Raw genomic sequence first — 288358 nt, forward strand, 5'->3', positions numbered from 1 at the left:
GCTTGGTTTAAAGTGGCTGCTAGCGCTACCTCTGAGGCATCGCTCTCAACCTGTAAGGGAGTGGATTCATCCACCGCCCGCATGGCTGCTTTGGCGATGTCGTCCCTGATGCAGCTGAAGGCCTGGCGTGCCTCAGCAGACAGGGGAAATAGTGTGGCCTCGAAAAGTGGGCGGGCTTTGTCCGCATATTGGGGGACCCACTGGGCGTAGTACGAAAAGAGCCCCAAGCACCGTTTGAGGGCCTTGGACTGTTGGGGTGCTGAGGCCTTCTGCCGAGGCACGCTCTAGCATAGTGGCCTTTCTTCCCGCAGCTGCTGCAGGTCGCGGATCGGGCTGAGCAGTGCTGCCGCGGGTGCTGGCTTTGTCCACAGAAGTGGCAGGCTGGAGCAGTTGAATAACTGGTTTGGGGAGCTGAATAGTGGCAGGCTGGAGCAGCTGAATAACTGGTTTGGGGAGCTGAATAGTGGCAGGCTGGAGCAGTTGAATAACTGGTTTGGCGAGCTGAGTAGCTGGCTGGGGGAGCTGAGTAATTAACTGGAGCAGCTGGATAGCTTGAGTAGTTGACTGGGACAGTAGGGCGACCGGCTGTGGCAGCGCGATAGCTGGGGGGCCTTGTGGCACAGGCTTGGGGGCCCATGCGGGGTTAGCGGGGTCGGCGGGAAACGAGTTGAGGCTGCGGAAGGAAACCTCCATTGTGATAGCAGCCTCTACGGTAGTCTCTAAGCCCTGGGCCCCATTTTCTAATCGTCTCTGGCGTACATAGTTAGATCGAAGGCCCGCTACAAAAACATCCCGCACAGCAAGCTCCCTCTGTTCGACCGCAGTTACAGCCTGGTAATTTCAGTCATTTGAGAGATTGTTCAACTCGCGTGCAAATTCAGCTAAAGTTTCAGTAGACCGTTGTCGGTGAGTCGTGAACACATGGCGGGCAAAGACCTCGTTCATGGGCCTAATATACATTTTGTCCAAAATCGCCAGCGCTGCGGTGTAGGAACCGGCTGGATTTAGTTGTGTTGAAATTCTGTGGTTTACCCACGCGTGCAGTAGGCTGAGTTTTTGTTCCTCCGTAGTTTCAGCGGTGCTGATCTTTGCCAGGTGGGCCTTAAAACATTTCAGCCAGTGGCAGAAGGTTTCTTTCGTCTCTGCATCCTGCGGATCAAGTTCTAGCGTCCTGGTTTTAGAGCGGATTCCATGTTTTACTTCGGCAGCTTCTTAAGTGTATTAAATTGATGGAACCATCAATTCAGCGAACACGTGTAGTTGGATCTGAACAGAGGCTTTAATACACTTACAACAGAGCCAGCCTATTCGTCATTGAACTTCAGATGAACTGCAGGCTGGCTCTAAGGCACTGATCTTTATACATCGGTCCCAGGGGGAGGAGTCCTGGGCGGAGCCAAGTACAAACTCTTGCGTACTCCCAGAGCGACTCCCCTGGTAGTCGGATAGTGCAACTGCACTTACAATGGTGGATAGTGAACATATATACACAGAGTTATATTGGCAACTATATACAGCATTGATCTTACAACGGGTAGATTACAAACATATATACATGGAGTGATATTGGCAACTATATATAGTGTGAATCACATTTACCACAGACTCGATGGGCCGAATGGCCTCCTTTCTACACTGTAGGGATTCTATGATTTGCGGAAGTTTCTCCTGAGGTGGGGATGCCAAGACAAGAATTTCCCAACTAGCACTACCTACCTCAAGAGTGAAAACCTGGGTAATAACTATAAGTTACAAAATTCCAGTGTGAAAAGAGCAGAACGTAAGTAGAATTAGGAAGCACTATGTTGTTTTTGATCCCTTTCCTCCACAGTACCATACAACATGGCATCACATGATCTCCTTCCCACAATGCATTGCACAATGACAGAGCTATAGTTTCCTTCCCATAATACCATATTGATATTCTGCTGCCTTCCCATCAACATCCTGCCATTCGTGTACAGAAATTGCTATTTGTACCAATGTAAAAAAAAATTGACAGCAGGTGCTGAGAACCTGCAAGTCGAACAGAAGAACTCTGTTGAATCAGGCAGCTTCAATTCGAATACTAAGGTCAGATTGCAAACAGGCCCAATGTGAACAATATTTGTTTCATAGCAAGAAGTGTTTCATCCAATTGCTCTCAGTTTTCTCAAGAATGCAAGCAGCATTTTTTTGGTTCAGCCACCTTTGAGCATTGATTTTGATTACATCATATTTTTTTAAAAACTGGGATCTACAGACACTTGCATTTGACTGTATTGCAAGAATGAAAGAGGTTAAAAAGGAATGAAATAACCAGGAGTTAAGAAATTACGGCACACTATTCAGTTATTTAATCATACTTTCATAGATTCATAGATGCATAGAATTTACAGTGCAGAAGGAGGCCATTCGGCCCATCGAGTGCACCGACTCTCCACCACTCCGACTCCAACCGCACACCTCCACCCTAACCCCATAACCCAGTAACCCCACCCAACACTAAGGGAAATTTTGGACACTAAGGGCAATTTAGCATGGCGAATCCACCTAACCTGCACATCTTTGGACTGTGGGAGGAAACCGTACCACCCGGAGGAAACCCACGCAGACACGGGGCGAACGTGCAGACTCCGCACAGACAGTGACCCAAGCCGGGAATCGAACCTGGGACCCTAGAGCTGTGAAACAATTGTGCTAATCACTATGCTACCGTGCTGTCCACATTTCTTTAATGCTGATCATTTTATAGTCATTTTGAACAGTCACCACTTCTGTTTGAAGAATAAAGTAGGTAGTTACAACTTGTACTTTTTTTTAATGTTGATCTTATTTTCCGCTATTAAAGTCTGAAGTTAGACATATGGACAGTCTCAGTGTGATTATGATTGCAAACAGCTATTAGACCCAGCACACAGGATAAGGAACATGTAGCTCACAGCAGAAACACCTGCCAAACTTTCACTGGCAAGTCTGACACTTACACAGTTATCTTTTCTGTAAATTCATTAAGCACTGGCAAACACATTCTGTTAACATTTCCACTCAGCAGTAGACAAAGGTTATATCCTTTGGAATACCAGAAAGGTAATCTTTGAGGCACAGCACCTTAGGAGGTCTGCCTTCTTCAAGGCTTGGCTTAGTCAGTACGCAAATGACTTTACTGGCAGATGCATTCAGCCAAATGGAAGTGTTGACATTGTGCCAAACAAATTGCTACTTTAAGCACACAGATCACTGTACAGTGACATGACAACTGGTGCCATTTACATGAAAACCATCTTGAGAATAAAACTTCGAAAATACAAGTGGAATGAGGTGCTCTAAAATCCACCAATTATTTTTGCATTATATTATTTTGCAGTTATGAAATATGTAAGGAGCGAACACCTGGTTAGAGGCAGCATGGGAATATTTTACTTCAATCTCAGCCTTGTGCTGTAGGATGACATCCACAACTCAAAAGGCATAGAAAGGGGGTCACGGAGTTGACACGATGTTCCCCATCGCTTTAGCAAAACTTTGCAATATCATACGTTGGGTTGCAATATCATACGTTTGGGGGGGGGGGGGAATTCCTCCAAAACTGGGCTCTGCGTCTCTCGATAGCTATTCAACAAGATAATATTGTACTCAGTATAGAAACTGCCAATTTTTCCACAAAGGCCCATGTGTGTTTCTGTTCCACACAAGCCTTCTCCCACCCGTCATCAAATTCCAACAACATATCCTGCTATTCCTTGCCCCATCATGTCCTTTTCTAGCTCCCTCTTGGTTGCATCTTTGCTATTCATCTGAACTACCTCCTTGTGGTAATGAGTTCCATGTTCTAATCACTCGTTAAAGAACTTGCCCCTAAATTCCCCCAGTGGATTTGCATCGGGCGAGTGCGGATCCAGCTGCAGGCGATCTGGTTTGATTCTGATATCCATCTTGTTGAAAATCTGACTGCAATAAATTGATGCACCATCAATTGCACAAAGACTCAGATTGGATACAACTGTGACTTTATTGCAGTCAGATGTGTGGCCTCCTGCTGCAACTGGTGAAATGGCAGATCAATGGAGGACACGCATATTTATACAGCTCCTACTGGGCGGAGCCATCCGGCAGGGGCTACCGGCAAACCTGCAGTACAGGTTCTACCTTACATCCCCTAATACAGGTGGATAGTGGTTCACCACAGTGACATTCTTAGATTTATGCAGTATTGCACTCTCTTCACAAATGCTGTCCAACCTGCTGAGTAGTTCCAGAATTTCATGTTTCCATTATAGTTTTTTTTTCTAGCCTTGTTTTAGATATTCCAATGCCCCAATGATAAGTTGCAGTTAAAATATTGGGGGTCATTTTCAATGGGGCTGAGAAATGGGCAGCCAGCTGAAGAGAATAACAGGGTTGGGGGAGGGGGTTGTGTAGCTTGGCTCCCCTTCGAATGTCTGGAGCTCACCTGATGACATTTTCAGGCAGGCCCTTGCTTCGAAGATGGGGAGACTATTTCAAGTCAGCATCAGCACCATTTAAATGCGCACAGGCAGAGTAGGTATCGTGCCCACACTGCCTGTTTGGACCAGGTGATGAAGCAGCCTAACCAGCACTCCTCATCATTACATGACTTCATTCCCCACAATTAACTCTGTTGCTCCTCACTTCATAACAATACTGCAAATAACTGCTGTCTGTGTTCACGCTCCCAGTTGCAACCCGCACGGTCTGACATAGCACAGGAGTTGGCTCATTTTCTATGCTGCCACAATCAGCAAGCTGCAAAAGAATGACAATATGGTGCCCACTGTATTTGAACATGACCATAACTGAAAATGGTTCAGGCTTCCTGCACTGACTTCAGGTGGACCACTCCATTAACTTAATGACGACTTTCAGTTTAATGCAACAACCTCACCACTTCCATTGGGACAGATTTTCATATTAGAGGCAGGTAGCTCAAATAGGCAAATTTTGAGGCTTGTCCAACTTCAGGAATAAGTGCCCAAATGGCATGATTTATGTTCCGGGGAACATACAAACAAGGAGGTGTAGGCCATTCAGCCCCTCGAGCTTGCTCCATTATTTAATAAGATTATGATTGATTTGATAGTAACTTCAAATTTGCATCCCGCTCACTACAAATAACCTATCACCTGCCCTTTACCAAGAATCTATCCACCTCTGCCTTTAAAATAGACAAAGACTGATTCCATCACCTTTCTAGGAGGGTTCCTTACGGCACTCAGCAAATTTATTCAGCCTCATGTCTGTTTAAAATGAGTGAGCTTTTATTTTCAAACAGTGACCCCTAGTTCTAGATGCTCCCAGAAGAGGAAACATCTTAACATCTTAACTACATCGACCTTGTTAAGACCCCTCTGGATCTTAAAGGTTCCAATCAAGTCGCCTCTTGCTCTTCTAAACTCCAGCAGATACAAGCCTAGCTGCTTCAATCTTTCCTCACAAGAGAACCATTCCAGATATTATTCTGCAAAACCTTCTCTGAGCTGCTTCCAACGCATTTACATTCTTCCTTAAATAATGTGACCAATACTGAACACAATACTGCAAATACTGTCTCACTGGTGCCCTGTACAACTGAAGCACAACCACCTCTACTTATGTATTCAATTCCTCTCGCAATAAGTAACATTCTATTAGCTTTCCTGATTACTTGCTGTATCTGCGTGTGTGGGATAGAGGTCCTGGAAACAGTTTGGAGGCAGAGGCACATCTGAATCATAGAATCTACAGTGCAGAAGGAGGCCATTCGGCCCATCATGTCTGCACCGGCCCTTGGAAAGAGCACCATACTTAAGCCTATGACTTCACCCTATCCCCGTAAACCCGCCTAACCTTTTGTAAACTAAGGGGCAATTTAGCATGGCCAATCCACCTAACCACCACATCTTTGGGATGAGGAGGCAGGCATTTCACACCTTAGGCTGGTATAAAGGGATGACCTGGACGCCATTTATTGAGAGAGTCAGAAAGTTGCAGGAGTCACTAGGCTGTTTGGGAGGAGATGTCAGAATGTTGTGATGCGAGTACAACCTGCATGTGTTGGCCAACAGGTTATTAATGCTTCGAAAGATGGCCCATCATTAGGCCTTCCATAAGAATATATAGATTGTGAAGCCTGTCTTTTGTACATGTGAAAGGAGAGACCACACAGCAGTCAATGACTGTTGGCCAAGTTTCGGCATATCCAACCATGTAGATGGCAGCGTCTTGGAAGCTTCAGCAGTTAACAAAGTAAGATAAGCTTTATGCCCTGGGGGCTGTTCACAGGACCGCATGTAGATCCTTACTCCTGTTACACACCCTTTCACTTCTCACATTTCCAAGTGTGGGCATCCAAATGTGCTTCACCTATAATCCTTACAGCTACACATTGTCATCATGTGTCACTCCAAGGGAGCAGGCCGACAGGGTCCTCAAACCATGCCCTTTTGGGATGCTCATACCCAAACACAATCCAACCAATCTATAATATCAGTCTGTGTGCAAATTGATATTCAGGTTGCAGTATGTGATCTTACACAGGTTGCAAGTATCGCCCTTCACAAAACCAAAAACCCTTACTTTCCCATGAGCTTTCTTCATTGTCATTCCAGAATGTCCCAGGATAGCAATACCCACTGATACCTAGGGGAGGAACAGCAACCAGCTACTGTGAACAGGCCATGAGACCAGGCTTCACCAGGCAGTTGAAGGCTGAAGGGATACCTTGTATCCAGCAGGGAGAAGGAACCCCCAGTGTAACCAAGATATCATGGCAAGGCATCACAGTAAGCAAAGCAGGAAAATATCCTCAATTTTGGATCCAGTGTCAGAAGCAGTTCCAGGGCCTGCTGTGCTCAAGCAAGTTGAGATGTTTGACCAAAGCACGCAGTTGGTGCTGCAATTTGTGTCAGCTCACATCAGTTGGAACACAATTGGTGCATACTTCCCTTTTAAAATGGAAGGATGAATGCACATGACACGTCCAAGCAATAATGGGTGGCAGCTGAAGGCCCAATGGGACACCACCAAATTGATGGGGCCCGTCCCTCAATGTGGGATTCAATGCCCATAGAACCCTCTATATTGTTTACTTTCAGGAGAAACGGGCTCAGAATGTCAAGGAGATGGCCCGGATGAGGAGTGAGCGTGTGACCCTCAGGGTGATGTGACCCTCAGGGTGATATGTCCCATTGAGGAAAATGCCACAGAGCATTCCCAGAGGCCAGTATTGGAGATGGCAAATTGCCCACAGCAGGTACTAAAGGTGGTGTTGTAGGCGCCTGCAAAAATGGTTTTATTTATGATTATTCAACACAGGGGAGGTAGACTGAACATCACGGAAACTCAGCGCATGTCAGAGCATGAAGGGTCGCAGGCCAAGGGTGCTGCTCATATGGTTTTTGAAAATGACCTGAAGCCGAATATTTGCTTACATTGACCAAGCTTTACACTAATTATCTCCTGTTGTGTCTCATGTCCCATCATTCCTCACTTGCACCCCCCCCCCCCCCCCCCCCCCCAGGATACCTTATTGCTCAGGCATCAGGAGGACGAGATGCCCAAGGATGCATCGCCATATCTGGCCAGCCCACACTCTGCCAATGCAGATACCAGCACCAAGAAGGATGTAGCACATGTTTAGTGTTGGTACATGTGAGGTGGGCAGCGTGCCAGAGTGCAGGAGGAGGTGTTTGAGTCAGAGATATCATTGTGTATTCCCTCTTGGTGGAGCAGGTGCAGTCATTACCATGCTGCACTAAGCATGGAAGCAAAGCCTCGGGAGTCACCTTTTAAGGCAGGTACTAGATCAGCAGCAGCAGCAAATGTGTAGACTTCTGACATTGTGACCTCAGGCAGTGCAAGTGGAGAAGTCGATCAAGGTGATGAGCTTCATCTCGTCTTGGTGGATCAACTGCATGAGCTTCAACCATTAGAATGTGTGGCGCTGCAGAAAATTAACAGGATATTCATGCTGGTGACATAACAGTTGCCGGAATGGACAACTGTTGCATCCCAACAGCCCAACCCGATCCAATCCAGGGCTGAGGCAGTTACAGAGGATGATCAGTATTCGGAGAACAATTCTGTACTCTCACCTTGCACAGCTTTCCCAACTCCCTCGGCAGAGCCCTCATCTGTGGTACATGGCTACCCATAAAGAATTGCAGGTCCAGTAGTCTCAGGTAGGTTCCCAACGAGTCCTTGCATATCGAGGCCGGCAACCATGCTTCTCAATGCCTATTGGACAGATAGGTGAGCAGCCTGCCTCCACCTCCTCAGAGGCACTGAGGGGATTACTCAATAGTGTTCATATGTGCAGGGCATCATGGCCATTTGAGCACTGATGGGTTCAGATTGGTGTAATGTCTCACATTGTAAAGACATACATTTTCATTCCTTTGAAATACACTCTATGATTTAAACAATGACTGTATTGGTCTATAGTTGCTGAGTGGAAGCTACAATAGCTGGGTCAACATTAAACTGCATGTCAGTGTTTAAAAATAATGGATCATCCATTTAAGACCAAGATTAGGAGAACTGTTTTCGCTCAGAGGGTCGTGAATCTTTGTAACTCTCCTCTTCAAAATAGGTGGCAGCAGAGTCTTTTAAGGCAAAGGTCGATGCATAGATTAAAAAAGGGGATGAACAGTTATTGTGGGTAGGCGTGAGGTTACAATCAGATCAGCCATGATCTTATTGAATGGTGGAGCATGCTCGAATGCAGTGGCCTACTTGTAGCCACCTGAGTTGGCCTCTTCCCAGGTTCAAAATGGAGAAACACAAGGAACGCAGGGAAAATTGGACAATCCTAGAGAAACAAGCAGTTTGCAGACTTTTCCTGTGTATTCTGCCTGCAAAGAAAGCAGACAGCACTGAAACCAGCAGCCATGCATATTAGTGAACGATTCCCGGGCACAATAGTAACAATCAAAGGTGATCGAAGTAAAGCTAGACTCCTCGGCGCCAGCAGGAGTCCAAGACAAAAGAAGCAAACGGGCACCCAAGGACCGCCCAGCAATCGTGAAACAGCCCCAGTATTGGGGAATTCAAACCAATCGATTGGTATGGGATCCAATCGATTGGAAGTAAGCTCAGGGTCTGCCCAAAAGGGCGCAAAGCCCCCGAGGACAATAAGATAGAGCCCCCAAGGTCAGTTCGCTCTCTTAGCCGGCCCTCCCAGCAGAACATCTTAGCAGCTCTCGAAGAACTTGACTGTAAGGAGAGGCCTGGCCAACTGCTGCACCATCAAGTAAGTGTCCAGTCAATGCACGCTACGAGATAGACGTTCCTGACCCCTTAGTCCGTACCAGCTGGAAGCCTGCAGACTCAGGATCGAGCAAGAGGCCATTGTTCCCTGACCCAGCGGGTTCCCTTATCCAGATAAGTACTGGCCTGTTAGTGGTAGGAATAGCCTAGTCTTTTAGTATTGTATGCATGAGTAGCGATTAACTGTGTATTAATAAACGTGTTTTGATTTGAACCTTACTAATTGGTGTATTGAGTCATTGATCTGAACTTGAACCTCGTCGTGGTATCATAAGGATACCTGGCGACTCTAGAGCTAAGTAATAAAACAGAGCCAATTGAGTGTAAAGCACACTCACCAGAACAAGCAACATACTCCTGCTCTGAATTCATATGTTTACAGATGCTGTGTAGGTGTGTAATGGATGAACCAACAAGAAAACAGCAACCCAGGACTGTGCAGGATGAAGGTTGCCTTGTGATATGCAAATCGTCCATTTACTTTTGAGTTTAACCCACCAGTACCGACGGACTTGTGAGGTGTTTCTGGAGGAAACCTCCAGAGCAGCAACTCATCAAAGTTACTTGTCAGCCTTTGGCCTATAATATCTGGAAGCGAAAGGACATTATTTCTGTGTCAACTCCCACAAATGCAATCTCCCCGTAAACACTGTGGGCGGGATTCTCCGGTCGGCGACGCCGAAATCGCATTCAGCGATTGGCCGGAGAATCCCCGTTTACGACCAAATCGGGGGTGGCACTACTTTTGCAGTGCCCCGCCCCCACCAAAGCGACGTACACCGAGTATGCCGCGCGCCGTATCAACGCCTCGGGCCCTACATGCTCCGCCCCCAACCAGCTGAGTTCCCGACGGTGTCGGTCGCGTGTGGTCTCATCCATCAGGAAGTCGGTGTGGCGGCTGTGGACTCAGTCAAGCGCCACCGTAGTTGGGGGCGGGTCGATCCATGGGAAGGCGGGACGTTGGCAGGGGTCACTGGTGGATGTGGTCCGGGGCGCGCGAACCGGCCAAAGGGGAAGCACCGTTTTGTAGTTTGGGTCCGCGAGCGGCCGGCGCCAGGTTGCATGTGCGCGGCCACGGCAATTCTCCTGGCCGTGTCAGTATCTAGAGCTGGGTAATGTGCGCTGTCATGCTGCTAGCCCCCAGCTAATCGGAGGACCGGTGGCCATTTGTTTCTGTTATAAAACACCTCCGTTCCCACGCAGACATGGGGACATGGCCTCAAAATCGGTGAATCCAGCCCAGTATGTAGTAGTGACGTGCGAGGTCACAGCTATGTGTTCGATGACAATGTGCAGAAATAATGTGCAACAGGTTTGTTTCAAACACTAGCTTTCGGAGCACTGCTCCTTCCTCAGGTGAATGAGCAAGGAGCAGTGTTCCAAAAGCTAGTGTTTGAAACAAACCTGTTGGACTTTAACCTGGTGTTGTAAAACTTCTTATTGTGCCCACCCCAGTCCAACGCCGGCAACTCCACAGCAGAAATAATGTCACTGCCTTCATCTCATCTTTATGGCTGGGCCTACACATTTTCTCCATGAATGAGCATTGAATTATAACAAAATGACACCTAATGGGGACCTAATGGTCTAGGGCACATACCATCCATACTCCATGGTAGAATTGGGATGGAATGTCTTAGTGAGGACCTGACCTTCCACTGATGGGCATGTATGACCATGCCCGTGTGACTTTGTGATCATTATCTGGCTGCAATCTTCATTGCCACTAGTAAAAACATGAATTAAGAACAGGAATTGTCCACTCAGCTCTTTGAGCCTACCCTGCCATTCAATAAGATCCTGGCTAACTTGATTGTAACCTCAAATCCACATCCCCAAACAAGGCATTGGGAGTGTCCTGTGACAAAGGGGGTGGTTGGGATTGTAGAAGTCTTAGGGAGTCCTGGGGCTTTGTGGTATGAGGGGTGTCCCATGGGTGTGAGGGGTCAGTGTGGGTCTGTATAATAGTTACTCAGATGCTAGAAGTGGACTTAATACTTGCAACTTTTTCTGGGTAACTGTTGCTTAAGACTGACTACAACCGGTACGACATGGGCACCGATCGTTCAATGTGCGAGGTCCCTCTTGAACATGACGTGGATGTCTCTGACTATCACTAGACATTTGAAGTATTCACTGCACTGCCTTTTAGTTATGTTGATGAAACTTAATCTGTTCAGTACACCCTTCACTCAGGACAATATCGCACTCTCCTCCACCTTGTTGGTCTCTCTGGGGTCTCTGCCACTTTGTGCCTGAATTCCATGGCTCTAACGCTGCTTCCCCTTTTCACTGTTTCCCATGTGTGGGGTGGTGTGCATCCATTTATAGATAGAGAATAGAACAGTACAGCACAGAACAGGCCCTTCGGCCCTCGATGTTGTGCCGAGCAATGATCACCCTACTTAAACCCACGTCACCCGTATCCCAACAATCCCCCCATTAACCTTAAGGGCAATTTAGCATGGCCAATCCACCTAACCCGCACATCTTTGGACTGTGGGAGGAAACCGGAGCACCCGGAGGAAACCCACGCACACACGGGGAGGACGTGCAGACTCCACACAGACAGTGACCCAGCCGGGAATCGAACCTGGGACCCTGGAGCTGTGAAGCATTGATGCTAACCACCATGCTACCGTGAGGCCCCCAATTTAATTGATCTTCCGTCCGTCATTCCCAGCCAACAGATTTGTCACCCAGCGAGACTGACAGTTTGTCCTATTACCCACTTGGTTGATGATGCAAGGAAGGATGAAGAGGCCCTCATACAGATGTGCATGCCCCCTTCATTTCCAGCCACCCTGCCGCTACCTCTCTCACACCCTGATGTCAGACAGCAGTGTCAATCTCAGAGCGAAGCACAGCTTTTAAGTTGTTACTTTATACAGGGCCTACACAGAGGGCCTAGAAACCTTTAATTCAGGCCTAGAGCTCCTTACATCTTCAACACAAAATTGTGGAAAACAAACTTAAAGTTGAAAATGTTCTTGGAGCAAAAATCACATTTGCTGCTTTTCTGCGCTGTGTTTAAATGGCACAACTGTTTTGTAAGTGGTGCCTCTGCACATCATGTCCCAACCAAAGACCACAAGAAATTTCAAAGAGTCGTGAACAAAGCCCAGTCCATCACACAAACCAGCCTCCCATCCATTGACTGCATCTACACCTCCCGCTGCCTGGGGAAAGCGGGCAGCATAATCAAAGACCCTCCCACCTGGCTTACTCACTCTTCCAACCTCTTCGATGGGGCAGGAGATACAAAAGTCTGAGAACACGCACGAACAGATTCAAAAACAGCTTATTCCCCACTGTTACCAGACTCCTAAACAACCCTCTTATTGACTGACCTCATTAACACTACACCCCTGTATGCTTCACCTGATGCCGGTGTCTATGTAGTTACATTATGTACCTTGTGCTGCCCTATTATGTATTTTTTTTAAATTTTATTTTATTTCCCTGTACTTGGTGAGCTGCTGGCAGAAAAATATTTATCATTGTACCTCGGTACACGAGACAATAAACAGAATCCAATCCAAACCTCGTCATTCCCATTCTCCTGCCTTCTCCCGAAAACCCCTGATCCCCTTGTTAATCAAGCACCTATCTATCTCTGCCTTAAAGACACTCAGTGATTTGGCCTTCACAGCCTCCTGCGGCGAAGAGTTCCACAGATTCACCACCTTCTGGCTGAAAAAATTCCTCCTCATCAGTTTTAAAGGATCGTCCCTTTAATCGGAGGTGGTGTCCACTGGTTCTAGTTTTTCCCACAAGTGGAAATATCCTCTCCACGTGCACTCTATCCAGGCCTCGCAGTATCTTGTAAGATTCAATAAGATCCCCTCTCATCCTTCTAAACTCCAACAAGTACAGACCCATAGTCCTCAAACATTACTCATACGATAAGTTCTTCATTCCAGGGATCATTCTTGTGAACCTCCTCTGGACCCTTTCCAAGGCCAGCACATCCTTCCTTAGATATGGAGCCCAAAACTGCTCACAATACTCCAAATGGGGTCTGACCAGAGACTTATACATCCCTGGTTTTGTATTCTAGCTCTCGTGACATGAATGCTAACATTGCATTTGCCTTAACTGCCGACTGAACCTGCACATTAACCTTCAGAGAATCATGAACAAAGACTCCCAAGTCCCTTTGTACTTCTGCTTTCCTAAGCATTTCCCCATTTAGAAAATAGTCTATGCCTAGATTCCTCCTTCCAAAGTGCATCACCTCACACTTTTTCACATTGTATTTCATTTGCCACTTCATTGCCCACTCTCCTAGCTTGTCCAAGTCCTTATGCAGCCCCCTTGCTTCCTCAATGCTACCTGTCCCTCTACAGATCTTTGCATCATATGCAAACTTAGCAATAGTGCCTTCAGTTCCTTCTTCCATATCATTTATGTATATTGTAAAAAGTTGTGGTCCCAGCACAGACCCCTGCGGCACACCACTAGTCACCGGCTGCCATCCTGAAAAAGACCCCTTTATCCCCACTCTTTGCCTTCTGCCAGTCAGCCAATCCTCTATCCCTGCCAGGATCTTACCCTGAATACCATGGGCTTTTAACTTAATTAACAGTCTCCTATGCGGCACCTTGTCAAAGGCCTTCTGGAAATCTAAATAAATCACGTCCACTGATTTTCCTTTGTCTAACTTGATCTTCACCACCTTAATCTTCTTAACCTCCTTAATCTTCACCACCTGTTCACCTCCCTGCTCTCTCAGCCACCTGTATATGTCTCCAGTCCTGCTTTCCTCTTCCATATCCAGACGCAACAGTCGTTCCAGCAGTGTGTACCTCGGCAAACCTTCCATGCAAAGTCCCTTATCTGCAGGTATCTAAACTCGCTTTCCCTCGGGAGCTCTACCCTCTCCTTCAATTCATCTATATTGGCAAACCATTCCTCCAAATACAAATCCCACACCTTAACCAGCCCCACTTCTTTCCACTTCATACAAGTGCCATCTGTCCCACTGGCTCAAAACTATGGTTTCCACACAATGCCGTTAACACCAACATCCTCTCTATCTTAAGAGTGCCTCCTCAGCTGGTTCCAGATCTTCACCGTGGGCTGCACCACCGCGCTCCCTGGGTATCTGCTCAGCGCCATTGGCAATGCTGCCATCACCATAGCTCTTTGTCTGGACCCCTTACAGGATTCCTCCTTCATTTCTACCCCATTTAACCCCCTCTCCTCTCACCTTCTCCAAATCCGCCTCCCAATAGTGATGAAGCAGGTTTGGCAAAACCAGCCCTCCCTGCTGCCTCTGCCTATACAACAGGGTCATTTTAACCCTTGGCACCTACCCTGCCCATACAAAGTCTGAAATAGTTGTGTTCAGTTTCCGAAAGGTCATGAAGATCAGAAGTGTCTGGAATATGAACAGGAACCTGTTCTTCTTCACCACTTGAACCCTCACTGCCAAAGTCAAGTGCAGCGTATTCCTTGAGATCCTGCCTAGCTTCCACCAGTGTTTTGTTAAATTCCATTTGTAAAGCATCGCCAAATCCTTCACTAAGAATTGAAAGGTTTTAATAAGATAAATGGGGAAAGGTGTCGTGATTGGTTGGCGAGTCAATGTCAAGAGGGCATAAATTTGAGACCATCAACAAAAGCAATGTCTGGAGATTTTCCTTTGTCCCTCCAAAGAGGATTGGTTGGCCATGAAATGACCCACCATCAATAAGATGTGGAAGCAAAATTCATGATCACTTTGAAAAATTCAATACATAAATAATGGAAAAAGAACATTTAAAAGGATATGAGGAAGGGACAGGGAAATGTGGCTAAAGGAATAGATCCTTTAGAGAATCTGCACTAATGTAATGTACCAAATAGATTCCTTCTGTGTTCCACCATAGCAGCACAGAGTTGTCTGCTTTTAAATGTTGATGGATTATAGGGTAATTCAGCAAATATAACTCTTTTCACAGCATTAAATGTAAAAATGATTAAAATATCCAACCAGGACACAGTTTCCACATATGTATGAATAGCAGAATTGTAATTATATTGTGCAAGTAGCCCATGACTGGTAAGGTCACAGCTCACGAGAGCAAATTGGAGCACATTGTTGCACTGTAGCACATACCAGCATGTCTCCATGGAAGAAAAATACACTGAAATTTTGTTTAAAGAGCAAGTCTAATTATCTGGATCCCTTTTAGAAGCCCAGTAGCTGCAAAGAATTCTAATTAACACGCAATCCTTTTTCACCTCTTCTATCGAACTTTAAACCTCACGAGTACTAACTTGAGTCACGAAGGAATTACTCAGACCAATTGGAACTGAGGCAATATTACAGTCATAAAATCTGGGATGATTCAGCATTACCTCTGCATGTCAATCCCGTTTCCTCACACAGTCAAGCTCGGTAACACTTCCACATTCTCTAACCTGTTCAAAATAAAAGCTTTTAACTGTTAAAATGTTAGATTAACTGTTTAATCTTTATCCTGAAAAGTGATCCTGAAGATAATACCCCTTCTTCAAATAAACTCATTATTATAACAGTGCAATATTTTCTCAACACTGGCAAAGTAAGCTACCTGATTCCAGCAGGATGATGCTTTTGTCGTTAAGCAAGCTGATGAAATAGCATGATTTTGAACATTTCATCAGCTGGTGACAGTTACCAGCCATAAAATGAACTATCCATTATTTACATTATATGTATTTACAGATAGATAAATATATAACTGATCCTGTTCTGTGTTGCATCATTGTAAACCAATCATGGGTTTAAACGTCACTGCAGCCTGAGAAAATTCAATCCTAAACTGCTTATAAATGTATCAACGCAACAGTTAGATTTCAGCTTTAACCTCCATTTAAATAGTGAAGTGCATCATTATAATTTTCTATAATGTACATGCTTGACATTTGTTCCTTAATTGCACATTATTTCCATTCCAGTGTCTTACGCGGGTAGGATTCTTCTCAACTAAAATGGTGGAATGACAATGTCCTGATAATTACAGAGATAAGCAAACAGAATTACATTCTCAGACATGGGTTTCAAAGCAACAAAATACTGTAATTTCAACAGTGAGTTGTTTACATAAATAGGCAATCTCCAATTTTTCTTTAAAAGAGGGATTTCAGGTCATACTGTTGTGGCAAAATCATATTGGCAACTATTAATCTATTACCAGGAAGTAATTTGCCATACCTTATTGGGAAATTCTGTGCAAAGTATGTGGTACTATTTTAGTATAGCCATTTGGGTATTTTTTGGACAGCATTGCCACTTTCGGTTTGATATTTATATTCTGAATCTACAGGCTGTTGAATAAATAGTTGAATTGTTATTTACATATTTGAGATTGGGTAAACCCTCCCCGTCTCAGAGTCCCTCAACTAAATCTTTGTGATTACAGATTACCACCTGTTGTATATTTTATCGCTCGTCTCCACAGATAGGAGACATGGGTAGCACAGCGGTTAACACTGTTGCTTTACAGCGCTAGGGAGCCGGGTTGGGTCACTGTGCGGAGTCTGCATGTTCGCCCCTTGTCCGGGTTTCCGCCGGGTGCTCTGGTTTCCTCCCACAAGTCCTGAAAGATGTGCTTCTTAGGTGAATTTCAGTGCACCCAAACAGGCGCCGGGCTGTGGTGACTAGGGGATTTTCACAGTAACATCATTACAGTGTTAATGTAAGCCTACTTGGGAAACTAATAAAGATTACTATTATTAAATAGCACAAGTTTAAATCAGTGCTTTAAAATGTCTAATCCATGTTTCTAGCTCAGGTTTCCAGCTCTTTCCAGTTGGTTTACCTGTCCCTGAGTGCACAGACAGGCTTAACCAATCAAGCAGAGTTAGCATTAATAGTAAACAGACTTGCATAATTATACATAGAACAATTGAAGACTGCAACACCTACCACAATATCCTACCCCCCGCACCTTCAGTACTTCTCCATTTTGAACACCAGTTAGAAGAAACACTCAAGAGCACAGTATATTCTCTGGGTGGACGGACATTAATGTCAGAAATTGGCTGTATCCTGAAGGACATGGCATCCAGATTGAGTGAAGGTGGTGCGAGAATGAACATAAGGTTAAAAAAAATTACTTGACCTTGTTCTTACCAATCCACCCAGCACAGATGCATATGTACATGACAATATTGGTAGGAGACATAACTGCACTGTCCCTATCTTCACATTTAGAATACCCCCTATCATATTGTGTGGCTCCAACACCGTGCTAATTGGGATAGATTTCCAATAGATCAAGCAACCCAAAATTGGACATTCATGATGTACTGTGGGTGATCAAAAGCAGCAGAATTGTATTCAATCAGTCTGTAACCTCATGACCTGGCATATCCCTCACACTTCCATAACCATCATACCATAGTTCAATGAAGAATGCAGGTGGATAAGCTAGGTGCAGCATCAAACATAACATAAAAATGAGGTATCAATCTGGTGAAGCTACAACACAGGATTATTTGCATGCAATGGATCATCAGATCTGCAATTCTGCCATATCCAGTCATAAATGACGATGGACGATTGAATTACTAACTGAAAGAGGACACTCCGCAAGTATTCATATTCTCAATAATGGGGGAGCTCAGCACCTTGCAAAAAATACTGAAGCTTTTGCACCATTTTCAGCCAGAATTGCCAAATGATGATCCATCTTGGCCTCCTTCTCAGTCTTCAGCTAATTCAATTGATACCATGTGATATCAAGAAACAGCCCAAGTCACTGGATATCACAAAGGCTATTTTATGACTGCCAACATTCTGGCAGTAGTACTGAAGACTTGTGCTCCAGAATGAGCTGTGCCCCTAGCAAAACTGTGCCAGTATAGCTAGAAAGCTGGTATCTATCCTGAGAATGTGGAAAGTTCCCCAGGTATGTCCTGTCCACATGAAGGACAAATCTAATGCGGCTAATTACCGCTCGATCGACCAACTCGCATTCATCAGTAAAATGATGGAAGATGTCATCGACATTGCTACAAAGTGACACTTACACAGTGTTCTTACACATCTTCTTATCAATGCTCAGTTTGAGTTGTGTCAGGGCCACTGAGCTCCAAACCTTATTGCAATTTTGGTCTAAACAGGGACAAAAGATATGAACTCATGGAGATGAGATTAGAGCGGTGGAAGAAACCAGGTTACAGTTCCATTTCTACTCTTTCCTGTTCCCTCCTGTGTTCCTTGCCCATTAGTGCCAGCATCTGAATTGCACATCTCCAAAATTGTCAAAACATCGGACAAAGGGGCAAAGTATAGAAGACTCTGATATGGGACTCATTGGTTTTACTACACGAGCCCTGGTTTCAGTCAAAGCTAAAAAGTCAACATGATCATCTAGGAGGAGGTGGCTTTGTTTGGAGGTGAGTTGATGTTTTTTGGGGGGGGGGGGGGGGGGGGGGGGGGGTAATTACAAAGAGGTGCTGATTGTTACTATATCAGAAGCGTTCTGTTTGCTTCATGTTTTTCATAAATATTTTTATTAGCTTTCCCAAATTATTTTTACATAAATTACATTACACATATTTAACTAACATTTATCAATTCCTCTGTAATAACCTGCCCAGATCCTATTGGCTGGGGACAATTGGTTACCCCATGCTTCTTAGAGAACATGAGCTCCCCCAATGTGGGGGGGCAGGATAATCACTAGTAGTTGCAGCCTTATAAATAGAGCTGGCCAGTGTGGTACCAGCTAGAGAAGAATGCAGTGGTGAACTACTGCTGCTGTGTACATATTGTTGTAAATAAAATTGCTTTCTGTTTGACTTGACAAACTCATGCTGAATTCTTTGTGGTCCTCACAAAACTAGCGACAAGGGTTAAAATTGGATAGCTGTCTCTGCTGCTGAAGCAACCTCCTTGGACTTTTTGTTGGATACAGGTTGAAAGGTTTTTTTCTGTTGCACCATGCCTCTTCATAGACGTTTGGATGTCTTTGAGCTGCGCTGAAGAGTTGGAACCAGTACACACAAAGAATGCATTACTCCTTCCGGACGAATATCATCACTGTAAACGGACGCCAGGTGGTCATTTTGCTAACTGGTGCACATACTTTTGGGGTGATGAAAAGCCTTACGTACCCAGCCACAGTAGACAGTAAAACTTTTGATGAGCTTCTGACTGGCACCATTTTAACCTAACGCTGGTTAGCGTTAACCTATCGTTAACCTAACGTAGTCCAACACCTCTGGAGAATCCCTTGCCGAGTTCTTATCCAGACTACGCAGGATTGCGAAGTGCTGTGAATATGGTGACACTTTGTCAGAGATGTTACGAGACCATTTAGTTTGGGGCATCAACAACGTGGCCATCCAAAGGAAACCGTTAGCTGAGCCGACATTAAGGTGACGGTACGAGTACATGGTCACCGGCTAGAGATGGAGTTGGACACTGCCGCAGCGGTCTCCATGGTGGGACAGAAGACGTTTGACCACATCAATCGGGGTATACAGACCTTGAGTTGACTTGATACACAGGCCAGGTTGGCCACCTATACAGGAGAACCATTGGATATGCTGGGACTATGATGACCCCTGTCACTTACTGATGCCAGGCACATCGTTTTACAAGTGTCTTAGGTTTTGCCTTCAAAGTAATAAATTGGTTAAATCAAAGAATTTATAATGCAGGAGGCCATTCGGCCCATTGAGTCTGCAAAGGCCCTTTGAAAGATCACCCTATCTAAGCCCATGCATCCACCCTATCCCTACACCTCCACTCTATCCCCGTAACCCCACCTAACCTTTTTTGGACACGAAGGGCAATTTAGCATAGCCAATCCACCTAACCTGTACATCTTTGGACTGTGGGAGGAAACCAGAGCACCCAGAGGAAACCCACGCAAATACCTATTAAAATATGATATTACATAGAAACCAAAATATGCTCATGACCTTTGATGAAAGTTCTGACAAAAAATCAACATCCTCTTCACGGTTGCTGTCAGACCAGAGTATTTCAAGCACAGTGTGTTTTGATTCCCTTTTTATAAAAATAATGCCAACGCCTGAATCATTAAGTTATAAAATATGGTTGGCAAATGCACCACTTTCTAAACAATAAAGGTACATTTAAACATAATTAAAACTATCCCCCCATCGTTCCCCCACCCTAACAGTACATGGAACTAAATCTATAACTGAAATTTTTCAAATGTCTCTGTGCAATGATGAGTTTTGCCCAAGGCTGCAGCATGAAAGCAACCTCTATTTTGTACTGCGATTATAATGAATAGAAAAAGGAATACATTTTGGTTGACTGCAAGAGAACTGTAATTTTAGAATGTGAAAAGCTACAAGGTCTGTCAAAACAGTAACTTTATTTGAGAATTATAACCAATACAGAGGTAAATTTATGCTTCAACAAGTATTCAAATCAGGAAAAAAGATTTTAAGAGTTCTTAAGTGTGGTACAGTATATTGCTAACGTTACTAATTAGGATTGTCTTCCAATGATTATCATACCCATTACATTGTACCTTGAAATATAGCATGATTGCATAGCACAATGCTAGTTTGGCTACTGAGGGAGCATGTTAATATTAAGGGATGTGTGAATAACTTGGCCGTTTATATTTTTGACGAAGGGGGATCAAGAAAAAGTGGGTAAATGTTCTTTTTTAGTTTGGGAAGGGGTGAGGGGAGGAAGGTTTGAAGAATACAGAAATGGGTTGAAATCAAATTGCAAACCACTCCAGATATTAACAATCTAAGCAATAGTTAAACCAGTAGTAACCATAACATGCATTTAATGATTTAAAGCTTTTCTTTATCATACAAATGTGGTTGTTTGTGGAAAGTGAATTAAAATCCGCTAATTGCAGTTTCCTCCCTGTAGAAGAGCTGACAGTTTTATTCGGTTCTAAGAACTTTGGGCTTTAAAATTCAACCTCAGCCAATCTGCACATCATGAAAAAGCTAAAGTTTCTTGATTATTTTATAATATCAAAGCAGAGTTATTGTCAGCCCATTACCAGAGCGTCAAACAAGGCTTGAATTTGACAATCTGCACAGCATTCCAACTTTCCATACCAATTATGGAATGGAGACTAACTTTATTTAACCTTATGAAAAAGGTAATCTGCAATTTCTATGACCCATATTTGTGTGTGTATATTAAAAGCTTACTTTAAAAAACAAATCGAGCAAACTAAAGGAGTTCTCAAAGCACTCAAGTGTACTTTGATCATGTATAGGAATGCTTTTAAATTTTAGATGCTATCCATTGCTTTGAACTCACTGAGAGCCTGCACTGGTGAGACATGCTTTTTCTGAGAAGCTCTTTTAACTTTGTGAACATCATCATTTTTCTCCCTCTTTACAAGTGGTTTCTTCTCTGGAGCCCTCATCTTCCATGAGACAGCAGGCATGTTCAGCGAAGCCATTCCCAGAGACTTCTGATATTTAGTAGATGCCACATAGGAAGCCTTTACAGTTTGCACAACAGCATTCATCAAGTTCTTTGCAGCTTGGATAAGAGACATTGCACTATCCACCTGGAAATGAAGGAAAGACAAGATTCTGAGAATAAGTAGGTTGCAATACAATTTTCTGTGAACCTGCAGTTATTACAAGTTGGGTCAATTTTGCTCAATAAAAGAGCAAAAAATATCATACTGTTCAACGACCCTGATGGCATATGCTAACCATACTAATGTTAGGTGCTATATATTCTGTCCACATTTGAGCTCTTCAATTGCTCGGCCTCATACGAAGTAAGGCACTTTCCAAACCATAGAGGAAACAACTTGTGTCGTTTCCCTTTTGGTCCTAAGCCCAATCAGAACACCCATCTAAGTGTTCAATTTCACAATAGCACTGGGAGACGTGTGTTGCCCAAGTAACTGAAAAATACAAATAATGTGTGATACTAAGGATGCACAGAAAAGTACCGTAAATATTTTAAATTGTATGTCGAAACTACAATAAAGATTATCCTCGAATGGATAATAGAAGCAACAATGTCCTCAGATATTGCTGTTACATATCAGAAAGCAGTATGCTAGACAGATGAATTAAAGCAGGTACATTTTGTTTTAAATTGCTGAATTTGGATTTATTCCGCAAAGAGATTAGCTTTAGCGGGATGTGCAATGATGTCTCAAATAACGTGGTGAATTATTCAAATTACAAGCTAAATATATTTTAAAATCTAAAATCTGCCCTACTATGGGAATTTGCATATTTATAGATTTTTGGGATAGAATCTATTGTTTCACCCTAACACAACTGGGTATGAGATTTCTTTTCTGAAGGAACATGTTTACTTCTTGAACTACAGAAAAATATTAAAAAACAAGATCATTAAAAATGTTAAAAATGAACGTCAAGGTTACAATTCACGTTGAGGGTAGGAGAACGCACTATTGCCATTTTCCAGATGCCAACTTTATTATGAATCAATAAGTTTTACGCTCAATTTTCTTCCAAATAATACTGCACAATGGATACAATAACCAACTATATTTACACAGCATTTTTAACGTAATGAAATATCCTAAGGCGTTTCATAAGAGCATTACCAAAGTCTGACATCAAGTCACATAAGGAGATGTTAGGTCAGATGACCAGGAGGTTCAAAGAGGAAGGTTTTAAAAAAAATTTTCAAGGAGAGACAAGCCAGGGCTCTATGATATTAATCACTTGCACAATTTGTATTTTACAATGCCTTTAGGATTTATCGAAAATTGATGCTTTCATACAAATATTTCCCTCCCAATTTCTCCCTGCTTTTCCTGAGGTTACTGACTGACTATGTACAACCGTCAAAGGGGTCAACAACTGCTGTCCAATATTTCATCAAGTGGCCAATCTTCATGTGAGCCTAGAAAACAAATATCAGCAGACTTTAATTGTTAAGGGTATTTTAGCCAAGAACTGTCTATTTACACTTTCCAGAAGGTTCTAGATGGCTACTCAAAGATGAATCCCACTTCTCCACAATTTTGAGTCATCCACAGAGGAGGAAAAGTAAACACTAACCCCTTAAAATGCAAACCACCCGATTCTCTGATTGGTTCAGGATCATGCAAGATTGCTTTAAAACCACCATATGCAGGTAAAATTATACATCTCGACAATGCATTCTGCGGTATTAGCCCAAGCTCAACTTAGTCATCAGTTATACAGATTTTAATGCAGCTTGGAACAATCACATACAAGAAAGGAAAGTTTTTTCCATGAGATTAAAAATGTACCTGAGCAATTGACAGCCAGAGAAGATAAAATATAACAGGGGCATTGAAGAGTTAGTTTAGGTGAAATAACTGCCGTTTCATCTTTCACATACGGTCCCAAATGTGAAGCTACATGCCTGTGAGTTTTCCAATCTAGACACATTTAGTGCTCCAAGGAGTTGTAGGCAAGCATCCATGAAACAATATGAATTATCTATATTATCCCTTCCTTCCCAACAAAATGTAAGACTTACTTTGTGACTCAGCCAAGACCCGAAATTATTACATATATTGCAAAGCTATATAAAGCCTTAACTGTGAATGGCAATGCAAACATCAAGAAAGGCCAACTACCATGTCACAAGATAGGATCTTCCAGTTTAAAAGTTTATTTACTGCAAATGAATTATTCAATTTAGTTTGCATGCTCATCCAGGTAGTGTACATTAAAGGAGGAGTAAATCAAAATATTAGATAAATTTCTATTATGGCATGGTATTGCAATTTACTTCAGCACACTAATATTAACATATCCAGCAACAAAACAGACCATTTAATTTGTCACTTAAACTGCAGCCACTTATCCTACCAACATATTTTAAATTTTGCAAATAACCTCCTGTATTTCAGTAACTACTTTATTTAATATTCCATCAGAAATCTTTGTATTTGGCCACTACTGGGTTTAACAGTTGATAAAAACAGAGCAACATCTGGGTGAACCAAATACCACTTTTAAATGTAAACATGTAAGAGATGCAGGCCTTTAATTTTCCCAGAATCCAAAGTATCAGTTCCAAATTAGACCTAGTTGTGCCGAGTCTAACCAGTCTATGGAATGAAATGAAATGAAAATCGCTTATTGTCACAAGTAGCCTTCAAATGAAGTTACTGTGAAAAGCCCCTAGTCGCCACATTCCGGCGCCTGTTCGGGGAGGCTGGTACGGAAATTGAACCGTGCTGCTGGCCTGCTTTCAAAGCCAGCGATTTAGCAGTGTGCTAAACCAGCCCCTGGAATTTTCTAGCTAGCTTCAACAGGGCTGGATCCTCTTTTCACCCCTTATAAAGAAAATGTTAGAAACTTTCTACACAAGGAGTTGCTGCGTCTCTGGCTCACATGCACCCAGGGGTGAACTGCACATTGGATTACCAAATTAATACCAACTTTTAAATGGGCTCCACAGAGGGATTCAGGTTGTTTCCCTGTACCAAACATTTAAATAAAAAAAATCAAGATTGGGTCCCTCTACTCAGGAACTGAACGGAAGACTACGGGGGGCCTACAGACATTGATTAAGTACCTAATACTTACCCCAGATACAATGAGCTCCCCGCCTAGGTTCTGGACTTCTGCTTTGACTTTGCTGCAGATATTCAGCTGATGGCAGTACAAGGCAATGCGCTGCAGGTAGGCCAATAAATCTTGCTTGCAGCTGGAGTCTGGACACTTTAAAAAAAAAATCATCCAGTTAAAAGTCGCACAATTCCTACAAACATTTTCAGCTATATCAAGAGTAAACATTATGGTGTTATCAAATCCGTAGCTCAAACTGAAATACCTGAAACTGGTCTCAGGCAGCAGTGTGATGGTACAGCTTTCCTTAAGGCTTTGAACAGGTCAGTGGAAACTTAACATTGCTTGCATGCAATATCACTTAGAAAATAGTAATGAGAAGATAGATAGATGATAATGCAACTAAACCTGGCTGTAATGGACTCAGATTCCTCCACCAATTGCTAGCTAGCCCTTTTATAAATCAACCCAGCTCACATAGGAAAAATCAGTTGGCTGAGCTCATAAGAGGGCTGTTACATAAAAACATAAATGTTACCAGGTAAGAAAAGACCAATGTTAATTGCGGCTTGCCAGCCCAATCCTGGATATTGTTCAGGATTTGCTGAATTTGCACATAGACAACGTCAGTGTCCGAGGTGCCACAAATGATGCCAAACACTGTGCAATCATCAGCGAACATCCCCACATCTGACCCTATGTTGGAAAGAAGATCATTGATCAAGCAGCTGAAGATGGTTGAGCCTAGGGCACTACCCTGAGGAAGTCCTGCAATGATGTCCTGGGACTGAGATAACTGACCTCCAACAACCACAACCATCTTCCTTTGTGTTAGCTACGACTGCAACGAGTGAAGAGTTCTCCCTCTACTCCAGTTTTGCTAGGGGTCTTTGATGCTATACTCTATCAAATGCTGCTTTGATGTCAAGGGCAGTCACGCTCACCTCTGGTGTTCAGCTCTTTTGTCCATGTTTGAATGAAGGCTGTAATGAAGTCAGAAGCTAACTGACCCTTGCAGAACCCAAATGGTGTGTCAGTGAGCAGGTTATTGCCAAGTAAGTGCTGCTTGATAACATTGTTGATGATTCCTTTCATCATTTTACTGATGATCGAGAGGAGACTGATGGGGCGAGGGCGGCAATTAACCAAGTAGATGCCAGTGTTCCAGTTGTCCTGGAACAGCTTGCCTAGGGGCGGGACAAGTTCTGGAGTACAAGTCTTCAGTACTATTGCCAGAATATGATCAGGACCCATAGCCTTTGCAGTATCCAGTGCCTGTAACCGTTTCTTGATATCACGTGGGGCGAATCGAATTGGCTGAAGCCTGGTATCTCTGATGCTGGGGTCCTCTGGAAGAGACCATGATGGATTATTCACTTGACACTTCTGTCTGAAAATTATTGCGAATGCTTCAGCCTCGTCTTTGGCACTGATGTGCTGGGCTCTTCCATCATTGAGGATGGGGATATTTGTGGAGCCAGCTGCTCCAGTGAGTTGTTTAATTGTCCAGTACCATTCATGACTAGGTGTGGCAGGACTGCGGAGATTAGGTCTGATCTGTTGGTTGTGGGATTACTGAGCTCTGTCTGCCACTTGCTGCTTATGTTGTTTGGCATGCAAGTAGTCCAGTGTTGTAGCTTCATCAGCTTGACACCTAATTTTTCAGTATGCCTGGTGCTGCTCTGGTATGCCCTCCTGCACTCTTCATTCAAACAGGGTTGATTCCCTGGCTTGGTGGTAATGGTAGAGTTTGTGATATGCTGGGCCATGAGGTTACAGATTGTGGCTGAGTAAAATTCTGCTGATGGCCCACTCATGGATACACAGTCTTGAGTTTTTAGATCTGTTCTGAGTCTATCCCATTTAGCATGATGATAGCTTCACACAACACAATGGAGTGGATCCTTAATGTAAAGACAGGACATTGTTTCAATAAGGACTGTCTGGTGGTCAATCCTACTGAACATCATGGACAGATTCATCTGCGGCAGGCAGGTTAGTGAGGGTGAGATCTAGTAAGTTTTCCCTCTTGTTGGTTCCTCATCACATGTCACAGACCCAGTCTAGTAACTATGCCTTTAGGAATCAGCAAGCTCAGTTAGTAGTGGTGCTCCTGATGCACTCTTGGTAATGGACATTGAAGTCCCTCACCCAGAGTACATTCTGTGCCCTTGCTGCCCTCAGTGATTCCTCCAAACGGTGTTCAACATGGAGGAGTACAGATTTATTAGCTGACGGTGGATGGTACATGATGAGCAGCAGGAGGTTTTATTGCCAATGTCTGACCTGCAGCCATGAGATTTCATGGGGTCGGAGTGAATGTTGAGGATCCCCTGGGCAGTCCCTCCCGACTCTATACCACTGCGCCTCCACCGTGCTGGGTCTGTCCTGCCGGTGGGCATGGTGATAGTGGCAGCTGGGACATTGAGTATGGGTAGTCTGTGAGACAGCTTTCACAATTTTGGTAAAAGCCCCAGATGTTAATAAAGAGCACTTTGCAGGGTCCACAGGGTTGGGTTTGCCATTGTTGTTCCCAGTGCAGAAGTCGATGCCGGGTGGTCTTTCGGTGTCTTTCCTTTTTATTGACTTTGTAGTGGTTTGATACAACTGAGTGGCTTGCTAGAGGGCATTTAAGAGTGAACATTAGTGAACCAGCTGCTTTTTTTTAAGACAACAATAGACAATGGTTTCACAATCATCATTACACTTATAATTCCAGATAATTATTGGATTCAATTTCCACCATCCCAGAGTATTTGAATCACTTCTCCAGTAACAATACTACTAATGCCACCGCCAAGGAGCTTTAAGAAAAAATAACTGGGCAAACATGGGTAGAAGGTACATAATGCAAGGAGGAAGATCTAGTAATGAATAGATCAAAACATGTAAAGATTTTTGCAAACCTTGCCTTCCCTTTGATTACATTTTGAATTATAAACAAAACGTGGCTTACTGGAATAAGACCCTAAACATGAAACATTCCTCATCATTCCCTTCCCTCCCCCTCTACTCAATAGAAAAAGCCTCTTAGCTGGATTAATCCGGTGGCACAGTGGTTAGAACTGCGGCCTCACAGCGTCAGGGACCCGGGCTCGATTCCGACCTCAGGTGACTGTGAAATTTGTACATTCTCCCAGTGTTTGCATGGGTTTCCTCCAGGCGCTCTGGTTTCCTCCCACAGTCCATAGCTGTGTAGGTTAGGTGGATTGGTCATGCTAAATTACCCCTTAGGGTTCAGTTGTAGGAATAGGACGGGGATTGGGCCTAGGTAGGGTGGTCTTTAGAAGAGTCAGTGCAGACCCGATGTGCCGAATGGCCTCCACGTGCATTATAGAGAATCTATGATATTCTATATCTGCAGCAGATTTTTAAAAAACTAAAGCCAATAAGGGCAATGCTTGCTGCAATCTATTACTCTTATCTTGAATCGTTTGGTTGTCCATTTACACTCGCTACTAGTAAACGGAAAGAATTTTGTGTTTCAAACACTTGGTTTGATCAGCGTTTCACTTTTAATGGGTAGATATATGATCTAGTTTGATAAATAAACATGCAAATACCTGTTCAGAGCACTCAAGAACTGAAAATTTTACAAACCATGCAGACTGAGTATATTCCTGGTAAAGCACATCAGTGTTGATGATAAACCTAGACTTGCTAGGTGGAAATTAATATCAAGCAATTATTATCAATGATAACTTGTAGTTATCCTTTTCCCATGAAATACTAATTTCACACTGTACCTTGGAATAATCCTCCAAGAAGTGAGATCGACAAAAGAAACCATTGGGGTACAGTTACTTCAAAAGAACGGCTTGTCAAAAGAAATGGCAGATTTTCCATAAAGAATAGAGGCCCAAATTTACTTTCCATCCCACCAGTGGCAGGGGTTGTGAACAATGGGAAAACCCATGCCATAATGCCGGGGGGGGGGGGGGGGGGGGGGGGGGGGGGGGGAATGCGTGACTGAGAGAAGGATGACATGACACGCATGCACGGTATAGCATAAGAACAGAAGAACTAGGAGCAGGAGTAGGCCATCTGACCCCTCGAGCCTGCTCCGCCACTCAATGAGATCATGTCTCATCTTTTGTGGACTCAGCTCCACCTTCCGGCCCGAACACCATAACCCTTAATCCCTTTATTTTTCAAAAAACTATCTATCTTTATCTTAAAAACATTTAATGAAAGAGCCTCAACTGCTTCACTGGGCAAGGAATTCCATAGATTCACAACCCTTTAGGTGAAGATGTTCCTCCTAAACTCAGTCCTAAATCTACTTCCCCTTATTTTGAGGCTATGCCCCCTAGTTCTGCTTTCACCCGCCAGTGGAAACAACGTGTCCGCATCTATCCTATCTATTCCCTTCATAATTTTATATGTTTCTATAAGATCCCCCCTCATTCTTCTAAATTCCAATGAGTACAGTCCCAGTCTGCTCAACCTCTCCTCGCAATCCAACCCCTTCAGCTTTGGGATTAACCTAGTGAATCTCCTCTGCACACCCTCCAGCGCCAATACGTTCTTTCTCAAGTAAGGAGACCAAAACTGAACACAATACTCCAGGTGTGGCCTCACTAACACCTTATACAATTGCAGCATAACCCCCCTAGTCTTAAACTCCATCCCTCTAGCAATGAAGGAAAAAATTCAATTTGCCTTCTTAACCACCTGTTGCACCTGTAAACCAACTTTTTGCAACTCATGCACTAGCACACCCAGGTCTCTCTGCACAGCAGCATGTTTTAATATTTTATTATTTAAATAATAATCCCTTTTGCTGTTATTCCTACCAAAATGGCTAACCTCACATTTGTCAACATTGTATTCCATCTGCCAGACCCTAGCCTATCCTATCCAACTTAACCTATCCAAATCCCTCTGCAGACTTCCGGTATACTCTGCACTTTTTGCTTTACCACTCAGTGTCGTCTGCAAACTTGGACACATTGCCCTTGGTCTCCAACTCCAAATCATCTATGTAAATTGTGAACAATTGTGGGCCCAACAATGATCCCCGAGGGTACTAGTTACCACTAGCTACTGATTGCCAACCAGAGAAACACCCATTAATCCTCACTTTTTGCTTTCTATTAATTAACCAATCCTCTATCCATGCGACTACTTTACCCTTAATGCCATGCATCTTTATCTTATGCAGCAACCTTTTGTGTGGCACCTCGTCAAAGGCTTTCTGGAAATCCAGATATACCATTGGCTCCCCGTTATCTACCGCACTGGTAGCGTCCTCAAAAAATTCCACTAAATTAGTTAGGCACGACCTGCCCTTTAAGAACCCATGTTGCATCTGCCCAATGGGACAATTTCCATCCAGATGCCTCGCTATTTCTTCCTTGATGATAGATTCCAGCATCTTCCCTACTACCAAAGTTAAGCTCACTGGTCTAAAATTACCCGTTTTCTGCCTACCTCCTTTTTTAAACAGTGGTGTCACGTTGGCTATTTTCCAATCTGCCGGGACCACCCCAGAGTCTAGTGAATTTTGGTAAATTATCACTAGTGCATTTGCAATTTTCCTTGCCATCTCTTTTAGCACTCTGGGATGCATTCCAGCAGGGCCAGGAGACTTATCTACCTTTAGCCCCATTAGCTTGCCCATCATTACATCTTGAGTGATAACAATCATCTCAAGGTCCTCACCTGTCATAGCCTCATTTCTATCAGCCACTGGCATGTTATTTGTGTCTTCCACTGTGAAGACCGACCCAAAAACCTGTTCAGTTCCTCAGCCATTTCCTCATCTCCCATTATTAAATCTCCCTTCTCATTCTCTAAAGGACCAATATTTACCTTAGCCATTTTTTTGTTTTATATATTTGCAGAAACTTTCACTATCTGTTTTTATATTCTGAGCAAGTTTACTCTCAGAATGTTTGATTTTACCTTCTCACCCTCCATCTGTATTTTAAATTCCACCATATTGTGATCGCTCCTTTCGAGAGGATCCCTATGAGATCATTAATCAATCATGTCTCATTACACTAGACCAGATCTAGGACCGCTTGTTCCCTCGTAGGTTCCATTACATACTGTTCTAGGAAACTATCATGGATACATTCTGTAAACTCCTCTTCAAGGCTGCCTTGACTGACCTGGTTAAACCAATCGACATGTAGATTAAAATCCCCCATGTTAACTGCTGTACCATTTCTACATGCATCAGTTATTTATTTGTTTATTGCCTGCCCCACCATAATGTTACTATTTGGTGGCCTATAGACTACTCCTATTTGGTGGCCTATAGACTACTCCTATCAGTGACTTTTACACCTTACTATTCCTGATTTCCACCCAAATGGATTCAACCTTATTCTCCATAGCACCAACGTCATCCCTTACTATTTGCCCGGATGCCATCCTTGAATAACAGAGCTACACCACCTCCATTACCATCGACTCTGTCCTTCCGAATAGTTTGATACCCTTGGATATTTAACTCCCAGTCGTGACCATCATTAAACCATGTTTCAGTAATGGCCACTAAATCAGTCATTCAGGATGATTTGCGCCATCAACTCATTTACCTTACTCCGAATACTACGAGCATTCAGGTAAAGTACAGTTATGTTGACTTTTATATCTCTGTTTTGAATCTTAACACCTCGATCAGTAACCTCTCCTAAGTTATATTTCCTCTTAACTTTTCTCCTAATTTTCCTTGTCGTTGAACCCATATCTTCATGTAACAATCTGCCGCGTCGCTTACCATTTATGTTTTTACTTCCCGTTTTATTCCTTTTAGTATTACTGGGCCTATTCACTGAGCTCCCCTCAGTCACTGTTGCTTGTATTGTCGTCCTTTTTGATTTTTGACTGTCTTCTCTGCCTTACACTTTCCCACTTATTGCTTTTTGTTTCTGTCCCTGTTTTACTACCTTCCGACTCCCTGCATTGGTTCCCATTCCCCTGCCACATTAGCTGAAACACTCCCCAACAGCTCAAGCAAACCCCCCCCCCCCCCCAGGACATCGGTTCCAGTCCTGCCCAGGTGCAGACCGTCTGGTTTGTACTCGTCCCACCTCCCCCAGAACCGGTTCCAATGCCCCAGGAATTTTAATCCCTCCCTCTTGCACTCTCTCTCTCTCGCCACGCATTCATCCTATCTATCCTGACATTCCTACTCTGACTAGCTCGTGGCACTGGTAGCAATCCTGAGATTACCTTTTAGGTCCTACTTTTTAGTTTAACTCCTAACTCCCTGAATTCAGATTATGGGACCATGTCCCGTTTTTTACCTATATCGTTGGTGCCTATGTGCATCATGACAGCTGGCTGTTCACCCTCACCCCCAGAATGTCCTGCAGCCGCTCAGAGACATCCTTGACCCTTGCACCAGTGAGGCAACATACCATCCTGGAATCTCCATTGTGTCCGCAGAACCGCCTGTCTATTCCCCTTACGATGGAGTCCCCTATCACTATAGCCCTGCCATTCTTCATCCTGCCCTTCTGCTTAGCAAAGCCAGCCACGGTGCCATGAACCTTGCTGCTGCTGCCTTTCCCTGATGAGCCACCTTCCTCAACAGTACCCAAAGCGGTATATCTGTTTTGAAGGGAGATGACTGCAGGCCTTCCTACTCCTGCTCTGTCTTTTAGTCACCCATTTTTTATCTCCCTCAGTAACTTTCACTTGCGGTGTGACCAACTCGCTAAACGTGCTATCCACGACGTCCTCAAGTATCGTGGATGCTCCAAAGTGAGTCCATCCACAGCTCCAGAGCCGTCAAACAGTCTAACAGGAGTTGGAACTGGACACACTTCTTGCACGTGAAGGAGCAAGGGACAGTGGATGTGTCACTGAGCTCCCACATCGCACACGAGGAGCATGACACGGGTCTGGGATCGCCTGCATGTCTTAAACCTTCGGTTAACTTATATAACTACAACTCGAAAAAAAAACAAAGAACAAATAAATAAATATACCAATGAAAAGAAAAAGAAGAAAAATTACTTACCAGAGATAAAAAGCAACTCCTCCCCCTAAGCTTTAAATTCCCACCTAGCTTCAAATTCCCAAACTCACTAGTTGCTGTGTCCCATTCTGGCTGTGTCTTCTCTGGCTCACTGGGAGAATAGCATGTGCGCTGAAGGTGAGGGGGGGCAGGACCTCTACGCGGGACCCTGTCTTCCAGGAGCCGTCGCCAAGGAAACCAATCGAAGAGTTTTGGGAGGAATGTATTCACTGCGGCTTGCCAATCAGCTCCTCTTCCCACTTCCCCCCCACACCCCCGACCCTACAAAGCCAGCCAGCCCTTTACAGGGAGCTGCCTCTTAGTATTTTTTTCTTCCCCCCCCCCCCCCCCCCCCCCCCCCCCGCCCTAAAAAAACTCCTCTCGCTTAAATACTCTCCTTCAGTGTAGTGTCAGGTTGGATTGGCCCGACGGCTGCAGTGGATTGTGCATTTCAAATCGAGAAATCGTATTGCTTTATTCAAGTCGATTTTCCGTATGAAATACGGCAAATTCGTGCTAGTTGGGAGCGCTGATTTATACGCTTATGTGTTATTTAATAGGGCCATAGACTCACAGAAGTTCAAATTTAAACAGGCAACTGACAGTGATCGAATGGCTTCATTATATGCCCCACACTAACCAAGGAACTTGTGCTAAGGCATGCAGACATCAACAATTGCTTCAGCAACTTCTTGACAGGGCAATAGTGGAGAACATTTTACACCTCAAAAGTGCTCGATGAGTGATTTCCAGCCTTGGCTCAGGAACCAATCCTCCATTTCTACCATTGATCCTACAAAAAAATTGGTTGCAACTTATGACATTGCGATCGAAGGTGTCGTTTTCAGGAACCAATTTTTGAAAATTGCATTTTGGGTCAACATCGTGCCATTTATTGGCCTAATTCTAGAAGTGCTATTAAATAGAATATTTTTTGAATTTCATTTAATATGTAATTTGATTGTCCTGGTCAGCTTTTCAAAATAATTAGAAGTTTCAACTTAAAAGCACTGTAATTGGGCAGTATAATAAAATTAATTTTAGAACCTCAATTAATTGAAATTATATTAATGGATTGTGTCATTAATATTTAAACGTTCCAAATTCTTATTATACAACAGTGTTTATTCTGGGTTAAGGTCTGGATGAATTTGCAACTGAAGCATCTGCAGACATTACACTGGAGACATGCAGTGGGTTTCAGTAACCTTGCACCACATGGATTACAGTGCTCCCACAATACTGAGTGAAGCGAGCATCGAGCAAGTTCAGGAGGTCTGCACCTGTTTGCTCTCGTGTGATTTACTAAATTACAGTTCTGTTTTTAATTTTGAATACTACAAATTACAGCAATTATGCACTAGAATTTATAATTTACTGCAGTTGTACATTGCTTTCTCCTTGCTAAGAGTTTCAGAATTCTACTTAATGTACTGCTTTCAAAACTGACATCTAGTTGACAAAATTCCATTTAAATCACGAGTTACATTTTTGTTTCCTATATTAAACTGTTGGCAGAAATCCTATAAATGTACCTTTACTAAAAGGCTATTTCTTAGACAGCTGTTTAAGTTTTAATACAACATTTAGTTTCATGCTGCAGTTACATAAACATGAATATTTTCTGTTTTTATCACGTGAATACAAAAACCCTGCATGGGTGTATATTTGCGGGTGCGTGCATGCATGCGCAGAACTCGCCTTTGGCTGTATACACAGGAACTCAGGATTTCCTACTCATTGGCCCCAATTCTATTATTTCAGATCGTGACTCAAAGCTCGCCTCATTCTAATGTTGCTCTGTCTTTCTGCATCCACTGTTGCCCCCACCCATCAATAATGGACACCATGCGTTAGCACTCTGGTGCTACAATTTAATTCATGACCGCAGGACCAAATATAGAATTCCCTCGATTATTTCCTAACAATTTGTCTTCTTCTCAAAATAACATTATGTCTTCCAAAAAGTCATGTGAAAAAGATGACACCAAACCTTAAGTCCTCTCCTACAAATATAAATGAAGTATTTATGGTATCAGTGATATGATGGTTTAAATGACGTGATAACGATTTGATGCAAAATTAACATTAAATATTAGAATAATAGACCTTTAAGGAACTCAAAAGACAAAACATTTCCTGTTTACTAGCTCTGGATGGATAAGGTCCATCAGCTGTCAGTTACTTTAGTTAGGTATATTTAAAATTCCAAATGCATCATACTGTTCTGACAGAAGCAAACTAATTAATCAAACAAAAAAAAAGACATGGCCACAGTAGGAAACATCGATATTACTAACCTTAAGCAATGTATCCTGTGACCTTTGTAAATAGCAAAGCACATTTCAGATACATTACTAATGAAACAATACAAATAATGATCATATTTAAAGCTGACTTCAGTCACTGGAAAAAAAAAATCAGAGAACTTGATATTTCTATATTTATGAGGGCAACAGTCTACATGGTCTCACAAACCCAGTTGTTCAAATTGTTGAAGGGTTGGAAGGGAGGAGTGAGTGCAGCACCTTCTGCCCAACACCACAGACACTAAGGGTTACAATTGGCAATTTTAACTTGTGACTTGGCCAATTATGCTTCTAATATAGATGGAACTGGCCGATTTTTATCAGCTGCAGCCAAGTGGCTTTAAGGTAAACTATCTATTTGGGCAATACTTGCAAGCAGCAAATTACTGCCATAGCTTCCATTTGCATGGGTAAGGGAGAAAGGGAAAGAGTAAGCTTCTGCTGACTGGGAATTTGAAACTTAGTATTACTCTGACTGTAACCTAAACTAGAGATATTATTGTGGGGGGTAGATTTCCTGGGGAAAGGGATTGTAAGTTTGCAATTGCACAGAGTTAAATACCCTAAAAGTGACACTGGGCCAGGATCCTGAAATCCTACCCTCTTCTGGTTTTTACCAACCAGGATTGAAGGTCTCAGATGAGTTGGCAAACAAATTAAGATCTTAAAATGTTAGTTAAGTATTATTTGAACTCTCAGTACCAAATTTTTCAGCCAGGGTAGTTTTCCGATCTGTCAGCAACTTGTCAAGGTCACCGACATGGGTTAATTCAGTTGAAACTGATAAGGCGGGAAGGCTTTGATCAATGAAACTAAAAAGTTCTAGTCATAGCCAAGTGAAAGCTTGCACTTCAAAGCATCTCTTCTCTGGGAGAATGTCATTACCGCTTGACTGGTAATTTCCAACTTCTTGCAAGGCACTTTACTCACTTTCAGCTATGCCTTTCCATTGCTAGCCTTCACCACAGCATGGCAGCAGTGTATGTCGCTCCACCTTTCGCCTTGAATGAGGAACAAGGGATAAAACACCACCAACACGAGGAGCAACACCAGCAGGAGCACCATCTGCCTTCGCCTCAGCCAAATGACCCACCATAGGGAAGAGGAAATGGGCACCAAGCTCCAGCTGGAAGGTTAACCTTCTTTTACTTGTAGACCCTGTAGTGGATCCACTCTCTATGAGCATGTCTGAGCCTCAGGAGAGTCATACTCCCCATGATAAGTGACTGTTGAATCGATAGCCCCAAGGAGCAATATCTCCTTCCCAATGGAGGAGCTAGGCACACAAGGCCAGTGGTCGATAGTGTCTCTCAGTGGGTAGTCACCTGATTAGTTGAAGTAGCTATCCTTCTCCTCCCAACCTATTGCAGCCCCTTAGATCTTGCAGGAGTACCTCCAGAAAAGCATGGAACCTGGGAAAAGCCTTAAACGTTCAAGTGCTAGTGAGCCACTGTAAATAATGCTGTGATTCTTTTAATTAGAATGCACTGCTTTGAAAGACTAGTGTAGCCATCTCAGATGGCCACCTGCAAAGGACCATGGGAATTATGGCCAACCCAGGACTCAGACACACTCAGAGCTTGTGTGTGTATTTGCAACCCAGATAGCTAGATGTGATCGAAACCCTTGCTCATTTGCATTCTAATGGCCCATTTCCCCAGAGTATTGTACTCGGGTAACCCATACAGATACAGACTAACCAGCGCCACTCCCTTAGCTAAGAAAGCCCAAACATCCAAGGTCAATGACCGCTCTGGACACGCCCAGCCATCAAGGCACCCGCCCCTTTATTGGCCAAAATCGAAGGCAGTGATCGAAGCCTGTCAAATTATTGGGTCCAAAACTAAGGACTGCCCCAAAGAGCGCGAAATCCCAGAGGGATAAAAAGAGACACAGCCATGTGTTCGGTCTCTCTTGGCCCCGGCCTACACCTAAACCCAAGTGTAGCATTACGACCAGAAGACAAGTTCAAGACCAACGATCGATACCAGATGGATGAGCCCAGCAGAAACGAAGCCACTTCTTCTACCCAGCCACGCAAGATCCGAACAAAGGCCTCGTTCATCTGCTGCAAAGAGCCGGTTGCCCTGAAGTTAAGTACAGGTTATTGAAGTTGTTAGGTGTAGTTTAACTTGTAGTGTTTTATGTTGCATTTCAAAGTAATCCTTGTGTGTAATTGAACTTGAACTGACTAACTGGTTGTTTGGTCTTTGATCGATATCCGGTAAAGCCTTGTGGTGGTATAATTTGATACCTGGCGACTCTGAAAAGCAATATTATCATTAATAACTGCCATATCTAGTTAATTTGACATTATTGGTGCCGATTGGTGGGATAGTATTCCACTCATTAACAACAGCAACATTATTGGTAACTCCGGTGTCGATTGGCAACACTAGGCATACAATCCTGCCTGCCTACTCTCCCCGATTGGGGAACTTGGGAGGCAGAATTATATTGCCGTGGCTCATTAGACTTGGCAATACCACTAATCAGCCAACAAGTTCCTGAACTGAAAATAGTACTTGGTGGAACGCAAGTGTAAAGTGTCTTCCCCATATCTATATAACTATTGGCAGATGGGAAAATATCAAAGTCTACCTTGGCTAACAGCAGGGGTCAACATCTGTCCAAGACAGCTGGCACCAACAATATCGGGTTGCTACTTTTTCAGATTTACAATAAGTAGGACAGGATAATGCATTATACAAGATCAGGTAGCTGCCAGGGTACTTGCTTATTTTGAAAAGATACAGCTGAAAGCAGATAGAAGCCTAGCTACTGAGACTTATCGGTTAAGTGCAGTATTAAGCAAATATGATCCAAAATTAATTAACTGCGATTTTTAGTTCAGTATTCTACACATAGTATGGCGGCTCAGATTTAACTCTTTGGATTTAACTAACAACATCTTGGGAATTAGTATTGACCAGAAACTGAACGGGACTAGCAATTTAAATAGTGGTCACAAGAGCAGGTCAGAGGCTGGGAACAGTGTGGCAAGTATCTCACCTCCCAAATCTCCAAAGCCTGCCAATAATTTTGAACTGTGATGCAATACTCCCCACTTACCTGGTTAAGTCCAGTCCCATAAAACTCAGATGTTCAACACCATCCAAGATAAAACAGCCTGCTTGATTGGCACCCCATCCAACAACTGAAAACATTTACTCGCTTCACCATTGACTCTCAGTGGCAGCAGTATGTACCATATATAAGATGCACTGATGCAACTAGTCAAACCTATCTCAACAGCTCCTTCCAAACCAGGAACTTCTACCATGGAGAAGGGCAAAGGCTGCTGATACATGGGAACACCAACACCTGTAATTCACCCCCCACTTCCCCAAGCCACACACCATCATGACTTGGAAAGATATTTTGCCGCTTCTTCACTGTTGCTGGGTCAGAATCTTGGAATGCCCTACCTAACTGCACTTTGGGTGTGCCTATGCTACATGGACTGAAGCATTTCAAGAAGGCAGCTGATCACCATCTTCGCAAGTTGAAGGACGGATGGCCAAGAGCTGGTCTAGCCAGTAATGGCTACATCCTGTGAAAGCATAACAAAAACTTCCACTGCCAGTTTCCAAAACTAAAGAGGAGGCAAACTGTCCAATGCATTCAGTTTTGTTGCTAGAACAGATCAGTAGTCCAGTTTTTCCTAATAATCTATTATTTGGTTTAATGGATATCAGTGTTGAACAGAATTTGGGCAAGTGTTGGCATTTGACGTAAAAATAGTGGAGATGGAGAAAATAATTTGCAATCTAAACAACTTCAAAATAATGTTTAATGATATGGATTCCATTAAAAAGACAGTTTGTACAGGTCAAATGATTGCTTAGAAATCAGATGGAATTGACAGATTGTCAGTGTTAAGGTAAGAATCAATAAAATGTGGCATCATTTGCCAGGTCTGAGAAAACCTATTTTACTGTGCGTGATCAAACTGTATCTTAATGGAAAGCGATTTTCACTTTCTATATCTGTACTTAATTTAATGTGTGAGCACTTTCTATGTGTCAGGTTGTTGCAGATATCAATCTTATGGAAACTATTCAAACTGTTTGCTTGAAGAAACAGCATGCATATTTGCAATGATTCCTTAAATCAGCTGAGCCATAGCTTTTTGAGAAGTTTTTAAATCTAATTTTTGTAGAAGAGTAACTGTGATTTTGTATAATGCAGATTACATTTTTGGACACTTAAACATGAATATACAAAGTCTGCGAAACAGTGAATTGCCGATTCATAGAATTTACAGTGCAGAAGGAGGACATTTAGTCCATCTCTTCCCATTTTCTCATTCTACTTTATTGCTATTCTGCAAGCTGGAATAGCTTTAGCAAGCTATTTGTATTAACTTGAATAAATATCAAAAGGTGTGTTAGCTGCCTGTGTTAAAAGGTGCTAAAGCTTAATTTGATAGAGTGAAATTTTCTATGCTGCCATCAGGTTAAACTGTTTTAACAAGTGAGGTACGCCCAGTATTAAATCATCTTTGATATCAAATCCGACAGCAACATTGCAAAGTGCTGCAAAAAATGTTTTTAATATCAATCAGAACCCATTTGCCTCTTTCAGCTCACTTTCAGTTACCAGAAGTGAAGTTGCAGTGTCCTAGTTTGTAAAACAAAAAAAATTGCTCTAGTCAAAAATGTTTTTAAAAAAAGGATTGTTAGTAAGAATAACAATGACACATTAAAAAATGATGGGTTTCATTCTCAGAGGGACAGAATTGAAAAATAGAAAAATTATTGAAGGTTAGAACAAACGTAGAATTCTGTGCAGAGTTATGTTATAAAAATGTACAGGCATTGAAAATATGTAACAAAAAAAATTCACAAGGATGATGTCTGAGCCGAGAAGGTGTACTTATTGCTGAACAGGCTGGATAACTTTTCTCCCGAAAGAGAAAGCTGAAGGTGACCTGTCAAGAGGTCTTTAAGATTATGAAACAGATTGATAATTGATAGAGAAAATGCTTCTACTTGCCAGTGACATGTGAGAGTACCTTTAAGAAATGGGTGTATTACTGCAGTGATGTCAGAGTGGGTGGAGTTGAGCTGTCTGTCAGCTTTTTACTTTTGTTTTAGTCTGTTTGCTGCAGGGTGTATTTTAGTCTCGTTTTCAGAGCCGGATAGCTACAGTCACAGCCAGAAGATGTATGAATCTCTCTCTGTAATCTAAAGACTGTAAATCGATCCTGGTGATTTAAAACTAATAACAGTAGTGACTTTAACCTGATGTGCTTCTGGTAAAAGGTGTTTTCAGTCTTATGGATGTTAAAAGGAAAGCTTAAAGGATTACTTAGTGTTGTATTCTTTGGGGGTTGTATTTAAATTAATGGTTGTTAAGATGTTCACTGTGGTTTTAAAAAGGTTAACTTGAGTTCATAGAATTAACATTGTTTTGCTTTAAAAAAATGCTTTTCCATTTCTGCTCTACCACACCTGTAGAGTGGGCCATGTGCTCCCCATACTACAATCTATTAAAAGTTGTGGGTCAGGTGAACTCATGATACACTTTGGGGTTCTCTAAATCCTGGCCCATAACACCAGGGAGACCAGAACGAGAAGACATCAATAAAAAATAATCACCAAATCTGATAGCAAATTTTGGAGAAATGTCTTTACTTAGAAAATGTTGAATGCATTACCACAATGCGCACTCGAGGCAAATAGTACAGGTGCATTTATGGGGAAACTGGAAGCTCAGGGGAGAAAAGGTTTAGAAGGAAATGTACTGTTCATATTGCAATCCACCATCTCATTACTACCTCACATCCTTTGCGGAACAAGTATTTCATGAAGAGTTTCACAGATTATAAATTTTCCATTGCTTTAATTTGATCCCAATCAATTTGTGTAGCTGGCAAGCAAAATCATTTTTAAGAGAACACAATCATAAATAAGTCGGAATACATTTTGTTCTCGGTTCCTTTCTCTCTTGATTATAGTTATCATATTCTCACTCTACTTTCCCTGTACAGAATAATATTCAGACGAGCTTGACACAATTAGCATTTTGGAATCTATGTTTTGGGCTTTTAACTAATTCATTTTCTTGAGCTCAGCACTTTGGAACATACCTAAAGGCAACCGCCCGCTCAGTCCACATGACCCCAAAATGCAAATAAGTAAATTGTGCTAAGTCCAGGAATCAAATAAAAATTAATTACTGTACTTTGGCAACTGGTTATGACGCATGAACCTCCTTGACGTCAGAAGATTACAACATCAAAATTAAGTTAACTGTTAAATAGATTAACCAGTAAACAGATAAACAAAACCATGAGAATCAATGTGCTGTGCTGATCTACAATGTAAACTGGACCGCACAAAGTCCCTGAATACTACACAACAGTTTGTTGCTGAGCATTCAGTGTCACTCTGATCAGTTCAGGTGAACAACTCAAGTTAGCAAAAGGGAAGTAAATTCTTAATCATCAGGACAACTGAAATGTAGATGTGTTATATAAATTCAAACAATGGGTGAGATTCTCTGGTCCCGCAGCGGTCAATGGGATTTCCCATTGAATCCACCCTATGTCGCCGGGAAACCCGCAGCTAGAGTGCACCATCAGTGGGACTGAAGATCCCGCTGGCATGAACAGCCGGAAGATCTCACCCAAAACTGACAAACTGATGAATTTCAACTTAGCATCTACATTCCTGAGCTAATCAAATCAAGCCAGACCCTTTTGTGCACACGAATCTAAACCTATGTTACCATAACAGAAAGAAAGGCCAATACCATTGCAGTCAATATTTCACAAACTACTTCTCAAGAAGTCTAATATTTCCACACCAGCAGTCATACATATAAAATTGCAGAAAAGCATGAATGCATGAACAAAAGTGCACAAAATCCAGATTTTTTACAGCACAGAAGGAATCTATTCTGCTCATTGTATCTGCACTGACTCCCAAATGGCAATTCACCTCAACCCCGTAACTCTGCACATTGTTCCTTTTCAAATGCTTTGACTGAATCTGCCTTGATCACTCGGGCAGTATTCCAGCCGCTAATCATCTGCTGCGTGAAAAAAGTTCTCTTTCATATCACCTTTGCTAATAACTTAGAGAGAATGCACTATGTCTGTGAAAACAAAAAAGAGAATCCACTCACTTTCACATTGCACACTCCTACTATTGGTACTATTTAACACACTAGCATTTTGCACTACCTCTACTGCAAAGACTCACATGATCAGCAATAGTACGTCCAAGTTTATCCATTCTTGATCCAGCTTCAGCAATTTTTTTGGCTGCACTGATTACATCCGATGTATTCTTCAGAGGGCCCTTTCCTCTGCAAAAGAAACCATCGTAGAATCGTAAAATGGTTGCAACACAGGAGACTATTTGTCTCATCATGCTGTGCAAGCTCTGCGAGAGCAACTCGGTTTGCGCCACTGGTCTGTTTTTCTCCTATTGGTCTGCAAATGTTTTCTATTCAGATAATTATTCTTTTGGGATAAGGAACTGCAGTCTGTATAGAATATGGGATTGATACAGGCGAGAACCTGTGAGATCAGTAAATGTAAAAAAATCAAGGGAGAGATCTTCTGGCTACTCACACTGGCAGGATCGCCCTGTCCCACCCATGGCCCACCCCCTCCCAGCGGCTTGGGATGAATTTGATAGGAAACCCCATTCATAGTGGTGGGCCACCTCCCGCCGCTGGGAGAGACTCTCGCCCCAAGTTATTGGTCTTTTATTTTTATATTTAGGTTTTACTTTTATTAACATCAGAGGCTTTTCATAGTAACTTCATTTGAAGCCTAGTTGTGACAATAAGCGATTTTCATTTCATTTTTCATCAGATAATTATCCAATTTCAAAGTCAATCAGCCTGTATCAGACTCTTAAGGCGGTGCATTCCAGATTCTAACCACTTGCTGCATGAAATGTTTTTCCTCAAGTCCAATCCGGTTGACGTTCCTTCTAATCTACTCTGTCCAAAGCCCTCATAATTTTGAACATTTCAGTGCAATCTCCTCTCAACTGTTGAGCGCCTTACACCAGTATTAGAGGGTTTAAATGCACAGCTGGTTATGGGGATATTACTATCTCAACTTATTTTTTTACTTATTTGCATTTAAAGTTAGAGGAGAATAACGAAGAAAAGTGGACTATTCAGGCATATTACACTGAAATTTCAAGTTGGCATGGTAGCTGCTTGCTGACTTGTTTCTTATGCAGTTTCAAATTAAATAAACTTTAGCTATCAGTTTTTAAACAGCCAAATAAAAAAAACCATGAGGATTTGAACTCCTGGTAATAGAAAGTGCCCAACTTGTGGAAATTCGAGGAGAAATTAGACATAGCTCTTGGGCAAAAAATATCAAGGGGGAAGGCGGGATCAGGGTAATGAACTTGGATGATCAGCCATGAAAGGCGGAGCATGCTCAAACGGCCAAATGACCTTCTCCTGCTTCTATTTTCGATGCATCATCAAAATGAGTGGTGTTTCAAAAGGAATAAAGAACAATTCCAATTGACTAAACCTTTTTAGCTTTTCACAAAACATGAGTGCCAATGATGATACGGCTTTGAAAGGGGTAAAAATGTTTAAAGTTTGTTGCAAATTACTAAGAGATGGCAAAAATCAATATAAGATTACCATATTTTGTAATGTGAAGCAATTCGTACATAATAGTACTCGTGTTAGCACAAAGATTCGATGCTGAACCACATTAGCCAAAAATATCACTGAGCTCAGAGTTACAAATAAAAGCTGAACGGCACACCTGGTGAAGTCTGTCATCTCCATCATGATCATGCACATCTGTTTGGCTAGGACAATAATATCATTTCCACTATCATCCCATTTAGAAACTTCAGCATCCAGTTTGATCTTCTCCTCCTCAAAGCTGGCTACCTGTTCAGCAATCTTTGCTTTTTGTTCCTGTGGAAGCTGAGCCATAATAGCCTGAAAAACAAGGACAATCATTAGAAAGGACCTATAGTTAGAAGGCAAAGAGTGCACAAATGTTGCAAGAAATGAACTAAGGCACACATGAAACAAGGATGTATGAAAACTGCTAGCCGATATGAAGAAAAACAATTAAACTTCAAGAACGATTTAATGACTTAATTCACATTATACCCCTTTTATTCATTCCAATTGTGACTATGAATTGCATTAGTATTTCTATTTTAAACCCCAGAACAATAAAAACAAACTATTGAAGGCTGGCAAGGGTTACAAGGAATACATTTAGTCTAATTTTGAGAGCAAGAGAACATAGTTTCAACATTTCAAATGAATTGGTAAACTCGATTTAGGATAATGTTTGGATGGAGTTTGATGTAAGAGAGATTTTGCATCATGTAATAGGATTTGCTTTTCTGAGTTTGGACTCTGGGTGCTGTAGACTAAGGCAGTGTAGACATTATCTTTTTTTAAATAAATTTAGAGTACCCAATTAATTTTTTCCAATTAAGAGGCAATTTAGCGTGGCCAATCTACCTAGCTTGCATATCTTTGGGTTGTGGGGGCCCGACCCACGTAAACACTGGGAGAATGTGCAAACTCCACAAGGACAGTGACCCAGAGCCATGATCGAACCTGGGACCTCAACACCGTGAAGCAGCAGGGCTAATCCACTGTGCCACCGTGCTGCCCTGACATCATCTTTCTAATAACACATTCCCAACCTAATTCAAGATTACTTGAAATGTCCAAAAGTAATCTTTTGAGAAAATATTCATTTCTCAACAGTGATCTCTGCTTTAGAGCAGACAATATAATAAAGTTTAAATTCCCACTACAAAGAACAATACAGCATAGGAACAGGCCCTTCGGCCCTCCAAGCCTGTGCCGACCATGGTACCCGCCTAAATTAAAACCATCTGTACTAACGGAGTCAGTATCCTCCTATTCCCACCCTATTCATATATTCTCTAGATGTCCCTGAAATGCCACTATCGTGCCTGTTACCACCACCTTCCCAGGCAGCGCGTTCCATATATTTACCATCCTCTGTGTAAAAAAAACTTGCCTTGCACATCTATTCTAAATTTTCCCCCACGCACTTTAAACCTATGTCCCCTTGTACTTGACTCTCCTACCCTAGGAAAGAGCATCCGACTATACACTGTCCATGCCACTCAATCTTGCAGACCTCTATCAGGTCGCCTCTCAACCTCCAGTGAGAACAGATAGAGTTTATCTAACTTCTCCTCAAAGCTAATTCCCTCCGTACCAGGTAACATCCAAGTAAACCGCTTCTGTACCCTCTCCAAAGCATCCACATCCTTCTGGTAGTGTGGCAACCAGAATTGTACACAATATTCCAAACAAAGCTTAAGGTCCTGTACAGCTGCAACTTGCCAATTTTTATATTCAATGCTGCAACCGATGAAGGCCAGCATGCAGTGGGCCTTCTTGACCACCTTACCACATGCGCTGCCACTTTCAGTGATCGGTGGACATGCATGTCCAGATCTCTTTGGCTGTCAGTACTCGCAAGAGTTCTACCATTTATTGTGTAATTCCTACATGTATTGGACCTTCTGAAATGCATTACCTCACACTTGTCCAGATTAAACTACATCTGCCATTACTCCGCCCAAGACTCCAACCAGTTTATATCCTGCTGTATCCTCTGACAATCCTCTTCACTATCCACAACTCCATCAATTTTTGTATTGTCTGTGAACTTACTAATCAGACCAGCCCCATTTTCTTCCAAATCATCTATATACACCATGAACAACAAAGGCCCCAGAACTGATCCCTGTGAAACGCCACTAGTCACAGCCTTCCATTCAGAAAAGCACCCTTCGGATGAGCTTCCGGTCGGCGAGCGGAGCGGTCACGCGGAGAGGGGCTCCCGCAGGGTAACAAAGTCGGGGCCTTTCTCTCCGCAGCGGCAAAGAGAAGGGAAGGGAAGGGAAGGGAAGGGAAGGGAAGGGAAGGGAAGGGAAGGGAAGGGAACCCCCCCCCCCAACAAACCTGCCGGCGGAGGATCCTCAGCAGCGGGAGCGGTTCGGCGGCGGCAGGTCCACCTCTCTCCCCCCCCCCCCCCCCTCTCCTCCCCCCAACGCAGGCCAGGAGCGGTGCGGCAGCGGCCAGGACCGAAGCGGGGCACAGCCAGCGGCAGCGACCTAACCACCTCCACCGGGAGGGTGCGGAGTGCGACAGCCCAAACGGAGCAGCGGGGACCGACCCAACACCCCCCCCCCCCCCCCCCCCCCCCCGGCAGCGACCACCACGAGGCAAGGTCAAAGAGACTGGACAAAAGCCTCTCTCTCTCTATCCTGGGTGAGTGAGGGGAAAGGAAGAAGAAAAAAAGGACTTTTATAAAAAAAAACCCAAAAGAAAACTGTTAAAGAGAGAGGGGGGGGGGGTATATATATTATTTTCTCTCTTTTTACATTCTCTCCCATCCAAAGTAAGCCCACCTGAGAGAAGTTGCATAAAAGAGGGGGGGGGGGGGAAATAATTAATTAATTAATTAATTAAATAAAGTGGTAAAGGAAAGAAGGGAAGAGAGGGGAGGGGGGGGGGGGGGGAAAGGAAGAGACAAAAAATTAAAAAAAAAGAAAAGAAAAATAGGGTGCGGAAAAGAAAAACAAGGGGAGAAGAAAAGATGAAAGGGGAGAAGAAAAGATGAAAGGGAAGGGGGAGAAAAAAACGCCAGAAGGGAGCAAAGGCAGAGGGAGAGGGGGCACCAGAAGCAGACGGGACAAGGGGCAAGCCAGCTCAGGCGAGCGAATCAGCGCACGAAGCGGCGGAACGGTGGTATCGCCGCATCAAAAAGAGCTGGACAGACAGGTTCCCTCTTCCCTGGGGCTAGAGGGAGGCTGGAATTGGAAGGCAGCCTTTACCGAGGTGCTGAGGGAGCAGCTGCAGGTAATCAAGGCAGAGGTGAAAGCAGACGCAGAGACCGCAGTACAGGCAGCAGTGGCCAGGGCCATGTCAGGGGTGCAGCAGGGTCTGACCAGATTGGAGGAGAAATTGGATGCCCAAGGGGAGAAACTGGAAGCCCAGGAGGCGACCATTAAGGAGCTGGCGAAAGCAGCGACCGACATGAGCGACCGGGTCATGGCCCTGGAGAGGGAAGTGGCGAGACTGGGCGCAACACAGGGGAGCCTGAAGGGCAGGGTAGATGACCAGGAAAACCGCTCGAGAAGGCAAAATGTAAGGATAGTGGGCCTGCCCCAGGGGACCGAGGGTAGAAACCCCACAGCATACGTGGCTGAGATGCTGGGCAACTTAGTGGGGAGGAACACTTTCCCCAGCCCACCGGATATTGACAGAGCACATCGGTCGCTGCGCCCGAAGCCCAAGGCAGGGGAACAACTGAGAGCAGTCATAGCTAAACTGCACCGGTACCGGGATAGGGAGACAATCCTGCGCTGGGCCAAGGAAAATAGAGCCTGCAAATGGGAAGGGCACGCCATCCGAATCTATGAGGATCTTGGAGCAGATATAACTAAGAGACGGGCGGAGTTCAACAGAGCGAAAGCAGCTCTCCACAGGAGCAGAGTGCGTTTTGGTATGCTGTACCCAGCGAAACTCTGGGTCACATACCAAAAGAGGGAATATTTCTTTACAGCCCCCACTGAGGCGAATAGGTTAGTCGAGGAGCACGGGCTGGAAAACAGCCAGCGGGGGCAGGGACGAGGGGCCCCTGGCAAGGGGCAACGACACGCCGACGGGGGGGGATGGGGAGGGGCGAGGCAATGCTTGCCGCCCCCCCCCCCCCCCCCCCCCCCCCCCCCCACAGCCACCACCAGGAACACCCAGAACAAAAAACTAACCACTGTCCAAGGGACCACCCCAGGTGGGAGGCCAGGCCCCAGCACGAGGGAACGAGAGTATTGGAGAAGGGAGAGCAGGCGAGAGGGTGCAGGGTAGGATGGGAGAAGAGCGGGCAGAAAGCCGTAGAGGCCAGGCAGGGGAGAAGCGAGACAACAACACCCGAGAGGGGAGCCACCGTACTAGCAGGAAAGCTAGCGCCGGGGGCACGCAACAAAGCAGGGCCGCAGCGCACTACCAACAAGGGGGAGGGCGCCAGGCAGGGGGGACGACACCCGTCAAAGTCAGGAGAGCAAACGGGGACAGGAGGGAAAAGGGAGAGACCGGGGGGGGGGGTGGCGACACACAGGGAGCGAGACCAGGGAGGGGAAATGCAGGGACGAAGGGACAGAAGAGGCCAGAAAAGGAACAGGGCCACAAAGTGCCACAACCAAGGGCTCGAAACAAGGAACCGCTGCAAGCACCCACCCAGTACGGTCTGTGGGCAAAGGGGGCCCCCCAGAGTGCAGGGGACGACCTGCGTGGCGGACACAGTGGACGGCCATGGCGGTTGCCCCCGGGGGAAACCCCGGAGCGCAGAGACCCGACCACATGGGGAGAGCAGTGATAGCGGCCATCCTGGACGGCCCCCTAACAAAGGGAAACCCCGGAGGGCAGGGGCGCGTCCACCAGATAAATATGGTTAATCCCACAGGAACGAGGGGGCAGAAGCCCCCCACCAGGATAATCACCTGGAACGTAAGGGAACGTAACGGCCCAGTGAAGAGATCCAGAGTCCTCACCCACCTCAGAAACATGAGGGCCGACATAGTCTTCCTCCAAGAGACGCACCTGAGGGAGCAGGACCAACTGCGGGTAAGGGAGGGCTGGGTGGGACAAACCTACCATTCCTGCTATGGGACAAGGGCCAGGGGGGTGGCGATCCTGATCGGTAAGAGGACAATGTTTAGGGCGACAAAGACGGTTACAGACCCAGGGGGGCGGTATGTCATGGTCAGCGGGGCCCTGGATGGGGCACCGGTAGTTCTAGTCAACGTGTACGTGCCCAACTGGGACGACACAAGTTTCATCAAAAAGACCATGGCAGAAATCCCAGACACAGCGACGCATCAATTAATCATGGGGGGGGACTTCAACTGTGTACAGGATTCAAAGACGGACAGATCAAACCCCAAAACGGGGAAAACCTCAAGCATGGCAAGGGAACTCGGTCACTTTATGGAGCAGATGGGAGCAGTGGACCCCTGGAGGTTCGCCCACCCGGGGGAGAAAGAATTCTCCTTCTTCTCCCCAGTACACAACGTGTACACCAGAATTGACTTCTTTGTGGTGGGGAAAACGGTGCTTCCAGGGATAGACAAAGTGGAATACTCCGCAATTGTGATATCAGACCACGCTCCACACTACATGGACGTGTGGCTGGAGACGGGAAGGGCCCAGCGCCCCACATGGAGGTTGGACGGTGCCTTACTAGCTGACAAGGCCTTCAGCGAAAGGATAGCGCGGGCCATAGCAGAGTACACTGAGAACAACCAAAACGGGGAGGTCTCACCCTCCACGTTCTGGGAAGCGCTTAAGGCCGTACTAAGAGGGGAAATCATTGCCTTCAAAGCGCAAAGAGATAGGGAAGAAAGGGTGGCTAGGCAGAAGCTGGTCGACTCCATACTGGAGGTAGACCGTAAATACTCCAAGGCCCCGACCGTAGAGCTCCTGGCGGAGAGAAAAGAACTACAAAGGAACTTTGACCTGCTCTCCACCAGGAAAGCAGTGCACCAACTCCGCCAGGCGCGTGGGACCCTGTACGAACATGGAGACAAAGCCAGCCGCCTGTTGGCACACCAGCTGAGAAAGCAGGCAGCCACCAGAGAAATTGCGCAAATCAGGGGTACCAGAGGCACGTTGGAAACAGAACCAGAGAGGATTAACACAACCTTCAAGGCCTTCTACCAAGAGCTGTACACCTCAGAGCCCCCAACGGGGAAGGCTGGGATGAACTGGTTCCTTGGTGGACTGGACATACCAGTCGTGGGAGAGGGCGAAAACGGGACCTGGAAGCACCACTAGCACTGGGAGAGATCATGGACAGCATTAGCTCCATGCAGACGGGGAAGGCGCCGGGACCAGACGGATTCCCGGCGGACTTCGACAAAAAATTTGCGACAGCGCTGGCCCCGCACCTGCAGGAGATGTTCACAGACTCGCTAACTAGGGGCACACTGCCACCCACGTTAGCACAGGCCTCAATCTCGCTGATACCTAAGAAAGACAAAGACCCAACGGAATGTGGGTCATACAGACCCATATCTCTGCTGAACGCAGACGCCAAAATACTGGCCAAAATCCTAGCCAAAAGGCTAGAAGACTGTGTACCTGAGGTGGTCACAGAGGACCAGACTGGCTTCGTCAAAGGTAGACAGCTTACCTCGAACATCAGGCACCTGCTGAATGTGATAATGACCCCCTCCGGGGAGAGAACACAAGAAGTGATCGTCTCCCTGGACGCAGAAAAGGCCTTCGACAGAGTCGAATGGAAATACCTCAGAGGTACTGGAGCGGTTCGGTCTTGGAACAGGGTTCACCGCTTGGGTAAAGCTCCTATACAATGCTCCCATGGCGAGCGTACGGACCAACAATACCAACTCCCAATACTTCCAGCTGCACAGGGGCACCAGACAATAATGGCCACTGTCCCCGCTGCTGTTCGCACTAGCAATCGAACCGCTAGCAATCGCGCTCAGGGCAGCAAAAATTTGGAGGGGGATCCGAAGGGGAGGCAGAGAGCACAGAATCTCACTCTATGCAGATGATCTGCTCCTCTACATCTCGGACCCACAAAGCAGCATGGACGGAATCATTGCGCTCCTGAAAGAGTTTGGAGCCTTCTCAGGCTACAAACTCAACATGAGCAAAAGCGAGATCTTCCCAGTACACCCGCAAGTGTGTACTAAGGGGGGGGGGCAGCACTAAAGGGGCTGCCGTTCAAACAAGTCCGACACAAATTCCGCTACCTAGGGATCCAAATAGCCCATGACTGGAAAGGGATCCACAAATTGAACATCACCAGCCTGATGGAGGAAATAAAAAAGGACCTGCAAAGATGGAACACACTCCCACTCTCCCTCACGGGGAGAGTCCAGACGATCAAAATGAACGTACTGCCCAGGTTCCTCTTCCTGTTTAGATCCATTCCGATCTACATCCCCAAGGCCTTTTTCAAAGCGCTGGACAAACTTATCATGGCGTTCGTGGGGGGGGGGGGGGGTAAAAATGCTAGGATCCCAAAGAAGGTCCTACAAAAAACAAAATCCAGTGTTCTACCACTGGGCGACAACAGCCGAGCGAGTAAGGGGATGGGTCTAGGAGCCAGAAGCCGAGTGGATGCGTGCGGAGGAGGCCTCCTGCATGGGGACCTCCCTCCGGCCCCTCGCCACGGCAGCACTCCCATCCCCACCCAAAAAATACTCCAGCAGCCCAGTGGTGACAGCCACCCTCCAATCCTGGAACCAACTGCGGCAGCAATTTGGCCTGACCAAAATGTCAGACAAGGCTCCTATCTGCAACAACCATAGGTTCACACCAGCACTGACTGACGCCACCTTCAAAAGGTGGAGGCAGGACGGAGGGACACCGACAGTCAGGGACCTATACACGGACGGCAGGATCGCAACACTGGACGAACTGACAGAGAAATTTTGGCTAGCCAGGTGGAACGAGCTACGGTACCTGCAGCTCAAAAACTTCTTACGAAAGGAGACAAGGACGTACCCACAACCGCCACGACAGACACTACTGGAAGACCTACTGGACGCAAGTATCCTAGAGAAAGGGAACTGTAGCGACATGTATAACCGACTGGTAGAAAGGAACGACACCGTACTGGACGCAACAAGAAAGAAATGGGAGGATGACCTGGGGATTGAGATAGGGTGGGGACTCTGGAGCGAAGCACTGCATAGAGTCAACTCCACCTCCACGTGTGCAAGGCTCAGCCTGACGCAACTAAAAGTGGTACATAGAGCCCACTTAACAAGAAACCGTATGAGTAGGTTCTTCCCGGAGGTGGAGGACAGATGTGAACGGTGCCAAAGAGGCCCAGCCAACCATGCCCACATGTTCTGGTCTTGCCCCAGACTTGTGGAGTACTGGACAGGCTTCTTTGAGGCTTTGTCCAAAGTGGTGGGGTGAGGGTGGAGCCATGCCCGATAGTGGCGGTCTTCGGGGTTTCAGACCAGCCAGATCTATTCCTGGGGAGGAGGGCGGACACCCTTGCCTTTGCCTCCCTGATCGCTCGCCGTATAATCCTGTTTGGCTGGCAGTCAGCAGCACCGCCCAGAGCTGCAGACTGGCTGTCCGACCTCTCGGAATCTCTCCAAATGGAGAAAATCAAATTCGCCATCCGAGGGTCAGACGACGGCTTCCACAGAACGTGGGAGCCATTCATGCAATTGTTCCGGGACCTGTTTGTGGCCAACGAACAAGAGGAAGAATAGTCGTGTCCAAGAATCAGGGGAAAATGGACGGGAATCGGGGGAAGGGCTACGGGTTCGTTATGGGCGTTTGCTCTCATGGTTTTATGCTTATTTCTTTTTCTTGTTAATTTATTTTTTTTTTTATTGGAGGGGAGGGGTTACTGTTTTTCTCTGTTGTGATAAAATTTGTTGTTGAAAACATGAATAAAAATTATTCCAAGAAAAAGAAAGGAAGGACAAAGCCGCAAGCGACAGTCTGATGGCAAGCTAAGGCCCAAAACCGAATTGTAAATAAATGCCTATAAACATGTGCCTCGGCCATATTGGGGAATGTAAAATATGTATGCCGGTTAAAGGGGGCGGCCACAGTTGTTATTATGAAGATGCTTACCTGTAAATATACATGTTAATTTTTGCGTGTTTTTTTTTCTAATAATTTGTAATTTGTTGGATATAAAATATGAAAACTCAATAAAAAACATTTCCAAAAAAAAAGAAAAGCACCTTTCTACTGCTACCCTCAGTCTTCTGTGCCCAAGCTAATTCTGTATCCAACTTGCCAGCTCTCCTCTGATCCCATGTGACTTCACCTTTTGTACCAGTGTACCATGATACCATGAGGTACCTTGTCAAAGCCTTTACTGAAGTCCATGTATACAATATCTACTGCCTTTCCCTCATCTAGTATTTGTCACTTTTTCGAAAAACTCAATCAAATTAGTGAGGCACGACCTCCCCTTCTCAAAACCATGCTGTCCATCACTAATAAGTCCATTTGTTTCCAAATGTGAGTAAATCCTATCTCTAACAATCTTTTCCAATAGTTTCCCTACCACTGACACAAGGCTCACCGGCCTATAATTTCCTGGATTATCCCTGCTGCCCTTCTTAAACAATAGAACAACATTGGCTACTCTCCAGTCCTCTGGAACTTCATCTGTAGCCAATGAGGATACAAAGACTACTGTCAAGGCCCCAGCAATTTCCTCCCTTTCCTTCTGCAGTATTCTGGGGTAGGTCCCATCAGGCCCTGGGAACTTATCTACTTTAATGCTTTTTAAGATGCCCAACACCTCCTCTTTATTAATATCGACATGACTCAGAATATCTACACACATTACCCTATACTCTTCATCCACCAAGTCCTTCTCTTTGGTGAATACTGAGGCAAAGTATTTGTTTAGTATCTCTCCCATCTCCTCTGGTTCCATACATAGAATCCCTCCAATATCCTTGAATGGACCAACCCTTTCTCTGGCTAACCTCTTGCACTACATATGTATAAAATGCCTTAAGATTTTCCTTAATCCTGTTAGTCAATGACATTTCATGACCCCTTTCAGCCTTCCTAACTCCTACCTAAAGTTCCTTCCTACTTGCTTTATATTCTTCAAGGGCTTCATCGTCCAAAGCCTTTTAGACCTTACGAATGCTTCTTTTTGACAAGATTCATAATATCCCTCGTTATCCAGGGTTCCCTGTACTTGCCACCTTTCTCTTTTGTCATCACGGGTACATGCCAGTCCTGAATTCTAAACAATTGACATTTGAAAGCCTCCCACATGCCGGATGTTGATTTTCCCTCAAACAGCCTCGCTCAGTCAACACTTTCCAGATCCTGCCTAATACTGTTGTAATTAGCCTTCCCCCAGTCTAACACCTTCACCTGAGGACCACTCGTCCTTTTCCATAAGCAGCTCAAAAATTATGATCACTGTTCCCGAAATAATCTCTTACTGAAACTTCGATCTCCTGGCAGGGCTCATTTCCCAGCATCAGATCTAATGTGGCCCCTTCCCAAGTTGGGCTATTTATATATTGTTCCAAGAAACCCTCCTGGACGCTCCTTACAAATTCTGCTCAATTCATGCCTCTAGCAGTAAGTATGTCCCAGTCAATACAGGGAAAGTTAAAATCACCGACCACAACAACCCTATTGTTTATGCATCTTTACAAGATGTGTCTGCATATCTGTTCCTCTATCTCCCACTGGCTGTTAGAAGGTCTGTAGTAAATCTCCAACATTGTGACAGCACCCTTCCTATTCCTGAGCTCTACCCAGATTGCCTCACTGCCTGAACCCTACAAGGTTGTCTTCCCTCAGCACAGCGGTGATATTCTCCTTAACCAATAATACAACTCCCCCACCCCTTTTGCATCCCCCTCTATTCTGCCTGAAGCATCTAAATCCTGGAATGTTTAGTTACCAGTCCTGTCTGTCTTTCAACCAAGTTTCTGTAATAGCAACAACATAATTCCACGTACTAAGCCAAGCTCTAAGTTCATTTGTTTTACCTGAAATACTCCTTGCATTGAAACTAATGCATTTCAGCCCACCAGCCCCGCTGCGTTGACCAACCACTCCCTGCCTGCTCTTCCTCTTAATCTTACTGGCCTTAGTCTGTAGCTCCCCTTCAGTTATTTCTCCCGCTGACCTATTGCTCTGGTCCCCCCGCCCTGCCATACTAGACAGTTCAATTTGTTTCTCTGCCTTCCACTTTTCTCCTTTCTAGCTTTTAGTGCACTAAGTTAACACTATGCTCCTGTCTACAACCTATTCATCAGCTTAGTGTTTTTCTAAAAGTATGACGACTCAGTTTTATCTTGGAACTGTATGTTTAGCTTACTTTATTTCATTGAATAATGGCCCTTCCTCAGGTCTCATTAATAAAGGACTACTTGTAATGGCATTTTCTGGAAGGATTTTTTAGCATTGATATGGAGTTGTTTTCAACATACTAATTTAACATCCAGCATGCAATTGCTACACTACCTCTGTAGTGCCATCTTCAATCAATCACAAAGAAATTCCTCAAAACTTATTCTTGAAATAATGCACAATAGGAGCTAAAATCATATTCACTTAAAACTTCTATCCAATGTACATCCTGATTTAATATTTCTGTTAAGACAAAGCAATGCATATCTATTCAATACTTTCATTTGTGTAACCTATTCAGCTGCTATGACCGACTGCTTTTCTATATTCCACTCGTACCCATTTACAGCAAATGAAAGTTGAATGAATACATTTTTGACTCCCATTTAACACTGTAAATGGTTCAATTTTGCACAACCCAATAGCTTCCAAAGTTTGTAATGCCAGCTGCTGCCAGACAGAATGTTAATGCTCCCCTGCATTCATTCACTGTCCACAAAGCTTGACTACTAATAAACTAAACTAAAATTAAACTTTTTTTTTAAGATTTAAAAACGACAGATGCAGCTAAAGTAGTATACATATGCACTTCACTACATACACACATATAGGATACCTGCTGCTTGATTTCTAATAATGAGTAAATAGCATGTTGTGAACTGCTATGAACAGTCTGGGTTGAAACTGGAGGTGCTATGGTTTTATCTATTTAGACAAGTAGAAACCAGCACAGCAAAGAAAATTTTTAGCAGCAACAAATCCACAAGTGAACAGAACCACTTTTCAAAGAGCACCTCCCCTCAACAATTTAGTCTCAAATCATTTAGCCAAAGTCCTGCTGATGCTTCACCGTACTTTACTTATTTGGATAATATTCCGCAATCCCAGCTTCAGAAACAAGACACTTATGACATTTTCATTTTGTATAAACAGCCATTTACAACAGTGGCAGTTAGTGCCAAAAATCAGAGCAGCTGAGCACTATGGACTTGTCCATTGGGAACTGTACTAAAACTGCCCAAATGCATTCTTTGGATCCTAACAGCTGTCACTGACATTCCATCTGCTTTGGCTGCATTTAAACTAAATTCCCTGTAGATAAAGCAGTGCAGAATTCTGCACCTTATTTCCCACAGTCCATTTTTGAAAAATGTCTACATGAGACAGTTACAAGGAATCACTAACATTACGTTTTAGATTGTATATTTTTGCTTTAATTAGCTACACAGTTTCACACCCATACCACCAAATTTAATAGTTGGAAACTTTTAGCCTGATTAGTAACTTTGTGCAGCTGCCAGTTACTCCCCATGGAGTATACAATGCAACACTTGCATCAGCTAATATTTTTGTATTTGAAAGCTGCAAGTACAAACACAATACAACTTATGTTAATGACCTATGTATCAACCAGAAACAAATAGGTAAATTTATTCTAAACATAGGCAACTACTTACCCTTGCACTCTGTCCATTAATAAGCTGATCTTCCTGTGTCTGGACACTAGTTCTACTTTGCACATCAAAGTCTTCAGTTTCAAAGTCAGAATCATCCAATTCTTCTGGAGTCTAGTGGAAGGAAAAAAATTATACTATTAATATCTAGACACGAGGAGAGCATAAGAGTTCATGTTGACCTCCACTGCTGCTAAAAATCTAATATGTATTAAATTTAGTACATGGGAATTGCAATAAAATGTGTCCCTGTAATATACCTGCAGTAATGTTCATTTATGTTGGCACCACTGTAATGGGTTTTTCCATTGTTAAAGATCGTCACACTGGGACACAAGTAGCTGCTATTCATAGAAACAGCACATCAGTTGAACTATTTTTCAGGGTCCACTAATTTCTTATAATTCATATGCAACAGATAAACAAATGAGGAAGCAAATTATTTTGCCTTATGCTTGACAGAATGTCTCAGTTGTTAGACACACATTACTTTCATATAAAAATAAAAAAGCTATTGCCCAAAATAGGGAAATTACAGGATCGTAACAAACCACGTAATGCACATAAAAAGAATATGAGCCATAGAAATTAACTAAATATTTTTAAATGAAGGCGAATTTCAAGACCACCAAAACAGCATGTGGTAGCAAAGGGGAGGGGGAAGACGAGAAGAAGTATCAGATTACTGAGACTGTGGTATGTCATAAAGATACATTACTCTATAACCTGATCAAAAGTGAAGACACCAAGAGCATACACTTCTCCTTGCCTTGGCCATTAGTACCAGTAGCATAGTCTTGCCAAATGCACTTTAACCCAATTTAAGGTTTGCCCATCAAGTTTATAAGCTTTAAAAAGTCATTTCCCTCCACATCAAAACCCTGGTCTGTTTTTTTCAGGCTCCATGTGCTGTTTTCTTGGTTGAAATTCCTCTGAAAACAATGCAATCAACACAAAAGACAGCTGAATTGTAAGAACAAATTGTGTTCAGAGCATCTCAAGTTTCTGCGATCTTCATCACTATTAATAGCATGGTGTTAAAAACATGCTCCAGCCATAAAACTGGCTATTGGAAGATGCATTTGTACTACATAAGCCTTTGACGAAGCTCCAAAATTTGAACTGGAACGGAGTGCAAATATACTAATAGATACATTTTGAAAGGCTGGAATAATTTAATAAACATTATTGAAGAAACTCCGTACCACTCAATCTAACCAGCCAACAGCATTACAAATTATTTTAAAGTCACTTTCCCTAACTTAAAATCAGATTACTCACAGGGTATTAACAATAAGAATTCATGTTTTTTCAGATAACCCCATTTTTCAGTCATCCAAGTCAATTTACCTTTAAATCTATCAAAAATATTTTAAAGCAACTTTTATAAAAATTAAAATTTAGATTTTGAAACATTACACAATTGCACTGGCTCATGTTTTGAGTTTTGTGACATGCACATGAATTTAAGCAGAAGCTGGAGGAAAAAGAGAACATTTTTCAAAATGGGTGCTATTTGTGCTGCAATCATCGTTTGTGCCCAAGGTAAATAATAGTTTCATTTTTACATTGCAAAATGCCACCCTTAACTTGTAATTAACAGTATGGTTTTGCATTTTAAACACCAACTTGTGCACATAGTTACATCTATGGAATTTCAAAGTGTAATGAATGCTTGGCTAATTGTGATGCTATATTGTTTCTCTGGGGAAGGAGTAATTTTGCAGCAAATAGCAGAAAATGTATTAGTTTCATGGATAAATTAATTGCTGCATTGAACACAGTTATACACTTCAGCTACTTTCATTTGAATTTCAGCCAACCACTTCACCTCTGTGGTGATAATCACCCAGAGCAACATTTCACATGCCTAACAATTCTATTTGCTGCAGCTAGATACCATCATGTTTGCCTCAAAACACTCGTTGCGACTGACCACACTATTGGTGAGTATGAAAATCTCAATCAGGGGAAATAGCCTGGACTGATTTGAGACAACAGGTAACACAAATGAATAGAAGTTCCATATAGAAAAGCATACAGTAATGCAATAATTATTTTTCCCAAAAGACTGCTAAAAGCAGATACTCAAAATAAAAAAAAACTGAAAAGATAATTAAGGTTAATTTCTTAAAGTTTTAGTAAATGACCACTGACAAAAAAAAATGAAAGAATATTCCTACTGCATACTACAGAATCAGAGTAACAGCACATGGAAAGGAGCCATTTGGCCCAACATGCCTGTTTTTGACCTCTAAAATAAGCAGTATTGCCTACAATGAAACAGTAGTGTACAACCCCTCCAAAGACTCAGCAGGTTTACCAATGATTAGCTGAGGTTTATAGGACCAGGAATAGACGAGGTGCACTCTGCTCTGCGATCATTTAGGTGATCTCAAGCTGTTGCAGTCGAGTGCAAGGAGCTCCGTTTCAAGTACTTAACTTTTGGCCTCGAGTTTGTAAAGCAAGTTAGTCACAAATAAACTTTACAGCATATTTACAGCAAAGCTGCCCATGAACACAAATATACTCACTCTAATCATCAATACAGCTTTCCTAATGTCCCGAATGCCATCATATACCAGACGTGAAGCATCAATGAATTCATTTTCATCCAGTTGTTGAGCTGGATTTGTGCTCAGTGCTTCCACAGCAGCTTCCACTTGTTCAGTAAATCTTGGCATAACTATACATGGGAAATGGGTGAATTGCATTAGTACACAGATTACTCATATGTGAACTTTTAATGATTTGCATATTGTTTACATGTGCTCTACATAGGGTGCTGAACTTCCTTTGAAAAATATTGCTCATCAACCATTTACTTCCACCAAGCAGAGCAACACCCTTTGTTCATAAGAATTGATGGTCATTAGTGACGTTGCTCAAGAATAAATTAGCTTCACTAATTCATTAATTACACTTAATTAGATAAGTTTTTTACTATACAAAATGCTTGAAATTGCTGCAACTTCAAGTGTTAACAGTAGTCACAAAGAAGAAAATTGTTGCTGTCGAGGCCAATAAGTAATTTAAATTAGAGCACAAGATTACAATGGTAAATTTACTGTGTAGGTCCTTCTTTATACTTCCTAGAAAAATGTCAGAGCACTTCACATGGTCCTTTACTCTTATATAAAGCCTTACAAATACAGCATCAAAGAAAAACCAGCAAACAAACTCTAGCAGTTCCTTTACTTAACAAGTATCTCTCTGACTAAGAAAGTAGTTGTGGCTCCCAGGCTAGTACTGTTAACAGCAGACAGGTTTGCAGAGTGGTATAATGCTAACTATGTTCCCGTTATCAAGTGTGCACTACAGACTGAGGGAATGGCTATTTCGGCTTGAAGCAGGAACAAAATGCCCAATCAGCTCCAGCAACTGCCTGACACAATATGGTTCTTTGCTGAACAAATCCTACCCAAATGTGCATGGTGTTATTTTGATTCTTGTAAATGCATTGGCTAATGTGGTCATATATTTGGACTTGATCACAAGGTTAAGAGCCTGAGTCTTGTACATCATATTTTTTGATGACCACATTGCACAAGAGTTTCACCAAATGTCATGGACCGTTAACGCTCGGAAATATTGTATTATATGTAATTTCCATATGCCAGCCTAAAGTTTAGTGACCGTGCTAGTTTAAAAAAAAACATGGAAACCGCTTGTTGTGATCTATAGAAGGTCGGAGTACAGTACTTTAAGAGAATGGAATTCTTGTAATTGGTACGGTACTTTGCACAAGGCACTGCGGATTTGGAATTGCACATTTCAGCATTGCATCCCCCATCTTCCACATCACCCCGCCATCCCTGTAGTTCTGTCAAGAGATGGAAGATTTGTTCCAAATTTGGTAAAAATATAGCCCATAACCTTTTTAATTAGAGAAAAGGGAATGGATGCTGTGTGCTATCTACTGTGGCTTTAAATGACATGGGAGTAGGAGAGCAGATGCATGACAGTTCATGTATATTCAGCACTTGGTTTGTACATCCTAACAACCTAGGCTATACTTAGAAGGAAATCATTACCTGTAGCAGACAACAATTTGGTTGCTTCCAGAACTTTTTCAGTGTACACTCCAGGTTCATAATTGTCCATCTCTGAAGTGACAACATGAACAACTCTTGCAGCACGTCCTCTGATTGCGCCGGCTGTGCGATCTAGTCCATCCACATCTTTTTCCTGGAGTGCGATAACACATTTATTTACGTCCTCAAGGATGTGATTTTCTATAAAAGAAAAACAAATGTAGTTTAATATAAAACTGGTTTATAATCAATTTAGCTGTCTGCAAACCAAATCTAATTTTTGATTAAGTTCACTAGCTTGGTTCATTTTGCCTTTTGGAATATAAAATTTAGGTGAACACTACTGCAGCATTGTGCTACCTTTTAGAACAAATGTTTACCTATTCCAATTCTTCTAGTGGGTGTTAAAGATCCTGTTGGAATCCAACAGGAAGGGGAAGCCGGTACCATTAGTCCCTCAACCAACCTCACTAAAAACAAAGGCCAGGGTTTCCCACTCTCGTTTGTGTTGGTGGGTTCAGTGACAGGAGCGGAAAACGTTGTGAGAATTGCGAAGTTGCGTTTTACGTTGGTGTAAACGCATGATGCAAACATCCCCAGCATGGTGGCAGCACGGTGTGAATAACGACTGGCCTCCCACGGTTGGGTGACCTGTATGACTTTCTGCGGTTAGAGAATATCCTGGGCACGATTCTCCCAGCCCCGCGCCGGGCTGGGAGAATCGCCGCAACTATGCCACGAGGTGCGGAGAATCAGCGGCATTTGCGCCGGCGCAGGCCGCTGTATAGGCTGGGCCGCCGATTCTCCGGCCCAGATGGGCATGCGGCCGTGCGGAAAAAGCAGAGTCCTGCCGGCGCCGTCCACACCCGGTCGCTGCCGGCAGGCACTCTGCGCGAAGGGTCGGGGGGCCGCGGATGAGGTCTGGCCCGCAATCGGGGCCCACTAATTGGCAGGCCGGCCTCTCTCTTCCCCTTCCCCCCCCCCTCCCCGCACCCGCCGGACCTACTTTGTTGCGCGTCCGGCCCCAGAACGCCCGCGCCATGTTGCGTCAGGGCTGGCGCATTCCGTAAAACCACCGCGCATACGCGGGTTGGCGCGCTGCGCCAGGAAGTGATGCTGGAATGGCGTGAACCACTCCAGCACCGTGCTGGCCCCCTGTGTGGGACAGAATCGCAAGTGCCCGCGCCCGTTTCCAACGGCGCGGACACACTGTCCCGCGATCAGAGAATCGCGCCCAAAGTATGAGTTAAGGGGCTCAGCAGGGGAGTTTGAGAAAAGGTGGGGGATGTTTGTGACTGTGTTTGAGGAGCTGTTGGTCGTAGGGGGTGGGGGGAGGTGAAAAAGGAGAAAAGTCTGTATAAACTGTATAGTTGATTGTTGGGAAGAATGTTTCCCGGGGTGTTTATTTGCTGTAACCTACAAGTTTGAATAAAATGCGTTTTAAAAAAAAATAAATAACAAAAATAAATTTTCACTTTTTGAAATGGGAAGTGTAGTGCAGCATGCCAGGAGCAACACCAGGTATACCGAAAAAATGAGGTGTCAATCTGATCCAGCTACAACACAGGATTATCGCATGCCGAACAGTGGAAGCAGCATGCAACAGAGAGCTAAGCAAACCCACAACTAAAAGATTAGAGTAAAGCTCTGCAGCTTTGTCACATTCAGTCCTGAATGGTGGTGGATAATTAAACAGGTAACATAAGAGGGCTTGTCACAAATATCCCCATCGTCAATAATGGATGAGTTCAGCACATCGCCACAAAAGACAAGACTGAAATACTTGCAACCATTTTCAAAGTGCCAAGTGGGTGTTCCATCTCAGCTTCCTCGCGAAGGCATTACAGATACCAGTCTACAGTCAATTCAGTTCACTCCAGGTGATGTCAAGAAATTGCTGAAGGTTATGGGCCCTGACAACATTCCAGCAGTAATGTTGAAGACTTGTGCTCAGAACGAGCTAGCCAAGCTGTTCTATCAAAAGCATGACGGCTATCAGGGTCGATAAGAATGTGGGGTTGAGACCACAATCAGGTCAGCCATGCCATTATTGAATGGCGGAGCAGGTTCGAGGGGTCAAATGGGCTGGCTACTCTGGCTCCTCATTTGTTGTTCGCAGTACAGCCACTCTCGAATACCCCGACAACAAGGACACCTACGTCAGACTGCTGTTCATAGACTACAGCTCCGCCTTCAACACCGCTATCCCCACAATACTAAAAGGTGGCATGGATGTTCCCTAATAACATTGAAGCGTTTTATTAGAACAGAAATACCTGAAACACACAGGAAGTCATCAATAGAAGTAATGTCGTCCACAGCATCTGTCAGCACACGCACTTGTTTCTCCCATAGTTCTTTGAAGAGATCCATGTTGTCCTGAGCCACTTTACTCTGAGGTTTAGCAGCCAGGGCCAAAGCAGCATTTATGACCTGTAATTTTACAGAATTAATTGTAAGCATAATGAGGTCAAAGTTATTTGCAAGTTCATGAAATTTACTGAAAATCTTAACTTTAAAGTTGACATGTGCTAGTTTAAAACAATAAATCAAATATTAGTGGTGCACCAGTCAACAAAGCAAAACATATTAAAATTTTCTTCAATGTCATCTTCCAGTTGTTGAAATTTGCGATGGACCAGTGTAGCCACCTAAGATGGACACTGGGCTACAAAATGGAGAACTGCTAAGACTGCAGGGAAAAACAGTCTTAGCAAGGACAAGCAGTTTGCAGGAGACTAATTAGCATTCTGCACGTACAGAAACCAGTTTGTGGCCAGGTGCAGAGTTTCAGCCAAAGGTGTAAATGGCAACAGGATCTACACAGTAATGAGGTGATCCAGATCCAGACCCCGCACAATAGAAACATTTAAGTATGAATGGATACTTTTGAGTAGACGCCCAGACAGAACGGCACCACAGTATCCAACACAAAGAACCATAGGGACAGCCCACCCATCGAGGGACGACCCTCAGATTGGGGGGTTTGGAAGATATCGATTGGGAAAGGCCCAATCGATACATGGCAGGTAAAAGGCCCGCCCCGAAGGGGCACGGACTTCTAGGGACTATAAAAGTAGACCCCGCACATGGTTCGGTCTGTTTTTGTCGCTCCGGCTCCGCTTTGCTGATACATCGTATCCTGACTCCAGTTCCATCACCAGACGTCGAGCCATCAGCCATCGAACTGTAAGTGCCAATACGATCACTACGTGATCCAGACCTTGCTAGATCCTGACAACTTTAAGTACCTGAGAGTTGCAGACCAAGAACGGGACGAAGGCCTTGCTCCCTGACCTTGCCTGTTCCTGTCTAGATAAGTATTTTAGTTGTTTAGTATTAGAAGTAAGTTAGTCTCTTTAGCGTATGCATGTGTATTTATTATATTTGTCATAATAAATATCAATCATTTGGACTTACTAATCGGTGTACAGATTTATTACTTTGAACCTGACCTTGATATACTTGTGAGGTGTCTAAATACGGCACCTGGCGACTCCCGAGCATAATTACATACACAGAGCCATAGTAGTGTTAAGCACACGGCCTTTAAACGGAGGCGTGTTAATATACTCCAGTAACACGAGCAACACCAGTATTAATGGCTGAGAATGGGAAAAAAAACAAAAGACAACACTTGGGAGTCACTCAAGGGGTGGCACGGTGGCAGTGGTTCGCACTGCTGCCTCACAGCGCCAGGGACCTGGGTTCAATTTCAACCTTGGGTGACTGCCTATGTGGAGCATGCACATTCTCCATTGTGTGTGTGGGTAGCCTCCTGGTGCTCAAGTTTCCTCCCACAGTCCAATGATGTGCAGGTTAGGTGGATTGACCATTATAATTTGCCCCGTAGTGTCCAAAGGTTAGGTGAGGTTCGGGATAGGGCAAGGGAGTGGGCCTAGGTAGGGTGCTCTTTCAGATGGTCTGTGTAGATTCAATGGCTTGAATGGCCTCCTTCTGCACTGTAGGCATTTTATGATGTGTCCAAATAGTGGTGAGAAAAGTGATTTAAGAAGACAAGACATGTCTTTCCAGAAGACAAAACACATCAAGATAAAAAGAAAATCACTTCTAATTAAATTTTTAGACTGAACAGGACATTGTTTGGTCAAACCTGTGGACAAAGGCCTTCCAGTTGGGTGGCTGCCATGCGAACTAGTTTCACACCTTCTTCATTGTTGGAAATGGAGCAAGCAAGGTTGGCAACCTAAAAGATTAAAATTATTCAGTGATGCAGTTTTCAATAAATAATTTGTTTTTTTAGATAAACTACTGGTACCGCATACATAGCTTTTGTTGTCAATTCGAAGATCATAAGAAATAAGAAGAAATAGGCCATTTATCTCTATGAGCCTGCTCTGCCATTCAAAAATATCACGGCTGATCGGATTGTGGCCTTAGCTTCACTTTCCCGCTTGGCACCTGCACACCCCCATATCATTGGACTCCACTGTAGATCGAACATCTGTCTAATTCAGTCTTGAATATATTCCAAAGACGAATGACCCTCAGAAGAAAGTTATCCCCACCTTCACTCTTCAATGAGAGACCTTTTATTTTTAAACTATGCCCGCTAGTTCTAGGTTCCTTCATGTCAAAAAACATCCTCTGAGCATGTATCCTGTTCAGCCCCCTCAGAATCCTATGTTTCAATACGATCACACTCATTCTTCTGAACTTCAGTGAGTATAGGCCCAACCCATTCAATCTTTCCTCATAGACAACCCCGTCATCCTGTGAATCAACCTACTGAACTTTCTCTGAACTGATCCAAAACAAGTACAATAGTGGTGTGTTACAGACCACGTAGGGAGTCAGAGTTGTCGAAACATGAACTTTCACATACATATAATAAATAGTCTTAAGCTTGGATATTGATGGTAGAGGCTCTAATTTTCTTTCCATCATATTTCTGGCCAGGAACCACCGTTACCACCTGCCAGTGGTGTGTGTTGTAAAGATTTGCAGGTTTACAATCAATCTGTTTGGCCGTGTTATGAATGGACCATGCCTAGCCATCAAGTACCGGGCTGGGTTTCCAATCTGGGCTTCTGACTCGAGAGGCAGGAACGCTATGCATTGTGCTGCATCAATGTCTCTTAAATAGGGAAGCCAAAACTCTACTCAATACTCTAGGTGTGGTCTCACTCTGTATAGCAGGAGCCAGGCTTCCCTACCTTTATACTCTATCCCCTTTGTAATAAAGGCCAACATTACATTTGCCTTCATAACACCTTAATGTATCTGTTTACTAGCTTTTTGTGATTCATGTACATGGGCACCCGCATCTCTCTGTATTTCAGCATTCTGCCATCTCTCTACTTAAATAATATTCAATTTTTTCTGTCGTTCCAGCCAAAGTGGAGGGAGTTTTGTCCAATTTCCCCATTGCTGATGGTGCATCCTCCTCACATCTTGCTTTCATATTTATCTTAGCATAATCTGCAAATTTGGCTATAAGTCAGTTCCTTCATCCAAGTCATTAACACATTGCATAAGGTTGAGGCCCCACCATTGACCCCTATGGCACTCCACTAGTTACAGCTTGCCAAGTTGAAAGTGACCCATATATCTCAACTATTTCCTGTTCATTTGCCGATCCTCTAACCACACTAATATATCACCCCAAACACCATTAACTGTTCTTTGTGTAGCAACATTTTAAGTGGCATGTTGTCAAATGCCTTTTGAAAATCTAAATATACTACATCTACTGGTTTCCCTTTAATCTCCCTGCCTGCTGCACCAAAGAACTGTAACAAATTTGTCAAACAATTTTCCTTTCACAAAACCATTTTGGCTCTGCCCGACTATTATGATTTTCTAAATGTCCGACTCCTACTTTCCTGATAATCGATTCTTGCATTTTTCCAATGACAAATGTTAGGCTAACTGAACTGTAACATCTACAGTGATAACTCGAATACAACAAACTAGTTTGAGACAAACATGGATGATTTGATTCCAACAATACTATCCTGCAAACTCAGCCAACAAAAAATAAAATCATAAATACCCCAGTTAAAAATAATAACTCAGTTGTGGCTTTCCAATGATTTTCAGGAGTTAATCACATCATTTTAGGGACAACTACTAATCTCTTCCATGCCTTTAAAAATGAAACCAATTATGTGTTTGGAAGCTACTAAAAGATGCTCGTAATGAAATTATGAATCTTTCCTTCGCAGTATATTTCTAGCCTACATATTTCACGAATGCAGAAAATAATTTTAATTTAAAAGATCATAGCTATTAAGAGAGATTGACATGCTTGATTCAGCAATTATGAAAATCTGTACCTTACCTCAACCAATTTGCTGGCATGGTCACGAAATACTTGTGCATACTCTTTCACTTCCTTTTCATTACCATTCTTGGCTGCCTCAATCAAAACCAGAAGGGGAACATTGGTCTCCAAGAAAGAGTCTGATACATGATCCATGACGGCTTTCCTCAACTGTTAAAAGTAATAAAAATCAATGTTTAAGCTGAACAATGAAAACATTTCAGTAACCATGCAATGCATTTGACTAAAATTAAATTAAAGTGATGTCAGTTTCATATCCAGAAGATGTTAAGTATACATTTTATATTTTTCAATCTTTCCATGACAAGTTGAGAAAAAGTTACTTGTGAAATTTCTTTTCCCTAAGCAAGGTATTACAAAAATGGATCGGAAATGTATCGAGTACCAAAATAACTTTTGGACCAACCGATATTTTATTGTTCAAGAGCTATTCTGACTAGTTTTAAAAGGATGCTCACTATGATCATAGACAGCCAGCAAAATGTCCTAATTAGTTTTGGCTAGAATTTCCATGTACTGAGGCTGGCCTTTATTCTCGCCACAGTACGTCTATTATGCATCCAAAGTGACTGAGAATTCAATGACTTCCTGCCACATTTTCGTGAAAAGAAAAAAAGCAAAGTCACTTTACTGATGGACCTTCCACAGTGTACACTAGCAACAGTCATGAAAAACAGATACTGTAACACACAAATTGTACTGAAACATTTAGGGAGATATGCTTTTAACAGACAAACACGTTTCATATTTCTTCCATTATCAAATATGCAGAACTGCATATTACATGTGCCCTTCGTAATTGCAAGCTAAATGCCTTTGTGTGTGTGAAATAGAAACCACAATATAATGTGAATATGTAAACCATCATAAATGAATCAAGGGCTAGGAAGTATACATTAGTTAGCCTTGAAAACCTTAGATGAGATCCAAGTAGCCCTGACTACAGAAGAGATATACTGTAAACAAAAGGGCAATAGGACGGTAATTTTGGGATTGTGGACTGATTTTCCAGGTTTCAGGGTTGCAGTGGCTTTGGAATGATGCCCGACGTGCAAGATTATCCCAGTGTTAAAGGTGGTGGAGATGCATCTGGAAAGCCACATCCATTTGGACTCTGATCTTTGAAGAATTCTGAGTAGCTGCCATCAATCCTGACAGCCTTTCCTGATTTGATGGTTAGCAGGGTGTCTACCTCTTTGATGATGAAGGTAGCCAAAACTACCACCACCACCCCCCCCCCCCCCCCACCACCACCCCACCAGCAAACCAAGAAATACCACACCACCCCAACCCCCCCCCCCCCCCCCCCCCCCCACCAAAAAAAAAGGTAGCCAAAACTATGGTATGCAGGATGGCATTTTGAAAAGAAAGTTTAAATAGCTTTTTCATTTTTTATTTCCTGGGGGAGTTGTTACATTTAGATGATTAGGAGACAGATTGCAATGGCATCTGCACTGCTCTTTGATGCCTCCTGTTGTGCAGTCAGGAGGCACCAAGATAACAAAGCAAGTTCCAGGGTTTCCTCCGAGAAAAGTGTTCTGTAGTTTTGCATCATTTCACTATTTGCTTTTGTCTAAAGAACCTTTTGGGTTGCTTTGTTTTGAGAACTGAAGGGCATTAAACTGTACAAACAATCTCTCTCCATGAATTGGCATGCAATGTACTCTTTATTGTAATTGTCATGGCAATTATGGTGGTACCCATTTTCAGGAGTTTAGCAAAGCGGTTGTCGTAATTTGGGGACAGTTGTTTCGCTGGATTACAATTCACACGGAGCTAAGTCATGAAGCCTGATTAAAGTTCCATCTTGGCTCAAGAATGAGGCGATTATTGCCACCTCAATCCCTATAAGCACAAGCACAATTGATCAGTGAGCTTTGAGAGTGTAAAATTTCTTAAGGGTCTTACAGGAAGTGACAAACAGCCATCCTTTGCTGTTACCATGTGTGAAACAGAGGCCTGATGAGCTTTCCTTCCTCCAACTAGCAGAAAAAAGGCACATGGCCATTTGGCATTGTAGATGAGATGAAAGTTAGAGGCCAGCACCTAGTTTTCTAGCTACCAGCTAAGTCTAACTTTTGGTAGTCCCACATGCTGTGGGGGGTGCTGAAATCACAGATGCAGATGGCTAGGTGAATGCCATTTGGCAAGTGATTGTAGACAGTATAGGTTGGGTTCATGCAGGTGAGTCTCTTGGAGGGCAAGTTCTCCATTTTTTGGCCAGGATCTCACATTTTGCTCTAAATAGATCTTTAATGTTCAGGCGGCACAGTAACACAATGGTTAGCACTGTTACTTCACAGCACCAGGGACCCGGGTTCGATTCCCAGCTTGGGTCGCTGTCTGTGCGGATACTGCACGTTCTCCCCATCTCTGCGTGGGTTTCCTCCGGGTGCTCCTGTTTCCTCCCACAATTCCCAAAAAGAAGTGCTTATTAGGTGAATAGGACATTCTGAATTCTCCCTCAGTGCAGCTGAACAGACGGCAGAATGTGGCAAACAGGGGATTTACACAGTAACTTCATTGCAGTGTTAACATAAGCCTACTTTCACTAATTAAGATTATTATAAATGCAGAGTTCTGAACAAATTATTCTGTTTTGTTCGTTCTGTAAGGTACCTATGGTTGACAACTTCTGCTTTCATGTATTTTAACTCGGGAAGGAATATTTGGGCATACCACCATCTCGTTGATAAAATCTGGAAAGCTCTCAAACTAGTAAACATAGGGCAATCTTAACAAGGTGATTGAATTGTTCAATCTTAACCAAGTAAACAAAACTGTTTTTAGAAGTCAGTCTCCCAAACGAGCAGATAATGAACAAGCTGTTGCACCATAGGAAACGCAGCAGTTTGTACACGCAAGCTTCCACAAATAGCCATGTCGTAACAACTAAATAAGTTGTTTCTGTGACATCGATTGAGGGATACAAATATTGGGGAGGGATTTGAGGTAACTCCTCTGCTCTTCTTTGAAATAGTGCCAGAGGATCTTTCACACCCACTTGAGCAGACAATTGAGGCCTCAGTTTAATGTTTCATCCAAAAGATTGTACCTCCAGCAGTGCAGCAATCCCTTAGCACTTCCACAGAGCGTCTGGCTTGATTTTGTGCTTATCCCGGGATTGGGACTTGAATCTGCAATCTTGTGACTCAGGTGAGAATGCTGCCAATTGAGTCACGGCTAAAACTCAAATGGATTAGAAGGGAAGCAAGAATGGAGATTGGCATGAAAAAAGATGACCAGCTGAAATAAACTTCACTGATTCAGGCAAGAAAGTCGGAGTTTTCATATTTAAAAAAATCTCTCCATGTTACAGAATTAGAATTCAAAAATGTACATGCATTTAACACTTCATTAACAAAATGTATAATCGACACTTGAGAGAAATATGTGCATGACGGTATCAATGTTTAAAAAGGGTTATTGCCTTGATTAATAAAATTCAAATTGTTTATGTGCAGGTAAAAGACAACAACCTGAATAACAAATTCAAACAAGAGCTTGCATTCAAATACATAAAGACTACACAAATGGAAGTTGGTAGGGAAAAGAATAAGAGCCATGAATGGAGAATGTGGTAGGGTACAACTAAATCTGGTAAAGATAAAGTGATGCTGAATTTGTACAGGGAATTTACTAAGACACAGAATGGTGTCCAGTTCTGAACAACTATTTATATGGAATATATTAGTCACAGAAAGCTTGCAAAAATAGATTATAGTTATACAGAAAGACTTAAAGGTTAGAGGCGTTCTTCAAAAGCAAAGATAATGGAAATTACATTTAATATACAGGAGAGAAACAGATCATTTGGACTGACCAGTTTATGCTGATGTTTGCTCCATTTGAATACATCCTCATTCAACTTCTCACTCATCTGCTTATCTGACTTCCCTTAAATGCATCTTTACTTTTCACCTCAACTACTTCCTGTGGTATAGAATTTCACATTCTACTACTCATTGGGTAACAAGTTTCTTCCAAATTTCTTATTTGATTTCTTGGTGACTATAATATTTTGATAGCCTAGTATTTTGTGATTGTGTACTTATACTCCCAAATCTTTGTTCCACCATGTTATTTAAGTTTCTAGTTTCTAAATAACTTGTGACCTCTATTTTTCCTTCCCAGAGCGTACTGCCTCCCGCTTACCTCTGTTGAAATTTATTGTTCAATTAACTACTCATTTTTCATATGCATTAATGTTTTAGAGGAATAGGTGCAGTCTTCCTCCTCTGTTGGCTGTTGTCCACAAATTTAGAAAATCACAGGCAGTGGACAATGAAATGGCAGAAATATAAAGTTGCTTAAATTTACCAGCGAGTCAAATCAAGCCTAATTTTATTTTGATTATCCCTTAAGAGCCCTATTCCCATCCCGACATTCCTGTTTTTATTTGTGCCGACAGAATATTTCACTATTTTGCCCCTTGATAGTTCCTCTTTACCTTACTTGTTCTTTCAACCTCTATCCTAGTTTCTTCATTTTCTTTTCCTCACCTTTGTTGTCCATGCACTTGGGAGGTTTTCAAGCTATAGCTAACTTTTGAGAGGATAACTTATTATTTATTTCCTCGACTCATACATTGGTGACAAGATTGCATAAAGGCACAATCACTGCTAGAAGAACGAAGAGATGGTTACAAGAAACATTTTCACAAAAAAGTTACTAGAACACAAAATGCTTTAGAACATAGAACAGTACAGCACAGAACAGGCCCTTCGGCCCTCGATGTTGTGCCGAGCCATGATCACCCTACTCAAACCCACGTATCCACCCTATACCCGTAACCCAACAACCCCCCCCTTAACCTTACTTTTTAGGACACTACGGGCAATTTAGCATGGCCAATCCACCTAACCTGCACATCTTTGGACTGTGGGAGGAAACCGGAGCACCCGGAGGAAACCCACGCACACACGGGGAGGACGTGCAGACTCCGCACAGACAGTGACCCAGCCGGGAATCGAACCTGGGACCCTGGAGCTGTGAAGCATTTATGCTAACCACCATGCTACCGTGCTGCCCCTTTAGTAGGGCTTCCTTCTTTGCTGTGATTTCTATCATTCGATAACATCCAAGTATCATCTTTAAAACACCTAAATCAAATTGGCATTTAAATGTCATTAACGACACAACAGGTACATAATTTCTCCAATGGTCAATAACTTTGATCCTTTGGTTCTTAATGGCCTCTAATGATGTTATCTATTCTAGTAACCATCTCCGTAGCACAGTATTTGCCCTGTGAATTACTGTGATAGGCAATAAATGCAGTAAGCTCCATCAAGTGCATCCAATTCTTTTATATCAGATAGTAAAGTGCATAAGGGATTGCATGCCTGCCTGTGTAGGATGAAAAAGTGCCAGAACATGATAGTAAAAGTTAGTAGGACTGAGTAGGAAAGACACAAGACCCAAGTGATACATCAAGCCCTCAGAGCAACAAGTGGTCTTACAACACCATTTTACACGAGACTGCTAATTTACGGCTGAATTAGAGGCAATGCCAACGAAGAATGAATTGAAACTACACAAATTAGCTGACAGAGGAGCCATAGCACTATTCTGAACATTCTCTTTCCAATCTAGGTAGTGGTTAGTTTTATTTCTAAAATAAAATCTCCCTCTACTTTAAAGTAGGCAGTGTCAGTAATTAATCATTAGTTTCATTGCCATTTACAAAAAAGTGGAGTGTATTCTCATTCAATAGTCAAATTGATTAAATTGTAACCAAATAATTAAAGCATATTATTCTATAATTTAATAACCCTTCAGCACTGGCCAGACTTGCATTTACATGTCACCTTTAATGACTTCAGGATATCGGAAAGTGATTTACAGGTGATGAAGTAAGTTTGAAACACAATCACTGTTGTAATGTAGGAAATGTTGCATCAATTTGCATGCGGCTCTCACAGGGAAACATAATCATGACCAAAGGAATTGTTTTTGTAATACTGATTGAGATATATATATATATATATATATATATATCATAGCGCACATAGAAATCCTTTGCATGCCTTTGAATAGTGCAATGAGATCTTTTAAATGCATATTAGAAAGCAGACAGGGCCTTAGTTTAACATATCATCCAAAAAAATTGCATTACATATGTACTCTCAGTACAGCACAACCTAGATTTCTGTGTTCAAGAAAGTGCAGGATTTGAACCCAGAATCTTGTGAATCACAGGATAATGTGTTCCAAAGAAAGTCATGGTTTAAAAAGAGAACGAATAACAGACTTCAGTTGCAGTATTCAATTTGTCGCAAATAGAAAGAGGCATTTAACTGGCAACATATATAATTGTTTAAAATTTCATACAAATGCTGCTTCAGATCAGTTTTAAGCATAATACATTTCTTTTTATTAAAATTTCTGAATAGATTTTGAAAAATCATGGTAATTAGAGCAGTCTAACCTATGTACTGAATTACGTTTTCCTAAAGACTGTTTAAATTAGAGGTGTTCCAACTTTAGACAATGCACTATTGAGTTAAATATCAAGTTGAATAGCTGACCATTCTCCAAGGTCAACCTGGTTTCTGAAAGCATAGTTAGAGGTGGTACGACTACCACATTATATAACATGTCGTTGGGTGTTGCATTGTTACTGGACACCAAAAATAATTACTACTGCATTCGCTTGCTTTAACATTTAGTGCAAGCAGTAATTTCAGAACGAACGTCAATAGACATGACATTAGGCTAGTTTAAAATAACCATTAGTGCTTGGTCTATTTTTATATAATTTACTTTCAACTGTGGAAACTTTTGACGCAGATACTAAGGCAATAGCCTTCATTAATTTTGTTTTACAACTGTGCAAATACTGGCTCATAATTTTATGAATTTATTTTAATATGCTTCTATTCCAAGCACCAGTACAAACTGAATCAGGACCTTGCATGCATCATGGAACCCCCAATTTGCATAGGGTAATGAGGGATGTGGTTTCAGCACTTGCCTGGGCATTCATTCCAAAATGGTTCCTGCTAGCCAAAGAGGAGGAAAAATGGCCTTATGGAGCTTCGAATTCATATTATTTTTACAAATTTCACAGAAGATACAAGCTGCTAAATCTCTGGATGTTTAGACAAGATAGTTCAGCTATGGTATGGTAGGTTAAAGTAACTTCAACCAGTTTTGTTCATAATTGTGACTTCATCAGACTCCTGAATGTTTTAAATTTTAAAGCATACCTAGCACATATCGACATTACCTAGAAGTTAATTAAAAAAAAAATAATCTCTTCCATAATTTACCATACCTGTCTGCGCAGGTCCCTTGTCTTTTTTGTCATTTTATCAATCGCAGCATTCAGTGCATCACCCCTTTCTTTTCGACCAGCCTGAAAATAAAAACCAAGTTTAATATTGCATATATTGTGGCATCAATTGCAAGTTCGGGGAGGGAGTTGTGGCATGGAGTGCAACTATGGAAATCACGTGATAGTTAACTGGATCAGTTCAGTACTTCTGAATTTTCAATATTCATTTTAAAACACATGAACTAGAACCACATGACAATAAGATTCATTCGTGATGGGTTTAAGTTCAGGATAACTGTACAAATTTGAAGTTACACAATCCTTAAAATCTGGAATGTCCAATTAAAACCCAAAACATTGCAATGCAAAACACCTGTCTTTTCCCAAACATACACACTTCAAATTAAAAGTCTCCAATTTCAACCAACACACTTGGAATCCTTTGTTATTTCAAATTTCAACAACTAAAAATATCTGACCAATTCCTTTAACAGAAATGCAGTAAAAGCTTCAGTTATCTTTTTTCTAATGCAGTATATTCTAAGTATAGATTTTCTCCCCTCTACCTCCTGCTGTTCTTACCATACATTTTAAAGATACAATTTAATACGAATTTATTCAGAAAACAACTTTTCTAGTTGATCTTTCTGCTAACCCAAATACCTCAAATATGCATATTTTGAATGAATACTTCATGGATAATGTTCACTATCACCACATGCGAGTGATAATCTAGTGGTGGAGAGAATCATCTGACTGTTATCCAACCTGTCCACTATGTTCATGCAGTGAAGGTGAAAAATAACCCCAGTTTCTGGTAACTAATTAATGTCTAAGAACTGAGCATACATAATTGCACCACTGAACAGCTAGATTATTCATTTCATATTGTTGCATTCCATAATAGTATTTTGTATTGTCAATTATCCAAAACTGAAAATGCAATCAACTTCAAAACTTTGAAAAATCCCATGAAACAAGAGTTTTCAAAACCACAGTAGTTTTCTGAGCATCGCCTACATTTAAAATAAGCAGAGTAAACTGCAAACCAAATATGAAGAGCACAGAAAACCACTGAACAACGTCCTTTAAACTGTTGCGACGTTTACAGCCATGTCAGCAAAATGTCAAAGTTCTGCCCAACTAGCTAAAAAAAATGCCTTATATAAAAAACTTCCAGCATAAAAGAGATATTCCAAACCATTATTTGAAAAAAGTAATTTCACATCAATTTAAAGGGTGATAATTATTATGTCTGTATAATACTTATACAAAATGAAGTGCTAGATTTTTCTAAATAATGAACCTTATTTTTTGATAAATAATAAAAGCAGAAATTATAATATCTCAAGTTCAATATTGAAGATTTACAGATGTCAAAATGTATACAATAAAAGTGGCATTCTGTTATTTTAAACAGCAACACAACTCCATGCACTAATGCTGCCTCTACTGGTATTCTATACATCACTGCTACATCTTTGCGAATCATATTTTTGTACATACATGCTACATTCATGTTTGTAATCCCAAACATTTTAGTTATTCACTAGCAGCCCAAAATAAATACCAATGAATGAGGTCAAAATATCAAGCGAGTAGTTCGGAACATTTTACAATTAAAATCTTTTGAGTGAAAAGCATGAATAATATTTTCCAACTTATTTGTTTCAGATCCAGTCAGCTTTGTCAAGAGTACAAAGTACATTCCTTAGAAATGAAAGGGAATATTCAATTTCCTACATGTCCTCTTTTCAGGGGTATGTTTAGAAAATAATCTTATAATAATTTATCAGATGTGTACTTGAGTTTACTTGAGAATGAATGTTACATTTAAACCAAAAACTTACAAACTTGAAGGTATAGTGAGCAACAGCTATATTTGTGGTATGGAAATCTGAGTTGCAATTCTTGCCAGCAATTTCCGAATTGAAGTGTGCTGTTGAGAAATTGTTTCTGCCCACAAGCAGAGAGGAAAATCTTGTGCAAAGTTTTCTGGGTCATTCCTGTACTCCTCCTAGTGGCAGTAGTATTCGAGCACATCAGCTCATTGCTTTTTAGAACATAGAACATTACAGCGCAGTACGGGCCCTTCGGCCCTCGATGTTGCGCCGACCCGTGAAACCATCTGAAGCTTATCTAGTGCAAAACACACTAAAGAAGGGAGGGGCAAGCAGAAATTCAATTATTCTTTGGTCAGGAATGCAAGCATAATTCAACATTAACACATTTTGTTCAACAGGAAAATGACTTTTTTTCTATGGAACTTCACTCAAAAATATCGTTGGCTATTCGTATATATGACTGGTGTGAGCTGTTGAACAACTTCCACACAACATGGCTATCATGTTTCTCAACAGGACAAAATAAACTTCAAGGTGAGTGCTTCGCTTGCAAACCACCAAAATAACTGCAATATTATGAAGCCATCATTCAAGTTTAAAAGTACCGACAGTATATTTTTAATATTTGAAGCGCCAATAAGGCATTGTTTGCCAATAAAAGATTCCGTGTCAGCAAACAAAGCTGGAAATATAGCCTGGGGTGACTATATTACATCAATATGAAACAGATACTGCTACCAAAGCAATACCTTGTGCACATAGATACATTTACAACTGCAAAAGATAGCTTATATTTTCATATGTCAAGACTAGAATATATACAGATTCCACCCATAAATTTAAATCATCAGCTAATTGGTCATATACACTTGAATTTGGAGAGGTATTTTACAAATCTTTGAAACAAACGGGCAACAGTGAAATTAGTGAAATTTTAATTTCTTATGAAAAAAAACAGCAGCTGGGTAACAAACCATCTTGGAAGTCACAATAATCTGCTAATCAAGAAAGAGACAGCTCGAATGGTGCCATTCTCTCTGCCCACTTATCCTCTTGTTCAAAATGAGTAGCAGGCCCAAGGGCCATTACGTCAGCCTCTATTTAAGAGGCCTGTTCTTGCTAGCTCAGCAAGCCTAACAACAGAGCAAAATGAGAAAGTAGATGGATAGAAACTCATCCCATTGGTAGAAGGATTGAGAATTTGAGGACACAGATTTATAGTGATGTGGTGGAAGCAGATTCAATTATGGCTTTCAAAATAGAATTGAATAGCACCCGAAGAGAAAAATCTTACAGGGCTTGACAGGGGGTTGTAAGATTAGTTTGGTTGCTCTTGCAGAAAGCTGGCATAGATGCTGAATGGCATCCTTCTTTGCTGTAAACATTCGACAATTCTATGAAATTCCGGCAATCACAAAACAGTTTACTGATCATACAACTAGAAGAGAAAGAGGGAATTATTTAAATATTTACAGCAGACCTACAGGAATAAATCAAAAATAAAATAATCAAATAATCCAGATTACTTCCTATCAATCTGTCAATTACCATAGTGAATACGAATAATGTTGACGGCTTTTGATTAAATTAAATGGATCCCTTCAGCATCACACTTCACAATTATGAAATGAAGATGAGATTAAATTCATCTGCCACCCCTATTAGTACTTCTCAGATTATTAATTTCATAACTGTTGCATAGCAACACAAATCCGGTTTTCCTATTTTAAAAGAGGTTTTGTTCCTTGCCACTAATTTAAAAGTTATTTTCTTAATAGACAGTTATATTCTTTAATGGAAATTATACAATGAAAAATACTTTTGCTTGAAGTGAAAATTAATTGGTCTGAACAAGAAGCTGTCCATGTTTCTATATCACCTGCTAAGTTAATACTCTGTTTATTGCTTCCTTTCAAATATCTCTACTGCCCAATATAGAAGACCTCCAGAAATCTGTGTTTTACCTGTAGGGCCTTCCTTGAGAGTTCAAACATTTGGTCAACATGCACCATTTGCAAAATCAACATTCAAACCTAGTACAAAAGAGCTAGTAACATTTGGGGCTTGTGCCAGAAATGGTAGAGTTGTCCCACAGCCTAGGCAAACAGCCTGAAAGCCAAACTCATGGACTTGCAACTTATAGCCAATGCTCCAGACACCTCCATCATAATCCCCGGCTATGGGGCGCGGGCGGGAGAGAGGGCGAGCGAGGCGGGGAGAGGTCGAGCGAGACAGAAAGACTGCGACAGAGTCATGCGCACACGTGGTGGAGTGGGTTTGAATCCTATCTTGGCAGATGGTACAATATTAATTCAACAACAAATAAATGGAATTAAAAGTCTAATGATGACCATGAGACCATTGTCCATGTTCCATGTTATAAAAACCCATTCGGTTCACTAATGTCCTTTAAGGAAAGGAATCTGCCATCTTCACCTAACCTGGCCTACACGTGATTCCAGATCCACAGTTATGTGGTTGACTCTTAACTGCCCTCAAACAGTTCTAAATGGTAGACCAGCCAGTGACACACACGTCCGATGAATACATTTTTAAAATCGAGCGAGGAGAGAACCCATTAACAAGCTAAGTGGGGGGAAGGCCCATTAATAGGCATGAAGGGCGAGGATGGCTAAGTTAGCGTGCTTGTCTGTGTACCAACCATATTCAAATATTCTAAAGATGCCACAGTGGAACAGGTCAAGTGATTTGTTGTTGTGTATTTTGCTGCTTTATCTTTTAAAACTGTGTAATTTATTAATAATTGTAAGGTTTGCTAGTGGTAAAGGATACTGGGCGTAATCGGATTTATAAATACATACATTATGGAAAATCAAATAATTAACATAATAAAGATGACGTGTTGCGACTGTGGAGAGTAGGACTTCTGAACACTAGTGAGATGATCCAGGGCAGACATGATGTAGTGTACTACAGTTCGAGTAGCTTCAGCTCACAAGTCATTGAATTGGAAGCAGAGTGCGGACACTGCGATGCATCAGCAAGGTGGTATATACCTGAACATGTTATTTTGGGAAATTGTCACACCCCTTAGGTGGCACAGAATTTAGATGATCAATGGTCGAGGACAAGAGCATGTGACTGTGGGTCAGGCAGGTATGGCAACCCAGCATGTAATGCTGGGGAAGCCTCTGCCTCTGGCTTTGTACAACAGGCACAATGTACTTGCTACCCGAGTGGATGGGAGGAGAAGGACTAAAAGGTGGATGAGCGGACTGACCATGACACCATAAAGATGCCATTTAAGTGGAGCAAACAGGAATGTGGTAGTGATAGGGGACAGTATAGTCAGGGGAATAGATATTGTCCTCTGCAGCTTTGACCGTGATCTCTGGAGGTTAAGGATATCTGTTCACTGTTGGAGAGGAACTAGGGGAGAAGGCCGGGTGGGAGAATCGCCGGAGGGCCGCTCTGGCACCCCCCGCGATTCTCCTCCCTTCCTCCCCCCAAAATGGCGTGTCACGTTTTGCGACACGCCGCTCGGAGAATCGCGGGTCGCCGTTTTTCACGGCGACCCGCGATTCTCCGGCCCGAATGGGCAGAGCGGCCTGCCGTTCCCGACCTGTTCACGCCGGTGGCAACCACACCTGGTCGCTGCCGGCGTGAACATCGCATGAAAGGTACGTTTGGGGCGTGTGGGAGGGAGAGGGGATCGAGCACCACGGCCGTGCTCGGGAGGGGACTGGCCCGCGATCGGTGCCCACCGATCGTCGGGCCGGCGTCTCTAAGAGACGCACTCTCTCCCCTCCGCCGCCCCGCAAGATCAAGCCGCCATGTCTTGTGTGGCAGCGGAGGGGAAGACAGCAACCGCGCATGCGCGGCTGATGTCACTAAGGCGCCGCCGGCCGCGTCATTATCGGCGTGCAGCCTTGACGCCAGCGTCAAGGCCCGGCGGCCAAGTTTCACGAAACGCTGCTCCTAGCCCCCCTCCCCCCCCCCCCCCTTCCCGGGGGGGGGGGGGGGGGGGGGGGGGGGGGGGGGGGGGGGGAGAAGAGGAGAGAATAGGGGGCGAGGAGTGGCCTCCGACGCCGTCGTGAACACTCCGGGTTTCACGACGGCGCGGCCGTTGCGGAGAATTCCGCCCTAGGAGTGGGAGGGGAGGATCCAGTTGCCATGATCTATGTGGGAACCAATGACATACCAGAATATCATTCCTTGTTCGACCAAAGAGAATTTGAGGAGTTAGGGTCCAAATTAAAAACTTAGAATATCAAAGGTAATCATCTCTAGATTGTTACCTGAGCCACAAGGCACTTGGCTTAGGGTTGAACGAATTAGAGAATTAAATGTGTGGCTCAAAAGAATGGCGTGGGAAGGAGATTTTGATTCACGAGGCTTTGGCATTAATATTCAGGGGAGCTATTCCATCAGAATAGACTCGACGTGAACCGGGCTAGTCAACCATATAACTAGAGATGGGGACAGGGCTTTAAACTAAGGTGGGCGGGCGTTCAGCTGAAGGGAGACTTAGAAATCCAAAGAGAAAGGTCAAGGTGTTGGAGCAGAAGTGTATTATGGTTAAAGACAAACAAAAGGAACAGGGTAAAAAATCTTACAACACCAGGTTAAAGTCCAACATGGAACAGGGACGGGGAGTTTAACAAAAAATGTACATCAGCAAATAAGGTCATTGCTTGGAATAGAAGTTAAAAAAAAGTAAGCTGTGGGGAGGACATGAAAGTTGCAAAACTAAAGGCAGATTAAGTGAGTGGGCAACTAGATGTCAGTTGGAGTATAATATAGGGAAGTGCAAAGTTATCACTTTGGTCATGTGAATTCAAAATGCTGAATATTTTTTAAAAGCTGAAGAATTTGCAAGTTCAAAGAGACCAAGGTGTCTTTGTACAAGGAAAACACAAGTTAGCTTGCAGGTGCAGGAAGCAATTTGTAAGGCAAATGCATGTTGGCCTTCACTACAGGGGAATTTATGTGCCTGAATAAAGGAGGCTTGCAAAATTTGTACAAGGTTTTGGTGCGGTTGCGTCGGTACAGGATGCAGTTTTGGTCTCCACATTTAAAAGGATATACTTGCAGGCTATTCATGAAGGCCCATCTTCTCAACCTTGCCCCTCGCCTGAGGTGTGGTGTTCCTCTGGTTAAATCACCACCAGTCAGACCTCCCCCTCAAAGAGAAAGGCAGCCTATGATCATCTGAGACTATGGCGACTTTACATTTTACCTGTAGCAGAACAGCAAAGGTTCATTACAATGGTCCCGAGGATTGGGGGGGGGGGTTGGTTGTCCTATGTTGAGAGGCTGCGTTTATTTTCTCTGAAGAATGAAAGAGAATGTAATTGAAACCCTACAAAATTTTAAAGGGGCTTGACAGGGTAAATACAGATTGTTTCCATTGGTCGGGAAAACATGGGGCCAATCATTTAGAGCTGAGATGTGGAGAAATTACTTCACTAAAAGGGTCATGAGTAATTAGAATTCTCTACCCAAGGGGTTGTAGATGTTCCATCATTGGTTATATTTAACATTGAGATAGACATATTTTTTGTCTCAAGAGAATTAAGGGATTTGGGGAGGAAACTTTTAGCCCAACATCAGCCATGATCGTTTGGAATGGCGGAGCAGACACGATGGTCCATGTGGTCTACTCCGATTCCTATTTCTTATGTCAAGTTCAAGGTGGTAAGCAACAAATTATTGTAGATTGACAAGTAAAAGTTAGACATTCAAATATCAGGCAGAGAATTTCTGCTATTAAAGTTTTCTGTTCAAACCAAATCAATTTAATCTCACTGTGATTGCAATCTCACTTAGAATATTAAGATTTACTGATCTTTAAATTGCAGTTAATAATTTTCTCTTTGGCCCTAGGTCAACTAGCGACTAATAAGATTAATCCCCACTGTAAAGACAAGAAACAGCTAATTACCTAATTTTGATCAGGAACTGTTCACTGCAATGCTCAGAATTGCAAGATAGTGCAACAGAAAAAGCATCACTACTGAATCATATAAACACCTCACTGAAATGGGTGGGAGGTGAAGGGCAGAAGACACTTCAGATGGAGAGGTGAATAAGGAAGAAAACAGACTGAGTGTTACTAATTAGGAAGCTGAAGATAAACAATGTTCTCGCGTAAAATGATTTTCACCCACTGATATTTGTGGAGTTGACTAAAATTTTAAATCATCTTATTCACAATGTTTAAAGTTCATTGTATAGGAAAGCATACCAATGGATTGGAAAGTTCCCAATAAATCCCCACTTACAGAAAAAGGCAAGGGCTAAACAAAAATTTCTAAATTCTGAGTTTCGTTTTAAAAATGTTTCCAATTAAAAAGATTTAGAGTACCTTTTTTCCCAATTAAGGGGCAATTTAGGGCCAATGCACCTACCTTGCACATCTTCTTGAGTTGTGGGGGTGAGACCCACACTGACATGGGCAGATTGTGCAGTCTCTACACGCACAGTGATCCAGGCCCGGCTTTGAACCCGGGTCCTTTGCGGCATGAGGCAGCAGTGCTAACCACTGTGCCACCGGAGTTTCAACACAATTTTTGCACAAGTGTGCAAGGCTTTGGTTGGCTTTGGCCGCCATATTAAAAAAAACATTTAAAATTAATGGAGGAAACCAAGGTGAGGACCATGAGGACGATTCCTGAAAGTCAGAGCACAAGTCCCAAGGAAAGATAGTCCCTCTGACAACTTTACTTTCTGAAAAGGATGGCAGAATGGAGTGAGGAGACAAAATGATCATTCACATTTTCTTCTGTGGAGTATAGGATTCAAGATTAATACTGTTTTAAATTAAAGATACAAAAAGTAATCTGATAAGTATAGTTTTAATTTACTACTTTATAATGGAAACAGCAGTACAATTGTGGGACAGATTACCAGTCGGCACAAGCAGATATAGGTTGCATTAAACGTTAGTTCCAGAAAGTTGGAAAACCGATGATTGGTTTAAAGGCTAAGCCACAACGATCTACTCCTATCCAAAACACTACCATATTAAAAGCAGTTGGAATACTGATCCTTATTTTTTTTAAAAAAGTGTGGTTTAATTCTTCAGGCACTTGTGGAGAAAAATTAATGTATTTTTCTGCTACTTTTATAATATAGTAGTGCTGTTGACAACAGCTGGTGATTTTGGTATTAGTGTTGTATACATATGCCCCGGCAGCAAGAAATAACAATTTAAGCCCCAGCAGCAAGATATAACAATCTCGCCCACCCCAAGATACCATATATTTTGCTTAAAGGCAAGTTGAATACTCAGCCTGCTTCTATAGGTAAGTGATGAGGTTAATGCACCTTCAAAAGTCTATACAGACCTTCTACAGTCAGTGCAGAAAGACCATGAACAAAATAAATTTGTGATCGTGACTTTTAAAAACAGCTGATTTTTACGAGTATACTGAAATTTAATTGCATTTGGACAGACTGCAAATAAGAAATCCTCCAATCTAAAGGGAGCGTTTCTTTAATACAATCTAATGAGTTCTTTATTTCTGCAAATCATCACTATTTTTCTTATTTTACTTAGATCTCCCCAATCTTCTTGGCCCCATTCTTCTCCAACTAACCTCGTCTTGAGTATCAAAAAAAAGGGCACTCAGAACTAGCCTAGTCTACTAGCTAACAATGGTTTAGAAATGGAAACTCCAGAAAGTGTAAATTAATAAAATTCATCAAGTGCATTGGTATTGTGTCATCACTTCAATGGTCACGGTTCAATATACCTGACAGAACATTCTAGATTAGGGCAGAATGCCCAGTCACTTAATTATGTGCACTGGTGAGTTTATGTTTGCTACTGTGCTATTTGAATTAATACTAAATAAAATTATTTTTGTCAAGATTTTGACTTTAAACTATAACCAGTTATAAACAGTGAACATTACCAGAGAGTAATTATCTAGGAGTCAGTAACGTAGACATGTTGCTAAAGAAAGGTTCAAAACATAATTTAGAAGACTTTCATCCCTAGACGACTGATTAATGGGTTCACAATGTGTTTGACCAAATCTACAAGTTAGCAATGTTTACTGTTGCATAACTATTCAACAAGAAGTTGAATGTCAAACGGGAAAAACACAAATACCATTATCAATAAGTATACTATCAGTGGTCAAAAGCAGCATGAGCTAATTTAACAATGGATTCATGATGTTAACGACTAAGAGACAAAGAAATGCATTACCACTACAATTTTACATATAAATTGCTGAGTCATCTGAAAACATTGTTATTGCAGGATCAAGGTAAATAGAGTAGACTGGTCTGAAGCAATTTATCTAATGTTGCAGCCTGTTGCACATTAAGCCAATGAAGCAGATTTACAGCGAAGGGAGACAAACTCAAAACCCAAAGCAGTTGAGTTTGTCTTCCAAAATGCATAGTCCAGGCCGATTATTTTACAAAAAGAACAGATTGAAGAAAATATATGACTGGGAACTTTACTTCCTCCTGAATATAGCAATATTGATGCTCTTCAAGAGTCACTATTTGAACACAAAGAGTAAAGACAATACTTCAGGGAAGTGACCAAAGCCAAGTTAGCTCCGAATTACAGTTTTGTTAGAGTTACTTTCAATCATCTCTCCAGAAACATTACTGCCCCAAATACTCATCTCAGTCTAATTAGTTATTTATGGGAATAGCATCATGCACTATTACTACATTTGTCAGTATCTGCCACACAGTGTCTACTGTTAAATTGGGGAGTATAATGAAGTATCTATACTCAAAGACTGTCAACTACGAACAGTATAAATTCCATTTAAAATGACTTCAGGGCTACATTGTGGGCAGCCCAGCAAAAGGAGAGCAAGACACTGAACTGTAAATTTGATGGTAACAAAGCCTACTGAAGTGTAACTGTAGCACTGAAGTTTATGAATGATAACAAATAAGTAGCAATGTCCATTCTACAAGAAAATTAAATTAACTCTAGGATAAATTTCATAATATAGCACACTAACTGAAGCTTAACTGTTAAAAAAATACTAGCTAGAATACGCAGGGACCTTCTGGTGGTGCATCTTGCTATTAATGCGTATGCGAGAGTTTTGCACAGGCACAATGGTGTTGAAATGACACCTGCAACTTTAAAGCAACCACACATGCAAATCTCATGCCTCACACATCCAGATTTAATTTACATTCGTGTTGTGGTACACAGAGATCAGATACATCTGGAAATTTGGCACAGACCATTATTGCCTTGTTTCCAGGTTGTCTCATCATATGACAATCTTAAAGAAAACGAGCTTCAGCTCCAATAAAACAAAAAATCTATTTGAAATGCTCAAATTTGTTTAGAAATTAGAATCCGAGAATATAAATGTATTAATACCATTTCATGAATCTGTGCAATAAGTAAACATTTGGCCTCTGCTTGAAATAACCTATCATTCAAACATGACCAAGGTGTGCAAATTACTTCAGACTCCCTTCACTCAGCTCAGTTGATTCTGTTGTATAAGAAAGTTGCACAAACAATATGCTTACATCAAAAGACAGCAAGTGTTAACACATGGTTTTCAATGGTATTTGCATAAATAAGAATATGAGAAACCACAAAAAATTCCGAAGCTTAAATGTTTTAAGTATAATTACTTTACAATCAATTGTTGCTTTTAACTGGGGCTCCAAGACCCAAATAGAATTGCAATGTAAAATATGTTCATAAAATTAACTACCTATACTACCATCTGTCAGTTCAGTACGCACAAATGCTGCAAATACCTTCTTGCATACTACTTTATGATCTGGGTTCTATGCTAGCCTAATACAAAATGTGCCAATGCTGCAATCAATATTTAGTGGCACTGTGCAGCACTGCATTGCCAACAGTGCAAGTAAGATCACATCTTTTACCAGAAATTCTGCTGATGTTCTTATGCATTAAGGCTTTTGCTTCCGAAAAACTTTGCTGCACAGAATTTATTTCATACTGGGATAGCTTCAAATGTTCAAAACTCGACTCGCGGTGCAGAGTGAAAGACATATTTATTGTTCATCCTACATCACAATGGGAAATCTTCAACAAAATCATGCATCCAAAATGTTTGTTGCAAAATGAGTACAACTCTATTCTGCCTGAATCCTTGGTCATTTCTAAATGCCTTTGTTTCATGTCACAATTAAAATACCAGGATTACAATGAGAAATGGGGTAAGAAACCAATTTGACCAATAAGACAACATGCTGCCAATAAAGGTAGAAAATTCTGGAAACATGCAAAACGTCAGGCAGCATTTGGGGAGATGAACAAGTGGGTTCAAATCGATGACCTTCCCATCAGAACCCTTGTTTTTAAGGGGGGACCTGTTCTGGTTATTAAAATGGCTAACCAAAGACTGTTTCGCTGTTTCGATTTATAGACTACGTGACTGCTTAATTTCTAGCACAAGTCTGAATATTCTCGGGTGACAATTTTTCCCATTATTTAGTTGATTTTCTGCAGGGCTTCAAATTTTCTCAAGTCAGGTTGATGGAACACAAAAATCTGCTTGTTCTCCAATTAGTTTCTCCAAGTCAGTATTTGCAGATGATTTCATGTGTACCCCACGCCCTTTCCATCCGACTGTGATATTAGCGGCTTAAATTGTGATGATTTTAGTGGGTATGCAGCCACTTTAAATTTGTAAAACAAAAATCTCTTTCCAATTTCCATGCATGACTAGGTAGCCATGTGTCCCTGTTCACAATTTTCAACGTATTGCCCTTAAATTAGCAAAAGAGCTATGCGCCCTCCCCCGAAACTTGCTCTGGTGCTTATGTTTGAATTACCAATGAAAGTCTTCCTTCAATACTAAGCATTCTACAAAATTATTATGGTTGTTATAAATTCTTTTTGGAACTTTAAAAATAAACTAATAAGCAAAATTAATGGCGAAGAAAGGTCTTGCATTTAACTTGAGACAGTTACCTAAACAAACTAAAGCTAGATGCTGAAATTATCTCAAAGAGGTGTTGGCAAGATTTCTAGGTATTGTTACAGTGAAAACCCATCTCTACTTTTCTGCACTTAAAATGTGATTGCCGTGGAATCCCTACAGTGCAGGGAGCCTTTTGGCCTGTGCAATCTGGACCAAGCCTCTGAAAGAGCATTCCACACAGGCCCAGTTCCCTCAGCCTTTCACCATAACCCCACCTAATCTGCACATTTGTGGAGTGTGGGAAGAAACTGGAGCACCCGGAGGAAACTCACAGAGAAACTGGGAGAATTTCAAACTCCATGCAGTCGTCCAAGACTGGATTTGACCTGGGTTTCTGGCAGCTGTGCTAACCACTGTGCCATCCATATATTCATATTGTTCCCCACAATATTAAACATCCAAAGGTTCATTACAGTTAGCTACTTAAGTGTTTTAAGTATAGTCACTGTTGTAATAGAGAAAAACAGCAGTTAATTTGGACACAGCAGAGTACACAAACAGTAATGAGATAAATGACCAGATAATCTGTTTTTTGGTGGTATTGGTTGAGAGATAAATATCATTCAATACACAAGAACTGCCCTGCTCTTTTGCAAAGTTTTATGGTATTGTCTAAGTTAATCCGGCAAGACAAGAGTGCAGTACTTTATTCAAAGCACCCCTGACAATGTTGCACTTCCTCAGTCCTCCACTGGTGTGTCAAATTATGATCTCATGTTACTGGGGTAGGGTGCAAACCTACAACCTTCAAACCCAAGAGTGTGAAAACCAAGCCAAGACTAATTTTTTTTACTTTAAACATACATTTGAAAAGTCAATAAACAATGTTTATTGAGATGTTTTTAAAAAACATAGGAAAAGCTAACTTTTTTGTTCAAAATACTTCAGAATTTAAAAATGGAGTCAATTACGGCTTTGTGCCGCTGCCAATGTCCTAAACTCTGAAATGTTCTGTCTATACTTCTGCCTCCCTCTCCTTTTAAGATTTCCTTAAAACTTACTCTGACCAAGCTTTCAGTAACCTGTCCCAATTTCTCCACAGATGGCTGTGTCGAATTTTCTTTAAAGTGCTTTTTACTAAAGTGCTAAAGTATTTGTTGTTTCTTGTGTAGGAAAGGAGTCCTTTAAAGCGGTTTTGTGTCCAACTAATTATTACAGGTCATAAGAGGAATACTTTTCAAGAATATGATTACTTGAAATAAACAGTTTACCATTCTAGGAAAGGGTTGTATTTTAACCATAGGGCAGTATGCTTGAAGTAGATAGATAGATAGAAGATAGAACAGTACAGCACAGAACAGGCCCTTCGGCCCTCGATGTTGTGCCGAGCAATGATCACCCTACTCAAACCCACGTATCCACCCTATACCCGTAACCCAACAACCCACCCCCCTCCCCCTTAACCTTACTTTTTAGGACACTACGGGCAATTTAGCATCGCTGGGAGGAAACCGGAGCACCCGGAGGAAACCCACGCACACACAGGGAGGATGTGCAGACTCCGCACAGACAGTGACCCAGCCGGGAACCGAACCTGGGACCCTGGAGCTGTGAAGCATTTATGCTAACCACCATGCTCCGTGCTGTCCCCTGAAAGTCTACACGAATTTCAACAATGCCTTTGATGAGGTATCATGTGACACTGGTTAGGAACGTAAAAGTCCACAGTACCTAAGCGAAAGTGGCAAGTTGAATCCAAAACTAACCCTAGTGACAGAATACAAAAGATAAGGCATGATAACCAATGGCCTCCTTCTGTGAAGTAAATGTTCTGTTTTTTAAAAAAAATTAGAGTACCCACTTCTTTTCTCACCTCAATTAAAGGGCAATTTAGTATGGGCAATTGACATACTCAGCACATAGTTTTGGATTGCGGGATCGAGAATGTGCAAACTCCACACGGACAGTGACCCCGGGGCCAGGATCGAATCAGTCCTCGGCGCCGAGAGACAGCAGTTCTAACCACTGCACCACCGTGCCGCCCAATTTTCTATATTTCTACAACACGACCTCAATAGTTAAAAGCTTTACATGCCAACAGATTTAATCCATTTTGGAAAAGAAGATACATTGATACAAATATGTTCTATGAACTTGGTCATTGGTTGATCCCAAAACATGGTTTTGAATAGTAACTTTCGGGTGTTCTGGTGTTCATCCAGTTCATTCATTATGTAGCTCAGCCTGGAAAATGTGGTTTGTTGTTACTTCAGCCCAGCTAAGACACAGTAGAGTCATTACAATTGACTTTAACACCTTTTGAGTTGGGGAGATCAAAGAAAGTAAATATCAGCCAGAGTTCCTGATAACTATGTAGTGAACCTTTGCTGAAAGTGAACTTTTTGTTATTAGGATTGGGCAAGATTAGGTTTGGCTGTGATGCTGTCTGTGGTCTAACTCCCTACCATGGCTACACACACAACTATGATCAATAGAAACACATACGGTATTAAACTCCAATAATACAATTAGTCAACAGAACATACAAACATGCCGGCAAACACAAGTAGTTTCTTTTACAAAATAGAACAAACATTTATCAGTCTGTCTCTTTAAAATACAGACTTAAAAGCCAAAATCTTGCATGGGTCCATCTTAAAAGAATTTGGCCTCAATCTTTCCAATATTTCAAAACTGACATATACTAAGATTACAAGGAGGGAGTAAACTCCAATTTAATGAAAAAGGATAAAAATGTATTTCACACAATAATTCTTTATTCTATCACTGGTCTTTAAGAATATTTATTTATCTGCAATTAGGAAATCACCCATAGATTAAAAATATGGGCAAATTGTAGAACTAAACTTCTATTCAATTTTATATTCAGATCAGATAACGTAAACCTGAAAGTAACATTTTTTAGTGACAGTTACTTTATTTTTCAAACTAGCTATTTGCTTCCTGGGTTTTTAAAAAAATAGTACAACAGGAACAACCATGAATAAGGATCGGCTGTAATTCCATTGATAGACATGACACTAGACAAATATTATATCCAGCACTTCCCCTTTTATTTATTAGTCATTTTCGATGCTTCAGTGTCTGTTTCATCCAATTTGCAGACTGCATGCAGCATGAAGCTCATCATCATGCTACTGAAAAGCCTGAAAACATTGCACGTCACAAGCTTACGCCAGCCTGCCACCAATCTGCAAGTCTGCGCTCTTGCAGCACCAGCACAGCTCTCCTTTCCAAAGAAGCTTTCAGTCAATGTGTTCGCACCGCTAGCTGGTCTCTGCACAAGTACTTCATTACCATCAACAAGTTAAGGATAGGACCACCAGCTGTGCAGACGAAGGTTTGGGCTTCAATTAAGCAATTGAATGGACAAGTGAAGGAAATGTTTGTTTTCATTCATTCTCAAGAAAAAAATCTATAGTCCTAAGCCAGTGGAAATCAAAGCAGGGCAAGGGCAAAGCTTTGGGAGGAAACGTTACAGCTGGGATAGGTGAAGATTTGTTATGGCATTTTTCTTTTTGCTTCCAACTGGAATACTCGCCATTGTCTTATGTGAAAGGAAATAGAAATCCTTTTTGTGTTGCGTCTTTTCAAAAGCTGCCTCTTCCACTGGAACTTCTTTCCAGCTCACTGCTCGAGGAGTCTGAACAGAAGGATAGTTGAATGCAGTCTCCAATGTGCGGAAAAGAATGGGTAAGTGTTTTCTTTTGAAATAGGATTTTGAAAACCCAGATGGGAGGGGAACAGACAGGCTGCAGGGATGGAGGGGGAAGGAGGAGCAAATTACTTAGCTCGTTGAAAACATATTGAATGTTTCCCCCCCTTTTGAAAACAAAATCACGTCTGACAATTCTATCATCGTTAGCTGCAACAGCTTTTGTGGGGGAGGGGGATGAAACACCTAAATCACACTATATGATGGACTGTTTAGGCTAGAAACCTAAATGAATTTCATTTGATTGCCACCTACAGGTTTGCATTCGAAGTGGCCATTGGGGGGGCCAACAACGGTGGCATTGTGTGTGATGAGCATATTGTTAAAAATGCTGCCTGCCTCAGGCACAGCGTGTCCACAAAAATGCAGATGTGAGGAGCTGCTCTTTTACTGTGATTCCCAAGGTTTTCAAGGAGTACCCGATAATGTCTCCCACGGGTCTATAGGCTTGTCGCTCAGGCACAATAGTTTTGTTGAACTGCAAAATGATCAGTTTACAAGCTACAGCCAACTTACGTGGCTCTATTTAGATCACAACCAGATTTCTGTAATTCAAGTGGATGCCTTCCAAGGACTATATAAACTCAAAGAATTAATCCTCAGCTACAATAGGATTGTGCGACTGGCGAATACTACATTCAGCCAACTGATTAACTTGCAGAATCTGGACCTGTCATTTAATCAAATTACTTCTCTGCAACCAGAGCAATTCCACAGCTTACGGAAACTTCAGACACTGCACCTACGTTCAAATTCACTAAGGACCATTCCTATAAGGATTTTCTGGGACTGCCGAAGCCTGGAGTTTTTGGATATAAGCAACAATCGCTTGCGAAGTCTGGCTCGTAATGGTTTTGCAGGATTAATCAAACTCAAGGAGCTTCACTTGGAGCACAACCAGCTGACAAAGATTAATTTTGCTCATTTCCCTCGGCTAATCAGCCTCCAAACACTATTTTTACAGTGGAACAAAATAAATATCCTGTTATGCGGAATGGAATGGACTTGGGACACACTGGAAAAGCTCGACGTAACTGGAAATGAAATTAGAACAATTGAGCCTCATGTTTTCCTTACAATGCCGAACCTAAAGGTACTTCTGATGGATTCAAACAAGCTCACCGCACTGGATGGGCAGGTTGTTAACTCGTGGAAATCTCTAACTCACATCGGTCTTTCTAGTAACATGTGGGTTTGTAACAAAAATATTTGTGCCCTGGCCTCCTGGCTAAGCAATTTCCAAGGTCGGTGGGAGAACTCAATGGTTTGTGCTAGCCCAGAGCACACACAGGGCGAGGACATATTAGACGCTGTTCATGGATTTCAAATCTGCAGCAATCTTTCAGCAACCACCACACAAATAACCACTGGCTATACAGACTCTACACAGCAATCGGAAACTACTGAATACGGAACAGAATTAATGTCTACCGACTCTGGTTCAGAGGATACTGAAAATCCAACTATAGAAACAACTGCTGAAGACTTCCTCGAGCCCGATAATACTGTCTTTACGCACAGGATAATAACTGGAACAATGGCTCTATTGTTCTCTTTTTTCCTCATTATCCTTGTGGTGTACATTTCACGGAAATGCTGCCCCCCTACCCTAAGACGAATCAGGCATTGCTCCATGATGCAACATCGGAGGCAAATTCGCCACCAAGCCAGGCAGCCCATGGCAGATTTATCTACACAAGTACCCTATAATGAATATGAGCCCACCCACGAGGAAGGCGCACTGGTGATCATAAATGGTTACGGACAATGCAAATGTCAGCAGCTGCCTTATAAAGAATGTGAAGTATAAATTACTGAGCTCATGTAACGAACATACAGTTTAAGAAATGGGAAATCTGTGAGTAAAATGCTTTCAACTTTTAACTACAGAATTGAACTTTAATATTTTTTATTTGCAGAATAAAGTTACCAAAATTCTGGCACTGGCTCTCTTACTCTAAATTGTACCCAATGCTGCAAATGAAAATCAGCCTAGATTTCTCAATCTGGATTTGCATCATGCCATGAGCCAATTTATTTTTGTAATAACTATTTTATTTGTCGGTGGAATAAATTACTTGAGTAACAGTTTCACAACACAAATAGTTTTTAAAAAACTTTAGAAAAATAATTCCTTTAGCAATGCTAAGTGAGTTAGACAGTCTGTCACGAAAGATCAAATATTCAATTGTCTCATGTCCTTGGCATCCACCTCTTCACAAAATAAAAATGAAAAGATCTTTAGATAAACCAGCTATTGAAGTTATTAAATAATAGGCTATTTTGAAATCATGGTCAAATCATGTTTTATAAGGTCAAAATCAGAAGGAATTAATGGTGAGCTATTTTTAAAAAAAATATCGAAACAGGGTAAGTGAAGTTTTTGCTCGATTAGATCAGCACGCTTTACAATTAAGTACATTAAGACGGTTAACAGATAACTCTGCTTTCATAGAATGTGTTTGTGAAATCCACTGAATTGTACAATAAATTTTGTTCTTCAACCTTGAATAAAAAGATAAATTTAAAAAGGTCAAATACCCTGACCCAGGGATCATAAAATATTCCAGCTAGTTTGCACTTCATACTTTAAGAACAACATCTTGCAGTACGTTTATATTTAAAATCACTGCCACATAAACAAAATTTAGCTGCAGGTTAGCAAATTGCCAAAATATCCACATGGAAGACTGCAATAAGCAAATACATACAGCAATGCTCAATTAGTTGATTCAAGGAACAAGCTACCGCTAGGACTTCAATCAAATTACAGAAAATGGAAATGTAGTCATGCCCGAGCTGATAAATGAACACATTACAGAAATATATTGCACAATCAACCCTCCAATTTTTAACTGATATAAATGTTATCAACTTAACATACTGCTATTCACCCAGGAAAGAATGAGTGTATATGGGAATTTCAGAATTTCTGTTGCTTTGAAGAGACTTGGGCATCTTATAAAATAACCAGGAGTGTGCAGGAATATGAAATGGTAGCGGACTGCAAATACAGACAAATAAATCTATTTTTAAAAAAGGAAGAAATACGCTACTGACCACTCTCCTTCATGCATGTTGCTGTCCACCAATCTAGGCACAATCATACAACACCTGCTACACCACAGCATTGAAATACAGTCAGACTCTTTCCCAAGAGTAAAAGGGAGCAAGAGCTATAATAAGTGGAAAGTAAAGCAAGCATAAGCTTGTAGAGGGGAAGGCAAGAAGCAAGGATCATCACGCACCAAAAAGAGCTCAAGAATGTGGGGTTAGAAAAGAAATACATGTTAATAGAAAGATCCACGAGTTATAACTTAAGGTTTCAAATTCAAAGCAACATTAATTTTGTAGTACAATGCTGCCCCCTTTACTCGAGTGGCTTGAAAATGAAATTCTACAAAGCAATTAACTATACCTGCGATGATATATCAAACTAGTGTGTTTTGGGCTAATATGTAATTAAAAAAATATATAGTTTTCAGTATACTGAACGAATACAGTGAAAGCATCTGACTTGGGTCTTATTTACCTTGGTGCCAGGCTGAAATCTAGCCTGTAATATTAATGTATGTATGCTGTGGGCAAGGTTCAGAATTAAAATTGCTGCCCAGTTTAAAGCTCAAGTTCAATACCTGCAATAGATCAGTGATTCATAAAAATCAGCATTTTCTCTTTCATGCAATTTAATTTTTATTTGCAAGTAAAGCACAAAATTGGAAATTGCACTATATGGGTCAGCCACAAAGATAACCCAAGGGAAATGAACAGGTCACTGGACTATTTAAATATGCTCTTCTTACATACTGTATTAAACACATGCTTCAACATGCATCCAGCTCATGTTACATCAGATTTGGAAGGATTCAATTCTTTAGTATAAAAAGAAAATCATTCATTCCCAGGACTCAATTACATCAATGAATAAAAGAAGGCCTAGTTTTGTGCTACCTCAGCCATTCCATCAATATTGAGAAATTGCAGTAGGTGGCAGGTGAGACTGTCCAAAAACAAACTTGAAAAACACCTCACAAACCTCTCAATTGTCACTCAGCTTCCTATCTATGTTATAATCTATTGAGGCATTAAATCTCTGTTAGTCTAAAAACAGTACAAATTCTACTAACCTCCAGAATTTAAAAAAAAAAAAATTGCTCTGAGTCTTTACTCCATCTGTTGAACTATTTCCTTCTCTCCATTTTACAGAGAAAAAGCTTTTTCCAGTTTACGCGGTTGACACATTTACCATTGGAAACCAAGATAAACAGTTAATGGTACAGATATGTTGATCATGTCATTTTCTTTTACTGTCCAAGTTCTAAGGTGCAAGTGAAAACGGTACCCGTGAATAGTCAGCAATTTCTTGCAGAGTAATTTGCAGACGCCAAATTAAAACGTTTACTAGTTTTCACGATATGAATTTTTAAACTCTGGGTTCTCATTATTGGACTACATGTTAAAATTAAAGGCTCTCAAAGATGAATGGCCAAATGGGCTGCATAGTATGAGACAAACCATACACAAGGCCAGCAATTAAACCAACAATCCATGTTGAGGTCATGATGTGGAAGCAATAGTCTCAGGAAAGGAAAGGAAATGGCTCATGTGCCAGGGCCTGGTTGCTATTCAGTGACCTCTGCTGGAAATTTGTATATGGACAGTGGATGAGGGGGAGGTTGCAGTGCCCCACAGCACCTATCCAGAAACACAAAAGGAATAGCAAGAGTAGAACAACATCCAGCTTGATTTACCACCTTCATGATAGGAAAGGCAAGAGAAAATTTGATTTGAGAAGGGCATAGGTCAAGCCATACAAACTTCTCGTGTGTGTATGTAGGAAAAAAAGAACAATCTTTTTGCAGACCAAAATCCCACAACAGCAACATGATGAACAATCTATGAATTTATTTTTCGTGATATGACATTGGAAGAGCTCCCTTTTCTTTAAACAAAAAAATACCATAATTAATGTCCAGCTGTACTACAAGACAAGGCACACAAGCATTCCCCCAGTGCTACATTAATGTCCCCGTTCAGCAGCTGAAATGTCTGGTGTGGAGCTTCAACCTCGGATTGAGAAAAATGTGAAAACAAAAAAGTATTTTCAGAATTCTTGGGGCAAATTGAATCGCTTTGGACATTGAAGATTAATGCTATAATTGTCTTTAGGAAGAGATTTTCTATTGAGAGGGCAATGAATATGATATGTGCAAACTAAAGGTCAGTTTCCAGTTAAGAATGTTTGCCATTCCTTAATTATAATAATAATTCCATCTGCTCACGAACATTCAGAACCTTGCTGCTAGCTTCTTGAAAAGGCTGAGCTATAAAAGCATAGAGGGGCTGTTGTTTAAATATAACAGGCAAATGACCATTATTTGCATGAATTGTTAACCATATTATCCTAAAAACTCCCAACTAGTGCTCCATTTACACTTTGGGGCTGATTCCACAGCACAAAGACAATTTTGCAACATTGACAATCAGAGACAGTGAAATCCTCAAGTTTTTTGGGACGCCAGCAGCAAAACGGAATATCTTCTTCTTGCAGCACCTGTGTCAGGTACACCAGACTGAAAAAGGCTGCGCAAATGTCAATCGGTTACAGAATTTAACCTGCAGCAGAAACAATGCAATTTGGCGATTGGAACTCTAAACTGCTTCTAGGAGAAATATTTCCAAAACACAAATGCAGGCAATACAAGGTTTGTACTTAAAAGATGGCAACATCTTGAAATTTTCTTTCTCTTTACTCTCCCCATCCCAACAGTGATTAAGATGAGACAGCTGTCAGGAATATTCTACCCAAGTAACCATAATTAAGTTGTGTCTGGGTACAGCATTTAAACTTTATTTAACCTTCCCGTACCAGCCTCCCCGGACAGGTGCCGGAATGTGGCGACTAGGGGCTTTTCACAGTAACTTTGTTGAAGTCTACGCGTGACAATAAGCGATTTTCATTTTTCATTTCATTTTCATACCGTTAACTTTAACCAAAAACCTTAAATCGCATATCTGCACAGATTTTCCATTATGAATTCTTAGGTCAATATTTCTAATGGTAGTGCTAATAGAATGTAAACTTGTCGCAGTATATTAACAGCTTCCTATCAGTGGTGGTACTGTGTCTCTACTGTTGGGGGGGTAATAATAACAACATGATAAGTTTGTGTTAGTAGTTTCCTTTACAAAAGGAACGGGAATTGCTAAAAAAAAATATTAAAGTACTAGGTTGTGCCCATTGGATACAGCAAAGGCCACAGGCCCTCAAACATTCTGGATGCAGTATGAAGACTTGTTCTCCAGAACTAACCAAACCCCTAGCTCAAGCTGTTCCTGAACGGCTACATTGGCATCTACCTGGCAAAGTGAAAAATTGCCCAAATATGTACTGTTCACACAAAGGAAATGGAAATCTAATCCAGTCAATAACCATCTCATTAGTCTATTCACAATCGCCAACAGAGTGTTGGAAGGTGCTGCTGACTGTGCTATCAAGTGATTCTTACTCAGCAGTAGCCTACTCACTGATGTTCAGTTTGGGCTCTACCAGACCTATTCAGCTCCTGACCTCAATGCAGTCATGGACAAAAGAGCTGAATTCCCAAGGCGAAGCAAGAGTGACTGCCCTTGACATCAATATAAAGTCTTGCCAAGTGTGGCCTCAGGGAATATAGCATAATTGAAGTGAGTGGGATTCAGGGGGAATTTGCTCCATTGGTTGAAGTCTAGAAAGATGGATGTGACCTTGAAAGTTGACTCGACCAGCCACCTAAATATGGTAGCTACAAGAGCAGGAGAGAGACAGGGAATTCTGCAGAGAGTACTACACCTATGACTCCCCAAAGCCTGTCCAGGACACAGGTCCCGGGTGTGATGGCATACTTTCCACTTGTCTGGATAAGCACAGCTCCAACAACACAATCCAGGCCAAAGCAACCCACTTGATCAGTACCCCTTCCTCCACTTAAATGACCATTCTGTCCACAACTGAAGAACAGTGGCTGCAGTGTGTACTGTCCACAAGATAAACTGAAGCAACTTGCCATGGCTCCTTTGACATCACCATCCAAACATATATCCTCCACCACCTCAAAGAGCTGGGCAACAGGTGCATAGGAACACTACCATTAGCAAGTTCCCCTCCAAGCCACAGACTATCTTGTGCTTGTACCATACCAATGCTGCTGGGTCAAAACCTTGGAACTCTCTTGCTCTCTGCACCAAATTGGCTTGCAACAATTCAAGGTGGTAATGTACCCCCACTTTCTTGAGTGTAATTAGGAAAGGACAATAATCACTGGTCTTGCCAGTGATACTCACATCCCACAGACAAATAAAAAACAGAACTCATGACTTTAAAATGGGAAGGGAGTTACATCTGCATGTCCTGGTTCAATTTCAGCCTGTTTTATAACTACACTTCACCAGAAGGCTACATTCAGACTCAACGCCATGTGCCGTGTCATTACAGTATCCCAGCACAACCCAGGTCAACAACTGGACACAAACCATGACAATTAATGCTGCAGTTTAATATACACTAGCAACTCTGCTTTGCAAACATGCAATTTCTTTTTAAACAGCTGAAATTACTACAAATAAGTAATAGCTGGTGGTAGTTTCTTCCAATACATTTTTATAGATATCCTTTCAAGTCAGAAAATATTGAATGCTGCACGTTATGGGTGGGAAGGTTTAATACCCAAGCGAATTTTAAAGAATTGTTAAAAAAACCTTTTGCTATATATAAAAAATGAATTTGAAACAGTGTTGCATGCAAGGTTTCTGAACTATAGAAGGAGAAAGAAAGTAGCCATATTTAGCACTGAATTGTAAACAAATAGCGTTGCAATATTCAGTCAGGTCAGTCATTTCTAAACAGGATGCCATTTAAAAAAAATAATTCATAGGATGTAGTCGTCAGTGGCTAGGTCACCATTTATTTCCCATCCATAATTGCCCTCAAGAAGGTGGTGGAGAGCTGCACTCCATGCAGTTAAGGTACATCCGCAATGCTGTGAGGGAGAGTGTTTCAGGAGCTTGATCTAGCAACAGTGAAAGAACAGTGATATATTTCTAAGTCAGGATGGTGAATGGCTTGGATGGGAACTTCCCATGGGGTATTCCCGTATGTCTGCAGTCCTTGCCCTTCCAGGCAGTAGCGATTGTCAGTTTGGAGGTGCTGTCTAATAGATGGCACACACTGCTGCCACTATGCAACATTGGTGGAAGGACTGAATGTTTGTGGATATGGTGCCAATCAAGCGGGCTGTTTTCTCCTGGATAGTGTGTGTTGGAGCTGCACTCTTCCAGGCAAGTGGAGAATATTCAGCCAGTGCCCATGTTCTGAAAGAGCCATCTAACTAGACTCAATGCCCGATTCTTCTCCACAGCATTCCAATTTGATTTCCATTTCATGTTTATATGTAATTCACTTTTGAAAATGGCGGAATCTGCATGAATTACCTTTTCAATCAAGGCCAGACCAGAACAGCATTCTATGTAAAAATAAAACTCCCCACAGGTTCTTTGGCAACTACCTTTCCATTTTGAATGCTGCAATCAAATTTATCCTTAACCTTCTCTGCTCGAAGGAGATTAATCCCAGCTCATCCACATCTGAAATTCCTCATCCCAGGTAACATGCCAATCAATAATTTAGTTGCCAGATTTAAGTGGGTTTCCTCCGGGTGCTCCGGTTTCCTCCCACAGTCCAAAGATGTGCGGGTTAGGTGGATTGGCCATGCTAAATTGCCCGTAGTGTCCTAAAAAGTAAGGTTAAGGGGGAGTTGTTGGGTTACGGGTATAGGGTGGATACGTGAGTTTGAGTAGGGTGATCATTGATCGGCACAACATCGAGGGCCGAAGGGCCTGTTCTGTGCTGTACTGTTCTAAAATTCTAAAAGTAAACTGCAATTTTGAACAAACTTTCAGTGCCGTGTTCAATGCAATAAATTCATTGAACATTCTCACAACAAAGAAATAAAATGACGACATTCATACTTGGTACAAACTTAGAAACACCGTCAACTCATCACAAATCTGACAAAATAAATGATGGTCAAGATATAAAAATTAAAATGATAGTTTAGATCAAAACAATATTTTGAATTAACCAGATTGTTACTGCAAATGGAATGAAGCTCAGAGTTTTGGCCATTTCCAAGAAGATTTTTAAACAAATGTGTACACTGCCAATTAATCTTGGAAATAATGTGTTCTTCACAATGGATACATACAATACTTACTATTTTCTTTATAAGCTTAGCTAAGGGATGGCAGGGAACTGAAAGCAGAAAGCTGAAAGGTATTCTCAAAGATAACAATTATAAGAACATAGAATTATGAGCGAGCGTAGGTCATTTGGCCCTTCAAACCAGCACCACCATTTGACATGATCATGGCTGATATATATTTTTTTTAAATTTAGTGTACCCAATTAATTGTTTTCCAATTAAGGGGCAATTTAGTGTGTTCAATCCACCTACCTTGCACATCTTTGGGTTGTGGGGGCGAAACCCACGCAAACACGGACAGTGACCCAGAGCCGGGATCGAACCTGTGACCTCGGCGCCATGAGGCAGCAGGGCTAACCCACTGCGCCACCGTGCTGCCCATCATGGCTGATATTTAACCTCAACTCCACCTTCCTGCACTATGTATTCCAGGTGTGATATGATCAATGGTCGAATTGCAATACACCACCAGTCTCAGGACTGTTTATTGTCACTTGTCGCTGAATCACTAACATGAAAAATTCACTTCCATGTGCAAAAATGTCTCCGTTAGAAATTTGAATTAGGTTTATAAATCATCTTTGGAATAGAACATTAAATATCGTTTAATATTTTGAAATTGGGATGTTGCAACATATTTATAATACTGTCAATTATACACTGGTGTGGCCAGTTTCCAATTGATAGTTTCGGCTTGGAGGGCCGAAGACCTGCTTCTATGCGGTACTTTATTTGTTCTTTGTAGTTTTTGTCTAACTTATAATTGTGTTAAAAGGAGAGTAAAAGTGCAAAGAATCACCGATTGCTTTCTGACAAAAACTCTATATTTGCAATAGAGTGCACCTACCACAATGCAAACCTTGGGTTACAGTTTGAGCATTGTTGGAGGAAATGCCATACTGTAGGAGGTTTTCTGCCCCCCCCCCCCCCCAATGTGTTTCTTGGTGGCAGGAGGCAGCCGGCCAGATCTTCTGGTCCCGCTATTATCAATGGGATTTCCCACTAAAACCACAGTGGGGGTTCACCGTCGCCAGGACCAGAAAATCCCATTGGCAAGAACCGCCGGAATATCAAGTACAAGTGAATACATGCGAATTAGTTTGAAAGTAGTAAATATATTTGCACTTTTGGAATCCCAAGGCTAGCATTTTCATCAGTTGACAATGAAGGAATGGAGTTAGGTCTTGTTGCTGTGAATTCAGTTTGGAAATGTGTGCCAAAGTCTGTTATTACTGTGAGAGGAAAAAATCAGCAGCTACATATGCAATACTTATCCACAAAAATAAATCATCTCCTGAAACAAATGTTAAGTTTACAAAGGAGAAAAAAAATTATTGTACTTTGGATACTGTTGTTAAGGATGGTCTTTCAAAGTTTATCTATGAGCGCCACCTAGACTAAAAGAATGGTGGTGCAGTCCACAGTAAGTGCAAAGTTCTGCAGCTAACATGTTTAAATATACAATTAATTTCAGAAGATGACATCCAAATTTATATATCGAATTGGATGCAAAAGCAGTAACCTTTGTCCATTGTGTGTTATCCTGAATTATGATTTATAATTGACTCATTGTTCATTTTAATGGACTACTCTGCTTGGGAGGGTGCGGTGGGGAAGAGAAGAGATACAGAAGAGGGCTGGAGAATCCTTACAATGCAAAATTAGAAGAATTTCAAGATATTATAACCAACCTTTATAAAAAGCCAAAACCCCCAAAAATATTTTAAATCAAACAGGCAGGGAAAAGGGAATGGGGCTGTAAACTACCAAGTCATTTTTTTTCTTGCGGAGGCTTAATGAAAGTCAACCCAATGTACCTAATGTTTTAATTGTCCTTACCTAGAAGCCTAACCCATAACAATGCAAAGAAAGTTTTGAAAATAATTAAATTCATATTATGCAAGAGGCATGTTAAAGCTGGGATTTGAAAAAATAAAATTAATCTGGTGAAGATAAACTGGGGAAGGAGAAGTGGGGAAACTGCATACGTACACAATATGAACTGCTTCACATCAGCAGTACAGTTCCAGCCTAAATCTGGCCCAGTTTAAAAACTGCTCAGGCAGTTCAGCAGACGGTGGACAAAAGTTACTAACCACCAGAAACTTCCAGCTAGAAATCTTTATTGCAGCTGCTAGTTATGAGCATTCAGCAATACTGTAATCATTGTGAGGCCACATTTAGAATTGTCTGTTCAATTTTGCATACAATGTCTTTGAAAATACCCCAATTTTGCGAGGCAAAATTTGGAAAAAGTAACCGACTGTTCTGGAATTTGAAAGTCTTACATTAATGGGAACGGAGATTAACTGGTTTACACCAGAGAAAAGAAAAGGATCAAGGAAAAACATGATCCAAGATGTTGAAATAGGCAAAAAGCATAGGTCTACAAATAGGAACCATAAAACCAAAGTCTCAAAGACAGAGCTCAAAATAACCGTACGTCTGATTTAAATTAAACTAAATAAGGGAAAAGGATAGTTAAATATAAGAAATGGGAATAATAAATGTTCCATTGTCTAATAGATTACCAAAGATAATGTAAGTATTTACATACAACTTTCCCTCAAGAGTTTCTTGAAGATAAAGGTTCAATTGGTTGAATAGCATTTTCGCATTCCATGCTTTCCTATGGAACATGTTTTCCTATGGAACATTTCTGAAAACTACCGAGGTTGAAAATAGGCTTGGAAAAAGTCGATTGATCCATTAGGTTAGTTCTTGATCTGGATTATATATCACAGACTCAAGAGAAGGCAACATGCTCTTATACCCGTGTACCATTTATTATTATTAGGATGACACCTAAGGTGACCCTAACCATTCAAGTTTCACATATTGTATCCAAATTTTCACCTTGACTCAGGGCTAGCACTCTGGCATATAAGACAGAAGGTTGTACATTGATCCTCACTCTGGAGACTTAGGCACCTCATCTTGGCTAACACTACAATACAGCACCGAGAGTGTACTACATTGTCAAAGGTTCTCTCTTTCATATGTTGCATCAGGTGAATGAAGTCAATTGCATGGCATTCGAAGAGAAGCAGTGCTTTCTCAGTATCTTGGCCTATATTTACCCATCAACCATGGCACTATAAAAAATAGATTTTCTGGTAATTTATCTCCAGAAAGGTAATGAGAACATAGTAACAAAGAAAGGCAAGGTGCATAGAAAACTAAGAATCATAATGAATACCGTATATACTCGCGTATCATGCAATCTCGCGTATCATGCGACCCCTAAATTTTCATCCCCAAAACATGATTTTATGCTATATCTCATGTATCATGCGAGTCACTTTTTTGGAAATTAATGCCCAAATTAAAACTTCCAAATGGTACCATTGTCTGTGGATTCTGCAGAGTGGATTCTGTTGTGAACGCTGTTCGCGAATCGAACAGCTTTCCAGCTGGCTTGACTAGCGTCGTTCAGCCACTTGACGTATCCATTCATAAAAACAGCAAGTAAAACACCCGCGAATTTTGTATCGGAAAAAGACGGCCATGTATTGAATAAACTACCCATATGATCAGGAAGACAACCTGAACAAAGAACCAATAGTCGTTAATGATTTGGATACTACTCTACAGATTTTGACCACAGCATTCTGATGGGAAGATGTTCAGCCACTTGAAGTATCCATTCATAAAAACAGCAAGTAAAACACCCGCAAATTTTGTGTCTCACGTATCATGCGACCCCCCCAAATTTAGGTTACAATTTAGGTCTTCAAAAGTCGCATGATACGCGAGTATATACGGTACTGTGGAAAGCACAAAAGTTAGATGGAGGAAAAAAGGTAAAACAACCCAGTCTGTTGCTGAAATACATGAATGTTAATGAAAGGGGTATGAGGAGCAGTAGGTACATACTGCCACATGGGAGTTAAGCTGCGGTGGTTGCCATCTAGATTACACATGGGAAGGATTGAAACTAAACATTTGTGGCTACACTACATTCAAGAGAGATAGGAAAGAAAAAAGGAGTGGCAATGGCAATATTTCAGAGAAATCATACAGTAGAGCATTCAAAGACTGTATCTATTTGGTTAGTTATGAAACAGAAAAAAGATATTACATTGTTGGGTGCCAATCAAAATCTGTTGGCAACTTTCAGAAATATATACAAGTGAAAGGGCAGCAACAGCAGAGGATTTCAATTATCCTAACACAGAGTGGGGACAAAAACGTGAGTAACATTCAGAGAGTAAAGAAACATAGAAGAGAGGAGCAGGAAGTGGCCATTCAGCCCATCGAGCCTGCTCCACTATTCGTCATGATCGTGGCTGATCGTCCAACTCAATAGCTTAATCCTGCTTTCTCCCCAGAACCCTTGGTCCCATTTGCCTCAAGTGCCATATCTAGCCGCCTCTTGAATGCATTCAATGTCTTAGCCTCAACTACTTCTTGTGGGAATGAATTCCACAGGCTCATCACTCTTTGGGTGAAGAATGTCTCCTCATCTCTGTCCTAAATGGTTTACCCTGAATCTTCAGACTGTGACCCCTGGTTCTAGGCACACCTACCATCGGGAACATCCTCCCTGCATCTACCCTATCTAGAATTTTACAAGTCTCTATGAGATCCCCCCTCATTTGTCTTAACTCCAGCGAAAACAATCCTAACCTAGTAAATTTCTCCTTGTATGTCAGGCCTGCCTAGTAAACCTTCGCTGTACACCCTTGAGAGCAAGAACATCCTTCCTCCGAAAAGGAGACCAAAACTACACACAATTTTCCAGGTGTGGCCTCACTCATACCCTGGATAATTGCAACACATTCTTGCTCCTGTACTCGAAATCTCACGCAATGAAAGTCAATATACCATTGGCCTTCTTTACCGCCTGCTGCACCTGCATGCTTGCCTTCAGCGACTGGTGCACAAGGACACCCAGGTCCCGCTGCACACTCCCCTCTCCCAATTTACAGCCATTCAGGTAGTAATCTGCCTTCTTGTTTTTGCTTTCAAAATGAATAACCTCACATTTATCCGAATTATTCTGCACCTGCCTTTAATTTGCCCACTCACCCAATCTGTCCAGATCATGCTGAAAGATCTCTGCATCCTCGTCACAGTTCAGCCTCCCACCCAATTTGGTATCATCTGCAAAATTTGAGATGTTACATTTTGTTCCCTCGTCCAAATCATTAATATATACTGTGAATAGCTGGGGTCCCAGCACCGATCCCTATCGTACCCTACTAGTTACTGCCTGCCAATTTGAAAATGATCCGTTAATTCCTACTCTTGGTTTCCTTTCTGCCAACCAGTTTTCTATCTATCTCAATACACTTCCCCCAATCTCATGCGCTTTTATGTTTGCACAAAATCTCTTATGTGGGAATGTCATATGCTTTCTGAAAGTCCAAAATTACCACATCGATTGCCTCCCCCTTGTCAACTCTACTAGTTACATCTTCAAAGAATTCCAATAGATTTGTCAAGCATGATGTACCCTTCATAAATCCATGCTGTCTGATCCCACTACTGTTTTCTAAATGCTCCGCTATAAAGTCCTTGATAGATTTGAGAATTTTCCCCACTACCAATGTTAGGCTCACTGGTTGATAATTCCCTATTTTCTCTCTACCTCCCTTTTTGAATATTGGAGGACATTAGCTACCCTCCAATCTACCCCTCCAATCTACAGGGACTCCTCCAGAGTCTATAGAATCCTGGTAGATGACCATCAATACATCCACTATTTCTAAAGCCACTTGCTTAAGTACTCAGATGTAGATTATCAGGCCCTGGGGATTTATCAGCCTTCAATCCCATCAATTTCCCCAGCACCAGCGTTCCTGGAATGTTTGCCATTGCCTGTCCACTGTCATCCCTTTAAGTAACTCTCCCCAATCTATCAAGGCCAACTCACGCCTCATATCCTCATAGTTCCCTTTATTTTTTTTTAAATTTAGAGTAACCAATTAATTTTTTCCAATTAAGGGGCAATTTAGCGTGTTCAATCTTTGGGTTGTGGGGGCGAAACCCTTGCAAACATGGGGAGAATGTGCAAACGCCACACGGACAGTGACCCAGAGCCAGGATCGACCCTGGGACCTCGGCGCCATGAGACTGCAGTGCTACCACTGCACCACCGTGCTGCCCTATAGTTCCCTTTATTAAGATTCAGCATCCTAGTCTCCGAATCAGCTACTTCACTCTCTATCTTGATAAAATATTATATCATGTTATGGTCGCTCATCCCAAAAGGGTCTCGCACAGCTAGATTGGTAATGATTCCCTTGGTACCTCCACATATTGGTCAAGAAAACCATCCTCTATATACTCCAGGAATTTCTCCTCTACATTACTGTGGTTAATTTGATTTGCCCAATCTATGTGCAGATTAAAATCACCCATGATCACAGATATTCCCTCATCACATGCATCTCTAATTTTCTGCTTAATGCCATTCCGAACATCACCACTGCAGTTTGGAGGTTTATATATGACGCCCTCTAGTGACTTTTGTCCCTTGGTTTAGACTCCACGTTGTCAGAGCTCATACCCTTTCTCACTATTGTGTTAATTTTCTCCTTAACCAGCAATGCCACTCCACCACCTTTTCCTATTATGCCTGTCCTTCCTAAATACTGAATAACCTGGGACATTTAGTTGCCATCCCTGGTCACCCTGCAGCCATGTCTCCGTAATCCCAATTATATCGTACCGTTTACATCTATCTGTGCAATTAGCTCATCCACTTTATTGCAAATGCTCTGCGCATTAAGGCACAAAGCCTTTATCTTGTCTTTTTGACATTGTTTGTGTTGCTCCCTATATTTTCCACTACAGCCCTGCTTGAATTTTGGCCTTGGTTTCCCGGTCTATCACTTTTCTTATTCCCCTTTCGACCTTTTGTTATTGTCCGTGCTCCCTCCTCCTCTGACTCCTTACATCGGTTCCCGTCCCCCTGGCATATTAGTTTAAATCCTCCCCAACCGCTCTCGCAAACAAGCCCCCCAGGACATCAGTCCCAGTCCTGCCCAGATGTAATCAGTCCAATTTGTACAGGTTCCACCTCCCTCAGAACCAGTCCCAATGTCCCAGGAATTTGAAACCCTCCCCCGACACCATCTCTTCAGCCACGTATTCATCCGATAGATCCTGTCATTTCTCCTCTGTCTAGCACGAGGCACCAGTAGTAATCCTGACCTTGGGAGGTCCAATTTCTTAACTTTCTTCCTAGCTCTCTCTATTCTGCTTTAAGGACCTCATCTTTTTTTTAAAAAAACCTATGCCATTTGTATTGTCGTGTACCACGACCACTGGCTGTTCACACTCCCCCTCCTGTACCTGCTCCGAGACATCCTTGACCCTCGCACCAGGGAGGCAACATACCATCCTGGAGTTTGGTTTGTGGCCACAGAAACGCCTGTCTATTCCCCTTACAATCAAGTCTCCTATAACTTTTGCACTGGCACACATTACCCCTCCCCTCTGCAGCAGAAACAACCGTGGTGCAACAGGTTTGGCTGCCACTGTTTTTCCCCCTCAAGAGGTCATTCCTCTGAACAGTATCCAAAACTGTATATTTGTTTTGCGGGAAAATGGTTGCAGGAGATTCCTGCACTACCTGCCTATCTCTCTTGCCCTGTCTGGTAGTCACCCATTCCCTTCCTGGCTGCGCAGTCTGAGCCTGTGGTGTGACCACATCTCTATACGTACTATCCACGCTACGCTCTGCCTCGCGGATGCTCCAGTGTCTCCAACTGCCGTTCCAGCTCAGAAACTTGAGCTTCCAGGACCTGTAGCTGGAGATACTTCTCGCACACATGCCGACCCGGGGAACTGGAACTGCCCCCGGCCTGCCACGTGGAGCAAGAGGAGCAAACCAAGACTTTGAGCTCTCCTGCCATGGTTTACCTCTTTAAATTAAATTATACCTTGTAATTTCTAAACTGCATACAGGAGAACAAACCTAATCAATCTGTGTCCTGTCTAATGAGGGGGGAAGCATTGTTGAATGGAGCTTTGGGAATTGAAGTAAGTGACTTCCAATGGGAGAACACCTGGGCAAAAGTCATATTATTAAAATTCGGTTTGAAGTAACTACAGAAATGTTCAAAGACAAATCGAAAGATAAAATATTGAACTAGAACAGAGTCAATTCCAGTGATTGGAGAAGGGATCTAGGGTAGATGGACTGGAAACCGAAGCTGCCCACAAGAATAAAAGAGTAAAAGACTGGTCTTGAAAGCTAAGATAGTTTGAGTACAAGGCAACAAAATACTTCCCGTAGGAAAAGTAGGGCATGCAACGACAGAACTTGCTGGAATACATAGGAAATATTTTAAAATCAAACATAAGGTAGTGACAAATGTCAGTTACAGAACACTGCAGAATGCAGACAGAATACAAAGTGGAGTAAAACATTGGAAAAGATACAAGGAGGGCAAAAATAGAGAACAAGGAAAAATCAACAGATAACATAAAAAGTAAAAGAACGGCTTCTGGTGTGCACCATGGAGTAAGTGGTCACACAAAAGGCAGCTCCTGCCAAAGGTTACAGAAAAGAGCTCTTTTTTAAGCAATACGGGGTGGAATTTTGATGAAAAGGCGTAGGTGAATATTAGAGGAGTACTTTCCCCCAGGAATGGTATGTTTCTTGGTTACCAGATCCGCAGAAACAGTGAAAGATTTGGCTGAAGCTACAGCAGAGACAAAAGCCTCTTCCAGCATGCAGGCAGGGGAAGGGCGAGCTTAAAGGCCTCAAGCTGACTTGATGGCCTTTATGAAAGCTGAATTCTAGCAGCAGAGGGAACAACTGTGAAAAGATCGCACCAAGGCCATTGAAGAAGCGGTGACGGCTGACTTCCGGTGACGGTGGGCAGGAGGCAGCCGCACGTTGCAGGGCTCCCGTTCGGGAACGGCATTGTCGGGGATTGGCGCCCGGTCCTAGGGGCAGCCAAGGCAGTGAAGGCCAGGAGAAAGTGCAGGGAAGGGATATGTCGAGGTCCAGCAAGAAAACAGCTGTGAAAACAGCTGAAAGTTCGTCGGGGAGTGGAAAGGTCACCGCGGGGTCACCAAGGAAAATGGAGGTTGGAGCATCAGGGGAGGCCGCATTGCTTACGGCTGAAGAAATAACTAGGGTAATGGCTGCGTAATTCGAAAGGCAGTTTACAAAATACATGGAGACAATGAGGAAGGAGACGAGGGAGATTTTGAGTATGCTGGTGGAGGAGGCGATTTCCCCGGTTACGATGACGAGTGCAGTGGTGGAGGTGCGGGTGCAAGGGGAGGCGCTGAAGGCAGTGGAGGAGACATTATTGCAGCATGGTGATCAACTTACGTCAATGGGTAAGGAGATGCGGAAGGTGATGGAGGTGAACAAGGATCTGCGAGGAAAAATGGAAGACCTGGAAAATAGGTCCAGCGACAGAATTTGAGAATTGTGGGGCTGCCCGAAGGAGTTGAAGGGCCGAGACCGACTGAGTATTTTGCTGTGATGCTGGCGGAACTATTGGGCAGGGGAGGATCCCTCCCGATATGAACTGGATCGGGCTCATCGGTCGTGGAGGCCTGTACCAAAGGCGAGTGAGCCGCCAAGGGTAGTGACTCTGTGCTTCCGTAGGTACAGTGTGAAGGAGAAGGTCCTGTGCTGGGCCAAGCAGAAGCGGGTGGTGCAGTGGGCTGGAGCTGGTATACATGTATACCAGGACTTTACGGTGGAGCTGGCGAGGAGGCGGGCTGCTTTCAACCGGGTGAAGAGGGCACTGTACATTAGCAAGGTGCAGTGTGGCATTGTATATCCAGCGAAGCTGAGGGTGACTTACAAGCTCAAGAACTTTTATTTTGGAACGGCGGAGCCAGCGGAGGAGTTAGCGAAGGCAGAAGGACTGTGGCAGAACTGAGAAATTGAGAAATGACCATGTGTCGATGTAACCTCATGACTGTATTTTCTTTTTTTTTCTTTGTTTGTTTCACTGCGTACGGGTGTATGGGCTACAGGAGCCAATGTTTATATATTTGGACAAGGGAAGTGATGGGACTTTCACTCGAAGTGAGGGCTCTTTGGGGTGTATGTGGATATGCGGGGTTTGTGCGCTAAAAGGGGGATTTTTGGGGTTTCCTAGAGTTGGGCAAGGGGGAAAGTGACCCGGGCGGGGGCCTCCACGCTGGCCGGTCTATGCTGGCCAGTGAACGGGAGTGAGGTGGGGGGAGGGGCTGCGGCCATCGGAGCCTGGCAGAACAGGGTCCGAGTGGTCTAGCCAGGGTGGAAAGTTGGAGCGGAAGGAACCGAGGTTGTGGGAAGGAGGTTTACAAGAGGTAGTGGACGGGAGGAGTAGGGGGGGGTTACAACTCTTGGGTATCATGTACGGCACTCTTTCAGAGGTTGGACGGCGTTGAGTGTGTGTGTGTGTGTGTGTGTGTGTGTGTATGTATGGGTGGGTTGGGGAGGGTGAAGAGTGAACTCTATGGTGACTATGAGCGGTCCCGGACTCCTTTTTTCTTTTTCTCCTTTGCTTTTTGTTTCCACCGTGGGAGGGTTTGTTTTATTGGATGCATGCATTGACAGGTGGGCTGTTGTTTGGGGTGGCGAGAGGATGGGATCGTTGTTATTCTTAAGGGGATTGATTTTATATTTGTTACCATTTACTGTTTGTGGGTGGGGTGTAAATTTGAGGAAAATGCGAAAATGGAGAATAAAAACACAAAAGAAAAGTGAAAGAACAGTTAAAGAAATAGTGGAGCCGATTGGGGGAAAATTCTTCATATAGACAGTGGCATGACCGAGGTATTGGAGAAGTATTTTGTATCTGTCTTCGCCAAACAGGAGGATGAAGTTGATATCATGGTAGAGGAAGGAAGGCAGATACTGGGCAGCTTAAAAATAGATAAGTGATAGAAACATGAAAAATAGGTGGAGTATTCGAGCCTGCACCACCATTCAATATGATCATGGCTGATCATGCAAAATCAGTACGCCACTCCCGCTTTCTCTCCATACCCCCTGATCTCTTTAGCCGTAAGGGCCACATCCAGATCCCTCTCTAATATATCCAACGATCCTGGCCCCAACAGCTTTCCGTGGTAGAGAATTCCACAAGTTTGCAACTCTGAGAAGAGGTTCTTCCTCATCTAGGTCCTGAATGGCTTATGCCTTATTCTTAGGCTGTGACCCCTAGTTCTGGATATTGGGAACATTCTTCCTGCATCTAGCCTGTCCAGTCCATTCAGGATTTTATATGTTTCCGCGAGATCCCCTCTCATTCTTCTAAACTCCAGTGAGTACAAGCCCAGTCGATCCAGTCTTTCTTCATATGCCAGTCCTGCCATCCTTGGAATTAACCTGCTGTACCTTCACTGGACACCCTCAATAGCAAGAATGTCCTTTCTCAAACGAGGAGACCAAAACTACACACAATACTCGAGGTGTAGCCTCACCAAGGCCCTGTATAACTGCAGCAATACATCCCGACTCCTGTACTGAAATCCTCTCACTATAAAGGCCAGCATGTCATTAGCTTTCCTCACCGCCTGCTGTACCTGCATGCAAACCTTCAGCGACTGTTCCACCATGACACTCCGGTCTCGTTGCACTTCCCCTTTTCTTAAACTGCCAATGTTCAGATAATCTGCCTTTTACCACCAGACTGGATAACCTTACATTTGCCCACTCAGCCAACCTGCAGCTTCTTTGCATCCTCCTCACAGCACACACTGCCACCCAGCTTAGTGTTGTCTGCAAATTTGGAGATATTGCATGTAATTCCTTCGTCCAAATAATCAATGTATATTGTGAACAGCTGGGGTCCCAGCACTGAACCCTGCGGTACCCCACTAGTCACTGCCTGACAGTCTGAAAAGGACGCGTTTATTTCCACTCTCTGCTTTTGTCTGCCAACCAGTTCTCTATCCATGTTGGGCAACACGGTAGCACAAGTGATTAGCACTGTGGCTTCACAACACCAGGATTCCAGGTTCGATTCCCTGCTGGGTCACTGTCTGTGCGGAGTCTGCACGTTTTCCCCATGTCTGCGTGGGTTTCCTCCGGATGCTCCAATTTCCTTCAACAGTCCAAAGACGTGAAGGTTAGGTGGATTGGCCATGATAAACTACCCTTAGTGACTCAAATAGGTTAGGAGGGGCTATTGGGTTACGGGGATTGGGTGGGTGAGGGCTTAAGTGGGTCGGTGCAGACTCGATGGGCCGAATGGCCTCCTTTTGCACTGTATGTTCTATGTTCTCATACATTACCTCCAATACCGTGAGCTTTAATTTTGCCCATTAATCTTGTGTGGGACCTTGTCAAAAGCCTTTTGAAAGTCCAAATACACAACATTCATTGGTTCACCCTTATCCGCTCTACTGATCACATACTCAAAAAATTCTACAAGATTTGTCAAGTATGATTTCCCTTTAGTGAATCCATGCTGACTTGGACCGATCCTGTCCCCACTTTCCAAATGCTCAAGTTATTGCTTCCTGAATAACGGACACCAGCATTTTCCCCACCACCGATGTCAGGTTAATCCCCAGTTTTCTCTCTGCCTCCTTTTTTAAAAAAGTGGTTACATTAGCTGCCCTCCAATCCATTGGAACTCGAGTCAATAGAATGCTGGAAAATGATCAAAAATGCGTCAACTATTTCTAGAGCCACTTCTTTAAGTACTCTGGGATGGGGATGCAGAGCATCAGGCCCTGGGAATTTATTGGGTTTTAATCCCATCAATTTCCTGACTATTAAGGATTTCCTTTGGTTCCTCGTTCATGCTGGACCCTCTGTCCCCTGGTTCCTCCTTCATGCCGGATCCTCTGTCCCCTAGTATATCCGGAAGGTTATTTCCGTCGCCTTAGCGAAGACTGATCCAAAGTTATTATTCAACTGGTCTGCCATCTTTATTACCCATTGTGAATTCATCTGATTCTAAGTGTAAGTCTCCACCAGTCTTTTTCTTTTCACATAACTATAGAAGCTTTTGCAGTCAGTTTTTATGTTTTCTTCAAGCTTCCTTTCGTATTCTATTTTTCCCTTCTGAATTAAACCCTTTGTCTTTCTCTGCTGAATTTTTGATTTTTCCCAGTCCTCAGGCCCGCTGCTTTTTCTGGCCTCCTCTTTGTCTTAAACACTATCCCTGATTTCCCTTGTTAGCTATGGTTGAGCTTCCTTCCCCGTCTTACTCTTGTGCCAGACAGGGATCTACAGTAGTTGAAGTTCATCCACGTGTTCTTTAAATGTCTGCCATTGCCAATTCACGTCTCATACAATCAAAGTTAGCTTTCTTTAAGTTCAGGACCCTCGTCTCAGACTTAACTGTCTCACTCTCCATCTTAATGAATAATTCTATTATATTATGGTCACCCTTCCCCAAAGGATCCCGCACCACAAACTAATCCTCTTTCATTGCACAATACCCAGTCTTGGGTGGCCTGCTCTCTAGTTGGTTCCTCGACATGGTTGGTTCAGAAAACCATCCCTTACATTCCAGAAATCCTCCTCCAGCGCATTGCTAGCCCAATCAATATGCAGATTGAAGTCACTCATAATAACTGCTGTACCCTTGCTGCATGCATCTCTAATTTCCTGTTTGATGTCACCCCAACCTCAACTACTGTTTGGTGGTCTTTTTTACAACTTCCACTAACATTTTTTGCCCTTTGGTGTTCCACAGCTCCAACCATGCAGATTCCACATTGATCAGTCTTATGTCCTTTCTTACTATTGCATTAATCTACTCTTTAACCAGCAATGCTATCCCATCCCCCTTTCCTTTTATCTTTCCTGAATATTGAATACCCCTGGATGTTGAGTTCCCATCTTTGGTCACCCTGGAGCCAGGTCTCCATGATCACAATTATATCATATCCGTTAACGATTGTCAGCGCAGTTAATTCATCAACCTTATTACAACTGCTCCTCGCATTGTGACAGAGCCTTCGGGCTCGTTTTCTTGAAATTTAATGCCCTTTTAGAATTATGATGTAATGTGGCCCTTTTTGAATTTTGTCTTTGGTTTCTCTGCCTTTCACTTTTCTCTTTACTGCCTTTTGTTTCTGTCTCCACCTTGCTTCCCTCCGACTTCCTGCTTCCCTCCGACTTCCTGCATCGGTTGCCATCCGCCTGCCATATTAGTTTAAATCCTCCCCAACGGCACTAGCAAATACTTCCCCTTTGGACACTCCTGCCCAGGAGCAGACCGTCCAGCTTACACTGGTCCCACTTCCCCAGAACCGGTTCAATGTCCCAGGAATTTGAAACCCTCCCTCAAGTCACATATTTTTCCTGTCATTCCTACTCGGATGAGCACATGACACTGGTAGCAATCCTGAGATTACTACCTTGAGGTTCTGCTTTTTAACTCCTAACTTCCCAAATTCAGCTTGTAGGACATCATCCCATTTTTTGTGCTACACAAGCTCATATCACTCAAATTTTACAAGTTACCCAGTCCAGATAACTGTTCAAGGAATCTAGGGGAGAAATAGCAAATACTCAGGCCCCAACGTTTCCTCCAAGAGTGATAAATCTTATATCCCTGGTCAGAAAGGAGGTATAAGCCAGTAAATACAGATCAGTCTACCATCAGCAGTTAAAATTTCATTCTCACTTAGAAAAACATGGATGAACAAGGATAGCGAGCCAGTTACGAAAGACAAATCCTGTCTGACTAACCTTGTCGGGATTTTTAAATGAAGAAAGAAAGAGGTTGACGAAGGTAGTGTAGTAGCTTATGCTTATGTGGACTTTCAAATATTTAATAAGTAACAAAACAGGCTCTTTTGGAAATAAAATCAAATGGCATTAATGGACACTGGTAACTTGGCTACATAATCGGCTAAGAAATTGGAGGCAAAGAGTAGTGACGAACAGATGTTTGTTTTCTAACTACAGTTATAGTGAGATCCTCAGTGGTTGGTTATTAGAACCACTTTTTAAAAAAATACATAAATGATCTGGACCTGGGGACAGAGAATATAATTTCCAAGTTAGTGGGTTCCATAAAACCTAACAACACAGTTAATAGTGAGCAGGATAATAGCAGATTTCAGAAGGACACAGAGGATAAATGTGAAATGATGCACTTGGGGAAGGAATATGGAGGTAGAATAAACTGAATTATACTACTTTTGAGGCAATGCAGGAGCAGAGGGGATTGGGAGTATATATTCACAATTCTACAAAGGTGATGGGACAAGTGTGTCGGAGATTTGGCTTTGTAAACGCAAAAAAGGTAGTCATGCTAAAACTTGACTAATCACAGGTTTGTTGTCCTTAATCAGCTGGATGTGGAGATGCCGGCGTTGGAATGGGGTGAGCACAGTAAGAAGTCTTACAACACCAGGTTAAAGTCCGACAGGTTTGTTTCAAACACTAGCTTTCGGAGCACTGCTCCTTCCTCAGGTCATTCACCTGAGGAAGGGGCAGTGCTCCGAAAGCTAGTGTTTGAAACAAACCTGTTGGACTTTAACCTGGTGTTGTAAAACTTCTTACTGTAATCAGCTGGAGCACGGCATACAATTCTGAGCACGTAACGGAAGTTAAGGCCTTGGAGAGGTTACAGAAGAGGTTTTACCAGGAATGAGACAGTTCAGTTCTGTGGAGAGATTGGAGAAGCTGCACATATTCTCTTCAGAATGGAGTGGGTTGAGGGGAGTTCTAGATAGAGGTGTTCAAAAGTATGAGGGGTTTTGATTCAGGTAGTAAGGAGAAACAGTTTCCTCTAGAAAGTGCATCAGTAACCAGAGATTACAGATTTAAAATAATTGACAAAAAGACTAGGGGGAAGAAATTAAGAACATTTTTCCACAGGTATTCAGATCTGGAATACTACCTGAAAGATGGTAGAAGTAAATTCCATAAGAACTCAAAAGTCACTTGAACATATAAAGATAATGAGGAAAAGCCTTGGTAAGGGACTAAACTGGATAGCTCTAGAGTTGACACCGGCATAATGGGTTGAAAGGCCTCTTTCCATGCTATAAAATTCTATGGTCTCCTGCATGCTTTTAGGATCTTGTCAAGTACAAATGTGCCATATTTCTCTGCATTACAACAGAATAAATTCAGAAAGCACTTCCTTCCATCTTGGGATGTTCTATTGTCATTAAATGGCACTGTATAAATACAGGTTTTCTTGTATTTGTACTCATCAATTTCAGTACCATTAATCTAGCTTAAGTATACAGCATTAACAGTACTTACTGAACGTCTCAGAAATGTACAACTTGGGGATGTGAAGAATTGGGTGGGAGCGGATAAAATGGAGAAGAAAAATTGAGACTTGCATGAAGTTCATTTTATATTCATATCCTTCAATTATGTGCTCATCGAGCAAGTTACAAAAATAATCTACATTATCCTGGTTCTGGATAATGTGATCTTCCAATCTCCCTCTTTCGACAGAATAGAAGTTCATTTCAAGTGTCTTGAGCTGCTCAGAAATCTTTCCACAGCATCATTAATTATAACATTAATGTGCACGAAATCATACATGTTGTAAACGTGGGCTCAAGGATGACCCATAAACCAATCTAGCACAGTCGATGGATACTTGACACGGATAGAATCACAATGATATAGCAAAGGCAACTGTTTTTTAATTGTTTTTCATATGTGAATAAGAGAGCTCCTAGAATAGTACTTTGTAGAAACACTGCCTTCCAAGGAAAGTTTTTTCCGTTGTTATCAGCTATTTTCCATTCGCAAGCAAACTTTCAACACAATTAGCAATTTCCCTTAAATTTCATACATATTAAATAAAAAGGCTTGGAAAGTATTGAATTTTAGCATCCCCTGGTGGCAAAATGGATTCAGAGCTCTGAAAAGTTAATTCCAGGGACAATAACAATTTTAAAAAGAAATTTGGTTTTCTTAAGATAAAAGTCTGCAATACAAAATTAAATAACACATTCTGCACATTTTGTTGTCTGATTGGAAATGGTGAAATTTAGTTCCATATTTCCTTTATAGTGGAATCCAAAAGACTAGCACACAAAATAACTGACCCATTTTATTATTTTACTCTAAACAATGGCAATTTACTTTTCTTTAAAATACATAATTGAAAGTCATGAGCATCAGTGACAAGGTCATATTATCATCCTAACTGCCCTTGAGGTGATGGTCGTCCATGCAGTGAAGGTAGTCCCAGCAGTGCTGTTAAATAGAGGGTCCAGGATTTCAACCTACAAATGAAGACGTCGCTCAACCTAATGCAGCTAAAAGTGGCACATAGAGCCCACTTGACCAGAACCCAAATGAGCAGGTTCTTCCTGGAGGTTCTTCCCCGGGGGGTGGAGGATAGATGTGAATGGTGCAAGGGGGCCCAGCCAACCACACCCACATGTTCTGGTCTTGCCCCAGACTTGCTGGGCACTGGACAGCCTTCTTCGAGTCAATGTCCAAAGCGGTGGGATGAGGGTGAAGCCATGCCCGAAAGTGGCAGTCTTCGGGGTATCATACCAGCCAGATCTCTTCATGGAGAGGAGGGCGGACACCCTTGCCTTTGTCTCCCTGATCACACGCCATAGAATCCTGCTTGTTTGGCAATCAGCAGCACCACCTAAAGCTACAAACTGGCTGTCCAACCTATCGGAATTTCTCCAAAAGGAGAAAATCAAATTCACCATCCGTGGGTCGGAAGAGGGCTTCCAGAAAACATGGGAGCCATTCACCAGACTATTCCGAGACCGGTTTGTGGCCAACACATAATTAAATAGCCAGTATCCAGGACAAGACAGAACGAGGGAGGGGGGGGGGGGGGGGGGGGGGGCGCGCGGAGAGAGCAAGGCGAGATAGCAAAATCCAGCAAGAAAGAAAGAATGGGGGCAGCAGTGAAGCGGGGGTGGGGGGGCTAGACGGCGACAGACTGTAAATAGAGAAACCCAAGAAAAAGCCTTTGGGTGTTGTACAATAAATGAAAACGAACGCCAATGTATTTAATTTTGAAAATGCCAATAAAAAGTTTTTTTTTAAAAAGTAATATGAAGTCAAGCTAATGTACATTTCCAACTCAGGATGGCAAGATCTGGGAGGGGAAACTAGAATGCGCTTAATGTTCTTGTCTTTCTAGGTGGTAGAGATCAAGGCGAGTTGCTGCAGTGCATCTTGTTGACGGTACACACACAGCCATGGTGTACTGGAGACTGGAGAGAACGTATGGAGTCAAGCGGGTTGCTTTATCCTGGATGAGGCCAAGCTCCTGAGGTATTCTTGCAGCTGCACTCAGCTGGGCAAGTGGAGAGTATTCCATCACACTGACATTGTAGTTTTGGAAATGCTGTGGAGTGCCGTTGTTACTTGGCACAGTATGCCCAGCTTCTGACCTATCCTTGCAGCCACAATTTTTGTGGCTTATCCAATTAAGTTTTTAGTTGATGGTAACCCCCGGATATTACGAGCACGGGGAGAGGAGGGGTGCAGATTTGGTGTTGTTAATGCCAGTGGATTGTTTAGGGGAGGTGGCCAGACTCTGTTGTTGCCGATCATTGCCTGGAACCTGTTACTTAACCCCAAGTCCAAATGTTGTCCAGATCTTGCTGTGTGGCAGAAGAGCCACCTCATTTTCCAAGGAAATGCAAAAAAAAAAAATCAAAAACGGTGCAAACATCCAGTTCTCTTTTCCAATCTTATGATGGAGGGAAGGTCACTGATGCAGCAGTTGAAATTGATAGGGCCTTAGACATTGCCCTGAGGATCCAACAACCATTGGCCTCCAACAAGCACTTTGCGCGTTATAAGCATTCAGACAATGGGGAATTTTCCACTACATTTTTACATGCCAACGGCAGACACTGACCTCTGGAATGTTGTCTTCCATGTTTGGACCAAAGCTCGAATCAGTTCTGGAGCCAAGGGCCTTGGTATAACTGAAACTGAACACTGATTAACAGGCTAATGAGTATATGCCATTTGACAACACTATTGACACTTTCCATCACTTCCTTGACAACTGAAGGTGGGCTGATCGGCTAAATCCAATCTGCCTTTTGTGGATAGGACATAGTCTGGCACTTTTCTATTTTGTCAAGTAGCTGTACCAGAAGAATGCCACACAAGATGGAGGACATCTTCAGTGTGAAGATTCAATTTTGTTTCTGCAAGGACAGTGTAGTGGTTACCCACGCCAATTCTGTCATCAACAAGTCGATCTGCAACAGAGAAGATTGGAGAGTACTAGGTCCAGTACACTTTTCCCTCATGTTGGTTCTCTCATCAGCTGGTAGGGCAAGTCCAGCACTTGGATCCTTCAGAGCTTTGCCAGTCCTGGTGGTAACTAGCTGCGCTTGGTGATGGACATTGAATGTACTCTGGGTGAGGAAGTTCAATGTCCTTGTTACCTTTGGCACTTCTGCCAAGATGTATGGAACATGGAGGAGTATTGATTCACAGCTGAGGAGAATATCATCCATGGTAATCAGCAGGAGGTTTCCTTGCCTGTGTTTAACCTAATGTCATAAGACTTCATGGGGTCTGTAGTCAATGTTGAGGACTCCCAAGGTCACTCCCTTGCAACTATACACCTCTATTGCCACCTCTGGTGGGTTTGCCCTGTTGGTGTTGCAGAACATATACAGGGATGGTCATGGATGGGGTCCATGACATTGGTTGAAAATATGATTCTGAAAGTATGAATATCAGGTCACTGACTGACTTAAGTATCAAGAATACATGCATGTAAATTTCATTTCAAAGTTATATTGTAGGTTTAGTTGCAATACTCAGTATCAAGCATGGTTGAATGGTGGAGCAGACACGATGGGCCAAATAGCCTAATTCTGCTTCTATATTTTATTAAGTTGGGAATTTATATGGCCATCACTCCAAATTAAATGTTTTAATTGTTTAAGCAAACTAGGTTTGAAGTTCATGATTTGTGAAAAACCATGTGATATTCTGGAGACATGAGGTATAAATATTAGCTGCTTTCTTGTTTTTCAAAACAAAAAACTGGATTATTTTAAACAAGCATGAAATCTCAGCAAAATTACAAGTAATCAGCATTTAAACTAATAGCTTTGTAACAAGTTTTGAATAGAAAATCTGTCAGACTCCTCACCTATTTGCTCGATAAATAAATATTTAATGTAACAAAATATTGTATTCAAATAACTTGCGTTTATATACAAGTTTTAAAGCTGCCAGTTTGTGTTCATAGTGGTGAAGCATGGATGGGGCAGGGCAACTGAACGAAGACGGTGCTGTGATTTTCTGGTCTCTGCCGACAGACACGGCATGGTAGCACAGTGGTTAGCACCGTTTCTTCACAGCACCAGGGACCCGGGTTCGATTCCCGACTTGGGTCACTGTCTGTGCGGAGTCTGCACATTCTACCTGTGTCTGTGTGGGTTTCCTCCCACAAGTCCCGAAAGACGTGCTTGTTTGGTTAATTGGACGTTCTGAATTCTCCCGCTGTATACCCGAACAGGCGCCGGAGTGTGGCAACTAGGGGATTTTCACAGTACCTTCATTGCAGTGTTAATGTAAGCCTACTTGTGACACTAATAAACTTTGGTCTGCCACAAGACAGATTGGAAAATCCTGGCCACAGTCAAAAAGGCAAATTCTGAGAAGACTTTCAAAGGAGAGAAGGGTTAAAGACAAAAAGCACATCACTGGATCTAGGAATGGGCTGAAAGATTAGCTTTTGTATGGATTGATAAAAAACAGAAAACCTTGGGAACAATTCGTTTCTCGGTGCCTTTAACAGGGGAGAGAGGAGAGATGCATCATTGATGCTGCTCTACAGTAGTGTAAACTGTTAGGAAACTTGCAGTCAGTGTTAAAACATGTGCTTTTCTTTCACGTTTCGGCTTATTGCTATCGCTACATAGAACTGGGATATTTGCTTACACAGCTAAACTTGGTTTGTGCACAAATTACATTATAGGCAAAATGCCAAAAGCCTTGCACTGTGGAAGATTATTTCTACAAATTAAGAAGCGCTTTGAAACCGGAATTAACATCATTTCTCGTCGCATATCACCTGCGAATATGCAGTAATATGGTACAAATAACATTTCTAATTTTCAATTTCTACATTAAAACATTAGCATTCCCTTGAATTATACTTTAAAAAATTGAATTTAAATGTTTGCTATGCTTGTAAATTACACATAATTTGCTTAATGTATATCCTTTTTACTCGCAATAAATCTCAGGAGTATTAATGGTCGAGATTGCTTTGAGAAGCTGAAGAAAAAGCAACATGCAAGTTTTGCTCTGGACGGAATTTCCAGATCAACATTTCCTTTGCATGCAATCCAAAAGAGCAAAACCTTTTGTCATTATTATTGATCCAGACAACCTGACCACAAAAAGGTCTTTGTTCCTAAAATAAAGAACATTCTTTACACATCATACAAGCAATGCCTAGATTGATTGGGATTTTGAAACAATTGGAACCCACAAAAATGTATCACTGTATCATGTATCACTGCGCCAGTTTATTCGGACATGAACCTAAACTTAACTAAATAGCAAGCCACTAATCCTAAAAAGAACTATGACCTTACAGGACCTGAGGCAATGGGTGAAATTGTGGTGAGCAGAAAATACAAAGAACAAGGTGACCACAAATGTAAGTAAATCTTCACGTAAGCACTACTGTACATAGGAGTGTAAGCTGACTGTAAAGAGATGCCATAAGATCAGCTGCCAGAACCCATCTGCCATATTCAGATGAAAGGTCACCTTGACCTCAAGCATAAACCCTGTTTCTTTCCACAGATGCCGTTTCACCTATAGAGAATGTCCAGCAATTTTTAAAATGTCAGATTTCAGCCTGATCTTGATTCTTCTTACCAAGTGCACTAATTATTCCATGTAGCATACTTGTAAATAACCAACTGGAAACTCGGGGGTCTTTAGAAAGCAACCATGAAACAGGTGAAATAGCCAACCCGCTTCTTCCTCATAGCTTGGAATGTCGTCAACCTAAATCAATAGGAAAGAGCGACACTCAGTGGCTCAGGCTAAGCCAGCTTCAATATCAATGCATTTCTGCAGTACGCACATCGACACTTAGAAACCCCAAATAAGTTGTTCTTGATCAAGATGTTTCTGAAACTAAATCAAACAAAGTGAATATGCAAAGAAGCACATTTACTTTTCCAAAAATACATTTAGGCTTTCAGCAGTTGATTATGTAAATATATGCATTCAGAGGAAAAAAGATTTTGAATTGTTCTGGCAATCAAGGGCCATAAATTCACCACACCCAAGCTTTCTTCAAACTGAAACTAAAACTCCCAAAAAGCAGAAGTGAGCTCAACTCCCCCCCCCCCCCCACCCCGTGACATCACTTCAGTAATATGATCAGCTTCATTTCTTAAAGGTACATTTCTTAAACATCTAATTCTTAAAGGCACTCTCACATGACACTTTATTCATCTGAATTGCAAGTGACTTTGATATTTGAACAATTTCATCCCTTCTAGGGCATCTCTAATCTTCTTCATACCTCTAACTATGTCCTCTTGTGCAACCCCTGTTACTTATGCCCACCATTGGAACCCATGTTTTCAGCCATCTAGGCTCGAATTTCTATAATTTCCTCTAATCCTTTGTTTTCCCCCTTCAAGACCTAACTTTTAGATTGAGCTTTGGTCACCTGTCCTAATATTCCCTTCTGTGATTTGATGTCTATTTTTGTCTTTTGTTTCTGTGAAACACCTTGGATTTTTAATTTTTTTTTAATTTAGAGTATCCAATTATTTTTTTTCCAATTAAGGGGCAATTTAGCGTGGTCAATCTACCCAACCTGTACATCTTTGGGTTGTGGGGGTGAAACCCACGCAGGCACGGCGAGAATGTGCAAACTCCACATCAACAGTGACCTAGCGCTGGGATCAAACACGGGTCCTCAGCTCTGTAGGCAGCAGTGCTAACCATTGCGTCACCGTGCCGACCCATCTTGGAATTTTTTGACATTACATGCACTGTAGAAATTCAAGAAGAACAAATCAAAGAACATTTCCCCAAGGAAACAGTGCGCACTACAGTTAATTAGGAATCAACTACAAAAAGAGCTGGGATTTATTAAAACTCCAAAGATGAACACCATGCAGTAGTACTAATGATCAATACAAAACCTCTCAGGCACAATAAATATTTTCAGCGTGTTCGTTGTGCTACAGAAATGATTAGCCAATTGGGCAACTGTTCAAAATTTGCCCATTTTTTGAACCTGAATACTAACATAAAATCTTCCTCAGCAAATACAAGTTGTCATGTTTGAGTCAACGTACACTGCACCACTTATGAGTGAACATAAATTATTGTTGCTGCACAAATGAGACAGGGCTGCGGCTTTAAAAAGCCCAAGGGGTCAAGGACTGAGGCAGCAGCACCACATAAGTATTCATTATCGTGCACCAATAAATCTAGAAAATGCTTACTGGGAAGGACTTATTGATCTCATTTCCCATCAGCAAAATACATTTGTAATGTATTTACTGCCAGACACATTTAGCAATTTTTTGAAACAGCATTAGCAGAATTCCTGATGTACAATAGCAAATGGGCAGTTAGTTCAATTAATTATATTAGCTTCCTCCTCCAACAATGGAAGTGTTTAAATATTTGGCAGTGTTTAAAGTGGACCTTGATCTGTCAAGTAATCTGTCTGCAGGTACTTGTATCATTTACAGATATGATACTATTTTGTACAAACCTGAAAGCTTTCATTTACCATCCATCCATCCTCAAGAAAGCAATCTGTACTGTATTTGGGAGCAGCAACTGAAGCCTACCATATCCAGTACAGCAGTGAATGATTGAAGTACATTAGTCTTACTACCCAGTGTCTTGAACAGCGCAAAATGACAAATGGAATTTTACCAGTGTCAATTTAAGTGTGAGGAAAGTGACTTGAATTTCAATTATAGTGTAACATGTGAATTTTCTACGATGGAATAATGAACTGATCTGCAATGCAAGATGTGAAAACTGATGCAATTCTGATAAGACCAAATCACAGGATCATTTGGTGCAGGAGGCCATTCAGTCCATTGTATCTGCATCAGCTCTCCAAATGATTATGAATGGATGTCATTTCCCTGCCTTTTCCACATAACTCTGCACATAATCGTCTAATGCCTTATTGAGTGCCTTGACTGAACCTGCCTCCACCACACATCCAGGAAGTTTGTTCCAGACCTGAACCACTTGTTGTGTGCAAAAGTTTTTTGTCACATCACATTTGCTTCTTTTATAAATCACTTTAAATCTGTGCTCATTCATTCCTGATCATTTTACGAGCTGGAACAGTTTTCCCCCTATCTTCACGATCCAGCCCCCTCCACACTGAACTTCATCTGCCACCTATCTACCCACTCAGGAAAAGCAAACCCTGGGGAATTCCACTACAAACCTTCCTCCAGTCCGAAAAATATCTATTGACCATTATTCCCTGCTTCCAACTATTCACCTTATTTTGTATCCACGTTGCTGCTGCCCCTTTCATCCCATGAGCTATAACTTTTCTCACAAGTCTGTTGTGAGGCACTGGATCGAATGCCTTTTGAAAGTCTACCTACACCACATCAACAGTATTGCCCACCTTGACCCTTTCTGTTAAAAACTCCAGCATGTTTGTTAAACAGGATTTCCCCTTTAGAAATCCATAATGGTTCTTCCAATCAACCCAGTTTCCCATGCGATCACTAACTCTATCTCAAATAATTGTTTCTGGAAGCTAGCCCACCAGAGGTTCAACTGACTTATCTGCAGTTTGTGCTATACCTACAACCTCTTTTGAAATTCACCAGTCCTTTGGCACCTCCTGACTGTATAAAAAAACTGGAGGATTATGGCTAGCGCTCCTGCAATTTCCATTCGCAATCCCTGCAATATCCTTGTGTGCATCCCATTCAGTCCCAGTGTCGTCAACTTTAAATACCAACAGACTATTCAACACTTCCCCTTGATCAATTTTGAACCCTTCTAGAGACAAGTCTGATAAAATCATGTTTGAAGTTTTCAACTATAGCACAAAAACTCATTAAATGGACTTATCTATTTCAATTTGATCACTTTGAACCGGCTATTTTTTCAAAAAGCCATATAGAATTAGGGTTAGGGTTAGTCCCATGTTCTCCATCCATTTGGTTTTGGCCTTGTGTTCAACCCAAAATCCCGTCAATCATTGACAGCAATGCCTACGGCCAGCTAGACCTGAAGCTTTGGAATTTCCTCCATAAAACATTTATCCCTCTCCTGCTCGAAGTCCTTTGAACCCATCTCTGACCAAGCTTTTAGTCATCTATTTCAATAGGTCTTTGCTTTTGTAAAACACCTCGAATATTTTTCTTCATTAATGGCGCTAAAGAAATCCAAACTGCTGTTGAAATATGTATGGTATTTCAATAAATGCAGTGATGTTAGGGTAAATTTAAGGGTGCATAAATCTGTATAGATAGTTTCAAGCTGGTGAAAATTAACAGTCAAGAGTAGGTTCAAAAATGTTCTCATTGGGACTTCGGTGGTGGCCTTGAGCTGACAGTCACATGAAAAGTGGCCCCTGCCTGGAAACCTCTTTTTGGATTTTTCTGACCCGAGAAACAGGCACCAAACTAGCAAAAGTCAGACTAACCAACCCTCCATCAAGAACCCACCAGATTTGAGATTTAGGCAAATCAGCAGGCAAACCTAAAGGCAAGTAAGAGCAGAGAAAGAAAAAACCCGACCTCCGAGATGGGAGACCTGCATGGTGAGACGAATTTGAACATGGTGGACCAAGCAGAGTCGCCCATGTTGAGCCAGTCATCAACAGAGATGGAGTTCATATCAAATTAACTCCAAAAAGCATAGTAAGGCAGTAAAGAAAGACCTCATGTTGGCGATGTGGTCGGCAACTGAGACCGCATTTGACCCCATAAATGGACAAGCGACAATTGGAGACCCAAGGAGCGAAGATCCGGGACCTGAACAAAAAAAGCGGCCACTGAGCAGGAGTGATTGCCTTGTTCAAGATGACAAAGTTGACCGCAACCCAAAAGATGCTGAAGGGAAAGTAGACGGCCAGGAGAGCAGGTCGAGGTGTCAACACCTCCGGATTGGATGACCAGAAGGCGCTGAAGGTAGGGGCCTAACAGAGCTTGCTTCGAATATGCTCAAAAAACTGATCGGGGAGGAGGCAAAGCCCCAGAAATAAACCAGACCCATAGGTCGCTCCACCAAAGACCGAAATTGGGCAGCAATGATCGTTGGAAGGGGGGGGGGGGGAAAGAGAGAGAAGAGAAGGTGGCTAGTGGTCATCATGGACGACTCACGAACAAAGGAAAACCCGGGCATGCAGGTGCATGTCCACGAGACAACATGACTGATCCCATGGAGTAGGCGGGAAGAAAAAGAAACTCCAACAGGAGTATCACCTGGATCGTGAGGGGACTTTATGGCCCAGAGTCTTCGCTCATCTAAAAACCCCACTTGTCAATGCTATATTCCTCCAGGAGATGCACCTCAGAGCGAAGGACCAAACGAGGGCAAGAAAATCTGGTTTGACTCCATATCTAAGGAAGGATTTGCTGGCCTTGGAAAGGGTCCAGAGGAGGTTCACAAGAATAATCGCTGGAATGAAGAGCCTGTCATTTGAGGAATGGTTGAGGACTCTGGGTCTGTACTCGTTGAAGTTCAGAATGATGAGTGGGGAATCTTTTTGAAACTTACAGGATACAGCAAGGCCTGAATAGAGTGGTGATATGCGTGGAACTGGTGTTGGATTTTTTGCTCTCAGCTGCCGATCAGGCTACATCCTTGAAGGAGTGCTGAATTTCTTCGTAAGAGCTTTGAATGTCTTGAGCGAGTTTACTGATCTATATGCTAAGTAGACCGTTGAACCAATTTGTAAGCTCTTAGTTGTATCTGTCATTTAATGTATAGTTTATAGATTATAATCAATCACAATTTGCCTGTTAATTCATATTAAACCTAAAATCAACATTAGTCAAGAGTATAGGCAATTAACTAAAACAGTATTTAGTGTTTGCATTATTTGTCTCTTGTATAGTAACAATTCTTTTATAATCCATGGAATCGGGTAGCTTCATTTTTCTGGTAAATAACTAGGAATTCAGAGTTTTTTTAGTTAATGGTCTCTACCAAGATCATAACCAGCCACAAAGAGAATGTCGGTCTCTATTCTTTATTGTTTAGAAGAACAGGGAGTAATAGGATTGAAATATATTAAATTCTTAAGGGGCTTGGCATATCAAGTGCGGGGTTGATGTTTCCCCCAGTTGGGGTGTCTAGAACTCGGAGTCACAGTCTCATTAGTGTTGGCCATTTAAGACTGAGATGAGGAGAAATGTTTTCAGTCAGAAAGAATTCTCTACCTCACAAAGCTGTGGATACTCAGGTCATCGAGTATACTCAAGACAGAGAGCATTAGATTTCTGAACACTTGGGAAGCCAAAGAATATGGGTCAGTGCAGGGAGGTGGAGTTTAGGGAGAAGATCAGCAACAGCCATGATATACTCCTGCTCCTATTTCTTACGTTCTTATGTAACTGATACTGTATGGGAAATGTTCAGTCTTGGCAGGACAACCATAGATAGACACTGACAGCACACCTGGCAGTGTGCAAAGATAGAACATAGAAAAATACAGCACAGAACAGGCCCTTCGGCCCACGATGTTGTGCCAAACTTTTGTCCGAGATTAAGAACAAATTAATCTACACCCCATTATTCTAAAGATATACATATTAAAAAGTTCAAAAATTCTGATTTAAGTCTTTATGAACAGAATCCAAGTAATTTTTATAATCAGGCAATACACTTCTTGTATCAATATCTAAATAAATTCAACTAAGTAGTTTTATTCTATCTTCATTATTCAAGAATGCGGCAAGCATTGCTCTTGGATCTATGAATATGCCATCATTAAGCATTACTTGTCAAACTAGGTCGTGCTAGACCATATAAGCAAGTGTAAAACGTGGAGGTTTCCGAATCATTGAATCTTTTATGGAAATTTACCTTTTTGCCTTTAACATGAAGCCATCTCACAATTTAAGTTACACTGGATATGCACAGGGTCACATTTTAAATCTATTGGACTGCCATTATTATCTCAAATGTAAGGAAAATGCAGTGATAGCTGCAAATAATTAGATCAGAGGAAGCATACATACAAATCTATCTGCAATAATGCACGATGAGATACCACATTAAAGTGAGCAATGAGGGAAAAAGCACCAAAAATGGTTGAAAAATAGTATCTAGATAGTTAAAACGCAAGTCCAAGACAATGACCAGCGTTTACACTTCTCAGTACAGTTTGAACCCGAAATGTCAAGGCAAGATTTAGAGCTAAAAGGACAAAGATTTAAATTTATACTTTTTCAGCAAAAGGCTTGAGAAAGTGATCTATTATTTGAAATCAAAACCAAATTGACTAGCATTTATTCAGGTCACCTCTGCTATCAAGTGTCACCAGAAAGCAGGTATTGTTCAAGTTCCTAAAACTAAATACTTAAGTGTGCATTTTATGTTTACATGGAAATAAATTTCCAGTAATCAAAACAGTATAAAATATTACCCATAATTATTTATAACTGTCCACACAAATTACTATCTTCTAGCAAACCTCATGATACAAAACAGAGAAGAGCATCTACTGTCCTTTAGAATTTCCAGTATTTGGTTGACCAAATAAAGCACAATGCTGTGTACTGATCACAATTTACACCAAAGTAACATCTGAAGATGTAAACCGATAATAAAATCAGACTTACAACTGCATTCTTTTTACAGTGACAATATCATTAAACCATATCATTTTAAAACGATCATTTTTTTTTGACAGTTCAGACAAAAGACTATATTCCCAATGACGTCGCCATAAAATTAATCACTTTAATTCTTCCATGAAGCAGCATGTGGTCAGGTCATTAGAAATTAATTTGTCTTTAGTCTTGTGATTAGTCACATATGCACATGGATAACATTGGATACAATAACAAAACTCCAAGTCAGCAATAAACTACTTGCTTGATCCATTGTAAACAAAAAAAATAAAAATTCTCATTCAAATAGTCATGTGGGCCAGTGTACATTTCTAGATACACAATGTACAAAAGGGAGCTGTAATTGTTAATATAACTGCAGTAATATATAGCTACTGGAAAAATGTTAGCAATTGGGCATATTTTCTAGAAATGGGGACAACTGAACGTAATATGGCTGTGGTAGGGGCAGGGGGAGGACTCTTCACTGGTTGGTGTTTTATCTGACATAGGGAAAGACATCTCTGTTATTACGATCCCAGACCAGGGGCTGGATTCTCCCCTACCCGGCATGACGGAGAGTGCCGGCGTAGGGGAGTGGCGCCAACCACTCAGGGGTCGCGCCTCCCCAAAGGTGGGGAATTCTCCCCCCTTTGGGAGCCAGCCCCGCGCCGGAGCAGTTTGCACCAGAAGACTGGCGCAAACACCCGGCGCCGTCGGAAGCGGGGCTGGCCGAAAGGCTTTCGGCGGTCGGCGCATGCGCCGGCAGTGACGTCCGCGGCAGCTGGCCGCTGACGTCACTGCCGGCGCATGCACGATGCGGGGTTCTCCTCCGCGTCCGCCATGGCGGAGGCCGTGGCGGAGCGGAAGGAGAAAGAGTGCCCCCACGGCACTGCCCCGCAGAGTGAGCGGGGGGCCCCGATCGCGGGCCAGGCCTCCGTGGGGGCACCCCCCCGGGTCCGATCGCCCCCCGCCCCCCCAGGACCCCGGGGGCCTGCTCGCGCCGCTGAGCCCGTCGCCACCAAGGTGGTTTAAACCTCGGCGGCGGGAGAAGGCCTCCCAGCGGCGGGACTTCGGCCCATCCGGGCCGGAGATTTGAGGTAAGTTTTTTAAAGAATGAAATCCCGCCGGCGCCAGCTGTTTTCACAGGCTGTCGGCGGGATTTGCACAACGCCGGTTTATGACCGGCGGGAGAATTGAAAAACCTGCGGGAGCGGAAATAAAGCCGCTTCCCGCCTATTCTCCGACCCTGCGTGGGGTCGGAGAATTTCGCCCAAGATCCCAACAATGGCTAGGATACTGGACCGAAACTCCAATATTTTCATTTATTTTGTAAGACTGTGCGGAAAGAATGATTCGCTCCAGGAGTGATTGCATGAAAAAATAGGGCTTCGGTATTTTAAAATAAAACTTTATTATGAATACAAGATTGAACTCTTAACTTCACACCCAAAAGGAACAGTTTACAATTATCCCTTAACACTACTACTCAATTGCCCACAAAAAAAAAAGGCAGCTCCAGCTCTCAATCCAGTTTAAAATCAACAGGGCACAGAATAATACTTGCTTTGCAGAACAGACTTGGGCCCCAGTTAGAATCACTGCAGACTCTGGCTGAATATCTTCAAGTAGCTGCTTCAACTTGGTTGTTTCAGCCTCTTTCTTGCCTTTCTTGCTCTGCTTTAAAATATTACTTTTTTAAACTATCCTCCTGGGAATGAAAACGGTCTTTACTCGTGGACTCTGTTAGCCAAATCAGACCTCAACTCCCAAAGCTTTTGTAAAATGTCTCTCCCTTCACTCCACTCAGCACTGATGTCATCAACTGAAAACCAAATTAACTTTCCAGGGACTGAAAGCACATTAACTCCCCAGGGACTGTCCCCAGTCAAACCACAGTGCATTACCCAGGCTGAAAAACACATTCCTCTGTCAATTTCACCTTTTGACTGCTAGAAGCTCCCAGGACCTGCAAAACAGATTTTCTTTTAAATTAATAACAGGTCTACTAATATCAATCACACACTAAGCCCAGGCTTTTAACTCTTAAATTGCCCAATACATTTATAATCCAATTTTCCTAAAATCCTCCATTTGTCACACTGGTGGCTGGAAGCTAATCATCACAGCCTCAGGACATTGCTGTAGGAAGTCCTGAGGATATTACCCTCGGCCCAACCATCTAAAGCTACTTCAATTAAACCTCCATCAGGTCAAAAATGGGGATTTTCACAATTCAGTACCACCTGCAACTTCTCAGATAACAAGGTAGTCCATGCTCACTCAGATAACACGTAGTCCATGCCTGTATGCAGCAAGAACTGGTCAGACATTTAGGAATGGGTTTATATGAGGCATTTAACATATACAACACATAGTCAATAGGCAATGACCTTATTTAACGAGAGAAAATCTAGCCATCTATCCTGGACATTCAAAAGCATAACCATCATCATATCCCCCACCATCAACATCCTGGGAATTACCATTGAACAGAAACTTAACTGGGCCAGCCATATAATTATTGTGGCTAAAAGAGCAAGTTAAAGGCCGAGAAGTCTGCAGCAATTAAGTCTCATCGACTGCCCATAGCCTGTATGTCCCTTACAGGGGAACAATGAATAATTCTGGACATTGCACTTTAGGAATGAGAGTCCAGAGTTATTTATGATACAGGAGGAGACCACACAGTGCATGGAGTTTATGCCAGTTTTCTGTAGAGCAAATCCAGTCAGTCCTTCTCCCATCCCCCCACCTCCCCACCTTCTTCCTCACATCCCGTCTACACCTCTTGCCCAAAACCTTAAATCTGCATCCCATGGTCAGTAGCAGATGGGAACAAACAAGCTTCAGAGACGGTACTGAAAAGGTCTATGGCCATGGTACCAGGGATAAATATTTCAGTGACATGGTTAGACTGGAGAAGCTGGGGTTAGGGTGAGGGGGATTTGATGGCGGTGTTCAAAATCATGAATGATCAGTGTAGATCAAGAGAAACTCGTCCCTTTGGCACGATGGTGAGAACTAGAGGACACAGAATTAAGGAGATTGCCAAAAATGGCACAAAGCAAAAGCGACATGAGAATATATATTTTTTTTAAATATAAATTTAGAGTACCCAATTATTTTTCCAATTAAGGGGCAATTTAGAGTGGCCAATCCATCTAACCTGCACATCTTTGGGTTGTGGGGGTGAAACCCACCCAGACACGGGGAGAATGTGCAAACGCCACACAGACAGTGCCAGGATCGAACCCAGGTCCTCAGCGCCATGGGCAGCAATGCTAACCACTGCACCACACTGCGCATGAGAGAATACTTTTCTAAAATGAACTGTCTGAAAATAAAGATGCAGGTTTATGGGGAAAGGGGAAAGATGACATATGGGGAAAGGGGAAAAAATCAGAGTCAATGGGCCAAAAGGCTTCTAACACTGCTATAACTAATTCTAAGTCAGGGCATATTGGAATATTCTCCACTAGTCTGGATGAATGCAGGTCCAACAACACTCAAACTAGACACCATCCAGGAGAAAACAGCCTATTTAATAGGTACACCTTCCACCATCTTAAATATTCACTGCCTCCACCACTGGCATTGTTGCAGCAGCTTACTTACCACACAGCACCTTTCAAATTTGCAATCACTACCACCTAAAAGAACAAGGGCAGAAGTTGCATCAGAAAATGACCTGCAACTTCTTCTCCAAGTCACACATCACCCTGTGTTGGGGCTATACGGCTGTTCCGTCATTATCATGGGGTCAAAGTCTTGGAACTCCCAGTGCAAATTAGGGATGAAATTTGAATACAATTTTTAAACTGAAGAGAGTCCAAAAGAGTGTAAAATAACTTGAACAAAAGTGCTGGATCTTTTCCCCGGCACAATATTTAATGTTTAGGCTATAATTTAAATTTTCAAACAATAAGCTGTTAGTTAGCATAGAACATGAATATTGCTGGAAGAAAAAGTAGTGTCAAAATATTTCATCTTGCACTCATGGCATTTGCAACAATGCCAAACGAAGCCGGCTTGGGGACAGTCTCCAAATCGAAGAATCCAGCCCCAGATTTTCATCTCAATTTATATTTTATGTCAATTTTCTCACATCAGCTCCAATCTAATGTTCATTCCAATTTGAAGGTGCATTTTCAACTCAAATTTTTCCAGACCCGAAACATGCCCAAGAATTGCTGGAAAAACAATTCCAGGACACAACAGGGGGTGGTATTTTTAATCTGTACCTTTTGCAACAAATGCATGCTGATCGTAGATGGCCATTTGAGCTGGTCTTGGCTTTTTTGCAGCAATGTAATTTTTCCATGCCCTATCGTTGATAGTGGATCATGGAGCCAAAGATTTGAAACTTTTACCAAGTAAGAATGAATGGAAATTTAAGCATTTACTGATCGTTAAGTGAATGCGAAATATCAGCAAATTAGCATGCTTCTTACACAGACATGTTGGCTACTTTGCCTGAATGAAAGTCATCTAAGATAGAAACAAAAATCTATGTTCACATGTAGGTACTGGCCTTGGGAATTTACTCAACATCTGGGCAAAGACTGGGGATTTAATGGCAATATTCATCTGAATATCAAGATTCAACATCATCATTTAAGTATACAAATCATTAATATTGAAAAAACAAAATTGTCAGTAGGTTTGATGGATTTGAACGATACAGCAATCACTGGTCCATTCACCATGGTAATATATGGAGTGCACCAACAGGTAAAAGTAGCGCTAATAAACAAAGGATCTAAATAAGCCTTCACATGGGACCACCTACTCGTTCCGAACTTCAGAAAAACAGCAGTAGCTTTCTAGTCCAAATACAGCCATTAGCAACTACAGCCGGAGAATCACATTTCCTGACTGAATCATAGGTGACGCCATGACTTTCGTGATGATTCGTCCCCTCCAAAGCGGTGTACACGTGCCACGTATCGACGGCCTCGACCATTGCCAGAGGTCCGCCCTCCCGATGCTCCACCCCCGACGGCACGGGACACGCGAGGTCTCGCTCATCGACAATTCTCCGGGATGTTTCGGCAGCTGGAGCCGGGTGCTCTCCGCTGCAATCCTCCTAGCCCCCAGCAAAACGGGGAATTGGTGGCCGTTTTGCGCCTTCCGTTCCCACGCTGGCTTGGGGACATAGTCTCCAAATCGAAGAATCCAGCCCCAGATTTTCATCTCAATTTATATTTTATGTCAATTTTCTCATATCAGCTCCAATCTAACGTTCATTCCATTTTGAAGATGCATTTTCAACGCAAATTTTTCCAGACCTGAAACATGCCCAAGAATTGCTGGAAAAACAATTCCAGCAAGGTTACTGAATTTTTTATGTGCCAAAGCCTCAGCAACTTCAAGCAAGAGGAGGTGTGTAATGAAACGGAGAAATCGAAAAGCTGCTGCTCCATCATTAGCTTCATGAAAATAGCATCTCACTATCTGGCTCCCTAGTCGAATACAATAAATGACATGAACTGCGTTATAGATACAAAAAGTTCTCCACAGGAAGCAAGAGCTTGTCCATTTCAATTAATTCCTTTTTCTTTCATCTCTCACTTATTCTAATCTTTCATTTTTCCTCTTTCTTTGTACTTGATTGAGCAATTTGAATTTTCATGTCTGTTCTGTTCATTTTACAATCCAACATGTTATGATGCAGTTATTTGCCCTGTTTACTCAGATCCTATATGCCCAATGGATGCCATGCTATTGGCATCTTCCACTTCCAAAGAAAAAAAAAAATCGACATTTTAAAGACAAGAGCAAGCATAACAGTGGGCACTATTCATTGGCTTACCCCAACACTTTTTGGGCCATAGGGTAATAGATGTTTAAAGCATGGAAACAATGGTCTCCACAATCCAATAGTTTTCATATTTCCACATGGCAAACAAAAACAGCTTCTGAAAAGAGACATCACCTAGTGACTTATCAATTGTCCTTCATTCCCACTTCCTCCATACCTCAATGTTTAATTATTTTAAGTCTGTTCAGAGATTTGTTCATTTCCAAATTTTGAAAACTATGCCTTTCTTTTATGCACATGACTCGCTATGCAGATCCAGCATTTTATCCTTTGAAGTTTTCTACTCCGCATTTATTTTGCTTTTCAACAATGTAACCAAAATAATCTCAAATAGATATAACACCATTGCAAAATCACTACGAGTAAAAGGATCACATGATTGTATTTGGGAAATCAGTTCTATGCTTGGATGGTGACTGCAGTCTTCACGATCATGACTACAGGAGTAAATGCAACTAGCAAATTATTAGGATAAAAAATATCCAGTGTTTCATCTACCATTATTGTGGGAACAGCATCTGCTGTTCCACCCTAGTTTCTAAGAACCCACAATAACCTTTAGACATACAATTTCATGTAACCAGTTTCTTTCAAAATGGTTTTCAATTAACACAAAGAATTTCATGAAATCACTGTGGCAGTGAGAATTCAAGGTCAGCTCGGCTTTTCTACTCAGATATTGGAGATGCGTGTTTGCAAGGGCAGAGGAGACAAGAGTGAGCTTTTATTAACTGAAAAGAAAATGTGACGACAGCTGTTTTGAAACTGAAAATGGCTGTGTCCGAGGACAGGAAATCATTTACAAAATCAGCCCACATAAAGTATAGGGTGGGAAGTTGAGCTGCCAGAACTTTAGTGAGAATGATAGCAAAGGAGCATTATGTCGGTCTCATGAGTCCATACAGGGCATAATGGGGGGGGGAAAAAAAGAGAGATATTGAATAGGTGGCTCGAGTTAGAAGGGAGGGCAAAGAAAAGGCAGGGTTGGAAGTGGTTAGAAATAGCCCAGCTAGTGATCAGAATAGTTCGATGGGACAAGATCCCAACATAATGCCCAACAAATATAACACAAGGCTGCAGACGAGCAAGGAAACGTCGTCAGACTCAGAAGCCCCACGAGCCTTGCGGTGGAGCAAATGGCGGAGGCTCCTGCTGCGGCTATGACTTTGGCCGGCCTGTGGACTGCCGAGATGCTGGCAAGTTTCTTGGCAAATAAATTTAAAAGCAGAGGTGGGCAGTCTGGGAGAACCTCGAGGAGGTGAAGGAAGGGGCTCTAGCCCTCATCCGTGCAGCCTTGGGGAAGACAGATCGGAAGGTTAAGGAGCAAGGTGTTGGAATACAAAGGAGTGGCACACTCAGACCAGATACTGGATTGTTTCACGGGAGGCAGAGAGGGCGTTGATGGCTAAGGGGTGAAGCCTGAAGGGTAAGGTGGAGGTTCTGGAAAACCATTCCAGATGGCCAAATTTAAGAATCATTGGGCTGCTGGAGAGTAGGTTGAAAATCCTCGGACTACATGCCCAAGTTGTTGTTTGGGAAGATGGTGGGGGAGTGGGGGGGGGGATTGCCATCCCCTCCTGAAATGGACCAGACCGATTGGTCACCAAGGCGGAAGCCTCAGTCTGGGAAACCACAAGAGTGATCATCATCAGGTTCCATAGGTACCAAGACAAGGAATGGGTCCCGGGTATGGCGAAGGACCATCGAGACTCTAGATGGGAGAACCAGCTCATCAAGATAGATCTAGGACGTGGGATCGGAGCAGAGGTGGCCAGAAGGCTTGTGACCTTCAAAAAAGGTCAAGGCCACGTTGAAGAAAAGTAATGTGCGATTTGGTGTGGTGTACCCAGCCTGTCTTAAGAGGGCTTTTAAAGAGAGAGAGTATTACTTTGATGCGCCAGAAGCAGCAGATGAGTTTGGACTGTGGGCAAACAATTGTGCAAATTTGTTTGGGTCATTTGTAGCTGTACTTATTGTGGGATTTTTGTATTGTAGGCGAGGGGACACTGTTGTTGCTGCAGGTGTTTTTTTCTCCTGGGCAAGTTTAGAGTTTATAGTTTGTATTTTTGGGGTTGCTTATGGGATGGGTGTTGGTTTTAGTTTCCCCTCTCGTTTCTATATGAAAGTTGGATGTGGGCAGGGGGCTGGTAATTGGTATGATTATTTTCCAGGTTTTACCCTGCGTGGGGGGGTCACCTTGCTAGCTGTAAAGTTAGTTAATGGAAGCGGACGAGTGGGGCTATCTGCAGCTTACTACTTTCTAATGAAGATTTTGTTCTGGTTTTGTTTGGGGTGGGAAAGATAGGGGCTTTTTTTCTCCTTATTGGTGTTTGTTTACTGGGCTGGGGTATGATTGAGGGGGGTGTTGTTTAACAAGAGGGCACCTCTTGCAACTTCTAAAATATTGGTGGACCCAGGTGGGAGGGATGTAGTGAGTTGTTGGCAGGCACATCGGGAGTATTGGTAAATGTGCATGCACCAAACTGGGATGGCACTGTGTTCACCAATAAGGTATTGGCTTGTATCCCAGAGCTGGATTCACATCAACTAATTCTGGGGCGGGATAGGTCGTGGTACGCGGAGATAGTTATTTTGGATTATGCTCTGCACTTTGTGCATTTGATGGTGGAGCCAGGCCCCACTCAGCAACCCCCATGGGGATTGGACACAGCAACACTGGTTTATAAGGGATTCTGTGAGCGTATATCCTCTGCCATTGAGAAGTACATGGAGTTCAATATGAACAAGGCAGTTTCACCTACCATGTTGTGGAAAGCTCTGAAGGCGGCGGTGGTGGGGTTTTTTTTTGGGGGGGGGGGGGGGGGCGGGGGAGAGACAGAAGAGAGAGAGAGAGAGAGAGAAGAGAAAATATTTTTACAAAGTGCATAAGGATAAATCTGGTAGGGTGGCGAGGTGGACCGTCTGTACTCGATTGGCCTGACACTGGAGTTGCTAGCAAGTAGGAAGAAACTACATGTGGCGTTTGCGTTGCTCTCAGCAGGCAAGGCAGTGAACCAGCTGTGGCCCTTGAAGGGAATCTTCTTTGAATATAGGGAGAAGGCGAGTTGCCTTTTGGCATACCAGTTGAGGCAGCAGGCTGCTTTCCGGGCAACAGTGCAGACAAGGGATTTGAGTGGCGGGTTGGTTTCAGCCCTAGGAAAGGTTAATGTAGCATTTGAGGCCTTTTATTCAGAGCTATACAAGTCAGAACCTTCAGAGGAGAGACTGTCAATGTTGCAGTTTTTGGACGTTGTTTGTCCTTCCTGGTGGCAGAGCAGGAGAGAAGGGAGGAGTTGGAGGCGCTGATTGATCTGGAGTAAGTTATGAAGTCAGAGTAATAGATGCTTAAAGCATGAAAACAAGCCCTTCAGCCCAGCTTGTCCATGCCGCCCAGTTTCTATAACTAAGCTAGTCCCACTTGCTCGCATTTGGCCCATATCCCTCTATACCCACCTGTCCATGTAACTGTCTGTTTTATTTTAAAAAAGGGAAAAATTGTACCCGCCTCTACCACTGGCTTTGACAGGTCGTTCCAGATGTTCACCACCCTCTTGTGTGAAAAGAATTCCCCTCTGATCTCTTTTATATCTCTCCTCTCTCACCTTAGACCTATGCCCTCTAGTTCTAGATTTCAAGAAGGCATACGGCATGCATTGGCCGGAGCATTGGGTAAAAGACTTGCAGCTGTATAGAACCTTACTTAGGGAGTATAGTGTTCAATTCTGGTCGCCACACTACCAGGAGGATGTGGAGGCTTTAGAGAGGGTGCAGAAGAGATTTACCAAGATGTTGCCTGGTATGGAGAGCATTAGCTATGAGGAGCGGTTGAATAAACTTGGTTTGTTCTCACTGGAACGACGGATTGAGGGGCGACTTGATAGAGGTCTACAAAATTATGAGGGGCATAGACAGAGTGGATAGTCAGAGGCTTGTTCCCAGGGTAGTCAATTACTAGGGGCATAGGTTTAATGTGCAAGGTTTAGAGTAGATGCACGAGGCAAGTGTTTTTTTTTAAAACAGAGGGTAGTGAGTGCCTGGAACTCGCTGCTGGAGGTGGTGGTGGAAGCAGGGATGATAGTGACATTTAAGGGGCATCTTGACAAATACATAAATAGGATGGGAATAGAGGGATATGGAGCCAGGAAGTATAGAAGATTTTAGTTTAGACGGGCAGCATGGTCGGCACAGGCTTGGAGGGTCGAAGGGCTTGTTCCTGTGCTGTACTTTTCCTTGTTCTTTGCCTTTGTAAAAGATGTTGACTATCTACCTTATCTTTGCTCCTCATTATTTTCAAGAGTGTAATGGATTAATGCAGTTTGGTAAAGCTCCAGGTGCGGATGGGTTCCCTATCGAATTTTATAAAAGATGTGCGGGTCTGTTGATCCCACTGTTGTTGGATATGTTCAATGTGTGCTTGGGTCATGGGATGTTAGCATAAGCATTAATTTCCCTGATCCTGAAGAAGGATAAGAATCCTACGGAGTGGGTCACACTGACCCATTTCAATGTTGAACGCTGATGCTAAGGTATCGATGAAAGTGTTGTCAATGCTTTTGATGCCCTGCCTTCCGGGAGGGTGATTTTAGAGGAGCAGAGTGGTTCTGTTAAGGGCTCGCAGTAATCAGAGATTGTTAAATATCGTTCTGTCCCCCACACCAGTGCCCGAACCAGAGGTGATAATTTCATGGATGCAGAGAGTTTGATGGGGTCAACTACACCCATTTGAAATTCTTGGAAGGTTTGGCTTTGAGCCAAAATTTCTATCATGGATTTGGCTCCTGTTCAGGGCCCCTGTCACCAATGTGCATAGGAATACCCGGAGTTCTGGTTACTTTCAGTACAAGGCAGGATTGTTCATCGCCTCCTCATTTGTTTGCCTTGGAAATAGGTGGGGTGGCAGGGGGAGCATAGGGAGTCTTTATATGTCGATGATTTGCTTCTGTACATCACAGACCCACTCTCAAATGTAGAGGAGATAATGAAGCTACTTGGGAGTTTTAGCTTCTTCTCAGGATATCAGGCGAATTTGGGCAAAAGTGAATACTTTTCAGTGAATCTCCCAGGGAGGGGAGCTGATTTGGGGAAATTGCCAAGCTTCTGTTTTCTGGGAATCCAGGTGGCTCAGGATTGGGCCTCACTCCACAAATTTAACTTTGTTAGTCTGATGAATGGGGTCAAAGTCGACTTGAAAAGGTGGGATGCCCTCCGCGTCCTTGGCAGGCAGGGTGCAAACTGTGAAATTGAACATCCTCCCAAGGTTTTTTTTTCAGTGTTTCCCAGTCTTTCTCCCAAAATCTTTTATGGTCAGGTCAATAAAATAGTATCCTCCTTTATTTTGGTGGGCAAGACACCATGGATTTGAAAACGTTTCTACACAGAGGCGCAGCTGCAGGGGTTTGGTGATACCTCATTTGCTATTTCATTGTTGGGCTGCAAATATTGAGACAGTACAGGGGAGGTTTAGGGATCTAGATTCGATATGGGGCGGATTGAGGTGGGCTCTTGTGGAGTCAAGAGTACCCTCGTCACTGCCCCGCTTCAATATTCCCCTGCATGATTCACCATGAGCCCGGTTGAGTATTTTAGACAGCATTTTAGGCTGGATCCCATGTCAATGTTTGCCCCCATATGCAGGAACCATTTGTTTGTGCCATCTGGCATGGACACGTTGTTCAGGATTTGGGGGAAAAGTAGGGTTGGAGAGATGTGGGGACATGTTTGTTTATTAAAAGAAGATTTGCCAGTATGGATGTGTTGTAGGAGAAGTTCCAGCCTGAGAACCAATATATTTATGTACTTGCAGGTTCACGACTTTTTGCATAAGGAGATTCCTTAGCTTCCCCTGGCACCGTCACCCTTGCTCTAGGATAGGGCCCTTCCTATGGCAGAGTTGGACGAGGGGAGGCTTTCAGATGTGTATGGCTGGATCCGTCGACGGAGCCTGGAGGAAGTGAAGAGAAAGCGGGAGGGTGAACTGGGTCCAATTTTGGTTGTGGGGCAGCGGGGGAAGAGAAGGGGTGTGGAGTGAAGCTCTTGACAGGGGTCAACTCCATCTCCTTGTGCTAGGCTCAACGTGATCCAGTTCAAGATGGTGCACATGACCAGGACATGGATGAGTAATTTCTTCTCGGGGGTGGAGGATAGGTGCAATCATTGTGCTAGGGGGACCGACGAACCATCCAACATGTTTTGTCTTTTCCCAAACTTGCAAGCTTCAGGGTCTCCTTTTTCAGCTATGCCGGGGATTCTGGGTATTAAGCTGGAGCTATGCCCTTTGGTGGCTATTTTTGGTGTATCGGACTCGCTGGTGCCACAGAAGGCAGACTTCCTCATCTTTGCCTCGTTAATAGCCCAGAGGCAAGTTCTGCTCGGGTGGAGGTCCCCAACACCATCGAGTGCCTTGGCCTGGCTAAGTGATCTGATGAATGTGTATCTTATACTATGAGGGGGTTGGTGGAAGGGTTTTACTTGAGGCAGAACCTTTCATATCCTTTTTCAGGGAATTAGTCACCGTCAGTCAGTTGCTGTTCGGAGGGGGGGGGGGGGGGGGGGGGGGGGGGTTAGGTAATTGTTTGTTTATGGGATGTTGGGATTGGGTGGGTATATTTTGCAATTATTGTTTCGTTTTATCTTGTAATAATGAAAACTTCTCTGAATAAAAATATTAACACCAGGTTAAAGCAGTGTTTGAAACAAACCTGTTGGACTTTAACCTGGTGGACTTTAACCTGGTGTTGCACGACTTCTTACTGTGCTCACCCAGTCCAACGCCGGCATCTCCACATCATAAAAATATTAACTAAGGACAAGTGCAGACTATTCCGGAAACACCTATATCCCAAGAAAGAAAAAGGATCAAGAGTTTTTTTAATACTGTCATGGGATGTGGGTGTCACTCATTGTGCCAACATTTATTACCCATCCCTAATTACGCTAAAGGTGGTGGTGGTAAGCTGCCTTCTTGATCTGCTGCAGTCCATGTGGTGTAGGCTCACTAACAGTGTGGTTAGGGAGAATGTTCCAGGATTGATCCAGCTACAATGAAGGAATGGCGATATATTTCCAAGTTAGGATGCTGAGTGGTTTGGTGGGGAACCTGCAGGTGATGGGTGTTCCCATATATCTGCTACCTTGTCATGGTAATGGTCATGGATTTGGAAGCTGTCTACGGAGCCTTGGCGAGTTCCTGCAGTGCATCTTGTAGATAGTACAGACTGCTGCTACTGTGCGTTGGAAGTGGGTGGAGTGAATGTTTGTGGATGGGGTGCAAATCAAGCAGGTTGCTTTGTCCTGGATGGTGCCAAGCTTCTTGTTGGAGCTGCACTCATCCATGCAAGGGGAGAGTATTCCATCACACTCCTGACTTATGGGCTACAGGTGGGGACAGGCTTTGGGGAGTCAGAAGGAGTGTTACTATCTACAGAATTCCTAGTTTCCGGCCTCCCTGTTGCGGCCACAGTTTTTTAGCCAATTCTGTTTCTGGTCAATGGTAACCCCCGGGGTGTTGATAGTGGAAATTCAACAATTGTAGATGTCATTTTATGTCAAGAGGAGAGGGTTGGCTTCTCTCTTGCTGGAGATGGTCATTGCCTGACACTGTGTGGCATGAATGTTAGGTATTAGGTCAAGAATATGCCAGAGCAGTAGCTGGGAGATCAAAAGTTTACTTGGTGTTAAGGATCATATGGCCACTGTGGCACTTTTGGCAGGGGAGGCGATGGATAGTTTCAAAACATGGGCAAGGGGAAGAGTATTTCCAACAGTGAGCCACGTTTCAGTCAAAGCACAACGTTAATGCCATTAGTCTGGTCAATTAAATCAAATGAGCTGATAATCTGGAGGGAAATGAACACAGGGACAATAGCCTTAGAAGATGGTAGAAACAGGAGCTTTAATGAATGCAAGCAGAGGAGCATCCTGCAGCTGTGGGATTATTAAAAGACAATTTAAGCCTGAGATGAGGAGGAAGGGGGAAGTGCGTTGATGGGTCAGATTAACAACAGAGAATGAACAGCAAAAGTCATCACGGCTGGGTGACAGGAGAAAAGAGAAAGAAGAAAAAACAAAGTGACTGAAGCAATGGGCTTGGGTCTGACACATTAAAATCTATGAAAGGCGGAAGCAGTCATTCATGTGTCCATTTTCAGCTCCATAATAACAATTACCAGGACATCAAAATAAAGATAACATTTTCAAATATACCAACAGGTAAGTTAGTTCCCAAAACCTCAACAAAAAATAGCTTACATTGGAAGCTTGGGGGATTAAAAAAAACTAGTAGCATAGGCAGGTTGACTATGTAATTAGTCATATTGGAAAGTTATATTAAATGCAAACAGAATATAACATGACACATCAAATAAATAGCACTCTTTATAAAATCATTCAGTCAGTGCCAGACCACTTGACCCATCATGTCCATGCCGGCTCTCTACAAGAGCAACTCAGTCGGTCTTCCTTCCCCTTCCTTTTTCCATAACACTACAAGTTTCTCTTCAGATACACAGTTAATTGTCTTTTTGAAAACCACAATTAAACCTGCTTCCACAACATTCTCAATAAATCGTGCATTCCAGGTCATAACCACTCTGTAAAATAATGTGTTTCCTCATATTGCCGTTGGTTCTTTGCCATTTACCCTCTGGTTCGCAACATTTCAATAGGAACAGTGTCTCTTATCTATTCTGTCTAGACTCTCATGATTTTGAACACAACTATCAAATCTCCACTCAACTTACTCTTTTCAAAGGAAAACAACCCCAGATTATCCAATATATTCTTGTAACTGAAGTCCCTCATCTCTGGCAACCATTCTTGTAAATCTTTTCTGCACCTTCTCCAAGCCTTCACATCCTTTATGGGGTATCAGTGGTGTAGTGGCAATGTCAATGGACCAATGATGCAGAGGCCCAGGCTAATGCTTTGGAGCCCTTCACTTGACTCACTTCATTCCTCAGAACCAGATCCAGCAATGCTTCTTCCCCATTAACCCAGAAGTATAATGATCAAGAATATTCTCCTGAAAACATTCCAGAAGCTCTTCACCCTCTGTGCCCTTTACACTACTTATGTCCCAGTCTACATTGGTATAAAAACAATGGAGACATCAGTTACTCTCTACATCATGAGAGTCTAGACAGGATAGAGACACTGTTCCCATTGAAATGTTGCGAACCAGAGGGTAAATGGCAAAGAATCAAAGGCAATATGAGGAAACACATTATTTTACACAGTGGTTATGACCGGGAATGCACTATTGAGTGTGTTGTGGAAGCAGGTTTAATTCATCATGAAAGCTCCACACCATTCCATGTCGAAACACTTCAAGATGAAGTGACTGTCATGTCACCTCTAGGGGCAGAATGTATCGACAAACTAACTACATAATCCAGTACAGGTTTATCAGACTGTTATGTTTTGGGATGGTCTCTTTACTTAAAGGTAAAATGGAGGGATGATGTGACTTGAATTCTGCTCAACAAGCAGCCCAGGATGTTTAAAGATCAAAGAGAGGCCCAGATTGTGTTATCGGGGCGACGGTGCAAGTGTTCACAGTTTTGAGACAATGGTAGCAGTCTCAGTTCAGAGCTCAAGGTCTTCCAAAGTCCCAGGGAGGTATTGAAAGTATTGGGTTATAACCAGTTGTACTGTAAATTGTTTATTTACTTCTTCAGATGAAAAAGTGTTGCAGTTAATATCTAAATAATTTCTACCTGGATGCAAAGCTAATGTGTTTCATGTTGCCATGGGGAAGAATGCAGAGGCTTTCATTTTTGAGATCACATTACAGGCTTCCCTATATCTCAGACAATCAGCAGTTTCATGATGAGATAATTCTTAGCTTTGCAAACTAGCACAGCAAGATGTGGGAGATCTACGGCCTTTAGACAAGGAGACACATTGTGAAGCCATCTAAGGATTCCAGATTTGTTCTGTCATGGCTAGAGGTAGCTGTTTTAGGAGACTCTCAAAACTAAAGGAAGTGCCAGGAGGCAGGCACTTGTAGTTACTTCTTGACGAAACAAATCTATTAGAAGTTGGGAGCAATGTGGACCGTTTGGCCCAAGGACTATAATTCTGTGGAGTTTACAATGTATGATAAATATGAGAGGAGTGCCTTGTCATAGTTTAAAGTATAAGTTGCCCTTAAAAATAGTGTTGTTAGTTTAGAGACATGTTTGCAGGATGGTCATGACTGGGAGTTAAATATCATGGGGTATCAGGCAGGAAGTTAAGGGAGGTGGTGTAGCACTGATATTTAAGGATGAAATCAGGGCGGGAGTGACAGATGATATATAGGTTCTATGGAGAAAAAGGTTGAATCCATTTGGGTGGAAATTAGAAATACTAAGGAGAAAAGGTCACTGATAGGTGGAGTCTCTAGGCCACCAAATAATAATACGACGGTGGGACGGGCAGTAAACAAAGAAATAACTGATGTAAAAATGGTATGGCAATTATCATGGAGGATGTAAATCTGTGTGTCGATTGGTCAAGCTAGGTCAGTCAGGGCAGCCTTGAGGAGGAGTTCATAAAATGTATCTGTGATAGTTTCCTCGAACAGTATGTAATGGAACCTACGAGTGAGCAAGCTATCCTCGATCTGGTCCTGTGTAATGAGACAGGAATAATTAATGATCTTAGTTAGGGATCCTCTCGGAAGGAGTGATCATAATATTGGTTGAATTTAAAATACAGATGGAGTGTGTGAAGGTAAAATCCAATACCAGTGTCTTGTGCTTAAACAAAGGAGACTACAATGGGATGAGGGAGGAGTTGGCTAGGGTAGATTGGGAGCAAATACTTTGTGGTGGGACAATTGAGAAACAGTGGATGATTTTTAAAAAGATTTTTCAGTGCTCAGGAAAAGTATATTTCAGTGCAAAGGAAAGACTGTAGGAAAAGGGATAATCAGCCATCGATAATAAGGAAATACAGGAGGCTATCAAATTGAAAGAAAATACATACAAAGTGGCAACGGTTAGTGGGAAACTTGAAGATTGGGAAATCTTTAAAGGTCAACAGAAAGCTATGAAGTAAAGCAAGATAGATTATGAGAGTAAACTACCTCAGAATATAGCAACGGTCTCTACAAATATATTAAATGAAAAAGAGTAGCCAAGGTAAACATTAGTCCTTCAGAGGATGAGAAGGGAGATTTGATAAATGGGAAATGAGGAAATGGCTGAGGCATTGAGCAGGCATTTTGTGTCGGTCTTCACAGTGGAAGACACAAATAAAATGGCAATAATTGTTGGCAGGGACGCTTTGGCAGGTTGAGGACAGAGAAACGATCATTAGCACTAAGGAGGCAGTGTTGGGAAAACTAATGGGGCTAAAGGTAGGCAGGTCTCCTCACCAAATGCATTTCAGGGTACTAAAAGAGGTGGCAGGGTTAATAGCAAATGTGCTCTTGGTAATTGACCAAAACTCGCTGGACTCTGGGACGGTTCCGGCAGATTGGAAAATAGCAAATGTGACACCACTGTCGAAAAAAGGAGGTAGACAAAAGGCGGGTAACTTTGGCTGGTTAGCTTAACATTTGTCGGGGGCAAAATGCTTCAATCTATCATTTAGCAAGAAATAGCGAGACATCTGGATAGAAATTGCCCCATTGGGCAGACACAGCATGGGTTCTTGAAAGGCACGTCATGTTTCACAAATTTAGTGGAATTCTTTGAGAATATTATGAGCGCAAGGGACAACGGGGAACGGGTACATGTGGTGTATCGGGATTTCCAGAAGACATTCGACAAGATGCTGCACAAATGGCTGCTGCAAAGATAAGGGCGCATGGCGTTACGGGTAATGTATTAGCATGGATAGAGGACAGGTTAACTGACACAATGCAAAGAATAGGGATAAATGGGTGCTTTTCTGGTTGGCGATCAGTGGCTAATGGTGTGCCTCAAGAATCAGTGTTGGGTCCGCAATTGTTCACAATTTACATAGATGACCTGGAGTTGGGGCCAAGTGTAATGTGTCAAAGTTCGCAGATGACACTAAAATGAGTGGAGCCAAGTGTGTAGAGGACACTGAAAGTTTGCAGAGGGATATAGATAGTTTAAGTGAGTGGGCAAAGGTCTGGCAGATGGAGTACAATGTTGGTAAATGTGAGGTCATCCATTTTGGTAGGAATAACAACAAAATGGACTATTATTCAAATGGTAAAAATTGCAGCAGCTTTGCAGAGGGACCTGGGTGTCCTTGTGCATGAAGCGCAAAACGTTGATTCACAGGTGCAGCAAGTAATTAAGAGGGCAAAGCGAATTTTGTCCTTCATTGCTGGAGGGATGGAGTTTAAAAGCAGGGAGGTTATAATGCAGTTGTATGGGGTGCTGGTGAGGCCACACCTGGAGTACTGTGTACAGTTTTGGTCTCCTTGCTTGAGAAAGGATGTACTGGTATTGGAGGGTATGCAGAGAAGATTCGCTAAATTGATTCTGGAGTTGAGGGGATTAGTTTACGAGGAGAGATTAAGTAGATTGGGACTAAAAGCATTGGAATTTAGAAGAATGAGGGGTGGGTGGGGGGGGGGGGGGCAATCTTCCAGAAATATATAAAATTATGAAGGGAATAGATAGGATAGAAGCCGAGAAATTGCTTCCACTGGCAGGTGAAACTAGAATGAGGGGGCATAGCCTGAAAATAAAGGGGAGCAAATTCAGGACCGAGTTGAAGAGGGACTTCTTCATCCAAAGGGTCGTGAATCTGTGGAATTCCCTGCCTGGTAAAGCAGATGAGGCTACCTAGTTAAATGTTTTTAAGGTAGAAAGGTTTTTTTTATAAAAAGTAAAGGAATAAAAGGTTACAGTGAGCGGGCAGCTAAGTGGAGCCGAGTCCACAAAAAGATCAGCCAGGATCTTATTGAATGGCGGAGCAGGCTCAAGAGACCAGATGGCCTACTCCTGCTCCTAGTTCTTATGTTAATGTTTTTGGCTATTTTTACAGCAAAAATCTTAAAACGTGAAATTGGATTCCTCAGGGATCGCAACACTACTATTTTTAATGTGATCATTTAATTATGCAAGCAAATAAACTCACCCAAAGGAGGGAAATATTAACACAAATTAACACAGATTATTAACACAAATATAACTCCATCGATTATCAATTTCAAATAGGATTCTGCATTGTGAAATAATTTGATCACTAGTCTAATCATTCAGCTCTTTATTATGGGAAAGATGTGCCCTAGTATAAACTCTGGATCCAAACACATTTAAATGTTAAAATGAACTTTATCTGACTCACATTGCCCATATATTCAGAAAGCAGGTCCTGTAAAGCCTGTCTCACTGCATTACACTCCGCCACGATTCGCTCACGACGATCATCACGTGTACAAGACGAATCTGCCATTAGTGCCGCCCCACTAATGATGCTCTCAAGTCTTTCTTCCAGAGACGGTCTGAAACGTTCCTCACTGAAGCTCAGGGGATCGACTATTATTTGTTTCTATTGGAGCAAAAAAAAATGTTTAGTAGAGCACTCTACCCTCATTTCAAATATCAGTTTAAAGACTCTGAAATCAAATCATGAATAACACAGATATGCATAACATACACATAGAACATAGAACAGTACAGCACAGAACAGGCTCTTCGGCCCTCGATGTTGTGCCGAGCCATGATCACCCTACTCAAACCCACGTATCCACCCTATACCCGTAACCCAACAACTCCCCCTTAACCTTACTTTTTAGGACACTACGGGCAATTTAGCATGGCCAATCCACCTAACATGTGGACAAAAAATGTGGTGCAGTTCTACAGCTACAGATTATTTAAAAAGCTCAATGTTTTCCAGCTTGCATCTGAAGTGACAGAAGCACTGCCAGCCATCCTTTCCACAAAACCTGAAGTTTATAAAGTATTATGTCCCACTGCCCCAGTACAGGAATTCATCCTTGGCTGGTGCTGCTTTAGGTCATGAATTCATTTCAAGATTTTTCCCGCAAATATATATTTGTGCATAGATTGTAAACCGCTCAAGTACTTTTGCAGCCTCAACATTGAGAAGGACATTCATCCATAGCATTTAAACTTTGAAAGTTCACACAATAAGAGGTATACATCTTACGATAACGTGACATTTAATTAATTTGTCTCAACTCAATTAGCAAGATTTGTGCTTAGAGGAACAAAAATAAAATGATTTATCATAATACGTGCTTAGAAATAAATTAGATTTTAACTGAAATAATCTTGGTAACACAGCATTTCTGCAAATATGAGAGTGTAAAATTATCTCTGAAGAGCTAAAGAATTTTTCAATTTCTTAATTATCAAAAGTTTCTCCCCCAGGTGAGATGACAAAGATAGATTGTTCGCAAGCTTCTCTGCCTGACCACATAGCAAATGGAATTTTTTCATACTTCCCTATCCTTTACTCAAGTTCACCTCCCTGCATATGAGGAAGGCTAATACTAACTCAACTACACCAAATTAGTTCAATTGAAAGTAAGGCCAGCAACTCAAATTTCAAGATTAGCACTTACCCACTTCCTCTACCTACCATTCTGAACTAAAATCTTCCTTTCTAGATATAAAAAAAAACTTCCAACAGCAATTGTCCCTTTTGTATTTAATGCGCAATGTGTAGAAATCAGGTAATAATTTTTCAATAACTTGGGTTGAACTAAAAATGCAATCAGTTAAATTTGTAGATCTTCAATGTACAATGTACAAGGGGCTGGTTTAGCACATAGGCTAAATCGCTGGCTTTTAAAGCAGACCAAGGCAGGCCAGCAGCACGGTTCAATTCCCGTACCAGCCTCCCAGAACAGGCGCTGGAATGTGGCGACTCGGGGCAGTAACTTCACTGATGTCTACTCGTGACAATAAGCGATTTTCATTTCATTTCATTCACAAATACAAAAACAAGTGTCATTAATTTGGTAATACTTGTATTCAGAATGTAATAAATTAAACTTAAATGATAGAGGTCCAACATTCAATGGGGGAAAAATGAAGTGCATTATTAAGTGGTAACAGAATGAAAGAAGTGGAGAAGGTACATAATTTTCACCGTAACTGTTTCATACTGGTGATACAATTGATGTAATCATATCGTATGAAATACTTGCACTTAATTTAAATAATTAACCCCAATTCTGAATACAATCCAGCACAAGGCTTTGTGTATTTTAAAATAGACATACATCTTTAGGTCAGATGACTCAAGGACTCTATTATCTTAATACAGTGAAATAATCCAGCACCATCTCCATTGCTGCCCTGAAGGAACATACAGAAATATTTTGGTGTATTTGAATGAAGAGATATAATCTGATGTTCTGATGCAAAACATATTTTATAGAACTGTGGAGTCGGACACTTTAGGCACAACATCGAGGGCCGAAGGGCCTGTTCTGTGCTGTTCTAGTCTATCAAGTAACCAAAGATTCAGAGGCTCTTCCGCATTCACCTTGCGAGTTTAAAATCAGTTTCCACCAGTTAAATGCTTACCAGTTCAGGGATCTCACCAAACCAAGTGCCTACAAAATTAGAAACTTAAATTATATTGACAGCGTTACAGCATTTATTATATTCAGGGGAAACAACCCCAAAATGCATTACCTTGTGCATTTTTACCATACGTTCGGCACTGAATCTCACAGCCAACAATCCCTCCCCCCCCCCCACCCACACGCTACAGGAGGTCAACTCCTTACCATAACACTTCTATCTTCCTAAAAATGTCTCCTTAAGTTATGCATCATGAACAATTAACTCCCTCTGCTCGGCTCCCTCAAAAAGAGCTTAGATAACTTTGTTCTTGCATGGTCTCACTTATAATTGTCCCATTTGGCTGGAGTAGCTCCAACAATGGTTCATTTTCCCACTCATCTCTGGTGGAATGCAAAGTTCCATCTTTCATTATTCTCCACTTCCTTATTTACCTGCTTCACCTAAAAGATGATTTAAGAAAGAGATCAATTTCCGTGTATAGATCGATGACATTCTGCTCGATCTCCCTACCAAATCCCACTGCATAGTCAAGACCATCAGTTTAACACCAGGTTGTGGAAATGCAAAAACATCTTTAAATCAAACGATGGGATAACTGAAAATGTCATTATTCAATTCTAAAAATCTTGCATATACACCTAATTCATCACCAAATGCTCAGTTAGGCTGTAATCGAATGTGTGCAACCCGTGGCTTGGCCCATTGATAGAAACCTCAAATCCCACTTTCAACTCTGCAACACCGATCCATATCGCCTCCAAAATCTATTTCTTAAACTCCACCTTAAATAATAGCTTCCAGACCATCCAATAGTCCTCTAGTCATATCCTGTTGCAGGCCAAGTCTGATCCATCCAGCATGTCAGTAGTTGCTTCATAATGCCCAATACAGTCATTTAAAAATCGCATTGTTATCCTAAAATCCCTCAATTGATTTACCCAACTTTGTCGCTAATGTGATGGCTAGCCTAAGCTCCTGCATATCCAGCTTTGTGCTTTCTCTTCATCAGTGGTAAGGGTCTCAACTGCCTTAACCATAATATTGAATTGTTTTCCTAAAACCAATCACTTCATCTCTCTTGGATATTAAAAAGCATCCTCAAAATTTACCCACTTAACCCACTTTTCTATTTCCTATTTTATTCCCATGTGTGAAATATATTTTCCATTTTAAAGGCACAACAGACGTGCAAGTATCTGTCTCGCTTCGGTTTCCTCCTCCACAGAAGCTCAGATATTTAATACATCTTTTGTTATATTGATCACCGAGATGTTAGCATTATATTTCACATGCCAACAGTTATAAATTCATGATAATAAAACATTCAAGCCCCATCAAGTTAATCTTGTGCCCTTGTCTGACCTCAACTCGCTGTCAAAATTATCCTTTAAATAATCACAATCATCAAATTTATGCATCAATGGGCAAATTTCCAAAGTTGCAAAGATAAAACTTTAAAGTACTATTGGGAACATATTATTGTATCAGTGTTCGAGGTTCGTCATTAGGTCATCTCAAGTCTCATGTTTTAGTGCATCATTGACCTTTAGATTTGCATTTACATTTACCTTTTTTTTCCAAATGATACATGTCATGAAAAAATTGCAGAGCAAAATCGTAGTGTACTATGTGAATGAAAGAACATATTGGAAGTGTGCAAAACTCCCTGAACAATTCTCATTAAGGAAGAAAACAAGTATTAAAACACTTCTAAATATCTTTGCAGCTTTGGAAATGTGCTCATTATATAAAGTTGATTATTTTGACTATTTAAAGGATGATTCTGATAGTGAGTGGAGATCAGACAGGAACAATAGGTTATGCACACAAGATGCTAAGTTTGTTTACATATTTTACTATCGGCTAGTAGGGTATTTATAACTCTTGGCATGTAAAATTTAATGCTAACATCTCAGTAATCAATACAACAAAATATGCATCTAAGCTTTTGAGGAGGAGAAAACAGGAGTGAGGCAAAAACTTAAACATCTGATGTGCCTGCAACATGAAAAACATATCTTCAAAGTGCTTCACAGATGGAAATAAAATGGTTATTAATAGGAGATGGCAATATGTATGGTTAAGTTGGTACATTTTGAGGCTGCTCTTTAATATCCAGAGATGAGGTGATGGGTTTCAGGAAAAAAAACGTTACTTTCAACGTATTGGAAACATGCATAGTTCAGCTTCTGCAGTTGCTTGGATTTTCCCTTTTCTCCTGCTTCCCAGAGTCCTTGCACAACATTCAATAACTGAACTTCTTAGCTCTTGCTGTTATATCATGTGCGATCTGCCAGAAGACAGGTCCTTGACTCACTATCTGATGCTTCATCCTGAGCTGTTTTCTTGGTAGCTTTTCTTTTGCCACTGCCTTCCACTCTCAGAGGAAAGGCGAAGGGGCAGGTCCCAAATCTGCCTCACCTTGAACAGGTTAGTTCTGAATAATGTTACCACACCCTGGGCTAGTGCATGGTCAATTCCAGCCCCATGTGCCCCAGAATCATAACACAAGTGAATTAACTAATAATTCTTATAAAAATACCCGAAGGCTTTGGCTTTTGGCTGCCCAATAGTTAGTCATCAGGTGTGGAAATGTAAACACTATTACTGTTTATTTATAACAAGGATTACGAAATATGCAGTAACGACAAGCTAATACCCACTTTAACTGCTTCCATCCTCTACCCACATAAGACAGACAAACACAGAAGGGTGGAAAGGGTAAAACAAATAAGGATGAACGTCAAAAGATAAGCGTCTTTGCATCAGATGGTTTTTTTTGGCATACTTTCTTCACAGAAAGCTTCCTGTATCTGGTTACAACCTGTAATGATCTTCTTTGTAGATTTGTTCATTCATGGTTGATGTAGTTTGTAAAATGCAGTACTCACAGGCAACAGACTTCCTGGAGAGACACCAGATTGCCTTTCGAACTTTGCTTTCAGTTCAAAATTCACATTCAGGCCTCAACTTTATGGAGTGTGTGTTGGTCGGTTCTGGACTTTGTTTGCACAGCCTGTAATGATTCTGTTGTACATAGATTCATCCAGGTGTTCACTTCCAGATCAGAAACACAGCCTTTCTGGAGGGGAGGATAGCAGACCTTCCTTGGGGCTGCCAGGAGTCAAACTGAAATCAAAATTAAACCTCAGGACTCCGAAAACATCCCATGGATCCAATCATTAGCGGTTACTGGGGAGAGCACAAACTTTTGGGCTAATCCACTGGCCACCAGCCAATCAATCAGACCGAGACCCATTTAGCTCTTGTCTGCAGTTTAAACCAGTTTAAATTCTGTTCGAATTAAAGGTCCAGGCTGCTTGCCTTAAAGTGAGATGTCCATTAATCACTCGTGGATGAAAAAAATGTTACGGCTAACTTAAAAGGGGAAATAAGCGAATAAGCAGGAAGGATCCTTACAATAACACACTAGCCATCTAGTGCTAACCAGCCCCCTAGTTCTTGCTATACCATACGCTATTTCCCAAAGTAAGTGTTCTCACAGATTATTTAGGCTCAGGTCTATCAGTGTAGCTCTTGGACTGATTGAGAGAAAAGTATTTTTGCAAATGATGGGCAGCAATGTTCCACCATAATTGCTGTTCACCATTCACAAACGATCTCGACGTAAGTATTTCAAAATATATGGATGATACCAAAATTGGAGTGGAGTTTAATATGGGATGATTGTGCCAAAATGTAGGAAAGCATCAGTAAACTTGCAGAAGGGACATATAATTTGCAAATTACAATATAATTTTAATTTGCAAATTACAATATAGATAAGTACGGGAAGAAGAATAAGGCCACTACTCCTGGGAAAATAAATGTCTTGATGCAGTAAAACAATAAATCAATCTGGGGAAATGGATACAAAAATAAGAAGTGGTGATGCAGTTTAGTAAGGCCACAAGAAATACAAACAAATATCCAGAATTGAAAAACAGAGCAGCAATGTTAAACTTGTATAGAATTTTGGTTATTCCATACTTGGAGTTTTAGTGTCCATATTATTCAAATAATATAGGTCCTGTAGAAATTGTAAGAAAGATTCATAAAGGAGATACCAAACTGAAAAAATACATTCATCAGGAAAACCTGGGATTCTTTTCTCTTGGAGAAGGCGAAGGAGTGATCTGATAGAGGTCCACGGCTTGAGGGGGGAGAATAGATGGCTTCATTTGTGGGCGAGACCTGAACTAGGGGGCATAAACACAAGATAGTCTCTAATAATTTTGATAGGGAATTCAGGATAAACGTCTTTACCCAGGGAGTGGTCAGAATGTACCTTAGATTCATTTAAATGAACCCCGGGTATGTAGGAAAGGCATCAACACCAAATCGACTTTCCAGTGTTGAAAATAGTCGAGAAGGCGGTGAAAAAGGCATATAGGATCACTAGCTTCATAAATAAATATATAGGAAACAAAAGCAAGACGCTGGGCAGCACAGTGACACAGTGGATAGTACTTCCGCCTCACGGCGCTGAGGTCCCAAGTTCGATCCTGGCTCTGGGTAACTGTCAGTGTGGAGTTTGCACATTCTCCCCGTGTTTGCATGGGTTTCGCCCCCACAACCCAAAGATGTGCAGGGTAGGTGGATTGGCCACGCCAAATTGCCCCTTTATTGGAAAAAAATCAATTGGGTACTCTAAATTTATATTTTTTTTAAAAGCGAGAAGCTAGGCTAAACCCAGCATTAAATAAATTCAATGATCCAGCCTCCACGGCTTACGAGGAAAGGAATTCCAGACTCTAATAAGTCTGGAGAGAAAACACATTTTCATCTCCAGCTTAAAAGGAAGACAATTCTTACAACATTATCTCCTGCTTTCAGTTTCGCCCTAGGAGTACCCTCAGGAGTTTATATTTCAATAGAATCACCTCTCTCATCTTTCTAAACTCCAATGGGTATAGGCCCAGCCTATTCACGCTTTCTTGATAAAGTAAGCCCTTCGTCCCAGCAATGAGCTGAATCTTCTCTGATTTGCTTCAGATGCAATTATATAATTTTTAAATAAGGAGACCAAAACCGCACAGTGCTACACGTCATCTCAGCAAGATGCTGTGTAACTGCAGTGAAAATTTCCCACTTGTATATTCCATTCCCCTTGCAATAAACACCAACATTCCATTCGCCTTCCTGATCACTTCCTGTACCTGTATAATTACTTATTAGGTTTCATGCAGCAGATCCCTCTGTACCTCCAAGTTCTACAATCAGTCTCCATTTAAATAGTACACTGTTTTTCTATTCCTCCTGCCAAACTAGACAATTTCATGTTTTTCCCATGTCCTCTAATTCTATGCTCTCCCACAAGGGAAAATATTGTTTCCACATCTGCCCTGCCAGGGTCGTATGTGTTTCAAAAAGATCACCCGTCATTCCTCCAAATTCCAATGATAGCACGTCTGAAAATCAATGTATACCACATCTATAAATACCTCGATATCTACTTTGCTTGTTTCTTCCTCAAAAAACTCAAAACACTATTTCCCGTTCACAGAACCATGCTGACTTTGACTGATCACATTATAATTTTCAATGTATCCGACTATTACCTCCTTAATAATAATAAATACAAGACTAACTGGCCTATAGTTTACTGTTTCTTATCTCCTTTCTTGAAAAATATGTTATCCATTTGTATTTTCCAATCTGCTGGGACCCTTAGAAAATTATAACCAACGCCTCTACCACTTCTGTGCCAGCTTCAGATCCTACGATGTAGGCCATCTGGTCCCAGAGACTTGCCAACCTTTTTATCTAATTGTGGTAAGTGATGGTTTTAAGTTTCATCCTCTTTAACCTCTATTTTCATGCATCTTTGGGAAGTTTCAAAGTCATTGTGAAAACAGACACAAAATACTTATTCAACATCTGCCATTTCTTTGTTTTCCCATTATAAATTCCCCAACACACTTTCTCCAGACAACACTTTGCTTTAGTTACTCGTTTCCTATTTAAATATTTGTAGAAACTCCATCTCTTTTTTAGTTAATAGAGTTAGCTTTCTCTCCTACTCTACTTTATATTTTAGGCATTCTTTGTTCTTTGCTAGTTCTTAAAATCTGTCCAATCTTCTGACCTATCTAAGCCAAATTGTATAGTGTTCTCTTCAATTTGAAAATATTAACTTCTTTATTTAGCAATGGATTGATGCACCCTTACTAAAAGAGTCCTTTTCATTGGGATAAATATTTACTTATAATTATTAAACACATCCTTAACTGGCTGCCACAGCATCTTTACTGTACTATATTTTAAACTAAACATCATACTTTAGGATGTGAAAACATTGGAAAAGGTGCAGAAAAGATTTACGAGAATAGCTGCAGGAACGAGAGACTTCAGTTACAGATGGATTAGAGAAGCTGAGGTTGTTCTCCTCAGAGGGTTGATAGAATTTTAATAGAAATAGGCAAGAACATTGCAGATCCTCCAACTGCAATCTTCCATTATTCTCTTGCTTGGGAACTATTCCTTCAGTTTGGAAAATTACACGTGCCAGTTCTCCACTACTTAAGCAAGTCGAGAGAGAAACCAGGTAATTATAGACCATGAAGGCTAATAACTGCTGCTGGGAATTACTAGAGTCTAGAACATAACTGTATGCTATTTAAGGAACAGCCAGAAGGCTGAATTTCAGTATAACTTGCAACGGGTGGCACAGGCGCACAGTGGTTAGCACTGCTGCTTCACAGCACCAGAGACACGGTTCGATTCCCGGCTTGGGTCACTGTGTGCGGAGTCTGCACGTTCTCCCAGTGTCTGTGTGGCTTCCCATTGGGTGCTCTAGTTTCCTCCAAGTTCCAAAAGACGGGCTTGTTAGGTGAATTGGACATTCCGAATTTTCCTTCAACATACCAGAACAGTCGCTGGAGTGTGGCGACGAGGGGATTTTCACAATAACTTCATTGCAGTGTTAATGCAAGCCTACTTGTGACACTAATAAAGATTGAGATTATCTAAAAATTTACAGACTAATCAAGTTAAAAACATACAAACATACAACAATCATGTGGTTACATAATAACAAAATAAGAGGCAACAGGAAAGTAGTGGATGGAATATTAAAAGAATGGTAATGTTGAATTAAAATTATATTAAATCTACAAAGCAATACATAATTTCTATATTGCAGGCACTGAATTACATACACATTTCATCATTTAAGTACTTCATTGAGGACCTGAACCACGTTAAGGGATTTTACTTCTGACAGGGTTCAACTTAGCTGAACCTCCGAGTTTCCTGGATTGCTCTGGGCATGATGGTGGTAAACAAGTTGCGTAACAAATTTTCTGAATTAAGTGCAACTTCTTGTTCGTAAAGTTTGAACTTTTTAAGGGTTACAGATGGAGTGGCTTAACATTTTGAAAATCTTCAGTTCAGAAAGTCAGCATGGATTTGTGAAAGGTTTGCATGCCCAATGAATTTTTTGAAAGGTGACTAAGACAGTGGACAGTAGTCTATAGATGTTATTCATATAGGCTTCCTGAAAGCACCTGTTAAAGGGTCTCACTAGAGAGTTAGTTACAGTTGTTGAAGCTCATGGAACTGAAAACAGATTATTGAGCTGGTTTCGGAAATTGGTCAAGTGAAGAGTTTTGTTTTGAGCTTCACTGTGTTCATTGACCATCAAGAATAAAGTAACCAAGTTCATATAATCATGTGCATGTCATACAAAACGTTTAGCAGCACTACAAGAAGAATAGTATCTACTTCAAATGTCAACGTTTATATCGGAAATACTCACATCAAAGCGATTCAAAGCATCCGCCAGCTCACCAGCACTACTTTGCTGACTAAGGGCGACATCCTCTGATGTAGTTGCCTGAGCTGCATTTGAAATGCCAGTGACGGCCTGCGTCAATTGCTTATAGATCAAATCTCGGTTGGCTTTGTAAGCAGCCACATCTGGGTGCTGGAGACAAGCTTGTGATGCAGTGTAGAGCATGGGGATATTCTTTTGTAGAACTCCTCGTGCTGCAGCCATTTGATCTCTATGGTGAATATCCTTCAATTCCTTCAAAAGAAATACCATACCACATTACACCAAGATTTTAAATTATCTACAAATCTCAGCAGCGATAAATCATACATTTGTTGCATTTTTATTCTAGATACAGTCCTTAAAATTTTCCACAGGAGTCATTCAAATTCTTGTAACTTGGTTTGAACTGCATAACATCCAAAAACTAGTATTAAATATTGTTTCAGTATATCCCAGCCAAAACATTACACTAAAATTCTTCACTTTGATGAATTAGCCTTCTTTGTTACCCGCCTCCTATTAAATAGTTCTCATTAAACTGAGCATCTAAAGAAAACAATTTTAAAACGACCCAAGAGTTGCTTTTTAAAAAATGCAGTTTGTCCAAGTGAATGAAGCATGGATGGATTATGTTAAATGTCCTGAAAAGATTTTAGATGGTTTACGAACAACTGCATTCATACAGCGTTTTAATGAAGAAAAGCACATCTAGGTGCATGCTTTAAATTACCAGTTAAGCCAAGAGACTTCTAAACATATTTTTCCTAAAACATAGATTATTGCATCTCATCTATAACCAACTATTGCCGCCTCTTAGTGTTACCAAAACACCGTGCGTACAGTTTGGCAACATGCTCTCTTCTGGACTGCATATATGAACAAGATCTTCCCCATTTCCATGTCTGATTATACAAGTACATTTTGAATACCTGCTGTCTTTTGGCTGCCATAAGGTTCAGTTTGTCCACTTCAGGTTTCAGTGCCTTAAATTGTATTCCAAGCTCTTGCTCATTGTTGGCATTCCTCACTTTTACAAGGGTTTCTTCAACCTAGAAAAAAGTGAAACGGATTGTGTGTACATTCACAAAAATTAAATGCATAATACAAGAGTACAAAAATTTATAGGCCAGCAATTTAGGCAAATGGAGTTGGTGATCACACTCAAGTTTATTGTACATGGCAGATCAATCTTCCTGTCAATCAGGCCTCATGCAGCATAACAATATCTCTCATGCCTAGCCTCACTCTACTTGTCTGACATGGCTCAATGAATTGAACAGTTAACATGGATTAAAAATCACATGAAGGGCAGCACGGTTAGCCCTGCTGCCTCGCGACAGCAACAGAGTTCGATCCCCGCCCCACGTCACTGCCCATGTGGAGTTTGCCTGTTCTCCCCCACAACTGTCATACCCCCACAACCCAAAAATGTGCAGGTTAGGTGGATTGACCAAAGATAATGTACAAGGCCAAATGGTAAACACTAATTACCTCCCCTCATTACCAACGTAAACAGGGGGGTGGATACTCTGATTTAAAAATAGTTTGCAACACAGTTGCACTAAAAAACAAACAGTGCAAATGTTAAACTTTGCGCTGGAGAAACCAGATACCCTCGCCTCTGTATCAACAGAAGGGAGGAGGGGGGATGGTGGGGAGAGAGGGGAAAGGAGGATAGTGGGAAGGGAGGGAGCCGGGGGAGGGGGGGGCAATCGGACATTGTGCGAACTATCTACAGAGGCTGAAAAACAAAAGAACCTTCAATTAAGTTGTGCCTGATTCCGGGAGTCTCCCAGAGGGGATGAGGAGCAACACAGTGTCAGGCATGAGTGAGTCCTGCACCCCACTGCAGAGAGCCCCATGAGCACCATCCGCTCCCGACACTGGACGCCGACAGCCTTCGGGCCCGAATCCTCCACCACGCACATGTGCGGCGGGCAACACAGGCCCACCAACCAACCCAGGGTCTGCCTTTTCATTGCCACTTTTTTAAAAATCCAATTAAGTAGAAAAAAAAAATCACACGTCCAGCAGTGAGGAGAGTCAGTTACTAACGGCACCACCCAAATTGTGGTGCTTTTAGCTGGATGGTTGGATGAACAGGGTGCTCTTGTACTATGTGGTGTGCAAGTTAAAGGGAAATGGATACAGCAGAAATATCGCTTGACATAAGGTCCTTGTTCACGGAGGGCCATGATTGCAGAGATATGCTGCAATTTCCTCCTCAGTGTGTCTTAGAAAATGCATTCTCTCCCACACACCTTATTACAGGGCATTGAGTTCAACAGGTAGTAGGAACGGAGGGTAGAAGGAACTGAGCCATGGAACTAAGTTCTTGCAACTAAAGCTATAATATTTATATCCACGTGAAAGCATCTCAGGTTTTTGATGATTGTAAGGGGTGATCCAAAACCGCATCATGTTGCTTCCTTCTCATTCCCCTCCATTGTTTACCAGCTATGCAACTAAAGTAAAATTGAAACATAATGCATTTTTTGAAAGAAGTATAATATTAGATTGACAAAAGGGGATTCAATGACATCCATGAATTGAAAATACAAATTCCTTACATCTAATGTCAATAATTTCCCAATAAAACTAACAAAGCCACATAGACAACCATAACCTTAACAATAAACTCACTTCTGAAACTTCTGGCATAAAAAACACTAGTCTGGGACGGCCTGGTGGTGCAGTGGTTAGCACTGCTGCCTCACAGTGCCGAGGACCCTTGTTCGATCCCGGCCCACTATCTGTGTGGAGTTTGTACATTCTCCTCATATTTGCGTGGGTCTTACCCCCTCAACGCAAAGATGTGCAGGGTAGCACATCTTAAATTGGAAAAAATGAATTGGGTACTCGAAAAAAATATTTTTGAATTATAAAAGAAGCCTACAGTCAAACCCATTTCACCATAATCAGTACAACAAAGGCTCAGTCAACCAAATGTATGGTGTAATTTATTATCAAAGTTGTTTTCCTTCAAAAAAATAATTCTTCCAAAACTAATTAGCTCATTTCATTGCAAAAAATGATGGTCTGTGAAATAAGGCAATAAAGTCCATTCATAGTACAGAATATCTGTTTGCTCAAGCTTTGTTCTTGTAGAATATGGGATTCAAATTACAGCCACACACTTTGGCCTGGATTTGAATCTAGGTCAGAGAATATAAAAGGTCTGTATCTAACCCCAAAGCACCACCCAGTCCCTGAAGAGTATTATACAAAATACAAAAGTCTCCATGGACTGAGCCAGCTCGAAAGGAAGCACTTCTGTTGCAATGACCCTATTGAAAATCAGTAACTTTTCCCAATCATGCATTGAAAGTGCAATCTTTAATGAAGCTTGCTATATCCCTGACATTTCCAGAACGATATTGTCCTACTGTTCCTAAGTGTCACATAAGAAGAATAATGAATATTTCCCTGCTTTGTGAATAATTATCTGCATAATTTGTTTTTCAAACAACAACGTATTGAACACTGATCAGAAAAGTTCAAATTAAATGGGAACCGGTTAAATGGGAACATGTTCAGTGCGGAACTTACTACTTTCAGTTGTACAAGCAGTTTGTAAACATCTGCCATGTCAGCCAAGATAAGAAGGCGAGTAACAGCAGACAGCAATGCTCGTGCGGCTCGAACCATATTGCCACGTTTCATAGCAGAACAAGGATCCTCTGCAAACTCTGATGAAGCACTTCTCATCATTTCACCTATATTAAAAGGGAGAATAAAGGAGGAAAATATTGCAAATTTGCAAACTGGAATATTTTTAGTTTATAGGTTAGAATTACACATCCGCGTTTTGCAAATAAAAAACAAATACCAGAATAAAGTGAAATAGAATTCAAAGCTGGAATCGACCAGTTACACCAAAGAACACCTCATTTATTTGAGTTGCGTTGTATGCAAATTAGTTGTTGTGTTTAAAAACAGTGATCACACTTCAAACACAACTCATTGGTCTAAAAACATTTCAGGATGTTGCAAGGACACAAGAATTTGCATATAAATTGTTAAACATGGTACAATTGTCGTGTTAATAACACAAGAAATCAGATATATAGAAAAACACACAACAAAAGCTACATCCAAAATATCCCCATTCCCCCCCCACCCCCACCAATCAACCCTGCCCCACCCCCCACACCACTACCACCTTGCCCAAACAGCTGATGGTAATTAAGTGTGAGATAAATGGCTGTCACCTCAGGTAGAATCGCTCTATCGATCTCCTGATCATGTACTTGACCTTTTCCAGGTATAAAAAGTTCAAAAGGTCACCCAACCAGGCTGAGGCACAAGGCGGAGCAGGCGGCTCCATTCCAGCAGAACTCACCTTCGGGCCATCAGTGAAGCAAAGACGTGCATATCCACCTTCACCCCCATCCACAGCCCCGGCGAGTCCAACACCCCGAAAATGGCCACCATTGGACAAGGCTCCAGATCAATGTTAAGGACCGCTGACAGTGCTAAAGGAGGAAACCTAAAAGTTTACCAACTTTGGACAAGACCAGAACATGAGAGCAAGATTGGCGGAACCACAAGAACATCGCACACACCTGCCCCCCACTCCATCAAAGAACCTGCTCATCTTACTTTTGCTTAGATGAGCTCGATGAAACACCTCGACTTGGAGAAGTCTGAGCCTTGCACAGGACGATGTACAATTTACCCTACAGAGACCCCGTTTCCGCACATCCTCATCTATGATGGGTCCCAATTCCTCCTCCATTTTGCCTTCAACTGATCAAGCGACGGAGATGCCAATGAGATGGTCCGTTCATAGATATTCAAGACCCTCCCCCCTCCAGTTCGTACCAACCGTAGGATTTCCTCCAGCAGGAAAGGGGGAAGACAGGGCAAACCCCATGAACTCAGTCACGCAGTGGAAAATATCGGAATAGGTGTGTCCCTGCTAGTTGGAATTTGGCCGAAATCTCCTCCCAACTGGAGAACCGTCCATCTATAAAAGGGTCTCTTATGCACACTAGCCACTTCCCATGCCTTAAAAGCTGAATCCAAACCTCATGGAACAAACAAATGGTAACCATTTGGAGGAGACAGTAATGACATGGCACTTAGCTTGTAATGTTGTCTGAGGTGCCTACATATCTTCAAAGTGGAGATCACCACTCGGTTGGAGGTATATTTCGATGGAGTGTGGAAGTGGTGCCATTACTACAGCCCAGAGGCTCGACCCTTTACACGAACCTTGCCTCCATCCTGCTCCATATGGTGTACGATTCTCTGTACCACCCCAACACGTTATCTGCGTTGGCTGCTCAGTAATACAAGAGTAGTGCTAGACCCCTCGAACTGTCTGCCCCTCTGGAGGTACATGTTGTGAATTCTCTGCACCCTACTCATCCTAATTCCAGAAGGCATTTGACAAGGTGCCGCAAAAAAGTGTTCCAAAAGTTGAGATTGCAGGGTGTTGGAATAGAACATTAAATTGATTGGAGGATTGGCTGACTGACAGAAAACTGAGGGTCGGGTTAAATGAGCCGTTCTCTGGCTGGCGCAAACTGTAGCTAATAGGATGCCACAGGGTTCAGTCTTCGGACCTCAACGGTTTACAATCTACATAAATGAGCTGCAAGCAGGGACAGAGTGTAACATAGCAAAATTTGCAGAGGATACTAAAATAGGTTAGAAAGGAGGCAGTGAAGAAGGGATACAGATTTTACAGATTGATATGGATAGGCTAGGAGATTGGACCAAAATGTGGCAGATGTAGTTGAATGTGGTACATGTGAGGTTATCCATTTTAGCCAAACAAATTCAGGCAAGTTATCCAAATGGAAAACAGATTCAAAATGCATCTGGGCGGAGATAACGGAGTACTTTTGTTCATGAATCGTAGAAAGTCTGTGTGCAGGTAAAAATGTAATAAGACAGACAAATGGAATGTTCGCGTTTATTGAAAAAGGACTGGAGTAGAAAAGTAGAGCAGTATTGTGCAATTTCATAGGGTGTTATTGAGACCACATCTGGAGTATTGTGTCCAATTATGGTCTCCTTATTTGAGGAAGGATGTGGTGGCATTGGAAGCAGTTCAGAGGAGGTTCACGAGATTGATTCCAGGGATGAAGGGGTTGACTTATGAGGAGAGGTTAAACAGTTTGGGCTTATATGCGCTGGAATTTATAAGGATGAGGGGGAATCTGATTGAGGTATATAAAATACTAAAATAAAATATAAAGTAAATGTAGACCAAATGTCCCCCCTTGTGGGGCAACAAGAGGTCGCAGGTCTAAGTTGAGAGGAGGTACATTTAAAACCGATATGAGGAGGCACTACTTCTCAGAGGCTGGTGAACTTGTGGAACTCGTTACCCCATAGTGCGGTGGAGTCTGAATCATTAAATGGTTTCAAGAGGGAGACAGGATGGGGAACAGATAGGGAGGTGGATTTGAGATCAGCCATGATCTGATTAAATGGCGGAGCTGGCACGAAGGGCTGAACTGCCTACCTCTGCTCCTAAATCCTATGTCCCTACCCGCCCATATAAAGGAATTCATTAACTTGTTCACCGCAGCAAAGAATGAAGCAGAACATTCTAAGATTGTGATCTCTAATCACGCTCCACATTGAGGACCTTGAGCTGGGGACAGATCCCATCCAGCAGGTGCCATGGAGATTAGATGTAGCACTACTGGTTGAGAAGGGGATCTGCAATTGCATAGCCGCGGCCATTGAGGAGCACATCAGGCTTAATGGTCAGAAAGTAATCGAAAGACGGCATAATTGCCATCCTCGAGAAAGCCAGAGATTCAAGGCTTGATCGGTCCATTCTCTCCTCCGTCTCTCCACCCCCCGAAAGTGTGCACAAATCAGTGATGGAGGTTAGTAAACCTTTCATGAATGCGACATCGTCTCAATTAGGGGCATCTATAATCACCATGACTACCGGGGTGCATACCAAAGACTCACTCACTCCCTGCATTACATACCAAACATTGGAGTCAGCCACCACAACGCCGGTGGTCAAAAAAGACACTTGCTTATCAAAATAGTTGCACCTCGGGCTCTACCATCGAAGCCCGAGTGTAGCACGTCCCCAACCCACCCCTTCCGGAGTCTGGTCTGATCCTCACCTGCAAATGGGTCACCTGCAACAACACCACAGCAGCGTTTAAGCTCTTTAGATGGGAAAAGACTCTCTTCACTGGACCACCAATGCCCTTTACATTCCAGGTGACCAGTCGAATTGTTTCCCCCCCACCCAACACCACTCACTTCTTCTGGAATCAGCCATTTCCACCATCAGGGATAAGCAAATAAAGCTTTAAGAGGTATCGATCAAAGGACCCCCCTCCCCCAAGATGACAGCCAGTCCCACCTCCAGAAAAACATCAAGAATGTTCTAGATCAACCATCAGCCAGCTAACCCCAACCCTCTTAAATCTACAAGCTGGAACCAGGCCCACTGCTTCAGCCCCCGCCCAACCCAGATACAAAGGAAGCTAAACCAGTTCTTACTGGTTTTACGGCTGCAGTTCCTCAATCCCACCTCACTCCCATTCACCAGCTTATACATTGTTAACAAGGTCGCTCCCAACACGACAATGAAAAAGACAAGATTATTCACCACATTGAGGATAAATTAGATAAATTATTTCTCAGAAGAGAAAAGATAGAGATTAATCATACATCATATAAATTCCTCCACTACCTCTTTATCTCGAGAAAATAAACTTCAAACGACTGATTATGAAGAATCATATACTGTAAAACTCACCATCCCCTTCAGCCCAGTTTTCACAACAAAAAAAAAGGTATATCCCACGCAGCACCTCTAGTTTAATTGGACCCTAGTCCCACACACAGCACCTCATTTAATTGAACCCCAGTCTATGTTTGTTGGTAAAGTCCACCTCTTCAGGTGTCTCAAAGAAAGAATCCTTGGTTTTGTGTGTGTGGCCTGCAGCCTGACTGGGTACACTACTTCGAGATGAACGCCCTTCTTGTACAGCACTGCCTTCATCTAGTTGAAGGTCGCCCGCTTCTTTGTTAGTTCTGCACCCACATCTTGATACTCATACAATGCTTCCTTCCCATTTCACATCGCGGTGCTCCTTCGCCCACTGCAGGACATTTTCCTCATCTCGGAAGCTATGAAACTGAATGATCAATGTACGAGTTAATTCATTCTATCGTCTTCTTCCTGAGCGCCCACCACTATCACCCGCCATCTTCCAGATCATCCGGTGATAAATACCTGGTGGTGTTTGGGCCCTCCATTCCCTCCGGCAATCCCACAGCTGGCCTTCTGCCTCAGTGACTTATCTTCGAGGCCGTTGTCCTTTCCCTTTTATTTTCATCGGCCACCACTGCAATCTCGGCCATGATTGACGCAAGCTGGTCCTAGTGTCTCATAAGTGCCTCCTCGACACCATTCAGTGTCTCGCCATGTTTTTTAACCATTCCAACAGCTTCATCGAACTCTGCCCAGACCAGTCCCAGCACCTCCTAAATTGAACTACGTATTGTTTTGGTGGCGATCAGCTTCCACTGCTTCTCGAAGTGTAAGCTGAATTGTTTATAGAATTCTTTGGCCAAGGCGTCTTGAGAGCATGTCTAATGTGATTGGGGCTATGGCTGACTGCAGCTCTCCGGTCAACATCTTAGGTGCCAAGGTGTTCCACAAGGCTCCAGAGTCCGTCGAGAGGTCAATTTCAGGCTTCCTGTTCGGTCTTCCTTGCCGTTTGGGCATGGGATAGCACAAGGGGAACCTGTTCGGCTGGTCTCTGATGTATCCTGTTGAGTATCACTTGAAAAAACAGGTGAAAATTTTAACCCAAAAAAAGGTCCCGATTGGAGCTCCCAGAAACACTGGAAGTCATTTACATAGTAGCTTATGCGAATTGGTATCTCACAACTTGCATTTTAATACAGTAAATCTGGTTGAGGATGAGTGAGGATTTTGTTGACCATAATGAAGGGGTCGAGTTCATGTATCTTTGAGAGCTCTAGGAGAGCCTTCAGCGCCAACTGTTGTTTGCACCCAGAAATCTAGGGAATCTGCAGAAACCTAATACCCTCTGCTTTTGCTCTGAAGATGATAATCCAAATCTGATTAACACACTAGCCTTACGCATCAAACGCAGGCCATCATTGCCCCCTGACAATGTCCCTCGTGGATCTTGGGAAAGATTTAGACCTAATCAAGGGCCATGGTCACCTATATTTCTACATTTAAGCTTCTGCTGAATGTGTATCAGGGATTTAAGCAGTCCTGACACAAGTTGCAGAATTTCCTTTAAAGTTCAGCAGCAGCAACATCATCGTAGAATAATGTTGTAGGGACAAAAAGGCTGTTAGAATTTTAAAGAACTGGCGAACCAGGAATGCATCACATGGGTAGCTAGCATCAACGAGTCAGCCAACAGACCCAATGTTGCAATGCCTCAGCACCACCAGAGGACTGGACAGTCAAATCAGCCTCCTGCCAAGCCGTCACATACTACCCCATCAATTCATCGACTCAGGCTTCCAGCATCATAGGAATACAAAACTCTAAATAAGAGATCACAGAATGCAATTTGCTTAGTAGGTTGGAACAAGGATTTTCTCCCGTTGCAAAATAGATTTTCTATCCCACTTCTACACAATCCATTTTATACATCCAACAAAACTGTACTAACTTGGAATAGGAGGACAAATCCCCTCTAAATCCCCTGCCCATTATCTTAAATCTATGCTCCCTGGTCATTTATCCCTCAACTAAGTTTCTTCCTATCTACCCTATCTATGTCTTTTAGAATTTTGTACACCTCAATAAGGTCCGCCTCCCCTCAGCCACCTTTGTTTTAGGAGAATGACCCGAGCTTTGATTAGAGAGAAAAACCTCAGTTTAACCAGCTTCTCTTCATAGTTGAAATACTTCAGCTCAGGTAATATCCTGGTGAATCTCACTGTAATCCAAGGCTTTCCTCCTCGTTATTTACACCACCAATTTTTGTGTCAACTGCAAAATTATCATCCCTCCCCACACCCCCACACATCCCATCTAGATCATTAATGTACACTACAAAACAGTAAGGGATACAGCACGATCCCTGCAGCATACCACTAGGCACATGCTTCCAAATCACAAAAGCAACCTTCAACCAACACCCTCTGCCACAAAGCTAATTAAATTGTGGATTTTGTGCGAAAGATTAGTGATTTGATAATTTTTCTCTTCTCCCCATTGCCTGCCCTGGAAAAATTGAGAGAATATTTTCCCTCCCAACTGTTCAAAAATCATTTGCAATTTTTAAAAAAGAGCAGCTTACAAATAAGCTGAAAGCAATATGTTTCTAAGCTTTGTCTTCATAGACATCATAGAATTTACAGTGCAGGAGGCCATTCGGTCCATCGAGTCTGCACCAGCTCTTGGAAAGAGCACCCTACTCAAGCCCACACTCCACCCTATCCCTGCAACCCAGTAACCCCAGCTAACTTTTTTTTGGACACAAGGGCAATTTATCATGGCCAATCCAACTAACTTGCACATCTTTGGGCTCTGGGAGGAAACTGGAGCACCCACAGGAAGCCCACACAGACATGGGGAGAACATGCAGACTCTGCTCAGACAGTAACTCAAGCCAGGAATTGAACCTGGGACCCGAGGTGTGAAGCAACTGTGCTACCGTGCTGCCCTCATACACAAAGTAATTTATACTTAAAAATTGGATTAAACCATTGCTTCAGTCATCAATTAATCAAATTTCATAACCAATATATAGATGGGCAATTTTTATGTTCTGAGACACAAAGGAAACCCATTTATGAGCATAAGTACTCAAAAGCACAGAAATGAATTGATAATAAATGGAATGGGGGTGGACTAGTTGAAAATAACCACACAAGAATATATGCTGGAATTGAAGGGCTAGAACTAAACTAAAAGCAAGACATTTAACTAGCATGCTGGTTTGCAGAATTCAAATTTCATGATTACATGCCATGCTAAAACTCAGCTGCATTTTGAAAATTATTAATTTTTTTGCAGTCTTTTTTAGTGTGAAAATGCGAACTATTTTATAATAATACATAATGTTATGATAATACAATAAATTACCATGATATTTTATCATGGTAGACCGTCCTACATTGTAGCAATGGCATACAATTAAAATTTAATATGTTTTCTTTGCAAAGTTGACTATTCAGATGAAGCAGATGCAAGAATGGACAGTCCGCAACACAAGAAACTTCTCGGTGTGGTGTCAAAATACTTTCTCTGGCTGGAATTTAAAAACAAAATAGGAAAAAAAAAAAGACGACGAGCCAAAGGCTACTTCATCAGTGGACTGCTGAATGAAGGAAATGACTCAGCTGCAAATTCCACAAGGATTACCTTGCTTTTTATGGAAAACAAAAGACCTTCCCACTCCTGTACCAATTAACAGTAGCACTAGCTGAAACATTCAATATGACTCATTCAACATAACATAGTTCTGATGAAAGGTCACCAACCAAGTTTGCTTGCCAGATCAGAGTGTTGCCAGAATTTTCTGTTTTATTTCACATTGCCACGATCCGCAGGATTTTGTTTTTGCATTAAGATAGTCCCCTTTCCCATTAGTATGGGGCAACTGCATTTATTAAATTGTGTAGAAGAAAGGACAGCTACATTATGAGAGCGGCCTTCTTTCTGGATGAGACATTAAATCTAAGCCACATTTACCTAATCAGCACCAGTTAGTATTAGGAAACTTCTTTACCCAGAGTGAAAATCTGTAACTCGCCATCACCAGGTGTGGTTAAAGCAAATGGTGACGATGCATTTAAGGGGCGACTATGAAGAGCATGAGAAGAAAGTAGCGGACTATATTGATAGATCTAGATCAGATAATCATAAGTACTGGTGCCGAATAGATAATTTAGATCTCCATTCTCTCCCAGCATTTAACAGCCCACCCACCATCAGACTACATGTACACTTTCTCCTCTCGACCAAAAAAATTCTTTAGCACCCTCTGCAGGGAACACAATTCTCTCGGTAGCCAATTAGGACCCTCCCTTAATCAGCACGATTAAAGTCCAGCTGCCTAAGTGAGCCTATGTGGAGTCATCCAAAGAATCAGTGAAAAGGTTTCAGGATTTTTTTTTTAAAAACTTAAATGCAATTTACGTATCGCACAAATTAAGCATTTTCTAGCCAGTTTCTGAAGCCAGGAAGATTATTTGTGTAAATAACCCCCCCACCCCAAGTCTTACACATGCTCACAATAAGCAGTTATTAGGCAGAAACCATGGCATCATTTAGAACGGTATACGTTTTGCCATATGAGGACTCGGGTTTTAGCCTGCATTTCATTGCACGATCAGTGCCCGAGATCATGTAAATTTTGATTTTGATTGCCACGGAAAGTATGAAGGAGCTGGGGTTTTTTTTTCAAATCAAAAGGAGTCCGTGAACTAGTGTAAAATAGAAAATGCAGCCACCACAGAATAAGTATTGGGCGTCATACAGCAGTTGGTAAACTCAAAATGGGTTCAATAATAGGGTGTGCAATGCAAGAAACTCATTCCACCATTCTCAGCAGTTGTTCTTCAACTAAAGATACTCCATGTAACAAAGCCAATCCTGATCAACAAACATATCAACAAAGACTAGATTTGACTCTTTAGAGCTGCATTACAAATTGATCCACACAAAATCAGAACATCTCTTTATCAAAGAGTGGAACCTTTGTTCCTATGTTTTCAGATAAATGTGAGACTAGGTTTTGAATGGTGAAGTGAAGGGAATGAGGAATGCACAATGGGCCGTTTAAAGGAGCAATAGAAGGATGAGAATTTTCAAAACTGAAACATTGCTAGACCACTCGCCAATCTTGGTCAATCAGCCCATTGGCCAGGGAGGGGGATGGCAGGAAATACAGTTCGGCAGGAACCGAAGACAATTTGAATTTTCCCAATGTTTAACAATTGGCTCATCCAGAATTGAAAATTACAAAGAATTAACCACATTTTCCAATCTGCTTCAGATAAGTTCTGGAGTATCTAACACAAGAGTAGATCACATAGCCACTCAAGCTCACTCCAATATTCAGCAAGATCATAGCTGATCGTCTACATGCTTTCAATACGATTTACTAGCATTGGACATCGAGAAGATTGACAAGGCAGAGACACAACATATGAGAATAGATAGGATCAGCGGCTTATAAGACACGATCAAATCAAAGAGCTTTTCCTATTAAAGACCTAAAGGAGCTGGGGAAGAAAATGAAATGGTGTGGACTCCACAGGAGGTAGCATTTATGTTATTTGGGCAGTCAGTAAGCTTTCCTTGAACCAAAGACATCCCAAGTCAACTATAGAAAACCGCACAGTTTGGTGCCCTAGGACCAAAAGACTTCAACAATGTTTTGCATGAAAGTCAACTCCTTAAGCTTGAAATGGGACAATGAAGGTAAAGGCTGTAAATGAAATGGAAGCTAGTTGAAAAGATCTTATGCTGGCTACTTGTTGAAAATCATACATCAAGATTGGGACGGGCAGGGAGAGCGAGGGGATTTAAGCAGCAGAACTGAAAAGAGAGTTCTAACGTTATAAACGGTTTCATAACATTATAGGAGCAGCCCATTCTGCACCTCGAGCCTGCTCCACCATTCTGTACAATCATGGCTGCTCTTCTACCTCTTCTACCTCAACTCTAATATCCTGCCCATTCTCCTTCCCTCCATTCAGAGAACAAATACCTGTTGACCACAGTCTTGAATATATTCAACAATGGTGCATCACAACCCTCTGGAATAGATCATTCCAAAAATTTACAAGTCTCCAAGAGAAGTCATTTCCTGCCATCATAGTCCTAAATGATTGACCCGTATCCGGAGATTGTGCCCCAGATTCTAGATTCCCTAACCAGGGGGAGGACCTGTGTCTTGCCTGTCAAGCCCTTTCAGATGCCTGTACATTTCATTAAGATTGCCTCTCATTCTTCTAAACACCACAGTAAAGGTCCAATTTACTCTGTCTCTCATCATCAGGAGCCAAGATATGAATTTTTACTGTACAATGTTTACTGTACTGCCTCCCAAGGCAAGTATATCCTTCCTTAGCTAAGGGAACCAAAACTGGACACAATATAGGTGTGGTCTCAGCAGAGCCCTCCACAATTTTAGCAAATCTCCCTTTACTTTTACTCCTATCCCCTTGCAATAAACATGTGGAGATGCCGGAATTGGATTGGGGTGGACACAGCAAGAAGTTTTACAACACAACACAAGGTTAAAGTCCAACAGGTTTGTTTGGAATCACTAGCATTCAGAGAGCAGTTCCTTCATCAGGTGAGTGAAGAGATGGGTTCCATAAACACATATTTAGACAAAGTAAATAATGCAAGATGCTACTTTGAGTGAGAGTATTTGCAGGTAATTAAGTCTTTAAAGGTCCAGACAGTGTGACTGGAGAGAGGGATAATCACAGGTTACTTGCAATAAATGGCACACTATTTGCCTCTGTGTTCCTCATGGAAGATCAGCAGCCGGATTCTCCGTTCCGGAGACTAAGTATCGACGCCGGGGCAGGATTTAGCGACCGTTGAGGGACGAGCCACGTGAAACACAATCGATTCCAATGAGAAACGGTGCCAGATTCAGGGCTGGCACTCAGGAAGCTGACAAGATGCAGCCACATGTACACACTTCATTCCCCAGCTGACAAGATGGTGTGCTGGAGCATGCCCGATGGGTCAGCTGGGGCCAGAGGTCACCGTGGGGTTGGAGGGAGGGCTGGCCTGGGGGACAACCATACAACCCGTGGGAATGGGTTCACAGTGGGCAGTCAGCGGCTTGTGTAGCTGCATGGCTACCTTGCGGGCTGTGGCAATGGTGTTCCGTGCCTGTCCAGCCCGATCCCATAGCCCACCTCCTGCAAATCCTCCCGGCCCTGAATCATTAATTTGATCTTGTGGAAATTGACGAGAAGCACATTTAATGGGGCAATTCCACAAGAGGAAATTGGATCATTGCAAACTTTTTTCACCACTCGAGAAAGTAGAAGCTGGGACCATTTTCCATCGAAAAGAGAACATTGAAAGAGGTATTGAAAATCACAAGGGTATCAACCGAACAGGAAGAATGTGCAACACTACGGAAGGTAGGAAGGAGAGCGACACTACACGAATTGCTCTTTCAGAAATCCAACTGAATGGCCTCCTTCTGTGCTGTAACTGTTGAGAGATTCTGGACAGATGAGATAAGATGGGCTAAAGTTTAAACTTCTTGTTTGATTGAAAACACTGCTGCTGTACAGTACATAAGCTAATAAGAAACACCATAAGTCAATGCTGAATCAACTGAGAATTAGCAGATCATGAGATACTCAGAATGACACGGATGCACGAAATACAACGACTTACCAACTGTTTTTAAGTTAGGTACAAGGTTTTGAAAGAGGAACAAGGGTTTCTTAAAAACAAGGAAGCAAATGATACAAGCCATATCTTTTACTTGGTAGTTACATCAGAAGACTACGAACATAATACAAAGATGAAACTTAACAAGTCAATTTGAAATCCTTAATCTGTACATTATAATTCAGGTCGTCATCAAGTAAAACAAAGGCAAAATAAAATAAATGATTGGTTTTCACCCTGATACCTGTATCTATTAATTTGGATTGTTAAATGATCTGACCTTACAAGGTTTTGCAAGTTCAACATCATATCAATTTCACACAATTACTATATAGTTGGTTTTGGTTGCTAGTAATATCACATTATGAAAAGTAGGAAGACAGGTCATAATCTGATAATGCACATAAAAAAATACCTAGTTTCACTCAATATATTTTTCCCAATGGGAAACACCTTGGTAGGAATTAATTAAAACTTACAATTTCAATGAGTGCCGAACACAGTGAAGCAATGAGTACTCTAAAATAGCACTGAAAATTGTGGAAGAAAAAAAATAGTACAAAAATAAAACAGAAAACGATGGATAAACTCAGCAGGTCTGGACCCGGGCTCTCAAGGCCATATTTCGGGGTGTCGGACCAGCCAGGGTTGGGAACGGGTGCGGAGACATATGTTGTAGCCTTCGCCTCATTGATCGCCCAAAGACGGATCCAGTTGGGATGGAGATCAACCTCTCCACCCTGTGTCCTGGCATGGCAGAGTCCTGCTGGAATTCTTAACTCTTGAGAAGGTCAAATTTGAACTGAGGGGAAGGATGGAGGTGTTCTACAATTCATGGGCGTTATTCATTTTGCACTTTCCCAATTCCTGTTTGTTATTTGTTTTGTTAACATGTGAGATGCTGTTTGGGGTTTTGGTTGAGAGGATGGGATTGTTGTTATTGATTTGGGGATTGACATTGCATTAGTTACTGATTATTGTTATTATTGGTGGATGTAAATTTGCGAGAAAATGTGAAAAAAGAGAATAAAATTTTTTTTTTTTTTAAACTCAGGTCTGACAGCACCTGTAGGGAGAGAAAAATCAGACTTAACTTTTCAAGTCCATGTGACTATCTCAGAACGAGGGGTAGAATTTAATGCATACATAGTGAGTGGGGTAGTTGGGGGGGGGGGGGCGAGGAAAGGGTGAACGAGGCGAGGCAGAATAGGTGGCAAGGGATAGGTTGGAGCTAAGGAGATTGAGAAATAGATCATGGACACAAGACAAAGGGTGTGTTAATAGTAGCATTGAGTACTAAAGATTGTGGAAAAAGGCAAGATAGCAGAGCGTGTTAATAGGGGAACAGTTCTCAATGAAAGCAAAACTGAAGACCAAGTGACAGATGTTTTTGGAGTTTGTGGAAACAGCAGAGGATGATCCTTGAAATGCAGAGGCTGATGAATAAAAGAGGAACCCTGTCATGGGAGGGATGGGGCAGTCATGGAGAGATGTGTGGGACACCCCAAGTGCATGGTCAACTACAGAGAGGGGGAAACCTTGGTAGGCAGACATGTCGCAAGCGCTGTTTTTGAAGGTGCCTTCACTGAAACAGATGCAGTGGAGGCAAACGAAGGGAGATAATGGGATAGAATGCTTGCAGGGGGAAAGGTACAAGGAGCTGTAGAGGGAGTGGTGGGATTCAGTGAGTTTGTAATGAATATTGCTGGTCAGTCTATCGCCAAAAAGTCAGAGGTCAAGGAAGGGAAATGTCAATGATGGACCACGGGAAGGTGAGAGAGGGGTGGAAATTGGAAGCAGAAATCAATATTAACACTTCCTTTGTCTCACACTCTGTATCCATGGCATCTTTGTCAATCTCTCCTTAGCTCCGACCTAACCCTGATCTTCTATTCTAGCCCACCTCCTCCACACCCCCTCCAACTATATAATCCATTACATTTTACCCCTCTTCAGTTCTGAAGCCATGTGGACTTGAAACATCGGTTTCCCTCTCCATAGATGCTGCCAGACCAGAGTTCATCCAGCATCTACAGTATTTGCTTTTATAAAAGTACAAAAACGTCAATCTATCTTTCAAGCCAAAAATAGCAATGACAGTTCATTAAAACAATGAGTGAGCTGTGAACAATGGGTTAAAATATGTAGGAAGCCAAATTGAAGTCTTTAGTTATGAAGAACACCATTTTCTGAAATAGTTTAAGATTCAGCTATTATTGATACTGATTCCAGAGCTTCACATTTTGCATGAATTAATTTTTCAAAACCAATCCTCATTAACTTGAAGACCTTGTGCTTAGTGGTTTATAACCGCCAATATACATTTTTGGGAGGTCAGGTCAGGAACACCATTTTAACTACAAGGTTTAGGTTACAAAATACAGACATAGCAATCATTGGCATAGTCTACAATTCGTTGCAGAAATTAACAAGAAATATTGTAGGATAAAGCCCTCGACAATATGTTAATGCAGATAAGTTACTAAATATTCAGTGTTATACAGTTTTTATATTAAATGCCACAAGTCATAATTTATGCATGCAAATTATTTGCCATACGTTTAATGTGAAATCTCTACAATCCTCTTAAGTCAAAAAGTATAAATAAGATATTTGTTGCAATCTGTCCTCACCAGAAAGTACCTGCACTTGGAGACATTAGCATTCAAAATGTCAATTTCTCAAAAGCCATTGAATCTTGCAGTTGTGACAAGGGCATTGGGAATTGGCCAGAGGTGGCTTTAAGGTCATAACCTCAAGTAAGCAGCAATAGCTCACCAATTACTTGCTCTTTCCACTACTACCCTCACCCCAAATTAATGACATATTATTTTATCAAACAGTAGTCTTTCAAGGCTGAAGTTGCTATGAAATTTTTTTCTTACAAAAAAATATCTTAAACATGCAGCAATCGAGTTACAATTAATCATTACCAGCACTTATGAAGCACACTACTTTCATATTCAATATGACCATATAGAATACATTGGAATTCGAGGGCTCACAGGCAAAGGAAAACCATCCTACAACTCCACGTGTGGAAATAGAGGCAGTTATTATTTTGGTGTATTAATAGATATGGGAGGTTAATAGATTGGAACATGGCAAGATGCAACGGGATTGAGGAAGAGAAGACCGACAAAAGGAGAAAATGGATCAACAATTGACCAATGCAATTTAACACAGCTGTGTCAAGTCATAAATTTAATGAGCCAAACGAGGCTAAAAAATTATAGGAACAATGCAAAATAGAGCAAAAATGAATACGAGCTGGAATCTGGAATTCAGTTAAGACATATCTGAAAGCAACAGGCCCAATATGTAGCCGTTAAAAAAGCTGGATTTTTGGGGCAGCACGGTGGTGCAGAGGTTAGCACTGCTGCCTCAGTATCGAGGCCCCTGGTCACTGTCCATGTGGAGTTTGCACATTCTCCCAATGTCTGTGTGGATCTCACCCCCACACCCCATAAACGTGCAGGGTAGGTGGATTGGCCACGCTAAATTGCCCTTTAATTGGAAAATAACAATTGGGTACTCTAAATTTAATTTTTTTTTTATAAAAGAAAACTGGATTTTAAAAGTCCATAGTCCAGCCAATCTGATTGTTTAATTATCCACCATCAATTTAACGGAGGCAGTGGCCTAGTGATATTGTCACTAGATGAATCCAATAGAAATCTGGTATTAAAAGTCTAACGGTGACCATTAAACCATGATTCTTGCAGTCTGCTATGCCCTTTAGGGAAGGAAATCTGCTGGTCTGGCCGACATGCGACTCCAATCTAGTGGACTCAGAAATGCCCTCTGGAAGGGCAATTAAGGATGGGCAATAAATGCTTCCCAATTTGATTCATGCCACATGCTTCAAGAAACTATTGAGTGCAACGAATGCAGCAAAGGCTCTGGATCGCCGACAACATCCTTGCGTTGTAGTGAAGTAGTGAAGACATGCCTCACCATCTACAAGGTATAGATGGAATATTGTGGCGGCACAGTGGTTAGCACTGCAACCTCACTGCACCAGGGACCTGGGTTCAATTCTGGCTTTGGGTGACCGTGTGGAGTTTGCACATTCTCCCAGTGTCTCCATGGATTTCCTCCGGGTGCTCCAGTTTCCTCCCACAGTCCAAAGATGTGAACATTAGGTGGATTGGCTATGCTAAATTGCCTCGTGTCTAAAATGTCTAGGTTAAGTGAGGCTATGAGGCGGGGGAGTGAGCCTAGGTAAGATGCTATTTCAGAAGGTCGGTACAGACTCGACGGGCCGAATGGCCTCCCTCTGCACAGTAGGAATTCTATTTCCTCAGCTCCAACAACATTCAAGAAACTCAACACCATCGAGAACAAGCAGCCTGCTTGATCAGCACCTCATTCACCATCTTAAACATTTATTCCCTCCACCATTAATTCAACATGGCTGTGGTAATAATAATCATCATTATTAGTGTCACAAGTCGGCTTACATCCTGACATCAGTCGTAATGAAGTGCTTCGAGAGGTTGGCCATGAAGCGCTCCATACTCCCAGAACGCCTTGATCCACTGCAATTCGCATACCACCGCAACCGGTCCACAGCAGACGCCATCTCCATGGCCCTACACTCATCCCGAGAGCATCTTGACAACAAGGACTCCTATATCAGACTCCTATTTATTGACAACAGCTCTGCCTTCAACACCATAATCCCAGACAAGCTCATATCAAAGCTCCAAAACCTAGGACTTGGCTCCTCATTCTGCAACTGGATCCTCGACTTTCTGACCCTCAGACCACAATCAGTAAGAATAAACAATGCCACCTCCTCCTCAATAGTCCTCAATACTGGGGCCCTGCAAGGCTGTGTACTTAGCCCCCTACTATACTCCCGGCGTACACACACGATGGCATGGCAAAATTTGGTTCCAACTCCATCTACAAGTTTGCTGACGACGCGACCATAGTGGGTCAGATCTCGAATAACAAGTCAGAATACAGGAGGGAGATAGAGAACCTAGTGGAGTGGTGCAACAACAACAATCTATCCTCAATGCCAGCAAAATTAAAGAGCTGGTTATTGACTTCAGAAAGCAAAGTAATGTACACACCACTGTCAGCATCAACAGGGTCGAAGTGGAGATGGTTAACAGCTTCAAATTCCTAGGGGTGCACAACACCAAACATCTGTCCTCGTCCACCCATGTCAACGCTACCACTAAGAAAGCATAACATTGCCTATACTTCCTCAGGAAACTAAGGAAATTCGGCATGTCCACACTAACTCTTACCAACTTTTATAGATGAACCATAGAAAGCATCCTATCTGGCTGCATCACAGTCTGGTATGGCAACTGCTCAGCCCAAGACCACAAGAAACTTCAGAGTTGTGAACACAGCCCAGTCCATCACACAAACCTGCCTCCATCCACTGACTCTGTCTACACCTCCTGCTGCCTGGGGAAAGTGGGCAGCCTAATCAAAGACCCCTCCTACCCTGCTACTCACTCTTCCATCAGGCAGGGGATAAGAAAGTCTGAGAACAGATTCAAAAACAGCTTCTTCCCCACTGTTAGCAGACACCTAAACGATCCTCTTATGGAGTGACCTGATTAATACTACACTCCTGTTGCTTCACCTGATGCCGGTGTCTATGTATTTACATTGTGTACCTCATGGTGCCCTATTATGTGTTTTCTTTTTATTTTATTTTCACGTACTTAAATGATCTGTTTGAGCTGCTCGCAGAAAAATGCTTTTCACTGTATCTTGTCACACGTGACAAGAAACAAATCCAATCCAATTAACACTGCAATGAAATTACAGTGAAAATCCCCTAGTCGTCACACTCTGGTGCCTGTTCGGGTACACGGAGGGAGAATTCAGAATGTTCAATTCACCTAACAAGCACATCTTTCCGGACTTGTGAAGTAAACCGGAGCAAACCCACATAGACACGGGGAGAACGTGCAGACTCCGCACAGACAGTGACCCAAGCTGGGAATCGAACACCGGTCCCTGGTGCCGTGAGTCAACAGTGCTAACCACTGTGCTGCGTCGCCTGCGCTGAATGCATTACTTGAAAGATACATTGCAGCAAATTGCCAAGCGTTCTCTTATTGCACCAGCCCACTCAGTCCATAAGCTCCACCACCTCAAAACACAAGGCTAGTAAACACATGGGAATATTGCCCCCTACAAGTTTCTCTCCAAGTCACACACTCACTTGAAAATATATCACTGTTCCTTCATTATTACTAGGTCAGCATCCTGGCACTTCGTTCCCAACAGTGTCTTGGGTACAACTACACCACAGCCTGCAGTGACGATTTGGGTTGAGCAATTAATGCTAGCCTTCCCCACAATGCACACATTTCATGAATGAAAGAGTGTACAACCACAATAGTTATACTTTTTTAAAAAATTTAGAGTACCCAATTCATTTTCTTTCCAATTAAGGGGAAATTTAGCATGGCCAATCCACCTACCCTGCACATCTTTTGGGTTGTGGTGGCGAAACCCACGTAAACACAGGGAGAATGTGCAAACTTCACACGGACAGTGACCCGGGATCGAACCTGGGACCTCGGCACCGTGAGGCAGTAATGCTAACCACGGCGCCACCATCCTGCCCTCAATAGTTATCCTGCCGTTGCGTAGATCATGGGCTCAATTAAGTATTATGTGCAGATCTGAAACACCTACTACACCAATGATGTAATTGGGCTAGAGAAGGTAAAAAGGTTAGGGGCTTAGAGGAAAAAAAACAGGAAGATGAACTTTAACTTCTCTTGTTAAGGAGACTGATATAATGACTTGATATAATGGAAGCTTTCAATTGGGAGATGTGCAAACGTATTTGAGGATAATTCATTGGGAACAGAACGGAAGGGCACAAACATAAGCACAAGAAATTTACCTTTTTTTTTGGACGGAAATATTAGTGGTTAAATGTTATGTGTATTTCAGGCAACACAAACTTCAAACCTCTACTGATTCATCTTTAGCTTGGGTATCTCCCAAGCAGCACTGCAGCACAAAAATTGAACAATGTTTCCGATAATGCTCTTCCAAAATGTTATGATGTAATTTCACCACTGTGCAGTAATGAAAACCATGTCATTCCCAAAGGAAGATAAACAAAAATAAGAAAAAGTTCCTGACACTTCCAGTCACAAGCAAGCATTCACCAAGTTCAAAACAGATCTTAAAGATTGTGCAGTCTTGAAGACAGAGTCGAAATATTGGTCAGCCAACATTGATTTAAAAGGAAAAATAACATCCAAGTACAAAAACACTAATCATCAAAGAGAGAAAAGTACTACAATGTAGTATGGTCTTTCCAAAGTGGCAAAATGAGGAGTTACAGGCAAATTGCCTTACAATTATATTTCTTAAGTTTCCTCAGGTGCCAGCTGGGCCATTCTATATTCAGTTTTCCTTTATACCCTCATTTCCCGAAAAAGATTTTGTACACGTGTTGGCTGAAAGCAAGATGTTCGAGCTGAATAAATATTTTGCATATTAAAATGTAAATTATATTACACGTGCCTTTGCCAGCATGACTTCTAATGCAAAAATGCTCAAGCATCTGCACCACCATTTTTGTACAAATGTTAATACACTTACCTTGTTTGCGTACATCCTCCACAGCTGCTATTAGTTCTTCCTTCAGGTATTGGCTCTCATGGGCAATTTTCTCACCCTTCTCCAGGAAATTCTGTGTTGCCTGTTCCACAGAAGCAGCCAAAACATGGGCTTTCTTAGAACGTCCTTTCTTTTTATTAGATGGCCCTCTATTGCTGGTGTTAACGAGGGTTGTCACCTGCAAAGTACAATTTTGGTCTTAAAGTCCAAATGGATATTGCATTGAAAGATCGATGGAAAGAACAACTTACATTTATATATCATTAACACCTCACAGAAACTAATCAAGGTGAAGTTCAAAGCCAAAAGGAGGAGATATTAAGAGAAGTAACCAAAGACTTGGTATTAGAAAAGGCTTTATAGGCAGGGAACGAGCAAGTAAGACAGCAAAGACTTACAATGACAATTCCAAAACATTTGAACTAAAGACAAGTCAATCGTGGAGCATGGGGGGAAGCCAGTAAACAATGTCCCAAGTTAGAATTGAGAGTTGACGCAAGTTGGATCAGGGATGTGCTAAGAGTGGAAGAATTTATAGAAATAGGACTTAAGTATGAAGATAAAAATCTTAGTGAGAATGAGGTGTTCGGTAGATAGGACTTGCATATAAGCAATGAGTTTGTATGAAGTGAAGCTTATAGAGGATGGCAGGAGAGCACTGAAATAGTCAGGTCTACAGGTGATAACGGCATAAATAATGTTTCAGCAGCAAGCGGAGGTAGGAACAAATGTGGAAAAACCAAGCAGTCACCAATAGGGGCCTCACGGTAGCATGGTGGTTAGCATCAATGCTTCACAGCTCCAGGGTCCCAGGTTCGATTCCCGGCTGGGTCACTGTCTGTGTGGAGTCTGCACGTCCTCCCAGTGTGTGCGTGGGTTTCCTCCGGGTGCTCCGGTTTCCTCCCACAGTCCAAAGATGTGCGGGTTAGGTGGATTGGTCATGCTAAATTGCCCGTAGTGTAAGGTTAATGGGGGGATTGTTGGGTTACGGGTATACGGGTTACGTGGGTTTAAGTAGGGTGATCATTGCTCGGCACAACATCGAGGGCCGAAGGGCCTGTTCTGTGCTGTAATGTTCTATGTAAATGTTCTAAGAGAGGAGCAGTTTCAATAGGAGAGACTGACAGTTAAATAAGCTGGCAATATCAAATGAGGGAAAACAACTGCATTGGAGGATGAATAATTAAGTCCACCATGTGTAATATTGAGCCCCATAGACCAAAGTGGATATTTGGTCTTTGTTGAGCTGGTGATTTAAACCAACACAACAGACTCTTCTGAATTAGGGAAATGAGAAAAAGAGCCCCATAAATTACAATTCCAAACTGCTGCTAGCAATTATTGACGTAAATTTTATGAGACTAGAATTGAGCTATCATTCCCTTCATGATCAGAAAAACAAATACCTGCCAGAGCACTACGTAGGCTCATCCATGAATCATAACTGTTTTATTAGGTATTAAGGATCACTAAAACCCATGAACTGTATACTAGCAGTCCTTTCTCTGCTGTTCAGCAATACACAAAGATGCCAATCACCATGCTGAAGAAGTGTCATGAAAAACCTTGTGCTATTTATTGAAATATTGGGAGTGTCAAATCCACCAACTATCCAAATCAAAGAATAATGGCATTCCAGCATGTAAACTTTATGAACCAATCCATTAAGATTTCGTAAAAACTTGCATAAATAAACATAGCTATAGAAATATTAGTTTACGCCTTGTAAGCTTAGAGAAGGATTTTTGAAAGCTACTTGGAAAAAGAACCATAACATGCAAACCATAACATGCAAACACTTCCACACTGCTTCAGCAACGAGAACCAGTATAGAAATGGAAGATCAATATTCCTGTCATCTTCAGGAAGGGAAAGGCTTCCAGGAGTAATATTTCAGTGTCTATTGAAATGATATCAGTTTTCCAAATCAGCACAACCAGATGTCCTCAATATTTTCAAGATGATTCAAGACTTGAATGCAATGGATAGAGTGTAACTAGTTCTCTGGAGGGAACATCTCGAATAATGCAGCATAACCTTACAGCTGTTAGGAGAATGTCAGGATACACTTCGTAATGGAAAATGGGCACTGCCAAAAACAAAGTGTTACAGATGTGTATTGAAAATTTCAAAACATATTGACTTTTTTTTTTATTAGGCAAGGGTAAGGAATGTGGAACACAGGCATGTAAATTGAGTTACAATACAAATGAGCCATGGTTTATCAAGGTTCAAGGGGCTGAATGGCCGATTCCTGCTCATGTGTTCCATGTCATACTACCAGTTCAGTACCTCAATTCCAAGAGCCCCAAACGCTGTGGAATTATCTAGTTGTAAAATATTGACAAAGTATAGTCCCAAATATCATTCCTTTCCCAAAATGTTCATTTCTGCCTCATGGTATCATACAGGCAGCATTAGGAATTCAAATATTTAGATTTACTGGTCTCAATTGTTCGACATGACAGCTTATGCATTTAACATTATACGGCACCAATAGCTTCCTCCCTGCTAAAGATGTGAAATTTGGAATTCCAATTAAGCATTTCTATGGAACATTCTTACCTGTGTGACCAAAGGTTCCAACAAACGCTCCACTGCCAAAGTCCTTATTTCCAGATTTTTTGGATCCCATTTGAAGCTAATATTTTGAGTGTTGATAGTCGTCATGTTTACTTGCCTGCCAAATTTTAAAACAACAGAGTCAGTTATAATTGATAGTCAACGTTTAGCGCTATTAAAATTGTTGACCAAATAAAACAGTCAAAAAAATGAATTCTGCAGCTAAGCCGGAAGGGTAACCTGCAGAAAACAATACAATGGTAGAAAAATCACCCAAATTAAAAATGCTGTAGACCAAAATTAAAATAGGCAACACCATAGAAAAATAACCGATGGCAATTTAAATTAAAGCAGCATGTGTGCTTTGTAGCTTACAAAGGTTTTGGCCATTTCTAAGCAAGATTCAGATTTGTGGAGTGAAGCAAAATTAGCAACGTATCTACTAAAGAATAGCAAAACAAGCCATAGCAGAAACAGGAATTCAAAATTATTTGAGGAACTGGGTGGAGTATTTCAAATTTTGTGTTTACAGTTCTACATCTGCCATTATTCTGAAATTAATAATAAAAGCAAATATTCTAAAACTAACAGAATGAAAGTAAATACTCAGCAATTTCACTTGAATCCCAATTTTCCCCAATTCTGAAAGTAGGTCTACAGTTCTATTGCGAGGATGAAGTGCTGGATCCAGGAGTGTGGGCCAAGCTACACAAGAGTGCACAAGCCAATGAAATTCAATTTCACATCAAATACCAGCTGTCATTACGGAGTGTTAATACTTGTTATCTCAAGTAGTCTGCAGTGTACCCGTGTAGAAGATGTATCCATCTCGATTGCCTCCCCAAAGCTCAGCTCATCAGTATACACCACTCTTTTCATCAACTCTATTCTACCCTGTCACAGCCCTGAAATAGCCCAAATTAAAGCCATCCTCGAAGGATGGTGATACACTTTTCCTCATTATCCTTCTAAATCTCTGCAGCTATTAACATGGTTGACTGCACCATTGTCCTCCAAACTTGTTCCTCCATTGTCCAGATGAGTGGCAATATCCTCACTTTGTCCATTTTTACCCCTCAAAATGTAGCCAGATAAAGTTTATTATTCAACATCTATACTTTGCCCCTTGAGTTATCCAAGGAATAATTCTTTGTCCCCTATTTCTCATCTACATACTGCCCCTCAGCACCGCTATTCAAAGTCAAAGGAGCAGGATCCACATGTGTACTGACTACTCCTAACTCGACCTCTGGTACAGAGCATAGGTCAGTCAGGAGAACATTGACTTTGTCAAGTATAAACAGAAAATGCTGAAAATACTCAGGTCAGGAAGCATCTGTGGACAACAAAGCAGCGGTAACTGTTCTGATGAAGGGTGACTTGAAACATTAACTATTTTTTCTCTCCATTAATGATGTCTGGCATGTGTATTTCCAGCATCTGAAGCATTTTGCTTTTGTATTAGAATTGTTAAGTCCAGTGATATTAAAAGCATAGGGGAAGAGTTTCAACGAGGTGTTGAGAAAGGGGAAGGCACTAAGCTGTTGCAAAAAAAGCCCAGTGGTCACAAATAGGGTGGCATCAGTGAGAAATATGAAGTTTGCAGCAGGAACGAAGACAACAACTGCCATCTCCCAATATTTAATAAGAGGAAACTGCAGCACGTCAAGACTGGACATTGGTCCAACAGTAAGACAGCGGTGGGAGAGGAGAAAGGTGGTTGGGGGGGGGGGGGGGGGGGGGGGGGTGTACAGCTGGGAGTCATCAACATACCTTTGGAAGCTGCTGGGCAGGACTGCATGAAGGCAAAGACTAAACATGGCTATGGATAAAATTCCTCGGGAACAAAATATATAACGGTATAAGAGAAGAGAAGCCATTGTGAAGATTTTCTAGCTAAGCTAGATAAGAGGAATTAAGCAAGGTACGTTTCATGAGACTAGATAATGTGAGAAAAGAGGTGGGGCAGAGTAGCACAGTGGGCAAGGAGAATCAACGAAGAGGATGATGAGAGAAAATGCTAAATGGTTACAATGAGAGAGAATGCAATTTGTGCCTTTGACAATGGCCTTTTCAGTGCAATTCAACAGAAACAGTTGCAGGCACAGATTTAGGAAACAATAATAAATTCAATAACTTGGGGCAGAATTTGTAGGTGGTAGTTGGCAAAGATACATGGGTTGAAGTTGACTTTTTTTGAAGAGGTGAAAACTGCACTTGTGAAAGGGGAGGTACAGTAATTTTGTGATGAGGGAGCTATTTAGATCATCAGCTAACTTTGGGACTGGAAGGAAGCTGGATGGGCGGCAATTCAGTGGGAATGGAGACAAGCGAGCCGATAGTGGGTTTCACGGGATGCTAAGAGAGGGCATGAGCAAAGAGGACTGAAACTGGAAAAAGGTAAGGATAGGTTGGGGATAGTGTAATTGGTGATAAAGGCTCAGCTCCATGGACACAGGTTGGAGTGGTGCGAGAAGGAAAGAGTAAACAGTTTCAATTGTAGCGAAAACAACCACATGCACATTACACTTGGCAGTGAATGACAAGCATGAGTGGGCAGAGGATAGGCGTTTGAAAAAGTATTTGGTAAGGCAAGCAATCGGCAGCTTCTAAGCATTTGTTTTTCTAAAAGGGCAGATGAGGAAGGAAGGGATGTTAAATTGGGAGGAGAAATAGATTGCGCGGAACAGGGGTTCTGAACCAAAGCTGTCACGGAATCTACCAGTGGCTCTGTCTCCACTACATATGCAATTTAAAGTTAATTTATTGCTAATTCCTGAGGTTACAGCATCAACCCTGACAATACAACTTCAGTCCACAGACAAGCACAGATTGCGAAGAACAGGAAACTGCCACTTTACCCCAGAGATTCAAAATCATTAGTCTGTAGTATTGTCAAGGAGATCGTATCCAGTGTCATATTAGAACTTCATTCAGTCCATCGATAATAAAGGAGAAGTGAGAATTGGCACATTGGTCTCATCAGCACCCTATCAACTCTGATACAGTCTCCCAGTGACAGAGTACCAACTCGAGCAGAACACCACCAAGCTCAACAACAGTCAACGAACTTCAGTAGAATAGTCATATGAATAATAGGGCTGTTAAGGCGGCATATGGTGTGCTAGCCTTTATAAGCAGGGGGATTGAGTTTCGGAACCACAAGGTCATGCTGCAGCTGTACATAACTCTGGTGCGGCCGCACCTGGAGTACTGCGTGCAGTTCTGGTCACCACATTATAGGAAGGATGTGGAAGCTTTGGAAAGGGTTCAGAGGAGATTTACTAGGATGTTGCCTGGTATGGAGGGAAGGTCTTACAAGGAAAGGCTCAGGGACTTGAGGTTGTTTTTGTTAGAGAGGAGAAGGCTGAGAGGTGACTTAATAGAGACATACAAGATAGTCAGAGGGTTAGATAGGGTGGACAGTGAGAGTCTTTTTCCTCGGATGGTGATGACCAACACGAGGGGACATAGCTTTAAATTGAGGGGTGATAGATATAGGACAGATATCAGAGGCAGTTTCTTTACTCAGATAGTAGGGGTGTGGAACGCCCTGCCTGCAACAGTAGTAGACTCGCCAACTTTAAGAAGAAAAAAAGGTTGAGAACTCCTGGTGTGGAATACGAGGAGGTGGGCATGTCAGTTATCACTGGCACAAGGCAGTATGCAATACTGATAACAGGGCAGCTCCCAGATATTTTGAACTACCAGACAAGGAACAACCCTATTCATTATGCAACCAGCAAATGACAACGATTCAAGTTTCATCAGTGCACATTTGCAAAGGTGAAACTTCGGACCATTTGTAGTTATTACTATCCTTGGAAACTCGCTGCTAGAAAGTAATCAATCAATTTCAGTGAAAAGACAACTACAAATTTTCAAACAGGAGTTGAACATTGCAGGAATCAAGTTAGACCCAAGGAGCATAGAACAGTTTTTTTTTTATTTTTTTTTAAATTTAGAATACCCAATTCATTTTGAGCATAGAACAGTTAAACACCATAGAACTCCTACAGTGCAGGAGGCCATTCGCCCCATTGAGTTTGCACCACCCCTCAGAGAGCACCCCACCTAGACCCACTCCCCCACCCCATCCTTGTAACCCCACCTTCCCTGGACACCTTTGGACACTAAGCGACACTTTAGCATGGCCAATCCACCTAAATTGCACATCTTTGGTCTGTGGGAGGAAACCGGATCACCCAGAGGAAATCCACACAGACTAAGGGAGAAAGTGCAAACTCCAAACAGTCACCCAACTCCAGAATTGAACCGGGGTCCCAGGTGCTGTGAGGCAGCAGTGCTAACCACTGTGCTGCCCTATAGGAATGGTCTTATTGGCAACACGGTAAATAGAGCCCGTGTCATTTGCTTACCATGCAATCTCGATGCTGAAATAGGCCACAAAGATATCCTTGTGGGATTATGGCGACCCCGTTCAGATCATTTTGCACTGTATATCACAGAAACTCCCTTTTGGCCCTACAACGTGCACATTATACCCTAGAATACCTTGGAAGGGCAATATATCTCAAAACATTTCAGCAACAAGGGAAGCTAATATTTCAAGCTGCTACCATGATATAGCAACACGAGTGGTATTCACCACTAGGGTGCTACAATCAAGTCAAAAAGACACTCTGCCTATTACACAAATGAGTCAAAAAGACACTCTGCCTATTACACAAATGAGTAATGAGGTATCTGAATCTCTGTGCCAGTGTGATGCTCGATATGTAGGCCGTATTTCCCAAAGACGAGCTGATTGAATCAAACATGTCCCAGCCACTACTTGCAGAAGGCACGGTACCAACCATGCCCCAACAAGCCCATGCTTGCAAAACACAAAACAGTGTCCACATTAAAATGTGATTCTGCAATTGGTCAACATTTGCTAAATAGTGCATTTGTTAGCACAGAGGATTGTCAACCAATTTAAGATAGTCAGTTAGACTCAGTTTGCGCATTGGAGTGCAGTGGGAGCCACATATTAATACACAGGACCCTGTTCTTTGCAGACTGAAAGAACACATGCACCACTTGTGTCAGCTAAAGAAAATAAGTGACAGCCATTCGCCGATTCATTCCCCAGTGCAATGCCTTGACTATTCAGGGTCAAACTGATGTTAAATTTCAAACGATGCTGGACAGTAAACTGATCAGTCACCTGATGCATTCTCCATGGCAATGCCTCTACCAGAATTTACTTGCCAACCAATCAGCACTTTCCTGTCTTTCCCTTGTATCAGTAATAATAATAGTCTTTGTCATAAGTAGACTTACATTAACACTGCAATGAAGTTCCTGGGAAAAGTCCCTAGTCACCACATTCAGGAGTCTGTTCGGGTATACAGTGGGAGAATTCAGAATGTCCAATTCACCTAACAGCATGTCTTTCGGGACTTGTGGCAGGAACCGGAGGACCCAGAGGAAACCCACGTAGACACAGGGAGCGTACACTCCACACAAACAGTGACCCAAGCCGAAGATCAAATCTGGGATCCTGGAGCTGTGAAGCAACAGTGCTACCCACTGTGCTACCGCAATGAGTGCAAGACAAAAAGCTTTAACATGTCTTTTCTTTCAGCAATTTCAAGTTCTATAGTATTGAACCATTATATGAGCATTAAACTTTAAAAATTGCTGACATTTTCAGGCTAGTGCTACATCCTGTCCTAAAAACATATCAGGGAAATCCAAGAAGTTGGATTATTTTCTGCTGGTAATATTCTGGTTATATATTTTAAACTGTGGGAATGTGAGTAAGATAACTAAGGAAGGGATAGAATAATGTGTTATGAGAAGAGCAATGCAACAAACAGATGTTTCCCCAAGGCAATATAGCAACAAGTGGTGCAGAATATGTAGGTTTTAAGGATTCAAAGAAAGATATGCAAAGTGAGATTACTTTATTTTAAATTTCAGAATGCAAAAGCAGAATGATGGAGATAATAAAGACTGGGAGACTGCTGTTCTAAGGTAATCAGGTCAGATAAGGGGAGAGATCAAAGGGGGAAATGTATTTGAGGAGATACTAAAACCTATGCAGGGAAGCTGTTTTTTTTTTAAAAAGATCTCCGCCAACAGCAGCAATAGCTGTTTTATCTCCCAGCAAGGAAAATGGGTGACGGAAGTCCGATTTGAAAAGTTGCTGGTTTACCTCAGAAGCAACCCCAAAGACACAAAAGCACTGTGTGGTTAAAAAGTTAATGGATTTTGTTTTTAAAAAATCGATCTTAAAATCTATTCGGTGTTGCGAAACAAGTTGGGAAGCGTTGGTTCCGAAGACAAGATTGTTTGAAACTGTTAGTGACACTGTGTAAAGCCATTGTCTTGCGGTATTTCTAGTTTACTTTATTGTTGCTTCCTTCTATTTTATAATAAACATTTATTTAAATAAAATCATTACAAACAATCGAGGACATCATTTTCTGGATTTCACACCTCTCCACATACAAATTGCAGGCACAGTTTGAGGGTAATAGTTTCAAGTTTCCCTTCTGGGATTTGAACAACTCTGAATTTACCAAATGCCATGCCCTTAACAGTACATATACTAGCAAGAGAATTCAAATATACTAAACATAGCTGATTTGAAAAGGGAAGGGTAGGGAGTAATGGGAGAGAAACAAAAAGCAGAGTATATGTTTGATAAATCAAACATTCTTTCTTGTGGTACTAGGTACATGTAAAACATTATAGTAAATGCATCAGAAGTTGTAGAAAATATTGTTCCATTATAAATTCCTAAACAGTAAATATTACACTAAAATCCTACAAGTACACTTCAGAGCCAGCCATCAAACCCAGAAACCTTAATTATTCAGTACAATCCAAGGGCACATCATCGGTGTACAAATATCATTTAATACTCAACACTTTCACACTCCTTTACTGGGCTCATGCTCCCAATCCACTGGACTTGTGCTGTGTCTGTGCATCTACATTTATGAGGCACTAAAACAGGTCTTTTTAACAACTGTGCACATATATTTGGATTTACAATAATTAAATAAGCAATGGAGCTTGGTAGATGATATAATTTTGGCTGTATAGAAAAAAATAGTCACCACAGTATGTTTGCTTATTGTTTTTTTAAATTTGATTTACATTTATGAAAACATTTTGATGGAAAAATGGCAGACAGTGAATGCAGCTTGCTAGTTCAAATCCACCCTGTTATTTACTTGATTAAATAGAGGTTGAAAGACTTGCAGACCCTGCAAACTTTGCGACATAAAAGGAAACAATTTTATTTATACAGTGCCTTTAATGCAATGAAACACCCAAAGGTGCTTCACAGAAGCAGACAAAAAACAAGTAGGACACCAAGCCAGAAAATGAGTATGTCAGATGACCAAAAGCTTGATCAAGGAGGTAGATTTTAAACACCTCTTAAAAGAAATGCAATGTAGAGAGGCGGAGTAGGGAAGATATCTGGTATAGGCTACTGAACGCACTGCCACCAATGGTGGTGCAGTTAAATTTGGGGATAACGAAGAGGCCACAGTTAGAAGAGCAAATAAATCTCAGGATTGTGGGGCTGGAGGAAATTATAGAGACAGGGAGAGGCAAGGCATTGGAGGGATTTAAGAATTCAAAATGTTGTTTGACCGGGAACCAATATAAGTCAGCGAGCACAAAGGTGAAAAAGGAACAGGACTTGTCACAAGACAAGACAAGACAAGAATGTGAGAGCCCAGCCAGGAACACATTGAAAAAATGGAGTCATGGGGTAATGAAGGCATGACTGAAGATTTCAACAGCAGATGAGCTGAGACTAGAGTGGATTCAGGACGCTTTATGGAGCTGGAAATAGGTGGAATTAATGTTGGAATGAATGCAAGGTTGGAAGCTCATTGTGGGATCAAATGTGACACTAAGGTTATGAGCAGGCTGGTTTGAGCTCAGACAGTTTTCAGGGTGAGGGATTGAGTTGGCAGCTAGAGAATGGAGCTGATTGGGAATGAAAAACAATGACTTCAATTTTCCCAATATTTCATAGGATTAAATTTCTTCTCATCCAGTCCAATAATTTACCAACAGTAGAGTTGTCACTCGAGGTGTTGAAGAGGTAGAGCTGGGTGGCATTGGTACATGTGAAAACTAATGCCGTGCTTTTGTATGATGCAACAGAGGGACAGCATGTAGATGCAAAACTGAGGGACAGCATGTAGATGCAAAACTGGAGGGGGCTAATGATAAATCCTTGGGAGACACAAGAGCAAACAGTGCACTAGCAAGAAGAGGAACCATTACAGATGATTGTGATTATGATAAGATGCATGGAACCAGGACAGTGGAGTCCCATTCAACCGGATGGGTGACAGTGGAGAGGCATTCAAGAAGGATGGTATGAATTATGCCAAAAGGTTGCATACAGCTCAAGAACAAAAAAATGAGAAAGTTTACCTTTCTCACCGTTAGATGGATGCCATTTGTGATTCTGATAAGAAATATTTTAGTAGCTTGGCAAGGTTGGAAATCCAGTTGGAGGGAGAGTTCCGTGAAAGATGGAATGTATATGGGAAGCGACAACACGTTCTGGGGCTTTAGAACAGAAAGGGAGGTTGTAAGTTAGAGTTTTTTCTGTGAGGGTGATGGCAACAGTTTTAGGAGAGAGGACAACATCGGCAGAGAGCCATTTTTAATACTGGCTAACATGGGAGGGTGGGAGATCAGCAATTTTGGGAAATGGGGTTAGGGGAACAGAAACTGGGCCTCATGGACAAGTTAAGCTCAAAGAGGGTATCAGGAGAGATGGCGAAGAAATAATTTCAAAATTCATTCACAGGATCTCCCCTGAATTGCAGATGCTATACCAGAATACAAGTAATAAGATCCATGTTTTAACCCTCCATTCTCATATGACTGGTTTCAATCTTGACAAGACTTTTGAAAGACAGGATATCCTCAGCCAGAATAAAAAGTTAACTAATTTGTGTACCAATTACTCACATTTAGAAAACCAGCAAGGCAAACTTTCTGTCCATGGTTAAAGTTGGCAGAAAAATGAAAACAGGTGTGAGAAATGGGAAAGAAAGCAAATGCTACAATGGTATAACATTTCTTTGAAAACATTTCAGCTAAAAAAAACTATTGCTGATTGCCTTATAAGATTGCCAAGACAAATTTCTATAAACGAGATATGAAAATAAGCTGATCCATTCAGCAATTCAATCCAACCCAAAAACGATTGAAATAAATAGTTTGTATAATAAAAGGGTATTTAATTCAATCATCTGGGCAAGTAAATGAAGTTGCTTCCAGCACCGCAACATACAAAAAAAAAGTTATAGTTCTGTCTCTGCAGAGTCTTTGGCCTCAGGAGTGGAAACAAGGGTACAGTACTTCAAACCCACAGCACACCAAGGTACAGAAAAATCAGCTTGTGTTTGTGTTCCCAACAACTAACCAGGAAACAATACTGTAAAGCTGTGCTGTTATGATGTCGGGCCGAATCAGAATTGGAGCTCAGCTGAAATGCTCCAACATCATCCCGACACAAAGAGCAACCATTTGGGCAAGGTCTTGGAAGTATTCTCCAAGCAACAATCCCAGAGCAGAAAGGCAAACATTTAAAACATTTAACAAAAAACAGAATATCATGAGTGGGTTCGGACAATACATTTCTTGCTTTGTGCCAAACATTGTGTGATCATTGTGCAACACCTCAAATAACCATTATACACTTCACAGCTTAGACATATAAACTAGGAGGATACGACCACTTGACCAGAGCCTGCGCCAAATTCAGATCATGGCTAATGTAATATTCACCTCTACCTGACATTCCTGCCTATCACTGACTTGATTATCAAGAATCTATCTACTTCTGGCTTAAAGATACTTAAAGACTCTGCCTCACCCATCTTTTGAATCACTAGCTTTCGGAGCACAGCTCCTTCCTCAGGTGAATGCGAGGAAGAAGCTGCGCTCCGAAAGTTAGTGATTCGAAACAAATCTGTTGGACTTTAACCTGGTGTTGTAAGACTTTTTACTGTGCCCACCCCAGTCCAACACGGCATCGCCACATCATGTCAACCATTTTTTAAAGAAGAGAATACCAAAGTCTCAACAGTCTGAGAAATAAAAATTCTTATCTCTGCCTTGAAAGGACAACCTCTTATTTTTAAACAATGCCCCCAAGTTCTAGACTCTCCCACAAGTGGAAACATACATTCCAAAACCACTCCCTCAAGTCACCTCTTAGGGGCTGGTTTAGCACACGGCTAAATCGCTGGCTTTGAAAGCAGACCAAGGCAGGCCAGCAGCATGGTTCAATTTCTGTACCAGCATCCCCAACAGGCGCCGGAATGTGGCGACTAGGGGCTTTTCACAGTTACTTCATTTGAAGCCTACTTGTGACAATAAGTGATTTTCATTTCATTTCTTCTAAACTGCAGCATCTACAAGCCTAGCCTGATCAACCTTTCACCCTACCCATGCCAGCTATTAATTGGTTAAATCCTCTCTGAACTGCTTCCAATGCGTTTACATCCTTCCTTAAATATAGAGACAAGCTCTTCCGGTGGCAGCCATGGAGTGAGCGGTCAAACACAGGGTGGCTCCTGCTTGAAGGCGTTGGTTTTAGCCACTTTTACCCAAACTGAGAAATTTTGGCAGAAAGTTGTGCAGAGAGTGGAAGGCGATTAGTTCTCCCCCCGATGGGTATGCTTGCAGGTTACCAAACTCGACTGAAGCCAATGAGAGTCCTGGCTAAGAGGTTGGAGATGACTCATGGCACAGCATCAATTGCAAAAAATGACAGGGAGGGAGGGGTCGTCCTCGACTGGAAAACTGCATATGGAGCAGTTGATAAGCTTCATTAGAGGGGGCACTGGCACATCTTTGCGGGACTTTGGAACGGGTGAAGAAGAGCCTGGAGGGGCAAAAGGTGGTGCTTGACCAGAGTGAACAGATTGTGACGCTGGAAGTGGAGAAGACGATCCATTCTGGGGGACACAAGCAAAGGTGGAGAGTGACCAGGAAAATGGGTCCAAGCAGCAAAATCGGAGAATCGTGGAACTACCGGAGGGAGTGGAGGGAATGAGTGTAACGGGCTATGTCACGAAGATGCTGGCCAGGTTGGTGGACGAGAAGGTGCTGGACAAGGCCCCAGAGGTGGATCGGGCGCATAGGTCCCAGAGGCAGAGGCGCCTCAATAAGCTGGATAGCTCCAAGAGAAGGAAAAGATTCTGAGGTGGGCCAAGGTGCAGTGGGATTACGATTGGGAAGGAAACAGAATCCGGATTTATCTGGACTTTGGTGCGGAGCTCACCAATAGACGGGCCACATTCAGTAGGACCAAGGCAGTGCTGGACCAGTGCCAGATTTGCTTTGGGGCCAGATTTTGGGTCACTTGAGGGCCGTGAATATTACTTTGGGACACAGTCGAAGGTGAATGACTTTATTAAGGAACATAAACTGGGGGTGGAAGTTCTGTCTGTTGAATTTTGTTATCGATTTTGGTTTGCTGAACGAGAAAGGTTGTTATGGAGGTGACTGCATCCCCCATTTTTGAATCTTTGTTATCTTTGTATTGAAGTTAAATTGCTGCTTTTTTCAGAGGGGAGCCTTTGGTGTTGGGGGAATAATACTTAATAGCATTGCACTCGGTTGGTTATGCTCTGTGCAGTGCATGAGGGGTTGTTGTGGGGCAGTGGGGTCATTCGAGAATGCTCTGTATGGGAGTCATTTTGGGGTGTTGTTTCTCGGGTTGGTTTGGGCGAGTGGGTGTCATCACCCTAGCAAGAAATGCTAGTGAACAGAAGTGAAGTGGGGGAGAGGCCAACGTGGCAGTAATTGAGTGCGAGTTTGGTTATGGAGGCCGGGGGTGGGGTGGGGGGGGGGGGGGGGGGGGGCTGCCCGAGGGTGATGGTGATGGACTCTCGAGGGGGGGGGTGGGGGGGGGGGGGGGGTAGAACTCTTGACACGCAATGTCCGCGGGCAAAATAAGCAGTCCCGGGTGTTCACGTACTTAGGGTTTGAGAGCAGAGATGGTTTTCCTGTAGAAGTCATACCTTTGGGTGGAAGGTCAACAAGGGGGGGTTGAGGAAGGGTTGGGTGGGGTAAGCGTTCCACTCTGGGTTTCGCTCAAAGTCGGGGGGGGGGGGGGGTGGTTTGTGAAGTGAGTATGGTGCTACTGGGTACGCAGTGGTGTTAGTGAATGTGTATGCGCCACCACGCCAGGGTCCCAGGTTTGATTCCCGGCTTGGGTCACTGTGCGGAGTGTGCACATTTGCCCCATATCTCCGTGGGTTTCCTCCGGGTGCTCCAGTTTCCTCCCACAAGTTCCGAAAGATGTGTTGTTAGGTGAATTGGACATTCTGAATTCGCCCTCTATGTGAACAGGAGGAGAGGGGCGGCTAAGGGATTTTCATAACTTCATTGCACTGTTAATGTAAGCAATTAATGCAACAAAATAAAGATTATTATTATTACAGCTGCAGCGACAGGCAGCACAATGGAAATTCTTCATGTGAAGTGGGGGGGGGGGGGGGAAGAGAGACACATGGCAATCTGCAGAGGATAAATGAGCTGTTAAAGGCCTTTTATGAGGGGCCTTACAGGGCCGAGCCGGATGGGGGAGGGAGATTTGGTTTCAAACATGATGTGCATTCAGAGCCTTAGGTTTTGTCCTTTTATTACTTTTGTAACCTGGTCTGTTGAATTACTCAGATTTGTACTTCTTGCCCTTTCCTATCAAAGTGTGTTTATCATTTCCCATATTAATAACTTATTCTTATCTCTTGTCTCTATTCTTTGATATACCACATCTGCCCACATTTAATCTGTTGCCCCCACTCTTTAGTTTAAAACCCTCTCTACTTCCCTAGTTAATGCAGTTTGCAAGAACACTGGTCCCAGCATGGTTCAGGTGTAGACTGAACAATGTTACAGCGCCTATTTTCCCCAGTACTGGTGCCAGGGCCCCACAAATCGGAATCCATTTCTCCCACACCAGTCTTTGATCCACATATTAATTTCTCTAATTTTATGTACCCTATGCGAATTTACAAGTGGCTGAGGTGATAATCCAGAAGTTATAAGCTTTCATTTTCTGCTTTTTAATTTATTGCCCAGCTCCTCATGCACTCATTCCTAGTTTTATATATGTGGTAGGTAACTGCATGGACCATGACCACTGGAACCTCCCCCTCCCACTGCAAGATCCTCTCCAGCCCTAAGCAGATGTCCTGAACCCTGGCATCAGACAGACAACAGCGGCATAGACTCTCATTCTTTGCTCTAGAGAATATGGTCAATCCCCCTCTCTATACTGCCCCCTACTAACACTACATTCCTTTTTGCTCTGCCCGCTAATGGCTTCTTGTAGATTGGTCAGTTTGCTCATCCACCTTACAGCCTCCATTCTCACTCAACAAAAAGAGAACCTCAAAACTATTGGACAATTGCAGAAGCTTCCAGTTTTGCATTCCTGCCCTCTGGGTCCCTTATCTGCCTCACTTGCAGTCACACCCTCCTGTCCCTGACCACTTTCCAAATCAGAAGGGCCTATCCCAAATGGTATGACTGCCTCCTGGTGCAAAGCACTCCGTTAACATGCACACTCCCTGATGTGTTGCAGTTTCTGCAGCTCAGCCTCCAGCTCAATGACTGTCCCAAAGCTCCTTATGTCATCATCACTTATTACAGACACGTTTGCCCAGAATCACACTGGCATCCAGGAGCACCCACATATTGCAGTCTTCGCACCACCCATAACGTGTTTTAAATAATCACTCAATTATATTATTCACTGGTTTGTTTTTTTAATACATTTTATTAATTTTACCACCCGTTTGTACAGTATTTAAAACTTAGGATTGAACAGACCTTAACCACTTACTCGAAACTCACCAACAGCTAACTCCTTTCCCTTTAATAATGTAGACCACCAAGTTCATCTTTTGAGCTACTTGGGTACATACCACGAAGCTTCTCAGGCCACAAGGTTTAAATCTATACATACTATAATCAAATGTCAGTGTTTCAATTTAGGACTTAACTATTAACAAAGCAACAACACTAAGAATAGACTTGTACAGACCTTCTGACCAACATTGCCCAGCTAAGCAAGCAATAACAGAAAATTAAATTCCCTTAGCTTCATAGTGCTGCATCTAGCCTACAGTTACAATATGGATTTGCCTAGCACAGATATCTCAGCAGACTCCTCAGCACAGGGACACCACTACAGTCTTGCCTCTCCAGATATTCACACAGGCATCTTCAGATGGTGGTCAGAAGCAGTATTCTAGAAGGTTTCCCAACACAAAAAATTTGAAACCCATTACAATGCTTCAAATGCCATCCCAGCCCTGAACCCCAACAGTAAACGTGAGAACTTCTATGGCTCAACTATTCATCACATTTATCTGGCTGCTCAATTTGATTAATGCAATGTGTATTTGTTTCTGGTTTTAATTGAAAACACTCTGCATGGGACAAGCACTTGGCTACATTTTTGTTGGAATTCCATTCAACAGCAGTAAACAGGAAATGGTTTCATAATCTGGTATTTTATATCTGACTGAGTTATGGGCATGGTCAAACGTTCTGAAAATTTCGGAGGTAGGGCAGAAGCTCTCCAGCAGGTCATAAGGATAAGAGTATTTATTAATGTACAAGATTACACAATATAATGAACTTCAAATAATTAACCTCAATATGAGACATACCCATGCAGAACCAAATCTGTTTTCATTGTTACCAAACAGGCCCAACATGGCCCATCAACTCAATTCAACAACTTTCCCCTTCCCACCTCCACCCTTAAGAACTTGTTAAAACAAAAAGTATACGTTTATATCATCTCCTGTGAAGTGCCTTGGGTAAATTATCTATTCTTTTTTAAAAAGCAAGATAAAAGGGGGCAATAGACAAAGATAAGGAGACAGGATCTTAATTTTTTTTTAAATCGCCAAGTAGCTTAGCCACCTTTAAATTAAATCTGGCATGGCATCTGAAAGGGTTTTGCAAAATGCTGAATTCATTAGTACCGTCAGTCACCTCCTGGACACTTGAAAGTCGATTACACAGCAAGGACACAAGAACAAACATATATTTGTGCATGCAATGTTCTTTGAAAGCTAAGATTGCAGGGTCTAAGCACTCAGGAAGAACAAAAACACACACTATTATCTCCAAAAAGGAGCAAATAACACTGATGGGAATTGTAGAATCACCTTAGAGAAGTATCTCTTTGCAGTACATTGATGCCACCAAAATGGAGTATGGTCTTTTGTTGGAGTATTGCAATATAAAGATGATCCAAGACCATTAAAATGGTTCACTTTATTATGACCAACCTGATCTAATTTAGCATACCAGTAAATAAACACAAACTTACTCTGGGGAAGTCATACAGACTTGAAGCATTAACTCTGTTTCTCTCTCCACAGATGCTGCTGGACCTGCTAAGTTTCTCCAGCATTTTCGGTTTTAATTACAAAGTGACATCTGCCTCATGGTTCAAATTGCTAAAATTCTCAGTTTTTCTTTCCTCAGTACTGCCACCTAAATTCTATGAAAGTCTACCACCAGAAGACGATCAATGGATTATCACCATGAGCCGAGTTATTGAACCACCAATGAAGTACTACAACAGCAACATACACTGCTACTCTTTGTTCTACACACATGCTCAGACCCAATACGCACTCAGAAGTAGAAACTTTCTGAAAGTAGAAAGTTCAACACATATGGAGTTTTTTTATAATTTGTAATCTGTAACCCTTTCCCTTCTCATTTTTACAAGGGACATTGTACCTTCCATCCACTCTCTGTCCAATAAAAAAGTGCCATCTTATCTGGAACTTGGATGCAGCAACCTTTTAGCATGTAATGACACTTCAAATATTTGAATTCATTTTTGCTAATCAAAATTTTATATACTGCCCAACTGTCAAAAAAATCTGTTACTTTGAATAGAATAACTTGCTTTTAACATTTAAAAAAAGGTCTGAGCACTTCTGTACCGATTATATGCAATACAGATATTACAGCTGAATAAAACAAAGGGAAGTTAATCTAAACTACATCATCCAGCAATCTATACACTTCATTATAATTTGTTGGGAGTGGCATATTTTAAATTACAAAAAACAATTGCAGCATCTGGTAGGCAATGATAAATGAACTACATTGCCATACTGAGCTAATAGGTTAAGCAAATGCTAGTTTCAATATCTGGAAAAACATTACTTGAAGTGATCTCAGTTATTGCAGCACTGGAAGTCTCCAATGCACATCCACAACCAAAACACTGGAGCAGTCCCAGCTTGAGCATTATTCAGTGAGCCCGGCAGGAATAGCATGCATGAACGAATATTCGGAAAGGGCATGACCAGGATACAACACCTGTCATCAAAGCCAATACATACTTCGCTGCCATTCACTATGCAGGTAAAAGCACCTGGCAAGTCCCCCAAATGGTCTTGCAGAAAACTTGGCATTTACAGAGGAGAAATAAAAAACAGAATATCCACGTTTTGCTAACCGAGCCCCCGTTTTCTTGAATTGTGAATGAGTACTTCAATTTAACCAAGTCCTCATTACAAGTTACACCATACACTGTAACTCACCTGCAAAACTCCCCAGAAAATGGTTTCCAAAATTGAGGCAAACCTGTTTGAACGGCTCTGGGTACTCCCAAGTAAAAGTATTACAAAAGCTAACAGCACCCTTAGGTAGAAAAAGGAATTCCAGATTTCTACGAGTGTGAAAAAAGTGCTTTGATTTCACGTCTAAATGACGTAGCTTTAATTATCTGATTAAAAGATCTTCAATCTAAAATATTCAACTGTTTCTCTCTTTACAGATGCTGTCTGATCAGCTACATATTTTACCAGATTTCCAACATCCAAATATTTTGGCTCGTCTAATTTTATCAGCACATTTTCAGCTTTCACTGATCTTATTCTCCTTTAGTTGTACAAAATAGCATTGTGGTTTGTGTTCTTATGAATTAAAAAGTTTCCATCATATCAAAGTTACATTTTTCATTCAGGTGGGCGGAACAAGGTTGGTTCCATTTCTATTTAACACTGATATGGAATAGAGATTCATAGATTCTCTGCAGTGCAGAAAGAGGTTATTCAGCCCAGAGTATGCACTGAACCTTGGAAAGAGCATCCTACCTAGGCCCATGCCCTGATCCTATCCCCATAACCGCACCTAACCTTTTGGATACTAAGGGGCAACTTAGCATGGCCTAACCTGCACATCTTTAGACCGTGGGAGGAAACTGGAGCACACGGAGGGAAAGTGCAACCTCAACACAGTCACCAGAGAACAGAATTGAACCCAGGTCCCTAGCGCTGAGGCAGCAGTGCTAACCACTGTGCCACCATGCTGCTCCGCCACCATGCCACTCCTCTTCCTATCCTCCAGGGCATTTCTTTTTTGAGACTCAGTGGCACTGCCCTCCTCCCAACTTCCTGGTTGATCCCTCAGGAAGAGGACATCTCAACTCTTGCGGACGGCATTGAGGAGAGCCAAAAGAGTCATGGCTGAACACTGGGACATTTAGGTTTTTTCTTTTTCTCCTGGGAGCTCTCTCAATGTCCAGATCTCACAGCTGAATACAATCAACACTCCCAAACAAGAGCAATTAGAAGGTATTCACATTTCAGAGTTGGGGGCATGGTCAATTTTAGCAGCAAAAACTCATTCATAAGTAGGGATTAATAGACGGATGTAAAACATTGAAGATATTATTGTATAGTTTTGTGTATAACTCACGTACATGCAATATTCTGCAATCTTTTATACCACAGTTTACCTAGGTCCAGGTTGCCTGTTTTGATGGGTGACATTTAAGGCAGCACGGTAGCACTGTGGATAGCACAATTGCTTCACAGCTCCAGGGTCCCAGGTTCGATTCCGGCATGGGTCACTGCCTGTGCGGAGTCTGCACATCCTCCCCGTGTGTGCGTGGGTTTCCTCCGGGTGCTCCGGTTTCGTCCCACAGTCCAAAGATGTGCAGGTTAGGTGGATTGGCCATGATAAATTGCCCTCAGTGCCCAAAATTGCCCTTAGTGTTGGGTGGGGTTACTGGGTTATGGGGATAGGGTGGATGTGTTGACCTTGGGTAGGGTGCTCTTTCCAAGAGCTGGTGCAGACTCGATGGGCCGAATGGCCACCTTCTGCACTGTAAATTCTATGATTTAAAAAAAATCATTTGCAAAAAACAAAAAAGGCATAAATAATATCCTGTGAAAATAATTATAACACTATTCATTGGCGATTGGCAGTTAATGTTGTAAGGCTCCTTCCTGTTGATTCCTTTATTTCCCCTTTCTTTATTTTTGCTGTTATTGTTTTGGTCCATGGGTGCTTAATGGATATACATCTTTTTCAGTCAAGCAGCAGAGGAGGAAGAATTTGAGATGTTGCATGACATTGATGGCCCTCCAATTGTCCATTTCAATGCATCTTGCTCTTTCAGGGCAGCAGGGTAACAGTGGATAGCACAGTTGCTTCACAGCACCAGGGACACGGATTTGATTCCCGGCTTGGGTAACTGTGTGTGGAGTCTGCACGTTCTCCCCTTGTCTGCATGAGTTTCTTCCGGGTGCTCAGGTTTCCTCCCACAATCCCGAATGACATGCTGTTGTAATTTGGACATTCTGAATTCTCCCTCGAACGGGCACCAGAATGTGGAGACTGGGGGCTTTTCACAGTAACTTCATTAGTGTTAATGTAAGCCTACTTGTGACAATAATGATTATGTTGAAAAGTTCTCAATATGTATTGAAAATAAGTAGAAAAATAAATAAAATATACGCTTCCTTTTGTTGTGCGCAGCCCATTTGTTGCACTGGGCAGTCCCTTAAAGAAGGCTGTGCAGCTGGATACGTGTACATCTTAGCAGGAATGGTTTAAGTGTTCACACAGCTTAGAGGGACTGTTCATTATAGTAATCAATGGTTGAGAAAGGTCTTTCAGCACATAAATGCTTATCCTTAAAGTAATTTAACTGCTTTAGCAAAGCAGCTTAAAAACAAGAAATAGAAGGAGTCGGTCATATGGCCCCTAGAGTCTGCTCCACCATTCAATAAAATTTATGGCTGATCTTTGACCTCAATTCCACTTTCCCATCTAATGCCCATTTTGCTTGAATGCCTGGCTAGCATAATCTCAAGATTGATGTAAACAAAATTAATCCAGAAAATAAACTACCTTAAAATAATCCTTAACTAGTAAAACCAGAGATCATAAATTGAAAATGTACAAAAATGCAATTTAGCAAAGAACCTTCAGTATTCCTCCTTTTACTACTTGTCCAAATTTCACATTTCATAGAATCATAGAATTTACAGTGCAGGAGGCTGCCATTCGGCCCACTGAGTATGCACCGGCCCTTGGAAAGAGCACCTCACTCCAGCACACACCTCCTCCACCCCATCCCCTTAACCCAGTAACCCCAATTAATCCAGTAACCTCACTTTCTGACCTTACTAGCCGGGATTAAAGTTCCTTTCTCAAGTTTGTATTTATATTTTTATAACAAGTGCCAAATAACATTTAGCAAATAAAACTGGTATTAAAATGGAACCAGGCTGAAACATGACCACTACTAAGTATTAAATTAATACCTGTGACAACAGCAAAAGCAGTAAACTTCATAAGGCACACCAAAAGAATATGAAAATAATTAAATATAAAACCTAAGTTACTGGACAACTTGGTTTGCTCAGCTTTGGAATCAGATTGCAGACGTTACCGATAATCCCACTCACTGCTCCTCAAAGTTTACATCAGAGATGAGGATGATCAAACTACATACATTCGGCCATAACAACCTCCAGATTGATGGGGTTCACACAAATCGACGGGAGTCATATGCATCTATTGAAACTCTGCATAGACGATTCAACTGTATGGCCATTAAAATGGAGACATAGTACTACTATGAAGGTCGCTCAGTACGGAGGACATACCCCGATACAGATTGCATTCCAAAACAGATGGATGTGGTTGCTGTAATGCTAGCAGTGAGACAACTTGTTTCAGTGAAATAAAGAAACAAAGAAAAGTCACAAAACTGCAGAATTATTCAGTGAATCTTACACAATAATTTGAGTTTATTGAGCAAATATTCACATGAACATTTGAGGTATCTCCAATCAATAATATATATTACATCTTTTCCAGCATAGAAGAAATTTAAAATGTTAAGATGGTAATTCAGTGGATCATGACTTTAGAACAGTTAGTTTAATCATGATGTTGGACAAGGTGTGATGTCAGCTGATGTGAGCCTGAAAAAGAGCCAACTGGACAACAGTATTTTAACAAATCCAGGTATTTGAAGCAAGCCATAAAATAAACCATAGCTTTCAAGGTTTTGCAAAATTTTGATGAAACACATTTCATATACAAAAAGGAAAAAAGGTCAAATCTGAAGAGATTTGTAGCAAAATCACAAAATTAGCATCAATGACAAAGGTTGTTTGGATACTTGAAAGCTTCCTTGAGAACTTATATCAATTAGATAATGTGCCCAAAAGAAAAAGGCTATCCATCTATCACTTAGATAGAGTGTGGAGTATTTTCATTACAGCATCAAAAATAATTTCCAAGAAACCATTTCAAATCCTTCCTGGACCCACCCCTTCTCATCTCTCAATATCCACTAGCCATACAAACCTTCAAAATCTGTGTTCATCTAATTCTGGCCTCTTAAGCATCTCCATTTTTATCACTTCACCACTAGCAGCCATGCTGCCTTGTCCAAAGCTCTAAACTGCTCCCCTTATCCTTTTGTAGAATTAATAGATTTGGAGGCAATTAAGACTTTCCATTAGGCCACATGCACAACCCTGCTTCTTCCAAAACTTGCCAAAAAAACATGCCACAGGTTTTTGGACTTCTTTTTTCCTATATTTTCATTTTCTCACTTCTCTCCTAAAGCACTCATGCTAGCATCTGGGTGTGTAGCCAGAAATCGTCAGCAGCTTGCTTAAATCCTCATTCGTCACGCAAAAGCGAACAGTCAAACCTGAGCCGAGCCTCATTCCCACTTAGATCAGAGAACGAGGAAGATAGTTGCTGATCAGGAACCTCTGTTCTCTCCCTTGCTGGCAGAAGCCAATGATAATGTTCCATGAGCACCCTAGTTATGAATGGCTAGTTCAAAGAAAAAGAACTGCACCTCGGTTCACAGAACTTGAGATACCACAGTGTACAAGTGGAACATTCCAAGAACAGCATCAATGCAAACACTTCAGAAGAAAATTTCTCTCACAAGGATACTCTAAAGAGCAGATTTCAGATATCAACCCAATTAAGCACTGGGAACAAGATGTAAATTAATTGGAGAAAGGCAAGAAACATTGCAGCTAGCATTTTGTTCAATGCGTTCAACTTATCTTCCAAAAATACACCTTTCACAGCATCTGGACAATTAGTACTTGTGAAGTATAGGCACTGGGCGCAAGGAACACTTGGCCAATTTGCACACACCCATGTCCCACGAACATCAATGAACAGTTAATTTTTCATGATCTTGGTTGAAAGATAAATGTTGGCCAGGACACTCAGGCAAACTTTCCCAATCTTCAAATAATTTCATGGGATCTTTGAACCTTAAAATTGCAACTGTCAAACCCATAACTCAAATGTACAACCACTGAGACAAAGCCCACACTCTATTCCTTTTGCAATGGAACAGAGGTGCCCTCAATTCCCAAGATAAATCAGAATACACAGTGTTATATAGTCATTTGGTGGTACAAAACTTGGAAGTGCTGTTGAAAAGGTGACACCCTGTCGAAGCATTTTGTCTTGCAATCAGGACAGACAGAAGAATGCCAAATTGCAAGAGCAACAATGTATTTACTGCACGAGAAAGGGTGCTAATTTGGTGCAAGTTGAGGTGTTGCCATGGAGAATACACCAGGCAACTATTACATAGAACAGTACAGCACAGAACAGGCCCTTCGGCCCTTGATGTTGTGCCGAGCAATGATCACCCTACTCAAACCCACGTATCCACCCTATACCCGTAACCCAACAACCCCCCCCCTTAACCTTACTTTTTAGGACACTACGGGCAATTTAGCATGGCCAATCCACCTAACCCGCACATCTTTGGACTGTGGGAGGAAACCGGAGTACCCGGAGGAAACCCACGCACACACGGGGAGGACGTGCAGACTCCGCACAGACAGTGACCCAGCCGGGAATCGAATCTGGGACCCTGGAGCTGTGAAGCATTTATGCTAACCACCCCCATGCTTTCGGTTAATTCAAAAAAAAAAAGGCACAGTGCCTGGGCATATTCCTTTTTCCTGCAGAGAACAGGTTCTTGCAATGATTATTCTTGCATCTCTCCTGATGAATGCAAGATGAAAAGCTTCAACAGTACATCTCTTTTTCCAGCAATACAATGTTATATCTTCTTTTGTATACAAAAGGATTGCACAATATACTTGAACTACCATCTATGCACAGCAAATACTAATCGGACCCCTCAATTATATTCCTCCTTACAGATGCTGCCAGACTTGCTAAATTTTTCCAGCATCCTCTGTTCTTCTTCCCTCATGATATAGAGATTTGAAAACAAAATATAAGCTCCCATTGTACACATTTGCACTGTGCTAATATTGTCATAGCATGAAACCTACACCCAACAACTTACCATTGCAGTTAGGAACTTTTATTGTGAAATTCACTTAAGAGAGAGTCACTCTATAATAGAAAATTGGACTTACAAAATACTAAGATTTTAAACTGAGATAGCATGACTTTGAAATGTAATCTCTCATACTTTTGGTACTGATGGATTCTGAGATGACTGATTGGGGGCAGCAGGGTAGCATGGTGGTTAGCATAAATGCTTCACAGCTCCAGAGTCCCAGGTTCGATTCCCGGCTGGGTCACAGTCTGTGTGGAGTCTGCACGTCCTCCCCCTGTTTGCGTGGGTTTCCTCCGGGTGCTCCGGTTTCCTCCCACAGTCCAAAGATGTGCAGGTTAGGTGGATTGGCCATGCTAAATTGCCCGTAGTGTCCTAATAAAGTAAGGATTAGGGGGGGTTGTTGGGTTACGGGTATAGGGTGGATACGTGGGTTTGAGTAGGGTGATCATGGCTCGGCACAACATTGAGGGCCGAAGGGCCTGTTCTGTGCTGTACTGTTCTATGTTCTATGTTCTATAAGTCCAATGTGCAATCTGCAGATACTGTCGGACGCAGGAGAGGTGGTAGTGGAAGGTCAGGTAGATGCGTTAGGAGGTTTGCACGCTCTCTCCAAAACCTCAACATCACCACTGCATGCTCCCAACGAAATCTCTCAATGTGTTCACTGCCTTCTCATACTGGTCGATCAAACTCTGACTTCCCATGAGTCAGTATCAATATTTGATCTCTTCAGAGATGGTTTAAGGATATCCTTAAAGCGCTGCCGCGACCGCGTTCCAAGTAGAACAGTTGCCTCAGAAGTCTGCTGTCATACAAATGGCCCACTCAAAGGACCTGATTTTAGATAATTAGTGCCACAGTGTATTATAGATCCTGGGCATGTTGGCTTGGGAGAAGGCGTTACTGTTGGAATGCCTTTCTTGCCACAACATTTGGAGGATCTCGCAAAGGCACTGTTGGTAGTATTTGAAGTGCCTGCTGCAAAAAGTTTCTGAAGAAAATGGAAATGGAATCACTGCTGCTCTGTAAACCATCACCTTAGAGACTGACTACAAATACTCTTTGCCTCAAATCAGCCAAAGGTTGAGCTATTGAGGGTACAACGATCTTTGTCGTCCATGTCGGACTTTGTTAAGGGAAGCTTTCAAGATATGGGAAATTGCCCACATTCCAAGATTTCATTCCTAATCTTAATCAATGACCTGCAGTATTTATAATAAGTAGTGAGACTGTCACTACAAAAAAGGTAAACTATCCATCACAATCTTTTAAAATCGTTGACAAGGTGGACCACACCAACCTTGTTCAATGTCTCTTCCCCAGCTGGGTGGGACTCCTCTCATCTGGTTCCATCATTATCTATCTAATCATAGCCAGCGTACCACTTACAATAGCTTTTCTTCCCACTCCCACATCGCTCTATGTCGCTCAAAAATGTATCCTTGGCCCCTATTTCTCTTCCACATTCTGCCCCTCGGCAGCACCATCCAAAAGCACAAATCTACCGCAGCATCACCTTTATACGAACGTATAAAAGACGTGCAGAAAGCCATTCAGCCCTGAGCCTGCTTCATTATTTCATAAGATCACGGCTGATCTGTGGCCTCAACTCCATTTTCCTGCCTTCTTCTATACCTCCCTCAGCTCTACTAGTTGCTAAATTATCAGTGCTCTTTGGGAATCAAGCATTGGATGAGCAGAGATTTCCTCCAACCCAAATATTGGAAAGATTTAAGCCATTGTCTTTGAACCTCACTAGCTATCAACTTCATACCAGACAGACCCCGAAACGTACATCTGACCACAAGCATGGACGGCACGGTAGCAGTGGTTTGCACTGTTGCTTCACAGTGCCAGGGACTCGGGTTCGATTCCTAGCTTGGGTCACTGTGTGTGGCATTTGCAGTCTCCCCATGTCTGCATTTCCTCCAGGCGCGCCAGTTTCCTCCCACAAGTCCTGAAAGACATGCTTGTTCGGTGAATTGAATATTCAACCTCAAGTATACCCAGGCCCCGAGTGTGGTGACTAGGGGATTTCCACAGTAACTTCACTGCATTGTTAATGTAAGCCGACTTGTGACGCTAATAAAGATTATTATTACATCCATGCCATCGCTAAGATCGTCTCTAGCATCATCCAACTTCATCCCTGTTTCAACTCATCTGCTGCCAAAACCAGCATGCGTTCCTTGTTACTTCTGGATTTGATTTATCCAACACACCTGGATAATCTCCCACATTCTACTCTCTTTAGAACTGGAGATCATGAGACCAAATCCATTCACTACATCCATTCACTCTGGCCGGACTCCTTAATTATGAAATCTTAACCTTGTTTTCAAATTCCTTCATGGCCTTGCCCCTCCCCTCCAGCCCCACAGTCTTCAGAAATCTGCACTGCTCTACTTCTGGCCTCAAGTATCACTGACTTAAAAATCTCTCCACCAGTGGTGGTCATGTACTCAGCTGCCTAGGGTATGAAGTTCTGGAATTCCCTTTCTACCTCTATTCCTTTCAGACACATTTAGAAATTTACCCCTTAAACCAAGTTTTCGGTCATCTGACCTCATGTGCCTCAATGTCGAATGCTGCTTTATAACACTCTTGTGAAGCACCTGGGCATGTTTTCAGACGTTAAAGGGACTCAAAATGGGATTAAAGTACCTTTCAAAAGCTCTAGCATGCTCTTAAAGCATTTTTCAGTTATGTAAGCACCCACCACCACCCAGCTACCTACACATTCTATTAATATTTCAAAATTACTTTGCACTGAAAGTTAACATTCGGGGGGGGAATGCACAGGCTTCTGGTTTGGCGTCCTAATTGCAGCTATTTTAAAGCTCACCTATAGAAAATTCATTGAAGAGTTTGCGACTTTAGGGTTCTGTTTAACGAGTAGGTAGGCCTGTGTGGACCAGGCTGTAGGTTTGAAAAAAACTGCTTATAAATGAGCACAGTTCCCAGGGCGGTGCCGGGTCCCTTGTCCCTGTCCGGGAAAACAATCCAGGAGGAGGATGCGCGGCCTAAGCCGCGGTGGGGGCGGTGACGGCCGCTTCCAACATGAACAAGGATTGAAAAATAAAAACTACACAGACTGAGAAAGCGAACAAATCTGAACCTCGTAACCGCAACCCGCGGAAATCCTGCTCGACAAAATACCCAAGTCCTGGGAAAAGAGTCCGACACCGAGAGCGGCCATTTAAACTTCGCCAGAGTTCCAAACGGAACTTTCCCAACGGCCGCCACCGCCCGGACAACTGAAACCGTGAGTTTTCAACCAGGCTCCATATGTACTCAAAGTTACGCTTTTTTTAAGGTATTTCGTTTCCGTCTCTCACTTACTTTCTCGCTTCCAGGTATTTTTGTCTTCAATCGGTTTCCCCAAACAGATTGTTTTTAAAAGTCCTAGTTCCGCTCCTTGTTTACACCCTTCCCTTCTTCTTCGTCGTCGCCGACGCCGCTTCTTCTTCTCTTCCCCTCTTTCCTCTGGTGAAGCTGCGATACTTTTAATAACCCCGACCTTGTGAGTCACCAAACCGATGCGAGGGGGAGGGAGGATTGCAAAGCGCTTCCAAGGAAGTGGCCGCACCCCCACTTTGGTGCGCGGGCCCCCCGCCACCGGGGAAAGCGGCGGTCAAAGGCGCTCGCAGAGCGATAGAGAGAAAAAAAATAAAACTAAACGCGAGAACGAAAAGGGTCCCGCAACACCGTGGCCGGGATAATGCCGAGGCGCTCAGGAGAGGAGTGTGAGTGAGCGGTTTGCGGTGGGAGGGCAGCAGGAGTTGGAACTGAGCTCAGCGCCACACCCAGAGCAGCAGCTCGGTTGTTTGTGTGTCATGGAAGTCAGGTGTGTACCCACAGGGTAAGGGGGGAAAACAACATGCTGAACGTTTCACATCCGCTGCCTTATCGATCCACTCTTACAACCTTATCGAAGCTCAACTTTTGTTCCCTTTTTTTCCCAATAAAAAAGTAGGCGGGGGAGTTCAATTCACAGAACAATTCCAGTTTCCCCCCATGTTTCGCCTGTCTTTCACTTCATTGGCATACTTCCTGCTGCCTGGGTTTCTTTTTAACGTTTTGATATGCCGTGGCCGAGATCACAACACGAATCGAAAAGTGGTCGTAGCAAATTGGGCAGCTGATTCCGACAATACCCCCCAAACCTCTGTGACCTAAGGGCAGCAGCTGCAAGAGAACAGCACCCCATCTACTCCCAAAATACACACCCTCCTCCTGACTTGGGAATATGCTGCTATTCTTCCCTCGGTTGCTGGGTCAAAATCCTAGAACTCCTTTCCTAACAGCACTGTGGGTGTACGTTCAACACACATGCTGCTGCAGCAGCCACTAGCTTCTGGGTCAATTGGGGATGGGCGATAAATGATGGTCATGCCAGCGACACCCATGTCCATGCATGAATTGAAAAAAATAACTTCTTGCACCGCACACTATTGTATAATTAGAGTTTACGACCATAAATCCTGACATAAATGTGCATTGGACCTTGACCAGGTCACCACTATAAGTGTTAAATGCGAGCCATCTGCTACCTCACAAGGGAGGAAGAGAGAAAAATCATTAACCCAGCTCCTCAGACTACTCTTGCTCATGCCCTGGAGGCGGTACAGTTCTAATTGACAGAAGCCTACTTTCTTATTCAGTGAACTAAAAAAGATCTGATGAAAAAGGGAAGGAAGTGATTTTATATTTAGGACAAAATTGCCAAGTGTACTTCTCATTTTCTATTGTTAATGGACCCTATTTTAATTATCTAGTGTAACTAAATTTGTTTGTTTATAAATATGAAAAATATGTGTACTGTATTCATAAACGGTCCTTAAATTAATCAATATTATTTCAACTAGGTCCCAATTGATTATGTTTAGAGAGGAGCTTGGAGGACCGAGCCAACATGAAAATTTTGTTTTAAAGACATTTACAGTTCTATGATAATCAGTTACAAAGCTGCCCTTCAGTTATAGAGCTGCTATGAATTTCATGATGGTTTGATTGAACTTTAAAGCTACATCACAGGTTAAAATGGCAGTAGCCTATATTCTTACAATTTTTTATTTTACCAGGTACTCAGAAAGTTGCTGTGCAGGTTACAAGATTGTTTTAATATTGATGTTGCACCTCAGACTCAATCATAAAATGAAATGTGAAGTCATGGGAAAATGCTCCAGCTGGGCCATCTGAGCCATTCAGTCCAGAAATGTCTTTTTAAAAAATAACCAAGAGTTTGCCTTTATTTCAATCTTTATAATGGGGGTGGGTTAGCTCATTTGACTGGACAGGGGTGGTTCGTGTTGTGGCGTAATACCAACAGTACGGGTTCAATTCTCGTACTGGCTGAGGTTATTCATGAAGGCCCTGCCTTCTCAGCTTTGCCCCTCGCCTGAGGTGTTGTGACCCTCAGGTTAAATCAGCGCCAGTCGCCTTGCAAAGATCACCTATGGTCCTCTGGAACTGTGGCAACATTTACATTTAGATCCTTATTATTCTCCCAAAAAATGTTTCACCTGCAATGAAGTACTTTGCTCAGTCAATAATGAGCTGTTTTTTCTCAGCTGTATGGCGAGAGTGAAGGAATATTAATCAGGTTTCCACTGATGACTCGTGCTGAAACATATAGATAATTCATATAGCCAAGATTGATGCCATGTCCACAGATCAATAATTGACTTACACTTTAATGTCTTTATCAACAGTGCTAGGAAGAGTGTTTCTTTTTTTTTAAAGCTCTCCACCTCCACTTCTGAAGACACCTGTTGTGCTGCGACATGACTCCATGGTGTAGGTATTGTCTGTAACTCTCCAAACAGGCATTTCTCCAAATGAGTCGAAACAGTAAGAGTTGGCAGCGATGATTTAAAAATTGGATTCACCATAGAGAAAAGCCTGACCATACATGTAGTTTCCAACCGATGACATTGAATACTTGATAGAAATGGAAATCCAGCTGATTTTTCTCTTTTTTAAAAATGCAACAGAACACACTTTTCAAGATAATCAAACGACATTGAAGGAGACCAATTGGTCAATATTGCCTTATGCTGTCTTAGAAAGAGATATGAATTTAATCCGACTCCCCTATTCTTTCATATGAAGAACTATTTTTTAAAAGTATTTTTATTCAAAGTTTTAGCAAGTTTAACAAAATAAAAAAGACAAATACATTACACCCCAAATACAATAAACCCTACACCAACACCCCCCCCCCCCCCCCCCCCCAACAGTTAACAGTAACTAGTTCTCCAAAATGCAAAATAAACAAACTCCATCACTTGGGGAAGCCCTCATCTGCCCCCTTAGGGTGAATTTCACCTTCTCAAGATGTAATAACTCCATTAGATTCCCCAGCCATGCTGAGGCACAGGTGGAAAAGCTGACTTCCACCCCAGAACCCGCCTGCGAGCAATCAATGAGGCAGTGGCTAAAATATCTTCCCCCACTCCAATCTGCAACTCCGACAGATCCGCCACCCCAAATGTGGCCCCCAGGGAACCAAATCCACATGCAGGATCGCCAACATGGTGCTGTAAAACGATCCCCAAATTTCTCCAACTTTGGGCATGACCAGAACATGTTTACATGATTTGTCAGGCCCCTCCCACACCATTTGCAAGTATCCTCTACCCCCTCAAATAGACGGCTCATCCTTAACTTCGTCAAATAAACCCTGTGCACCACTTTCAACTGTATCAACCCCAGCCTCATGCACGAGGCTGAGGCATTCACCCTCCGCAGCACCTCACACCACAGTCGTCCTCCAGCGCTATCCTCAACTCTTCCTCGCACGTGGCCTTAACCCCCTCCATAGACACCTTATCCTCCACCAAAATCCTCCCATAAATTGCCTGCACTCTCCAACCCCATTAATGACAGCACCTCCTCCAACAACGAGGAAGCAGGTTCTGCCAAAAAGGTTAGAAAAACCTTTCTAGCAAAGTCCCACAACTGCATATGCCGAAAACCCTCCTCATGCGGAAACCTAAACTTCCCCCTCAACTCCTCCAAGCTTCTGAACCGCGCCTCCAAAAAGAAATCCTTCATCTCCTTCACCCTCTCTCTTCCCATCCCTGAAACCCTGAAATCCATCCTCCCGGCCCAAATCCATGACTCCCCCGATCAGCATCAGCCTCGACCCCATTTCCAGCCTAAAGTGCTGCTGAAATTGCCTCCAAATCGTCTATGAGGTAACCACCACGGGACTTCCCGAATACTTCCTTGAGGCAAACAGAAGTGGTGCCAGCACCCGCAGCCCCTACCCCCTTCAAAAACCAGCCTCCATCTTCACCCATAAAGACTCCACCTCCCTCCTCCAGCTCCCCTCCCCCTCTCCATGTTTTCCATCAGGTAATAATACAACAAGTTCGGAAGGTCCAACTTCCCCAACTGCTGGTCCCTCTTCCTTATCCTGGCCAACTTCCCTGCCCAAACAAACAACAAAACCGACTGTTCACCCCCTTTAAAAACAACTTTTCAAAAAGACCGGCAGGCACTGAAATAAAATTAGAAACTGCGCCAAAATGTTCCTCTTAACTTCCTGCACCCGACCTGCCAGTGACAGAGGAAGACTGTATGAAGAACTATTCATAATGAGTATTTCAACTTTATGGTATGTTTCCAAATTAAATCTGTGTTGTACTCCACTGACACTGTATGCTAATACAGTACCACAAGCAACATATTTGATGTATTTTATTAAAAGCTATGTATTGAATGATATCTTTGCGTCAGTTTAAAATTAATTAATTAATTCAACAGTTTTCGTTTTGTGGTGATTTATCTTGGACAAACCTGAGGATCCAAAACAATAACATTTCTTTATTTAATGTTTTACATGAACATTGTTTGATTGAAACTGCCCATTTTCTAGTGGTAAAGATTTTTGTTCAGTGTTTCATTGCTGTTAGCACCAGAGACCTGGCTAATCCATAGATAGCAGTAATAATGTCATTGTTCTATTTTGAAACAACTCTAACATGCACTTAACAAGAGCTATGTTTATACTGCTTTTCAGCTACTAGTTTCAAGAGTGTAGGTTTTCTGTTATCGGCAGCCAAATCAGTACAAACTTATCTTTTTAGCCTAGTGACAAGAAAAAGTTATTTTTTGCGGGGTCCTCTTGGCTGGCACCAATCCTTCTCATAACATCACTATGTGCATGCTATTAAACTGTCACGGCTAGCTCAGCAAAGAGGTGGAATGTTGGGCCCCATGGTGCAGCCAGTTTTAGGACTACAAGCTGCACAATGCAAAACTAAATGCAGTAGAATGGATGAGTTAGCTCACTTTTCTGAGAATACAGGGTGCATTGTAAAATCAGCTTAGGAAAAATAATAGCAACAGGGCAATAGCATTACATGAAAGTGGAAAAGAAAGGGAGAACTACAACTAGCCAAAATTAACACCAAAGTGGAACTACTTTTATAGTCCAGGAGCCTATGTTAATGCTGATTGTTGCCAAAAAGCCGAAAGTGAGTTTTCTTGATTAAGTAAAACCAACCGTGGGAAATCCTGGCAAAGAAAATGGTTTTCTCAGCTGCCAACTTTACTTAACTTGAAAATTTGGCTTCCACTAACTGCACAAAATTTATGTTCATTGAGGTGGCAATGCCAGCATAGCACATACCCCATTACAAAAATCAGCATTGGTAAATCAGTCTTTGACAGGCCTAAGGGATTTTATTATTGAAGAAGTGAATGAGCTTTCTGGGCTGGAGGGGCAACCCACAAAAATCCCTAAGTGACAGATTTTGGAGGAGGGCAGGAATGGATGGCATGCTACTGCTGACATTGCTGGCCTGATTTGGCTCAACTCCCAGGCAATCTGAGGATCATTATGCGTTGTATGCAATTATCATTGAACCACACACACCAACTCTAAGAATAGCAATGCATAACATTTACAAAACACTGGCAAATATTGTCCTCTTAATAAATTCTTAGAATGCTATTCTTAAGGCAGTAGGAAAGATTAATTGTTATTATATGAAGTAATATTCAATCTTACATAGTTTAATAGCTTTGGATTGATGAGCTTTTTATTGATTCAGCTTGTGGGAGCTATTTTATTCACAAGTGCAAGAAGTTGAAACTTACAGCTTCATTTGCCAAGTGTATTTGCCTTTTCCCTGGAAGGAATGACTTGTCTGATATTTTGTAAAATTATCAAAGAAAACAACTGTAATGACAATCACATAAATTATGTGATGCTCTTCATATTCTGTGAGGTCAGATTGCCGCTATCAATAATCACATGCCCTGCATTCTCCAAAACGGCTACTTCTTGCTTGAGCCAGCTCTTTGCTGAAACCTACTATGACAAAATGATAGGTCCTGGCTAGTTACTGAGCACAGTATACAACAGTAGTATTTACAGCAGAAAATGCAATTATCAGTGTCAGGATCTATTAATAACTTCTTTATTGCCCTGAATTTAGATTGAGAACATTACATTTTCAGATAAACTGATATTTTTTTACAAGGTTGGAAGTTGATATGGGAATAGTGGAAATACGAGAGCAAGATGCTGTTACTTTTACTTTTGTAAAGGAACAGGTGTAGACCATATGTCCCTTGAGTTTGCTCCACTGTTCAATAAGATGACAACTGATACTCTATATCAGCTCTGCATATCTGCCCTGTTCCCTTATCCCTTGATTTCTTCTGTCCAAATATCTACCAATCTTTATCTTGAATATACTGAACAACTGAGCACCCAAAGCCCTCTGGGGTGAGAACTTCAAAGGTTCAGAGTGCTTTGGGTAAATACATTTCTAATCTCAGTTCTAAATGGGTAACTTGTCATATGAAGTCTATAACCCCTAGTTCTATAATCCTGAATCAGGGAAAACAGCCTCTCAGCATCTACCCTGTCAAGCCCATAAAGAATTCTATATATTTCAGTGAGTTCACCTTTCATTTTCCTACACTCCAAAAAAAAATTCAGTTTTGCTCAATCTCAATTCTGTTCACACTACTCAACCTCTCATTGGATTATAGTTTCATCACAGAAACTCGGGAACTTTCACTGTAGCTCCTTTAAGGCAAGTATATCCTTCCTTAGGTAAGGACAACAAAGCTGTACACTCCTGGTGTGGGCTCACCAAATCCCTATATATTTGCAACAAGATTTTCTTATTTTACTCTAATCTTGTCCTGCAGTAAAGATTAGCATAACATTTGCTTTCCTGATCGCTTACTCTATCACATGTTAATTTTCTATAGATACATTTGTCCTTCACCTACTGGAAAAACCGGCTCATTCGTGTTCCCGTTAGGTGTCCTCTGTGCACCACCATTAGTTGCATTAGGCTCAGCCATGCGCATGTGAAGGTGAAGTTTGCCCTGTGCAGTGCTTCGATCCAGAATCCTCCCCCATCTCACTGTTTAGTTCTTCCTTCCACTTCTTCTTTGTCTCATACAGGGGTGAGCGATCTAGGTCGCTCGCATTCAGTAGTTTTTCATTTTTTAAAAGAAATTTAGAATACCAAATTATTTTTTTTCATTTCCAATTAAGGGGCAGTTTAGCGTGGCCAATCCACCTAACCAGCATATCTTTGGGTTGTGGGGTTGAAACCAATGCAGACACGGGGAGAATGTGCAAACTCCACACAGACAGTGACCCAGGGCCGGGATTCGAACCCGGGGTTGTCAGCGCCGTAGCCCCAGTGCTAACCACTGTGCCACGTGCTGCCCTGGTCAGTAGTCTTTCTAATAGTAGATGTCCTGGTATCTAGAGGCACTTCATCGTTTCCTTGCAGAGAAAGTTTTTAACCTGTATATACCTCAGATGTTACCTTCCAGGGAACTGAAACCTCTCCGTGACTTCCCCCAAGGTCTCTACTCTCCCGTCAGTGTCCCCTCGCGTGTCTCCACCTCTTGAAGGAGGCGTCAATTGTTGCTAGAGTGAACCAGTGATTATTGCAGAAGGGGATCATGGTGACATTTCAGTTAGTCCAAAGTGCTGCCTCATTTGATTCCAAGATTGGAGCATGGCTACTCCCACTGAGCTTTTTGAGTATCTGGTCGGAGAGGATGGGAGTGTGGTTGTGGCTCGGGCTCAGAGGGATGCCCCTGCACAGGAACATTCCTCCATCCTTACCACTCACTCATAGTTCCTTGACTCATCTCTGTACACTTTTTGCGATGGCCGACTAGTGGTAGGACTGGAGGTTTAAGAGGGCCAGTCCTCCCATAGTTCTCCTCTTGTGCAGGACCTTCTTTCTAATCCTCTCTCCCCCCCCCCCCCCCCTTCCTCAAACAAGCATCATGATTAATTTATCAACTCTGTTGAAAAATATCTGAGGGATGTAGATCGGGAGGGATCTGAACAGGAAGAGGAACCTGTGCAGCACGTTCATCTTGATCATCTGCAGTCTCACTGCAAGGAAGAGTGTGAGTGAGTCCCACCAACGCAGGTCCCTTGTAACTTGCTTCATTAGATTCATCAAGTTCCACTTGTGGATCTGTGTCTAGTCATGGGCTATTTGGATCAATAGGTAGCGGAATTTGGTTTGGGCCAGTTTGAACTGCAATCCCACCAGATCTGCTCCTCCCCCTGCGGGTTCACAGGGAAGATTCTACTCTTATTCAGGTTAAACTGTAACCTGAGAAGCCTATAAACTCCTTTTAGGAGTTTAATTGTTCCTTTCCTGCTGGCCAGGGGATTTGAGATGTAGAACAGCAGGTCATCTGTATCGAGTGAGACTCTCTGCTCTCTGTCTCCCTTTGGATACCTCGCCACTCTTAAGGGCGATTGCCAATGGTTCAATTGCCAGAGCAAACAGCAGCGAGGACAATGGGGATCCTTGCCTCGTGCCTCTGCGGAGCCGGAAGTAACCAAAGCTGGTGGTTTGTCTGTATGCTTCCCACAGGAGTGCTGTACAGTAGCTCCACCCAGGAAGTGAACCCTGGCCCAAACCCAAATGCTCTATTACCTCTATGAGGTACTTCCATTCAACACTGTCAAAGAGCTTTTCTGTGTCCAGGGAGATGATCACTTTTGGTGTTCTCTCCCCAGATGGGGTCATTATCATGTTCAGCAGGAGCCTGATGTTCGCTGTTAGCTGCCTGCCCTTGACAAAACCCATCTGATCTTCCACGACTACCTCTGGCATGTGGCTCTCCAGTCGCCTTGCCAGAGCCTTCGTCATGACCTTAGCGTCGGCGTTAAGGAGTGAAATGGGTCTGTAGGACCAACCTCTGTCGGGTTTTTGTCTTTTTTGGGGATCAGCGATATTAAGGCTTGTGCCAGCGTTGGTGCCAGGATTCCCCTTGCTAGTTAGTCTGCAAACATTTCCTGCAGGTGTAGGGCCAGTGCTGGCACAAATGTTTTATCGACGTCCACTGGAAAACCGTCCGGCCGCAGTCCCTTCCCTACTGCATGGAGTTAATGCTCTCGATGACTTCCCCCAGTTCCAGGCCCCATCACCTATTTTCCCCCAAGGCCAGCATGTCCAGTCCGTCAAGAAACTGCTTCATCTTCGAGTCCCTCACTTGGGGCTCGGAGGTGCACAGCTCCCGGCAGAAGTAGAAAAGGCTCCATTGATCTGCTCTGGCGCTGCGACCAGCTTGCTGCTCCTGTCTTTTATCTGGGCTATTTCCCTCGTGGCTGCCTGATTTCTCAGCAGGCAGCTGGCTTTGTCTCCATTCTTGTAAAATGTCCCCCGTCTCTGGCGGAGCTGGTGCACTGCTTTCCCAGTGGAAAGCAAAGTCAAAGCCCATTTGTAGCTTTTTCTTCTCTGCCAGTAGTTCCATGGTCGGTGCCATTTAATACTGCTGATCTACCTCCAGTATGGAGTCAACAAGTTGTTGCTTAGCCACCCTCTCCTTCCTATCTTTGCGGCTTGCACACAATAATTTCTCCTCTTTATCACCGCCTTCAGTGCTTCCCAGAACGTCGAGGGTGAGACCTTTCCATTCTGGTTGTTGGTAATGTATCTGTTTATGGCTTCTGATATCTGTTCACAGAATGCCTTGTCGGCAAGAGAGCCAAGTCGAGCCTCCATGGAGGCTAGTCTCCAAGGTGGAGCGTGTATTACAAGCCAGCTGTTTAGCCACTTGTTTCTGCTGTTGCTATGTACACCCTGTCATAGCCAGCATTCTACCCAACCTCCCGGTTTCCCCCTTAACCCATCTACCCTCCTTTCTCCCCCTTCCAATGAACCTGAGGGCCTCCCTCCCCCCCCCCCCCCCCCCGGCCCTTTCCCCTCCTTTATCTCTCCCCCCTTCCTTCCCCCCCTTCGGCCAGGTACTCTCTCGCCCTTGGGAACTGTGCCACAGGGCCCTCTTCTCCTGTTCTTCTCTGTGCTATCTTGCTCGCTTGTGTGGTAGTGCCCTCCTCTAGAAGCGATCGTTACCTTCCCCTACCCAATGTGTTCCTTCCCCCCTCTTCTTTCTCCCCAACTGTTTCTGCACCTTGCCGCTCTCACCCACCTGCCTGGGACTCATAGCAGACCGAAAATGAGGCAGTTCCATCCTGCTCAATTGTCCTTTTTTTTATAAGAAGTTTAAATTCAGTGCATTTGCTGCTGTCTTCCCAGTGCACAAATTTGTCTACTTCGGCCAGTGCTGTGAAGTCCCCTGTCCCCTGTTCTTTCCCCTGGAAGGCTACCCAGAGCTTGGCCGGGTATACCAAACCGCACCTTGCTCTTGTGTAGGCCTGCTTTGGCTGTATTGGATTCAGCCCGGTGCTTGGCCAGGTCTGCCCCAATGTCTTAATGAACACGGATCAAGTGTTCCTTCCACTTACAGGACCGTGTGTGCCTTGCCCAGTTCAGGATTTTCTCCCTGTCTTGCTACCAGTACAGCTTTGCGATGATGGCCAGGGGCTGCTCTCCCTCAGCTGGTGTGAATGGTGAGCTCTGTCTACCTCTGGGAGTTTGGAGAAGTTTTACCCCATGATTAGTTTGCCCAGCATTTTGGCCAAGTACTCCATGGGGCTGCTGTCATCAATGCCCTCTGGTAGGCCCCCAATGCGGATATTCTGGCATCATGACCGGTTCTCTTGGTCCTCTACCTTCCCTTTCAGCATCCCCTGAGGTGCCACCAACCTTGCCACCTCTGTCTCCAATGAGGCGATCTGGTCGGTTGCTGCCTTTTCCAGCTCCCTGATGTTTGGTTGCCTCCTGTCCCTCCAGCCATTGCTTCGACTTTTTCGGCGCCGACTTGAAGGGGGCCAGGGCATCCGCAACCACCAGCTTGCGTCACCATTGCCACCATGTCTAGATTGATGGCGTCTCTTTGCTTTCGGATCTCCTGTGTTACGAGGTCCATCCACTAGCTTTTTGGGGAGATAGTCCGGCATGTGGCTTGGCGGTTCGGTCTGTTCGGATACAGCCAGCTTCATCCCACTCTGCGTGCTCGTCGTCTCTCCTTTTTTTTTCCAGGCTCTTACTGATCCTGCTGTCTTTTCAGCCATTAGAAATGTTTGCTGTCATTTTTCAGTAGCTGTGGTGATCTTGAAGGAGGATGTGGGGTTTTCTTTGTGCAAAATTAGTAGCCTATTATTGGGCTAAAAGTGACAAATTCCAACTTCCAGCAGCAGAGCCACCTTTCCTGTGTCTGCTCAGGATATCCCCGTCACTGGAAGTCGCGTGAGTGAAAGGATTGCAGTGTCACTAACATGTCTGTGTTGTTCCTCGTGTCTTAATAAAGCTCGTAGTCTCAAAGGTGGAGAAGATGCTTTATTGTGAATTTGTTCTGTCTTCAGAGCTTAACTTACAGCTACCTCAAATGCTGCCTGCTTGTGTGTCTGTGTCCTGCTACGAGTTCTGCCTTCCGTGAAGTGTCCTCACTTCCTGTCCCTGTGCATTTATAGCTCTCCCGTGCTCCCTCTACTGCTTGCTCAGTTGTATTGCACCTACTCAGATCTACAATCACCACATCCCCCTTTTTTCTTTACATATTTTCTGTACATCGTTAAAGAAAATTGTACAAAACAGTTACTTATGATATGTGTATCTATACAAGTGATGGTGCTATTGCATATTTTACAAAGCCAATTTATATTTATGAGTCCACTCTTAATAAAAACATTTATGAGTCCAAACTTGATGAATTTGTTCACTGAGTTTTTTCTTTTGTTGTTGTTGACGTGGTGAATGTTGTTGGTATTCTTGTTATTTTAAGTAACCAATGCGTCATCCCAAGGTGTTTGCATGGTCGAACCACTGATGTTGACTGACATGGACTTTTTTCCGTGCTTGTGGTATCGATTTATTATGTCATCTGCCTTGAAAGCTGGTGTGCTTGCTTGTTCTGGAGCAGATGTGGGTTTGTGCGATCCGTTGTCATCCCATGGCATGTTTGTAGTCTTGTCATTGTTTTGCAGTGTGCTGTGGCATTGTCCTTCATGTGCAGAGTTGTACCATTTTGTACAAGTCGTTGTTTCATTGCTGTTGTTTCTGTCGTTCCTGTCTTTGTTGTTTTCGTTACCGTTGTTGTTGCTGTTTTTGTCGTTTCTGTCTTTGTTGTTGTCACTATCTTTGTTATTTAAATCCATTATATACTTTCCTAGCTTCATGTCCTGCGATGAGCATTGCTATTTTAATTTCGTCTGAGGCTGCTGCTACATCATTAATTATGATATAAAAATTGAACATTTGTTTAAATATTTTCCAGACATTTCTTACATTGCCGGTCGTGTCCAGCTGAGGTGGGGTTCCAAGCCACATCCTCGAATAAGCAATGTCTTCCTAAGTCCAATGTCCAGTAGGAGATTTCCATGCCATTTTGTTCTTTCTGTGTCTGCAGCTGAGTTGTCCTGTCATAAGCGCCTGAAGGCACTCTTGGTACCATGTGTTGTTCCTTGTGTCTTAATAAAGCTCGTAGTCTCAAAGGTGGAGAAGATGCTTTATTGTGAATTTGTTCTGTCTTCAGAGCTTAACTTACGGCTACCTCAAATGCTGCCTGTCTGTGTCCTGCTACGAATCCTGCCTTCCGTGAAGTGTCCTCACTTCCTGTCCTTGTGCATTTATAGCTATCCCGTGCTTCCTCTCGTGCTTGCTCAGTTGTATTGCACCTACTCAGATCTACAATCACCACAATGTCCATCAATTGCTTCTTTGCTTGCAGACACATCACTTCTGGAGGTACAGACACATCACTTCTGGAGGGTATCTCCTCCTCTGTGGGAGCATCTGAAAGATTTTAGAATGAACCAGGCTTTGGAATTGCTCTTTTATTGTTGCCTGAACACATGTAACTGAATTGAAGCTGGCCTTGGAGTTTGGATTTCAAAGTCATTGCAGAACTCTTGAGCAATGACACCGGGACCAGTCGCACAGCCTCACCGCACCCGACTCAGGGCGCGACAAAGCTGTTGGGTCTGTCGCAAGGTTTGCAATGCTCAGGACGCTTTGCGGGATCTAATGAGATCTCACATGATGTCGTGATCTGGATCTCGCTGGGTGGGATCATGACTCCCGAGCAGTTCGGCTCACTTAAATCTGTTTGTGCTGGGTTCTCCCAAGGCCAGGGATGGAACACCTGCACCTGGGAGACCTCGTCATGGTGCTGTTTAGGACTGGTCCACACAAACATGGACCAGGTATAATGGCACCAGCAGAGTCTCCCAGGTGATCAAAACCCCCCGGGTGTTCGGGCTCTGGGTAGGGTGGTACCCAGTGATGCGCTAACAATTGCACACAGAAACACGAAACGGTACAAAAGAGGCTTTATTATCGTGAGATGTTATTCCCTCAAGTGGAGCTGTAAAATAGCAGCTCAGGAGACCTCATGGATATTTATACTGCTCCCTGTGGGCGGAGCTAGCCGGCAGGGGCTTACCGACAAACTATGCAGGGGCTTACCGACAAACCTGTAATAGCAGGTACTATTGTACATCCCCTAATAGAGGCACACACATATATATACTGTGGTATTACCACATTCAACCCCTGTTAAGAATGAGTCCGGCGGGGTGACGTGAAACTATAATACATAAGCAGTGATTTATTTACAGAGGTGGGGGGAGAAAAAAATCAGGGGTCCATCTTGCAACCCGGTGCCCGTCATAGGTTGAGTCTGTCCGGTGGTCTGACGGTTCGTTGAGAGCAGGCGCAGCGGTGGCGACGTCTGCACAGGTGGTGTCGACGGCATCGGTGGTGGCGGTGTTGGTGCTGGCCAGTTGGTGCTGGACGACTCCGGGAGCGTGCCGAAATCTTCCATGTCCTCTAGTGTGGGCAGGGGAACGAGGGATGGACCTGGTGGGGCTGATGTTTGGGGCGCTGGGGAAAAGGAGGGAGGCACGTGGGTAGGGAGATGTGTGGGAGTGGGATCGGCACCCGAGGGAGCCAGGCCCTGAGCGAGACTATCCTGGCGGCCGTCGGGGAACTCCACGTAGGCATACTGGGGGTTCGCGTGGAGCAGGCGTACCCAGTCCACCAGAGGGTCCGCCTTGTAGAGTCTGACATGCCTATGAAGTAGGACGGGCCCTGGAGCTGCGAGCCACGTCGGGAGCGACACTCCAGATGTAGACTTCCGAGGGAAGGTAAAAACACATTCATGGGGTCTGTTGTTAGTAGCGGTGCACAGCAGTTACCGAATGGAGTGGAGCGCATCAGGGAGGACCTGCTGCCAGCGAGCGGCTGAGAGGTTCCTGGACCGTAGGGCCAGCTGGACGGCCCTCCATACCGTCCCGTTCTCCCTTTCTACCTGCCCGTTTCCCCGGGGGTTGTAGCTGGTCATCCTGCTGGAGGCGATACCCCTGCTGAGCGGGAACCGACGCAGCTCATCGCTCATGAATGAGAATCCTCTGTCACTGTGGATGTAGTCGGGGAATGCCACGGGTCTGCCTGCCTGGTTTAGAGTGGCGGTAAGGGCGACATCGGAAGCGTCGCTCTCTAATTGGAAGGGCAGTGTCTCATCTACTGCATGCATACCGGCCTTGGCTATGTCTGAGCGAATACGGGCGAAGACTTGGGCCGCGAGGGGAAATTGCGTGGACTGGATCAGTGGGCGGGCCTTGTCAGCTTATTGTGGGACCCACTGGGCGTAGTAAGAAAAGAACCCTAGGCATCGTTTGAGAGCCTTGGGGCAATGGGGGAGGGGAAGCTCCATGAGGGGGCGCATGCGGTCGGGATCGGGCCCCAGTAGTCTGTTTTGGACTACGTAGCCGAGGATGGCTAAGCGGTCTGTGCTGAATACGCACTTCTCCTTGTTATAAGTTAGATTGAGGAGAGATGCGGTGTGGAGAAATTTGGAAAGGTTGGCGTCATGGTCCTGCTGGTCGTGGCCGCAGATGGTGACATTATCTAAGTACAGAAACGTAGCCCGCAGTCCGTACCGGTCAACCATTCGGTCCATTTCTCGTTGAAAGACCGAGACCCCGTTAGTGACGCCGAAGGGAACCCTAAGGAATTGATAGAGGCGACCGTCTGCCTCGAAGGCAGTGTAGGGACGGTCCGATTTACGAATGGGGAGCTGGTGGTAGGCGGATTTCAGGTCAATTGTTGAGAAGACCGGGAACTGTGCAATCTGATTGACCATATCAGATATGCGAGGGAGGGGGTACGCGTCGAGCTGCGTGTACCGATTGATGGTCTGGCTGTAGTCCACGACCATCCTGTGTTTCTCCCCAGTTTTACCCACCACCCTTGAGCTCTCCAGGGGCTATTGCTGGCCTCGATAATAAGCAGCCGCTGGACTTCGGACCTGATGAAGGTCTTGTCCTGGGTGCTGTACCGTCTGCTCCAGGTGGTGACGGGTTTGCAATCTACAGCCAGATTGGCAAAGAGAGAGGGAGGGTCAACCTTGAGGGTCGTGAGGCTGCAAATGGTGAGTGGGGTAAGGGTCCGCCGAATTTGAGGGTGAGGCTCTGGAGGTTACATTAGAAGTCCAGGCCCAGTAAAAGTGTCGCACAGAGGTTGGGGAGAACATACAGGTGGAAACGCTTGAATTCCACGCCTTGTACGGTGAGTCTGTCCAGACAGAAGCCCCGGATCGGGACAGAGAGGGATCCGGAGGCCAGGGAGATCAGCTGGTTGGCGGGATGGACCACGAGGGAGCAGCGCCTTACCGTGTCCAGATGAATGAAGCTATCGGTGCTCCCGGAGTCAAGTAGGCAGTAGGTCGCGTGGCCGTTGATGAGCACCGTCGCTGAAGCGGTGGCCAGGTTGCGAGGACGGGATTGGTCGAGCGTCATGGAGGCAAGTAGCGGGCGATCGTCCGAAGAGTCCGAAGATTCCGATGCGTAGCGGCAGTGAGGGCAGCATGGTAGCATGGTGGTTAGCATAAATGCCTCACAGCCCCAGGGTTCCAGGTTCGATTCCCGGCTGGGTCACTGTCTGTGCGGAGTCTGCACGTCCTCACCGTGTGTGCGTGGGTTTCCTCCAGGTGCTCCGGTTTCCTCCCACAGTCCAAAGATGTTGTGGTTAGGTGGATTGGCCATGCTAAATTGCCCGTAGTGTCCTAAAAAGTAAGGTTAAGGGGGGGGTTGTTGGGATACGGGTATATGGTGGATACGTGGGTTTGAGTAGGGTGATCATTGCTCGGCACAACATCGAGGGCCGAAGGGCCTGTTCTGTGCTGATCTGTTCTATGTTCTATGAACCGGGTCCCGTGATCCAGTCCCGAGGGGAGGAAAAATGGCGGCGTCTGGATTACCTGCGGGGAAGAAAATGGCGGCGCCCATGCAGCGCACGTTGTGGGGGCGGGGCCAGATGACTGCAACCATGGAGCGCACATTGAGGGTGCGGGACAAGATGGCGGCACCCATGGTGCGCACATTGCGGGGGCGGTGAAAGATGGCGGCACCCACTGATCGCACGTGGCCCCGGGAGCTGCGGACAACGGGGCCCATTGCGCGATCGGCTGGGGAGAGGGGGAGAGGTCGGGCGCGATAGAGGCAACAGCGGGGGCCTGACACACCGCTGCAAAGTGGCCTTTCATGCCACAAGATTTGCAGGTCGCGGCGTGGGCCGGGCAGCGCTGGCGGGGGTGCTTCTGCTGGCCGCAGAAGTAGCAGCGGTGACCCCCAGGGTGTGCGGTATGGCGAGTAGCGCAGGCATACTGCGCGGGAGCGGCCCCAGTCGGGGGGGTTGGTAGCGGGGTCCACGAGGGGTAGGATGGGTGGGCCGTGCGGCGGGTTGGGTAGGACTGCACGTTACGGGAAACGGCCGTCATAGAGAGCGCTAAGGTCTTTGTCGCTGCTAGATCGAGCGCGGCCCCTTCCAGCAGTCGTTGCCGGATGGTGTCCGATGCAATACCCGTAACAAATGCATCCCGCATGAGTAGATTCGAATGTTCCATGGCCAAGACGGCCTGGCAGTCGCAGTCCCGTACTAGAGGGATAAGGGCCCGCCAGAAGTCCTCAATCGACTCACCCGGTTGCTGGACTCGAGTGGAGAGTACGTGCCTCGCAAAAGAGTGTTCGTCGACAGGACATAATTTTCTTTGAGCAGTTCCATAGCACGGACATAGGTCGGCGCGTCCTGTATCAGCGGGAACACGCTGGAGCTCAGTCTAGAGTAAAGGAGTTGTACCTTCTGAGCCTCCGATGGTGCAGGGTCCGCTGAGGTGACGTCGGCCGCGAAGACAGCCAGCCAGTGGTTAAAGTCTTTCCTGGCGTTCGGCGATTGCGGATCCAGCTGCAGGCGGTCAGGTTTTATTCTGATGTCCATGATTAGGGAAATCTCACGGTAATAAATTGATGCGCTAACAATTGCACACACAAACACGAAACGGTACAAAAGAGGCTTTATTACCGTGAGATGTTATTCCCTCAAGAGGAGCTGTAAAATGGCAGCTCAGGAGACCTCATGGATATTTATACTGCTCCCTGTGGGCGGAGCTAGCCAGCAGGGGCTTACCGACAAACTATGCAGGGGCTTACCGACAAACCAGTAATAGCAGGTACTATTGTACATCCCCTAATAGAGGCACACACATATATATACAGTGGTATTACCTCACCCAGGCACTCCCACTACCACCTGAGAACCTTGCACTGTCAGGCTTGCCTGGGCTCTGCCAGGCTGGCAGGCCTGGGGGTCTCTCTGTCTGTCTGTCTCCCTCTTCCCCCCGCTCCACCCCACTGTTGGCATCAGCACGTAGACTCAGGAACTGACTCTGCTGCTAGCATTCTTTTTTTCTCAGCCCATTTAACTCCTAAATTGTCTGCTACATGTTGGACCCATTTCTGGACCCAAGTTCCTAATATCTCCCTATCATGACACCATAGGCTTAATAAAAGACAACAGATGCTCCATACATCCCTGGTGGGAAATAGTGATGTATGTCCTGATGTTTGCTTTTCCCATGCAACCAAGACCACCTTCCTATCAATGACTACCCAAAAGGTAACAGTTAACTGCTGAATACCATGCTGTTGTTCTACCAACTTCCATTTTAAAGTATGCTAAGGTTTTAGTCCTCCTACAACTCAATATGGGCACAGCATATTGAGCCTCTACCTTGTATCACATGGACAATTCTTATCACCATTCCCCCTTCCTCACCAGTACATACTGTCGCATTATGTGCTTCTCTATCAACATATCTAGTTGTCTTTAAGTGCACTTGGTCCCCTTGTTCCGTGAAGAGAACAGATTATAATTGTAAGTACTTCCGCACATTTATTTGAGTAATTGGGTATTACTCCAACCACAGTAATGATCAATGTTAATTGTGCATTTTTTTCGAACCTCCACTCTCCCAATATCTTTTGAACTCTTCATCCTGAACAACTATAGCTTCTTCACATGGAATGGTGACAACATTTTCACAGGCACCATTGCATAAAATGTAATTAATTACCATTTCTATGATATCATTTTCATTTCATATCAATGCTGTCAATATTTATTGGAGGATTTTTTCCACCATTAATTTCACATTGCTACAAGTGGCATTTTAAAATTAATTTGAAATTGAAAAGATAAACAGCAGAAATTAAAAACAGAAGTTGCTGAAATACAAAGCAGGTAGATCAGAATCTGAAAAAAAAAGTTAGGTATCTTGGGCGTGTTGCCCCCGAGCGGGAACGTGACGCAGCCGGTAGATTCTGGGAAAGGCCTCCCTTGGTCTTCCCAACAGCAAGTACGTCTTGCGAGATCTACCCAGGTCTCGCAAGGCTTTACGATCAGGGCCCCGCCTACAATGGGCAGGACAAAGCCCGGCATGCCTAAGTAAGTTTAAAACCTGCTTCGACGTGCTCACCTGTGATCTATTGGCCTCCCCAGGGGGTCCCCAGCTGGGCACCATTCTGTACTGGTCCACAGAAAAATGGAACAGGACCCAGCGAGTGCGCGGGGGGGTCTCCCGGGCCATCGGAGGACCCTGGGTGCTCGGGGACAGGGCGGGGTAGCCCCCTGACCCTCCCCATTGAACCCGGGCACCTTGGTACTGCCAAGTTTTCTCTTTAAGTAAATTTTAATTTCCACCCTTTTACAGTTTAAAAAATCTAAAATGTCATGTTTCCTGTTTTTTCTGCCTTTTATTCTCCTGCTTCATCTCCAAAATTATTGCATCGATTCCAGCTTGTTCCTGATGGCCTTCACATCATCTACACCTGGAATCCTTTGACTGCCCTTTCTAAATTTTTGTTCAGTAGAGCATATATTTTGACTTTATTTTAAAGTAAATAACATTTAAGTTAATAACATCTAAATCACATCCACTGCTGCCTGTATCACACTGCCACCCCACTGGCTCATGGTATGGCTGCCCGCATATGCCTTTAGACCTCTCACATACAGCAATCACCTGTCTCCTCCAACCCCCACCACTGCTACCTCAAACCGCACCCACATAATCTGCTGGCTGCGTTATGGTTCTGATTACCTAATTACCACTGATTGTACATTTATATTGTTCTCGATATAACCAAGCTCCCCACCCTGATACTTTGACTTCCTGTTTGTAATTGAATGTCCTGGCACTACCCATGACCCGTCATATGAAATGTGAAACACAACAGCCGATTAACCACACTAACTCACAAATTTACTCAAGGAGCATATCACGCATTACTACTTCCATGTGCTAATATTGAAAGAAATAGGCCGAATATAAAACAAAGTGCTGGAAAAAAGCTCAGCAGGTCAGGCAACATCTGTGGAGCGAAAAACCGAGGTGAGGTTTCGAGTCCAATGTGACTTCTTCAGAACTCCAGCCTTGTTGGCACAGTATTTGTGATACTATTTATGCATCATTTTATAAAATTTGATCAAAATACTTTTCTTCCCTTTTCAAGTACCCTCTTCATAGTTATTTACACTATGAATGGAATCATAGAATGATTACAACACAGAGGGAGGCCATTCAACCCATCAAGCCCGTACCAGCTGTGTGCAAGGCCAGTTAAGCTGGTCTCACTCCCCCATTCTTGCCTTGCAGACCTGCATTTTGTTTTCCCTTCGGGTGCTTATCCAATTCCCTTTTGAAACCTGTGAAACACCTCAATACGTTTCACAGCTCAGATTAAAAGAGGAACTGTCCCATACACTATTTCTAAGTTTGAATGACTGATTTTCATTTTAAGTTGACTGATTTGTGTTCTTAATATATTTGCTTTTTTGAATTTTTTAGGTATACACACTGTCTTGATTGATGAAGGAGAATGTCCACTTTCACATGTAAGCAAGTTGTTTAAATTATTTTGTTGGTTTGCCTGCTCAGTAATATTTTGAATAATCAGTATGATTCAGTCAACTGTTGTTCTTTTTTCATGAATATAATATTTGAGCCAATCAAGTGCAAATGTGACATACACTTATATGTGTAAAATTTTCAAATGTGATGTCCATTTCTCACAGTAATATTATAATGATATTGTTCCTGCAAATAAAGCAAAATATGTTTAGAAATTCAAACTTTGTGATGTATTTCTTCTGAGGTTTAACTTATTACAGCAATTTTATGAAGAATTTAGGTAAGGGGTAAAATAAAGAAAACTGTAAAGGAGAAGAGGGGAAGTTAGCTCTGTTGCAATATAGAAATTACCTGGCTGGCAAGTGGGACTCCATGCAGACATGTTTGCACATGTGTAGAGAGCTCCTTTGTTGTTGAGTAGATCTAGCGACAGTCCTTCATTTAAGACAACAAACCAAGGGCCAAGCTGTATATTCTGGTTGTGATGGAGACTGAAACTCCTCCGCCATTGAAAAGGGCAGGATATCCTCCTTGTACTATAACCTGAAGTGGATTATAATGAGTCCCTTTTTGGGCTATGCTGGATCTGGCCACGACCCCATTGAAGTCCAAATGCCTGCACAATTTTATCAGAGAAAGCCAATTGGTAGGCCACCTCCAGGAGCTCCATCCATTTAGGGATGGCATGCAGAGTACGTAGTTAGGAAGGTTAATGAGGCTCTGGGTGGTCGGCAGCCTCATCAGGAGAGTTGGGGTAAAAAGAGCAGCTCATAATGGAGATATTTTCTGAAGACTTAAATTAAAGTAAAAAATAAGAGTGGCCACAGCTTTCAGACACTCCACAGAATGGCCTTCATCTGCAGCTGTGGCCCTCTGGCAGCCACATCTTAAATGAGGGGAGATCTTGCGAGTCCCTACCCCCAATTTGCTGCCAGGGTGATGCCGTCTACCAGCCACCTGCTGGGCTTTGACCTCAATGGGGGAGGGGGGCATTCGCTGTCTGGAAGATCCTAGTGGCTCCATTAATTTTTTCCTAAATGGGCACTTAACTGTCATGAATTGGTCACCAGTCACTACTGGATGGGAACCGGTTCTGGAATATCCCTGCCTCCAGCAAAATTGCTGGAGGTGGGATTGTGTTGGGTACAACTTGAGATTTTCTGAAATTCCTCATTCTCAGCCTAGTGGCATGATAAGATATGGCTGATAAAATTCTGCCCATGGCCTGTAAAGTGACAAGATATTTCCAAGACTTTATAAGGCACAATATAGTTTCCCTTTCTCAAACAAAATTTGAACTTCACACCAGCGTATCATATTCTACAGGTACTGTGGTATAACTGCTTGTTAGGTTATGTTCACGTAAGACAGCTATCCATATTTATTTCTGCTGAAAATCCTAGATGACAATTACTATGAGCGCGCACTAGCCCTGGGTGTCGTAACAACACCAGGGTGTCGTAACAACGTTTAGCTCAGTGGGCGAGACAGCTTGGTTTGTGATGCAGGAGAAGGCAAGCAGCACGGTTTCAATTCCTGTATCGGCTGAGGTTATTCATGAAGGCCCTGCCTTCTCAACCTGGCCCCTTGCTTGAGGTGTGGTGATCCTCACGTTAAACCACCACCAGTCACCTCTCCCCCTCAAAGTGGAAAGGAACCTATGGGACTATATGGCACCTTACCATAGCAACAGTTGCTGCAATATTTTCTGTTTTATTGACCTTAATCTGTGTGGGGTTTGCATTATTAGTCCAAGCTTATCCAAGTGGTTATTAATGTACTCCCGGATCAATGTTTTTAAAAAGCTTTCCCATCACTGACAATTCTTTATGTCTGGGGATCTGCCAGTAGGATTTCCAACTAACCTTCAGCACTTTACCAGTTTTCTGTGGCTGACAATACGTTAGAAGGACCGCTGGTCAAACTGGTTCCTCTGCGGCCCACCTTCCATCCCAGTGAAGATTACATCAAACTAGCTCTTGCTGAGCTCAAATGAGTAGATCACACTGAAATAATGTACATTCAAATTGTGGAAAGCTAAAGTGGTAAGTGCTGTGCCATGTGCAATTTCAGGAACTGATACATCTTGTCTCTAAGCACTTCCGCTTAACGATTTTAATCTTTTCAGCTCTAAGTTAAATCACTGGTAACAATCTATTTTGAGTCATAACACAGTACTTAGAGTTATAGAGTAATTATTGCACAGGAGGAGGCCATTTAGCCCACCGAGTTAATGGCTGTTCTCTGGAGAGCAATCCAGTCAATCCATTCCCCCACTATCCTCTTTCCGTGAAAATATATTTCCCTCAATTTCTTTTTGAAAACATTGATTTTCTCTGCTTCCTGGAGGATGCGAGCTCCTGTTCATTACCATTGGCTGGGTAAAATGTTCTTTCTCAACCCCCCTGCAACACTTGCCCAAATTGTTTGATCTATATTCCCTAGTTCTTGTATCCACAGCTAATGAGAACAGCATTTATATGTTTATCTTGTCTAAACCTGTCATAATTGGTATACCCCAATCAGATCTTCCCTACTAACATAAGAACATATGAATTAGGAGCAGGAGTAGGCCATTCAGCATCGTGAGCCTGCTCTGCCATTCAATAAGATTATGGCTAGTCTGATTGTGGCCTCACTGGCGATCACCAGATAACGTCTGACTCCTTTTTTAGTCAAGAATCTATTTATTTCTGCTTTAAAAATATTCAATGACCCTGTCTCCACCAGTCTCTAGGAAACAGAGTGCCAAAGACTCACTACTATCGGAGAGAAAAAAAATCTTTATTAAATGGAAGATCCCTTCTTTTTAAACTTTGTCTCTGAGTTCTGGTCTCTTCCACAAGGGGAATTTAATAGCACGAGATATCACTGAGGAAGCTTCTTGTATAACAGAGAATAATGGAAAGAATAATGAGGTCTAATTATATACAGTAAGAAGTCTTACAACACCAGGTTAAAGTCCAACAGGTTTGTTTAAAATCACTATCTTTCGGAGCACTGCTCCTTCCTCAGATGAAGGAGGAAGGGGCAGTGCTCCGAAAGCTCGTGATTTTGAACAAATGTGTTGGACTTTAACCTAGTGTTGTAAGACTTCTTACTGTGTTCACCCCAGTCCAACGGCAGCATCTCCACATCATAATAATATACAGACACAGGAGGTATCTCATAAAGGTCTTCCTCCATGACTCCTGGTTCCACAGTGCCTGGGCCCCTGCTTCCAGAACCCCGAACATTTTACACATTGGTTGGGGTTTCCGCGCTTTCATGCGATAGGCCCCAAGTGGGTCATGTGGCTTGCGAAACATCACCCCTTAAAGGGACCATGCTACTACATCTCTCCCCTCCTCCCCCCTAGAATCCCTCGACACATACATATATATATATTATACAGGTTATTTACTACTGTGCGTAGTGAGGGCAAAAACACCACTGAGGGCAATGCAGCATAGTCCTTCACAAAGTTAATCTGCTAGGGGACTTTGTAGGCCTAGTGGAATGCCTCAGTTTCCTGAGTGCTTCCTCCAACAATGAAGCAGTGTCAACAACGGCAACAGCAGGAGGTTGCTTCGAGGTCTCAATAGGTGCATTGGGAGCACACCCCTCTCCGGTCCCATGAAAAGCAGTGGGAGGGGCCTCTTCTGAGCCCCCCAGTTCCCTTGCCTCAGGCTCCACCAAAGGGGTGTTGGTAGTGCCCACTGGAACCATCTGTTCAGTTGTTGGGGCTGCAGCCTCTCGGCTCCTTATATGGTCTATGTGCTTCCAACAACATTTCCCCTGTACATCTCCCAGATATGAGACAGGACCAGATTTTGCCACAGATTTCCCTGGCGTCCACGACAGTCCACGTGCAAAGTTCCTTACGAAAACTAGATCTCCGATTTTAAATGATCTGCCTTATTTCATTGGATCATGATACTTCTTTTGGGAGGCTTGCCTCGTCCCCACTTTCCCTTCCAAATTAGGGAAAACGAGGTCTAACTGAGTGTGAAAGTGACAATCCGTTAATAGGTCTGCAGGTGTGACCTCAGTAATGATATGAGGGGAGGGGTGGTATTGTAAGAGAGGAGGAAGTTAACCAATTTGAGTTTTTTTCCGGCAGATTAAAAAGTTTGTACTGCTCTTTAGGTCATGCCATTAGAGGCCAGATGATAAGGCACTTTTCAAATGTTGTGGAAGCCAACTGCACAAATTCTTGGATCTCCTCCCCTGTGAAAGCTGTGCCATTATCGGGAACCAAGACTTCTCGAAGGTCATGAATAGTGAAAATGTACCTCAGGGTTTCGATGATGGCCGTTAAGATTGTGGACCCCAAGTTCGAGACATCCAGCCACTTGGAGTGGGCATCTACCAGTATCAGAAGCATTCTTCCTAGCAAGAGACCAGTAAAATCAATGTGTAACCTTGTCCATGGACGCCCAGGCCACTCCTATGGATGCAGATGAGCTGCAGACTGCAAGGTTTGCTATGATTATCAAAAATCACACTGATGAACCAGGTTCTCAATATATTTTTCAATCCCCAGCCACCAAATGTAGTTCCTGCCTAAAATTTCCGCCTTCATCTTACCAGGGTATGCTCTGTGCAACTCTTGCAGCAGTGGCTGTCTTGCTGGGGGTGCTTCAACCAGCCGGGAACCCCAAAGCAGAATTCCATCTTCACAAATGAGTTTGTCTTTCCTCAGTTGGTAGGGCCTGAGCTGATCTGACTTGATGTGGTGCCATCCACTTAGAACTATTTGTTTGATCTTCGAGGGGACCATGTCCTGTTGGTCCAGCTCCTGATGTGGGTCGAATAGACCAGCAGGGTATCAAGAAAATACAACACCAGGGCAATCTCTTGTGGTACAAGCATCGGTGCCAGACATTGAGGGAATGGGAGCTGATTCAGGGCATCGGCATTTGAGCTCTGCATCCCCAGTTGATGTTGGAAATTGTACGTTATAAGCTGCCAATAGCAAGGCCCACTATTGCATCCTGACAGAAGCAACTGGTGGAGTTGGTTTATCCTCACAAAGTAGCCCTAGTGATGGCTTGTGGTCAGTTACAATAGTGAACCGGTTGCCGCACATGTACACATGGAATTTTGTAACGCTGTATATCACAGCTGGGGCCTCTTTTATAATTTAGGTATACTTTCGATCTGCATCGGTGAGTGTTCGGGAGGCAAAGGTGATGGGCCTGCCGGTGCTATCGCCCATCTTGTGGGCCCGCCGCTATCTTGTAAAGCGAAGTGCCACAGGTCAAAATTATCAGTTTGCCTGTGTCAAAATGGACCAACAAGCTACAAGGCCCCAACTGTAGGGCCTGTTTGACTTGATGAAAAGCTTACTTTAATGGGTCTTTCCAATGCCAGTGTTGGTACTTTTTTAAAAGGTGGCGTATTAGGGATGAACCGGCCGTAGTAATTTCCCATGCCAAGAAACAATTTAAATTCGGCGACATTCTTTGGCACAGGGCCTTCTTTGGCCTTTACCTTATTCTCTGAAAGCTGCCAGCCTTTTGAATCCACCTTAAATCCTAAGTACGTGACCTCACTGGCCTCAAATGTGCACTTTTTTCTTTTTAGTCTGATGCCAGTGTCTCTGAACCTTTTTATGGACTTCTTCCAAGTTGGTCAGATGCTCTTTGTGTGATGTCCCCGTCACTAAGAGATCATCTCAGTGCACCTCGAATTTGGAATTCCTTGTAGCAGGTTCTCCATCATCTGTTGAAATATGGCGCAAGCAGGTGCTATCTCAAAAAGTATTCAGGGGCAGCACGGTGGCTCAGTGGGTTAGCCCTGTTGCCTCACGGCGCCGAGGTCCCAGGTTCGATCCTGGCTCTGGGTCACTGTCCGTGTGGAGTTTGCACATTCTCCCCGTGTTTGCGTGGGATTTGCCCCACAACCCAAAGATGTGCAGGGTAGGTTGATTGAACACACTAAATTGCCCCATAATTGGAAAAAAATGAATTGGGTACACTAAATTTATAAAAAGAAAAAAAAAGTAATCAGGTATATTGGAAAAACCCCTTGTGCGTATTGAGGTTGGGAATTGGATATTTGTCGAATTGGGCCACTTGGTTAATGGTGAGTTTGTAGTCACTGCAGATTCTGACAGAATGGTCAGGTTTTAAGACAGGGACAATAGGGACTGTGCATTCCAAGAATTGTACCGGTTTTATTAACCTGAGTTCTTCTAGCATGTCAACTCAGCCTCTCTTTCTGGTGTTGCACATATGGGATGGGCCTAGCTCTGAAGAATTTTGGTGTGGATTCAGGGCTCATGTAAATTTTTGGCTTTACCCCTTGTATTCAACCAAGCTCGTTTTGAAACACATCTTTGTACTTGCACAGAACTTCTTGGAAAATGCCGTCTGCTATCCTGAAAATTTCTCGATAGTTTAGCTTTATTTGATGTAGCCAATCTTGTCCCATGAGATTCAGCCCTTGTCCTTCCACAATCATCATGGGTAACCGAGCTGACTGTTGTTGATACGGCACTGGTGTCATCATTGTACCTAAAATTTTTAACGGATTACCTGTATATGTTGCAGTGATGCTGCTGAGACTCAAGTTGGACCCCTCCTCGAAGATATTTCTAGGTTTATTAACCCACCACTGTGGACGACACCCCTGTGCTGACCTCCATGTTCAATGGCCGCCCGTTAATCATAAGGGCTATTTTTATGGGAGCTGTCTTGCTAACATTAACCATATTGAACCTGGATTCCTCTTCGGAGTTTTTCTCCACTTTATGCAGTGGAGTCATTGTGTGTTTATTTTTAAACTGGGGCCGCCATATCTGACGCAGCAACATGCCTGAATGTGGCCCTTCCTGTTGCACTTGAAGCACACAAAATCTCTGCAATGGCATATTTCTTGGGGGTAGTCTCCACGCCTTTGTAACAGTCATCAAAATTCCTGGGCTAAATGCCCACTTTTCTTCCTTGCCACTGACCACGCTCCTGGGATCTCCATTCAGACTGTCACTTGAGGTGCCTGCCTAACAGCCATTCCATTTCAAAGCTGATTTACCTCACCTTCCTGCATGCCCTGGAGCTCAGAAGCACCTTTCCCACCTCAGTCACTGGCTTGAGCTATTTCTATCGCTTTCACCATGGTAATTTCCATTTCGACTAACAATTTTCTTTGCACATTGATATTGTTGATGCCACATACCAGATGGTCGTGTAGCATGTTGCTTAACGCTACACCTATTTTACAGTGCTCAGCCAGTTGGTGAAGCCTGGCAGCAAAAGCCAAAATTGTCGCCCTGGGTCCCTGATGGCCAAATTAAATTTGTATAACTGCAATGTAAAGGAGGGTCTGGGGCTGAAGTGCTGTTTCACAAGTGTCTCTAGTTGGTCAAACAAATTAGTTTCTGGGGCCTACAGGGCAATTAACTGCAGCAACCAAAGGAAACCCACACAGACACTGGGCGAACATGCAAACTCAACACAGACTGTCACCCAAGATCGGAATTGAACCTGGGTCCCTGGCTCTTGTGAGGCTGCAGTGCCATCCACTGTGCCACCTTATTCATCCCAGAAGTGGCTGTTGGGATGGTAAATGCGTTGATTTTAATTTTCTAAAATTCCCCAGATTCCAGAAAGGTCTCATCAGGTTGGACAATAGCAATGTGACACCTCTATTCAAGAGAGGAGGGATATAAAAAACAGAAAACTAAGGCCAGTTTGCTTAGCACCTGTCATTGAGATATTATTTGAATTTGATATTATGAAGGTTAGAGCGGAGCACTGAGAAAACCTCAATGCAATCAGGCAGAGTCAACATGGTTTTGTGAAAGGGAAATCATGTTTGACTAATTTAAATAACAAGCAAGGTGGATAAAAAGGAACCTGTGGATGTGCTGCGGTTAGATTTCTGAAAGGTATTTGACAAGATGCCATATCAAAGTCACTCACTATCCTGACTTGGAAATACATTGCCATTCCTTCACTGTAGCTCTGTCAAAACCCTGGAATTCCCTCCCTAATAGCACAATGAGTGTACCTACACCACATGGACTGAAGCAGTTCAAGAAGGCAGTTCAACATCACCTTCTCTCGGACCATTAGGGACGGGAAACAAATGCTAGCCTAGCCAGCAAAACCCACACCCCGGAAAAATGAATTAAAAGAAAAGAAAAAGATTTCAGAACTAGAGTTCTAGAGTAGTGAAGTTGAGGAACACTTCTATGTGGAAAGGATGCTAGAACAATTGTAAATTTTAAATATGAAATTGAAAGAAATACAAAGGTAATAAGGAGTATGGGCAAAGCTGGGTATAAAGAGTTAGGTCGCCAGTCATGATTTCATTGTATGTGGAACAGACTTGAGGGACAAAGTGGTTTACGCCTGTCCCTATGATCTGTAACAAGAGAGAAAATGGTGTGAAGCAGAAGCGCAATGGTAATGGGACAAGGAAAGAAACAAAAGATGGTCCTAAAGGAGTTGTAACTAAGAGCAGAATCAATCCCATCATATGGGAGATGGTGGCATAGTGTTACTGTCATTGGACTAGTAACCAGAGACCCAGGGTAATGCTCTGCGGGACTTAGGCTAATGCCAGATGGTGAAATTTGAATAAAAATAAAAATCTGGAATTAAAATCTAATGATGACCATGAAACCATTGTCGGTTGTCATAAAAATCCATCTGGTTCTCTAATGTATTTTAGGGAAGGAAATCTGCTGTCCTTACTTGGTCTAGCCTACATGTGACTTCAGACCCACATTAGGTTGACACTTAACTGCCCACTCAAGGAAAATGAATGATGGATGGGCAACAAATGCTGGCACAGCCAGTGACGCCCACACCCCATGAACAAATTTTAAAAATATCAGCTGCCATCTGAGAAGGTAAGTGGTTATGATCTGCTTTATTCTAGTAAATTGTCTGCTGCCTGACTCAGGGACACTGATTCTTAATAACCCCCTATGTTCTCAGAATATTTGTTTAGGAGACAATAATTTGTACATTCTAGGGACATACTAAGAACACATATTAAGTTAGCTATCTAGTAAATGGACCAGAATTGAAATCTCAAGAAATATGCTTAAATCAGTTTTCTGTTCCAGAATGCTTCATGTGCTTCCACAATGGGGTGGTCTTATCCATTTTTAAATTTAACAATGCTTGGTTTAAAGAAAATACATCAGTTTATGGCTCATTCGTACCAGGTTAGCTCAGTAGGCTGTACAGCTGGTTCATAGCCACTTACCTTTTCAGGTAGTGGTCTGCATGTAACGTCCTAGAGACCGTGCAGCAAAAGGAGATGGTGGATCCTGTTGCATGGTTGCCTAAGCAGACTATCAAAGTCATTTCACAGGATGCCTCATTGCCATAACTTTCAAACAAGCGCCAAGCCATAGTTTTGCTGGTGATGAGAAAGGCCCTCCCCATCAGATCCTTCCTATACGCCTGGATTCTCAACCCCTCCACACGTTGCCCTAAGTGGCAGTGCTGGGAAGAGATCCTTGTCCACCTCCTTGTGGAATGCACCTTTGCAAAGAAGTTCTGGAGAGAGATGCAGTAGTCTTTAATCAAGGTTTATCTCGGGCAGCACGGTGGCGCTGTGGTTAGCTCTGCTGCCTCAAGGCGCCAAGCTCCCAGGTTCGATCCCGGATGGGTCACTGTCCATGTGGAGTTTGCACATTCTCCCCGTGATTGCATGGGTTTCAGCCCCACAACCCAAAGATGTGCAGGGCAGGTGGATTGGCCATGCTAAATTGGCCCTTTATTGGAAAAATGAATTGGGTACTCTAAATTAGGGGAAAAAAGGTTATCTCAAGCAGCTCCGTGACTCAGGACTCTGTGCTCTACAGGCTGTTCCCAGGGACACATTTTGAGCCAAACATCAACTGCAGCTGGAGGATTATCAACTTGGTGAAAAATGCTCTTTGGTCTCCCCAAAACATATTGGTCTTCCAGCGCAAAAAGTTGACCCTGGCTGAGTGTTGCAAACTGACACATTCAAACGTCCAGAACTATATTCTGAGGGATGCAATAAAGCTTGGGACAGCTGCTGCAGAAGTGCAACAGGGAATGATCATTCATAGTACACTGAAAGGCTGGAAATCACATTGAACCCTACAACCTGTCTGATTCACATTGAATATATGTACCGTAATATTACATGATACCACAATTGTATTGAAGCACCTCGAGTGAAATATGATCGATGTCGATAATTTGAATACCATTGCACATTCTGTAATAACCGTTTTTAAATGTTTGTAATTTTTAAAATTGTATTGAAGCACTTCAGAGTGCTTATTAATAATAGAACATAGAACATAGAACGATACAGCGCAGTACAGGCCCTTCGGCCCTCGATGTTGCACCGACATGGAAAAAATCTAAAGGCCATCTAACCTACACTATGCCCTTATCATCCATATGCTTATCCAATAAATTTTTAAATGCCCTCAATGTTGGCATGTTCACTACTGTTGCAGGTAGGGCATTCCACGGCCTCACCACTCTTTGCGTAAAAAACCCACCTCTGACCTCTGTCCTATATCTATTACCCCTCAATTTAAGGCTATGTCCCCTCGTGCTAGCCACCTCCATCCGCGGGAGAAGGCTCTCGCTGTCCACCCTATCTAACCCTCTGATCATTTTGTATGCCTCTATTAAGTCACCTCTTAACCTTCTTCTCTCTAACGAAAACAACCTCAAGTCCATCAGCCTTTCCTCATAAGATTTTCCCTCCATACCAGGCAACATCCTGGTAAATCTCCTCTGCACCCGTTCCAAAGCTTCCACGTCCTTCCTATAATGAGGCGACCAGAACTGTACGCAATACTCCAAATGCGGCCGTACTAGAGTTTTGTACAACTGCAACATGACCTCATGGCTCCGGAACTCAATCCCTCTACCAATAAAGGCCAACACACCATAGGCCTTCTTCACAACCCTATCAACCTGGGTGGCAACTTTCAGGGATCTATGTACATGGACACCGAGATCCCTCTGCTCATCCACACTACCAAGAATTTTACCATTAGCCAAATATTCCGCATTTCTGTTATTCTTTCCAAAGTGAATCACCTCACACTTCTCCACATTAAACTCCATTTGCCACCTCTCAGCCCAGCTCTGCAGCTTATCTATGTCCCTCTGTAACCTGCAACATCCTTCCGCACTGTCTACAACTCCACCGACTTTAGTGTCGTCTGCAAATTTACTCACCCATCCTTCTGCGCCCTCCTCTAGGTCATTTATAAAAATGACAAACAGCAACGGCCCCAGAACAGATCCTTGTGGTACGCCACTCGTAACTGAACTCCATTCTGAACATTTCCCATCAACTACCACTCTCTGTCTTCTTTCAACTAGCCAATTTCTGATCCGCATCTCTAAATCACCCTCAATCCCCAGCCTCCGTATTTTCTGCAATAGACGACCGTGGGGAACCTTATCAAACGCTTTACTGAAATCCATATACACCACATCAACTGCTCTACCCTCGTCTACCTGTTCAGTCACCTTCTCAAAGAACTCGATAAGGTTTGTGAGGCATGACCTACCCTTCACAAAACCATGCTGACTGTCCCTAATCATATTATTCCTATCTAGATGATTATAAATCGTATCTTTTATAATCCTCTCCAAGACTTTACCCACCACAGACGTTAGGCTCACCGGCCTATAGTTACCGGGGTTATCTCTACTCCCCTTCTTGAACAAAGGGACCACATTTGCTATCCTCCAGTCCTCTGGCACTATTCCTGTAGCCAATGATGACCTAAAAATCAAAGCCAAAGGCTCAGCAATCTCTTCCCTGGCTTCCCAGAGAATCCTAGGATAAATCCCATCCGGCCCCGGGGACTTATCTATTTTCACCTTGTCCAGAATTGCCAACACTTCTTCCCTACGCACCTCAATGCCATCTATTCTAATAGCCTGGGTCTCAGCATTCTCCTCCACAATAATCTTTATTATTATCACAAGTAGGCTTACATTAACACTGCAATGAAGTTACTGTGAAAATCCCCTAGTCGCCACATTCCAGCACCTGTTCACGTACAAAGAGGGAGAATTCAGAATGTCCAATTCACCTAACGAGCACGTCTTTAGGGACTTGTGAGAGGAAACCGGAGCACCCAGAGGAAACTCACACTGACACGGAGAGAACGTGCAGACTCCGCACAGACAGTGACCTGTCACTGCATCTCTTGTGATGGCCAGTTTGAAATGCTTCGTAATGTTCTTTTAGATATTTGTTGAGTGAAGTATTTCTTTAAAAAAATACTCCTCCACGATTATAGAATTCCTCCAGTGCAGAAGTAGGCCATTCGGCCCATCGAGTCTGCACCAACCCTCCGAAGGAGCTCCCCACCCAGGCCCCACCCTGTTCCCGTAACCTCACCTAACCTTTTATTTTGGACTCGAAGGTGCAATTTAGCATTGCAAATCCACCTAACCTGCACATCTTTGGACTGTGGGGGCGGGAGGGGGGAACAGGAGCAACCGAAGAAAACCCACGCAGACACGGGGAAAATGTGCAAACTCCACACAGACAAGTCACCCAAGGCTGGAATTGAACCCGGGTGTCTAGTGCTGTGAGGCAGCAGTGCTAACCATTGTGCCGCCATGCCAAATCAGAGCAGCAACGAACCTCTCTGCAGCACTCTGACTGTTATTTTGCTTACATAACTGTTATTCAATTGATGGCAGCCGAAGTGCACTTCCCTTTTAAGTGGTGCAGGCGGTGTTTAAATTGTATTATCGATGCCTGACTTCTCTCGATAACCAAATATCCGAAGTTGGTGAGCTGCCAAAAAACAGCAAAATACCAATGGCAGCTCGAGCAATCTTCAACAAGTGAGGACATGAGCACTATTTTCTTGCACACCTCTCACTCAATTTGTGCACCTTCAGATCAAACTGCCCCCCCACAGTCCAAAGATGCTGCGGAAACTAGCACAAGTTGAATTTCTCCTCCTTTCTTCCTTAAACAGCCTGAAGAATTCAACACTTAAAATGGGAACTGACTTTCCAGTGAGTACGCCTTAATTGTAAAGTAGACAGCATTTAGTAAAATACTGCCACGGTCTGTACATTGTTCTGCGCAAAAGTAATGGAATAGCAGCTCATACACAGATGTCAATTCAAAGATATTTTGTGGGAATCTCCGTCAGTGGGAACCGTGGGTTTCCACAACGGGAAATCCCACTGGCCGGCTGCTGGGACTGAGGATCCTGCTGTTGGCGGGGCACTCCACGACAGAAAAGGGAGCTGGCAGATGAAGAATCCTTTTTCTTAAAATAATTTTTATTCAAAATTTTCATAAAATATCAACAACAAAAAGTAATTTTTTTTTTTACAAAGAACAGAAAAAAGAAAAAACAGTACCCCCCCGCGCATACACAAAGGAAGAGGTAAATTAACACCCGCCATTCGCACAAAACATGCGCCCGCCCCTCCGCGACAAACCCCCCCCCCCCCCCCCCGGGTGTATACGTTAAGAAATAAATAAATCAACGCCCGCCATTAGCATAGAGCAACTATGCCCGTCTCTCCGGTCCAAAACAGCAAAACAACCCCCCCTTCCACCCTGGGCTGCTGCTGGCCTTTTCCTATCGTTCTGCCAGGAAATCCAGAAATGGCTGCCACCTCCGAAAAAACCCCTGCACTGATCCCCTTAGGGCAAATTTCACCTTCTCTAGTTTAAGAAACCCTGCCATATCGTTGACCCAGGCCTCCACGCTTGGGGGCCTCGCATCCTTCCACTGAAGAAGAATCCTCCGCCGGGCTACTAGGGACGCAAAGGCCAGAACACCGGCCTCTTTTGCTTCCTGCGCTCCCGGCTCCACTGCAACCCCAAAAATTGCAAGCCCCCAGCCCAGATTGACCCTGGATCCTACCACCCTCGACGCCGTCCTCGCTACGCCCTTCCAAAATTCCCCCAGCGCTGGGCATGCCCAGAACATATGGGCATGACTTGCTGGGCTCCCTGAGCACCTGATACACCTGTCCTCACTCCCGAAGAACCGACTCATCCTTGTCCCCGTCATGTGAGCCCTATGCAGCACCTTAAACTGTATGAGGCCAAGCCTCGCACAAGAAGAGGAGGAGTTCACCCTCCCCAGGGCTTCCGCCCACATCCCCTCCTCTATCTCCTCCCCCAGCTCCTCCTCCCATTTACCCTTCAGCTCCTCGACCGAGGCCTCATCCATCTCCTGCATCACCTGGTACGCTGCTGAGATCCTCCCCTCACCAACCAACACCCCCGAGAGCACCCTGTCCTGGATCCCACGCGGCGGCAGCAGAGGAAACTCCGTCACCTGCCGGCTGACAAACACCCTTACCTGCATGTACCTGAAGGCGCTTCTCGGGGGGAGCCCGAACTTCCCATCCAGCGCACCCAGGCTCACAAACTTCCCGTCTACAAACAGATCCCTCAACCTCCTGATACCTGCCCTGTGCCAACTCAGGAACCCGCCATCAATTCTCCCTGGGACAAACCGGTGGTTGCCCCACATCGGGGTCCCCATCGAGGCCCCCACCTCCCCCCTGTGCCATCTCCATTGCACCAAATTTTGAGGGTAGCCGCCACCACCGGGCTCGTGGTATACGTCATTGGAGGGAGCGGCAGCGGCGCCGTTACCAGCGCCTCTAGGCTCGTGCCCACACAGGACGCCATCTCCATTCTCTTCCATGCTGCCCCCACCCCCTCCATCACCCATTTACGCATCATCGCTGCATTGGCAGCCCAGTAGTACCCACAGAGGTTGGGCAGCGCCAACCCCGCCTGTCCCTGCCCCACTCCAAGACCACCCTTCTCACCCTCGGGGTCCCGTGTGCCCACACAAACCCCGTAATGCTCTTATTAACCCGCCTGAAAAAGGCCTTCGGGATAAGGATGGGGAGGCACTGGAACAGGAACAGAAACCTCGGAAGCACCGTCATTTTGACTGACTGTACCCTACGCGCCAGAGACAGCGGCAACATGTCCCACCTCTTAAACTCCTCCTCCATTTGCTCCACCAACCTTGTGCGATTAAGCTTATGCAAGGCCCCCCAATTCCTGGCCACCTGAATCCCCAAGTACCTGAAGCTCCTCTCCGCCCTTTTCAGTGGAAGCCTGCCAATTCCCCCCTCCTGATCCCCTGGGTGTACCACAAACAGCTTGCTCTTCCCCAAGTTGAGCTTGTATCCTGAGAAATCCCCAAATTCCTGGAGAATCCCCATCACCTCCGGCATTCCCCTACCGAGTCCGCCACATACAACAATAGGTCATCCGCATAGAATGACACTTGGTGCTCCTCCCCACCCCGGACCAGCCCCCTCCAACTCCCCGACTCCCTCAGCGCCATAGCCAGGGGTTCAATTGCCAGCGCAAAGAGCAGAGGGGACAAGGGACACCCCTGCCACGTCCCTCGGAATAGCCGAAAAAACTCCGACCTCCTCCTATTCGTGGCCACGCTCGCCATCGGGGACTTAGGGGCTGTTTAGCACACTGGGCTAAATCGCTAGCTTTGACCAGCAGCACGGTTCGATTCCCGTAACAGCCTCTCCGAACAGGCGCCGGAATGTGGCGAGTAGGGGCTTTTCACAGTAACTTCATTGAAGCCTACTCGTGACAATAAGCGATTTTCATTTCATTTTCATACAACAGCCTCACCCAACTAACAAACCCCTCCCCAAACCCGAACCTTTCCAATACCTCCCACAAGTATCCCCACTCAACCCTATCAAAGGCCTTCTCCGCGTCCAGCGCCACCACAATCTCCGCCTCCCCTTCTACTGCCGGCATCATTATAACGTTCAAGAGCCTCCTTATGTTGGTGTTCAGCAGCCTCCCCTTCACAAACCCCGTTTGATCTTCGTGGATAACCTGCGGCACACAGTCCTCTATCCCCACGGCCAAGATCTTTGCCAAGAGCTTGGCATCCACACTCAAAAGTGAGATCAGCCTGTATGACCCACACTGCAGGGGATCCTTGTCCCGCTTAAGAATCAGGGAGATCAGCGCCTGAGACATCGTCGGGGGCAAAGCCCCCCCTTCCCTTGCCTCGTTAAAAGTCCTAACCAACAGGGGACCCAACAGGTCTGCATACTTCTTGTAAAATTCAGCCGGGAACCCATCCGGACCCGGCGCCTTCTCCGACTGCATGCTCCCTATCCCTTTGACCAGCTCCTCCAACTCAACCGGCGCCCCCAGTCCCTCCACCTGTCCCTCCTCCACCCTCAGGAATCTCAGCCTGTCCAAAAAGCACCCCATCCCCCCCCTCCTCCACCGGGGGTTCGGACCGATACAATTTCTCATAAAAGTCCCTGAAGACCCCATTAATGTCTACCCCCCTTCGCACCACATTTCCTCCCCGATCCTTAACTCCACCAATCTCCCTAGCCGCATCCCGCTTACGGAGCTGGTGTGCCAGCATCCTGCTCGCCTTCTCCCCATATTCATACACCGCACCCTGTGCCTTCCTCCACTGAGCTTCCGCCTTTCTGGTGGTCAACAAGTTGAACTCAGCCTGGAGGCTGCGCCGCTCCCTCAGCAATCCCTCCTCCGGGGCCTCCGCGTATCTCCTGTCCACTCTCACCATCTCCCCAACCAATTTCTCCCTCTCTCTCTGCTCCCTTCTCTCCCTGTGGGCTCGAATGGAGATCAACCCCCCCCTAACCACCACCTTCAGCGCCTCCCAGACCGTCCCCACTCGGACCTCCCCATTTTCATTGGCCTCCAGGTACCTCTCAATGTATCCTCGAACCCGTCCCCCCACCTCCTCATCCGCCAGCAGCCCCACCTCCAAGCGCCAAAGCGGCCACTGGTCTCTCTCCTTCCCCAGCCCGAGGTCCACCCAGTGCGGGGCATGGTCGGAAATGGCTATCGCCGAATACTCAGCATCCTCCACCCTCGCAATCAGCGCCCTACTCATAACGAAGAAGTCGATCCGGGAATAGGCCTTATGCACATGGGAGAAGTATGAAAATTCCCTGGCCATCGGCCTCGCAAACCTCCATGGATCCACCCCTCCCATCTGGTCCATAAACCCCCTCAACACCTTAGCCGCCGCAGGCCTCCTACCCGTCTTGGAACTGGATCGATCCAGTGGCGGATCCAGCACCGTGTTGAAATCCCCCCCCATTATCAGACCCCCCGCCTCCAAATCTGGAATCCGGCCCAACATGCCCCGCATGAAACCCGCATCGTCCCAAATCGGGGCGTATACATTAACCAGCACCACCAGCTCCCCTTCCAGCTTGCCATTCATCATCACATACCTCCCGCCACTGTTTGCCACGACATTCGACGCCTCAAATGACACCCTCTTCCCCACCAGGATCACCACCCCCCAATTTTTTGCATCCAGCCCCGAATGAAACACTTGGCTCACCCATCCCTTCCTCAATCTAACCTGATCTGCCACCTTCAGGTGTGTCTCCTGAAGCATGGCCACATCCGCCTTCAGCCCTTTCAGGTGTGCAAGCACTCGGGCCCGTTTGACCGGCCCATTCAGTCCCCTCACATTCCAGGTGATCAGCCGGATCAGGGGACCGCCTGCCCCCCTCCCCTGTCGGCTAGCCATCACCCTTCCGCAATCCGCCACGTGCCCGCGCCCCCCGCTCAGCCCGTTCCCCACAGCGACAGACCCCCATCCCGACTCCCTCTACATGCTTCAGCTCTGCCTTGGCCATTCCAGCAGCAACCCGGTACCCCCCCCCCCCCCCCCAAACGACACCCCCCCCCAAGCTAAGGCCCCCCTAGCTGCGTAACCCCTTCCATTGTACTTCCGTAAGTCAGCCGACTCCTGCTGACCTCGGCTGCTCCCGCCACCCCAATGATCCCCCCCAGTGCAACACAACCACCTCCCCAGTACCGGCTCCACCCACCGCTCCTCTAGCGCGGGAGAAAAGCCCGTGCTTCCATCCCAAGCCCCGCCCCCCCGACCGAAAACGCGGGAAAAGACGGGCACATGACCTAACAGGACCGCGAACCCCACCCAAACTCTCAACCAGTGAACAAAATACAGACCCCAAACTTGACAAAATACCCAAATAAACAGATAACAGTCCCAAACAAGCAGAAAAAAAAGAACAGCAAAAACAGACCATCCAACAGAACCGTTAAAGCGAAAGGATACCCAGGAGGGCAAAGCCTCCGGGCTGTATACAGCATTCCCCAGCCCTCAGTCCTCAGTTCAAGTCCAGCTTCTCTGCCTGAACAAAAGTCCAGGCTTCCTCCGGGGAGTCAAAATATAGCTGGCGATCTTTATACGTGACCCGCAGACGTGCCGGCTGTGACAAGCCAAACTTGACCCCCTTCTTGTGAAGCACTCCCTTCGCCCGGTTAAAGCCAGCCCTTCTCTTCGCCACCTCCGCACTCCAGTCCTGGTATATCCTGACCTCTGCATTCTCCCACTTGCTACTCCTCTCCTTCTTCGTCCAACGCAGCACACACTCGCGGTCGACGAAGCGGTGAAAACGGACCAGCACCGCCCGAGGCGGCTCATTTGGCCTGGATTTCCTCAGCAGCACCCGATGGGCACCCTCCAGCTCCAAAGGCCCCTGGAACGACCTCGCACCCATTAGCGTGTTCAGCATCATGGCCACATAGGCCTCCAAATCCGAACCTTCCAGCCCCTCTGGGAAGCCCAGAATCCGCAGGTTCTTCCGACGGGCCCGGTTCTCCATCTCCTCGATCCTCGCTGACCACTTCTTATGGAGAGCCTCATGCGACTCCACCTTCACAGCCAGGCCCAGGAGTTCGTCTTCGCCCTCCGAGGCCTTTTGCCGAAGCTCTCGGATCTCCGCACCCTGAGCCGTCTGGGTCGCCATAAGCTTGTCCAGGGAGGCCTTAAACGGCTCCAGAATCTTTGCCTTCAGCTCTTTAAAGGAGCGCTGAAGAAGCTCCTGCTGCTCTCGTGCCCACTGCTGCCACGCTACTGCTGCTTCCCCGCCCACCGCCACCTTGCTTCTTCTGCCTCACACCTTTCTCTGCTCCAAAGCCGATTTTTTGACCGCTCCGCTCCTAGTCCAGGCCATCCACCGGCGGAGAATCGTAGAGAGAGCGTTCCCACACGGGGAAAAGTCCAACCAGCACCGCTACGGGCCCTTAAAAGAGCCCAAAAGACCGTAAAAAGCGGGAGCTACCGAAAGTGCGGCTTAGCTCCGCATCACCGCAACCGGAAGTCGTCCCAGATGGAGAATCCTTCCTATTAGATTTACATACATAGAACATAGAACAGTACAGCACAGAACAGGTCCTTCGGCCCTCGATGTTGTGCCGAGCTTTGTCCGAAACCGAGATCAAACTATCCCACTCCCTATCATTCTGGTGTGCTCCATGTGCCCATCCAATAACCGCTTTAACGTTCCTAAAGTATCCGACTCCACTATCACAGCAGGCAGCCATTCCACACCCTAACCACTCTCTGAGTAAAGAGCCTACCTCGGACATCCCTCCTATATCTCCCACCCCGAACCTTATAGTTATGCCCCCTTGTAACAGCTACATCCACCCAAGGAAATAGTCTCTGAACTTCCACTCTATCTATCCCCCTCATCATCTTATAAATCTCTATTAAGTCGCCTCTCATCCTCCTCTGCTCCAAAGAGAAAAGCCCTAGCTCCTTCAACCTTTCCTCATAAGACCTACCCTCCAAACCAGGCAGCACCCTGGTAAATCTCCTTTGCACCCTTCCCAATGCTTCCACATCTCTCCTATAGGGAGGTGACCAGAACTGCACACAATTCTCCAAATGTGGTCTCACCAGGGTCATGTATAGTTGCAGCATAACCCCACGGCTCTTAAACTCAAGCCCCCTGTTAATAAACGCTATCATACTATAGGCCTTCTTCTCGGCTCTATCCACTTGAGTGGCAACCTTCAGAGATCTGTGGACATGAACCCCAAGATCTCTCTGTTCCTCCATATTCCTCAGAACATAGATACATAGAACATACAGTGCAGAAGGAGGACATTTGGCCCATCGGGTCAGCACCGACCCCCTTAAGCCCTCACTTCCACCTTTTCCCCATAACCCAATAACCCCTCCGAAACTTTTTTGGACACTAAGGGCAATTTATCATGGCCAATCCACCTAACCTACACGTCTTTGGACTGTAGCAGGAAACCGGAGCGCCCGGAGGAAACCCACGCAGACACGTGAACGTGCAGACTCCACACAGATAGTGACCCAGTGGGGAATCGAACCTGGGACCCTAGTGCTGTGAAGCCACAGTGCTAACCACTATGCTACCGTGCTGCCCTACATGTTTTAAACTTCTGTCATGGCAGTTTTGAGTTTTCTTCAGCATATCTTACACACCTTATTTGCTCTTTGGGCAATAGCGCGGGGGAGGTAGAAGGGTTCTCGAGCCGATATCAGCCCATTGAACCATGTCATGAAAGTCTCTTCTGTGGCCAACAAGTCCTGACATGGGACTTGAACCTAGAGCTTCTGGCCCAGAAATAGAGATGCTACCACTGCACCACAAGAACAATACTCACTTGGAGTATATATCTGAAAATTGTGTGCTGTCCATGATTTTCAATCAGTTTGTGCTCTTGTTCGGTGAAATTTCACACGAGGACAAAGAAACCGATGTACAGTATTCTGTCACATTCACTGAAGTGAACGAGAATTCATGAAACACTTTTTATATTAAGGGGTCAGTAAGCTTTTGAGAAGCCTGGTACACATTAATATGACAGAATCTTTCCAAAAGAATGTACAGTTGGGATCTCTCAATTTGATTGAAGAGCCACTGATAGTAATAATTAAATGGTCATTTTTAGATTTCCCCAGGAAACATTGGAAGTTGCATTTTTTTGAATCTATTTTTCTTCCACACCCTCAGTAAATATATAGCTTATGGTTAATGACATCTTTGGGAGTTTCAAAACAACCCTGACAGCATCTCGCACATCTCAATATTGATAGAGGCTCAGGGACGAGGAACAGCACAATGATCTCTCCTGATCTGACTAGGACTACTTGGACAAAAAATAGAAAACAGGAAGGGAGTGTAGAACAACATCTTTCGGGTAAAGGTTTTAGGGAGGATTTAATTGTGCAATTTCTGACTTGCGCATTCCCCTCAAATTTTCCATTATCCCTTTCTCCATTCACAGTTCCTCCTTCACCAGTCCTTCCACTCCACAAGAAATAACTTTGAACCATCAAACTAGCTTTCATAAATACAGGGCTGGATTCTCAGTTCCTGAGACTAAATGTTGACGCCGGGGCAGGATTAGTGGAATTCTACAACAGCAAAACTGGCGCCTCACCTGGACCAATTCACTGTCCGTTAAGGGGCTAGCACTGGCGCCACATGGAACATGACCAATTCCAATGAAAAACAGTGTCTGATTCGCCGGTTTCACAATTGACTCTCAGGAGGTCGACAAGCTGCAGCCGCATATATGCACTTCAGTTCCCACACACACCATCCCAGCCAACAAGATGGCAGCAAGACAAGCAGCAGCAGGATTTACAGACCCTGAACTGGAGACCTTGCTGGATGCCATGGAAGAGAGATGGGCGACCCTGTACCCCGGGGTGGGAAGGATGCTGCTAGCTTCCGCCATTCGCCATGCACAGTGGCAGAGGTCGTCCGCGCCGTGGGCAACACCACGAGGACCGGCCAGCAGTGCAGAAAGAAAATTGCACAACTTCCTCAGGGTGGCTAGGGTGAGGAGGCAGCACCGTGCCTCTAGCACAAACCTTCATCTCACACACACCCGTAACCCCACCCACCACCCAAAGCTGGTCAAACCGTCACCCTGCACCACATGCCAGCCCCCATACAGGCCACTGAAGCCACCAACTACCCACTCCCTGGGTTGCATGCCTCGCATTGCACCCCCCACACCCTCGCAATCCAATAAAAGGCTGCACACATCTGCTGAAAGAAGATGAAGACTGGAGGGGGACTGCCGGTCCTGTAGCACCTCACCACAGCTGAACAGAGGGCACTGGACGTGATCGGTGGGCCCAGAGAAAGGGCAGTCGGTGAGGTGGAGGTCAGCATTGGACGAGAAAGTGAGACACCCTAGAGTTCTGATTCCCCATGGTGCGTTTGTCACCCCCTCCCCCACCACCCTTACACCCACTCCTCCACCCCCACCCCACCTCTCTCCACCGCAAACCACCACTCCCCACACGTTCCCCACCAACCCGCGATGCAATTCTGCATCTTGTCTTGTGCCTTGCAGGAGCTGCTGGTGATGAGGAGAGCCATTCTGTTGCCCAAACTCAACCACAACCCCAAATTGCAAGCAGTGACGACAATGACACGACGCGAGCCTTCGACCCGCATCCCGTAATACCCCAAAGCTCGAGTCCAGGGAAGATGTCGACAACGCTGCCTCCAACACCGTCCACCATCCCAGAGACAATCACCTTGACTGGACACTTTAGTGAAGAGGCTTCTGGGATACTATGCTGTGGTACCACAGGTAGAGGTAGGAACTCTCAAAGGGGTAGGCTGACCCCAGGGACTAGCTGCCGTCCAGACGGGTTTCTGGCTTCTGGAGTGGATAGTCCCATCGATTGTGGAGATGCAGTTGCGGACCAGGGACTACAAGAGGGTTTGCCGGCAAGCATCCAGCGTCTGCAGGTGCAGTTGGAGGAGTCCAACCATGTGCAAGAGAATCAGGTAGTGCCAACAATGTGTGGTCTCCACAGTGGAGGCCTTGGTGGTGAAGATTTCGGCCATGGGTCATGATGTCCAAGGCCTGGGGCAATTTGTGCAGGCAGTGGCCAAGGTCCAGGACAGGGCTGCCCTATGACAGGCAGCCATGCAACAGAGCCACCTGGACATTGCAGCAACATTTTAGAGCATAGCCCAGTCACAGCGGGCCATGACGGAGAGCTTTGGCCGCATTGCCCTGGTACTGGCCGATGTGGCACAGACCCATATGGATATCACCCAGTCCCAGGGGAAGATGGCACTGTCACTGTGTGATGTGGCACAAAACCAAAAGGTGGTGGTGTTATAACCTGCCTGCTTACCACTGGCTGGGGACTAATGACAATCCCACAATCCTATGGGAGAATGAGCTTCCCAAATGAGGGGTGTGGCAAAATCATTAGCAGACTCCCTGCATAAATAGAGCTGGCCAGTTTGGAACCAGCCAGAGAGAGGAGTGAGCAGCAAGGGAAGTTTCTGCTGCTGTTGTATATATATATATATATATATATATATGTATATATATATATAATATATGTATATATATATATATATATATATATATATATATGTTATTGTCAATAAATGTTATTTCTTTGCATCCTTAAAACTCATGCTGGATTCTTCGTGGCCCTCACAAAAGGTGGCACAGTCAATGGGTGATGTGGCGCACTTCCTGATGGAGGTAATCTACTCCCTGTGCTCCATGGTTGTGAGCATGCAGACCCTAGTTGAGATGAGCTTCCAGGACTGGTAGCAGATGACGGGGAAGCCTCGGGTGTTAGCTCCGCTCCCACCCACCATCCCATGGAATAGTCCAGGGCCATCGGGAACCCCGAGGGTGGAGGAAATGATGGTGCCTGTGCCGGTGACTCCCGCAGGGAAGGTGCGAAACACCGCAATCCCTGGGACTTCCACCCGTCCCTCTGCCCCACCCTCCCTGTCCCATCCTTGGCACATTACATGGGCAGCGGGCAGAACAAGGTGGCACCGAGCAGCAGCCAAGCCCATCCAGGTTCATTCGCCCCAGAAAATGGTCACCAAAGGCTCACAGGACGAGACGCGCAGCAGGCCGCCTCCACACCTGATGTACTGCCTGGGGATCCAGCTAGGTGTAGCATTAGGGCCTGTAAGGTCAAAAAGGTAGACATCAGTTAAGCTGGCATGGGTGCAGGGTACAGTGTAGCGTTAGGGACTGGAGCACAAACCTGTATAAATGTGTTCACATTAAACACCTGTGCACAACGTTACAACTTGCCTTGGTGCTCTGTCAGAAGGGTGTGAGGGATGGGCTAATCTGGGCTGGCTGCAGAGGGGGTGCAGGTGGCGAGGGGATGGAATGGACGGACATTGTGGTGCATTGGCCCAGGGACCACAGTTCAGCCAGTGCTTACCGCTCTGATGTCGTCACCCCCCCCCCCCCCCCCCCCCCCTCCCAGCCCTACACTGCCATCCCAGGGATTTGGTGGGGCCATATGATGCACTGGCCAGCTTGCATGCAGGGATCACCCAGATGGACGGTGGAAAGTGCTACAATGGGAAGGAGTCAGACCTTGTCGAATGGCCTGGTGTTCATTCTCCTCTTCCAGCACGTCACCCCTCTGCTGCATGATGTAGTAGAGGACACAGCAGGCCACCACAATGTGGGCAGGCAGGGCCTGGAGACAGCTGGTGATCCTGCGGAGTGGGTTAGTTGATAGTGTCACTAGTGAGGCCTCTGCCCTGAGAGGGGCAGTGTGTCAGGGAGGGTGCCAAAGGCTATGGTGCATGTGTTCTTTTTTTGTGATGAACTCTGCTATTCTCCTGTTTCCCCTGCAGTGGGGCAGCGCTTTTGATGAGTGCACCTGGTGGTTCACTAATTGAGCTTAGCCACACCCATCCCGTTCATGGGTCAGCTGGGATCTGAGGGTTCCCAGAGGAGCAGCCTGGGTGGGCTCTCAAATGACCAGTAGCTCTGTGAACATTTACAGGACACAGTGAACAGTCAGCAGAATGAGCAACCAGGGGCCTGTAACTTGTACCAAATGGGTGTGTTTAAAACAAATACTTCAGCAATGGCAGCTTGAGCCAGGCTACCCCGATTTTCTCCCTCCCTCAGAAGCCACGGCGCGCAGTCCCTGTTTGCAAATACCTGGAGTAAATCGCATCCGCGTGACGTCTGCCTGAGAGGGGCGGAGCATCGCGGAGGCCTGGAAGATGGTAGGTCAAATGTGCTAATTACATTTAAATGAATGCAAACGCAGGATTTGCATGTCGCTGCCAGCATGGGGTGCAAAGCTCATTATCGCCACCACTAGGGTCTGGAGCATGGTGCCCCACATCGTGCCAGGTGCAGGCCTTGCAATTTGGCCGGACGCTAGATTCTCCACCCGACCGCGGTTTGCGTTTGAGGCGTCACGTGTCAGACAATTTCGACCTATATTTCTAACCACTGAAAATGATTAAGATAATTTAACTGTGGAAACTTGTCAGGATCTCATTATTATCAAGCACAATTTTTGGCAAAGCATGATTTGATTAAACATTAAATTCTTCCTGTGAACTTTAAAAGCAGCAACATGTAATTGTAGATTAATGGTTCTCTGTTGATTTTTTATTGCCCTAGAAAATTACATACATTTTCCTTTCAGGACACGAGTTTTTCCTCAGCACCGACTAATTCAATTTCTTATTAAGTTACAAGTTCAAGGAAGCTTTGTAACATTGATCAATGCACTGCAGCTTTTGAAATATACATCATGCTGCTAAATGGAAAGATCTGCAGCTTATTAATATAGTCCTGAAACCCCCATAGAACGTTCATCTTTTTCAGCGGTTCCGAAACCTTAATTGTGTGTATGAGCATGAGGAAGAGTGTTGGACACAAATAAATGTAACCAATATAGGAAAGAATACTTACGTAATTAAATAGAAACAAGGCGAAAGAATTAAATTAATTTCAAAGTGTGAAGAAGGGAATGTCTTTTAAGTTCTTCACATTTAATAAATTATGTCAAAAGCAGTGACTGTGAAATAGGCTAAAATAACAGTTACTTTATATATTGCAAAATCCCATAAACATTAATGAGGTAATTGACTGGTGACTTCAGTGGGGGGTGGAGGTCGTGGATGGGAAGAAATATTGAACAGGAAGATATGAAGGAAAAAGTAAAGTAAAAATAGAGGTCAAAAAGGATATAGCTGAACATGCAAAGCAAGGAAATTAAGGTAAAGAAAAGTGCACTGACTGAGCAATGCTTTGGACACCACAACTCATGATGCCAATATCATGCTGCATCCTTTCCGCTTCAATCGCCACCCTAGCTGTGTTGGTCCCAGTGCCACGCATTGCCAGTGGCATCTCCAGCACTGTAGCTTTTGGGACTTCTCCAATTGGCTATGTACCCACTGGAGTGTCATTGCCATCTCCTCCTGAACCTCAAGACTGCACCGAGTGTCTGCATCAGCTCCGGGATAACCTTATCCAGAGGCTTAGCATCTGATTGGGACCCAGCTGGGTCCTAGGATCCAGCAGATCTCTGACTGCTGTCTCGCCTGGATTTTCCTGCCTCCACTCGATGTGTATCAGGCACAGTGTGGTGGTGGTGGTAGTGGTGGTGGTAGATGAGCCAGCACCATCCGATGGAGTTCCTGTGGGAGAATAGACATGTGGTCAACGAGAGGGAAGGATCATTACATTTAACGTGATCAACTCACTTGCAACAGGTCATCTGGTGGGCGGGGGGGTAGTGGATCCTCACCTCCGTGGTGCAGGCCGACCTCGCTGTTGATGACCGCTCTGTCCTCAGTCACCCCGATGACCTTCAGGGCCTGTTCCTCATTGGAGGCGAGGACTCTGATGTCTGGCACCTGGTACTTTCAACGGTGCGGTATTAGGCTGGAGTGTGGATGTGGTGTGCAATACCAGTCGCTGACCCATTGCCGGGGGGCGGGGTTCATTTTTGAAAACCAGTAGCGATACGTGCCGCAGCATTCCACGGGGTCAGACGCTACAATTTAATGATAATTAAATTTATATAAATTCGTGCAAATTCGGTTCTTGCCCTTTCTAGGTGTGACCCTGATCACGTCACCGGCAGGGGGCAGAGATGATTTCAAACCAAGATCTCGCCAGCGCAAATCCCGTTTTGGCCTTCTCGCAAGATTTAGTGGCTCGGGATTTGTGGGCATGGGCTAACGGACTTGTAAAAGTGGGCCATGCATTTTTCTCCTTCTGAAATAAAACAGAAATGATGCAGGTTTATACATTCATAAGTGAAAACCTCCCAGTTTTCTCCCCACCCCAAATACATTACAATAAAAATAACTTTCTGCGATTGAAAGTATTACATCGATTATTCAAATAAACATTGACAGCATTTGGGGTCGTATTAGAAGTAAATAGATGATAATTAAACTTTAGTTAATATCTTTTATCAGGGTTGCTGGGAGAGGCAAAATAGAAATCATGGTTGATTTGGATAGTTATGAATGGAAAGGGAGTTCCAGAAAGCTGTATGACTGAGGAGAAATATTAAAAGAAGTTAGCGTGCTGAACATACCAATTCCCTGTAGTGGTTGATAAGGGCAGTGACTGATAATGCATAGTCACTTAGTACATTGCTCTTGACTTTAGTTAGTGCTTTTATGAGAAAGTTGATCCCACACGGTGAGGTGACTTTGACCAAATAAATACTCAAAGGCCTTAGTAAGGAAAGGCTCGTGCACATGTATTTGCTTTGTTTGGCCCCTTTTTCCGCATTGTAAACAATCACTGTTTGTTGATGGACCATTTGTCAATGTTCTCTTTTGATTATTCTTTTTGTCTCCTATGTACGTACTGTGTACGTTCTCTCGGCCGCAGAAAAATACTTTTCACTGTACTTCGGTACATGTGACAATAAACCAAATCAAATCAAGTTGAAGATTAACAAGTATACAAGAGGACCAAGGGTCAATGTTTTTTGGGGGGTTGATAATGCAGTTTTGAAGGGAGTAGACATTTTGAAAACAGGAAAAATTGACAATATCTTCTGGCGTCGGAAATAGGAAGGGGATGTCAAATGGGAAAGGAATTGAAGGAATTCATGGTTCTCAGGAAAAAATACTGAGCTTGGAGAGATGAGTTTTGGTTTTGATTTGGTGGGAGACATTTCGGCTGGACCATGTGCTATGATGAATGGTAGATGAAGACAACTGCAGTCTTGATCTTGGTGATGACATTAAGACATTGAAATATTTTTACAGATAAGGGTGTCAAGAGGTTTGGAAAAAAGTTGATCTAATTAGATGACAGAGCAGGCTGCCAGGAATACATGACCTGCTCATGTTTCTGTGAAGAAATCTATGACCTACCTAATTTAGCATGTGGATAGGAGAGGGCAGAGAAGAGGTTTCAAGAAACTGGCTGACTCCTTGAACAAGGGAGCCTGGGGCTATTCCTGACATTATGACCATAATTACTGACTGCTCTTTGATGCCTCAATAGGCCAGTTGCTGTAATGTGTACTGTGTGGCTTTAAACCTTGGAGGCATTACATTTGGAATGATGCTATCTTTATTTAATGTCCACACAAATACACTTTTAAAAAGAGGGAAGTGCCCTGTAACAATTATAACAATTAGAAGTCATCCCTACTGAGTCTGGGGTCAGAAGTCAATTGTAGCATTTTCATTGTCCCCCACATTGGCTCACAGAGCACAGAACAAGGATTCAGTCTTCGACCCTGCTGGCCTGCATTGCTAAGTATCGCTACCAGAGATAATTGCAGTTTAGTTAAGAGTGCTCACCCTTAGAAGAAATTGAATACTTAATAAGTGTGAAATTATGATCATATTTGACTACTGAGGGTGATTTTTATCACTTACCTGCAAATTTACTTCTCATGGGGATGGTTCTATATCAGCATTTCTTACTTGTCACATTCTTGCCATATCCTCGACCGCTCCAATGTTAATCAGAGTGACATCTACAAGTATGAAAATAACCTGTTCTGGACCTTGTTGATAGCTTAGCATTATGCCACATATAGCATGTTTGGTCTTGATTATTAAAGCCTTGGAAGGATGTGTGAGTCATTAGCAGTGTTGTTTTCGTAGGCACTCCTCCATATAGGGTTGATAGTTTTGATAAGGTTTTCATAGGAATTATTGGGTCATATTGATACTATCTTCATACAAGTACCTCAGGAGATTATAACACTTCAGCCTAGAAATTCAATAGCGCTTGAAAACTTTATGCTGCTTGCTAATTTAATTGATAGAGACGTGCAGGCCAATGCTGAATGTCCTATTGAGCGGCTGTGTGCCTTATAGTTAGCCTGCATTAGTTAAAGCTGCTCATCTGCACCTCTTAAAGGGAAGGTGAACTGTGGTAGCAGAAGTTACAGGAGCTCATTGGTGAAGATTTTCTAACCTACAGGATGAGTGAATAATAATAATCTTTATTAGTTAACACTGTAATGAAGTTACTGTGAAAATTCCCCAGTCGCCACACTCCGGCACCTGTCGGGTACACTGAGGGAGAATTCAGAATGTCCAATTCACCTAACGAGCACTTCTTTCAGGACTTGTGGGAGGAAACCGGAGCACCCGGAGGATACCGACACTGACCCAAACTGGGAATGAAACCTGGGTCGCTGGCAGTGAAGCAACAGTGCTAACCACCGTGCTCCATGCAACACAACATAGCAGAGAGTGGACTCCCAGATTTCTGAAGCAGGACTAAAGGCCCTGGAGCAAGAGGTGGGCAGGAGAGAAGATGGACTGAGGCTGCAGAAATAGTTTCATCAAGTGGCAGAGTTTTATGAGCACCTACTTTGTAAAACACACACTGTTCCTGGTTTAGGTAGAAGTAAGAGAAGTTACTAGAAGACTCTCGGCAGATTCTCCCTCCTCTTCTCTAAGCAAGTAGTTTACCATCTTTACCATCAGGTGTCCCTGCTCCATCTTCCTCTCATGCTGCAACCCAGGAGCAATTATAACAATAGCTTCAATGACTGGCAACAAGTGGTGTGCCCAGCATCATTGTGGTCACAACCAAGGCTTTCTGCATGTGCAAATTTCAATTTTAACCAACTGCTCAAAGCATGAAGCACTTCACAAGTTCAAACAAAACTAATAGCGGGTAATCAGCAATCAACATGCAAGTTGTTGATATTTAGCACAGGTGCTGAACACATATTTTCTACTGTGCGGATATGGAAAGATACTTTTCGTACCTGTTAATGCCCTCATTATGTTCAGTGTGGGTTATTCTGAATGTGTGTCTACACAGTGTAGATGCCAATCTGGTACCAAAATGAAAGCGGTAGCGCCAACACTAGAGGTACAATGGAACCCAAATTTGTTGCATTCATCCCTTCCCCTGTGTGGTGTTCTTTGTGTTGCTTATTTAGGATGTTTGGCGTAGTGTTCCACAAAGACCACAGGATAGTTTTTACTTAAACAAAGCTATGATTTTATTTCTAATAATAATAATATATAATAATTGCTTATTGTCACAAATAGGCTTCAATGAAGTTACTGTGAAAAGCCCCTAGTCGCCACATTCCAGCGCCTGTTCAGTGAGGCTGGTATGGGAATTGAACCCACTCTGCTTGTCTTGTTCTGCATTAAAAGCCATCTGTTCAGCCCACTGTGCTAAACCAGGCCCTTTACACTACTAAACTGGATTTTGACACTTAGTCCTTTTGAAGCACGGTAGCATTGTGGATAGCACAAATGCTTCACAGCTCCAGGGTCCCAGGTTCGATTCCGGCTTGGGTCACTGTCTGTGCGGAGTCTGCACATTCTCCCCGTGTGCGCGTGGGTTTCCTCCGGGTCCTCCGGTTTCCTCCCACAGTCCAAAGATGTGCAGGTTAGGTGGATTGGGCATGATAAATTGCCCTTAGTGTCCAAAATTGCCCTTAGTGTTGGGTGGGGTTACTGGGTTATGGGAATAGGGTGGAGGTGTTGACCTTGGGTAGGGTGCTCTTTCCAAGAGCTGGTGCAGACTCGATGGGCCGAATGGTCTCCTTCTGCACTGTAAATTCTATGTAAATTCTATGAATACAGAATTGATCAATAACATCTAACTACACTTATCTACTGCTAATCTCACTACTGGTATAAACTAAAATCTATACTTTTCACACCAACTGCACTTATGACCTTCACTAGCTGTCTCCTGCATACATTCCTCCCCTAAGGTCTAGCATCACTGCTAGTTGTATATAGTTGTCACATAGTTGTATCTACAGCTTCTGCTAGTGGATATTCTTGACAGGACATTAAGCCTTGTAATGCTGATCGTTATGATAATACCACACCCTGAATTAAATTAATTGCAAATGAAGATGCAGTGACCTTCTCGGATCCTTCATGAACAGTGCAATGATACAACGGGGTGAAATTTAGTGGCCTTGTCATGTCCGACTTGGTGTCAGGATGAAGCCATGTCAGGACAAGGCCGTTGAATCTCGCAAGAGGCCTCTCCCGAGATTTGCAACGCTCAAAACGTCTCGTGAGATTCAAAGGAATCTCATGAGATGTCGCGATCTGGATCTCGCTCTCGCTGGGCCGAACGTGGACCAGGCATAACAGCATCTGGGGGATCTCCCAAGCCATTGGAGACCCCCGGGTGGTTGGGATCAGGGAAGAGTGGCACTCTGGCACTCTCTCTGGCACGTGGATACCTTGGCACTGTTAGCCTCACCAGGGTGTCAGGGGGCACTTCCACGGTGTCAGGCTGGTCAAGGTGCCCTGGTGCCAGGTTTACACTGCCAGCCGTTGGGCCCAGGTGGGCCTTTCCAGGTAGAGAGGGGGGTGAAGTAGGTTCCCAAGATTAGAGAGTGAGGGTGGGTCACACATACAGGAGTGGGGGCCAGAAAAGGGAGGGAGTGATGATCGGGGCAGCCTTCCAAAATGGCCCCCCGATTGGTGAGGAGCCTGAAGCTTGCCAGCAGGAAATCCCTGGAGTGTGGCCGTGGCAGAGAGAATCTTGCCAAGGCCCCAAAAAATGGCAAAGTGCTGTTGGATAATTGGGTGTTACTCAAGTCCGCTGAATTGCGCCTATTATCTCCAGAGTAGAGAAACTTAAAATAATAACAAAAGGAGTAACAATTTATACTTTGGGCAGAAAAAACATGTCCAGACATTGCAACTTTTCTGAATTAAATAAAAACATGAGGACCAAGAATTATGTGGTGCATTTTCTTTTTCAACACCTTGAACAATCAGAGACGACTTGCCAACCAATCAGCATCCTTTTCTCATGCAGCATAAATTGCTGCTCCCTTTTAAATTTGGTATTCTTGTGTCTGTCCTGATGAGTTCAAGATGAAAAGCTTTGACAGCATGTCTTCTTTCTTCAGCAATGCACAAATATAATTGGCCTTGATTGTGGGAACTGCGTGCTGCCACTAGAAGCGCTGGAGAGGAGCGATTCCTGTCATGCAAATGGGTAGCAATGCAACCCACATGCAGCCCGCATAAGTCCCCACCCCATAGGCATCTGATTTACTGGGATTAGGATTTGCTTTCAGCATCTGACATATTAGAGCAGCTTTTAAGCTCTCCACTCAGCTCAGGCAGTCATTCCAGCCAAGACGATGGCTCTAAAAGACCAAAACCAAGATACCTGGATGCAGACATTGAATGCATGCTGGACACCGTTGAGGAGAGGAGGTATACACTCTTCCCCAGGGTGGGAGGAGACTCGAGCACGCTGTACTGAATGAAGCATTGGATGAGGTGGCAGAGGCTGTGCGTACTGGCAGTCTCACCAAGAGGACCAGCATGCAATGCCGTAAGAAGATGATGACCTCCTTCGAACAGCTCAGGTGAGTAACCACCACTGTGCCTCAGGCATCACCCCTGTCCTTCATGCCTCACTCTATTCCCAATCCCCGAGAGGTCAATAACACCCCGCCTGTCTGCATCTCCCTCACAACCCACCCTCCACAAACTTCCAAAAGGACAAGTATGCCACCAGCTATGAACTGCCCCCATAAAACATGTGTCCCAGCGTATCACTATGTCTTTTTTTCTATGTCAACAAGGATAAAGCGGGCCACGATTGCCAGGAACGCCAGATGACAGAAAGTGCTATCACAGATATTCGGGTCCACACCCACTCTGAGAATGGGCCCTTTAGCTCGTGGAGGAAGTTGAGGAGAGGGCAGTGATTGGAATGGAGCTTGGCATGTGCCAAACAAGTGAATCACCCTTCTACATCAGACTTGTCATCCCAAAATCTCACCCTCTGGCTTTTGTATTGCAAGATCCCCAGCAGATGAAGCTGGGCGGTCCGGGGGTGCTGGCCCTCGTCCAGCCCCTTGGAACAACCTGGATCATAACTCCAGGGAAGATACTGTATTCTTGGCATTGTTTTCACCTGCACCATCCACCATTGCATAACCTATGATCTCAGTGGGAAATGTTAGTGATCAAGCGCCTGAGTCACCCTCCAGGGAGCACAGGATACATGCTGAAGCTCATCAGGTGGAGGCAGGTTCTCCCGAGGGAGAGGACAGTTGAAGGGCTGCCCAATCCGAGAAACAGCTGTTTCCCAAACAGATATTCCACTTCTGGAAAAGATGATCCATCACTGGTGCAGATGCAGAAGCGGAGCCAGAATCCACAGGAAGGGATGTTAGCAACATTCTAGGACAGTTGGATGAGGCCACTCGCCTTCAGGCACAGGAGATGGTGCCAGAAATTTGTCGCACTCAAGCCAACATTGAAAGGGTGGTAGCCAAAGTGGAAGGCCTGGGCAAGAAACGGTGCAGGACGTCTAAGGCTTGGAAATCTATACTGTCTGTGACTGAGGTGCAGGACAGGAGGTCCCAGCCACAGGTGGACATGACCTGGGTGTTGGTGGACATTGCTGTGGCGCTCCATAGAATCATAAATTCATAGAATCCAAGGCACGGAGTCAGGCTGTTTGACCCAAACTGGTCCATGTCAACCAAAAAGCCCCATCTAAGCTAACCCCATTTGCCTGCATTTGGCCCAGATCCCTCTAAACGTTTCCTATCCATGTATATAGAATAGCTTGGCCCTTTCACAAAGGGTCATGGCTGAGGGCATCAAGAGCATTGGCCGGGCGCTGACTGACCTTAGCCAATCACAGTGAGCCATATTGCAGGCACAGAGACATGACTGAGGCTATGAGGGGCATGGCCCACTCACTGAGGGACATGACCCAGTCTCAGTGTGCAATGGTTGAGGGCATCGGCACTATGGTTCAGACGAGGGCAGGCCTCCAGGGCTGGCAGCAGCTGGTGATGGTGGAGTCTTTGGAGTTCAACACGGCCTTCCCTCCACCCCATGGAGTCGCCTGGGAGCCAATAAGTACCCCGAGGGAGGAGGTAGTTATGGGGTCCATCTGCTGGAACACTGCAGTCCTACCAAATTTCCCCCCTCCCCACCTGACTCTGGCACATCTGTTAGGCAGTGAGCAGAACAGGGTGACATGTCATCACTTGTGACACCCGAAAGTCAGTCGGGCCCATCCAGGCCCAAACCTTCCAAAGGACGACTGCCACAGACATCACAGGGCAGAGGTCGAGACACGCAGCAGGTTGACTCCACTCCTGAGATGCTGTGTGGGGAAACACGTTGAAGATGCACTAGACCATGAATGTCCAGAAAGATAGATGACATTTAAGTTGGCACTGGTATAATAGTGAGTAGATAGTAAAGGAGAATTTACACACATGTAACTAATCGCCATTAAACACTTTTGTACCACCAGTCCATTCTGCCTCTACCCTCTGTCTCATGGGTGTAAAAGATGGGCTGGGGCTGGTTGGTGGATGGGTAAGTCAGGATTGGGGGCATAGGGAAGTAGACAGGGCGTCCATGACACATGAACGTCCCACATGCTTACACCATCATTGGTAAATGGCAGGGCATGGGAACAGCAGCTTGAGCGCGCCCTGTTTGATGACATCCCCAGTGAGTGAGTCCCAACCATTCATCATCTCCGCAACACCCCCACACCCCACAACCCCAACATACTTGGACCTGTGAGAAGAAGAAATTAGACCTGTGAGAAGGAATTGGCAGCACACATGCAGGAATCATCTGGGCAGACAGTGGTATGTTATCTTAAAGACAGGAGTAATGAGGAGTAGGGGGGGGGGGGGGGGGGGGGGGGGGGGGGGGGAGCTGTGCCAGTGGGAAGCAGTGGAGGGGAGAGAAGGGTTGAGAGATTCAGGGGAAAGTGAATTTTGGGTGGGGTTGAAGTGAGGGGTGGGGAAGAGGTGAGACAGGGCAATGGAGCTGCCGGCGGCCTGACCCCCTCGTTGGTAAATTGGGAGTTGATGAGGTTGTCCCGTTTGCGGCAGTCCAGGATCACACATTGGGCAGTCGGCCATTCCAGCTCCGGAGCCTCAACCGGATTCTCCTGGAAATCATCATCGTCATCCTGGTCAGATGAGGCCTGGCATTCTTCCTCCTCCTCCAGCAAGCTGCCCGCTGTTGTGTGATGTTGTGCAGGGCACAGCAGGTCACCATGATGCTTGAGACCACTTTGAGCTGTATTGGAATGCCCCACCAGAGCAGTCCAGGCATTGGAATCGCATCTTGAACACACTGATGCAGCTCTCGATGACACTCCTGGATTTGTGTGAATATCATTATAACAGTTCTCCACCTTGGTGTAGGGCTTCTGCTCCAAGCTGGGCCTGGTACAAACTGATGCTGATGTATATAGATACCTGGGTGCATTGGTAGACAGCACATACCTGTGCGTGAACGTTTATGAGATCCCACACAGGATCCCACTCAAGCCCTGGAATGAGCCAGATGCATAGACATTGAGGGCCACCAGGAGCGGGAGCCATTCTCCATACCCCCATGGTGCCTGGTGCACCACCATCTGGTCCAGGTAGTGCTTGCCCTGATGAGCTGGAGTCAGCGATGGCACAAGCAGTCCGGCAGCTCCTCGAAGGACAAGTGCCGACGGTATACATTTGGCCTGATGCGGAGCTGACTTTGCACCTCCTCCTCAGCCTGAAGGATGGCTGGCACTTGTGTCTCACCAGCTGACCCCTACTGGTCTGGTGACAAGCTCCTCTCATGCAAGTCTTCCCTTGGCTGGCCCTGGCACTCTCTCCACTATGCATCTGCAACAGCAGCAGTGGCCAGGTAGATAGCAAGCATACCTGGCTGTAGCCCGAAGTACATGTCACTGCAGGTGGAGGGGGAGACACAGTGAATGCCAGCAAGATGATGATTCCTTTGACCATCCAATGCCAACAGGTCAAATGTCACCCTGAACTGTACTACAAATTCACCCTCAACATGTGCCCACCGCCAACCTCCCAATCTCCCCTGGACCGTTTGAGATGATTAGTCTGCACTGTATCCCTATCCTGATCAGTGACTGGCACCCAGCCTTTCTATCCTCACCACCCATCCCTGCCAACTGAAGTACCGGTGGCTGCTACAACTGGTGTTAGCGATTAGCTCTGTGGCCACTGTGCTGTTTCTCCCAGTGGGGTGTACTAGAACATAGAACATAGAACATTACAGCGCAGTACAGGCCCTTCGGCCCACGATGTTGCACCGTCCTGTGAAACCCTTCTAAAGTCCCTCTACACTATTCCCTTATCGTCCATATGCCTATCCAATGACCATTTGAATGCGTTTAGTGTTGGCGAGTCCACTACTGTTGCAGGCAGGGCATTCCACGCCCTTACTACTCTCTGAGTAAAGAACCTACCTCTGACATCTGTCCTATATCTATCTCCCCTCAATTTAAAGCTATGTCCCCTCATGCTGGACATCACCATCCGAGGAAAAAGGCTCTCAATGTCCACCCTATCGAATCCTCTGATCATCTTGTATGCCTCAATTAAGTCCCCTCTTAACCTTCTTCTCTCTAACGAAAACAGCCTCAAGTCCTTCAACCTTTCCTCATATGATCTTCCCTCCATACCAGGCAACATTCTTGTAAATCTCCTCTGTACCCTTTCCAATGCTTCCACATCCTTCCTATAATGTGGCGACCAGAACTGCACACAGTACTCCAAATGCGGCCGCACCAGAGTTTTGTACAACTGCAACATGACCTCATGGCTCCGAAACTCAATTCCTCTACCAATAAAAGCTAACACACCGTACGCCTTCTTAACAACTCTCTCAACCTGGGTGGCAACTTTCAGGGATCTATGGACATGGACACCGAGATCTCTCTGCTCGTCCACACTACCAAGAATCTTACCATTAGCCCAGTACTCTGCCTTCCTGTTATTCCTTACAAAATGAATCACCTCACACTTTTCTGCATTAAACTCCATTTGCCACCTGTTATCCCAGCTCTGCAGCATATCTATGTCCCTCTGTAACTTGTAACATCCTTCTGCACTGTCCACAACTCCACCGACTTTAGTGTCATCTCCAAATTTACTCACCCATCCTTCTACGCCCTCCTCCAGGTCATTTATAAAAATGACAAACAGCAACGGCCCCAAAACAGATCCTTGTGGCACACCACTAGTAACTGGACACCAGTCAGAGCATTTCCCATCAACCACCACTCTTTGTCTTCTATCAGCTAGCCAATTTCTGATCCAAACTGCTAAATCACCCTGAATCCCATGCCTCTGTGTTTTCTGCAATAGCCTACCGTGGGGAACCTTAACAAACGCTTTACTGAAATCCATATACACCACATCAACTGCTTTACCCTCATCCACCTGTTTGGTCACCTTCTCGAAGAACTCAATGAGGTTTGTGAGGCACGACCTACCCTTCACAAAACCATGTTGACTATCTCTAATCAAATTATTCCTTTCCAGATGATTATACATCCTATCTCTTATAAACCTTTCCAAGACTTTTCCCACAACAGAAGTAAGGCTCACTGGTCTATAGTTACCGGGGTTATCTCTACTCCCCTTCTTGAACAAGGGGACAACATTTGCTATCTTCCAGTCCTCTGGCACTATTCCTGTAGACAAAGATGACTTAAAGATCAAAGCCAAAGGCTCAGCAATCTCCTCCCTAGCTTCCCAGAGAATCCTAGGATAAATCCCATCCGGCCCAGGGGACTTATCTATTTTCACACTTTCCAGAATCGCTAACACCTCCTCCTTATGAACCTCAAGCCCTTCTAGTCTAGTAGCCTGTATCTCAGTATTCTCCTCGACAACTTTGTCTTTTTCCTGTGTGAATACTGACGAAAAATACTCATTTAGCACCTCTCCTATCTCCTCCACGCACAACTTCCCACTACTGTCCTTGACTGGCCCTACTCTTACCTTCGTCATTCTTTTATTCCTGACATACCTATAGAAAGATTTAGGGTTATCCTTGATCCTACCTGCCAAAGACTTTTCATGTCCACGCTTGGCTCTTCTTAGCTCTCTCTTTGGAGCCTTCCTAGCTAACTTGTAACTCTCAAGCGACCCAACTGAACCATCACGTCTCATCTTCACATAAGCCTCCTTCTTCCTCTTGACAAGTGTTTCAACTGCTTTAGTAACCCATGGTTCCCTCACTCGACCACTTCCTCCCTGCCTAACAGGTACATACTTATCAAAGACACGCAGTAGCTGTTCCTTGAACATGCTCCACATTTCCATACTATGGGTCTCTTCACTGGGTGAGCCTTCTGTTATCCTGCCAGCAGGGTGCCAACTGCTTGTGTGGTGGAGATGTTAATACTGTGCAGGCATGCGGCTCTAAGCTAAGAGGCTTGTGTGCGGGCAAGTCCTACAGGGTGAACAAGGGATATATATGTTTACTGGGACCTTAGCCTGGGTTCTACCCACAGATTGTGACAGGGAGCTGGTCAGGTTTCTTCGCCGGGAACGGGATGGACGGGATCAGAAGGGGTGGACAGGCAGGGCTTGGAAACAGCTCGTGATCATCAGAATTGGGCCAGCTGATAGTGTCACTCTGAGAGGAGCTGTATGCCAGGGAGGGTTCCGGAAGTTACGGTGCATGTTTCCTTTGTCTGTGGTGAACTCTGCTAATCCCTTGCTTCCCCTGCTGTGCGGCTACGCTTCTAAGGAGTGCACTGAGGAGTGCACGGACAGCGACAGAGCACGGACACGCCCATCACCTTGATGATACTGCTGGGATATGAGTATGTCCAGATGTGCGGGCTGGGTGGGCCACATGACTGGTCGCCCTCAGATATTTGTCGGGTTCTGTGAGCAGCCAGCAACCTCAACAGCCAGGGGCCTGTAAGTTGTAGCTGGGGGGTGGGTTGGGTTCAAATGAAATTATAGCAGCAATCGGGGTCTCAGCTAAGGCACCCCGATCCCAAAGGGGACACCCTGAAACTACGCACTTGATACCACGTCATTCCACACTACTCCCCGAGGAATACACCCACCGAAGCACAAAGAATTTCAGTGGTTTCCTTTTCTTCTTGCCCCCCTCAAAAGTCCATGGCACCTGGGCCCTGTTTGCACCAAATCATGCTATGACTCCTGGCTGTGAGGAGTGGAGTATAGTGGGGATGGGGGTGGTGGTGGTGGAGAACCAGGATTCCAGTTCATTAATCGGATTTAAATATCATGCAAAGCGCGATTTTGCATGGTGTCGCTAACGCAGGGCTTGTAGTTCGCTGCCACAGTCAGCGGAGGATCGGATCATCACAATGGGTTTAGTGCCTGGCACCAATCCCGTTTTTCGGACAATGCTCCATTCTCCCCTTGATCAGTTATCCCGATACCGACGTCAGACAATGGAATAGCAACACCAATATCATGGGTGGAATTCTCCGCAACGACGCCGCACCTCGCCCCCTATTCTCCCCTCCCCCCCCCCCCCCCCCCCCCCGGGGGGGGGGGGGGGGGGGGGGGGGCTAGGAGCGGCGTTTCGTGTAACTCGGCCGCCGGGCCTTGACGCTGGTGTCAAGGCGGCGCTCCGATAATGACGTGGCCGGCGGCGCCTATGTGACATCAGCCGCGCATGCGCGGTTGCTGTCTTCCCGTCCGCTGCCCCGCAAGACGTGGCGGCTTGATCTTGCAGGGCGGTGGAGGGGAAAGAGTGCGTCTCTTGGAGACGCCGGCCCGATGATCGGTGGGCACTGACCGCGGGCCAGTCCCCTCCCGAGAATGGCCGTGATGCTCAATCCCCTCTCCGCCCCACACAGGCCCCAAACTCACCTTTCGCGCTATGTTCACGCCGGCACCGACCAGGTATGGTTGCCGCCAGAGTGAACAGATCCGGAACGGCAGGCCGCTCGGCCCATCCAGGCCGGAGAGTCACGGGTCGCCGTGACAAACGGCGTTCCGCGATTTTCCAAGCGGCGTGTCACAAGAAGCGACATGCCATTTTGGGGGGGGTGCCAGAGCGGCCCTCGCGCGATTCTCCCAACCGGCCTGGGCAGCGGAGAATCGCGGCCCATGTCTTGTGTGAAAATTTACAAAAAAAAACTGCACAATCTTTGCAGGCCTGACAGCATCTGTGGCGAGAGAAAGGAGCTAACAAAGCTTTGATAAAGAGCCATCCAGACTCAAAACGTTAGCTCCATTCTCTCTCCACAGATGCTGTCAGACCTGCTGAGATTGTCCAGTATTTTCTGTTTTTGTTTCGGATTCCAGCATCCGCAATAATTTGCTTTTATCTTTGTGAAAATTCACTCCCGCTTCTCATGGTGGATTACCTTTGGTGTTCAAAGGCTGCAAGCTTATGAATTTCATTTTTATATTGTTCTGAAGAATATACACAAAAAATAGTCTGCTCATATAAAGCAACCGTATACCCTTCATCTGTACTAGCTACAGATTGGTTAGGATTGAAACAATGTTCACATTCTCCCCGTGTGTGCGTGGGTTTCACCCCCACAACCCAAAGATGTGCAGGGTAGGTGCATTGGCCATGCTAAATTGCCCCTTAATTGGAAAAAATGAATTGGGTTCTCTAAATTTATTTTAAAAAAGGACTGAAACAATGTAAACAAAATCATTCAATAATATAGTAATGTTATTCATCATTTTTATGGGTTTGGTACTTTTTCATTGTGTTGTTGAAAGCTGTACCTTCTGATAAATAGGGGTGCTGAAAAAACAATGATTATTAGTGAATTATTACAAAGCACAAATTAGTCAATGAAATTTTGTCTAACGTGGCATAATGTAGGATAAAGGATTAATTTCAAACATTTCCCAAAAAGACGTGTGAAAGTAGGATATGACTCAGTAATGTAGGTCTTTTTATAGATGCCTGCCTGATAACGTAAATATTTAATTTTAAAAAGGATTTCAACTGCATAATAATTTTCCAGACATTCAAATATAATGTTTTTTGTTGTAATCTTAATGAGAAAAGAAAATTACATTTTCAATATGCTATTTTATTACTATCATTCTTCATACCAGTGAAATTAGATTATTTTTCAATCCACATCTATTTTAACCCTGCGATCACTTCAAAAATTACATATGTTAGGGCAGGAGGGGGGTTTAACTTAGACAGCCCTGATTTCTCCTCTCACCACTAGTTAGTAATCAGAAAGGTACTTTTGATTTTTGAATTCCCCCTTTATAAGTGTTGATATATTTCCTAACCCCTCAGTTTTAGTGTCATCCAACTTTCTATTAATAACCCCACAGCAAGCTCATGATAGGATAAACTTAGTGGATTTGTTTATTTCATACACACTCAAAACGTGGGAAAAGGGTTCATAACCTGCTCCCTTCCTGCCGCCCATCCCCCACACACACCTTTTTGTTTGCACTCGTACAGTAAAAGAGGGATAAAGAAAACAAAGAGGTGCCAGGCAATGACCACCGAGAGAATAAGAATGATTGTTTCAGGTGAGTCCAGAGCCCCAAATCAAAAGTCGAATGGTGTATTCCTTCACAGAGGTCAGCAGGTTGAAACTGATGCTGGATAATCCACTTTTCCAAAAGAGAAGACTTCCACGATGAGATGGGTATGGAGAGGTAATTTACTCTTTTAGGAGATAGTACAGAAGGTCAGAAGTTTCAGTAGAAAAAACATAGATGGGACCAGGCATTCAAACCTGGGATGGAGCTTGATGCACGATCAATTGCACAAAGACGAGAGTTGGATACAACTGAGGCTTTATTGCTCTAAGATGCGTGGCCTCACACAGCAACTGGCGAAATGGCTGCAGCATGGAGGACACGCACATTTATACTCCGCCTACTGGGCAGTGCCAGCAGGCAGGGACTACTGACGTACCTGTAGTATAGGTCCTACCATACATCACCTAATATAGGTGCAACAGTGGTTTACCACATTCACCCCCTGTTAAAATTGAGTCCGGTGGGGGTGGTGGAGAACTTTATACAACAATAAAATTTAACATTTACAATATTTGAGAGAAAAAAAATGTCTCTTGAAGTCTAGTGGACCAGTTAGAGGTTTAATTGGTCCGAGGCCTTGATGTGCCGCTGGGAGCAACGCAGTGGTGGCGGCGATGCCGATGCTGGTCTGTTCTTTGGTGACTCTGGGAGCGTGCCGAAACCTTCTTCATCCTCGGGCGTGGGCAGGGGTAGGACGGATGGGGTTGCTGTTGGGAGCGCCGGGGGAGGGGTGGGTGGCGCCAGCCCGGGGGTTTGTGTGTGTGGGGAACCTGCTGATGCCAGGTCCCTGAGGGAGACAGTATCCTGGCGGCGGTCGGGGTATGCCACGTAGGCATACTGGGGGTTTTCATGGAGCAACTGCACCCTCTCCACCAACGGGCCCGCCTTGTGGAGTCAGACGTGCCTACGGAGAAGGACGGGTCCTGGAGCTGCGAGCCAAGTCGGGAGCGACACCCCGAATATGGATTTCCTGGGAAAGGCAAAAAGACGTTCATGGTGTGTGTTGTTAGTGGCGGTGCACAATAGTGACCGAATGGAGTGGAGTGCATCAGGGAGGACCTCCTGCCAGCGGGAGGCCGGGAGGTTCCTGGACCGTAGGGTCAGTTGGACGGCCCTCCGTACCGTCCCGTTCTCCCTCTCTACCTGTCCATTTCCCCGGGGGTTATAGCTTGTCGTCCTGCTGGAGGCGATACCCCTGATGAGCAGAAACTGATGTAGCTCATCACTCATGAACGAGGATCCCCTGTCACTGTGGATATAGGCGGGGTAACTGAACAGGGCGAAGATGGTGTTGAGGGCTTTGATGACGGTGGCAGACGTCATGTCGGGGCATGGGATGGCGAGGGGAATCTGGAGTACTCATCGACCACACTGAGAAAATATGTGTTACAGTCGGAGGAGGGGTGGGGCCCTTTTAAATCCACGCTGAGGCGTTCAAAGGGGCAGGAGGCCTTCACCAGGCACGCGCGGTCCGGCTGGTACAAGTGCGGTTTGCACTCCGCACAGACCTGGCGGTCCCTGGTGATTGTCCGTACTTCCTTGACAGAGGATGGCAGATTGCGGGCCTTTATAAAATGGTACAACCGTGTGACTCCTGGATGACAAAGGCTGTCGTGCAGGGCCTGGAGTCGGTCTACTTGTGCGCTGGTACATGTACCTTGGGATAGGTCGTCTGGGGGCTCGTTGAGCTTGCCGGGGCAATACGAAATCTCGTACTTGTAGGTGGAGAGCTCGATCCTCCACCTCAAGATCTTATCATACTTGATCTTGCCCCGCTGTGTGTTATTGAACATGAAGGCTACTGACCATTGGTCAGTGAGGAGAGTGAATCTCCTGCCGGGTAGGTAGTACCTCCAATACCGCCCAGCTTCAACGATAGCTTGGGCCTCTTTTTCGACGGATGAGTGCCGAATTTCTGAGGCATGAAGGGTGCGGGAAAAGAATGCCACGGGTCTGCCTGCCTGATTGAGGGTGGCGGCTAGAGCGACGTCTGATGCGTCGCTCTCTACTTGATAGGACAGTGTCTCATCTATTACGTGCATCCCGGCCTTGGCAATATCGGCTTTGATACGGGCGAAGGCCTGTTGTGCCTCGGCCGTCAGGGGAAAATGGGTGTAATATGAAAAGAACCCCAGGCAACCTTTGAGGGCCTTGGGGCAGTGGGAGCTCCATGAGGGGGCACATGCGGTCGGGATCGGGCCCCAGAACTCCGTTCTGTACCACATAGCCGAGGATGGCTAAGTGGGTCATGCTAAACACGCACTTCTACTTGTTGTATTTGAGGTTTAGGAGAGTGGCGGTGTGGAGAAATTTGGCAAGGTTGGCATCATGGTCCTGCTGATCATGGCCGCAGATGGTGACGCTGTCGAGGTACGGAAAGGTGGCCCGCAAACCAAACCGGTCGACCATTCGGTCCATCTCCCTTTGGAAGACCGAGACCCCAAAAGGAACCCTGAGGAAGTGATAGAGGCGAACGTCTGCCTCGAAGGCAGTATGGACTGTCCGATTTACGAATGATACTGGGCAATCTGATTGACCATATCAGATATGCGTGAGAGGGGGTACGCGTCAAGCTGCGTGTACCAATTAATGGTCTGGCTGTAGTCCACGACCATTCTGTGTTTCCCCCCAGTTTTAACTACTACCACTTGGGCTCTCCAGGGGCTGTTGCTGGCCTCAATGATGCCTTCCCAAAGCAGCCGCTGGACCTCGGACCTGATGAAGGTCCTGTCCTTGGTGCTGTACTGTCTGCTCCTGGTGGCGACGGATCTGCAATCCGGGGTTAGATTTGCGAAGAGGGAAGGCGAATCGACCTTTAGGGTCGCGAGGCCGCACACAGTAAGGGGTGGTAGGGGCCCACCGAATTTCAGGGTTAGGCTCTGGAGGTTGCACTGGAAGTTCAGGCCGAGTAGTAGGGCAGTGCAGAGGTTAGGGAGGACGTAGAGGCGGAAGCTACTGAATTCTACACCCTGGACCGTGAGTGTGACCGTACAGTACCCCCGGATCACCAGGAATGGGATCCGGAGGCCAGGGAGATTATTTGGTTGGCGGGGTGAACTGCGAGATAGCAGCGCCTTACCGTATCCGGGTGGATGAAGCTTTCGGTGCTCCCGGAGTCCAGCAGGCAAGAGGTCATGTGTCCATTGATTTTCATTCTGGTCGATGCAGTGGCCAAGTTGTGCGGACGAGACTGGCCGTGGTCACTGAGGCGAGTCGTGGTCGGTCGTCGCTGGTGTCGGATGATGAGGAGCCCGGGGGGCACAGGTCCTGGAATGCTGGCGGTGCCCATGTGCCATGGGGGAGGCAAGATGGCGGCGCCTGAACATCTTGAGGAGAACAGAATGGCGGCGCCCATGGGCCGCACGTGACGGGGGTTGAACAAGATGGCAGCGCCCATGGGCAGCACGTGTTGCACGGTAAGATGGTGGCGCCCATTGGCCGCGCTTGGTCTGAGGGGGAGAAGATGGCGGTGCCCACTGGCCACGCGTGGTCTGAGGGGGAGAAGATGGCGGCGCCCACTGGCCGTGCTTGGTCTGAGGGGGAGAAGATGGCGGCACCCACTGGCCGCACATGGTCTGAGGGGGAGAAGATGGCGGCCCACTGGCCACGCGTTGTCCGGGGAGGTGAAGATGGCGGCACACATTATCCATAAACGAGGGAGGTGGGGGCGATAGCGGCGACTGCACGGGCCTGGCACACCGCGGCGAAGTGCCCTTTTCTTACCGCAAGCCTTACAAAGGGCAGCGCGTGCTCGGCAGCGTTGGCGGGGGCGTTTCTGCTGGCTGCAAAAGTAACATTGGGGATCCCCGGGGTTCACGGCTGGCGCGTTGCACAGGCGTATTGGCTGGGTAAGGCCCCCTCTGGGGCAGCCGTCTGTGGGGTCCATGATGCATAGGAGGGGTGGGCCGCGCGACTGGGGGTGTAGGCCTAATGTTGCGCAAGGCGACCGTCATAGAGAGCGCTAGCTTCTTTGTCTCTGCAAGATCGAGCGTAGCCCCTTCTAACAGTAGCTGGCGTATGAGGTCCAACCCAATCCCCGTAACAAAAGCATCCCGCATAAGGAGGTTTGAATGTTCCGTGGCCGTAACGGCCTGACAGTCACAGTCCCAGATGAGTTGGATTAGTGCCCGCCAGAAGTCTTCTATGGACTCACCAGGGAGTTGGGAGCGAGTGGCGAGTATGTGCCTGGTGAAGAGCGTGTTCGTCTTCTGAGCGTAATTTTCTTTGAGAACAGTCATGGCTTCGACGTTGTTTGGCGCGTCCTGGATCAGCGGAAAGACGTTGGAGCTCAACCTTGAGTACAGTATCTGTATTTTCTGAGCCTCCGAGACAGGGCTTGGCGCCGAGTTGATGTACGCCTCGAAACAAGCTAGCCAGTGCTGAAAGTCCCTTTTGGCATCGCTTGATTGCGGATCCAGCAGCAGGCGATCCGGCTTGATACGGAGGTCCATCTTTTGAAAATCTTAGAGCAATAAATTGATGCACGATCAATTGCACAAAGACGAGAGTTGGATACAACTGAGGCTTTATTGCTCGAAGATGTGTGACCTCCCACAGCAGCTGGCGAAATGGCTGTAGCATGGAGGACACGTACATTTATACGCCGCCTACTGGGCGGAGCCAGCAGGCAGGGACTACCGACGTACCTGTAGTACAGATCCTTCCATACATCATCTAATATAGGTGCGACAGTGGTTTATCACAGAGCTCTTTTTCTGAACTGGTGCTTTGTTGATGGAAGTTGGAAGACTGATTAGTAGTACAGCAAGATGGTGGTGCAGGTTCCTCCAGCTAGGGTGTCATGTCACATGACTCCCAACTATCCATTTTGGCTTTGAGAAAGATTTGCATTCCTTCACCTGGATTCTTACTTCAGCATTTAAGATTTGAAAGGAAAGTTGCAGAGTTCTTTGTCCTAGCAGACTGGCATTCTCCATTGGCCAGACTTGACTTGTGAAAGGTACATAGCCTTTGCATAATTCTCTTTGAATTTTTTTCTCGAAGGTTGCAGGCATCATTAGTCTCTGTTCAGAGATAATGAGGTGTCAGCTTCGCTGATATTGCCAGAAATTTCTCGTTGTACAAAGTTACAGGCAAACATAGCTTCAGCCTTTTTAAAGTCTTTGTCCAATTTTTAAAACTTTAGGAAGTAACCTTGATAATATATACATATTTCATAAAAGTATAGACTGAAGCCTTAAGTACTGGGACACATAATATATATTCTTTGCTAGCTAGTAATATATATATATAGTTTTTGTTTCATACTTTGTATTTTATTTATATGAGTATTTCTGACTTCCAGACACTGGTTCATTTTGACAGATCTCTGGCTGATCATCCAAATGTCTATTATTCAGGTATACAGCAAGACCTGGGTTTGTCATTTTTTGTGTGGTTCCTATTAGAAATGTGTTGAGGCAGGAGCTCTACCTGACCAAATGACTGCATTGCATTTTGCAGCATCAGAGAATTTAATATTCAGGATGTCAAGCATTATTAATAACATCTATTGGAACTTGCCTCTGGGAAGTGAATAATCCGATGCACTTGCATTAAAATCTAGGAGAAATTACTCGGAGACCAAAACAAGCATGTCCAAAGTTTCAGTGTCCACATGCTATTCAGTTCCACCCACATTTGGGGCTCTATTAAGTCATATCAGTGTGAGGAAAGAGGTTTCCAAAAAGAATAACACAAACACAATGTTTGAACAAGATGGCATGAGAAGCATTCAATCGAAAACCTCTACTGGTGTGGCTAGGGGCTAAATTTGCAATACCAAACCATTTTATGATGCATTCAACCAAACACTGGACAATTAAATACAGGAAATTCCAGTTCTAAGCATTAGCAAGCTGGTCAGCTGTGATGAGGAGTGGGGAGGAGGCAATACAGTTGAGCCAGATGCTGATCTTACCTAACATTTACACAAATGTATTTATTATCTAGCAGGATGATCAGATAGCCACCAGGAGCAGGAAAGCTGACCTGGGCATTTACCCTCTCCTTCAGGCAACAATGCAAATATAAATTGTAGTTGCCCACCAACATCACTGCTGAGAGCCGCTAATTTATCTTCTTTCTATTGTGTATTAAAAAGTAACGTAATGGGCTTTATTTTCACACCTGAACCATTTTTATTTATAAAAGGTATATCAGTCATACAAAAAATATGGTAAAAAGGACTTTACATGGGGGTCGAATTAAGCCAAGTCCCTTTGTATTAGGCATTAGTGATAGGTAATTTTTGAAAATGGGGTCCGAGGTGCACAATACATTTACAGAACATCCCATTCAATTTCTTTAAATCCTCTCAAGTACTTAATCTTTTATAAAAAAGTAAGCATTCATACTCTTAGCTGCACATCAATGGTAACTAATCCCTTAATAACCTCTTGGAGCTGTCAGTCTGTGAACTTACAGCCCCCGACTGGTAGGTTGTGGAAGTAGTCAATTGGTAATGATACTACAGTGATAGCCCTTAGGATTATACATCAACACACAGCTATTGAAATTGAAAGCACAATTTGTTTTACAGCTCAGAGACATAGAAAGCTGGAATTAAAAGGTGGGGGATTTAAATAACTTGACATTTTTACAGTTCCACAAACCTTACCCACCTTTTATGAGCATTCACATCCAAGGTAAAGCATTCTCTGAATGAAATAAATCTTGCCCCACTGAAAATGGGGTCTGATAGAACTCAGTACTGAGTTAGAATGACCCTGCTGGTTTTGGATTTCCCCTGTGTGTGAATCACCACCCCCTCTCCTACTTCTCCCCATTGGCAAAAATCGGATTAGTTATAAATGGGGGCAGGATTTCCAGATAGAACATAGAACATAGAACAGTACAGCACAGAACAGGCCCTTCGGCCCTCAATGTTGTGCCGAGCCATGATCACCCCACTCAAACCCACGTATCCACCCTATACCCGTAACCCAACAACCCCCCCTTAACCTTACTTTTATTAGGACACTACGGGCAATTTAGCATGGCCAATCCACCTAACCCGCACATCTTTGGACAGTGGGAGGAAACCGGAGAACCCGGAGGAAACCCACGCACACAGGGGGAGGACGTGCAGACTCCACACAGACAGTGACCCAGCCGGGAATCGAACCTGGGACCCTGGAGCTGTGAAGCATTTATGCTAACCACCATGCTACCCTGCTGCCCCAGCATGATTTTGGATAAAGTGCAGAGTCTCTATGGCTCTGTGAAATTCTGGGCCTTGGTTTGTGGGCAAATTATCCTTCCCTTGTAGCCTGGCCAATCAAAGTCCCCATGTTGAATCTTATGGGCGCTGAGTCCAAGCAATCCAAACTAAAAAGGTAATCAGGGGGAGTTTGCCCACAAGCCCAAAGGTTTTAAATTAAAACACTTCAACACTGGAGCATGAATAATTGTTTTCATGAGGGATACCCACCCTTTCCAGAGAAGGTTCTGCCTAATAGAATTGCCAGCCAATTGGATTTCAGAAGAATTAGTCTGTGACCTTGAGAACTGGTGAGCGGATTCCTCCGATATCTTTTACCTCACCCTAGCTCCTGTTCATGTGCCTGATGTTTCACCATGTGCTGATCTCTCTTATATCCTAGCCACTAAAATACATACAGTATCAATTACTGAGTTAGTGGCTAAGAGTGAAAGAATGAGAATGATACTGTAGTACCTCTTTACCTTAATGATTTTTGTTTCTCTTCCACTGACTGAGAATTATTTAGGGGGCGATTCTCCAAAATGGAGACTAAATGTTTGCGCCGTCGTGTTTCACGATGGCACAAAACGGGCGCGGGGACAACCGATTCTGTCCCCCACGGGGGGCCAGCACGGCACTGGAACGGTTCACGCTGCCCCAGCCTCCCTTCCTGGCGCCAAATGGGCGCCGCGCCAACTTACACATGCGCAGTTGGGCCGCGCCAACCCGCGCATACACATGCGCCGGCCCCCATGCAACATGGCATGGGGGTTCAGGGGCTGGCCCGGGGCCCGGGGACAATGTAGGCCCGGTGGGGGGGGGGGGGGGGGGGGGGGGGGGAGAGAGAGAGAGGCTGGAGAATCGGCGGCCCTGCCGATTCATGTGGCCCATGGCCGGTGCCGCGTCAAATGCGCTGCCGCAAATGCCGCCGATTCTCCACACCTCGGAGAATCGCGTGCCGGCGTCGGGGTATTGTGGTGTGGTTGCGGCGATTCTCCGGCCCGGCGCGGGAATCGGAGAATTGCGCCCTTAGTTCTTTGATACTTGAAGTGCATAAGTGACAAATGTTTTGTTGTGACGAGAAGAAAGTAAAAAGTGTGTGCTTACCTCATCTGCAGCTTGTGTGTTATATAAAATTGTGGGATGAGAAAGAAGTGCAATGAGTGTAAAAAAAATTAGATCAACAGATCCTCTGTTACGACTCCCTCGGATCACCACGGAGTATGAACTCCCTCGATAAAATAGGGCAGGGTTTCCCCTTAACAAGGAGAAACTTAATTGTATTTACACGCCAACCTGCTGGAGGTCTGGAAGGGTGACCCTTTGGGGCGAGGAGAGTTAGCTGTCTATATCGAATAAACCTGCTTCCATTTTACATCTTACCGTGCGTTCTTGTGTGTCTCTCCGTTGGATTCTACATCCTTCTTCTACTGTCAGTGGCCAACACTCCTGGCAAGTACCTTCGCCATTAATTCTTCCCAGACATGATCACATGAGGATGACTTCCTGCCCCCATCTGTAGGTACAGGACATGTCTCCTTCTCTCCATATCTTGCATCAAGACTTCCATTGTGATTTGCTCTCTCGCATGTTCAGCCATTGCTCTCCAAAAAATATCACGCCACTTCTTGGAACCTTCCCTTTACGAGGTGCAGGTGGCAATTAATGGTGCTGTTTACTCACTATCAGGCCTGTTGATACATACAGCTATTCAACATCATGGCTTGTGCTGGCTGCTGACAGCAATCATTTAAAATGTAACCTGCTATCTGCATTGTAATGAATACCTGCAGGTTAATCACATACCAGGATTCCCATATCTGTTTTTGAGGGTTAACCAGTTTAACCCCATAAAGTAGACAGTTCATGCACTTAATGTGCAATAGCCGCAGTGCGGGTTTATGGTATGTCAAATTGCAACTCTAATTATTGAGTTAATTTTTGCTGTCAGCTACAATTCTAGATGATCATTTCCATAAACATTATTGGATAACAACAAAAACAATTACAGAAGATGACTAATAAATATATTAAATCTTCTTGCAATATATTTAAAATGAGTTATGGTGTGAAACTAATTTCAAAAATGCACGACAGAATTTTTACAACATGAGGTTGTTTTGCATTTACCTGTTAAGTTATTTGTATTTTGTCAAGCGCAGAACTGACACGCATGGCCTCTATGGCCGGTGTTGGTCAGAAGCAGTGATAATGAGACTGTCATCTCTGCCCACACACTGAATATGGACAGGGAAATAAGATCATGCTGTAAAAGGGCGTACACATGGAGCTACTATTCTCTTGAGCTAATACTCAGACCGATCTTAACTAGGATACGCTTCCTTTACTCTGTCACAAAAAGTATTTGAAAGTATTGCGTTTTGTTAAGTCGAGCAGTCTTCCCTACTGCTTCATGCAAGAGGTTCATAAACTGAACAGAGTGAGATTTTTTGTTTCGGAACTGCAATGCAGGAACTGAAAAGTTGTTTCTCCCCTCAATAATAGGTGAACAAATGGTGATAGAACGCTGTTTTCAATTCAAAATTCACACAAAATGAAACGGCATTCGTCAAAGACAGCTTTGTTACAAATCTGGCGCACTAATTCACAAAGTTGCCACAGAGCTCCTCCACATATTATTTTGAAATTTCTCCTTCCCCCATTAAAATGGAAAAATGTTGTAATCTTTGCGCTCCAACATGTTGTGGCACACACCTAAGAAATAGATAAATGCCTACAAATCTCCACAGGCTGAATTCTAACATTAGTGCCACAGAGTGATAGAAACAGAAATTTGGTATTTATAGGGTGGGATTCTCTGGCCGCGCCCACCATCGACTGGAAATTCCCGCCTGTGGTCACTGAAACTTTACATGGTCTGCGTTCCACCTGTGGCAATCTTGTGGCAGGCGGGGCAGAAGAATTCATTCCATAGTATTGAGTGAAGTTATTAAAGCAGAGGGTAAAGTAACTTGGGTTCATCTTTTATTTCCCTAAATGACTGATGCCGCCCACTATAATATTAGGTGGTAGCGTGGATGCATTTTCTTAACAAGTTAACTTAGGATACTACAATAAATAAAAAAAGCATTTGGAGGGCAGTGGACAGTAGGAATGTAACAGAGCGAATGGGCTGGATTCTCCGGTCGCTGACGCCGAAATCGTGTTCGGAGACAGGCTGGAGAATCAGAGGCGGCATCGCTTCCGTGATGCTCCGCCCCCTCCAAAGTGGCATACTCTGTGAGTACGCCCACCACGTATCCACAGTCTCTAGGCCAATTGCCTGAGGCCCGCCCCCAGATGCCCTGTCCCCGACCGGCTAAGTTCCCGATAGCGTGGGACAAGTATGGTCTTACCCGTCAGAAACTCGGCTTGGCGGCTGTGGACTCAGTCCAGCGCTGCCACAGTCGGGGGAGGGCCAATCCACGGGCATGGGTGGACATATTCGGTATTCGGGGCTGGGGGCACTGTGGTGGGGCGGTCCGGGGAGCGTGAGCCAGTCGAAGGGGGGGACTATTTTGCGGGCCGGGTCCTTGAGTGGCATCCGCCATTAAGCACGGCGCGGCTGCTTCAGGCCGCCGCCATACGCATGTGCAGCCACAGACCCGGCAATTCTCCAGGCCATATCGGCAGCTGGAGGCTCTACGCTGCCTTCCTGCTAGCCCCCAGCAAATCGGGAATTGGTGGCCGTTTTGCGCCAGTTTTCCCCTTCCCACGCTGGCATGGGGACATAGTCTCCAAATCGGAGAATCCAGCCCAATAAGTTCTTCTATGTCCAAGAGGTGTGGGTAATTAGCCTTGCAGACAAAGAAATATCCAGGTTTGAGCAACTTTTTTGGAAATAGGAGACTCTGAGGGATCAAAGCAAGAAGAGTTGGAAGTAGACAAACTAGTCATTGAACCGAATGTGGGCAGAAAGCTCAACAGATGGTCATATGGAATGCCGAAACTGTAAAGCACCAGGGTCAGTCTGAGCAAGCTAATGGCTCATCACCAGCTTCTCAAGGGCAATTAAGGATAGGCAATTAATGCTTGCCTTGCACTCAATGCTGACATCCCATCAACAAATTTTTAAAAAACACTCAGGGGAGTTGGCACGTCAGCCATGTAGGTTAATGAATATAGGGAAGTTTAGCTGTCAGCAACTAAATTAGAATTGAGTTGAAGGAACAAATGGTGGGGCTCAGTTGAAATGTTTATGAAAAGGGCTGGGTTGGAGTCACAGGAATTAAGGAATGATAGGGTAATTCTCTGATTGGAGAATCACAGTGAGGAGTGGTGTCACTAGGGAGCGATGATTGGGAATTTATTAACCCACAACTGCCGATTTTCCCAGCTTGAAAGCTCCCACCCTGAACTCCCTGCTGTTGCACCTCTCAACTGAAGCCCATGTTCAGGGAATCGGCTGTGATATGTACTTTATTTTATTTTTGCTCAATTATACTTTTGAAATTATAGTTCAGCATTTAGCAGCCAGGAAAATACCTTTCTAAATCTCCTTTAATTTAAAAAAGGAGCTTGTCTGTTAGCACTGAAATTCTGCACCAGTATATTCTGGTTTCTAAAAGGAACTAGTTGACTATTTGTTTTCTACCATTTTTTAAATAAAGTTTCTGGATGAATGAGCTAGGGCTGTGCTAAAATTCGTAGCAATTACACACTTAGGGCAGGATTCAAGGGACCCAATTCTTCGAGGGCACCTGACGGCAAGAAGATGCCCAGAACAGGAGCATGAGAAAGGAATACCAGCGATCGAGAGTCGAAGAACCGATCCCGACCTCATGGAAACACCAGCCAAGTGTGCAGACAAAGATGTGGCTCATGAGCCATGCAAGAACACACAGAACCCATGACCAGTAACACAGAGTTTCTTAGGTGGACAATCATTAACGAGTGATCACCGAAGAGAAGAGAATATTTCAATGAAATAAGTGACAGAATAAATATCGACAGTACAATTCTTGGCCAACGATAGTTCACGGTGTAAAAACCATTGAAGAAGAAATGGTTAAGGATAATAAAATCACCTCCAGAAGAAAAAAAAATTCCCCTCAACATTTTCAATGTGATCGCCCAATCCTCATTAATAACTCTATGGCCCCAATTGCAATAGTCACCAGAAATCTCTGTTCAAGATTGCTTCTAACTGTATCCAGAAATACTGCAGTTAGATTGAGATGTCTTCTTCACAGCACAAAAAGTACAGGAACGTTGATTCCAAATAAAATGTGGCATATAGAAATCAGTGGTCAACCTAAAGAGGACAACGAGCGAGATTCTCCATTCGCCGACTCCGAAATCGTGAAATGCGATTCGGCAGAGAATAGCTTCCGACGCCAAAATCGTGGCAGATGTCGATTTGACGGCAAATCATGATTCTCCATCACCTCGAAAACGGTGTCAATGTGTTACACTCCACATGCATATCATTAGCGGGCCCGACTCGGTACCCTCCAGGGCCTCCGTGATTCTCCGCCTCTGATGGGCCGAGTTCCTTATGGCGGGGTTCACTTGTGCTTTTAAAAATCGAAAAACTGGCGTGGCGGCTGCTGAGGGAGAGAGAGAGGGGATACGGAAAGTGTCCAATATGGCCATAGTGCGCTGACAGTTGTGCCACTGGCTGAGGGGGGGGGGGGGGGGGGGGGAGTAGCCTGGAGGTGAGCTGTGGGGTTGGGGTGGATGGGCACAGAGCACCATTGCCGCAGCTGGCAAGACAGTCATGCAGCTGCACACACCGCTAACAGCCCACTTTGAACCTAGTGCCAAGTGTCATATAGGTGTCCCCCAAGGGCACCCTCTGGGTGCCATCTGGCTCCAGCACCACCAGTGCCATATTTTTGGCTTGGATAAGTGTGTGTGGGGAGTGTAATGTGTATGTGCGGCTGCAGCTTGTCAGCCTCCCTAGTGTTGACTGCGAACCCCGTGTATCCCACACCATTTTTCAGCGGAATCGTGTGTTCCACGTGGCACTGGTGCTGGCCCCTCAACTGTAGCAGAATCGGTCCTGATGAGGCCCCGGTTTTTCTGTCGTAAAAGTCCACTGACTCTCCATTGGCGTCAACAGAAATTAGTCTCAGAAATGGAGAATCCCATGCAACATTTCTGTTTAATTGCCACGTCCTTCAAAATTTAATAATCCCAGAATCTTGCATATCAGTTTTATTCTGAGATGATTACATAAAAGCTCACATTAAGTATTATGTGACCCTTGCATTCATTTCAGGAGTGCTGTTAACTGATTAGCAGTTTCCATTTCATTGGGGCTGCAGAATACATAAAAATTATTTTGATTGTATTGAATGATTAGGGTAGAATTTAATTTTGATGTTCAACGTTATACATAAACCAGACCTTACCTCCAGATTTCTGATATCCTCTCACTTTTAAAGTAAATTCAGCACTACATTTTACATAAAGATTGTAGTCTTCCTATAGGACTATACCAAGAAAAATATAAACAAAAGTAAAGCTCACAACATGCAACAGCAAGATCATTACTTATCACCCAGTACCAGGGAATGGAATAGATTTCCATCAACGTTAAGGGGTATGGGGGAGAGCGAGAGTATGGCTTTGAGATAAAGGATCAGCCATAATCATATTGAATGGTGGGTCAGCTCGAAGGGTCGAATGGCCTTGCTCCTAGTTTCTATGTGTCTACCTGACAGTTACTGATTATTTCAATTCTTTGTTTTACTGCTAAAGCAATGTATCTGTGTCATGTGAGAGTACCTTTAAGAAATGGGTGTTTATAAATGGGTGTGTACATAAATATCTGTAGTGAGAGTACCTTTAAGAAATGGGTGTTTACTACTGCAGTGATGTCAGAGAGTGGGTGGAGCTGGGCTGTCTGTCAGCTTTTTCCTTCCGTTTTAGGCTGTTTGCTGCAGGGTGTGTTTTAGTTTCATTTTCAGAGCTGGATAGCTGCAGTCAGAGCCAGAAGGTGTACAAATCTCTCTGTAATCTAAAGACTGTAAATTGATCCTGGTGAATTAAAACTAATATCAGTAGTGACTTTAACGTGATGTGCTTCTGGTAAAAGGTGTTTTAAATCTTATGGATGTTAAAAGGAAAGCTTAAAGGATTACTTTGTGTTGTATTCTTTGGGGGTTGTATTTGAATTAATGGTTGCTAAGATGGTCACTGTATGTTTTAAAGAGGTTAACTTGAGTTCATAGAATAAACATTGTTTTGCTTTAAAAAATACTTTTCCATTTCTGCTGTACCAAACCTGTAGAGTGGGCCGTGTGCTCCCCATACTACAATCTATTCAAAGTTGTGGGTCAGGTGAACTCCATGATACACTTTGGGGTTCTCTAAACCCTGGCCCATAACATCTGAAAAAAACGAAAACTATTTATTTTTTTCTAAATTGAAGCAATACACCTGTGAACTCTTTGATTACTGTTGTAACGTACACAAGACCCACGGGGCTGGGTTGATTAAGTTCCCTTTGAGCCTCATGGAATACAAGCTTCCCCACTGAGAGGGTGGAACTCCCTCATCAACGGAAATGCAAATCAGGATATAAAAACCCCAGCCCAGGATCTGTGCATATAGAGTCTTTGTCATTGTTGATAAATCTTTTGTTCCTTACACATCCTGTGTGGCCGCTCCTTGAACACAACATTGGTGATAAGGGTTAAGAGGAGCTGCAGACAGCGCCATTTTCACTGTACTGGTCATGTCTCTGAAGGCCTTTTGATGTCATTTTGCCTGCCGCAATGATACTGCATTTTGGGAAGTTAGATTTGTTTGATACAAGTATCGAAAACTGGTTGAGCATATGAATTATTTTTTCGGGCCAACGCATTGTCGATGATGAATGCCAGACCATGATCCTCTTAGCGGCTTGTGGTGCACCCACCTTTTGATAAAGGACTTGACATGCCCCGCTGTCCAAGACTCAAAGTCATTTGCGGACCTGGCAGCGCTTGTGGCTGATCACTTCAACCCGAACCCCTCGGTCATCGTCCAGTGCTACCATTTCAATATGGCCGAACGGACCCCAGGGAGTCCATAACGGAATTTCTGGTGCATCTCAGGAATCTTGCGGGGTACACTGAAGCCCGGTTGGCCATGTACACTGGGGTGCAGCTGGCCATTGCTGGGACCACCATTTTCCCAGTGGTCTACGGGCAACAGTTTGTTTGCCTACCCCTGGTCATGGTGAGAGTGATGGCCCCAGTTTGCTCAGCCACGATTGGTTACAATGCTTCTGCATAGATTGGCAGCGGGTGTACCGTTGGGCTCTGGAGGCCTCAACATGGTATTGGCCAAGTACCCCGCAGTTTCCATGACCGGACTGGGAACAATCCACGGGGCCTGGCAAAGATCCAATTGATCCTGAGGCATAACCAAAATATTTTCGTGCTTTTCCAGTCACTTATGCACTGCTACCTAACGTGGAAGCGGTGCTCGATCAGCTCAAACATTTGGGGATCATCCGACCAGTGTAATTTGCAGATTTGGCAGTGCCGGTCGACCCCGTATTGAAGCCCGATGGCACTGTCCCTCTGTGGCAATTATAAAATGACAGTAAATATGGCCTCCAAGCTGGGCCAGTATCCAATACTGCAGATCAAGGTCCTGAATGCCAAGTTGGCTGGTGGTTACTCCTTCACCAAACTCGACGTGAGCCACACGTAACTTCAGTTGGTGTTAGACCTGGAGTCTCGTAAATAAGTGACAGTGAACATGCATCGGGGGCCGTATAAGTACACCAGATCGCCTTTTGGTGTGTCCTTGACCTGTGCCATTTTCCAACATGTGATGGAATCTTTTTTGTGCGGCATACCGCACGTAGCGGTTTATCTAGTCGATGTGTTAGTCACATGAATGTCAGAACAGGACGACCTGGATAAGTTGGAGGAGGTTCTCCATCGCTTCCCTGAGTCTGCCGTTCGCCTATATTGAGAGAAATGCGTTTTCCATGCCCTCAAGGTGACCTATCTGGGGTACTGAGTGGACCAGGAGGGCCTCCACCCGGTTGAAGATAAAGTGCGGTCATCCGACAGGCTCCCGTGCCAGAAGGGGCAAAGGAACTCAGTTAATTCCTGGGGTTCATCAATTATTATGGTAAGTTCATTCCAGGCCTTGCGACTATGTTGGTCCCCCTGCGTTATCTCCTCAAGAAGAACCAGATATCGGTATGGGGACAGTTGCAGGAGGCAGTATGCACTGAAGTACAACAATATCTCACTTCTACTCAGCTGCTGACTCAGTTTGACCCCACCACGATGGTCAACGTGGACAAGTTGGTCGCCTGACCGTTATACATCTGGCTCTGCCCCAAACCTGAGCGGCAACCACGGGCAAAGAGGTGTAGGGTTCCCTCCACTGTGTCCTCCGTTGGCAGATGCTGTTCCGGACTTTGGGGAGGAGTGGTGTTGTAATCTATACGGGGCCGGCCGATCAGGCTCCCGGTGATCTCGCGGAGTTCAAGCTTCCCTTGCCCTGGAGGTCCCTCAACAGTGGGAGAGCAAATCATGATAAAACAAACCCAGCCCAAGTGTGAACTGGGCACGGGTAATCCATTCTGGGACCAATGTACACAGAGTCTTTGTTATTGTTAATAAATCTTTCATTCCTTACACCTCCTGTGTGGCAGCTCCTTGAACTCAACGATCACAAATTTATTTTCATTTTTCTTATCTTGTGTAACATCCACAGTGTAAATATGCTTCAGAATATCAATTTAGAGCTAAACTGGAATAACAGCAGCTCCCAGCAAGAATTTTCTTGGCCCTGTCTGTCTTGTTTGATACTGGCTTTGTCCTTCTAATTATATTTACATCGTTTGACTCAGTTTCTATCCCTGTCTGCACTGTTTCTATCTGCTTTTGTAAGACTTACTTTGCAACTGAAGTCACACTTCATGGGAATAGGATTCCTGAATGCAATTCAGTGATGCCAGCCAGCTTTTAGCAGCCACATACTTTCGGCTTCTTCAAGTTGTGCAGCACTACTCTTCATGTGCAGGCATGTTTCTGATTAATGTGACAATACCACACACATGGCTCTGTGAGATATCTTGTGCTCTACAGTTGTTAATTGCTAAATGTGCAGCCAGCGTAACTTTGCCATGCTTAATATGTTAAAAGAATGTACTGGTTTGCCTTTGATTAAGTAAAATGTAGTAGTGGCACTATTTCTGAATTTATGAGAGCAAACTTTGGAGTGTTTTGTGTACATATTCAGTGATTGACCGGACGCAAAACACTTACGTCACTTGCCTTGGGCAAAGGTTGATTTTAGCTCGCATGATTAAAGCATTTTTTTTCTCTACCAAACCTAGACCTGATACTTAATGGCGTACATACCATTGAAGTAAACTCTAAATATAAAGCAAAATACAGCAATTCGTCTTTGTCTTCAATTACTCAGGGGCAGTGAAATATACCAGTCTGAATTCCCAAGAGCAGACTTATTCCATGTGACATGAGTCACATTGGTTTCTTGAACCATCAATCAACATCTAACAATAGCACCACATATGCCTGCAGAATAATTGCTCCAACTTTCTCCT

The 288358-nt window shown here is 43.7% G+C and overlaps 2 protein-coding genes and 1 long non-coding RNA gene across 5 annotated transcripts; 2 read left to right on the plus strand and 1 right to left on the minus strand.

The window, feature by feature from the left end:
- Nucleotides 1-20556: 20556 nt before the first annotated feature.
- On the minus strand, nucleotides 20557-209515 carry ctnna1 (catenin (cadherin-associated protein), alpha 1). 3 transcript variants are annotated; one of them, XM_038795451.1, is made up of 18 exons: nucleotides 208970-209515; nucleotides 182977-183091; nucleotides 180394-180589; nucleotides 160974-161140; nucleotides 158354-158473; nucleotides 157407-157676; nucleotides 147429-147632; nucleotides 73990-74070; nucleotides 66708-66860; nucleotides 64518-64610; nucleotides 62680-62836; nucleotides 60404-60604; nucleotides 58904-59055; nucleotides 56373-56483; nucleotides 43769-43950; nucleotides 42222-42327; nucleotides 24745-24879; nucleotides 20557-21752 (listed from the first exon to the last, which is right to left on the minus strand). In XM_038795451.1, the coding sequence occupies exons 2-18, from the start codon at nucleotides 183079-183081 to the stop codon at nucleotides 21468-21470; spliced, it is 2718 nt and encodes a 905-aa protein (XP_038651379.1). In that variant the 5' UTR covers nucleotides 183082-183091; nucleotides 208970-209515; the 3' UTR covers nucleotides 20557-21467. The 3 variants fall into 3 exon arrangements, with proteins under 3 accessions (XP_038651379.1, XP_038651380.1, XP_038651381.1); XM_038795452.1 differs by lacking the exon at nucleotides 208970-209515 and adding an exon at nucleotides 208473-208634; XM_038795453.1 differs by lacking the exons at nucleotides 147429-147632; nucleotides 157407-157676; nucleotides 158354-158473; ... (2 more) ...; nucleotides 182977-183091; nucleotides 208970-209515 and adding an exon at nucleotides 93492-93612.
- Nucleotides 89888-92675, plus strand: lrrtm2 (leucine rich repeat transmembrane neuronal 2). Its single transcript, XM_038795454.1, has 2 exons — nucleotides 89888-90409; nucleotides 90689-92675. Exons 1-2 carry the CDS (start codon nucleotides 90406-90408, stop codon nucleotides 92239-92241), a joined length of 1557 nt encoding a protein of 518 aa, XP_038651382.1. The 5' UTR covers nucleotides 89888-90405; the 3' UTR covers nucleotides 92242-92675.
- On the plus strand, nucleotides 208698-229455 carry LOC119965124. Its single transcript, XR_005460435.1, has 2 exons — nucleotides 208698-208892; nucleotides 229172-229455. It is a non-coding gene; the product is annotated as an uncharacterized LOC119965124 (long non-coding RNA).
- Nucleotides 229456-288358: the final 58903 nt, after the last annotated feature.

This window comes from Scyliorhinus canicula, chromosome 4, assembly GCF_902713615.1.
Source record: "Scyliorhinus canicula chromosome 4, sScyCan1.1, whole genome shotgun sequence".
In the NCBI taxonomy this organism is placed as follows: Eukaryota; Metazoa; Chordata; class Chondrichthyes; order Carcharhiniformes; family Scyliorhinidae; genus Scyliorhinus; species Scyliorhinus canicula.

Coding starts and splice junctions, on each gene's coding strand:
- ctnna1 (XM_038795451.1), bottom strand. CDS start 183,081: ATGACGACTATCAACACTCAAAATATTAGCTTCAAATGGGATCCAAAA. Junction 180,590..182,976: donor TGGAACCTTTGGTCACACAG/GTAAGAATGTTC, acceptor TGTACTTTGCAG/GTGACAACCCTCGTTAACAC. Junction 161,141..180,393: donor GGAGGATGTACGCAAACAAG/GTAAGTGTATTA, acceptor CTTTTAATATAG/GTGAAATGATGAGAAGTGCT.